The 236156-nt window shown below is 41.2% G+C and overlaps 2 protein-coding genes across 2 annotated transcripts; both read left to right on the forward strand.

The window, feature by feature from the left end:
- The first annotated feature begins 36095 nt into the window (after positions 1–36095).
- On the forward strand, positions 36096–223863 carry LOC134853910 (transmembrane protein 185-like). The gene is made up of 9 exons (XM_063869876.1): positions 36096–36105; positions 201251–201454; positions 201663–201891; positions 205455–205538; positions 206642–206833; positions 208193–208472; positions 208720–208922; positions 222809–223024; positions 223245–223863. The coding sequence occupies exons 2-9, from the start codon at positions 201261–201263 to the stop codon at positions 223659–223661; spliced, it is 1815 nt and encodes a 604-aa protein (XP_063725946.1). The 5' UTR covers positions 36096–36105; positions 201251–201260; the 3' UTR covers positions 223662–223863.
- A 6535-nt stretch (positions 223864–230398) lies between these two features.
- On the forward strand, positions 230399–235932 carry LOC134854563 (myosin-2 essential light chain-like). Its single transcript, XM_063870870.1, has 2 exons — positions 230399–230921; positions 235346–235932. The coding sequence occupies exons 1-2, from the start codon at positions 230712–230714 to the stop codon at positions 235571–235573; spliced, it is 438 nt and encodes a 145-aa protein (XP_063726940.1). The 5' UTR covers positions 230399–230711; the 3' UTR covers positions 235574–235932.
- Positions 235933–236156: the final 224 nt, after the last annotated feature.

Genomic DNA, 236156 nt, shown 5'->3' on the forward strand with positions numbered 1-236156 from the left:
TGGATGTAGTATACAACTGCCAGTAAAAACATGTGATTGTTATTTTCTAGCCGTGTTTTTAAAAAGACTGTTTGTCTGGCGATCCGAGGCCAAGCTATGTGCCAGTCGGTCATATTTGGAAGTTTGACCTTGAGAAAAACAAGAACGCTTAATTTTGGAGTGAAATTTGATTTTTCAAAAATTCGAATGGAGCCTGTCATGCACGATTCTCTCGCGATAACTGAAAACCGAAAAAGAGAAATCAGAACGATCGAGTAACAATCGCGGGAAAGTTGCCAGACAAAGCAGTAGGAAATTGCCATTCGCAATTTCCGTCACAATAAAACTAGAGTAGAGCTGTCCTATCTGAAACAGAAGGAAGCGTATTCCCGAGAATTGGACTATTATTACTCGACTGGATTATCATTCAAACTGGACTAGAGTGAACCTTTGATGGAAAGGTGGACAGCTTGAGTGTCCCAATGGTTCACGAGAAGCCATACTCTAGAGTTCAAACTTGGTCCTGTTGTTGAAACTGATAAACATTAAACTCATTTAGTTACATTATTTAATTCTCGAGTTGATTACCGACTTAATTACTCCCAGTTCTTGAGCGTGCTACGATGTGAGTACTCAATTTAAATTCCTAGAGTGTGTTTTATGATTGTTATGTTGAGGTAAGGCGAGTTTTAGGTTGATCCATCTGAAATGGATCAAAGTTCCACTGTCTGATAAAAAGTAACTTAACGGATTGTTCTGACCCGGTTTTTAACGGCGTTCATGTATTTTGGGTATCTAGAGACCTAAGTATGGGGACGTTCTTTTGTCTAGCGTGGGGGGATATTTTTGTAGTAGCTTTTAAGCTGTAACGGGTCGTAGTCTCATGTCACAAGCGAACCGAATTGGCTCCGACTGATTTGAGGTAGAAGAACACAAGAGATAGTGTCCCTGACTCTTGAGCCAATGGTTATAGGGCCTATTTTTCTTAAGCCTCATGTGTGACTACAGTAGACGAATGTTACATAGTGTTTTTATGGCGCTCCTGGGTGTTTACGACATCAAGACTACGGAGTCGAACCCACTTGAGACAGCTTCGGGCTGCATGCCCATTCTAGAGTACCGGTGGTACGGTTCGGCAGGAACGTGCGAACCTTCCGGTTGTACCGTGAGCGCATTTTAAGAAAACTCGAGAAAACTTCCTGGCACGCTCTCCGAAGGAGGCTTAGCTAACCGAGTAAAGGGTGGGCAACAAGGGGGACAAAAACACGAGCAAAAAGACAAAAAGCGAAACAAAAACCAAAAAAGAATAGAAAAAGGAACAAAAACCATAAAACGAAAAAAGACAGTGACTTTGACACCAGATTAGTTGGATCAAACCTTTATATTAATTAAATAGTATACCCATACTGTTTTACAAGTTCGATCGTTTCGATCAACCTAGCAATTTAACCCAGTAACCTCAATAAAGTGCCCGAGTGTGGGGCGTTGTCAAGGGTTTTCAGATAGCTTGGAACTTAGCTGGACAACAAGGAGACTTGACTGGAAGAGGTGACCAGCCGAGTGGGAAAGTGGTTCAGGAGCACTTGAGCTGAACCAATAGGAGACTTGACTGGAAGAGGTGACCAGCCGAGTGGGAAAGTGGTTCAGGAGCACTTGAGCTGAACCAATAGGAGACTGGACTGGAAGAGGTGACCAGTCGATTGGGAAAGTAGCCAAGAAGGATTTGGCAGTTCTCGAGTTCTCAAGTTGGGCAGAATGGGTATCGTTAAAATCCACATTACATTATAGGAGATAAGTGTAAAATTGGATAAGCGAAATCCCCCGGTTTTGAGGGGTACAGGACTTTATCCTCCACGGTAATTATCCTCCAGGCGATATCCTCCATGGCGGATAAAGTCCTCCGAGTATAAAAGCGCCTTTTTCATTTATTGAGAAGAATGAAACGGAAAAAAAAACAAAGCAGATAGGAGAAATTAACTGACAATTAAAACTGCGATGAAATTGAAGAACAAAAATTAATAATTTCAATTAAATCGTAATTGAAGTTTTCGATTTCGTTGGTTTTTGTTGAGCATGGCAAATTTCATGGTTTCTCAAGGGAAACGGACTTTATCCTCCAGATGTTCCGAAGTCAACTTGTTCCATATAATTGGGCTGCCCGTACGCGGAATGATCAGGAAGTTCCATTTATTGTCTGAAATGATCAAATATTGGATATAATCTAATAATTTGACTGAATTTACTAATTGGAGGAAAACATCCAAATTCATAAAATTGGGGGATAAAATGGAGGAAAAAGTCCCTGTTTGAGAAATGGAGGATAATGGTGGAGGATATCGCCTGGAGGATAATGACCGTGGAGGATAAAGTCCGTTTCCTGGTTTTGAGGAACGTTTTTACTTGAGCAGGCCTGGAGACAGGTTTACGGTTTTCTCTTGAGAGGTTTAGCACCCGGCGCTTAAGGTAATTTTAGGCTTAAGAAGGGGGGCTAAAAAGGGGGAGGTTAGAAGGGGGGCTGGTTAAGTTAGAGGTTGGCGGTTATAATTTGTAAAAAGGGGGGACACATTAGAGTAATTAATTGGTCGGCATCGTCGACTTAGTTACATTAGATATTTACACGCGTTGGTTATAGGAAGCGGATATCCAAAATTAGAATCAGGTAAAGGTAGGTACCCTGGTCGGATCGGTAGGGGGGAACGGACCAAGACAGTTTTTGTGATACCCCATAAGATCGCTAGCAGGGGGGAGGAAAACGCGTGGCAATTAAGTACCAGACATTTTTTCGATAGAAGGTAGACATTTGTCACCTTTGAATTTTAGGTGGGTTCATCTCTTTGTTTTTATTATTTTTTCTTGCTTAGATTTTTGTTGCATTTTGGTAAGGATTTGTGTTTGGTTTTTATACGAACAGGTGATCACAAGATACCTGCGCACAGGTTTTGGTTTCAAGTTGCTTGGAACATTGAAAAAGAGGTAACTAAAAAAGGGGGGTCAGCATTTGGCCACTAAGAGAGGGTTTTTGGGAAAATTTTTACTAGAGCTTGAGTGGTGGTGCAAGGTACAGTGAATCAAGAGGTCCCTAAAACGAAGAAGAAAGAGGTCCCACCGCTCAAACACTTGTTAATAGTCTTGGGACAGTGCCAAAGAAGTCTTGGGACAGTGCAGTCTGGGGACAGTCTTGGGACAGTGCAGTCCTGGGATAGTCTTGGACCAGAGCAGTCTTGGTACAGTCTTGGGACAGTACAGCCTTGAGACAATACAGTCTTGGGACGCTACGATCTTGGGACAGTGGTCTTGGGATAGTGGTCTTGGGACAGTGGTCTTGGGAGACTAGTCTTGGGACAGTGGTCTTGGGATAGTGGTCTTGGGACAGTGGTCTTGGGACACTAGTCTTGGGACAGTGGTCTTGGGACAGTGGTCTTGGGATAGTGGTCTTGGGACAGTGGTCTTGGGACAGTGGTCTTGGGACAGTGGTCTTGGGACAGTGGTCTTGGGACAGTGCTCTTGGGATAGTGGTCTTGGGACAGTGGTCTTGGGACACTAGCCTTGGGACACTAGTCTTGGGATAGCAGCCTTGGGACACTAGCCTTGGGACAGTAGTCTTGGGACATTAGGCTTGGGAAAGGGGTCTTGGGACACTGACAAAAAGTACTGGGTCAGTACCGAACAGTCTTGGGACAGTAGAAAGAAAGCCTGGGACGGTACAAAGAAGAGTAGGGACAGTAACTGGAAGTCTTGGGACGGTATAAAAATTGAAGTAAAATTACAATAAGTGTTTTGAGACAGAACAATACTAGTCGGAACCCGGTACGGTTGAAACCACAAATAAAGAAAGTTACTCGAAAGGTTGTGAAAGAGAACTGGGAACAAGGTTTTTATCACGTTGTATATTTCCTTTTAAGAATTTTTTCATAATAGATTTTATTCTTAGAATAGAATTGTGTATATAATAATATTGTAAATAAGAGCAATTGTAAATAGAAATAATGAGACGGAGTAGGGTACCGGTGCTCGAAAAAAGGTCAAGTGGATCAAACACGAAATATATTTCGTCGCTGCGCGGAACGACATCAATGGGCCCAAGGAAAACATAAGATAACTTTTCAGTTAGCATGGTCAGCACGAGGAGTAGTACCGAGAACAAGGCGAGAGAAGGTGCTAAAGACAAACAGGTGGAGCCCACAATTGAAATCGATCTAGAGACACCAGACCAGAGCGTAGATGAAGTGGAGAAGAAGACAACGGAATCCACACCGATGCCCCATATGGAAGATCAAAATCCAAAAACCGTGGAGTTTTCGCCGATAGACGCGTTGGAAGACACAACAGGCAATACCCGAGAAACGGTGAAAGACGACTCTCAAGTAAAGAAGACATCTTTTACAGAAAAGTTGGCGATGGTGGTCGGAATGAAATCGAGAGACAACACGGCCGAAGAATCAAAAACTGAAAGAGCACGAACATTTGGGACAGTGAGCACGAAGGCGACAGAAGCCGACCTAAAGGAAGAACAAGCCAGAACAGGAGCGACAGCCGAAAACAAGACAACTGCTGATCATGAAACAGCTACTCTTGAGCTTGGCGACCTGATGACAAAACTAAATCAGATCGACAAAAAACTAAAGTACAGTGAGGAAGATAGAGACTTAATAAGGAAAGAATTGAAATACAACAAACACGAGTATCTGGATAGTTATTTTAACCTGGCTAAGGCGACAGACGAGAGACTCCAGCAGATGTCGGACAAGGTAGATGCCACCAATGAAGAACGAGACAAGAACATCAAAAAAGATATGCAACAGTTGAAAAACCGATATGATGATGTCAACAGCCAATTAGGTAGCCTGGAAAAGAGAATAGACACAATGAACAGGAATCAGGCCGAAAGTTCGTGTGCAATACAGGCGAAATTGGATGCAATCTTGAGAAATTCTACCTCACAAGAAAGACCGGCAGCGGATCGCACGCAAGGCACCAGAGTTGACTTTGTAGAACCACAAAGGAACAAACGGCAATCGACACCGTTGCCTTTAACCCGGGATGCGGTAAGCACAGCACCAACGGCTGCAAAAACAATCATGAAAAATGGAACATCAAACACAATGAGTGGTCCGGGGGACTCAACAGCTAACAGCAACGCAGGTCCGGATGCCATGACGTGGGCAAGCACTTGGGAGATGATGAACAGGAATAGAGGCCTTCGCCACGAGGAACACTGACTCGAGCGATAGGAGAGACGGAAAGTCAAGAAAAACTTTCAAGAAGCCAAAAGAATTCAAAGACGACTCCGATGCATGCATTGACACCTGGGTGGAAGTGATGAAATTACACCTAGAGCAAGATAACTTAAATGATGAAAGGCAAGCATGCACAGCCATACTCAGCAACCTGGAAGGCACGGCATTAAAATGCGTGGTTGCAAAGAAAGAAGAAGAACGCGATACCGCGGACAAAATCTTCGAAATATTGCTGAATCGATTCGGGTCAGGCATGAAGAGTCACCAAGCGATGATGCGATTTGAAAAGAGAAGGCAGAGGGACGATGAGTCAATTGATCGGTTCCTAGATGACCTTGAGAGCTTGAGAAGAAGGAGTGACCCAGAGGAGTCGACAAACAGAAGAAACTTTAGCATTGCCTCGAAGTTCATTGATGGGGTAAAAAGTGATGACTTAAGAACAATGTTAGCAACATACTACACATTGTCGAAAGACAGCGCACCGACCCCACAAGAAATGAGACAGAAATCAAGGGAATACATGCTGATGAAGCCCAAGAAATACTCATATTCAGAAAACAGAAACACGCAAGGGGGAAGCCAATCTCAGAGGTCGTCATGGTACAAGCCTAGAGATGACATGGACAAGCGCAGATCATGCGCGAACTGAGGGTCGGCGGATCACCACGTGGCTGACTGCACAGCATACAAACAAGGCATGAAGAGTCTAGGATACGCACCGGATGAGGAGGACATGAGCCAGATGGAGGAACACGAGTACTATAATGGCTTAATCATCAAGATAGGAGCGAGATGCTTCTTCTGTAACCAAGAAGGGCACTTCAGAATGGATTGTCCCTTGTTCTGGGAAGCGGTCAAGGACCAGAGTCACCCCAAACATAAGTTGGCATGAGCGGCGGTACAGAATCAGCGGAATAGACAAAACGAGTTTGAATCTAGTAACTTAGGAGCACCAAGCACGGAATTGCCGACGAAAACAGTGAAAGCTGTAACACATGTTAATGGTGCGATAGAATCCGCAGCCGGGAACTCTCTAGAGATAAATTATGAGAAAGCGGCGACGGAAGCAATTACCAAAGTGAAACAGGATCTGGCTGCGAAAGAAATAGAGCAACGACTAAAGCTGGAGATCGAAAGACAGAATTTCAACGAAGCATTAGCTGGATCAAAACCAACACCAGAGGCTGTACCGGGCTCGACAAAGACCGGGAATTGTAACACTGTAAAAATGGTGACGGGAAAGCCATTCGGCATATCGAAAATCGGGGCTACAATAATGTCGATAATCACAGTGGGCGGCCACGAGGTAACCAGAAACTTGAGCGAACCGAGCGACCAGACAATAATGCACATTGACGTGTACGCAGATTAATTGAGTTGTATAAGCCCACAAACGACTTCTAGAGCGTTGAGAGCACTACTCACGAGAGGGGGCAGCAAGTCGGTACGTGTTGATAACAGGTATACTAAAGCTTATGGTCCACACGAGGTGATGCTAAATATAGATGGAATCAACATCTATACCAAGACAATGATAACATGTGACGAAGACCTAATTGGGCAAATCTACGTAGGGAAAAAAGAGTTGAAAGTGAGATCGATTGGACACTGCGCCATGCTTGAAGAAGATGCGATGCACATCGGGACGGAGGCAGATGTGACAGGGCACGTGCTGGACATAAGTGGCAAAAAGACTCAGTTACGTGGGTTACTTGATACGGGAGCAGTCTTGAGCGTCATACCAATCGAAACTGGGGAACGGATGGGCTTTGACAAAGGTGATTTGATAGACTCGAGAATACGGCTGTCAGCTGCAAACAAAGGGGCACTTCGGGTGCTGGGCAGGACGCCGATAATAGCCCTCAATTTGGGGGAACGTAACCTGTGGATGAGCTTTCTCGTGGTAGAAAACCTAGATGAATCTGACCAATTCATTTTGGGCAGAGACTTCATCAGGAATTTTGACGTAACGATTGATCTAAATAACGCAATGTTCAGGATACGGAACCCGGATAGGAGGTACGCAATCAAACCGGTAAATTTAATAATGGCAAATGAAACCAAAGCACCGGTATTCTTGAGTAGGAGAGTGAGGCTAAAGGCGAATGAAGCGGCAATCGTAGGCTTGAGGATGAAAAATTACAATGAACTAATCGACAACAAACAAGTGTGTATAGTTCCGAATCCTAATAGTCAAAGTGCTGCTGTTTTAGGAAGATCCTTCTCGATAACGAAGAGCGGCCTCTGCGTCAGTGTCTTGTTGAATACTCTTGATATACCGATCACGATACAGAGAGGGAGGAAACTGGGATATGCTTTACCGGTTAAAACCCGATATGAAACAACGGAGAACTCAAAACAAAATGAAGTTGTTGATTGTCCCAATCATAGGGACAAAATTTGTATCTTGAGACGATTGCAGAAAATAAAAGATTCTTCAGGTCTTGTTAAATCACTTAAGTCAGAGACAGACGATGGGCTGTCGAGCTGTTCGAACTTTCCAGAGCGGCCCACACTAGAGGAAATGCAAACTGATAAACCGGTTCTGCCGGAGATTGAACATTTGAGGGGCAAACTGAAAGATGAACAGCTCGAAGCCATCAGGGACGTACTAGAGCGGAACGAAGAAGTTTTTTCGAGGCATAAAGCGGATATCGGGTGTTGTAATTTTGTTGAGCATGAAATAGAACTTGCGGAGAACGCGGTACCGCATAGGGAGGGGGCGAGGCGCATGACCCCACATAAATAGAAATCGAGACGTTACTAGAGTATGACATGATAGAACCATCCAAGTCACCGTGGGCGTGTGGAGTAGTGACGGCCAAAAAGAAAGGCGACCAGTTGAGGTTTTGTTGTGACTTTCGATACCTGAACTCCGTCACGGTGAAGGATGCCTATCCCATACCTAGGATTGATGAGAGCCTCTCGAAGTAAGGTGATGCAAAATTTTTTACGACTCTTGATTTAGGCTCGGCCTTTTGGCAGGTACCACTAAGGAAGCAGGACAGGGACAAGACAGGGTTCGCCTGCGAGTTGGGTCTGTTTCAATGGAAACGGATGCCGTTTGGACTTTGCAACGCAACAGCCACGTTTCAGCGGTTGATGGCACACGCGCTGTTAGGCGTGACGAAGAAGTATGGCAATCTGGTAATGTGCTACGTGGATGACGTGGTAATAGCGACGCCCACATTGGAAGACGACATTGAGAGACTTGACGAAGTGTTCGCATGCATGAAAAGGTCGAGGCTAAAGTGTAAACCATCAAAGTGCGAGATACTCAAGGACTCAATAAAATACTTGGGCAGGATGGTAGACAAGCACGGCATCAGACCTGAACCGGACGCCGTGGAAGCAGTCCTAACCTGGAAATCACCGAAGACAGAACACCAGTTGATGAGCTTCCTGGGTTTCGCTAACTATTATAGAGAGTTCATCAAAGGCTATGCGGACAAGGTATACCCGATGCAACAATTAATGAGACACAAGGGCAAGAAGTTCACGTGGAACAACGCAGCAGAAGAGTCATTCCAGAGAATAAAGAAAGAGCTATGTGAGGCACCAGTACTGGGCATGCCGACTGAGAAAGGGATGTACGTGCTGGACACGGATGCGTCGGTAGTCGCGATTTCTGGAATTCTCCATCAAGAACAAGAATGGAATTGGAAGACAGTCTTGAGACCAATAGCGTACGGGAGCAAAGTCCTGAGTGACACGGAAATGAAGTACGGAGCACCGAAAGCAGAGATGTTCGCGGTGGTTACCTTTGTCGAGAAATACAGGGCATACCTGGGCAGTGAGCCATTCAAGTTGCGAGTCGACAATCGAGCACTGAGCTGGCTGAAAACGTACTCAATGGACCAAAGTTACATTGGGAGGTGGATAGTTCGCCTGGACGGATACAACATGATAATTGAGCATAGAACACGAGATAAACATCAGAATGCCGACAGCTTGAGTAAGAAGACGGAGTTCTATGAGAGACAAGAGCAAAGAGAGGCAGACAGACCTGAAATCAAAGATGGCTTCTCCTTCATGGACAAGGAAACGTACGGCAGTCTTCCACTCACGAGATGGCTGGACAAATCAGGCAAACCGATTGAAGATCATCCTGAATTACCTACAGAACCTCCAGAAAAGACCATCTTGAAGAAGAGCAGAAGGATTTCGATAGAAATAATACTAAAGTCGAAGATCGTGAGGGAGACGCTCAAGGCAAAAGGCTATGATCTTAAGCAGGTAGAAGCAGGAACTGCACAGATAGATGATGACTTAATGAGGTTGCTCGATAAACTATCAGATGAGAAGCCCGTGATCCAAGAGAAGGGTCGAGAGGAACCGGAAGTCACTATACTTCGGAGAAAAGAAACAGTGAACAATACTGACTCCTCAAGAGGAAGCGTCACTGACAGCAAAGATGTCGTGCGGTCACTAGTTGACAAAATCCCCGAAAACATTCTGGAGCAGACCAAGGTTAGGAAAAAGAAAGTGACGTTCAAAGAAGATACTGAACACCTGGGACTAGGTCAAGAGTCCGGGGAGTGTTCCATGTTCACGGAAGAAGAAATCGGAGAAGGAAAATTGTCCGGGGAGCATGAAGAATGGGATGAAGGCTCGGATGAGAGCAGCGATAACCAAGACAGTCTGTGCATGATATTGGCGGAAGAGAAGACAAGGCACCACGACAGGGAGTTACAGACGGATCCATCTTCAGGAACGTACAATCTGGACGTACAGGAGATACGAGGTGGTGAAGAACTTGAGAAAATTGCGGTTTCAAGGAAGCCATTCAGGGAATTATCATGCAACTCAAACGTCAGAACGAATCTGGTGCCAGAATATGATATGAAAATCGTGAAAAGGATGATATGCGTGAAGCTGAGTGATGACATCCACAACCCTGGTGAGATGAATGGACAGATCATGGCGCTAAAGGAGCATGTCAAGGCAAGATATAGGCTGTCAGACCTAATAAGAGCCCAAAAGAATGACAAAATGACAAGTAACCTCTCCAAATGGATCCAGTCGGGGGTCAAGGAGAAGGGGGAACTCGAGAAAGACAGCTACAAGATCTTGAGCCAGTTCTACAAAGAGAAGAAAGACTTACTCTACCACACAGCTGATGGGGTGGTAGCATGCAAGAGGAAAGATGAGGAGAAGATATTACACAAACACAACCTCATCATACTGCCACAATTGTATCAAACGGAGGTGCTTTTCAGATCGCACGACCAGATGGGGCACCAGGGGATAGATAAAGTACAACAAAGGATACTTCACAGGTTTGATTGGCCAGGAATGAGAAAAGCTTGCGAGAGATGGGTGAATGCCTGCTTGACATGCCTCCAGGTAAAAGACCCAAGGAGGATGAAGTTTCCCCTCAAGTCCGTCGAGAGCTCAGAGTTCAATGAAGTGGTGCAGATAGACCATCAAAAAAATCTGCATGACGGAGTCGGGATATAACCAGATACTGGTTATAATAGATCACTTCACAAAGTTGACGGAAGCGGTTCCGTGCCAGACAGCCTCGGCCGAGGAGACATGTGATCATCTGATAACGCATTGGATATCGCGGTATGGTTGTCCAATGACTTTCCAGTCGGACAACGGCAAAGCTTTTGTGGGGTACTTGACAAAAGAATTGATGAGGAGATCGCACATTGCTCAAGCACACTCGACAATCTACCATCCACAGACCAACGGGTTGGTAGAGAGACACAACAGGACACTGGTCAACATGTTAAGGGTGTACTGCTCAAGATACATGACGGACTGGGATAAATACCTGCCACAGGTAGTAGGGGCCTACAACAGTACACAGCACTCAACGGGGACCATTCATGATAACGGAAGTTCATCAACAAGGACGGTTCTACCGCTTGAGTACTGGGCGAGCAGCACATTATGAAAATCTGAAGCCTCACGTTCCGTCCCCGGAGGACTGGTGCATACCGAAGGACATGGAGGGTCTCGAGTACCTGGTGGTAGAGCCAGCGTGTGAAGTGAATGAAAAAGGCACCAGAGAGAAAAATGATGGTAATGAGAACTTGAGTTTGGACGACAATGAAAAGATAGAGGTGGAGTCTGAAGCAGGATCGTTTGTAGAAGAAGACTGGAACGACCCGGAGCAAGATGAGGTGCCGAAGTGGATGGAGCCAGATCGACCAATACCACCGGGGACCAGGACTGGCAATCGTAAACGGACCAGCATGAGGTACAACAGATACGGGGATGACTTCTTGATCAATAAGATACAGCCAGACAAATTGGGCGAGGAACTACTGAGTGCAGGCGAACTGGAAGCCGACGAGGAATGGCAGCTCATTGACGATGATGGACACTATCCGCAGGAAGACTACTCGACACCAGAATTGGAGACGGATCTCGAACAGAGTGAGATAGAGAGGAGGGAGAACACGAACTTGAGGATACTAGAGTGGATGCGCGATGTCAAAGACGAGAGCCACGAAGGACAAAGCATTCAACAAGTCGACGTGTCATCGGCAAATTATATGAAGCCAGAGGACCCTCTTTTCGGATGGACGGCAACAGACAGGCCACTGGACATTCCTCCGGACAATTCAGACCCGACAACATCGACGGGGACGTCGATAAATATTTTTGTCCGGGGAGTGGGGGTAGGACTTACCCACACCGAAAATTTGATGATAAAGAAGCTCAAGGAAGTGAGAGCAACAAGCAAATTGGAACTGGAAGAAGAAGAGCCAGAGCCTAACATAGGTCGGAATTTCAAAACGAAGTTTGAAATACCCAATGAGATTGAGTACTCGGAAAACATCATGATAACGGATAGCGACTTCACCCTGTCAAACAGGACTAGCGCGATCTGCGTCACGGCGGACATGAGTTTCAAATCAAAAGAGAGTACCAGAATGTGGAGTTTCTGTTCAGACAGAGACCAGGACTGGGAGGGATGGCAGCGCTTTCACCATCAGTAGCACAAGTCCCGGGCAAATATCTGTGCTTCCTAGTGACGAGGGTCAATGACAGGAACACAATTGATCCCGAACACGTGATGTTGGCAATTACAAGACTACGAGACTTCATGATTGAAAGAGGAATAACGGAGGTCTCAATGCCGGTGTATGACCCAAACAGGGGCAAACTGAGCTCAAGGGAATTGTGCGCTATCCTACACGTAGTCTTCGCGGAAACTGAGATAATGTTGTATCTTCACAAGAAATACTACTTGAGCATCGCCTGAGTTGGGCACACGGGGGTCTCGAGTTGGGCGTGAGGGAGGAGTCTTGAGTTAGGTACTGGGGTGCGGCACAGGTAAAGGGATCTTAAGACGCGATTGGCATGACAATTGATTTTAGAAGGATTAACGGTGCTAAAACATAAAATGAATCTGCATGCTTTTAAGGAAATTCCAATTGAATTGTTTTAAGTGGAATGAAAATGATAAGATTTTAACCATACTGGTAAAAGGGGGGTTTCTAGGTTAGGAACATGACATATTAAGTCTTAATATGGTTTCTGTTTTCAGATCAAGTTTGATAAACAAAGTTGAAAATCCAACTATACTCAAGCGAGAGACAGAAAGGGAAGTCTTGATTGAACTCGCGATAATCGACACCTGCAGCAAGTGTTTGCAAGGGAACATTTCTAGAGAATTCTTGATTTGGGTAATTCTTGAGTCGGTAAGGTAATTCTTGAGCTGGTTAATACTTGAATACATCCCGAAGTCACAGAGAATGGCAGACAGGTTCTGGAAATCCATGCCCGCGGCCCTGAAGAAGCCTACTCTCGATGAGCTGTACAGACGCCTGAGGGACCTGGATTATACCCAGATAGACGAGAACTGGAAGATACAGCCAGACAGAGTGAAGCCAGCGAGGTGGTGAAGAACTTGAGAAAATTGCGGTTTCAAGGAAGCCATTCAGGGAATTATCATGCAACTCAAACGTCAGAACGAATCTGGTGCCAGAATATGATATGAAAATCGTGAAAAGGATGATATGCGTGAAGCTGAGTGATGACATCCACAACCCTGGTGAGATGAATGGACAGATCATGGCGCTAAAGGAGCATGTCAAGGCAAGATATAGGCTGTCAGACCTAATAAGAGCCCAAAAGAATGACAAAATGACAAGTAACCTCTCCAAATGGATCCAGTCGGGGGTCAAGGAGAAGGGGGAACTCGAGAAAGACAGCTACAAGATCTTGAGCCAGTTCTACAAAGAGAAGAAAGACTTACTCTACCACACAGCTGATGGGGTGGTAGCATGCAAGAGGAAAGATGAGGAGAAGATATTACACAAACACAACCTCATCATACTGCCACAATTGTATCAAACGGAGGTGCTTTTCAGATCGCACGACCAGATGGGGCACCAGGGGATAGATAAAGTACAACAAAGGATACTTCACAGGTTTGATTGGCCAGGAATGAGAAAAGCTTGCGAGAGATGGGTGAATGCCTGCTTGACATGCCTCCAGGTAAAAGACCCAAGGAGGATGAAGTTTCCCCTCAAGTCCGTCGAGAGCTCAGAGTTCAATGAAGTGGTGCAGATAGACCATCAAAAAAATCTGCATGACGGAGTCGGGATATAACCAGATACTGGTTATAATAGATCACTTCACAAAGTTGACGGAAGCGGTTCCGTGCCAGACAGCCTCGGCCGAGGAGACATGTGATCATCTGATAACGCATTGGATATCGCGGTATGGTTGTCCAATGACTTTCCAGTCGGACAACGGCAAAGCTTTTGTGGGGTACTTGACAAAAGAATTGATGAGGAGATCGCACATTGCTCAAGCACACTCGACAATCTACCATCCACAGACCAACGGGTTGGTAGAGAGACAGAACAGGACACTGGTCAACATGTTAAGGGTGTACTGCTCAAGATACATGACGGACTGGGATAAATACCTGCCACAGGTAGTAGGGGCCTACAACAGTACACAGCACTCAACGGGGACCATTCATGATAACGGAAGTTCATCAACAAGGACGGTTCTACCGCTTGAGTACTGGGCGAGCAGCACATTATGAAAATCTGAAGCCTCACGTTCCGTCCCCGGAGGACTGGTGCATACCGAAGGACATGGAGGGTCTCGAGTACCTGGTGGTAGAGCCAGCGTGTGAAGTGAATGAAAAAGGCACCAGAGAGAAAAATGATGGTAATGAGAACTTGAGTTTGGACGACAATGAAAAGATAGAGGTGGAGTCTGAAGCAGGATCGTTTGTAGAAGAAGACTGGAACGACCCGGAGCAAGATGAGGTGCCGAAGTGGATGGAGCCAGATCGACCAATACCACCGGGGACCAGGACTGGCAATCGTAAACGGACCAGCATGAGGTACAACAGATACGGGGATGACTTCTTGATCAATAAGATACAGCCAGACAAATTGGGCGAGGAACTACTGAGTGCAGGCGAACTGGAAGCCGACGAGGAATGGCAGCTCATTGACGATGATGGACACTATCCGCAGGAAGACTACTCGACACCAGAATTGGAGACGGATCTCGAACAGAGTGAGATAGAGAGGAGGGAGAACACGAACTTGAGGATACTAGAGTGGATGCGCGATGTCAAAGACGAGAGCCACGAAGGACAAAGCATTCAACAAGTCGACGTGTCATCGGCAAATTATATGAAGCCAGAGGACCCTCTTTTCGGATGGACGGCAACAGACAGGCCACTGGACATTCCTCCGGACAATTCAGACCCGACAACATCGACGGGGACGTCGATAAATATTTTTGTCCGGGGAGTGGGGGTAGGACTTACCCACACCGAAAATTTGATGATAAAGAAGCTCAAGGAAGTGAGAGCAACAAGCAAATTGGAACTGGAAGAAGAAGAGCCAGAGCCTAACATAGGTCGGAATTTCAAAACGAAGTTTGAAATACCCAATGAGATTGAGTACTCGGAAAACATCATGATAACGGATAGCGACTTCACCCTGTCAAACAGGACTAGCGCGATCTGCGTCACGGCGGACATGAGTTTCAAATCAAAAGAGAGTACCAGAATGTGGAGTTTCTGTTCAGACAGAGACCAGGACTGGGAGGGATGGCAGCGCTTTCACCATCAGTAGCACAAGTCCCGGGCAAATATCTGTGCTTCCTAGTGACGAGGGTCAATGACAGGAACACAATTGATCCCGAACACGTGATGTTGGCAATTACAAGACTACGAGACTTCATGATTGAAAGAGGAATAACGGAGGTCTCAATGCCGGTGTATGACCCAAACAGGGGCAAACTGAGCTCAAGGGAATTGTGCGCTATCCTACACGTAGTCTTCGCGGAAACTGAGATAATGGTGTATCTTCACAAGAAATACTACTTGAGCATCGCCTGAGTTGGGCACACGGGGGTCTCGAGTTGGGCGTGAGGGAGGAGTCTTGAGTTAGGTACTGGGGTGCGGCACAGGTAAAGGGATCTTAAGACGCGATTGGCATGACAATTGATTTTAGAAGGATTAACGGTGCTAAAACATAAAATGAATCTGCATGCTTTTAAGGAAATTCCAATTGAATTGTTTTAAGTGGAATGAAAATGATAAGATTTTAACCATACTGGTAAAAGGGGGGTTTCTAGGTTAGGAACATGACATATTAAGTCTTAATATGGTTTCTGTTTTCAGATCAAGTTTGATAAACAAAGTTGAAAATCCAACTATACTCAAGCGAGAGACAGAAAGGGAAGTCTTGATTGAACTCGCGATAATCGACACCTGCAGCAAGTGTTTGCAAGGGAACATTTCTAGAGAATTCTTGATTTGGGTAATTCTTGAGTCGGTAAGGTAATTCTTGAGCTGGTTAATACTTGAATACATCCCGAAGTCACAGAGAATGGCAGACAGGTTCTGGAAATCCATGCCCGCGGCCCTGAAGAAGCCTACTCTCGATGAGCTGTACAGACGCCTGAGGGACCTGGATTATACCCAGATAGACGAGAGAATGGCGGTGATGCTGAATGCCATCCTCCAGTTGGAAGAACAGGGTGAGTGCAGGGAGTCTGCGACGGAGGCTGTCTTGATGGTCGGCTACACCACCGAGGGAATATCAAATCAGGAACAGACCAGATGGTTGTCTTGGAATGTGGATGGAGGAGTAAGGGGCTGTGACTTGGCAAGGAATCTTGGCCTGAGTAACAATACCGAATATGGCGCAGGAGAATTCCCACTACCAACTAGGCCATCAGCAAGATCGACAGGCCAGAGCTCGAGTAAGGTGCCATCGATGATGCGAGCGCAACAGACAACTGAGGCATATCCGGATCTTGGTGTTCTAAAGAAAGAGCTCGAGAAGACGCAGAGGGAAAGGAACAAGGCGAACCTCGATCGGGATCAGGCTAAGCTGGATCAGGAAAAGGCTCAGCTGGAAAGGGACCAGGCGGTCAACGAACGAGATCAGACTCTGAGGTTGCTTGAGATGCTGCGGGCTGAACATCAGCAGGAACTAAGGGTGCGGGAGAATGCCGCGAATTGTGAGCAACTGAAGTCGGAGATGGAGAGAATAGAACAACGACAACGTGAACTTGATGCACAGAAGGGAGCCAGGCTAGAGGAGCGAGTGGTTACCAGCTCGAGGCCAGAATCACGCATGGAAGTGGATGAAGCCCCCAGGGCAAGAGGACGGTTCAACCTTGACCGCGAGGCTCGAGAATACATGAGTGAAGGGTTGGAAGTCTGGATACGGAATGAAGCAACGTCCTCCTAGCGTAGCTTAGAAACGCAACCCATACGCCCGCTGATGGATGAGGTACTGCCGGGATATACCCCAACCTCGACCTCGAGCGGTAGTCAGGTGAGCGGCAGCTCATCGCGTCTGAAGGAGCTGAGCGAGAGATTGCGGCAGAGAAGTCGTGAAAGTTCGGCAAGAGCGGAGCTTCCTCCAACGTGGAGGGAACAGCCGGTCAGGAGCGTCATGATCTCGAGTTATAAGAAGAACACCGAAAAGAGGTACCACAGGCACAATCGGCTGGATTGGAATGCGGAACAGAAGGCCAGGAGGGATTGCTTTCATGATGCAGCCTGGGTGGAATATCTTGCGCCACCCCGTGTGCCAGAAGGCGCGGTCCACCTGATTATAGGGGACAGCCTAGTGCGGGTGTTGACCCGGATCCAATCGCACTGGCAGATAGGAATCTTGAGTTTCGCTGGAGCTGCCACGCCACAGATATTGGCAACGCTTGAGATGCTAGGAATGACAAAAGTATACACGGTGAACCTGATGATCGGAACGAATGATGTATCAAGGGGAGAAGCGAGGAAAGTAACGAGGCTGCACGACAAGATGAGCTGCCTTCTTGAGGAACTGAGGATCCAGATGGATCCCATCCTGTTGACAGTATGTACTGTCCTTTATAACATGAAGTTCGATCAGCACGCCCTGGAAATGAACGAGAAGGTGCGGAACCTAAACGGGGTGATCCGAGAAATCCACCGGAAGAGTGTGCTCCCCATCAGATTGTTGGACGTGGCGGAGCGCATGGAGCAAACGGGATTCCCTGAAGACACCTCCAGTGATGGAATCCACTTCGACAGACCGAGGGGAGCAGAGTGGCTGAATGACGTCTTTCAAGGACACATAAATGCGCTAGAGGCGGATCTGCTAGATACGGCCCAATTCACTTTGGGGCCACCTCCGAACCCCTTTTCTAGTCGTTTGGGACCGAGGGTCGACACTAGAGACAGCTCAAGGAGCAACCAGGCCAGATTGCCGAGTGCCACGCCAATGGAGTCTGAGGAGGTGACTTCATCAACGCCTCCAGGTTCGGCAATATCCTCAGTGGTAGTGGCAGAGAGCAAGCGGGTGGAGAGGCCTATGGAGACCGCTCGCTTGAGATATCTAGGGAAGGTGAAAGGGCTGGACCTAGAAGGTTTGGAATGCAGGCGAGAATTGGCGGAGACTCTGGGTATTGAACGAGTGTCGCACGAAGACTTGAGCAGACACCATTGCGTGGACTGGTTGAAGGCTCATGAGACGCACTTCTCGAGAGCAAAACTGATGGAGACCGCGGACCTGACCGGAATTCCCACGAAAGCGATCATGGGACCCATCAACTATAGACCTCTCAAGCTGCTGGGGAGTCCTGGACTCATAGAAGAACCCCCCAACACCGAACGAGCATTGCCAGGATCAGATTTGCGACCCCGGCACAATTGAGGGTGGTGGACAAGCTGCTGAATCCGGGGGAAATGGAACTGCCAGATGCCGCGTACGAATGATCGAAATTGGCGGAAGATCCCAGGTACGGGAAGCCCTGTGGGAGCACCCAGCTGGCCAAGACTTTGGCAGTTTACGATAGAGCAGATCCAGCTGCTGCAAGGGTAGTCATTGTGGCGGGATCAGACTTCGAAGGAACGTCTCCTAAGCTGTTTTGGCCGGAGACTCTGATATACTCTTTGCCAGGAGCCGAACTAAACCAGATGTTAACTCTAGTGGTGGCAATAAAGTCGGAGATGCCCTGTGAGCCTGAGCTGCTATTGTTTGCAGGAATGAATGATCATCTGCACGCGGCGGGACTTCTTGAGCAGCTAAAGTGCAATGAATCAACACCGAGGAAGATATGGGAAGCCATTCAGACGTTGTTTGCGGCGATGAATGAGGTGCAAGAGAATGTTGTCTCGAGATTCGGCTCCAAGACGAAGGTGGTGTTCTCTACATCCCCTGGATACGCGAACATGCCACCCGCCCTACAATTCGTGTACGCGGTCTTGATCCTGATAGCAGAGGGAAACGAATGGTGAGTTCTAATGGCAGCCCCCAATCGGGAATTGGAGCCATCGAACCTGAGGCTCCGCAAGTCAAAGTTGGCAGCGGCATGGGCGGACATATCTCATGCACTGAGGGGTTTTTATGGATTAGTCGACATCCTGATCGTATTGGCGAGGTGCTCTTGCTAAAGATATCGAACTTTGCCAGGCAACTCAAATTCAGCCCAGTCATCGGGGACGATCACCCGGTGATAAACCAATTGACGGCCAGCTTGTCGTTTCGGAGCATGGAGGTGAAGATCACAGGTTCCACCGGCAAGTCTAGAGGTCCGAGCAACGAGAGAAAAAATGTGGCCGACACGGAAAAACAATTAGAGTCGATGGCATATCGTCTGACGCAAGAGAATGGCTGGTGGCCATTTTTGACACCAAGGCTGGAGAACGCCACGAATAAGACGAGGGAGGAAGCACCACCCCTCGTGAAACAAGTCTGGAGTTTTCTGGAGAAACAACTGGAGCTGGCCGAAGGAAGAGAGATGACGGTGGCTAGATTTGTCTCGGCAGCCAATGAAGTGACGATTGGAGGGTTCTGGAGAGAGCACGCAGAGGGTGAGCTGAGGACTAGAAGGGATCATGAGATTCTTAAGTTCTTGAGTCCTTGCTGGGGGAAAGAATTCATGGCGGAAATGTTCGGCACCAAAGCGACTATCTTTGGAGCCTTCGTGCAGGAGATACTGGGCATGCCCATCAGCCTGCTCTTGGCTTTATATCTGGTCTACCCCAGATACTTGTTCAACATGGGCCCAGCGTACATGTTTAGTCGAGGAGTGGAGACACTTCGGGTTGATGGGTATCTGGCACTAGTGCTCTTAACCCATGGGGAACTGGTGTCATTTCATCGATTGATGAAATATGGGGAGCCCTTGTCAATGGGGAAGGTACACTCGAGTATCGACACCTATTCCTACAAGTGTGCCGCGGGGTTGAAAACGCTGTTAGTGCAATACCTCATGATGCAGAATCGGCACATGACGGGTGAGGAGAAGAACCCAAAATCGAGATAAGAGTGGAAGAAGATGAATGGAGGTATGCCTCTGTTGACGGACCTGTGCCTGGCAATGAGGTCGGACCCGATGGGGATAATCCGGGGTCTAGAGGAGGTGGTAACCTGCATTTACGGTCCAGCAGTGACGTACGCATTTCCAGATCCCCTGGTGACAACGTATCGTTACTCTGTAACGCACTTGAGTCTTATCAGCTGGATGGGACGCACTTGAGTCTTATCCCTGGATGGGACGGCGCTCAATTGGTGTCGGCAAGAGGTGCTCAGGGCACAAATGAGCAATACGGTACTCTTTGGAAAAGTGAAAGATGCCGAGTTGATAGTGTACAACTTCAGGGGACAGCTGCAATGTAGAATGGGAGGCAAATGCGAGGGCCCCATCGAGACATATCCCAAGTTCTGGAACTTGAACCCACTGGCAGCAGACGGACGGGAGATCTTGAGGATTCCTGCTTGGAAGGACAGCTTTGCACTGGTTAAGAGGGAGCTGGAGGCCATAATGGAGAAAGAAATCCTGCCAGCCACCATGCCTGAGTTCCCGATAGTCAGGAGGATGACCTTAGGGATGAACAGTCCCTTAGTAGTTCCATCCATAATTGCGAGGATGACAACGGAGGAAATGCAGAAAGACTTCACTGATGGCTGGGACCCCCTGTTCGTCGGCTATACGGCGGCGGTTTATTTCCACAAAAGCGAGGCGAAGATAAATTCGTGGACGACGCAAGCAAAAAAGATGAGAGGCTCGCAGCCCCCCGGATATGAGGTGCGAAAGGTCTTGAGAGCTCTTGAGCAGGAGGGACTTGAGAACATGCTACCAATATGGGATGATGGCAGGATGATCATGATGGAGGGGCATGTTGCATTGGTGGACGACATGAAATTCGCGACACGAAAGTATAGGGCACCCTATGGCTTAGAACAGGTGGAAATGAGACAGGAGGGAAAAGAACTGGATGCAGCAGGTCAACTGTATGTGGCCCTGATGGAGTACAAGAGATTGGACCCGGCGACACCATCACCACTGTCAGTAGATACACCTGGAGACAAGAGGAGTGGACCCGTGGAAGACCGGTTCAAAAGAATTCTCGAGAGAAGAAGAGCTGAGTCAGAAGAAGAGAGTATGGATGAAACTCTCAGCGAAGCCGGCGAGGACATGGAAGTGGGGAATACGCCTGAACCAAGACCATCAGGGGAGGAGCTCACCACTCAAGAGCTGTTGAAAGACTTGAGTGAGGAGAATTGGGCAGATACTGCCACTCCACCTCTGACCCCGTCTCCCCGGAAGAATCTGGAATTGCCATTGGCGAGCGAGACCTCCATTATGGGGATGATACTCTTGAGTTCGGAGGAAAGGGAAAAGAATACATTCGAAGGAAATAAGGACATGTTCCTGGGGACTCTGGAGGACGACGCTTGGCAAAAGTTCTTGAAGGAATTCAATCAAGAAGTGGGCAGCAAGACGACGCTGGACAAATTCAAGGATGAACTGTGGGACACAGTCGTGAAGTTTGGAGAACCGCTTGTGATGGGGACGGGCCTGGATGAGAAGGCGAGAAAGGAGCTGCTGAACAAGCTGATAGAGCTGAGGAATTCACGATCAAAGACTAGAGAAGAAAAATGTGAAGACAGCTCTACTCTGAAACAAAAAACTGTAGATAAAATAGTTGATGATATAAAAGGGGACAAGGTTGGGACTAGTAATATGATTAAAAGTACTAATATCCTTAAGGCTCGAGCAGGGAAGAGGCAAGAGTTGGAAGGGTTGGAGGTAGACAGAGAGGTCGAATCAGTGATGATGACCACAACACCCTCAAGCAGAGATGTGAAGGCTCGCAAGAGGAAGAGAGAAGTAGAGGGATTGAGTAGCCCTTCAGTGGATGCTGTCTCGGAAGGAAACTTGAGAGAGACGGCGCCCATGGTTTTGGCGCAATGCAAGACGGCGGCATACAAGAGCAACACGGAGCTCAGAAGACCACTCGAAGTAGAGAGGGAAATAGAGGCTTCCACCAGTTCGACATCGGAGGAAGACTTCAAGCCCCAGAAGATAAACGTGAAGAGAGGTTCAACGGACGGACAGACATGGGAAGTGGATGTCGGCAAGGAATGGGTCTCAAAGGGACACCAGGCTACGGGGAAGCAAGTGACGAGTGATCCACTGGAGAGGAGCAAGACGAGGAACACCTCCCGGCCATGGTGGGTGGCCCTCGAGACATTAAAGGAAATGGAAGACTGCTTGAAGAAGTTGGACAGTGGAGTAGCTCGCAAACGACGCAATTGGGCCACCCAGCAAAAGGCTGAGGTTAACAAGATAGAATGGAGACACTGACCTCGTATGACAGGTTGAAGTTGGGAAGCAAGAAGCTAGAGGTGTATCAAGCACTGATGCAGCACGTGGCCAGGGATAATTCAGGCTTGAGCCTGGCTAGGAGGAAGGATGCCACATGTTTCTTGAGATGGATAATGTCAATGATGTCTGATAGCACCATCTTGGCGTGCTACCAAAGAGCAAGCGGAAGTAGAACCGTGGAAAAGAGAGTCTCAACGATCATATTAAACGTATATCAGAGTACTGGAACAGAAAAGGAAGATGGTTCCAGACTATCCCTAGAGAACCACAGAAAGCTGGACGAGGTACGGAGGTTTTACAATAAGAAGTTCGAAGAAGAACATGATGTTCACCGTAACCTGGCCTCGCCAGAGCAGTACTCGAGACTCAGTGAGAAGGGGGAATACCAATACGTGTCGGGAGTGATGGGGATAGCCTACAACCCCTTCTTAGACTCAGAAACTGGAGGCGCTCACAGGAACCACGAGGAAGCGGAGCTGCTGAAGTTTTGGACAGAAAAAATAGTGGAAATAGACGCGGTGGAGAAAGAGAGGCCGAGCCTGGGCCTGATTCTTGAGAAAACACCGGAGGTGGTGAGCATACCGCGCTCGAACAAGAGAGTTGAACTGAACATGGGTGATGGCAATGGCTTGTTGATCACGAACTTGGGAGTGGTATGGAAGTTACTAAGACCCTCCTGGTGCCCACATCCCCACGCGAGTCTCATCGAGGAGACCACCGAGCGGGTGAGGTTAGCACCAACGGAAGATGAAGATTTGGCAAAGTTTAGTGTGGTGCACAAACTGATCTTACCTCAGATGAAGGAGTCAGGCGAAAAGACGAACAATCTCGAGTCAGCAAAGAAGATGGAGCCGGGTAGCTGTCTGGATTCTACGTGTGGGAGTGGAGAGCACACCTGCGATGTACGATCATGTGTCAGGATACTGTCCTTTCAAAAAGAAGATCTGGTTACTTGGTTTGAAGACATCACGGAAAGGGAGAAAAGTGAAGTACAAATAGTGGCGGAGTGTTACTCGAAAACTACGGTGAACATAGCGACAGCTCTCGGATTCTTCTCGAGAATGTGTAGTCTGCAGTCACTGGAGAGGCTAGAGTCTGAACACCATTTAGTGACGGCGTTGAGCGTAGAATCATGGCCTGGGGTGTTGCAGGTGACTCAAAAACATATCCGGAGCTGGAAGGTTGGTCTCGAGGCGGAAATGGGGTTTCCCATGAGCGAAGCTTATGGCCTGCAATTGAACGCAAAATCCCTGATAGGGTCAATGATGGCCAATTTGTGCGGAAGCCACTACCCACTGCACATGGCGATGGTGGAAGCATCCAGCCAGAGAATATTGGTGGACAAGGCCTTCTCAGTGCCCAAGTGTGTGAGGTTGGCTCGGGTATCGCATCACTCGCACAAGTTGTTAAGGAAAATCAGAGGGACAGTACCGAAAGAGTTGAGAGATGACTTGAGTGAAATCTGGAAAGTGAGAACACAAGCAATCACGAGAGACAAAACGTGATCGGAAAACCTGTGGGGGGTGCTCCAAACATGGGAGAGAACGAAACGATGCATGAGAAAATGATGGAGCTTGAGCCTCTCTTGGAAGCCTCGGGGGAGCGTAACCTCAGGAGCATTGAGATCACCCATGGAGAATGCCCATGCCACTGTTTGGCACAAACGGTGTGGTATCCAGATCACAAGAACCTCTGCCTGGTGTGGGATATGGAAGAAATTCGGTCGATCGGATTACCGGATCACAGGCAGAAGGTGACGCTCTTAGTAGTGAGTACAATGCTGGCTCTGAGATGGATAGAAGAGAATATAACGAAGTATCGGGAAGCAAAGACGCCAACGGCTGAGTCAATATATGCGATAGACTACAGCAGGAGACTCGAGTTGTTTGAGACTGCATGCAAAGTATTCGCCATACCAGGGGAAGTCAGACACGTATGGAGCCGCTTGAGGTACTTTCCATGGTTTCGAGCGACACTGACGTCTTGGTTATACATGACAACGAAAGATCACATGAGAAAGCATCAAAAGGAGTATCGACAGTTCCAGGCCGAGATTGGGCCGGAAGCTTTCAAGAGACCCCTGTTAACCCATCGAAATGCGATCACGACAGGATGGAAAAGAGTGGGTAAAATGTCTAGAGACAATACCAAAGCGAGGGAATCGATACTAGAGGAGGACTTGGCGAAGAACGTGAGCCTGAGCCTGCACAACTCCTTTTGTTTGAACCGGGAATCTAGGGTGAAGGCACTAACCAACCAGGCAAAGAGGTTGCAGGAGCAAAGGGAATGGATGCAATCCTATGAACAGCTGAAGGCTTGGGAGGAGATCGTGATTTGCTCCGATGATGAAGAAGAACTGTTGAAACAGTTTGCCGTATCTAGTACCTCAGGGTACGGCACCTCCAAGGCGAAGAGTGCGAAATGAGCGGATGGTTCAAAGAGATCTTGAGTCTTGAGAGGGAAGGGGGCTTGAGTGTGAATCTGGATGAAACCTGGGTTCACGAAAAAGAAATTTTAACGAATCAGATATTGTTATTAATATGTTATAATTACTATATAAATCAAAATGCTGCATGACAATTTCCTGATTGAATGGGACAAAAGAAATTTTAAATAATTGGCTTGAAAAGCGAGAATTCAAGGGTGCAGGTGTGTGCAAATTTTGATTGCTGTTTAGCGATAGTGTGAAAATTTTACATGGCCGTGAATTTTGGGGTGTAGATAAGCTTAAGTCTGCTGCAAACTTCTGTAAATGACCACTGGCACTGTACCTTGAGCAACACTCGGTTTTCTGGGACTCACTGGCAGACGACAGCATGCGATGAGGACATCGATCTTGAGTCCGGGGAGTATGTGCCAGTCGGTCATATTTGAAGGTTTGACCTTGAGAAAAACAAGAACGCTTAATTTTGGAGTGAAATTTGATTTTTCAAAAATTCGAATGGAGCCTGTCATGCACGATTTTCTTGCGATAACTGAAAACCGAAAAAGAGAAATCAGAACGATCGAGTAACAATCGCGGGAAAGTTGCCAGACAAAGCAGTAGGAAATTGCCGTCACAATAAAACTAGAGTAGAGCTGTCCTATCTGAAACAGAAGGAAGCGTATTCCCGAGAATTGGACTATTATCACTCGACTGGATTATCATTCAAACTGGACTAGAGTGAACCTTCGATGGAAAGGTGGACAGCTTGAGTGTCCCAATGGTTCACTAGAAACCATACTCTAGAGTTCAAACTTGGTCCTGTTGTTGAAACTGATAAACATTAAACTCATTTAGTTACATTATTTAATTCTCGAGTTGATTACCGACTTAATTACTCCCAGTTCTTGAGCGTGCTACGATGTGAGTACTCAATTTAAATTCCTAGAGTGTGTTTTATGATTGTTATGTTGAGGTAAGGCGAGTTTTAGGTTGATCCATCTGAAATGGATCAAAGTTCCACTGTCTGATAAAAAGTAACTTAACGGATTGTTCTGACCCGGTTTTTAACGGCGTTCATGTATTTTGGGTATCTAGAGACCTAAGTATGGGGACGTTCTTTTGTCTAGCGTGGGGGGATATTTTGGTAGTAGCTTTTAAGCTGTAACGGGTCGTAGTCTCATGTCACAAGCGAACCGAATTGGCTCCGACTGATTTGAGGTAGAAGAACACAAGAGATAGTGTCCCTGACTCTTGAGCCAATGGTTATAGCGCCTATTTTTCTTAAGCCTCATGTGTGACTACAGTAGACGAATGTTACACTATTTGGTTATTTACGCATGTAAACGAATGCTGATCCAAAGTCGTTTGTCTGAAGGCCTAAAATTGGTACCATAGTACTTAGACCTTAACAGACCAGAAATACAACTGGCTAGGTCAAGACAGTTAAAAACGAGTGGAATTAAGGTAACTAAGGTCAGCCAGTCGTCAAAGGGTGTGTGTTCTTCGCTTTGTGTGTTCTTCGAGTATTTGAGCACATTAATGATAATTTTGCTGCTCACCGGAGGGCAGAGTGGCAAGCTAGCTGACGTGTTCCAGCCGCAATAGGGGAAAACAGAGATAAAAATCACAAGGACTCGTGGGTATCGTTAGTACACTTTTAGTATGGTTCGGGAACTCTTTCAAAAATTTTTAGAATTGGCTCGGTCCGATTGTACCTTCCATCGACTTTGAACTTGCGAACTAAGTGTCTCAAATCTGGTATTTTTTAAAAAGGAGGGTTTAGTGATATCAATTACTACGAATAGGTTACAACCCGAACTATATGTTACCTATCTCGTATTTAGACAAAAAAAGTACCCTATTTTTGTCGAAATTTACCGATTTTCGACTAAACGGTTATCCCCATGTTTTGGACATTCGATCTTTTAAGAACGATAAAAAGCTTCTGCGCAGTGAGCTACTGTGCAGTTCAACCACCCTAACAAAAAAAAACCGCGCGGAAAAAGACCCAACAGAAGTTGACGAAATTAAATTTTTCATCATTTTTTTCCGTAATTTTCGGAGTTTTGTCGATACGTTTGAGGATTGAAATTTTGAATTTTTAGAGGTAAAGCGATAAAAACATTGTGCTAGGAACTTGCTATCATAAAGAGTTAAGTTACAAGAACATTTTTTGATTAACCGTCCGAGTAGCTCAGTTGATAGAGATGGACTCTTACAGATCGGAAAAGGAAAGAATCGGAAGGTCCAGTTTTTTTTTTGCAACAATCCAGTACTGTACAGGGCCACTGCGCTCGTTTCAAGTATCTTTAAGCATTTTTAGCAAGAATTGCGAAAAAACCTCTGAGAACCTATATAGGTAGCGAAAAAAGGCCATTGTAAACGCGTTTTTTTTATTTCTCAAAAACTAGCAAACCGATCGGAATAACTTTGGTACATGAGGTCGACGTTTTCGACCAATTGTCTGGTCCGCAAACGTTTTTGGGTTGATTATATTGGTATAGAAAATTTTATTACAATTTACAGTTCCGAGGGTCCAAATCTTACGCAACCCTCCGAGTGACAGAAATTTTTATGAAACTCCATTCTTATCTTATAAGGTGGGTTGACGGGTTCAACTAACCTCGTCTTAAGTAATTTAAACTGCAATTGGAGGTTTTTCAGCGGCGAAAACACTTGCGATTTTTGGGGAACTCTCCGAGGTAACCCTCCGGAGTCATTTAAGCCCCATAATAACCCTCGTTAATGAAAACGTTTTGCAGAACCCCTCCGAAAAAATTTGAGTGAATTCCAAGAGTAAATTTAGCCTATTTTGACTCGTTTTGACACTAGCCGGACACTCTTTTGAGGCAAAAAGCTGAACAATTCGTGAAGTTAAAATTTCAGGGAACCCTCCGAGGTAACCCTCCGGAGTGTACTAAGCCTTTAAAGACCATCCTTAGTGATTTTTGAAGGACCCTCCGAAGTAGCTTAGAAGCTTTAGGTACCCTGTGAAATAACCCTCCGAAGTAAGTTGAACGTTTTGAGTACCCTCCAAAATAACCCTACGAGGTGACTTAAGCTCCTTAACAACCCTCCTTTCTGAAGTTCAGAGGGACCCTCCGAGGCACTTGTGATACCTTAAGTACTAAAATTGAAATAGAAGGTCACTTATCTATGGGGTGTGTGTAGCAGTAAATAAACCAGTTGACCTGGATCAACTTTGGATTCTAGATCAAGTTTGTCAAAAGTACCCGGACCAATTTTTTTCTCAATGATTATATTGGTTGTGTGGTTACCTTGAGCCACTTAGTAGGAAGGCTCGGGCAATCCGGTACACATATGGAAGAAGATCTCGGTGAGTGTATTAGCTTTGACACATTCAGTTGAGAAGAGAAGAATTGTTCCCTACTCTCGTGCACTTCAAACTGCCCGAGTGTGGGAGAGCTTTTGCTTAGATCCTGAATACTTCGTTCAGAGGTTGCCTTTGAGCTACTTAAAAAGATAGCTTGGGCAATTGCAGGACACATAGAAGAGTGCCTCGTTGCGTGTATTTGATTAGACACATTCGCTTGAGAAGGCAGTATCCTCGAATCGTTCAGTTGGCGTACTCCAATTGAGGGACGTCTTTTACTTTAAGATTAGGTTTTATTTGATCATTATTGAAGCCTTCACTGGTATTTTACAAAAAATTGCTTAATTTTAACGAGGCAGTGACTGGATAAACCTACATCGATATATAGATACTGATGCGAGAGATCGCTGGCACTTATAGGGAATGTTGCTATTATATTGTTAGTAGTGTTTTCTCTGTTGATTTTTGTATCTTGCAGATTTTTGGTATACAATTTTAAACAAAGTATTTAAGCGGAATTAAAAATAACTCATCTCTGGGCAATACCAGCAATTGTTCTTATCTGAGTCGTTCCTAGAGTTTTTTAAGGGCCCAATTATTTGTTTACTTTGGAAAGTATTGATTATAGACACGCAAAAGTTTATATTTTTGTTTTTGGAATTTGTGCATTGTCGTAAAACTTTTATCCCGTAGCCTCACTTAACACAAAGTATGGAGCAATAAGACTCTTAGAAGTGATTAAAATTTCCAGGTTTGGCACGGGAAGCACTCGGAGTCTTAAGTCTCGGCGCAGCCAATCTTCGGTTGGCAGTCCATCCGACGCCTGTGTTAGCGAGGCAACGAGTGAAGGTCGCGGTGAACTTTTAGTGAGCTGAAGGAAATTAAGAAGCGAGAAGGTTCTAAACGGTGATGAGGGGCAAATGCTTAGGCCATAGCGGCGAACGTGACATCATAAAAACAAATCAATAATCATACCATAGCTGTATCAGACTGAATTATTGTTTCGCTCACTCGACCAGATGAATCATCGTGGCGTGGACAAAAAGGATAATTGGATACAAGCGGTTTGAATGGCCTGTCTTGAAGAAGGCTGGTGAAAAATGGTTATCTGTGTGTCTGTCTTGTCAACAAGCGAGGGACGCCTGGACGCTGAGATTTCTTCTGCGGTCGATAGAACCGTCGGGATTCAATGAAGTGGTGCAAATCGATCATCGGAAAATCTGCATGGCAGCCACGGGCTATAAGAAACTGCTGGTAATGATCGCTCATTTCACAAAATGATTACTAGTACCCTGTATGACAGTTAAGCTCCTTAACAGCCCTCTTTTCTGAAGTTCAGAGTGACCCTCCGAGGCAATTTTGATACCTTAAGTACTAAAATTGAAATAGAAGGTCACTTATCTATGGGGTGTGTGTAGCAGTAAATAAACCAGTTGACCTGGATCAACTTTGGATTCTAGATCAAGTTTGTCAAAAGTACCCGGACCAATTTTTTTCTCAATGATTATATTGGTTGTGTGGTTACCTTGAGCCATTTAGTAGGAAGGCTCGAGCAATCCGGTACACATATGGAAGAAGATCTCGGTGAGTGTATTAGCTTTGACACATTCAGTTGAGAAGAGAAGAATTGTTCCCTACTCTCGTGCACTTCAAACTGCCCGAGTGTGGGAGAGCTTTTGCTTAGATCCTGAATACTTCGTTCAGAGGTTGCCTTTGAGCTACTTAAAAAGATAGCATGGGCAATTGCAGGACACATAGAAGAGTGCCTCGTTGCGTGTATTTGATTAGACACATTCGCTTGAGAAGGCAGTATCCTCGAATCGTTCAGTTGGCGTACTCCAATTGAGGGACGTCTTTTACTTTAAGATTAGGTTTTATTTGATCATTATTGAAGCCTTCACTGGTATTTTACGAAAAATTGCTTAATTTTAACGAGGCAGTGACTGGATAAACCTACATCGATATATAGATACTGATGCGAGAGATCGCTGGCACTTATAGGGAATGTTGCTATTATATTATTAGTAGTGTTTTCTCTGTTGATTTTTGTATCTTGCAGATTTTTGGTATACAATTTTAAACAAAGTATTTAAGCGGGAGTAAAAATAACTCATCTCTGGGCAATACCAGCAATTGTTCTTAGCTGAGTCGTTCATAGAGTTTTTAAGTGCCCAATTTTTTGTTTACTTTGGAAAGTATTGATTGTCGTAAAACTTTTTTCCCGTAGCCTCACTTACCACAAAACAAGGAGCAATAAGACTCTTAGAAGTGCATTGTCGTAACGGAAAGTGCATTGTCGTAAAACTTTTTTCCCGTAGCCTCACTTACCACAAAATATGGAGTAATAAGACTCTTAGAAGTGATTAAAATTTCCAGGTTTGGCACGGGAAGCACTTGGAGTCTTAAGTCTCGGCGCAGCCAATCGACGCCTGTGTTAGCGAGGCCACGAGTGAAGGTCGCGGTGACCTTTTAGTGAGCTGAAGGAAATTAAGAAGCGAGAAGACTCTAAACGGTGATGAGGGGCAAATGCTTAGGCCATAGCGGCGAACGTGACATCATAAAAACAAATCAATAATCAAACCATTGCTGAATCAGACTGAACTATTGTTTCGCTCACGCGACCAGATGAGTCATCGTGGCGTGGACAAAAATTATAATTGGATACAAGCGGTTTGAATGGCCTGTCTTGAAGAAGGCCGGTGAAAAATGGTTATCTGTGTGTCTGTCTTGTCAACAAGCGAGGGACGCCTGGACGCTGAGATTTCTTCTGCGGTCGATAGAACCGTCGGGATTCAATGAAGTGGTGCAAATCGATCATCGGAAAATCTGCATGGCAGCCACGGGCTATAAGAAACTGCTGGTAACGATCGCTCATTTCACAAAATGATTACTAGACCCTTTATGACAGTTAAGCTCCTTAACAACCCTCTTTTCTGAAGTTCAGAGGGAACCTCCGAGGTAATTTTGATACCTTAAGTACTAAAATTGAAATAGAAGGTCACTTATCTCTGGGGTGTGTGTAGCAGTAAATAAACCAGTTGACCTGGATCAACTTTGGAATCTAGATCAAGTTTGTCAAAAGTACCCGGACCAATTTTTTTCTCGATGATTATATTGGTGGTGTGGTTACCTTGAGCCACTTAGTATGAAGGCTCGGGCAATCCGGTACACATATGGAAGAAGATCTCGGTGAGTGTATTAGGTTTGACACATTCAGTTGAGAAGAGAAGAATTGTTCCCTACTCTCGTGCACTTCAAACTGCCCGAGTGTGGGAGAGCTTTTGCTTAGATCCTGATTACTTCGATCAGAGGTTGCCTTTGAGCTACTTAAAAAGATAGATTGGGCAATTGCAGGACACATAGAAGAGTACCTCGTTGCGTGTATTCGATTAGACACATTCGCTTGGGACGGCAGTATCCTCGACTCGTTCAGTTGGCGTACTCCAATTGAGGGAAGTCTTTTACTTTACGATTAGGTTTTTTTGATCATCATTGAAGCCTTCACTGCTATTTTACGAAAAATTGCTTAATTTTAACGAGACAGTGACTGGATCAATCTACATTGATAAGTAGATACTGATGCGAGAGATGGCTGGCATCTATAGGGAATGTTGCTATCTTATGGTTAGTAGTGTTTTCTCGGTTGGTTTTTGTGTCCTGCAGATTTTTGGTATACAATTTTAAACTAAGTATTTAAGCGGAACTAATAATAACTCAACTCAGGGCAATACCAGCAATTGTTCTTATCTGAGTCGTTCCTAGAGTTTTTAAGGGCCCAATTATTTGTTTACTTTGGAAAGTATTGATTATAGACACGCAAAAGTTTATATTTTTGTTTTTGGAATTTGTGCATTGTCGTAAAACTTTTATCCCGTAGCCTCACTTAACACAAAGTATGGAGCAATAAGACTCTTAGAAGTGATTAAAATTTCCAGGTTTGGCACGGGAAGCACTCGGAGTCTTAAGTCTCGGCGCAGCCAATCTTCGGTTGGCAGTCCATCCGACGCCTGTGTTAGCGAGGCAACGAGTGAAGGTCGCGGTGAACTTTTAGTGAGCTGAAGGAAATTAAGAAGCGAGAAGGTTCTAAACGGTGATGAGGGGCAAATGCTTAGGCCATAGCGGCGAACGTGACATCATAAAAACAAATCAATAATCATACCATAGCTGTATCAGACTGAATTATTGTTTCGCTCACTCGACCAGATGAATCATCGTGGCGTGGACAAAAAGGATAATTGGATACAAGCGGTTTGAATGGCCTGTCTTGAAGAAGGCTGGTGAAAAATGGTTATCTGTGTGTCTGTCTTGTCAACAAGCGAGGGACGCCTGGACGCTGAGATTTCTTCTGCGGTTGATAGAACCGTCGGGATTCAATGAAGTGGTGCAAATCGATCATCGGAAAATCTGCATGGCAGCCACGGGCTATAAAAAACTGCTGGTAATGATCGCTCATTTCACAAAATGATTACTAGTACCCTGTATGACAGTTAAGCTCCTTAACAGCCCTCTTTTCTGAAGTTCAGAGTGACCCTCCGAGGCAATTTTGATACCTTAAGTACTAAAATTGAAATAGAAGGTCACTTATCTATGGGGTGTGTGTAGCAGTAAATAAACCAGTTGACCTGGATCAACTTTGGATTCTAGATCAAGTTTGTCAAAAGTACCCGGACCAATTTTTTTCTCAATGATTATATTGGTTGTGTGGTTACCTTGAGCCACTTAGTAGGAAGGCTCGGGCAATCCGGTACACATATGGAAGAAGATCTCGGTGAGTGTATTAGCTTTGACACATTCAGTTGAGAAGAGAAGAATTGTTCCCTACTCTCGTGCACTTCAAACTGCCCGAGTGTGGGAGAGCTTTTGCTTAGATCCTGAATACTTCGTTCAGAGGTTGCCTTTGAGCTACTTAAAAAGATAGCTTGGGCAATTGCAGGACACATAGAAGAGTGCCTCGTTGCGTGTATTTGATTAGACACATTCGCTTGAGAAGGCAGTATCCTCGAATCGTTCAGTTGGCGTACTCCAATTGAGGGACGTCTTTTACTTTAAGATTAGGTTTTATTTGATCATTATTGAAGCCTTCACTGGTATTTTACAAAAAATTGCTTAATTTTAACGAGGCAGTGACTGGATAAACCTACATCGATATATAGATACTGATGCGAGAGATCGCTGGCACTTATAGGGAATGTTGCTATTATATTGTTAGTAGTGTTTTCTCTGTTGATTTTTGTATCTTGCAGATTTTTGGTATACAACTTTAAACAAAGTATTTAAGCGGAATTAAAAATAACTCATCTCTGGGCAATACCAGCAATTGTTCTTAGCTGAGTCGTTCATAGAGTTTGTAAGGGCCTAATAATTTGTTTACTTTGGAAAGTATTGATTATAGACACGCAAAAGTTTATATTATTGTTTTCGGAATTTGTGCATTGTCGTCAAACTTTTTTCTTGTAGCCTCACTTATCACAAAATATGGAGCAATAAGACTCTTAGAAGTGATTAAAATTTCCAGGTTTGGCACGGCAAGCACTTGGAGTCTGAATTCTCGGCGCAGCCAATCTTCGGTTGGCAGTCCCTCCGACGCCTTTGTTAGCGAGACAACGAGTGAAGGTCGCGGTGACCTTTTAGTGAGCTGAAGGAAATTAAGAAGCGAGAAGACTCTAAACGGCGATGAAGGGCGTATGCTTAGGCCATGGCGGCAAACGTGACATCAGAAAAACAAATCAATTATCATACCACAGCTGTATCAGACTGAATTATTGTTTCGCTCACTCGACCAGATGAGTCATCGTGGCGTGGACAAAAAGTATAATTGGATACAAACGGTTTGAATGGCCTGGCTTGAAGAAGGCCGGTGAAAAACGGTTTTATGTGTGTCTGTCATGTCAACAAGCGAGGGACGCCTGGACGCTGAGATTTCTCCTGTGGTCGATAGAACCGTCGGGATTCAATGAAGTGGTGCAAATCAATCATCGGAAAATCTGCATGGCGGCCACGGGCTATAAGCAACTGCTGGTAATGATCGATCATTTCACAAAATGATTACTAGTACCCTGTATGACGGCACAAGCAGAGGAAACCTGTGCACATGTGATAAATTTCTGGATCGCTAGACACGGATGCCCGATCACGTTTCATTCCGACAATGGCAAAGCCTTTGTCGGCAAGCCTACGAAGGAGTTGATAAAAAGGTCGCAAGTGGCGCAGGCCCTTGCGACCATTTATCATCCGCAGACGATTGGTCTGGACGGGGCAAAACCGCACACTAGTCTCAATGTCAAGGGTTTATGGCTCAGGATACATGAACGACTGGTATAATCACTGGCCGCAGGTAATGGGCGCCTACATTAGTACTGAAAATTCAACTACGGGAATCAGCCCACACGTTATGCTGAAAGGCCATGAAAAATCTCTCCCGTTAGCGTTCTTTCGTCCTGAAGACGAGGGAAGGAAACGACACCGCTAACATACGTACGTGACGTGATCAAAGGGCAACATAAATTGAAAGATTTGTGCCGACAGATACGCAGCAGGCCCAAATGAGGCAGAAGAGAAAATTCGATTAAAAAGATCACTGACTTCAAAGCATAATCGGCGTTGAGACTATGTCTGGATTTTCCAGTAGTTGGTTCGCCCAAAGGAAACCAAAAATTGCTGAAGAAATGGCGTTGTGCATTTCAAATAACTGAAGTGCACCAAGGTGGTCGCTTTTATCAATTTAGCATTGGACGTGCTGTTCATTACGTGGCAATTAAACCGCACAATGCCTCATCGAAAGACTGGTTCATCCCGGCTGACATGTATGAGGATGACTACTTGATAGTGGATACCGCTTGTGAAGTGAATGAGAGGCGCACACGCGACAAGAATGACGGGAATGAGGTGGCGAATGATTGCGGCTTGCTATTGAAAATAGAGTTAACTGAGCGAATAGAGGTCGATGACAAAACCCTACCTTATGCCGAGGAGTACTGGATTGACCCAGGGCAGATTGAAGCTGACAAAAGAGGAGAACCTGACTTTCCCTTGACCATGAAGGGGCGACAGAGTAAGAGGGGTAAATACAAGAAGTTATACAAACCGTAGGGCGAGGATTTTGTCGTGCACTAGACGATATGAGGACGGGTCTGGATGAGATCATGGTCTCGCAGGGCGTCGACCTGGTCGACAATTTTGAAACATAAGTGAGGTGGAACAAATGCATGAGCGAGAATTGACGAATTTGCAAACGCTCGAATGGCTCCTTGATCTACCTGCAGATCCGAGAGCGACAGTCCTGAGGATTCAGGATATCGATCAGTCCAGAACCAAATACATCAGTCACGACAACACTGAGTCCAACTGGAGCGCACCAGACGGCCCTTTCCCGAATCCAACCTCGATCTGCTCGATCCTGGGCGATTGACGGGGATGTCGACGGATGTTTTTGTCCGGGGAGTAGTAGTAGGACTCACCCCCACCGAAAGTCTTAAAGTCAAAAAATTAAAATTGACAAGAGAGACAGGAGAAATGGAAACGGAGGGCAAAAGTCCTAAAAAACGGCCTTTCGGACGAGTTTTCAAGTCTTTTTTTGACCTACCAAATCACTACTTTAACAACATTGTTGCAAATAGTGATTTTATACTCACGGAACGCACATGTGCTATAGCGATAACTGCGGATTTAAATTTTAAAACAGCACTAGCGGCCGAAATTAAAAGAGAGTATAAGAACATCAAGTTTTTGTGGAAGCAGAGGCCTGGTGTAGGAGGGATGATAGCGCTGCCCCTGTTGCGTCTCAAAACCCGGGAAAAAAACTTGTGATTTTTTGGTAACCAAGGCCACCGATAGGCAACACGTGATTTTCGAAAGCTTAGTGCTGGCACTCATTCGACTCAAGGATTTACCGGTCGAGAGGGGAGTGACCTCGCTCTCTTTACCGGTTTATGATCCCAATAAGTGAAAACTACATCCCAGTGAGCAGTAAAAGGTTTATTTTATTAGGGTTAAGAGTTTCCTACTAGGTTTACTTATTAAATATTTGGACTTAGGCTTCAGGATAGGTATTGAATAATAGGTTTTTTATATAGCAGTGTTGCCGTGTGATACTTTTTCTTTGTTGTAGTGTATGGCTGTGGTTAGGTGATGGTTATTTTATTGTGACCTGGACTATTCCAGATGCGAAAGGTGACAATCCTTTTAAAGTGCACGAAATGGAGGTAAGCGATCCGTCTCGGGGGTAAAATTTAGATTAAAAAAAACATTCAATTGACTGCTTTGCAAAAATGTGAATGATGTTTTATCATGGAGATGAAATAGCTTGTATGGTGGTTCTAAGACGTGATTTGTTTTCTAGATCGTGGTTGATTAGATTTTTGTTCATTGATACTCGAAACTGAAGATACTGAACGACGAGGGATGGCGACGAGGGATGATGTCTGGTCAGCAGATTGGGTGAGCAGAGTGACCATAGGTTAAGGGAGATGCCCCTTCCTGTCCGCCCGAACTCCTTCTCGCAGCCTTTTCTTGGAGCAAAGAGATCACGTGCTGGGCTAGGCCCTTCAGACTCGGCAGATTCTCTAACAGCTGCTCCTCCATCTAAGAAGGTCAAGGTGAACGAGACTGAAATCCAGACTGCGGAAACAATCGAAACCCTGGACAAAAAAGAGAAACATAGGCAGGAGTTATACGCTAAATTAGAAGAGTATGAGGCAATAGCCCGGAAACGAGACGAGTGGAAGAAGAAGCACGATGATTTTGCAATAACTCTCAAAGAAGAAGAAATCAATCACCCGAGGGACCTATACTTGACAAAGTTGGGTCAGATGTCACCAGAAGTCCTGACGACGATGAACCACGCTGTCCAGGACAAGGGCAGAGGAGCTGTGGGTCCCTATGGAGCCTATGGCCCCTCCGCAGGCATCCCAGCCTGCGGCAAAATCCAGAAACACCATACCTGACCCTACAGACACGTAAATGGCTCCACAATTCCATGAAACGTTTGAGCGGGTAGCCAGAGTGACAATGAATGAGATCAACCAAACCAGCGGACAGACGTTGGATAGGGTCGTCCCTCCCAACGTATTGATCGCCCCTCAAGCAACTCGGAGCGATTGCCGCATACGATTGTGCCAGCGGGTCCAACACGCAGCGAGACCACCCCGAGGTCGGTCGCGTGTTGTGGAAGAACCTTGCAGTTCGAAGTTTCCCTGTGCAAGTGGCTGCAGACTACCCCCGAGCCTGCCTTAATGGCATTAGCTGGAACTCTGCCGCCACCCTCTAAGCGGTTCCTTCCAGGAGTCGTCATTTGATCATAAGGGACAGTTTGGTGAGGGATCTGATTGAGATCTTTTTCAGCGATCAGAGCACTGCTGTTTCCTATGGCGAATCTCCGTGGGCCAGGTGATCAAAATGATTGAAATCCAGAATGAAGATCAATTAGACACACTAACGACATCTCTAGGGCTCCGGTTACCCCAGAGAATATCTGGGAACCTCTGTTGGTCTGCCTTTTGAAAGAATTAAAGGAAAATACAAACCGAGGCTCGTGATATTGTGTACGGACCCACAGAACCCTGAGGTTGGCACGCCATTGGTCGTTTTTTGCACCGGCAACGTGGTCCGATGGAATGAAATGATCCGTAAACTGGTCAGAAAAAATCCAGGCAAGTTGCGACTCATGGATCTAGAGAACGCGTTGCGCATGACTGACCAACTCGCGCTCACCAGAGATGGAATACACTGTAACACTCTGCTGGGAAGGTGGTGGATCAACGACACGTTTCAACGAAGATTGAAGAGTTAGAAGAGCAACTGAGGACGACCGACTCTCTGGCTCGGCCAGTCGTCTTCGGCCATTGGCATCGGAAGCGAGTCATGTCACTCCTACTGCTCCCAGCTAAGACGTAAGGGAAAGGCTGGGGACCGCTCCCCCTCCTCGAATGTAGCCATTTGAGAGCCGGCTTAGATGACCCAATGACCAGGATCGAAAGAGCTCCCAGGCCTCCACTAGTAATTTTTTCTGTAAAATTATCCTTAATCGGATGTTTTTGGCCGTACGAGAAAAACTCTTCAACAAAACTGGCAAATTAAAATCATCTAACGTTTTTATTGCAGCGTCAGGTTTTCGTAGAAGATTTCCCTGGAATATTGACTTATTAGTGATTTAGCATTCATTTTGTTTTTGTTTCTTACAATGATTGTGCTGAGTTTTTGACGTAAAATGAAAAGTATCGATGGCAGCCAATTTTTATCAATTTTCTGAGTAAAAAGATATGTACTTTCATCAACAATTTTCTTTAAAATAGCTGCAAAGTTTGTCCAGGTTGCAAGCCCGGTAATTAGATCGATGTTTCAATATGCCGGTTTTGGAGAGTGCCATGTCAAATTATTAATCTTTTCTGTCGTTCAAAGTTCTGCTCGATTCTATCAACTATTTGACGTTATTCGGCTGGTTTTTTGCGTAGAAGTTTAATTGTAGTCCAGGTATCGCAATAGTGCTGGGTAAATTTTTTTTCTTAGTTTGATAAGTAAGCTTGTTTAATGCATAGATTTAATGCATTACATTTTGTTCTGAAAATCTTGAATGTCTAAGAATCATTCTTGTTCTGCCTTTAGGTCGGCATTGGTATTCGTTATTGACTTCAAGGTTTGTCTAAAATGGTTATAAGTCAATAAATATTTAATATAAATAGGTAATTTTTCACTACTAGTAGCATCATTAGGTATGTACAACTAAAAGTCAAAGTATTTACAGTTAAAAAAGATTTTTTACAAACAAAATGATTAATTTTGAAGCTTATGAATTTTACTTTAAAATTATTAAAAGCAAAATGATTTTTTGGATATTCAGTTTTTGCAGATAATTTGTTCTCCAACACAAGTCCGATGTTTTTTTCTCAATTTTCTCACTTTTTTGAAATTATTTTTAGGTTTATGTATTTTGTAGTACATAGCTGTCATGTTGGCAAAACTGAACATGAATAAGCTTGCGAGCCGTTCCGATGCCAGGAGAATCAAGAATGGAAATGGCCCCACGGTATCAGGATTGTATGGGATATCGGGCGTCGATCGGGCAGGAGCAACTCAACTCTGCTACCACACTTAGATTCGTGGACCTTTCCGAAAAGGCAAGTTCGTGGTAGAGCACAAACCCAACAACAAACGCCACAAAATGTACCGACAATTCTTTAAACCACCAGGCCAAGCGCCTAGTGAGTTTTTAAGATACTCCCCCAGGCGATCTCGACGGAAGGGGACGATAGGAGGTACAAAAGGCTGGATACACCAAAAGGTGATGGCATGCTTGCTGCCTATGACCCCCTGGACATCAAGAATGCGACTTATTTGATGGTGGCCAGTTCGGACTTTGTGTACATGCCCCGTTCATTGTTATGGCCAGACGTGATCTTCCTTACAGCGCCCAAGTTGGACTGGGGACAATCAGTAGGATTGACAATAAGCGTGCAGAGAGTTGTCAGTATGGCTTCGCAAGTGATAATGATAGCCGGCTCAAATGATCCTTTCCAGAGTCGGGGGCTATTGAGCCGACTCACGGACGGATCAATTCCCAGTAACGAAGTCATGGAAGAGGCGATAATGACGCTGCTATCAGCCATGACAGAAGCGGAGACGTCAATCCAGCGTTGCTTCACTAGGAATGTAGTGAAAGTCATCTATTTGTTTTTGTCACCGAGATATACCGCACTGCCGTAACCTCTACAATTTAGGTATACGATAGTAACCACGCTGGCAGAGGGACGCTTTGACGTGGTGATTCCCTTGTCTAACAGGTCTATGGATCCGAATACCTATTACCCTCTTCGCTCAGAGCTCCCTGCCGTCTGGTTGGTCATCTCAAACGCCATACAGGGATTCAAAGACTTCAAAGAGCACAGCACAACTGATGTCCTGGGGTTGGAACTGTACAACTTCGCCATGTTGCTAAAGTTGAGACCACGAGTGAATGATGACCATGTGCTGGTTCAGCAGATGGCGGATGACCTCTGGTTCAGGCAAAAGAACTATGAGAGGAACGCGTAAGAGAACATGGTCAGACGGAATTTGACATCGTCGGAGGAAAGCCCTCATGGCACTGGCTTTGAGGACAAAACCGCCCACTAATGCATTGCTGTCTGTGTCACCGAGAGTGTGCACGCTGGGAGACGACGCCTTTGAACATGCCCCAGCAGTGATAGAAGAGATCCACGCGTATCTGGAAAACTTAATGAACGAGAGGGAGCAGGCTGGAGGCATGATGTTTCAGTTGATGCAGGATGTGAACACCCTGTCGCCGGATAAGTTCCACGCGGATTTTTTGGCGACGAGAGTGAAGTATGAGAGTTCCGACGCAATTCTGGGAGGAATGGGAGTGGGATAGGCGCCATCCTTCCTGTTCGTGTGCTATCAGAGAGCCTCGAAGAACCTGCTTGGGAGCTTCGTAAAAGACCGCAGGAAACTGTCGATCGGCCTCATATTGGCGATTTATGTGACATTTAGCCACGAAAACTTTGTGAAGGGACCGGTCAACCTCTTCACTCAGACGTTCAGGCAGACCTCAGGCTGGACGGGCTTCTCACCTTAATCGCGATGACCTATGGTCGATTAGGTGACATGTTTGTACTCTTGCGCTACAACTGCCTTATATCGAAATATGAACGTCTGGAGAACACTTTTGATGCAATACCTCCCGCAACAGAACAGGAGCCTGACTGGAAAAGATGAGACATTAGCATGAGCGAGTGAGTGCAAGAAGTACTGCGGTATGCTCTTGCTAACGGATCTGGCGGTGATGATGCTGATCGATCCACTGGCTTTAGTTTTTAGATTGAGAGAGCTCGTCACGGTAGTATATGGACAGGTGATGTCGCATGGGTTCCCTGATGTACAAATAAAGGCAGATACGAATTCATTGCTAAATGTTAACCTGGTCTCAGTGGTGGACTGTTCAGTGCTGAATTGGGTGGAAGAACAGGAACTGAGAAGACTGGCAAACGATGATAAGCTATTTGGTAGGATAGCGGAGCCTGGCTGGATGTTGATGGATTTCAACAACAACTTCAACTGCCGAATGGGCAGTGAAGATCTTTCAAACGTCCAACTCAACACCAAGCTCTGGAATCTGCTACCAATAGTGAAAAATTCGGGAGAGGCGATGCGAGTTCCGGCCTGGCCGGAAGAATATGCCCACGTCAGGGAGAACCAGCAGGCGTGGCTTGCAGGATCCAGACCCTTGCCAGTCCAGTTCCCTCGATACCCGCCGATAAGGAGGATGTTGCTAGTAGCTACGTCTCCTGCTATTGCCCCTCGCATCAAAGCAGCTCGTGAGAACCCTGACGCAGAACGAATGCAGAAAAGGAGTGAAGTCATGGAGCCACGCTTTATCAGCTGGAATGTTGCGGCGATGCACGCCTTCGATTTCATTTTCCCCGACGCATGGAGTCAAAATAAGATCAATTCGCCACCATTCAGGAAGCCCGACATGTGGAGTAACGTGAATTTAGCAGCTGACGATTGATCAAGACCGAAATGGCCAGGACGGGAGAAAGTAATAGTGTTGGAGCTGGGGAGATAGTCCAGAGGGGTCATCAACATGACGGTAGATGAGTTGGCGCCACATGGTGATAAATCAGTGGAATTCCTTTTGAATGACAAAGTATTTCACCATTCGGGTGACCTGACTGTGCCGGACTCAGGCATCGATATGCGCAGGGCCCATATTTAGATTTGAGTGGATTTAGAAGCATTAGAGTGGAATTTGCTGGAACACCAGTCCAGTGAAGATGATGACACTGGAGAGGTCGATGGACCTCTGGTACTGATGAAGCCGTCCTCATTTATGTCTCCAACGAAGGAGGCACCGGCCAGTCTGTCTCCAGTGGCCACGGTTTACCTGCCACTGGACTATCAAAGGAGATACATGTAGAAACTACTCCATGAGTCTCCTCGAAAGTGGAAAAACGGTGAAACTTTGAGAATATCCTTTCTGGGCACGTAGCCGATGAGGAATGGGAGAGGTACGAAAGCGAACTGGATCGGCGAACGAGAAACACATGGAACCGAGTGGCTTTCATGGAAAGAACTTGGGATGTGATACGCAGGTACTCGACGCATTCCGTGATGAAGGTGGATTTGAATCAACCCATCATGCTCGAGGTTCTAGATAATTGATGGCCCCCACTGAATCTGAGAGTCTGACCGAGTCAGTCAAGGAAGGTAGTGCCAATGAATAACCAAAAACAAAGAGACAACCCGTTAAAGGAGCCAAGATCGGGCTGAAGAGGCTGAAAAGTAAAACTGGCAGTAAAAATGTGAACTCCAAAGTGATAAAGACGAAAGCGAAAGCAGTGGTGACGTCGCTGACGAAAGTGTTCCATCAACTGAAAATTGGTCATGGAGATTGTGCAGTGCGGAGCGGAGGAGAAAAAGAGAACTTGGTAGCACCTATGTGACTGGCTGGTTTGAATTCAACAGCCATGAATTCGAGAAAGTATGAAAGAACCCTAACAGATAAGAAACTTGAAACGGAAGTAATTAACCAATGCAGATCTGGTGAGCTAGATGATTACAAACCCTCGCGAACGAACATGGCTCGTATAAATCTGGAAGGAGAAATCGACGTGGTCGAGTTTAGCCGCATCACAGTGTCGGAGTCAGTCCACAAGGGTGGTCCCGCCGGTGGCTATCTGGAGATTCTCAAAGTGAGGCACCTAATGGCTTGGAGTGAAAAAAAAGCCAGGCAGGAACATTTGCAGGAGTTGATGGAAGGCTGTAATTTGAAACGAATAGAATAAGACGCTGTAATGTCATCTGAGGCAAACGAAAAAGGACTAGAACAACTGCTGAAGGACTCCTGGAGGGTCGCCCTCCAGAAATACTTTGATAAGTCGATGAGCGCATCTTTAACAGTGGTGGCATATCTGGCCTACCCTTGTGTGAGGACAGAGTTGTAAGTGCCATTAGCATTGTGTCTGATGGGAATCATGAGGTTGGAGTTCGAAGCCAGTGACGACTCGAAATAGAGGAAAAAGAGTTAGAACTGATGGAGGATTTACGAGTGTTGATTGCCAGAGACGACTTTGCGATAGAATGGGCTAAGCGTAAAGATGCACTTTGTTTCATGAGTTTCGTGGTGGATCGTATCCCCACCCCCGTGTTGGAAGAATGCATCGTGAACGGATCTTGATGAGAACCCTGTTGGAGCTTTATCAGGACATGCCGCTCCCGATACCCAACAAGGAATCGAACGACATCGAGAGCTATAGGAGACTAGAGGAGGTGAGGAGATACTCCAACAAAGAACTAAGGGTGAATCGGGAAATAATTGAGAGAGCCAGAGATCCAAGGGAGTACGCAACCATAGGCCAGCTGGAGTTATTTCGAAACGCGTCATGCGTGCCCGGAATAGCATATAATCCGTTCGTGGATGAGGGGCCAGCGATGCTTACTTCGACTTTGAACAAATTATAGTTCTTGACCTCTGGGTCGAGAGTGTGAAAGAAATCGGGATGCTGACATTTGAAGAGCCGAGACTAGGAGTCATCCTGGAGGAACGAGTAGTCGAATCCTCGGTTCCGGATCTAAAAGGACTGGTGCGATTTGAATGCGTTTCATGGGACGGTCCTTTGAAAACCAGCTTGGTAACGATGTGGGAGCTCATGAAGCCTTCATGGTGCCCCTATCCAATTTCCGGTTTGATATGGGACGTGACTGCACTGCAGACGTTGTGCTAAATTTGGTTGATGACGGGATTCTAAATGATTTAGCCGTATTATACCACCTGAGGTTAATAAAGCAGGATGAAAGGTCACGCACGGAATCGTCCGGAGGGAATTCTACAAGTGATTGGATGAAAAAGGGCACTTACCCAACTTCCAGATGTGGAATGGATGGGACTTGTGTGTGGGACTGGCGACAGCCTGAATACACTGAGAGAGCAACATTGGCAGTTAGCCAAATTGCACAGGAGACTAAGTATGTCGGACAAGAACGAGATGGAACTGATTGCGGATTGCAATGGAGTAACAGAAGTGAACCTGATGACCGCCTTGGGACTTAACAGCATGGTCAGCTCGATTGAGTCATCGGAGAGTGCCCATGAGCTGGTTATATCCTTAAATATGGAAGCGTTCCCTGAATTGGAGGCTGGTAAAAGCACTGGAAATTGAGATGAATCTGAAAAATAGTGAGGGATATCAATGACCTACTTGCTCTAAGTATCTCTTGGAATCAAGCTCCGCACCGTGCAGCATTAGAAAATATCCCACGCACATGGTGGTGTTAGGTGCGAGGACACGACAGGTGTTGAGCAATCAACTCTTCTCAGTGACTAAATGCGTTTAACTAACCAGAATGTCGGAGAGATCGTTCGATCTGTTAACAAAGATCATTCGGCCTGAAGGCGAATTGTAAGACATAGTTGGTGAAAGCTTCATGGAGTTGAGTAAAACTAATGCAAATGAGTTCCAGAAAAAGAAGGCAAGTGGAACTTTGCGGACCAAATTCCCCTCGATAGATGAAAATGACGGTACGCATCAGATAATGACAGAGTGTACCGGACCTGGAGAAACATTCTGATGACCCATGAGGATTATCCCTGCCACTGCCTGGCGCAGACGTTATAGCACCAAAACCAGGGAGCTTGATGTTAGTATGGGATGTGGAGGAACTGTTCTCCGCGTTATTTCCCGATCAAACCCAATCTGTAACAATTCTAGTAGTCAGTGCTATAATGGCGGTAAGATTGTTGGAGAAAAAGAAGACAAGTGGAACTTTGCCGACCGAATTACTGACGACAGACGAAAATGACGGAAATCACCAGATAATGACAGAGGTGGAACCGTCGCTAGAAGCTTCAGGGTACCGGACCTAGAGGAGCATCTTTGCCACTGCCTAGCGCAGACGTTATGGTACCCAAATCAGGGAAATTGATATTAGTTTGGGTTGTGGAGGAATTGTTCTCCACGGTATTGCTCGACCAAACCCATCCTGTATCGATTCTAAAAGTCAGTGCCATGATCGCGGTGAGATGGTTGGGAGCTAACACTGGAACGAGTGAACAGGAAGGAAATGACCATGCCCACACGTAAGCAGCTAAGCAATGTGAAGTTCAACAACAATTTGGACTTGTTTAAAACCACCTGCATTATTCTGAAAGTAGCGAAAGCAAATTAAAGGATCTGGGCTAGCCAGAGGTTGATGCCTTTGTTCCGCGAAACGTCATATATCCAGAAACACGAAAGCCTATCAATCTTTTCAGCTGAATATACGATCAGGTGCCTATAATAGAGCATTCATGACGCATAGAAATGATGTCACAACAGCTGTGAAGAGGATGACTTGAATATCTTGCACGACAGAAAACGAGAAAATGGAGGTCTTACGAGCTGACCTGGAGCGAAACGTGAGCCTGTGCTCACACAACCGTTTCTGCCGGAACCAAGAGCAGAAAATGAACCTGGATCTCCTGCCCTGCTGTAAACAGAGACTTTTGGAGCAAGAAGGTTGAGGCATGGCCCGCAACTCTGTCGAGATGCTGCAGAAGGGTCTGGAAAACAGTGATATGGGCTAACAAGAAGATGAAGCCATAGAATAAGAGTTAACGAAGACGAGACGAAACAGAAGTGGGGAGAAAGGAAAATTTTATAGTCATTGTGTGTGAAAGTTTGACCTTGTCAACGGAGCTTGATTTCTGAAAACTTTAAACTTTTTTGTTTTCATTAGAATCTGGTCAGACCAGATGTTGAAACTTGAAATTTGTTTTTTTTTGAAAGTGTTGAATTACAATAACAGTTTTTACCTTGTTACTCTTTATTTATGCAGCAGGCATTCAAGTGAGGGTATTATTTTATTTAAACCTGAATGAAAACTTTCAACCTGAATAGGACACATCTTCACTTTGTGGCCACCTGGTAGGGTGTGGGTATGCTCGCTCGAGAAAAGTGAGCACCTAATTACCTTTCCTAATCACAGAATTTTGTAGTTTTAATGATAGGGCAACATATTTACAGGAACTCTAAGGTAATTTTTACGGGTGCGCGGCCGTAACACGTCCCAAAATCTTTTTTAAGCAAGCAAGAGCAAAATAAACATTATGATGGAATGACGTAAATAGTCAGAACTTTTTTATCTAGGACACTCTTCTTGATGCATATTTTATGAAAACGTAAGAAGGCATAGAGATGTCGTATGATGCCATTTGTGACACGCGTTGAGTTGAAGCTACTTGGATAAATTTTAGTTTCTGAGGCGTTTGTGTAAATTTATTATAGAACACTGGATCAACACTTGAAGGGAACCCGGAGTTATGCCTTCAAAGGGGGCAATGAGGGGACTGTCCGGGGGTATGTGCCATTCCCACGGATTGGCACAGTCGAAACTTCCGACTCACGCAAAAATGAACGTTCAAGGCGTTCTGATCGAAACTATGGTGGAAAGGAGATTCCGAAATTTTGTAGAATTTCAAATTTTCAAAGTTTCGATTTGGACTAAACATTTCTGGGTAATACGAAAAACGGCCATTCCGACCGAAAATAGACTAAAAAAACGCAACCGAGCTGCAAGACGAATATCAGTCAAAATATAGATTGAAAAACAGAAGAAGAACTAAGCCACTTATTGTGACATCAGGACACGATAAGGAGCTAGTCGGAAGAAGATTCTGGAAGCGGAGGGTCCAGTGGGACAATCGAGACGAATCCGAACCCTCCCATGCCATGAAATTAGAGAAATAATGAGGTTATCTCCGGGAGGGTACGGAATCAGATGCGCGGTGCGCAGAGACTGTTAAAAAACATTAAAGCTGCTGTAATGCCCTGAACGCATTTAGCGTACTCCAATTTTAATTTAATCTTTCAGAACCTGAGCAGTTAGAATCAAGGAAAGAGTCAATCCATCTCCAATGGACTTAGTATACATCAGAGGACCAGCTTTGTGGTTATTTTTGCATGTGAGCAAAAACGAAAGCTGATCAAAAGTCGTTCGTTTGATGGCCTATAATTGGTAGCACGGTAATTGGCCCTCAACAGACCAGAAAAACAACTGTCAAGGTCAAGACGGTTAAAATTGAGTAGAACTAAGTTAACTGACGTCAGCCAGTCGTCAATAGGTGATTTTTTGACGCTCTGTCTTTTTGTAATGTCTAAGTGAACGTTACAAGAGTATATCGGAATTTAAAAAAACTCAAAAAAGTTAGCCCGATATGAATCTACGGGTTCATTCAAATACATATACTAATTTGCTCTGAAAATTATACCCATCATAAATTGAAATTCTATATTTGTCAGATTCGCTATTATAGTGGGTCGTGGGTATCACTGCGAGTGTCTCTGCAATTTATAATTTGGAAATATACAATTCCAATTTCAATTATTCAGTTATTTCAGTAGTAGAGGTTGAGGCTAAAGTGGGGGGGGGGGGGCGTGCATGGCGGACCCCAATGTAATAAGATACGTTATAGGTTTCCGGTCCGCCATTCTATGTATTAAGATAGAGAATAGAGTCTACAATGTATTAAGATAGGGAAAACCAATGGTAAGGTTTCATGGTTTGCGTGATGGTAAGATAATGGTTAAAAAAAACGAAATTGTTTTGGTTTTTGTATGGAAAGGTCTAGTTTTTTCGCAAAAATCTCGGCGCGCGTCATCTAATTGGAAAAAGTTAAATGTTATTGATGTGTAGGTTGTGAAATGAAGGTGTTTTAATTATTCTTTTGGTACATGGTAAGTCAAGGGTATGAGCTCATCGAAAAAATTGAAAAGCTTTTAAAAATTTTCAAAATACAATAAGATTAGCTATAATTTGACCTATTAACTAATTTATTGGATAATCTTAAATTCTATCTGTCTGAAACAATGCTGAAACCTACTGTAACTTCGAAAAAAGTCAAATGTTTTGAGAAAAAAAATTAAATTACAAAATTTTTTATAAATCATTGCATTGTTTAAGTTTGCCGGAAAAACTTACGTTTTAATATCATACAACCAACATAAATCGACATCATGGTCAACTTTACTTCTTCGGATCAGTTCTTCTAAGTTCAATCGTTTTGTATGAATTCCATCATCTTGAACTTGTCTTTTTGGATAAAAATAACTAAGTCCTTTCTTTGTCTGTTCATATGTAGCAACCATATGATTTATACTTATGAAGCCTCTGTTGCTAGAAGTAAGGTTAACAGCTTCATCGAGAACTCTCCTGTACTTTGACATGGGTCCATCTCCAGAGTCTTCTGGAACTCGTTTGTTCAATCTTTTGCTGCTGTATTTGAATTTGTCTGTTTTGTTGTCATAGCAGCAACAAGTTTTGCTACATAATATAGCATTTTGTGCACCTCAATTCCTCATTGAAAAGTCCCGGCTCCCGTTTATCATGCATTTTATGGATACTGCAACATGTTCGAAGAAAGAAAATAGATTTTGCATCTGCTTTGAAAGATTCTCTGCAGTCAATTTCCCTCATTTTTTCCCAAATGTCTCTTTTTTCTGGTTGGATACAGTCATATAAGTTTTCTTCAGCTATTGCCTAGTAAAGTGAGTCTGTATCCATCTCCAACTCTTCAAATTTGTGTACATCACAGAACTTGTCAAAGAAGTTAGAGCAGAGTTCCAACATTCTCAGCTTTGCATACTGAAGTATGAAAAAGCCAACAAGGATGGGTTCTCGGTACTCAATGATTGATTTAAACAACTCCAACTCATACAAGTTTTTTTTCAATTGTATTTAATCCTTTGAACAATGTCTCATTGATTGCTTTATGATTTTTTTCGTCGTTGAGATACTTCGTAATTGTATGCCTATATCTATCCATGATCTGATATCCATAGGAGGAATTGCCTAAAAGCTTCATAGTTTCTGCTACAACTCCTGACAAGGGTTTTCATATCCTTCTCTTCTGGCATCAACCACTGATTGAAAAAAGTTTTTGAAACATTTCAGAGAAGGAAATTGAGCAAAACGGTGAATTTTGGTGCATTGCAAGCCAAGTTCTAAAAAAAGTTGACCAGAGGAGTTATAGCTGTTCCATTTTTTAGCTTGAAACTAGATATCAGCATTCTCTGAGGATGTTTTAACATTTCATTCTCGATTGCATAGTTCTTCATGTAGTTTCCATTATCGTTTCATCTAACCTCAGTGTTTTTGAAAATTGGAGGAAAAATGGCAAATTTTGTTTTTAGCTCATCTGGAACAACTAAATCGCACTGAACATATTCAAAAAGAGACCCATCTAATATTTTCGCCAAGAAGGAAGTCTGTAACAAGTGGTCTATTTTAGGAAAAAAGGGTTCTGACGTGATTTTAGATATTGTCATCGTTTTGCAACTTTTCCACCACTCACACACCAACATTTCTTCAACTTTGTATCCTTTCTCTTTGATGTAACCTCGCCGCATATCTTCCATCTCTCACTTCTTATTACCTCGATCAATATCCTGATCTGATAACGAGGGACGAGCTTCTTGGCAAGAGCAGAAGTGGTAGTATTATCCCATTGCTTCAAACGCTGTCTTACAGTGATCACAATAACTGTCCACATTAAAACAGTCGTTTTTTTTGTTTTCCAGATGTAATAAAGCTCTCAGTTTTACATTCTTGTCTTTTTTCCCAGACAAGAATGTAAAACTGAGAGCTTTATTACATCTGGAAAACATCGTTTCTCAAAGACATCACCATATTCTCAAAGTTGCGAGATCGGTTATGTTTAGCTTTAAACTTCTGCATATCGGTGTCAAACTCCCATCTCGTGTACAGTCCCGTTGGCATATCTTGACACATTGAGAAAGCGTAAAGCTGGCTTGCACCAATTCCAACAATTTATTTACAAACATTTAATGAACTTCTCCAGTCATGTCTTCTCTAAATTTTTCACGCAAATCTGTATCACTTTCGCAAAATGGATAAAACTTGTGTAATTTGTAGATTTGTGTAGACATATATTTGCTAGATTTGGAAGAGTACATCCGAGTTTCAACATTTTTATCCCCTTTCCATCATAAAACTGAATCATTTTTTGCATTGGTTTCAGGGTTGGAACTACATCCTTGTTGTTGTACCACTTCAAAAAGTCTTTGAACACAGTCATTCCATTTTTATTCCAAGTCTATTGTAAGTAATTGTATTGATTTGAAGTTTTTTCAATGCTTTTTGTTCGTCAAGCCCACTTTTTCTCAGCTTCTCATAATAAATGAAGTCTTTGTCAAGAGGATTGTTGTTTCTAAGTTTACTGAAAAAGGCTTCATACGGCGGTAATACGGGAAAATCAAGTTTGTCTGGGTTATCAAACCACTCATAGGGAAAGAATCCTCTCGTTTCGCTAGCTTTATAGGCTCTCAATAAGGAGTCCAGAGTAGTTGCCTCTCCCAGAAACTTCATTATGTCGAAATTGTACATCTCCAAGTTTGAAAGATATAAAGTCATTTGCTTTTTTGATGACGGATGCTTCTTTTTCTTTATCGCAAACTAAATAAGAAATTAGGTAGGAGTTGATGAAATTCAAATCATATCTCAATGTTAAATCCGAAAACAGGTAAAGTATTTACATATCTCTCCAGATGTTCTTTCAAATCGATGAGCTGATTTTTTTGAATTCGTAAGAATTGTGTTGACATATCTGCTTCTTCCGAATCTTCAGTGCATCCAACTTCGTACTCAAATTTGTTACTTGAATAGTTCTTACCACGTTTGTTCAGCTGATCAATGATCTTTTTCCTTCTTTCATTGATACCTACTTCAATATCTTGAAAAGTTGTTCTCATCCTTAGCATACTTTTTTCAGCCAACAGTTCGAGGTTGCTTACAAAACTAATTATCAAGTTCTGTGGATCCTTGTTGTACAAAAAGATGGGTTCATCAATCAGATTCGATGATATATAGATTGAAGTTGGAACATGTTTTCCAATCCAGGTTGTAGTTTGTGTCTCTTTTAATTCCTCTGTAGGAACACAAATCGACTCAAAATTGAAAATTGCTAGATTATTTAAAAGTTTGTTAACTTCAGAAACTGGAACATTGGATCCAACAACGTTTTGCGGAGCTCATACACGTTCTTTGGGTAAATATTTCTCACTCGGTACTTGCATCTCAGGTGATGCTGATTGAAGTGGTCTGATTTGTGGAAAGAGGTGTCACAGCTAGGGCCTTGAGGAAACTATTTATATCATTTTTATGAATGATACGATTGTTAAATCTCAGTAGCTTAACAGTTTTATCAATTTTTCCGATATTTCGTCGAGCTAGTTCTCCTACATATTCTCCTTTTTGGATACCAAAATTACATATAACGATGTTTCTTTGCACAGTTGTCTCGACAACAGGCAAGTCTTCTACAGAAACTCCACGAAAATTTTTAGGATCATTACCAGATTTTGATATAAAATCTGTAAAGCATCTGGAAGTGTGAGAGTCAAGATCCTTGTGTCCGTTCATGTACATTGTCAATGCGCGGAAAAGACTCAAATGATCTTTGTAAGGTTTCTTGTCTTTGTTAGATAAAAGACAGTTCACCTTCGCATGTCGTTGTAAGGGTTCGGGTAAGACAGAGTCAGGACATCCCATTGGAATGTTTTTGAGCAAAGCAGTAAAAATTGAGACGTTAGTAATCAACTTGAATCGCCACTTTGTGTTATGACGTTTTTGGGTACCTTGCTCCACAATATCAAATTTTTCCATTTTTCCTTGGATTGTTACCAAGTCTGCTTTAGTACAGAGCAAATGGGATTTTTCAAATGAAGTATTGTTTTCATGGGCGTAGAAATATCGATATTCACCTTTCTCAATATTTCGAAGAATAAAACCTAGAGCAATGTTGATTTTAGCGCGAGAATCGAGCTTGCTGAAGACTACTTCAAGTTTCTCGTTGATTATTTCAGTATCTAAATTGAACATTTGGAAATTAAATACGACCACAGTCCTCACACTTCATTTTTTCGTTTTGGTTAAGGTCAGGCATTATCTAAAAAAATTTGGGACTTTGGAAATGATCCAAGATTAAAAACTTGAAGTACAAATGAATGAAAATACTTACTTTTCTCTTTTCGCAAAGTAACGATTTGTAAAATTTGAAGTAAAATTCAATTGACTGTTTCTGATTGGTATACAAACTGAATGATTCAACCCAACAAAATAAGCGTACTTATACTAACAAGGACGTCATCACCTACGCAATTATCTTTTTATGGTAATGACGTCATTCTTTAAATAGAAGTGATATCAAAGCCTACGCAATTTTTCCTTGTATGGTAATGACGTCATTCTAGAAATAGAAGTGACGTCAACACCCACGTAATTTTCCTTTTTTGGCAATGACATCATCGCCTTCGTCATTCCTTCAAAATTTCTAGAATTTTCCTTAAAAGTTTTCAACTAATCAGAACTAAGCAGTTTCTAGAATAAACTTTGGAATAAAAATAATGATTTTTGAAAATTACTCTACAAGAAAAAAGAAAATAATCCGTGTGATTTCCTTTTTGATAAAATAGATGTAGACTCTTACTTTATTCACAATTTATGGACGTTTATGTTGTCCAAAATAGAAATCACCGACTAAGTAAAAGTCTCTTTAGGGAAACTTACTCAATCAAAGAATTTACTTCTGATCCCCATATTTTGTATCAAAGCTTTAAACTTACTGATGAGTTACCCAAAAAAGTCGTAAGATAATCATTCAAAGACTCATTTATTCCCTATCCAACTCCTAAAATTGTCAAAACTCCTCGGCAAAGTTCTTTATTCGCGCATTTCTTTAAAGATTTTCAAAGTTTAAAACCCTGCTTGATTCGGTTTGGAATCAGATTTCCAGAGAGTTGTTTTGAAAAATTCATCACCTTTGAGTTATCCTCTCAAATTTACATCAAAATAAAAAAATTTGACCATCTACTTTAAAATCAGCACTTTCTCATCGATTATATACAAAAAAATTCATTTAACTTGATGAGAACACTTGCAGAGATGCTACTTTTATTAATTTTCTTTCTTTTGTTTCTTGTATTAGCATGATTTAATTTTTTTACAGCAAACATTTGGTCATTTTTTTTGCAATAGTTTTTGTGTTTATAGTTGAAATTCTTTTTATTTGGAAGGTTTAAGTCCTTAAAAGGTAAATTTTTGTCCGATTGGATACGACAACTCGAAAAAAGTGAATTTTCTATAAAAAATGAATTTTCTATAAAATGGAATTTTCTATAAAAATTCCATAAAAAGAAACTGAAATCTGATTGGACACGACTACAATCCAAATAAGGAAAATCCACTTTGATTGGTTAAACCCACACATTCAAATTGAAGGTACCCCTCTCTCTTAAGTAATTTCAACTTAATTACCGTCAACTACCTCCTCTCTCAGCTTTAAATACTTTAATTTCCACAGAACTTCCGTCAACTACCTCCCTCTCCCTCTTAACTGTATATCTTGTCTTTACTTCGTATCGCTGTGGAACAGTTTGTGTAGTTTTTCTGGCACGAATGACATCCCAATCCAAGTCTGGCACAATGGGGAGGCGATGCGCAGGGGTTTCAACGAACATCATATAACGCAAGTTCCCATGACTGAAAACCAACTTAGAGAAATGCAAATGATGGAGGAAAAGGCTGAGCATGTGGGAGTGAACTACCCCAAAACTCGTGACTCTAGGTATGTGGTTCAACCAGTCGAAGATTTTCTTTTTCCTTGGGAAGAGGGATCTGTGGACAACCCAATTATCATGAAAGAAGATGAGGGGTTCTCTGAGCTAAAAACTCCAGCCAGCGAACCACCAACACAACCACCCTTAATGGGGGCAAGACCAACATTGCGCTCCATTGAGAACTTGCAAAATTTTGACTCAGCTGCTCGACAGCTCTTTGATTTTTGAATAATTTTTTTGTTTTTTTTCTGTTATGTATTTTTTTTTTGCATCTAGTAGTTTTATTTTAAAGAGATAGCAGCAAAGAGATAGAATAAGAGGTCAAAAAAAAGTTTGTTATGAAATTGCAATGTGAAATTTTTTTGAAAACTTGTTTAAAAGTTTTGTTATAATTCAAACTTATTATGCAAATGGTAAATATTTTTACAAAGTTTTATTGTAAAGATGGCAAAAAAGTTACACCAATGTTAAATCTTGTTAAAAATTACACAACGTTTTTTTCACACATGAAAAAAAAGTTATCATATTTTTTGCAAGACTGTTAGAAATTTTTACATTAAATTTCGCACCATGCAACAATTTTTATAATACTTCTGAAACTCTTGTTAAAAAAATTTTCGCAATAAAAAAAATTGTAACAAGATTTTCTTGCACTGTTGAAAATGAAAAATTTATGAATTCTTTTGCTCTGATTTGTATCATTAAAAATCTCTCTTTTTTGCACGTATCATGATCAAAAAACAATGTATTAGGATAGGGAAAAGTACTCAAAGTCAACAATTATGAAAAATGTTTGACAAGTATTTACCAAATTTTTTACAATCAAATTTTGCGTTTTTCAAACATGCATAAGAAAAAAGAAGATATTGCATTTGTTTTTGAAAAACTACAAAAAAATTGCATCTCAAACAAAAGTTTTATGAAAATTTTTGCAGACTTGTTAAAAAAACCAAAACAATTTTGGCATCTTGTAAAAAAACTTAATTCAAATTTTGCAAACTTGTTAAAAAAATCAAATCAAAAATTGCATCTTGTAAAAAAAAATCTGAGTTAATTTTTGCACACGTGTTGAAAAATACAAATTTATTTGTTGAAAAACTTCTTTTTATTCGTTGAAAAGAAATTGTTGATTTTAAATATGATCAATTTTGACCAGATTTATATAAACCAATATTCAATTTGATTTAAAAAATTGATACGTTCACTATTTCCAGTACCATAACCATCAATGAAACAATCAACAATTTTCAACAAATCAGTCTCATACTTTGAGTTTTGAAATTTTTTGAATCAATTCCAAAAAACCTGACCCAAGAGTGTGAGTGGACGCAAGTTTCTGAGCAGAACTGAGATAATGTGTTTTGAGTTTTTTTCGCAGCAGGCGTTTCTTTGCAACATTGGGTAGTTTTCCGGTTCTCTGCATTTCAAGTTGTGTTCGACTGCACGATTCAATTGATTGAAAACTTCGCCTCTTGATTACATAATATTGGAATAAAATCTGTATTTGTATAAAGTGCATATACAGTCAACAATTTGGTAAGTGAAAAGATATTTATCTAATCTTTGCAAAATTTGATCGAGTGATGATCCAAATAATACAGAGTGAAATTTGCAATTTTCCACTGGGCAGAATGATGAATGGTTAGACACACAGTAGTCTTGGGTGAGAATGAAGTTTTCATAAAAGTTTTCTGAGACAGAGATAAAAAGAGATTTTGCATTGTAGTCCGAATAAAAAGTGGGATATGCTTGACACATAGCAGATGCTATCACCGATCACTTGTTGAAAATGAATTTTATCTACATTGACTTGCTTATATAGTAGTTCCATAATCTACGCAATGTCCTTATTTGGATCATCACCTACTCATTATTCCATGTAAGGTAATTATACTTAATTTGGAATGTATAGAGAGTCATCTACATTTCCTAATTTCTATATATTTAAAAATATAATTATTTTGAAATATTTACTACTGATCTGTTGGCTCTGAGTCTCAAATCAAAAATGTTTCCACGAAAAGATATCCGTCCCAATGATATTTAATTTGCTAACAAACAAGAAAGAATTGGGAGATTTTCTTGTTCCCAAAAACGCTACAAGGGAAAAATTCACTTTGAACCTAGCTTCCAATTGCTAAAGAAAAATGAATCGGGACAAATCAAAAAAAAACCAGCAAGTCTATCTTGGTGAAAAAGAAGGAGAAAGGATATCAGCAATACGGAATAGTGTTATTCACGATGCTGAAAACCTTGGACTTGTTCCTGTATTGAAACCCTATTCTAACAAAGACTCAACTATTTAACAATTTTTTTACAATCAAATTTTGCGTTTTTCAAACATGCGTAAGAAAAAAGAAGATAGTGCATTTGTTTTTAAAAATCTACAAAAAAATTACATCTCACTCAAAAGTTTTATGAAAGTTTTTGCAGACTTGTTAAAAAAGCAAATAATTTTTGCATCTTGTAAAAAAATTTAATTAAGTTTCTGCAAACTTGTTGAAAAATGAAATCAAAATTTGCATCTTGCAAAAAAAATCTGGGTTAAATTTTGCACAGATGTTGAAAATTTTAAATTCATTCGTTGGAAAACTTTTAATTTTAAATATAATCAATTATGACAAGATTTAAATAAACCAATATTCAATTTGATTAAAAAAATTGATACGTTCACTATTTACAGTACCATAACCATCAATGAAACAATCATCAATTTTCAACAAATCAGTCTCATACTTTGAGTTTTGAAATTTTTTGAATTCTTTCCAAAAAACTTGATCCGAGACTCTAAGTGGACGCAAGCTCCTGAGCAGAACTGAGATAATGTGTTTTGAGTTTTTTTCGCAGCAGGCGTTTTTTTGCAACATTGGGTAATTTTTCTGGTATTCTACATTTCAAGTTGTGTTCGACTGCACGATTCAATTGATTGAAAACTTCGCCTCTTGATGAAATAATATTGGAATCAAATCTGTATTTGTATAAAGTACATATACAGTCAACAATTTGGTAAGTGAAAAGATATTTATCTAATCTTTGCAAAATTTGTGCGAGTGATGATCCAAGTAATACTGAGTGAATTTTGCAATTTTCCACTGGGCAGAATGATGAATGGTTAGATAAACAGTAGCCTTGGTTGACAATGAATTTTCCATAAAAATTTTCTGAGATAGAGATGAAAAGAGAGTTTGCATTGTAGTCCGAATAAAAAAAGGGATATGCTTGACACATAGCAGATGCCATCACCGATTACTTGTTGAAAATGAATTTTATCTACAATGAATTGCTTATACAGTAGTTCCATCATCTACGCAATGTCCATATTTGGATCATCACCTACTCATAATTCCATATCAGGTAATTATACCTAATTTGGAATGTATAGAGAGTCATCTACAATTCCTAATTTCTATATATTTTAAAATATATAATTATTTTGAAATTTTTACTACTGATCAGTTGACTCTGAGTCTCAAAGCAAAAATGTTTTCACGAAACGATATCAGTCCCAATTATATTGAATTTGCTAACAACCAAGAAAGAATTGGGAGATTTTCTTGTTCCCAAAACGCTACAAGGGAAAAATTCACTTTGAACCTAGCTTCCAATTGCTAAAGAAAAATGAATCGGGACAAATCAAAAAAAACCCGGCAAGTCTATCTTGGTGAAAAAGAAGGAGAAAGGATATCAGCAATACGGAATAGTGTTATTCACGATGCTGAAAACCTTGGACTTGTTCGTGTATTGAAACCCTATTCTAACAAAGACTCAACTATTTAACAATTTTTTTACAATCAAATTTTGCGTTTTTCAAACATGCGTAAGAAAAAAGAAGATAGTGCATTTGTTTTTAAAAATCTACAAAAAAATTACATCTCACTCAAAAGTTTTATGAAAGTTTTTGCAGACTTGTTAAAAAAGCAAATAATTTTTGCATCTTGAAAAAAAATTTAATTAAGTTTCTGCAAACTTGTTGAAAAATGAAATCAAAATTTGCATCTTGCAAAAAAAATCTGGGTTAAATTTTGCGCAGATGTTGAAAATTTTAAATTCATTCGTTGGAAAACTTTTAATTTTAAATATAATCAATTATGACAAGATTTAAATAAACCAATATTCAATTTGATTAAAAAAATTGATACGTTCACTATTTACAGTACCATAACCATCAATGAAACAATCATCAATTTTCAACAAATCAGTCTCATACTTTGAGTTTTGAAATTTTTTGAATCCTTTCCAAAAAACTTGATCCGAGAGTCTAAGTGGACGCAAGCTCCTGAGCAGAACTGAGATAATGTGTTTTGAGTTTTTTTCGCAGCAGGCGTTTTTTTGAAACATTGGGTAATTTTTCCGGTATTCTACATTTCAAGTTGTGTTCGACTGCACGATTCAATTGATTGAAAATTTCGCCTCTTGATGAAATAATATTGGAATCAAATCTGTATTTGTATAAAGTACATATACAGTCAACAATTTGGTAAGTGAAAAGATATTTATCTAATCTTTGCAAAATTTGTGCGAGTGATGATCCAAGTAATACTGAGTGAATTTTGCAATTTTCCACTGGGCAGAATGATGAATGGTTAGATAAACAGTAGCCTTGGTTGACAATGAATTTTCCATAAAAATTTTCTGAGATAGAGATCAAAAGAGAGTTTGCATTGTAGTCCGAATAAAAAAAGGGATATGCTTGACACATAGCAGATGCCATCACCGATTACTTGTTGAAAATGAATTTTATCTACAATGAATTGCTTATACAGTAGTTCCATCATCTACGCAATGTCCATATTTGGATCATCACCTACTCATAATTCCATATCAGGTAATTATACCTAATTTGGAATGTATAGAGAGTCATCTACATTTCCTAATTTCTATATATTTTAAAATATATAATTATTTTGAAATTTTTACTACTGATCAGTTGACTCTGAGTCTCAAAGCAAAAATGTTTTCACGAAACAATATCAGTCCCAATTATATTGAATTTGCTAACAACCAAGAAAGAATTGGGAGATTTTCTTGTTCCCAAAAACGCTACAAGGGAAAAATTCACTTTGAACCTAGCTTCCAATTGCTAAAGAAAAATGAATCGGGACAAATCAAAAAAAACCCAGCAAGTCTATCTTGGTGAAAAAGAAGGAGAAAGGATATCAGCAATACGGAATAGTGTTATTCACGATGCTGAAAACCTTGGACTTGTTCCTGTATTGAAACCCTATTCTAACAAAGACTCAACTATTTAACAATTTTTTTACAATCAAATTTTGCGTTTTTCAAACATGCGTAAGAAAAAAGAAGATAGTGCATTTGTTTTTAAAAATCTACAAAAAATTTACATCTCACTCAAAAGTTTTATGAAAGTTTTTGCAGACTTGTTAAAAAAGCAAATAATTTTTGCATCTTGTAAAAAAATTTAATTAAGTTTCTGCAAAATTGTTGAAAAATGAAATCAAAATTTGCATCTTGCAAAAAAAATCTGGGTTAAATTTTGCACAGATGTTGAAAATTTTAAATTCATTCGTTGGAAAACTTTTAATTTTAAATATAATCAATTATGACAAGATTTAAATAAACCAATATTCAATTTGATTAAAAAAATTGATACGTTCACTATTTACAGTACCATAACCATCAATGAAACAATCATCAATTTTCAACAAATCAGTCTCATACTTTGAGTTTTGAAATTTTTTGAATTCTTTCCAAAAAACTTGATCCGAGACTCTAAGTGGACGCAAGCTCCTGAGCAGAACTGAGATAATGTGTTTTGAGTTTTTTTCGCAGCAGGCGTTTTTTTGCAACATTGGGTAATTTTTCTGGTATTCTACATTTCAAGTTGTGTTCGACTGCACGATTCAATTGATTGAAAACTTCGCCTCTTGATGAAATAATATTGGAATCAAATCTGTATTTGTATAAAGTACATATACAGTCAACAATTTGGTAAGTGAAAAGATATTTATCTAATCTTTGCAAAATTTGTGCGAGTGATGATCCAAGTAATACTGAGTGAATTTTGCAATTTTCCACTGGGCAGAATGATGAATGGTTAGATAAACAGTAGCCTTGGTTGACAATGAATTTTCCATAAAAATTTTCTGAGATAGAGATGAAAAGAGAGTTTGCCTTGTAGTCCGAATAAAAAAAGGGATATGCTTGACACATAGCAGATGCCATCACCGATTACTTGTTGAAAATGAATTTATCTACAATGAATTGCTTATACAGTAGTTCCATCATCTACGCAATGTCCATATTTGGATCATCACCTACTCATAATTCCATATAAGGTAATTATACCTAATTTGGAATGTATAGAGAGTCATCTACAATTCCTAATTTCTATATATTTTAAAATATATAATTATTTTGAAATTTTACTACTGATCAGTTGACTCTGAGTCTCAAAGCAAAAATGTTTTCACGAAACGATATCAGTCCCAATTATATTGAATTTGCTAACAACCAAGAAAGAATTGGGAGATTTTCTTGGTCCCAAAAACCCTACAAGGGAAAATTTACTTTGAACCTTGCTTGCAATTGCTAAAGAAAAATGAATCGGGACAAATCGAAAAAACCCAGCAAGTCTATTTTGGTGAAAATGAAGGAGAAAGGACATCAGCAATACGGAATAGTGTTATTCACGATGCTGAAAACCTTGCACTCGTTCCTGTATTGGAACCCTATTCTGGCAAAGACTCAACCATGGAGCAGGAAAACCAAAGTCCACCAACCATAGGAGGAATTGCCTAAAAGCTTCATAGTTTCTGCTACAACTCCTGACAAGGGTTTTCATATCCTTCTCTTCTGGCATCAACCACTGATTGAAAAAAGTTTTTGAAACATTTCAGAGAAGGAAATTGAGCAAAACGGTGAATTTTGGTGCATTGCAAGCCAAGTTCTAAAAAAAGTTGACCAGAGGAGTTATAGCTGTTCCATTTTTTAGCTTGAAACTAGATATCAGCATTCTCTGAGGATGTTTTAACATTTCATTCTCGATTGCATAGTTCTTCATGTAGTTTCCATTATCGTTTCATCTAACCTCAGTGTTTTTGAAAATTGGAGGAAAAATGGCAAATTTTGTTTTTAGCTCATCTGGAACAACTAAATCGCACTGAACATATTCAAAAAGAGACCCATCTAATATTTTCGCCAAGAAGGAAGTCTGTAACAAGTGGTCTATTTTAGGAAAAAAGGGTTCTGACGTGATTTTAGATATTGTCATCGTTTTGCAACTTTTCCACCACTCACACACCAACATTTCTTCAACTTTGTATCCTTTCTCTTTGATGTAACCTCGCCGCATATCTTCCATCTCTCACTTCTTATTACCTCGATCAATATCCTGATCTGATAACGAGGGACGAGCTTCTTGGCAAGAGCAGAAGTGGTAGTATTATCCCATTGCTTCAAACGCTGTCTTACAGTGATCACAATAACTGTCCACATTAAAACAGTCGTTTTTTTTGTTTTCCAGATGTAATAAAGCTCTCAGTTTTACATTCTTGTCTTTTTTCCCAGACAAGAATGTAAAACTGAGAGCTTTATTACATCTGGAAAACATCGTTTCTCAAAGACATCACCATATTCTCAAAGTTGCGAGATCGGTTATATTTAGCTTTAAACTTCTGCATATCGGTGTCAAACTCCCATCTCGTGTACAGTCCCGTTGGCATATCTTGACACATTGAGAAAGCGTAAAGCTGGCTTGCACCAATTCCAACAATTTATTTACAAACATTTAATGAACTTCTCCAGTCATGTCTTCTCTAAATTTTTCACGCAAATCTGTATCACTTTCGCAAAATGGATAAAACTTGTGTAATTTGTAGATTTGTGTAGACATATATTTGCTAGATTTGGAAGAGTACATCCGAGTTTCAACATTTTTATCCCCTTTCCATCATAAAACTGAATCATTTTTTGCATTGGTTTCAGGGTTGGAACTACATCCTTGTTGTTGTACCACTTCAAAAAGTCTTTGAACACAGTCATTCCATTTTTATTCCAAGTCTATTGTAAGTAATTGTATTGATTTGAAGTTTTTTCAATGCTTTTTGTTCGTCAAGCCCACTTTTTCTCAGCTTCTCATAATAAATGAAGTCTTTGTCAAGAGGATTGTTGTTTCTAAGTTTACTGAAAAAGGCTTCATACGGCGGTAATACGGGAAAATCAAGTTTGTCTGGGTTATCAAACCACTCATAGGGAAAGAATCCTCTCGTTTCGCTAGCTTTATAGGCTCTCAATAAGGAGTCCAGAGTAGTTGCCTCTCCCAGAAACTTCATTATGTCGAAATTGTACATCTCCAAGTTTGAAAGATATAAAGTCATTTGCTTTTTTGATGACGGATGCTTCTTTTTCTTTATCGCAAACTAAATAAGAAATTAGGTAGGAGTTGATGAAATTCAAATCATATCTCAATGTTAAATCCGAAAACAGGTAAAGTATTTACATATCTCTCCAGATGTTCTTTCAAATCGATGAGCTGATTTTTTTGAATTCGTAAGAATTGTGTTGACATATCTGCTTCTTCCGAATCTTCAGTGCATCCAACTTCGTACTCAAATTTGTTACTTGAATAGTTCTTACCACGTTTGTTCAGCTGATCAATGATCTTTTTCCTTCTTTCATTGATACCTACTTCAATATCTTGAAAAGTTGTTCTCATCCTTAGCATACTTTTTTCAGCCAACAGTTCGAGGTTGCTTACAAAACTAATTATCAAGTTCTGTGGATCCTTGTTGTACAAAAAGATGGGTTCATCAATCAGATTCGATGATATATAGATTGAAGTTGGAACATGTTTTCCAATCCAGGTTGTAGTTTGTGTCTCTTTTAATTCCTCTGTAGGAACACAAATCGACTCAAAATTGAAAATTGCTAGATTATTTAAAAGTTTGTTAACTTCAGAAACTGGAACATTGGATCCAACAACGTTTTGCGGAGCTCATACACGTTCTTTGGGTAAATATTTCTCACTCGGTACTTGCATCTCAGGTGATGCTGATTGAAGTGGTCTGATTTGTGGAAAGAGGTGTCACAGCTAGGGCCTTGAGGAAACTATTTATATCATTTTTATGAATGATACGATTGTTAAATCTCAGTAGCTTAACAGTTTTATCAATTTTTCCGATATTTCGTCGAGCTAGTTCTCCTACATATTCTCCTTTTTGGATACCAAAATTACATATAACGATGTTTCTTTGCACAGTTGTCTCGACAACAGGCAAGTCTTCTACAGAAACTCCACGAAAATTTTTAGGATCATTACCAGATTTTGATATAAAATCTGTAAAGCATCTGGAAGTGTGAGAGTCAAGATCCTTGTGTCCGTTCATGTACATTGTCAATGCGCGGAAAAGACTCAAATGATCTTTGTAAGGTTTCTTGTCTTTGTTAGATAAAAGACAGTTCACCTTCGCATGTCGTTGTAAGGGTTCGGGTAAGACAGAGTCAGGACATCCCATTGGAATGTTTTTGAGCAAAGCAGTAAAAATTGAGACGTTAGTAATCAACTTGAATCGCCACTTTGTGTTATGACGTTTTTGGGTACCTTGCTCCACAATATCAAATTTTTCCATTTTTCCTTGGATTGTTACCAAGTCTGCTTTAGTACAGAGCAAATGGGATTTTTCAAATGAAGTATTGTTTTCATGGGCGTAGAAATATCGATATTCACCTTTCTCAATATTTCGAAGAATAAAACCTAGAGCAATGTTGATTTTAGCGCGAGAATCGAGCTTGCTGAAGACTACTTCAAGTTTCTCGTTGATTATTTCAGTATCTAAATTGAACATTTGGAAATTAAATACGACCACAGTCCTCACACTTCATTTTTTCGTTTTGGTTAAGGTCAGGCATTATCTAAAAAAATTTGGGACTTTGGAAATGATCCAAGATTAAAAACTTGAAGTACAAATGAATGAAAATACTTACTTTTCTCTTTTCGCAAAGTAACGATTTGTAAAATTTGAAGTAAAATTCAATTGACTGTTTCTGATTGGTATACAAACTGAATGATTCAACCCAACAAAATAAGCGTACTTATACTAACAAGGACGTCATCACCTACGCAATTATCTTTTTATGGTAATGACGTCATTCTTTAAATAGAAGTGATATCAAAGCCTACGCAATTTTTCCTTGTATGGTAATGACGTCATTCTAGAAATAGAAGTGACGTCAACACCCACGTAATTTTCCTTTTTTGGCAATGACATCATCGCCTTCGTCATTCCTTCAAAATTTCTAGAATTTTCCTTAAAAGTTTTCAACTAATCAGAACTAAGCAGTTTCTAGAATAAACTTTGGAATAAAAATAATGATTTTTGAAAATTACTCTACAAGAAAAAAGAAAATAATCCGTGTGATTTCCTTTTTGATAAAATAGATGTAGACTCTTACTTTATTCACAATTTATGGACGTTTATGTTGTCCAAAATAGAAATCACCGACTAAGTAAAAGTCTCTTTAGGGAAACTTACTCAATCAAAGAATTTACTTCTGATCCCCATATTTTGTATCAAAGCTTTAAACTTACTGATGAGTTACCCAAAAAAGTCGTAAGATAATCATTCAAAGACTCATTTATTCCCTATCCAACTCCTAAAATTGTCAAAACTCCTCGGCAAAGTTCTTTATTCGCGCATTTCTTTAAAGATTTTCAAAGTTTAAAACCCTGCTTGATTCGGTTTGGAATCAGATTTCCAGAGAGTTGTTTTGAAAAATTCATCACCTTTGAGTTATCCTCTCAAATTTACATCAAAATAAAAAAATTTGACCATCTACTTTAAAATCAGCACTTTCTCATCGATTATATACAAAAAAATTCATTTAACTTGATGAGAACACTTGCAGAGATGCTACTTTTATTAATTTTCTTTCTTTTGTTTCTTGTATTAGCATGATTTAATTTTTTTACAGCAAACATTTGGTCATTTTTTTTGCAATAGTTTTTGTGTTTATAGTTGAAATTCTTTTTATTTGGAAGGTTTAAGTCCTTAAAAGGTAAATTTTTGTCCGATTGGATACGACAACTCGAAAAAAGTGAATTTTCTATAAAAAATGAATTTTCTATAAAATGGAATTTTCTATAAAAATTCCATAAAAAGAAACTGAAATCTGATTGGACACGACTACAATCCAAATAAGGAAAATCCACTTTGATTGGTTAAACCCACACATTCAAATTGAAGGTACCCCTCTCTCTTAAGTAATTTCAACTTAATTACCGTCAACTACCTCCTCTCTCAGCTTTAAATACTTTAATTTCCACAGAACTTCCGTCAACTACCTCCCTCTCCCTCTTAACTGTATATCTTGTCTTTACTTCGTATCGCTGTGGAACAGTTTGTGTAGTTTTTCTGGCACGAATGACATCCCAATCCAAGTCTGGCACAATGGGGAGGCGATGCGCAGGGGTTTCAACGAACATCATATAACGCAAGTTCCCATGACTGAAAACCAACTTAGAGAAATGCAAATGATGGAGGAAAAGGCTGAGCATGTGGGAGTGAACTACCCCAAAACTCGTGACTCTAGGTATGTGGTTCAACCAGTCGAAGATTTTCTTTTTCCTTGGGAAGAGGGATCTGTGGACAACCCAATTATCATGAAAGAAGATGAGGGGTTCTCTGAGCTAAAAACTCCAGCCAGCGAACCACCAACACAACCACCCTTAATGGGGGCAAGACCAACATTGCGCTCCATTGAGAACTTGCAAAATTTTGACTCAGCTGCTCGACAGCTCTTTGATTTTTGAATAATTTTTTTGTTTTTTTTCTGTTATGTAATTTTTTTTTGCATCTAGTAGTTTTATTTTAAAGAGATAGCAGCAAAGAGATAGAATAAGAGGTCAAAAAAAAGTTTGTTATGAAATTGCAATGTGAAATTTTTTTGAAAACTTGTTTAAAAGTTTTGTTATAATTCAAACTTATTATGCAAATGGTAAATATTTTTACAAAGTTTTATCGTAAAGATGGCAAAAAAGTTACACCAATGTTAAATCTTGTTAAAAATTACACAACGTTTTTTTCACACATGAAAAAAAAGTTATCATATTTTTTGCAAGACTGTTAGAAATTTTTACATTAAATTTCGCACCATGCAACAATTTTTATAATACTTCTGAAACTCTTGTTAAAAAAATTTTCGCAATAAAAAAAATTGTAACAAGATTTTCTTGCACTGTTGAAAATGAAAAATTTATGAATTCTTTTGCTCTGATTTGTATCATTAAAAATCTCTCTTTTTTGCACGTATCATGATCAAAAAACAATGTATTAGGATAGGGAAAAGTACTCAAAGTCAACAATTATGAAAAATGTTTGACAAGTATTTACCAAATTTTTTACAATCAAATTTTGCGTTTTTCAAACATGCATAAGAAAAAAGAAGATATTGCATTTGTTTTTGAAAAACTACAAAAAAATTGCATCTCAAACAAAAGTTTTATGAAAATTTTTGCAGACTTGTTAAAAAAACCAAAACAATTTTGGCATCTTGTAAAAAAACTTAATTCAAATTTTGCAAACTTGTTAAAAAAATCAAATCAAAAATTGCATCTTGTAAAAAAAAATCTGAGTTAATTTTTGCACACGTGTTGAAAAATACAAATTTATTTGTTGAAAAACTTCTTTTTATTCGTTGAAAAGAAATTGTTGATTTTAAATATGATCAATTTTGACCAGATTTATATAAACCAATATTCAATTTGATTTAAAAAATTGATACGTTCACTATTTCCAGTACCATAACCATCAATGAAACAATCAACAATTTTCAACAAATCAGTCTCATACTTTGAGTTTTGAAATTTTTTGAATCAATTCCAAAAAACCTGACCCAAGAGTGTGAGTGGACGCAAGTTTCTGAGCAGAACTGAGATAATGTGTTTTGAGTTTTTTTCGCAGCAGGCGTTTCTTTGCAACATTGGGTAGTTTTCCGGTTCTCTGCATTTCAAGTTGTGTTCGACTGCACGATTCAATTGATTGAAAACTTCGCCTCTTGATTACATAATATTGGAATAAAATCTGTATTTGTATAAAGTGCATATACAGTCAACAATTTGGTAAGTGAAAAGATATTTATCTAATCTTTGCAAAATTTGATCGAGTGATGATCCAAATAATACAGAGTGAAATTTGCAATTTTCCACTGGGCAGAATGATGAATGGTTAGACACACAGTAGTCTTGGGTGAGAATGAAGTTTTCATAAAAGTTTTCTGAGACAGAGATAAAAAGAGATTTTGCATTGTAGTCCGAATAAAAAGTGGGATATGCTTGACACATAGCAGATGCTATCACCGATCACTTGTTGAAAATGAATTTTATCTACATTGACTTGCTTATATAGTAGTTCCATAATCTACGCAATGTCCTTATTTGGATCATCACCTACTCATTATTCCATGTAAGGTAATTATACTTAATTTGGAATGTATAGAGAGTCATCTACATTTCCTAATTTCTATATATTTAAAAATATAATTATTTTGAAATATTTACTACTGATCTGTTGGCTCTGAGTCTCAAATCAAAAATGTTTCCACGAAAAGATATCCGTCCCAATGATATTTAATTTGCTAACAAACAAGAAAGAATTGGGAGATTTTCTTGTTCCCAAAAACGCTACAAGGGAAAAATTCACTTTGAACCTAGCTTCCAATTGCTAAAGAAAAATGAATCGGGACAAATCAAAAAAAAACCAGCAAGTCTATCTTGGTGAAAAAGAAGGAGAAAGGATATCAGCAATACGGAATAGTGTTATTCACGATGCTGAAAACCTTGGACTTGTTCCTGTATTGAAACCCTATTCTAACAAAGACTCAACTATTTAACAATTTTTTTACAATCAAATTTTGCGTTTTTCAAACATGCGTAAGAAAAAAGAAGATAGTGCATTTGTTTTTAAAAATCTACAAAAAAATTACATCTCACTCAAAAGTTTTATGAAAGTTTTTGCAGACTTGTTAAAAAAGCAAATAATTTTTGCATCTTGTAAAAAAATTTAATTAAGTTTCTGCAAACTTGTTGAAAAATGAAATCAAAATTTGCATCTTGCAAAAAAAATCTGGGTTAAATTTTGCACAGATGTTGAAAATTTTAAATTCATTCGTTGGAAAACTTTTAATTTTAAATATAATCAATTATGACAAGATTTAAATAAACCAATATTCAATTTGATTAAAAAAATTGATACGTTCACTATTTACAGTACCATAACCATCAATGAAACAATCATCAATTTTCAACAAATCAGTCTCATACTTTGAGTTTTGAAATTTTTTGAATTCTTTCCAAAAAACTTGATCCGAGACTCTAAGTGGACGCAAGCTCCTGAGCAGAACTGAGATAATGTGTTTTGAGTTTTTTTCGCAGCAGGCGTTTTTTTGCAACATTGGGTAATTTTTCTGGTATTCTACATTTCAAGTTGTGTTCGACTGCACGATTCAATTGATTGAAAACTTCGCCTCTTGATGAAATAATATTGGAATCAAATCTGTATTTGTATAAAGTACATATACAGTCAACAATTTGGTAAGTGAAAAGATATTTATCTAATCTTTGCAAAATTTGTGCGAGTGATGATCCAAGTAATACTGAGTGAATTTTGCAATTTTCCACTGGGCAGAATGATGAATGGTTAGATAAACAGTAGCCTTGGTTGACAATGAATTTTCCATAAAAATTTTCTGAGATAGAGATGAAAAGAGAGTTTGCATTGTAGTCCGAATAAAAAAAGGGATATGCTTGACACATAGCAGATGCCATCACCGATTACTTGTTGAAAATGAATTTTATCTACAATGAATTGCTTATACAGTAGTTCCATCATCTACGCAATGTCCATATTTGGATCATCACCTACTCATAATTCCATATCAGGTAATTATACCTAATTTGGAATGTATAGAGAGTCATCTACAATTCCTAATTTCTATATATTTTAAAATATATAATTATTTTGAAATTTTTACTACTGATCAGTTGACTCTGAGTCTCAAAGCAAAAATGTTTTCACGAAACGATATCAGTCCCAATTATATTGAATTTGCTAACAACCAAGAAAGAATTGGGAGATTTTCTTGTTCCCAAAACGCTACAAGGGAAAAATTCACTTTGAACCTAGCTTCCAATTGCTAAAGAAAAATGAATCGGGACAAATCAAAAAAAACCCAGCAAGTCTATCTTGGTGAAAAAGAAGGAGAAAGGATATCAGCAATACGGAATAGTGTTATTCACGATGCTGAAAACCTTGGACTTGTTCGTGTATTGAAACCCTATTCTAACAAAGACTCAACTATTTAACAATTTTTTTACAATCAAATTTTGCGTTTTTCAAACATGCGTAAGAAAAAAGAAGATAGTGCATTTGTTTTTAAAAATCTACAAAAAAATTACATCTCACTCAAAAGTTTTATGAAAGTTTTTGCAGACTTGTTAAAAAAGCAAATAATTTTTGCATCTTGAAAAAAAATTTAATTAAGTTTCTGCAAACTTGTTGAAAAATGAAATCAAAATTTGCATCTTGCAAAAAAAATCTGGGTTAAATTTTGCGCAGATGTTGAAAATTTTAAATTCATTCGTTGGAAAACTTTTAATTTTAAATATAATCAATTATGACAAGATTTAAATAAACCAATATTCAATTTGATTAAAAAAATTGATACGTTCACTATTTACAGTACCATAACCATCAATGAAACAATCATCAATTTTCAACAAATCAGTCTCATACTTTGAGTTTTGAAATTTTTTGAATCCTTTCCAAAAAACTTGATCCGAGAGTCTAAGTGGACGCAAGCTCCTGAGCAGAACTGAGATAATGTGTTTTGAGTTTTTTTCGCAGCAGGCGTTTTTTTGAAACATTGGGTAATTTTTCCGGTATTCTACATTTCAAGTTGTGTTCGACTGCACGATTCAATTGATTGAAAATTTCGCCTCTTGATGAAATAATATTGGAATCAAATCTGTATTTGTATAAAGTACATATACAGTCAACAATTTGGTAAGTGAAAAGATATTTATCTAATCTTTGCAAAATTTGTGCGAGTGATGATCCAAGTAATACTGAGTGAATTTTGCAATTTTCCACTGGGCAGAATGATGAATGGTTAGATAAACAGTAGCCTTGGTTGACAATGAATTTTCCATAAAAATTTTCTGAGATAGAGATCAAAAGAGAGTTTGCATTGTAGTCCGAATAAAAAAAGGGATATGCTTGACACATAGCAGATGCCATCACCGATTACTTGTTGAAAATGAATTTTATCTACAATGAATTGCTTATACAGTAGTTCCATCATCTACGCAATGTCCATATTTGGATCATCACCTACTCATAATTCCATATCAGGTAATTATACCTAATTTGGAATGTATAGAGAGTCATCTACATTTCCTAATTTCTATATATTTTAAAATATATAATTATTTTGAAATTTTTACTACTGATCAGTTGACTCTGAGTCTCAAAGCAAAAATGTTTTCACGAAACAATATCAGTCCCAATTATATTGAATTTGCTAACAACCAAGAAAGAATTGGGAGATTTTCTTGTTCCCAAAAACGCTACAAGGGAAAAATTCACTTTGAACCTAGCTTCCAATTGCTAAAGAAAAATGAATCGGGACAAATCAAAAAAAACCCAGCAAGTCTATCTTGGTGAAAAAGAAGGAGAAAGGATATCAGCAATACGGAATAGTGTTATTCACGATGCTGAAAACCTTGGACTTGTTCCTGTATTGAAACCCTATTCTAACAAAGACTCAACTATTTAACAATTTTTTTACAATCAAATTTTGCGTTTTTCAAACATGCGTAAGAAAAAAGAAGATAGTGCATTTGTTTTTAAAAATCTACAAAAAATTTACATCTCACTCAAAAGTTTTATGAAAGTTTTTGCAGACTTGTTAAAAAAGCAAATAATTTTTGCATCTTGTAAAAAAATTTAATTAAGTTTCTGCAAAATTGTTGAAAAATGAAATCAAAATTTGCATCTTGCAAAAAAAATCTGGGTTAAATTTTGCACAGATGTTGAAAATTTTAAATTCATTCGTTGGAAAACTTTTAATTTTAAATATAATCAATTATGACAAGATTTAAATAAACCAATATTCAATTTGATTAAAAAAATTGATACGTTCACTATTTACAGTACCATAACCATCAATGAAACAATCATCAATTTTCAACAAATCAGTCTCATACTTTGAGTTTTGAAATTTTTTGAATTCTTTCCAAAAAACTTGATCCGAGACTCTAAGTGGACGCAAGCTCCTGAGCAGAACTGAGATAATGTGTTTTGAGTTTTTTTCGCAGCAGGCGTTTTTTTGCAACATTGGGTAATTTTTCTGGTATTCTACATTTCAAGTTGTGTTCGACTGCACGATTCAATTGATTGAAAACTTCGCCTCTTGATGAAATAATATTGGAATCAAATCTGTATTTGTATAAAGTACATATACAGTCAACAATTTGGTAAGTGAAAAGATATTTATCTAATCTTTGCAAAATTTGTGCGAGTGATGATCCAAGTAATACTGAGTGAATTTTGCAATTTTCCACTGGGCAGAATGATGAATGGTTAGATAAACAGTAGCCTTGGTTGACAATGAATTTTCCATAAAAATTTTCTGAGATAGAGATGAAAAGAGAGTTTGCCTTGTAGTCCGAATAAAAAAAGGGATATGCTTGACACATAGCAGATGCCATCACCGATTACTTGTTGAAAATGAATTTATCTACAATGAATTGCTTATACAGTAGTTCCATCATCTACGCAATGTCCATATTTGGATCATCACCTACTCATAATTCCATATAAGGTAATTATACCTAATTTGGAATGTATAGAGAGTCATCTACAATTCCTAATTTCTATATATTTTAAAATATATAATTATTTTGAAATTTTACTACTGATCAGTTGACTCTGAGTCTCAAAGCAAAAATGTTTTCACGAAACGATATCAGTCCCAATTATATTGAATTTGCTAACAACCAAGAAAGAATTGGGAGATTTTCTTGGTCCCAAAAACCCTACAAGGGAAAATTTACTTTGAACCTTGCTTGCAATTGCTAAAGAAAAATGAATCGGGACAAATCGAAAAAACCCAGCAAGTCTATTTTGGTGAAAATGAAGGAGAAAGGACATCAGCAATACGGAATAGTGTTATTCACGATGCTGAAAACCTTGCACTCGTTCCTGTATTGGAACCCTATTCTGGCAAAGACTCAACCATGGAGCAGGAACTTGCGATCTGTCATGCGGTGTATGACGTAGCAACATACAAGAAGAGAAGGGTGTGTCACAATCACGAAATACAGTGTGAACCAGCCACCCTAATTTCAGATTCGACTGTTCACTGCAAAGGAGAACGAAGTCTTGAAGCAAGTTGCCTATGTCAACTATACTTTTAACGAATTCAAAGAACTCGCCCAAGTCTTGGGAAATTTTATGTTTGTTGAGAACTGTAATGTTCAAAAATTTTGTTGAGCGTTGTTGTTATAGTCATTTAATTCAAATATTCACCTTCTTGAATCATTTTTCAAAATTTCTTTGAGCTGAGCAGTATAAGTTGGAACATTGTTTTTTTCAGAAATCTTGTCTTAAAGCTTCGAAATTAATTGTGCAATTTTCATATCGTTCTACAAGAAAAGTCCCAAAAAATTTTCACTAACAGTTTTGCAATCTCAAAATTTATCAAATTTGCAAGAGTTGGATACAGAAAAACAAACTTTTCAATTTGAGTGGATTTGCATAATGGAAGTTGAAAAGGTTTTCTAAGTTATCGTTCAGATATTAAGAAAATTGATCTGATGGAGTATCATAACAAAGAAAACACTTGGAAACCCAATCAGAAATTTCAGTTGGAAAAAGAAGAGTATGATAAACTGGTTGATTTTATCCCCTCGATTTTGTCTTATGTAGAAACATTCAAAAAAACTTGTATCATTATTGACGAATGCACTGTAGAAAATGAACGTTCAGAAATTGAATGGAATCCTCAGAATTTTTGATTCAATTGAGCATGACTTTTCATCAAATACAAAAGGAAAAAATTACTTTCTTTGTACCTGTATTGTTTTGGACCAAAACATAAATTCGAAAGAAATGGAACAAAAGTTTTCTTTTGAGGGTCTAATTGGATACGGAAATTCCTGCATGGATCTTTTTTTGCTAATTCAAAATTTTTCAGATTTCATGCAATTTTACAAAAAGCAGCTAGATCTGTGACGTCTACTACTTGTTAGGGACCTGGTTATTGTTATGTTCTACCTGGATTTCCAAGTTAGTGAAAAACTCAGGAGTTTATAAAAATGGACAAATGGAGTTTATAAAAATATTCCTTTCTTCCTCCCAAAAAGTTCAAAGCTACATCTCAGTCTGCTTGGTGTACGAAGCATCTTCGTGGAATCGATTGGAGCAGTGGCCATGGAAAATATACTGAGCTTGAAAAAATATTGAAAAACTTAAAAGCTCCAGGAACGGAGTTTTTGCAGGAGGTTATGAAAAATGTAAAATTCTGTCAGAAATTTTGGAAAAAAAGGTTACAAACATGAATGACTACACATGCCCAAAAGTTCAGAATTTGATTCAAAAGATAAAGAATATGATTGGAGGTGAAGCAACTACCCATTTTGTCATGCAAGTACTCTTCACTGTGCAGAAAGAAAAGCATTTGCATACGGAACAATTGACTCGCTCGATGTTTTTTTATTAAATTGTAAAAAATCTAAATAATTTTGGATTATCGTGTTCTTGAAATCAAATTTTTTTTCCAAAGTTGACATCGGTGACAAGCAATTAAGTTTAGGAAATTTTGTTTTTGATGAGGAGAATCATGAGCGAAAATCATGGACGTTTTTCAAACGTACATGTAATAGATCTCTTTTAGTATTTATGTGCCAATTTTTTTTTCATAGTTTTAATACTAGCATGTGCATTAATTCGAATAAGGTTATTCACTACATGTGAAGAAACAACAATTTGAGATGCAGTTTTATCAAATACAGTCGGTTATATTTTACCTTCTCCGAAGCTATGAATAAAAAAGTTTCATCCAACGAACGAGTTTTTATTTCGCTAGTTGGAACGAGTGGACCTGGAAAATTGCATCTTACTTCTGATTGATTAAAAATTGGTACATTTCAACCAAAACTGGACAACGTTTTTTTAGTTTTATCAACATTACGAATCTCTTTATGGACAAATGCAAAGAAAAAACCTTAAATTTATCCAAGGAGTTGACTTTGAACTGATTGAAAACCTTCCCAATAATAAAAAAAATACCTGTTAATATTTGATGACTTTTGTTTAGAAATTTCTAAGCAGTTTGTAAAAGTTGCTACTGCTGGAAGAAACAGGGGACTGAATACAATATATATTAAGCATGACTTGTTTCATCAAAGCAAATTGGGAAGAGATGTTGAGTTACAAAATACACATACAGTCTTGTTCAATTCACCGAGAGATGTTTTACAAATCAATACATTAAGTCAACAACTAGGTCTAGGATCACAAATGAAAGAGTGGTATCAAGATGCAACATCTACTCCTTATGGTCAATTACTCATTGATATAACTCCACAAAAAGTTGATTCGCTAAGATATTGCACAAACAGCGGTTCCGTTCCATCCAAATTGTATCTACCAGCAGGAACAGAAACAAAAATTTTGGACGACGAGCATACAATACGTCTCTATATTCCCAAGTTTCAAGCAATTTCCAAAAAACTTCAAAATCAATTCATCCTCCATTTTCCAAAAAAAATCATTCAATTCCTAAGCGAATGTCTAGTAAACTTGCTACGAGGCGAGCTAAAGGATCTCCGAAAAGTAGACGTAGTAAAATATCGAAGAGAAATATCAGAACTCACACGAAGAAGAACTTCACTGCATAAAAGAAGAACTATTTTAAGCTCACCACAAGGCTTACAGTTAGTATCTGTTATCACTCCTTTTGTCATTAAACGATTGACATAGTAAGAATCAGTTTCTTTTAAATCCCTACTCAAATATCAATCACGGAAAACACTTCCAAAAAAAACGAAAATGGAACAAATGCAAGAAAAAGAGGGGATTGTACCAAAAGATTTTGATTCTTTTTACAGTGCTGTAAAAGCAAAGTTGAAGACGGGTAACAATAAGCACTTTATTGATTTAATTTTGAATTCTCCTAGAAGATGACTAAGTCAGTCAAAAAATATCATATTAGATAATCGAAACACAACAGAATCAATTGTAGACTTTATGTGTGCACTAAAGCGAAAAAATACCGACTTTCCCGATAAATACTTTACCATTTTGGAAGCAACCCAAATTCCATCTAATTTTGTTATTAAAAAGAACGCTAAAATGAAAGACAGAGGAACTTAAATCCCTTTCAAAATCTGAAAAGGTAAGTCTGAACAGATTGTATTCTAGGGTTAGAGCTGCGTACGGTTCTGTGCGAAACTTGAGTAAAGCAAGCGGGATGTCAAAAAAGAAAGTAAAACAATTTTTACAAAACAAGACATCAAATACAAAATTTTGTCCTCCAATCAGACGTTTCCGAAGGCTTCAAGCTTTTTCAAATGTATCAATGAAACTTGGTGTATGGACTTGGCTTTTGTGGACAAACTAGCGAGTGAAAACAATGGAGTCAAATATTTTTTGATTGCTGTTGATGTTTTTTCGCGATTTGTCACAGTTCAAACAATGAAAACTAAATATGCCAAAGACACTTTGCAAGCTTTCAAAAATATGATTTCCTGAAAAAACACTCCTGAAAAACTTTGGACTGATAAAGGAACAGAATATGGGGGAACTTTCAAAAATTTTGCAAGGAAAAAAACATTGAAGCTTACTCGACAATGAGTGAAACAAAAGCTGCATTTGCAGAGAGAGCCATTCAATTATTGAAACACATAATTTACCGCTACATAGAAGATCATGGTGAAAAATTCCATCACAAGTTGCCGCAATTTGTGTCTACATTGAATTTTTGCGTAAATAGATCTATTGGAAAATCAACTAGAGATGTCAAGAAACTAATTTTTTCTCAATTCTGTACAATAATTCTGTCAAATTCAAAGTTGAGGACAGAGTGAGAACTTAAAGGAACGATTTTCCGTTCTGAAAAGGATACAAAACACAATTTACAGATAAAATTTATGAAATTTTGGCAATATCTACTAAAAAGCCTCTTACATACATTATTAAAGAGCTCGACAAAGAAAAAATTCTGTTAAAAAGAGCTGATAAGTTGTTCAGATTGAAAGTAAATCATTTTTTAAACTAAAGTTCTATCGATCAGTTATCATGGATTTTTTTTAGTATTGAGTTAGTTTCCAACGCTTCTTTTAATTGTTGTCCGATTAACAGTTTTAGTTTTTTTACAAATTTACTACACCTGAACAAATACAATTGAAAGGAGAATGGGAGGTTGCTATTTCAGAAGTATCATAATATTTTTTGTTCCAAAAAATTACAGAGGGAAATTTTACATTCGTAGATGGTAGAGAAAGTTCTGAGGAGAAAAGAAAGATTGTACCGATGCTTATTGAACCAGGATTGTGTCCAAGTATTGTTTCTATATTTGTAGCCATGAACAACAAAATTCGAGAAAATCTAGGTGCTCAAGCATTTAAATATAACGGAATCTATGTATCAGTAGATAAAATTACACAAAAGGTTGCCGTTCATTTACCTGAGAATCAATCAGTGTTTATAATTTAAAGTCCTGCCTTGAGTCACATTTTTGGTTGTGATTCAGAGCAAAATCAAACAGGGGTTATAATGAAAGGAAAAGGTACAAATTATCCTCAGTATTCTTACGACATAATACGAATAAACTCATCGATGAAATATAGTAATATTCTAGAAAATAACATAGTCGGTGATACAAAAATCTCTTATTGCGTTGTATTCCATTTATCTACAAAGTGAAGAGTGGATATATAATTTCTACAGGACAGTACATGAATTATCACTCGTTTACAAATTTACAGTTTAAAAAAACTGTTTAAAAATTCTTTCCATAGTATCAAGATAGAACTAAGAGATAGCACAGGCAAAAAAAATTCCTTTGTGTCCGTAGGAATTGCCCGAGTTGTTCTCTTGTTTCGCAAGATTTCGTATAATCATTTTTGATTTGGACTTCATACGAAATGGTTGCTGAAAACTCAGCAGATTTCCCTATTTTTCGAGGACATACAAGACAACGTGGAAGAGGTTTTGGAACTCTCGCACAAACTCTTGGGAGAACTGCAATCCCCTTTATTAAAAAATGTATAGTCCCAGCTGCGAAAAGAATTGGAGCAGCTTTGTTTGAAATCGCTGCTCCAGAGATTGAGGAAGTTGTTAGTGGAAGTAAAAAAAATTCTAAAAATTTGCAAAAGATGTGGGAACAAAAACAGTTCGGAAACAATTGGGAGGTGGAAAAAAGAAATACAACCGTAGAACTGGTAAAACCAGATCTATTTCTCAAAAAAATAGATCGAAAAACAGTCGCTCTAATGCTGTTTCAAAAATGTCTGAGTTCAGTCGCTCAGACATTTTTGATAAAAAATAAAATGAGTGTAAACCAAAGTCATTTTTGGTACGGGGCTTTTACATATTCTTCTGTGGAGATTTTTGATGAAGCCCCAGTTTTGAAAAGAATCATTGCCCATTTTTGAAAGAATTATTGAGTTTTAACTTGAAACGGATTGTAATCTCTACTTGGATATGCGTGATACTCATCTTAGTTTGAAGCTTCAACTTTTCAAGGGAAGATTGTTTGATGCTTTCAGAAAAGAAAAAGCAGAACATAAACCAAAATATGAGGATGACTCAGATGTGGAACCACAAACTTTTGTAAACAATCTACTACATTCACTATTCTCCAATTGTGAAGTTTATTTTAACAATACAAAAGTTTACAACGCCAATGGATTATATCCTCATAAGGCACAAATATCGAACGAATTCAATTCGTCAGCAGTGAGTAATAAAGGAATACTTGCTGGTCATGGATACAGTTTTGAAGAATATCCTGATGCATTTGATATGCATCCATTCACTGATGGAACAAGTTCCTTAGGAACAGGGATAACTTTTTCACTCTATGAGAGGCTTGCCATTGATTTGTTTACTTGCGCAAAAGTGTTGCTACCAAATACTAAAGTTCAAATTAAACTTATTCGAGCTAGACCTAATTTTTAATTGCTATCTGATAATCAAAATGTCATTCTGAAAATTGTTGATTGTTCGCTGTTTACCAGAAGAGTTTTAGTTGCTGAATCTAATCATCAATACTTGCAATGGAATCTATAAAGAGAACCTGCTCAATACAATTACATGTAAACTATAGCAAGAACCTTTATCACTCCATCTCGTGAAAACCAATTCATACAAGAAAATATGTTCAATAATGCTCCAATAAGAAGAGTAGCTGTTGCAATGAATTCAAATTTAGCTGTTGCAGGATCTTTTCATGAAAAACCTTTCAGCTATCAACAATTTCATTAAAGAGTTTGGATTGATTCGTGGTGGAAGAGCAATTTATCATTAGATACAACTTCTCCTTGTCGTCCTTATGTTACAACAAGGAAATCAATGCACTTTAACGAAGATTTCCCAGCTCTTGCTACGGAAGATTTTTTAAAATCACTATATTCTAGTTTTTGATTTGACTTCACTACAGGATGCAGCTGAATAGTTGCATTATCCAGAACTTACTGAAGAAAGCTTGAGATTAGAAATGTTTTTCCAGTTTCCCTTGGAGCAGGTAACGGAAGTAATAGTCTTGGGAGAAAGACTATCAAATGTTCAAATTGATAAATTCGGAACAATCGCTAAAAACGTTTAGTTTTTTTGATTTTTCAGGTTTCTTTAAAAATGCTGTAACTTTTTTGGGACTTTTCATTGTTATTGTCTCTGTACTATCTATTTTGTTTTTCTTCAGACCTAAATCTCCAGAAAAAGCAGATAATGAATGATTTTTTATTGAAAACCTCGACTGTAAACCAGTGTTCAATAACCTTTGTCCAGTTCACAAGTTTTGTGTATGGGACTTTCTTGATTCAATACCTAAATGCACGTATGTCATTAACCTTAGCTTTTTTTACCCTAAATTACTCTATCACGCTATCTATTTCTTTGTTTGTAGATGCAAATCAGCTAACAGTTGCAAAAATGGATAATTTTTTACTTCTGCAAATTATTGAAAGAATTCCTGAACTCAGGTTCAAGTATATGGGATCTTACCTTTCTGATGAAGTACCTCAACTAACAAAATACTCTTTTGCAATTGTTAACTCAGCCCCAAGGAATGATAGAGGGGAACACTGGATCATGATAGCTCGATTGGACAAAACTTACTACTCTGCTAATTCTTTGGGTCGAAAAAGAGCATTTTTCTCCTTTGTATGTGTAGTTTTTATTTGTAGGTGTAAATTATGGCAGTAAATTTACAATACGATGCAGTGAAATACATAATTTCTTTGTAAAATAATTTTTATTCTCATTTAAAGTAAGATTCAGATAGAAAGTAAGATTATCCAATAAATTTGTTAATAGGTCAAATTATAGCTAATCTTATCTTGTTTTGAAGTTTTTTTGGAAGTTTTTAAATTTTTTGATAAAAATTCATAGTTTTTACTCAAAAACTCTTACCTTTGACCATGTACCAAAAAATTAATTAAAAAACCTTCATTCCACAATCTACACTTCAATAACAATTCAATCTTTCCAATTAGACAACGCGCGCCGAGATTTTTGCGAAAAAACTAGACATTTTATAAAAAAAAACCGAAAAAATTTGGTTTTTCTTAATATTATCTTACCATCACACAAACCATGAAATCTTATCCTTGTTATTCCCTATCTTAATACATTGTAGACTCTTTTGCCTATGTTAATACATAGCATGGAGGACCGGAAATCTATAACGTATTCTAATACATTTGGGTCCGCCATGCACCTCCCCCTCACTTTAGCCTCAACCTCTACCACTTATTTATCTGTGTGATACGCCCACAAAGAGCCACACTAGATAACAGAAACTAATTATGATTTATCAAATAAAGGTTAGATTTTGTTACGAAAGAAATATTGCCAACTGGTTTCGGAAGATTCAAAGTTTTTCAGATTGTTCAGGATTTCTTCATTTTCCTCTTCAATATCGCTAAAATTAGCTGAGCAAGATTTAGATCTCTGCTTCGTTTATATATTCTCGTGATATAATCTTATACAATTGTTAACAACGAATTTCTACCAAATGAAAAGTCGTTTGTTTTAGTGTCATTTTCATAAATTATTGGGTAGTAGTAATTGTGCTTATCAACGTTCTCCAACTGGGTGTGAAGATGACTACTGGCCTAAAAAACGCGTGCGATTAATATTTTGCGTGCGATTGTGCTTTTTTAAGGAAATTCTTCTTAAATTGTTTCTATAGTAAATTGTTCTTATGCAACGAGCCAACCCTATTAAGTAACGTGTTTGGGTCCCGTTTAATTGTAGAAATTATGTCGTCTACGAATGTTTCGAACAGTTTTCTTTCATTTTTACAAGTTAATATATCTGGTAAATTACGACAGAATTCACAGTACTATATTATATCACCTGTTTTATGGTATTCGTCGTTACTGATGTTTTGACACTAAGCATGAAACCAATTTTCACACTTTTCCCATTCAACACAATTACTGTACCAAACAAAACTTTCACTGAATTTGGGCAGTTTCTCAGATTTTGTTTTTGTTTTTTGCTTTATGAAAAAACTCCTTCGAACGGGTGCATCTAAATATTAGCCAAAAGTACTGCAGATGTGCACCTATTGCTAACACATCATTCTGACAATACCATTCTTCATTGCTTTTGATATAAATATTTGTCACGGCTAACTTAAGCAGCATTTTAGTAACGGAAGTGATAGTCTTGGGAGAAAGACTATCAAATGTTCAATTTGACAAATTCGGAGCAATCGCTAAAAAAGATTATTTTTTTTGAGTTTTCAGGTTCCTATAAAAATGCTGTAACTTTTTCGAGACTTTTCATTGTTATTGTCTCTGTACTATCTATTTTTTTTTTCAGAACTAAATCTCCAGAAAAAGCAGATAATGATTGCTTTTTCCTTGAAAACCCAAATATTTCTTCAACCTCGACTGTAAACCAGTGTTCAATAATCTTTGTCTAGTTCACAAGTTTTGTGTATGGGACTTTGTTGATTCAATACCTAAATGCGCGTAAGTCATTAACCTTGTTTTTTTACCCTAAATTATACTATCAAACTATCGATTTTTTTGTTTTTTGATGCAAATTAGCTAACAGTTGCAAAAAGGGATAATTTTTCACTTCTGCAAATTTTTGAAAGAATTCCTGAACTCAGGTTCAAGTATATGGGATCTTACTTTTCTGATGAAGTACCTCAACTAACAAAATACTCTTTTGCAATTGTTAACTCAGCCCCAAGCAAGGATAGAGGGTAACACCGGATCATGATAGCTCGATTGGACAAACTTACTACTCTGCTGATTCTTTGGGTCGAAAAAAAAACAACTTATTCCTTTATATGTGTAGCTTTTATTTGTAAGTGTAAATTATGGCAGTAAATTTACAATACGATGCAGTGAATTATAAAGTTTCTTTGTAAACTAATTTTTATTCTCAAAAATTTGACTTTTTCCGAAGTTTCAGATATAAAGAAAGTAAGATTATCCAATAAATTTGTTAATAGGTCAAACTATAGCTAATCTTATCGTGTTTTGAAATTTTTTTGAAATTTTTTCAATTTTTTTTCATAAAAATTCATTGTTTTTTTACCCAAAAAATCTTACCATTGTTTTACCATGTACCAAAAAACTAATTTAAAAACCTTCATTCCACAATCTACACTTCAATAACAATTAATTTGTTCCAATTAGATAAGGCGCGCCGAGATTTTTGCGAAAAACTAGACATTTCTATGCAAAAACTAAAAAAAATTTGGTTTTTCTTAATATTAACTTACCATCACACCAACCATGAAATCTTACTATTGGTATTCCCTCTCTTAATACATTGTAGACTCTATTGCCTATCATGGCGGAACGTAAATCTATAACGTATTCTAATACATTGGGGTCCGCCATGCACCTCCCCCTCACTTTAGCCCCAACCTTTACCACTTATTTATCTGTATGATACGCCTTCAAAGAGTCGCAGTAGTTAACAAAAACTAATTATGATTTATCAAATAGAGATTAGTTTTTGTTACGAAAGAAAAATTGCCAACTGGTTTTGGAACATTCAAAGTTTTGTAGATTGTCCAGGATTTCTTCATTTTCCTCTTCAATATCGCTAAAATTAGCTGAGCAAGATTTAGATCTCTGCTTCGTTTATATATTCTCGTGATATAATCTAATACAATTGTTAACAACGAATTTCTACCAAACGAAAATTCGTTTGTCTGAGTGTCATTTTCATAAATTAATAGGTAGTAGTAATTGTGCTTATCAACGTTCTCCAACTGGGTGTGAAGATGACTACTGGCCTAAAAAACGCGTGCGATTAATATTTTACGTGCGATTGTGCTTTTTTAAGGAAATTCTTCTTAAATTGTTTCTATAGTAAATTGTTCTTATGCAACGAGCCAACCCTATTAAGTAACGTGTTTGGGTCCCGTTTAATTGTAGAAATTATGTCGTCTACGAATGTTTCGAACAGTTTTCTTTCATTTTTACAAGTTAATATATCTGGTAAATTACGACAGAATTCACAGTACTATATTATATCACCTGTTTTATGGTATTCGTCGTTACTGATGTTTTGACACTAAGCATGAAACCAATTTTCACACTTTTCCCATTCAACACAATTACTGTACCAAACAAAACTTTCACTGAATTTGGGCAGTTTCTCAGATTTTGTTTTTGTTTTTTGCTTTATGAAAAAACTCCTTCGAACGGGTGCATCTAAATATTAGCCAAAAGTACTGCAGATGTGCACCTATTGCTAACACATCATTCTGACAATACCATTCTTCATTGCTTTTGATATAAATATTTGTCACGGCTAACTTAAGCAGCATTTTAGTAACGGAAGTGATAGTCTTGGGAGAAAGACTATCAAATGTTCAATTTGACAAATTCGGAGCAATCGCTAAAAAAGATTATTTTTTTTTGAGTTTTCAGGTTCCTATAAAAATGCTGTAACTTTTTCGAGACTTTTCATTGTTATTGTCTCTGTACTATCTATTTTTTTTTTCAGAACTAAATCTCCAGAAAAAGCAGATAATGATTGCTTTTTCCTTGAAAACCCAAATATTTCTTCAACCTCGACTGTAAACCAGTGTTCAATAATCTTTGTCTAGTTCACAAGTTTTGTGTATGGGACTTTGTTGATTCAATACCTAAATGCGCGTAAGTCATTAACCTTGTTTTTTTACCCTAAATTATACTATCAAACTATCGATTTTTTTGTTTTTTGATGCAAATTAGCTAACAGTTGCAAAAAGGGATAATTTTTCACTTCTGCAAATTTTTGAAAGAATTCCTGAACTCAGGTTCAAGTATATGGGATCTTACTTTTCTGATGAAGTACCTCAACTAACAAAATACTCTTTTGCAATTGTTAACTCAGCCCCAAGCAACGATAGAGGGTAACACCGGATCATGATAGCTCGATTGGACAAACTTACTACTCTGCTGATTCTTTGGGTCGAAAAAAAACAACTTATTCCTTTATATGTGTAGCTTTTATTTGTAAGTGTAAATTATGGCAGTAAATTTACAATACGATGCAGTGAATTATAAAGTTTCTTTGTAAACTAATTTTTATTCTCAAAAATTTGACTTTTTCCGAAGTTTCAGATATAAAGAAAGTAAGATTATCCAATAAATTTGTTAATAGGTCAAACTATAGCTAATCTTATCGTGTTTTGAAATTTTTTTGAAATTTTTTCAATTTTTTTTCATAAAAATTCATTGTTTTTTTACCCAAAAAATCTTACCATTGTTTTACCATGTACCAAAAAACTAATTTAAAAACCTTCATTCCACAATCTACACTTCAATAACAATTAATTTGTTCCAATTAGATAAGGCGCGCCGAGATTTTTGCGAAAAACTAGACATTTCTATGCAAAAACTAAAAAAAATTTGGTTTTTCTTAATATTAACTTACCATCACACCAACCATGAAATCTTACTATTGGTATTCCCTCTCTTAATACATTGTAGACTCTATTGCCTATCATGGCGGAACGTAAATCTATAACGTATTCTAATACATTGGGGTCCGCCATGCACCTCCCCCTCACTTTAGCCCCAACCTTTACCACTTATTTATCTGTATGATACGCCTTCAAAGAGTCGCAGTAGTTAACAAAAACTAATTATGATTTATCAAATAGAGATTAGTTTTTGTTACGAAAGAAAAATTGCCAACTGGTTTTGGAACATTCAAAGTTTTGTAGATTGTCCAGGATTTCTTCATTTTCCTCTTCAATATCGCTAAAATTAGCTGAGCAATATTTAGATCTCTGCTTCGTTTATATATTCTCGTGATATAATCTAATACAATTGTTAACAACGAATTTCTACCAAACGAAAATTCGTTTGTCTTAGTGTCATTTTCATAAATTAATAGGTAGTAGTAATTGTGCTTATCAACGTTCTCCAACTGGGTGTGAAGATGACTACTGATCTAAAGAAACGCGTGCGATTGATATTTTGCGTGCGATTGTGATTTTTCTTCAGTAAATTGTTCATAAATCGTTTCTATAGTAAATTGTTCTTTTGCAACGAGTTAACCCTATTAAGTAACGTGTTTGGGTCCCATTTAATTAAAGAAAATATGTCGTCTACGAATGTTTCGAATTGTTTTCTTTCATTTTTACAAGTTAATATGTCTGGTAAATTACGACAGAATTCACAGTACTATATTATATAACCCGTTTTATGGTATTTGTCGTTACTGATGTTTTGACACTTAGCATGAAACCAATTTTCTTAATTTTTTGCCATTCAACACATTTACTGTACCAAACAAAATTTTCACTGCATTTTGGAAGTTTCTCAGATGTTTTTTTTTTGTGATTTGCTGTATAAAAAAACTCCTTCGTACCAGTGCATCCAAATATTAGCCAAATTTACTGCAGATGTGCACCCATTGCTAACACATCATTCTGACAATACCATTCTTTATTGCTTTTGATATAAATATTTGTCACGGCTAACTTACGCAGCATTTTAAGAGTTGAACGCTCAATATCTGGAGTGTAATCAGTTGTATACAACTTACGTAAGACAATCTCAATTGCTTCCGATATGAGAGTGTTTGTGTATAAGTTCTTGGCGTCTAGTGAAACAATTTGTTCTTTTTGTCGAGTATAAGTTTCTTGAGTTTTTCTCAAGCGTCTAACGTAGATATTTTAATGTTTGCGCCAGGAAGCAATTCAAAAAGAGGTGTCAAAAATTTGTTCAGATCATGATAACTACTGCCAAGAAAAGATAGAACCGGACGGAGTGGTAGTTCACTCTTATTCCCTCTGGACAAATCGTATAACCTAGCGGGCTGAGCTCCGGTAATTTTGGGTTTTGAATAAATTTCATCACTTCTTGTTCTTGTTCTTTCATTTTGAATAATGTGTTATTGATATCTTTTTTCACTTTCAAGATCAAATTAGCAGTGCTATTTTTGAGTTCAGTAAATTGTGAGCAATTCAAAATTTCTTGTAAACTTTTATCATAAATTTTCATTTTCATAACACAAAATTCATTGCCTTTATCATAAGGCACAGCAAATGATCATTTTCTTTCAAATTTTTCACTGCTTTTGAAAGTGCACGATCAGTTGGTGTTCCTTTGATGTTCCTTGCGTACCAATTTGGCGAGAATTCTCTTTCACACCATTTTCCCACTCTATTCTATTCTCACGCAGTTTTCTATTTTTTTGTCAATTTCGGCTGGGAAGTGAATTTCGATAAATTTATCCTTAATCGGATCTTTTGGGCCGTACAAAAAAAACACTTATACAAAATGGGCAATTCAATATCCTCTAACGTTTTTATCGCAGGGTCAGTCTTTCGTAGAGGATTTCGCTGGAAATTTGTTTGATTAGTATTTCAACACTCAATTTATTTTTGTTTTTTACAATGATTATGCTGAGTTTTTGTTGTAAAATGAAGAGTAACGATCGCAGCCAATTTTGATAAATTTTCAGTTGCGGCTTGCGTTTACTTATATGGAGGGACTGCAATGTTAATAACTTCTCAACGTGTTGCTTTTGTCAAATAATTGCCCTTTAAATGTCTTAGATGGTCCACAGCATTCTGCGACATGCTGCCCTACTCCCGAATCACTCCTTTGATGCTCTGTTTTCCGTGTGGTTAGATGTCAGCACGCTTGCCCGAGATAGGGTAGTTGATTATTGAGTATTTTTCAATCGCCCGAAAGTACATACCGACGGAAAATAAAGCTAGGCTCTAAAACAGCTTGTTATCGTCCAGACTCAGCTTCACATGCTTTTACCAAGTCAGTTCAGTGTGTGGTTCACTAAAACTGGGTGTACAAAATCGTTACAACTTAAAAACTATCGGCCACACCGCGCCAAAAAACTTAGTTATTTTGAAAATAGTGAGCTCATGGCTGGTTCTCAGTATCCCCTGACCACGAGGTCAGTCCTAAATACAGGGCTATTATAATTTTTAATCATTTTACGATTGTTTTGGTTCAGTAGATAAGAACCATCATACCATCGGAGATGAATCGACATTTTACTTTAACTCCTGGCTTCTCATATTATGAAAACGAATCTGATGTTACTTTAAATTCAATTCCGGGAAGATAAAAGTTGTTAAAACGCAGTCTAAAATTGTTATCCGTTACCCTTCCGGACTCTTGAATCCCGATGAAGAGCTGTTTTCTTCGCGACCAAGAAGGGTAGTAATACCCTCTTGTTAGCTCTCCTGATTGTCGGGAATTGCTCCGTAATGATTGTAGCTGTACAAAAGTTATAATTCGGAGCGTTATTCTTCAAATTTTGATGAATATAGTTCTGATCGTCTTTCCTGTCAATGGAACGTCTACCCTTTACTAGTGTAAATTGTCTGTCTGATTTTAGCGAAAGCTCAGTTGTCGCGAAAAAAAGTGTTACGTGTCATGTCATGCACGCCCAACTCAAAAATTTAAAAGTAATTCCATCAATCCAAATTGACCCCTCCGAATACGTTCGTTTGAACGACTAAAACTGTTGATCGTCCAAAACAGTCAATATTCCCGCCAATCTGCTCCAATGAAAATTCGTTGACGTTCATTTTCAGATCACTTTGGGCAAATGTCACATACTCCCGGACATCCCGATCGATGCCCTCATTTAATTTCGAGTAACTCATCACAGTGCCATCGAACAGAATTTACAAAATGCATCAAAAGAAGTTCCATCCACATCATATCGACTCACCACGTGCTACAAATGGCATAAAACTACAATGCTATAGCCTTCCATTTTTTTCCTTAATCTGAATTCTGAGGATATGACCAAGAATAAAACATATTTTCTGACTTTCAATGCCATTGTCTCAAGATAAAACGTTTTCTACTAGGATTAAAAAATGTTGAGACGCAGGAAACTCCTGCCAGCCAACAAACTAAAAATGTCATTTTATAAATTTTCCCTTCGAATACTTAGTTGTTATAGGTCCTGAAAGTTAAACTTAAGAATTTCAGTGGTTAGAACAAAAATTCGGAAAGAGGAAGATCCAGTGGGACAATCGAGACGTATCCGAACCGACCCATTCCACGAAATCAGAGAAATAACGAGATTATCTCCGGGAGAGTACGAAATCAGATGCGCGGTGCCCATAGACTGTTAACAAACATTAGAGATTTTGTTTTCTGCTGTAATGCCCTGAACGCATTTAGCTTACTCCAGTTTTAATTTAATCTTTCAGAGCGTGAGCAGTTAGAGTCGAGGAAAGAGTCAATCCATCTCAAATGGATTTAGTCTACATCCGAGGCTCAGCTTTGTGGTTATTTTTGCTTGTGAGCAAAAATGAAAGCTGATCAAAAGTCGTTTGGCTGATGGCCTATAAATGGTAGCATGGTAATTAGCCCTCAACAGACCAGAAAAACAATTGGCTAGGTCAAGACCGTTAAAAACGAGTAGAATTAAGTTAACTGACATCAGCCAGTCGTCAATAGGTTCTTTTGGACGCTCCGTCCCTGTGTAATGTCTGAGCGAATGTTAAAAGAACATACCGGAATTTAAAAACTCAAAAAGGTTGGCCTGATATGAATCTACGGGTTCATTCAGACACATATTCTAATTTGCTCTGAAAATTATACCCATCATAAATTGAACCTCTATATTTGTCACATTTGCAATTATAGTAGGACGTGGGTATCAATGCGAGTGTCTGTGAAATTTGAAATTTGGAATTAAACAATTCCAACTTCAATAGTTCAATTACTTCTCCATATCATGCGCCTCCAAATAGTCAGAGTAGTTATCAAAAACTAGTTTTGATTTATCAAAAAAGTTAGTTTTTGTTACGATAGAAAAATTGCCAACTGGTTTCGGAAGATTCAAAGTTTTTCAGATTGTCCAAGAATTCTTCATTTCTTCTTCAAAATTGCTAAAATTAGTTGAGCAAGATTTAGATCTCAGCTTCGTTTATATATTTTCGTGATATAGTCTTATACAATTGTTAACAACGAACTTGTACCGATTGAAAAGTCGTTTGTCTCAGTGTCAGTTTCATAAATCAGTGGGTAGTAGTAATTGTGCTTGTCAACGCTCTCCAACTGGGTTTGAAGATGAGTAATCGCCTAAAGAAACGCGCGCGATTGTAATTTTGCGTGCAATTATGCATTGATTAACTGCAGGAACAACTTAGAATTTGAACGTGTACTTTGACCGGGCCTGTACCCCATGTGGAACAACAGCAGAAGTCATCAGACTACTACTACTAATGATGTCAGTTCTCTCACATCATAAATTTTTAACTAAATTCATGTTTTAACGTCGACTTTTCTCTGGAAAGAATTCCGACTACCTACATTGTTTTGTGTAAAAAAATTAAATGTCAGTAAAATTTTAAATCAAACACGACCGCTTTTGCTATAACTATTATCATCAAGTATTTATTCTTATAAGTCAAATTAGTTACAGCTTAGTTATATAATTATTAGGAGGATTTTTTGAAAACTTTGATTATGGAGATTTTTTTTCCAACACATGCCCGAAACTTTTTTTAACCAATTTTTTCTCTTTTTGGAAACTACTTCTAGGGTTAAATTAATATATTTAGTCATTCTGTATGTGTTCTGTGGGTTCAGGTGCGGTTTGCGTTTAATTATATTGAGGGCCTCCATTTTTAATAATTTCTCAAGGTCATTGCTTTTAACAATTAATCGCCATTAGAGTGCCTTAGATTGTCCTCAAAATTCTGCGACATGTTGTCCTACTGGCAAATGACTCTTTTTATGCTCTGTTATCCGTGTGGTTAGATGTCGGTACGTTTACGCGATATAGGTGGAACTACATATACTACATTTAATTAGTTTTGTCAGTTTTCTTGCAACTGCTTTCAGTTTTGCTTTCCGTGAATTTTTTGATGTTTCGCTCATGATTTTTCCATGGTACCATTTACAATTTTGATGTCCAGGGTTCTGGTCACTGCATTTTCTTCCAAACTTCCACGTTGATTTTTAACGACTCGACGAAATTGTTCCAGTTACTGGTACATCTAGGCAAACTATGTATTGTTCCTTCCAGAATGTTCTATTTGTGCCTGAGGGAAGCGCAGCTATGAAAACTCAACGCAAATATCAAAATGGAAATGTAGCTATCAAAATAGTTTCAGTATCAGTTGATTTTTGATACCATTTGCATGTGATCTGATTTTGTTGATTTACTACAATAATCATGTCCAGAAAAGCAAGATCCCCTTTCTCGTTGGCTTTTTCTTTAGTAAACTGTTCCTAAGTCGTTTCTATAGTAAACTGTTTTTATGCAACGAGTTAACCCTATTAAGTAACGTGTTTGGGTCCCCTTTAACTGTACAAATTATGTCGTCTACGAATATTTCAAACAGTTTGCTTTCATTTTTACAAGTTAATACGTCTGGTAAATTACGACAGAATTCACAGTACTATATTATATCATCCGTTTTGTTGTATTTGTCGTTACTGATGCTTTGACACTTAGCATGAAACCAATTTTCACAATTTCTTGCCATTCAACACATTTACTGTACCAAACAAAATTTTCACTGCATTTTGGAAGTTTCTCAGATTTTTTTTTGTTATTTGCTGTATATGCCAAATTTACTGCAGTTGTGCACCCATTGCTAACACATCATTCTGACAATGCCATTGTTTATTGCTTTTGATATAAATAATTGTCACGGCTAAGTTAAGCAGCTTTTTAAGAGTTGAACGCACAATATCTGGTGCGTAATCAGTTGTATACAAAATACGTAAGGCAATCTCAATTGCTTCCGATATGGGAGTGTTTTTGTACAAACTCTTAGCGTCTAGTGAAACAATTTGTTATTTTCGTCGAGCATAAGTTTCTTGAGTTTCTCTCAAGCGTCTAACGTAGATGTTTTAATGTTTGCACCAGGAACCTTCTCAAAAAGATGAGTCAAAAATTTGTTCAGATCATGATAACTACTGCCAAGAAATGATAGAACCGGATGGAGTGGTAATTCACTCTTACGCCCTTAATTCACTCTTATGCCTGATTTATCCTTAATCGGATGTTTTGGACCGTACAAAAAAAACTCTTCTACAGAATTGGCAATTTAATATCCTCTAACGTTTTTATCGCAGGGTCAGTCTTTCGTAGAGGATTTCGCTGGAAATTTGTTTGATTAGTATTTCAACACTCATATTATTTTTGTTTTTTACAATGAGTGTGCTGAGTTTTTGTTGTAAAATGAAGAGTAACAATCGCGGCCAATTTTGATAAATTTTCAGTTGCGGCTGGCGTTTACTTATATGGAGGGACTGCAATGTTAATAATTTCTCAACGTGTTGCTTTTGTCAAATAATTGCCCTTTAAATGCCTTAGATGGTCCACAGCATTCTGCGACATGCTGCCCTACTCGCTAATCACTCCTTTGATGCTCTGTTTTCCGTCTGGTTAGATGACAGCACGCTTGCCCGAGATAGGGTAGTTGAGTATTGAGTATTTTTCAATCACGACTTAGCTGAATTTTTGTATCACTAGCCCGAAAGTACATACCGACGGAAAATAAAGCTAGGCTCTAAAACAGCTTGTTATGCTTCACATGATTTTACCAAGTCAGTTCAGTGTGTCGTTTACTAAAACTGGGTTTACGAAGTCGTTACAACTTAAAAGCTATCGGCTAAACCGCGCCAAATAACTTAGTTATTTTGAAAATAGTGAGTTCATGGCTGGGTCTCAGTATCCCCTGACCACGAGGTCACTCCTAAATACAGGGCAATTATACTTTTTAAATCATTTTACGATTGTTTTGGTTCAGTAGATAAGAACCATCATACCATCGGAGATGGATCGACCTTCTACTTTAACTCCTAGCTTCTCATATTATGAAAACGAATCTGATGCTACTTCAAATTCAATTCCGGGAAGATAAAAATTGTTAAAACGCAGTCTAAAAATGTTCTCCTTTACCCTTCCGGATTCTTGAATCCCGATGAAGAGCTGTTTTCTTCGCGACCAAGAAGGGTAGTAAAATCCTCTCGTTAGCTCTCCTGATTGTCGGGAATTGCTCCGTAATGATTGTAGCTGTACAAAAGTTATAATTCGGAGCGTTATTCTTCAAATTTTGATAAATATAGTTTTGTTCGTCTTTCCTGTTAATGGAACGTCTACCCTTTACTAGTGAAAATCGTCTGTCTGATTTTCGCGAAAGCTCAGTTGTCGCGAAAAAAAGTGTACCATGTCATGTCATGCACGCCCAACTCAAAAACTTAAAAATAATCCCATCAATCTAAATTGACCCCTCCGAATACGTTCGTTTGAACGACTAAAACTGTTGATCGTCCTAAACAGTCAATATTCCCGCCAATCTGCTCCAATGAAAATTCGTTGACGTTCATTTTCAGATAACTTTGGGCAAATGTCACATACTCCCGGACATCCCGATCGATGCCCTCATTTAATTTCGAGTAACTCATCACAGTGCCATCGAACAGAATTTACAAAATGCATCAAAAGAAGTTCCATCCACATCATATCGACTCACCACGTGCTACAAATGGCATAAAACTACAATGCTATAGCCTTGCATTTTTTTCCTTAATCTGAATTCTGAGGATATGACCAAGAATAAAACATATTTTCTGACTTTCAATGCCATTGTCTCAAGTTGAAACGTTTTCTACTAGGATTAAAAAATGTTGAGACGCAGGAAACTCCTGCCAGCCAACAAACTAAAAACAAACTATTATAAATTTTCACTTCGAATACTTAGTTGTTATAGGTCCTGAAAGTTAAACTTAAGAATTTCAGTGGTTAGAAGGAACAATGAAATAATCTCCCGCCTCAGGATATTACGCAAGTCTTTTTTGTCACCACAAAGTGAACAGTCCTCTTTGTTTTCTAAAACAATCCTGTAGGCTGGAATACTTTAAAATGATTCTACACTCAAGTTTTTCTAAATAAAAATTAAGTGTCTCTTAAACACCAAATAAAGCCACAACGCAAATATATAAATGCAGAAAAACTAATCTCAAAATAACTAAAGTTTTTATTGCATTGAGTATCAATTTCAAGCTTAGTCAACTTGGTTGCTCATTTGAGTTTTTCTCTCTCAAAACAATTTTCAATTTTAATCTCCCCTCTTTGTTACTTTTCCGTTCATCTCTTTCTTTTAGTTTTCATCGTCTAGAAAATCTAAAAATTTTGAATTCTTCTAATCGCTGTTTGTGCATCTTGTCACTCGGCTGTTGCTAATGTTTCATCTCTTCAATCAATCGTCTTCAACGTTCTCTTCATTTTAGTGGTTACTGCATTCCGATTGGTTGCAAAAGCTCACTTGAAAGCTACTGGTCCTATGTCCAGCTGATTTGAACTGTACATTCTGATACGCTTTTTGCCTTCCCATACAACCAGGCAGTCATGCTGGCTCTGAATCATGGCATCAGTCGTCTTCTGGCCCAGATTTTCAATGCTTCCATCGCAATGTTCATTATGGAGGTCTTACGAGTTGACCTGGATTGAAACGTGAGCCTGTGCTCACACAACAGTTTCTGCCGGAACGAGGAGCAGAAAATGAACGTGGATCTCGTGCCCATCTGTACACAGAGACTTTTGGAGCAAGACTTTTGGATCATCTGTCGAGATGCTGCAGAAGGGTCTGGAAAACAGTGATATGAGCTAAGAAGAAGATGAAGCCATGGAATAAAAGTTACTGAGGACGAGACGAGACAGAAGTGGAGAGAAATGAAAAATTTAATTGTCATTGTGTGAGAAAATTTGACCTTGTCAACGGAGCTTGATTTTTGAAAACTTTACTTTTTGTTTTGATTGGAATCTGGTCAGACTATTTGTTGAAACCCAATATTTGTTTTTTGAAATTGTTGAATTACAATGAAAATTTTAATTTAATACTCTTTAATTATGCAGGCATTCAAGTGTTTATTTTACCTTATTTAAATGAAAGTTTTCAATCTGCGTAGGACACATCTTCACCTTGTGGCCACTTGGTAGGGTTTGGGTAAGCTCGCTCGAGAAGGGTGGGTACCTCACTACCTTCCTAATCACAGATATTCTTAGTTTCAATGATAGGGTAACAAATTTACAGCATTTTTAAAGTAATTTTAACGGGTGCGCGGCCGTCCCACGTCCCAAAACTTTTTTTTAAACAAGCAAGAGCAAAATAAACAATATGATGGAATGACGTAAAAAGTCAGAAATTGTTTTTTATCTAGGACACTCCTCTTGATGCATGTTTTATGAAAATGTTAGAAGGCAAAGAGATGTCGCATGATGCCATTTGTCACTTGCGGTGAGTTGAGGTTACCTGAATAAATTTTAGTTTCTGAGGCGTTTTGTAAAATTATTATAGAACACTGGATCACCACTTGAAGGGAACCCGGAATTATGCGTTCAAAGGGGGCAAGGAGGGGACTGTTAGGGGGGTATGTGCCATTCCCTCGGATTGGCAAAGTCGAAATTTCCGACACATGCAAAAAAGAACGTTGAAGGCGTTCTGATCGAAACTATGGTGGAAAGGAGTTTCAGAAATGTTGTAGAATTTTAAATTTGCAAAGTTTCGATTTGGACTAGAACATTTAAGGAAAATACGAAGAACGGCCATTCTGACCAAAAATAGACAAAACAAAACAATCGAGTTGCAAGACGAATATCAGTCAAAAAGTAGATTGAAGAAAAGAAGAAGAAGAAGAACTATGCCACTTATCGTGACATCAGGACACGATAAAGAGCTAGTCGAAAGAAAATTCGGAAAGATGAAAATCCAGTGGGACAATGGAGACGTATCCGAGCCGACTCATGCCACGAAATCAGAGAAAGAACGAGATTATCTCCGGGAGAGTACGGAATCAGATGCGCGGTGCCCATAGACTGTTAAAAAACATTAGAGATTTTTTTCTGCTGTAATGCCATGAACGCATTTAGCCTACTCCAATTTTAATTTATTCTTTCAGAACGTGAGCAGTTAGAGTCGAGGAAAGAGTCAATCCATCTCAAATGGATTTAGTCTACATCCGAGGCTCAGCTTTGTGTTTATTTTGCATGTGAGCAAAAACGAAAGCTGATCAAAAGTCGTTTGGCTGATGGCCTATAAATGGTAGCATGGTAATTAGCCCTCAACAGACCAGAAAAACATTTGGCTAGGTCAAGACTGTTAAAAACGAGTAGGATAAAGTTAACTGACGTCAGCCAGTCGTCAATAAGTACTTTTGGACGCTCCGTCCCTGTGTAATGTCTTGATATAATAATGTCTTGTAATTTGAAATTTGGAATTAAACAATTCCAACTTCAATAGTTCAATTAATTCTCTATATCATACGCCTTCAAATAGTCAGAGTAGTTAACAAAAACTAGTTTTGATTTATCAAAAAAGGTTAGTTTTTGTTACGATAGAAAAATTGCCAACTGATTTCGGAAGATTCAAAGTTTTTCACATTGTCCAAAATTTTTTCATTTCCTCTTCAAAATTGCTAATTTTAGCTGAGCAAGATTTAGATCTCAGCTTCGTTTATATATTTTCGTGATATAGTCTTATACAATTGTTAACGACGAACTTCTACCGAATGAAAAGTCGTTTGTCTCAGTGTCAGTTTCATAAATCAGTGGGTAGTAGTAATTGTGCTTGTCAACGCTCTCCAACTGGGTTTGAAGATGAGTAATCGCCTAAAGAAACGCGCGCGATTGTAATTTTGCGTGCAATTATGCATTGATTAACTGCAGGAGCAACTTAAAATTTGAACGTGTACTTTGACCGGGCCTGTACCCCATGTGGAACAACAGCAGAAGTCATCAGACTACAACTACTAATGGTGTCAGTTCTCTCACATCATAAATTTTTAACTAAATTCATGTTTTAACGTCGACTTTTCTCTGGAAAGAATTCCGACTACCTACATTGTTTTGTGTAAAAAAATTAAATGTCAGTAAAATTTTAAATCAAACACGACCGCTTTTGCTATAACTATTATCATCAAGTATTTATTCTTATAAGTCAAATTAGTTACAGCTTAGTTATATAATTATTAGGAGGATTTTTTGAAAACTTTGATTATGGAGATTTTTTTTCCAACACATGTCCGAAACTTTTTTTAACCAATTTTTTCTCTTTTTGGAAACTACTTCTAGGGTTAAATTAATATATTTAGTCATTCTGTATGTGTTCTGTGGGTTTTTAATAATTTCTCAAGGTCATTGCTTTTATCAATTAATCGCCATTAGAGTGCCTTAGATTGTCCTCAAAATTCTGCGATATGTCGTCCTACTGGCAAATCACTCTTTTTATGCTCTGTTATCCGTGTGGTTAGATGTCGGCACGTTTACCCGATATAGGTGGAACTACATCCACTACATTTTATTTCATAAACCACATGAGACTTCAGATTGTAATCAAAAGTTGACTTAAGCGACGGCAGGCAAGTTTTCCTTTTGTGAGTCGTGAAAACAACCAAAAGCCGGCTTCATCTTTGAATTTTTTCTTTCAATTTGAAACTGAGGTTTCCTCGGTTTTGCAGAAAAACATCGGTTTGTCAGTTTTCTTGCAACTGCTTTCAGTTTTGCTTTCCGTGAATTTTTTGATGTTTCGCTCATAATTTTTCTAAGGTACCATTTACAATTTTTGATGTCCAGGGTTCTGGTCACTGAATTTTCTTCCAAACTTCCACGTTGATTTTTAACGCCTCGACGAAATTGTTCCAGTTACTGGTACATCTAAGCAAACTAACTATGTATTGTTCCTTCCAAAATGTTCTATTTGTGCCTGAGGGAAGATCCCATTTCTTGTTGGCTTTTTCTTAAGTAAACTGTTCTTAAGTCGTTTCTATAGTAAACTGTTGTTATGCAACGAGTTAACCCTATTAAGTAACGTGTTTGGGTCCCCTTTAACAGTAGAAATTATGTCATCTGCGAACATTTCGAACAGCTTTCTTTCATTTTTACAAGTTAAAATGTCTGGTAAATTACGACAGAACTCACAGTACTATATTATATCACCCGTTTTATGGTATTTGTCGTTACTGATGTTTTAACACTTAGCATGAAACCAATTTTTACATTTTTTTGACAATTAACACGTTTACTATAGCAAACAAAATTTTCACTGCATTTTGGAAGTTCCTCAGATGTTTTTTTTTGTTATTTGCTGTATAAAAAATTCCTCCGAACGAGTGCATCCAAATCTTAGCCAAATTTACTGCAGTTGTGCACCCATTGTTAACACATCTTTCTGACAAAACCATTCTTCATTGCTTATGATATAAATATTTGTCACGGCTAACTTAAGCAGCGTTTTAAAAGTTGAACGGTCAATATCTGATGCGTAATCAGTTGTATACAACTCACGTAAAACAATCTCAATTGCTTCCGATATGGAAGTGTTTGTGTACAAATTCTTAGCGTCTAGTGAAACAATTTGTTATTTTCGTCGAGTATAAGTTTCTTGAGTTTTCTCAAGCGTCTAACATAGATGTTTTAATGTTTGCACCAGGAACCTTTTCAAAAAGAGGGGTCAAAAATTTGATAACTACTGCCAAGAAATGATAACTACTGCCAAGAAATGATAGAATCGGACGGAGTGGTAATTCACTCTATTGCCCTTTAGACAAATCGTATAACCTAGCGGGCTGAAGTCCGATAATTCTGAGTTTTGAATAAACTTTATAACTTCTTATTCTTGTTCTTTCATTTTGAATATTGTGTTATTGATATTTTTTTCTACTTTCGAGATCAAATTATCAGTGCCATTTTTGAAGTCAGTAAACTGCGGGCAAATCAAAGTTTCTTTTAGTTTTTTGTCATAAATTTTCGTTTTCATAACACAATATCCATTGCCTTTATCATCAGGCACAGCAAATGATAATTTTCTTTCAAATGTTTCACTGCTCTTGAAAGGGCACGATCAGTTGGTCTTTCTGTGGTGTTCCTTGCGTACCACTTTGATGAGACTTCTGTTTCATAGAATTTTTCCACTCTATTCCAATGTCACGCAGGTTTTAATTGTTTTTGTCAATTTCGGCTGGGAAGGGAATTTTATTAAAGTTATCCTTAATCGGATGTTCTGGACCGTACAAAAAAACTCTCCAACATAAATGGCAATTTATTATCATCTAACGCTTTTATTTCAGTGTCAGTCTTTCATAGAGGATTTCCCTGGATTTTTGACTAATTGGTAATTTAGCATTCATTTAGTTTTTTGTTTTTTAAAATGATTGTGCTGAGTTTTTGACGTGAATTGAAGAGTAACGATAGCAGCCAATTTTTATCATTTTTTTGAATAAAACGATATCTACTTCATCAATAATTTTCTTCAAAATAGCTGCAAAGACCGTCCAGGTTGCAAGCCCGGTTATTAGATCGATGTTTTGTTATGCTGTTTCTGGACAGTGCTATGACAAATTTTTAATCTCTTCTGTCGTTCAAAGATCTGCACGATAATATCAACTATTTGACGTTGATCGGCTGGTTTTTGGCATAGAGTTTTAAGTGTAGTCCAGGTATCGCAATAGTGCTGGGTAAATTTTCCTTCTTAGTTTCATAAGTAAGATTGTGTAACGCATGGAATAGGGAACTTGTGCTAGAATTACAATTTTGTTCTGAAAACCTTGAATGTCTAAGCACCATTTTCTTCTGCCATTAGATCGACTGTTGGCATTTGTTTTTGACTTCAGGGTTTGTTTAAAAAAGTTATAAATCAATAAAAATTTAATTTAAATAGGATTTTTTTTTGCTATTACTAGCAGCATTAGGTATGTACAAATAAAAGTCAAAATATTTACAGTTAAAAAGATTTTTTACGAGCAAAATGATTAATATTGAATTTTATGAGTTTCTAAGAATTTTACATTAAAACTATTAATTATGAAACGATTTCTCAGAAATTCAGTTTTTAGAGATATTTTGTTCTCCAACACAAGTCCGAGTTTCTTTCTCAATTTTCTCAATTTTTGAAATTATTTCCAGGGTTAAATTAGTAGGTTTAGTAATTCTATTTGTTTCAATTCGAAAAAATAAAATTCGAACCAAGCTGACATGCCTAATTTTAGGCTAATTTTTAGTGTGAGCTCCCGGGTCCCGTACTCGTCGCGCGTTTTCAAGTGCGGCTTGCGTTCACTTATATGGAGGGACTGCAATGTTAATAATTTCTCAACCTCATTGCTTTTGTCAATTATTTGCCCTTTAAATCCCTTAGATTGTCACAGCATTCTGCGACCCTCTGCCCTACTCGCAAATCACTCTTTTGATGCTCCGTTATCCATTTGGTTCGATGTCGGCACGCTTGTTCGAAATAGGGTAGTTGAATTTTGAGTATTTTCACTCACGACTGAGTTGAATTAGTGTATCACTAGCCCGAAAGTACATACCGACGGAAAATAAAGCTAGGCTCTAAAACAGCTGGTTATCGCCCCGAGTTAGCTTCACATGCTTTTAACAGTCTCTACCAAGCCAGTTCAATGTGTGGTTCACTGAAGTTGGGTGTACGAAGCCAGACGGTCTCAGTATCCCCTGACCACTAGGTCACTCTCAAAACCAGGGCTATCATTTTTTTTATCATATTACGATTTTTTTGTTTCAGTAGATAAGAACCAATGGATCGACCTTTTCGGTCAACTCCTAGCTTCTCATACTATGAAAATGAATCTGATGTTACTCTAAATTGAATTCCGGGAAGATAGAAGTTAATAAAACGCAGTCTAAAAATGTTCTACGTTACCCTTCCGGATTCTTGAATCCGGATGAAGAGATGTCTTCTTCGTGACCAGGAAGGGTACTAATATCCTCTCGCTAGCTCTCCTGATTCTCGGGAATTACTCCGTAACAATTGTAGCTGATCAATTGTTACAATCCGGAGCGTTCTTCTTCAAACTTTGATGAATACAGTTTTGATCGTCTTTCCTGTCATTTGAACGTCTACCCTTTGCGTGAAAATCGTCTGTTTGGTTTTCGCGAAATTTCAAATGCCGCGAAAAAAAGTGTTACGTGTCACGCACGCCCAACTCAAAAATTTAAAAATAATTCCATCAATTCAAATTGACCCATCCGAATATGTTCGTTTGAACGACTAACACTGTTGATCTCCCAAAACAGTCAATCTTCCCGCCAATCTGCTCCAATGAAAATTCGTTGATGACGTTCATTTTCAGGTCTTTTTGGTTGAATTTCACATATTAACGGACAGCCCGGTCGATGCCCTCATTTAGTTTCGAATAACTCATCAGAATGGTTCGGTGCCATCGAACAGAAGGAGTTTCATCCACATCATATCGACTCACCACGTGCTACAAATAGCAAAATACTACAATGCTATATTATCTAAATTTTTTCAATAATCTGAATTCTGAGAAAATGACCCAGAATAAAGCATATTTTCTGACTTTCATTGCCATTGTCTCAAGTTAAAACGTTTTCTACTAGGATTAAAAAATGTTGAGACGCAGGAATTTCCTGCCAGCCAACAAACTAAAAAAAATCTTTTTATAACTTTTCCTTCGAAAACTTAGTTGTTAGAGGTCCTGAATATTAAACTTAGGAAACTCAGTGGCTAGAAGGAACAATGAAATAATCTCCCTCTTCAAGATATTACGCAAGTCTTTTATGTCACCACAAAGTGAACAGTCCACTTTGTTTTCTAAAACAACCCTGTAGGCTGGAACTTTTTAAAATTATTCTCCACTCAAGCCTTTCTAAATAAATATTAAGTGTCTCTAAAACACTAAATAAAGCCACAATGCAAACTTTTAAATGCAGCAAAACTAAATTCAAAGTTAATTTCTTCCTCTTTTCTACTTCTCCGTCCATCTCTTTTTTTATTTTAAAATTTCTAAGTTCTTCTAATTGCTTTTTGTGCATCTTGTCACTCGGCTGTTGCTAATGTTCCATCTCTTCTTCAAGCAACATGGACTATACATTTTCGTTTTCAGTGTCCTGCAAAACATCAGTGACCATTCTGACTCTGTTGGAGGCAGTCTTCCAACACCTCTACTGTTCTACTCTTTGTTTGCAACAACGTAGACGGTCTACAGGCGTTTCCCTGTTTCTGCAGAAGTTCATATGGGCACGTCCTTTTTCTTTCTAGACCTTCCTTCTGTTTTCTTCTCCTTCTCTTCGGTCACAATCAATCGTCTTCAACGTGCTTTTTACTGTAGAGGTTACTGCATTCCGATGTGTTACAAAAGCTCGCTTGAAAGCTACTGGTCCTTATGTAGGTCTTACGAGCTGACCTGGAGCGAAACGTGAGCCTGTGCTCACACAACAGTTTCTGCCGGAACGAAGAGCAGAAAATGAACGTGGATCTCCAGCTCTGCTGTACACAGAGACGTTTGGAGCAAGAGTACTGAGGCACGACCCGCAACTCTGTCGAGATGCTGCAGAAGGGTCTGGAAAACAGTGATTTGAGCTATGAAGAAGATGAAGCCATGGAATAAGAGTTAACGAAGACGAGACGAGACAGAAGTGGAGAGAAATGAAAAGTTTAATTGCCATTGTGTGTGAATTTTTGACCTTTGTTTTGATTGGAATCTAGTCAGACCAGATGTTGAAACCCAATATTTGATTATTGAAAATGTTGAATTACAAAGTAAATTTTAGTTTAGTACTCTTTATTTAAGCAGGAATTCAAGTGAGTATATTACCTTATTTAAATCTGAATGAAAACTTTCAACCTGCATAGGACACATCTTCACCTTGTGGCCACCTGGTAGGGTTTGGGTATGCTCGCTCGAGAAGTGTGGGTACCTCACTACCTTTCCTAATCACAGAGATTCTTAGTTTTAATGATAGGGTAACAAATTTACAGCAACTTCAAGGTAATTTCAACGGTGCGCGGCCGTGCCACGTCCCAAAACTTTTTTTAAACAAGCAAGAGCAAAATAAACAATATGATGGAATGACGTGAGTAGTCAGAAATTGTTTTTTATCTAGGACACTCCTCTTGATGCATATTTGATGAAAATGTTAAACTAGGTCCTGAAAATTTTAAATGTCATAGGTCCTTAAGTGGCTAGAAAGAACAATGAAATAATCTCCCTCTTCAAGATATTACGCAAGTCTTTTATGTCACCACAAAGTGAGCAGTCCTCTTTGTTTTCTAAAAGAACCCTCTTGGCTGGAACTTTTTAAAATTATTCTCCACTCAAGCCTTTCTAAATAAAGATTAGGTGTCTCTAAAACAAATTTATAAATGCAGCAAAACTAAACTCAAAATAACTAAAGTTTTTTTTGTTTCCTTGAGTATTAATTTCAAGCTTAGTCAGCTTGGTGGCTCATTTGAGTTTTCCTCTCACAAAACAATTTTCAATTTTATTATCTTCCTTTTTGTTACTTTTCCGTTCATCCCTTTCTGATAATTTTCGTCGTTTAAAAAATCTAAAACTTCTGAATTCTTCTAATCGCATTTTGTGCATCTTGTCAGTCGGCTGCTGCTCATGTTCCATCTCTTCTTCGAGCAATATCGACTCTGCACTTTCGTTTTCAGTGTCCTGCAAAACGTCAGTGGCCATTCTGATTCTGTTGGAGGTAGTCGCCCAACACCTCTGCTCTTCTACTCTTTGTTTGCAACAACGTAGACAGTATACAGACATTTCCCTGTTTCTGCAGAAATTGACATGGGTGCACAACGTCCTACTTCTTTCTAGATCTTCCTTCTGTTTTTCTTCTCCTTCTCTCCCGTCACAATCAATCGTCTTCAACGTTCTCTTTACTGTAGTGGTTACTGCATTCCGATGTGTTTCAAAAGCTCGCTTGAAAGCTACTGGACCTGTGTCCAGCTGATTTGAACTGTACATTCTGATACGCTTTTTGGCATTCTCGTACAACCAGGCAGTCGTGCTGGCTCTGAACCATGGCATCAGTCGTTTTCTGGCCCATATTTTCAATGCTTCTATCGCAAGGTTCAAGATTTTGAACATTGCCACAAATTGCCATCATAACTCCAAGTATCACTGGCATGAAAATTCATCATGCATCAACATACTGCTTCCCAATTTCGTTTTAGTGGCGCTTCCAGCAGTGATTCTACTTCCATCATCACCTGGTGGGTTTCGTAACTGTCATCTACTCCATTTGATCTGTTGCTGTTCATCCTTTCAGCCTTTGTCTTTCAAAATTTCTAAAAAAAACATGGTTGTATTCCATAAATTTCTTTCCAGGTATCGGTTATAACTCTTCCTTGGTTCTTTCTGAAACTGCGGCAAACATCTTAGAAAAGTAACTCAAAATTTTTCTCCGACATCCTCGGAAGTTTAAGCATTTTGGCAATGAGAAAACTTGATCCACTATCGTCCTTGTGCTCTTCACGTCCACTGTCACGAAGTGTACTGAATATCTGCTTTTGCACATTGGAGCCATGATCGAGCCGTTTTGGTAACGATCTCCAGACGGTCTGCGATATGATTCTTTACCGAACGGTCATTTCCACTTCTAACGCTTCTCTCCATTTTCCGATCTGCTTCTGTTTGGTCTAAAAAACTCCTGGAAACACTTCTACACTGCTGGCCGTGACCATCTGATGTTTTGTTCTAGATTCAAATGTGACTCTAAACAACCAATTATGCTGTTGAACCCTAGTGCAGTCATTTTCAGTCACTAGATTCACTTCAGTTCCTCCATGACAATCTGCTATTAGTTCCATTTTCCTTACTATATTCCCAAACAATATCATCAGTTGCTTAAGCTGTTTCGCAAGTGTTTTTACGAAAATAAGAACTCCACACATATGAAATTCTAGTCAACAGATTTTGCAAGACAGTCACCAGGTTTGACCCAGTCTTCCGGTCCCCAGCCAGGCAACTCCACATTCTTCTCTTGGTTGCTCCTAGAGGCTGTAGTCATCAAACTGTAGATGGCCTTGACATCGCCCAAACTTCAATTCGCATTCAGTTCTCTTTTTATGTCCTGTGTCGCTCGCAATAATATCGAATCGGCATTTGGATTTGGGCACCATGATGGCTTAATTAATTTCCGCACTACCATCCGATTTTTCCTCAGTATTCCGACCCGAACTCCACTCTGTTATCATATCTCATCTTTTCTTCCAACACAAGCCCCAGTTTGACTTGTGTGGAAGTTGAATGGCTACTGCGAGTCAATTTTGTTCAATCGGAGTTGGTTTCCCTACGACACTTCCCTTTCCGTGGTTCATCCTTGAAGGCTTGAAAACCCTGGGGGCACTCTCACTACATGGGCTGAGTATCTCCATTTCTAGAGTCACTCCAGTAAGAGTGCGGTCACTCGTCTTGATTTTGTGACTGGCTGATCTCACTCCTGTCATGAGGATGGGTGGCACCACCGTTACATCTGTCATCAATTTCGATTTGCCAGGCATTCTATCATCGCCTTGTCCCATATCAACGGCATCTTCTACTTGTTACCGTTTAGCTGAGTCGTAAGTCTTCGCTGGAGATTCAGATTACACCTTTGCTTTTCCCGACGTCCTCAAAATGAATTTGCTGCCCAACTTCATCTTTCAGCTTCTTCTCAATCACCATCTTCGATCGCATTTTCCCTTTCCGAGTTCTGGACAGATACACCACTTCATCATTGTTTTCTTGATGCGTCATCTTGATAGGAGAGTTTGTCTAATTTGCATCAGAGGCTGAATCAATGAGCAATTCCCTCATTCTTGCTTCACACTCATCCAGTTTGTCAATAATTTCCTGCTTCAGTGGTCTGTTGAGACCTGTTTTGTTAACATGAACTGGGTCCCATAGCACTGTACTGCAGTCTAGAACTCCTCCATAAAAACAAGTCTGTCCATACCACAGCCTTTTCTGTTCTCATGATCGCGGCGGTCACATTTCCACTATTCTTCCGGTAGGGTTACCAGGAAAGGTACTCGTGCTGCGCCTAGTTTTCTCCTATGAGGAGGTTCCGTAAATAGTGGTTTTGCTTTTGACAGGAGAGCTGCTCTCCGGCAAGTTGTGAGCTGTATTCATAAAGGTCAAGGGCGGTTCCAGTGTGAAAGTTTCATCGTCCGCTGGTTCAGTTGACCCAGCCATTGCCTCCGTTTCGTCTTCATTGAGGAATTTGAAGTCCAGGCTCGACGCGCCACTTACTCAGGGTCTTGTCATCAACCTTGCCCGCTTGGTCACGATCCTGCTTCATTGGCTCTTCCGGCGGATGGTCTTCTTGTTCCTTGTCATCTCGTTCCTTACTTTTTCCCGACTCCAAAGTTTCTTGTTCATCATCATTCAAGGTTTCGACTGGTAGCTTCGGTACGACAGCTCACCTGATGACTGGTCTTCACGTTCGCTCCCCGTGACTCGTCACCACCTCTTCGCAGACGAAGAGTGCTAGAGCAGTTCTGGTCAGTTATTCCCAGTTGTCGCTAACTCTGGCTTCACACTCAGGACTATCAGTGCAGCCTCCTGCGAATCTGCGTTTCCTCTCATAGTGGTTGGCGCCAGGTCCAACTTGGCCCATTCCTCCTTCAGTAGTAGCTGCGTTGCTCATTCTTCTCCTGGTCGACCCTTCCACGCACTGCAAATACTGCAGCAGGCAGCGTTTCTGCCTCCAAAGCACGGGTCCATAGAATTTTGCCAGCCTTTTTTAGTTGGTTTCAAACGCTTTCAGCTTGGGCGTGTATACTACGAAGTCTACTCCGAGCATTATCCTAAGAATCACAGAAGCTTCTGGTATTCTTCTGACAGACTTATGTTAACGCCCCAGTCTTCTGCCTCTTTTCTCACTTTCTGGTCCGGGCTAATGTCGAGGAATTCATGTTATTTTGCCATTCGTCTTATCGTGTTGTCGTAGATTCCGGAGCTTTGGGAATATTTCAAGATGTCCTCGGTCCACTTTAAGTTTTTCGATCGTGGAAGTGGTTATTGAAATTCACCGCCGTCTAGTCAGGTTCTGCTATATTCCCACATAGCAAATCGCTTCACGCAGTAAATTCTGTTTGCATCAATTGAGTGTACTCCTATCCGCTTCTGAATTGAGGATCAGGTGCAACACCGACCTCCTGTAAAATTCAACTTCTGGTTCCGGGAACGCGAAAGTCACGATAGGACCATATATCACCATAACGAAAACGCTGACGCCCCTAATCAATGCTATGGGATCTCTCCTCACAGCCAGGCACAAGAAGTTGAGTAGGGCCTGTCTCCTACAAAACGTCGCACGTCCTCTGCAACAGTTGTTGAATTAGCGTGTGCCGCAAGTCCAGCATCTTAGTCCAAGAGACTGTGGCCTTTTTCATTTCAAACATTTTTGAATCCGTCCTCATTTGTTTGTGATAACGTGTTAAGGTCATCAACTCTCCTAGCCTTTTAGGCGTTGCAGCAATCAGTGTCAAAAATCCGTCCAGGCGGAGGTGTTGTGTATCTTCTGTCAGCAACAAGGCTGGTCCGTTTGCAAAGTTTTCTGATCCGAACGCCCGAAACAATCCCAAGATCACCACCATTGACAGTTCCGGCTTTGAGGAACTCCCGTATCGGTTACCGAGAAAATCCTGGGTAAATTTTCGCCAAGAAGGACGCGGTCCATCCTGCTCTCAGCTTTTCCAAAATGCTAACCTTTCTCTCACAACCTTCCTCTTCTCATAAATTTTCAGTCCAGAATGCCTCAAGTGTCATGTGGTTCATCCTGTCCAGGAATTCAGTTGACTGTTCTCCTTCGCTCTCCGCCAGATTTAATTCTTTCACGATGTAGGCGTGGATTTTTGTGATCATCGGTGGACCACGCTCAAAAACGTCCATGCTTGATGCCGCTACTCGAAGACTCAAGTGCAGTCACTTGTTCTCCTCCGGTTTCGTTCCCAAAAATATAGCTTGCAGATGAGCTTTTGTTTTTGGCGTTCTGTCTCTCATTTCTTCCGCCTTGACTTCCAATCCCCGGAACCACAAGTCATTCGACATATCCACTATCACTTTTGACATACACACATCGATTCCTGGCTTCATTTTGAGTTAGCTGCTGAAATTTGTCCAACACTAGCATGTGTATCCAGTCGTCTTTCAATCCTCTCATGGCGTATGAGATATCTGACCAAATGGTGAACATTCTGATCAAAGTGGTCTCAAGTTTCTCGCTTCCGCTTCCCAATTTGGGCCAGGCTTGATCACATGATACTTTCCCTCTGACAGGGGCGTAGTTATCGCGTAAAAAAAATTCTGCCCGTCCGGGAATTGCGCATATCCCGTTGACAAAACAAACACTGGCTTCGTGGGTATTTTCTGGAACCTTCAACACAACCATTATCTCGCGCATGGATTCCAGAACGTCTTTGATTTCTAGCCACACAGCAAGATCTGCCGTTGATTGCTCTCGGAGTCTGCTCAGGAGACCTCTGATATGCAAATGATCGTTAATGCCGGCAAAAACAATCGTAATTTGATCCACCTTCGTCTATCGCTGAACCCCAATTGCCATTGATATGGATTGCATCCAATCCAGGTCGGTTCCTGGTATTATGCCTGGCCATAACAAGGTATTCACAATGTCCCAGCTTGCAACCACTATTTTTTTGGTCTTTTCTCATCTCTGCTTTCTGATTGGCGGCGAAGATGGTCTCGTCAACCTTGAATTTCAAGTGACCACATCGTTCCATTTCACCCTTTTGCTCAACTTGTTAGATATAAGCTCTCTTCTTCACATGATTTGGAGGTGCTCGTACCTGTTTGAACATCTTCTTATGTTGTCCAGTGGGTGATCTCTTCTTCAAAAATCTTCCCGGCCTCTCTTCTCTAGTCTGTTCGCTGTGATTCTTTCGCACATCTTGCAATGCTCTGGCGTTCACAGGACCCACAGTATTATTCGAGGGCAGTCCATCGAGTTCAACCAACCTCAATGCTGTCAAAGAGCTGAGGTTGTCCTCCACCGCAATCAACCAGTCAGCAGCTATGATCGAGTACAGTCAGCTCACCGATAATCTTGCGCCGTTCAGCATTCTCATCGCACCAGCTGCAAAGCTTACTAATTGGAGATTCAATTTCATCAAATCATGTTTGTAAATGTGCCAAGGGGAAGGTATGGGTCTTGACCACATCAAAAAACTTCTATCCGGACGTCGCTCCTCCCTGCTTACGGTCGTCGTTTCTGATCTGGAGGTGCCTGAGGTCGTGTCCGTCTGATTGACTGGTCCCAGTCTTCTTCGAAGATGGATAGTCCTTCTCGCTGGTGTCTCTCCCAGTCGGTCCAGCACATCTGACCTCCTTTCCTGCTCACTCGAGCTCTGCACTACTTGTGGCACGGCTGGGACTCTCCAGATTAGGTCTCCAGATTAGGTGGCCCGGTTGATACTGCCGGCACATTCGTCTCTTCCTCGGCTCTCAAGGCTCTAGTGTTGAATACTTCAACCTCTATCTCGTCCAATTGCTCCTGAAAAACAGGGTTCATCCAGGCTTGTCCTTCAATGCTGTCGAAGTGTATTCCATCAATAGTGAATCTAGCCTGATTTAGAGATCTGAACTTGCGCTCTATGTCCATTAGGATCACTCGTCAAGCATTGCGACTTGGCAGATTACGCACTATGTTATTCCATCTCACAATTATTTCATTGTCTTCTCGCTGAAGCTGACTGTGTTTTCGCATTCATGGGTATTTGCAGACGGTCAGTACCGCGCACTGAAATTTCTGCTACACCGCACTGAACAAGCAAACTAGCATTGCCTCCCAATGACCTTCTTCTGATTCTCAGCTTCTAGACACGTTGTTAGTACCAATCAAAATCATCGCGTCTACAATTCTGCCCGGGTTCATCAACTCCACCTTTCAATATAGCTGGGCTACTGTTGCAGCTCCGAATGCCATCACCGTAGTGATCCAAGAGGTTCTCAAAATCTATAATACTCTCACAAAACTATCGCCAAATATCAAATGTGACGTGCTGAGGGGTGGCTGTTTCATATGTATCGCTGGACTCCAAGTTTATCCATTGAAACAAGCTCGCATACCAGGGACTTCCGTGAAGCTATTTTTGATCTAATTGTGCTTCTGTATGTCCAGCACTCGTGACGCTTTCTTCATCGGCATCTTTCTGATACTCCTAGTGGAGGTTTTTCCACTTAGGACTTCTTTAACGTAGCAGCTACAGTTCCTGTTTTCTTCATCACTTCCGAGGAGAGCTCTACTCTGCCGTTATCTTCAATCGTTCCATAGGGTGCAGTCAACCCGGAACCTTGCGCATTTCTGTTTACCAGCTGTCTCATTGTTCTCCCAACAATCGGATCGCCCAGAGTGTCGCTCGGGTCCGGTATCGTCACTCTTCCGGATCCTGTCGTACCTGCAATTCAGTCGTTTGACTCATATCGCGAGGCATCAGGAGCTACATTGATGATTGCCAACGGGGAACGTTTCCTGATCTCTCCTTATGTTCCTTCCTCAAGCGTTCTATTTCTTCTCCTTGCTTCTTGTTGCAGTCCTCGAACAGTCTCCTTCACATGTCTATATCTTCTCGAGATCTGTCCGGCCAAGGTTTTTCTCACTCGACCCAACTCGTCTCGCGTGTCGTTTAGATCTTCCCTTGTCTCGTTTGTTTGTACTTCTTCTTCCGCATTTTTCAATTATGAGCCAGACGAGGCAGCCTCGCTACTCATTTCTTGATGAAAATTTGATGTCTACTCCTCATGCCGGGCCTAGGACTGGTTGGAACTAGCACCTTTCCAGGCTGCTACGTTCTCGCTGTACCCACACCAGGTTCGTGCGCTAAGTCGCTTCCAGAGAGCGCTCCATTCCTCCATGTCATCACCCGCAGGCTTGGGCGGTACGAAGCTCCCTGATCGCCCAAGCTTCCATCAGCAAGTCTTACGCGAGGTGGTCTCCACGGTTATCATGCCCTAGGATGTTCGTCAGAGCAGCCGTCAACATGACTACCTCCTGGTCATCGTACGCGTAGTCTCTTTCCAGTGGCCGACGTTAGAGCTCGTCTATGACTGGCACTACGTAGATCTCGGCTAAATCCATCAATTTGTCAAAGTTGTCCATTCTGGTTCCGTTCGATTGTTTGATCTCGATTAATTTTATTTCAAAATGTTGAAATTTGGAAACTAACTTCGATCAATAAGGATCTAGAAACAAGGTCATGACTATCACATCTGTCATCATTGCTCCAAATTTTCATAAGAACTTATTTTAAAAATAATTACATAAAAAATTTAATCTTAAGATTTATTTACACTCAAAATTCTAAATTCTTGTAAACTGATCTAAGAATGGAAGTTCCTCGCTTTGGATCTTTTCCTGAAATTGTTGTTTGAGCATTTGTGGTCACTAACCCTTCCACGCTCATAATCCTAAAAACAGATCACATATACTAAACTCAACCTATATTTAAACTATACTTCTTATGTTGATACACTTCTATGTTGGTATCCGAATAGATAATGTGTATCAGCCCGTACAGCTCCCGAGCGAGGATGCAGTTGTCCTCTGTTTGGGTCGTACACGGTAAGCGAGCGTTCTTTCACTGCCCTCTCCGCTAACAAATCTCTTAGTCTTGTCAGGGACAAAACCAAATCTTCGAGGTCTACGTGTTGTTTCTTTGTCGCCCTCGTCACCAAGAAGCATAAGTATTTCCCTGGTATTTGCGAAGCTGGCGGTGGTATAGCTGGAACGCCTCCTGTTCCTTGTCTTTGCTTCCATAAAAACTCTATGTTATTGCACTCTCTCCTGAAGTCGGCTGCTAATGCTGTCCTAAAACTCATGTCCGCTGTGATGGAATGACCTCTGTTTAGAATCGCTATCTGTTAATATAATGCTTCTTGAGTATTCACTCGGCACGTTAAACTTTGACCCTACTACTCTCCTTGTGTCTGGTTTCTTAGGGTCTTTGTCTGTTTCTGCCTCTAAATCACCTTTTTCTCTTGCAATCTTTAATTTTTTTAAATAGTTTTTTAGTGCGGTTAAGTCCTACTCCAATCCCCGGACAAAAATTTCCATCGACGCCCTGTCAATCGCATACCGGATACCAAAATTAAGTTGGACGCAGGAATGAAAATTAGCTCTTCCTGGGCTGCTCAGGAACGATCATGTTTGTCATTTTTATGTGCTTCAAGCTCTCGCATTCTGTGTCCTGAATCTTGACACTGGTTTTCTTGAGTTCTGGCGTCATTTAGTTTAACCACTCCAAGTCGCACAGGTTTGTCAATTCTTGTTTGAATGGCTGATGTTGTTCGTTGTCGATTTCCACTTGAAGGTATTGACAGATTGTCGAGGCATTCATTGTCTTGATCATCGACAATAGCTACTTCCTTTGACGCGGCTATCTCCTCCAGACTCACTAAATTTTCCCACAATCATCTTCTAGTCTATCTTCTTCTCTCCGAAATTGTCCATTTAGGGATTAAATTTTATCACGGATATTTCCCTGCCACTTTGTCGTGTGTGCATCAAAAAGGATAGATCTGGCTCCATGTTATTTGGTACTTCTATCTGCTCGGGGTTTTCCAAGTTCTCTTCTGCATAAGGTAATGTTCCTTCATCTACCTCAATTTTAGGATTCGGGTCCAGCGGCGGGTTAGTTCCTTCTTCAGCGCCTCGTTCCTATCGTTCTTCTCATTAGTGCCTTGCTCATTGGCTTTGCAAGCAGGGTCCATCATCAGGTAATTACTCTCCTTCCTGTTTTCAGTTGTACACCAGTCTTATGTGGATGGGTTATGTCGTTTAATTTTTTCTAAGTGTACAACTCGACTAGTACTAAGTCTGTAAAAAGATCCCTCTTGATGTACCGCGAGTTTCTTTGTATCTTTCGGTGGGATCACTTTCTGAAAAACCAACTTGTAGTCTCCTACTGAGTAAGCTTTTCCACAAGCTGAAAGTTTTCTAATCAAAATTTTCCCTCTGCCTCGCCTGAGCTTCTTGTGTATTGCGTCTACATAAATCATTGAGCCATTGCAGACGTCTTATCACATCTCTTACCTACACTTGCGTTAATGTCTTCTTAACTCCATACTCAGGATACAAGAAAGTCAGAGGCAAAAAGTTTTCATGCCCAGTCAACATCAAGTGCGGACTATTTTCTGTACCGGAGTACTGCATACTGTTGTAAGTTCCCATTAGTTGTGGCAATTACATATCCCAATCAGTACTCCCTCGATATCGACACCAGAATCCGATTTTGTCTTTCTACTAAGCCATTCGTCTGCGGATGGTACTTCGTAGAATGAGCCTGGGCTACTTGAGAAAGTCTCATGAGCTCCTTAGTGAGCTCTCCTACAAAAGCCGTTCTATTATCTGACTGGAATATCATCGGGCATCCAAGTCTGGCAATCCAAGTATTGATCAGAGGATCGCAAGTCTCCTCAGCTGAGGCCGTTTCTGCATACTTGGACTTGATTATAACCTCTGACTTCCATACATATCTTCTGATGATCAATTTGCGCCACTTCATTAAACCCGGACGATTCGATAGACTGAACTAGGAATTGCAATTTCCTAGTTTCTTTCACCTGCTCGCATGAGAAACATGCCGTCACCCATTTTGCGCATGCTTCCCTCAACCCAGGTCATTTAAAGCCTTTCACGGTTCTATGGTACACTTCATCAATCCCCTGATATCCAATCTAGTCTTGTGACCTGAATAACAGATCGGTTTGATAGAGTTGCGGCAGCAATGTCGCGTTATATTTGTTCTGGATCTTGTCCTCCTCTCTCCTTTTGCAGGCAACGATCCCATCCTTATTCAGATATTACCGTCCCTCTTTCTGCATATAATACTGCCTCAAGATCCGGTGACTATCTTCCTCGAGATCTCTTTTGTCTGGTGTCCCATATTTGATCCCGCTTTTGATCCAGCTTATTCGATTCTGATGTGCGTCATCATTCAAGTTAACACAAGAATTATTAGCCGATGGCTTTATCTCTTGTTTGAATGGTTCTAGGTCAATCCTGACTGCTTTTTTCTCTGGTAATTTGTTGTGGAAAATATCGCGTGTTAAAATGGTACTTCTAGAGTTGCAAAACATATAAATTTTAAAAATGGCTCCAATTATCTCGTGACTTTCGTCACTCTTGTCCCTCTATTGTAATGTGTGGCTGCCAATACAATTTCAGTTCACAATCAAAAGTTGAAGCAACCGACGGCAAGCAAATCCTAATTTTTTAAGTGTTGTGAAAATGATTAAAACCAGAATCGACCTTTGAAGATTTTTTCACTTTTGAACAAAGGTTTCCTCGATACTGTAAAAAGCACATCGGTTTGACACTTTTATCGCGTATCTTTCTAGTTTTTGCTTTCTGCGAAGTTTTTGATGTTTCAATTAGGATCTGAACCACTTTTCATTTGCAATTTTCGATGTGCGGGATTCTCGGTATTGATTTTCTTCCAAGTTTTTTTTTTTAGTTTTTGATAATTAGAAACCCAATTGTAAGCTAATATGTGGTTGTGCCCTTACATATGTTAGTTTATCAATTGCCACAAACGTGTAAAGTTTCTGAGAGTTTATATTTAATTTTTTGAGGTTCCGGGTGCTGGAAAAGGGAGACTTCTCGGATCAAGCGCTGCAAAGTTTTCAGACAAGACTACTAAGAGCAGAGATTAACAAGCGAAGGACAGATGACAAAAACCCCGAGGATAAACTAGAAAAGGCGAAAGCGACAGTACAGAGCGGAAGAGATCAAAAGTTTTGGCCTTCGGTAATGAAATAGCTAAGTCTCAGGGACAAAATCATCAACAAAAATTAAATAGACCCATCATAAGAAACTAAAGAAATTATCTGAAAGGCAAGATCGACCTCTACGGAAACAAGGCGAGGGATCGGTAAAATCTCCGAATGATATTGCACTACCAGATTGGCTTCTGCAGGTATTGTCATTAAGACCGAAAAATCCGGTCACGGATAAAATTAGTGAGACTCACTTTCTAATCAAACACTAAAAATCAATCAAACACCATCGGACAGAGGGACGTTGAGAAAGCCCGAAAGTATCTGAAGACTGATGGATTGGTTACGGTACCATATGACAAAGGTGTTGATTTTTGTGTAATGAAGAAGAATACTTACGAGAAAACGCTATCGGATTATTAGAATCAAAGCAGTTCGGTCAAAAGAAAGGAACAAGTGGGGGGGGGGGCAGCTTGCCAGGCTTTATGGGTTGGTGAAATTGCATTAACATAATACTACCTTATTGAGAAAGGTCTTCTCACTGCTTAGTAGCTCCTATTACTGTTACAACCTGAATAAGATTCTCGCTGAATTAAAAAAAACTGAGAGCGCGAACATTGAAACCAACTTACTAGAAGCAAGGGAAAACTTAAAGAGCAGTATCGTTGAGCCCAATGAACTTTTGATATCTCTAGATGTAAAGAGTTTGTATACGAATGTACCCATGAAAGAAGCATTAGACATAGCTCTTAGATGAACCATCATCAATTGCTAGAAAAACAATGATGATACTGTTGACTATGGCAATGAGTCGGTAGAAATTAAGTGCAACGAAACATGGTAAGGTCAGAAAGATGGTTTAGCAACGGAGGCATTATTAGCCGTAGTTTTAACAAGGTGTTTCAATTAGTACCACGTAAAATGCGGTGATTTATCAGATGATGAGTTCCGAAAGATAGATGAAATTGTCTGGTAATTCAAAAAAGAAGAAAAATAGGTCAGTGCAGCAAGCTATACTTTTTTCTCCGTTACGGTGATGATATTGTGAGTACAGTGTAGGGTGATCCTGAAAAGGTGCTGCGGACAGCAAACTTACTAAATCGAACTTACAGTTGACAGTCAGTAGAGAGGCCGAACACCTCTATAAAGGTTGCATTTCTGGATTTATAATTAAATAATTACAAAAGCAAGAAAATTATATGTGTATGGTATCAGAAACCAACAGATACAATTGCCATAATAAACTCCAGAAGTTGCACTCGCTTAGTATCAGAAAAATTTGACCAAAGGAACTGTTCGCTGCGGTTTTTGCAGTACGTCTACGTGCCAAAACGTTGATAAAACGATGGAAATTAACCGTAAACTGATGTTAGGTAACCAATATCCAGAATGATGGTCGTCGCGTGTTGCATCGGGAGCTTTTGAAAATATCATTGTGGAGGACAAAAACAAAAAGAAGATGGCTGAGGAAGGAAGCCTCGCGAGTATAGTAGTAATTCCTCCACCATCTGAGGGTCCAATATAAAGGGAATTCAGACACTAGCGAGAAGAGTGCGCAATATCACCAATGCGCAGATAAAATCCACGACTAAGAAATTGAAAACGAGTGTGATCTCTTTAAAATCCTCGTTTTCAAGTAAACTTTAAGCAAAAACGATGTACAGACTAGAATCTTGTGCGTGCAAAGACATTTATTTTGCAAAGATTTTTGAAAAACATTTCCAACGTTTTCGTAACTATGTGCATCGCCTAGATTTCTACAATAAGTTAATCTAAATGACAATAAAACATCATTTAAAAACTTTAGTTGAAAACTTCTACATAAGCTATCATGTTAAAAAGTTTGCCAATTACAGTTGACCTCTAAAAATAAAAAACTTTGGATTAAAATTTTTTTTAGTCTCTGAAATTAGTTTAAAGATTATCAATTAGTTTGTCTGGAAAATTCTGAGTCAAATTTTTGATTTAGACATCTACGTTTTTACAAATCAAAAGCAGTTTGGGACTAAATTTTCAGTGTCACCTCCCTGCTTCTTAACTCATCGCGCGTGTTCAAGCCTCATCGCGCGTGTCCTATATTGCTCCATCAGCATTGGGGGCTTCACATCTTTTGGTGATTGAGATGAAGAATTCGTCTCACTATCCAGGCCTTGCACTTACCATCGATGATTTTGCACAGAGCGTCTGCGCCCATGTTCAGGGCTTACGAGTACTCTGAAGTGTTGCTACTCGAAACTCGAAACCAACCATTATTCCACTCGGAACACTCGTCGAGTCTTTTACTAAGTACTCGAACCCGCCCTAAAAATACTCGTATGTAAATAACTTTCATCCGTTATCTCTTCTCTTGAATCTCAGGGGTAATTTTTTTTGTGACAATTCAAAAACTACCATCTCCTAGATTAATTTTTTATGCTGAATTTTTTGGAGATCACGATGAAAACACTTTTAACATTAAAATTTTAAGATGGAGAAACGGGTAACACAAAGTATTTACCATAGATAGGGACTGTTCTCGTGTAGAAACACATTTCAACCGTGGGTTCTCGGCGACATAAGGGTCTGCAAGTGATTCCTACTCAGTCGCTCGAAGGAGAACAGTCGTTCTGGGTCAATACTCCCTGACTTCAGATTCTTAACAACATTCTTAACAATAACAGCATCAGTTGGCGTTGACTGTCTCATAAAATCCGGAAATGTCAAGGGAGGAGACATTGTGGCGACATTGTTGAATTCATCTGCTGATTTTTGCCTGTGTGATGATGATGCCTCTGATCGTTGCTCGTCCTCCCTAGATGCCATATTTTTTGTTCATAAAAAACGGTAAATGGGACCGTTGTTGTGAATCAGGCCTCTTATCTCAGTATTGCCGTCAAGGTGTTTTTCCAAAACGGTTGAAATCGGATTATGGAGTGCCGTTTCCTACTCTGATAGGTTCTTTAGTTGGTAGTCAATAACCATTACGAATGTCTCTCCGTTTGATGATTTCTTTTGGATCTCCAACGTGACTTCTCAAAGTAGTTTTAATTTTTTTTACCAGGCATTGTGTTCAGTATTCATTAAGGTGCTCACCTTGTCACGAATTACATTTTATCCAAGCAGGCGCCACGTCTTTTTGAATCTCGGATTGTTTACAACCTAATTTATTGGCAAGTTGGACAGATACACGAATTGGGCAGCATGAAGTATACCCTTCTTTTTTCCCGTGGGGTTTTCAGACACCAACGCTGTTCTTATAGAAAGCTGCATCAAACCCACAGGAGTTTAAAAATGATTTTGATGTAATGATGTATTGCCGTCTCTTGCTTTGATCACGATTTTACGAGGAAAAGTCGTTTACTGTATACTGCGGTTTTGAGTGTAGTCTCCTTCTTCCACTCTATTTTTGGTATCATTGGACGGCGAGCAATTTGGATTTCCCCGTCTGATTCGCAATCTGATAAATAAAAATAAATAATAAAAAATGTTTAAAAAAATTAATTTTATTTTTTTTTGCCGCTGTCGATTATACGCTAAAAGATGGTGTTCATACAATCTTCAACGTCTAATGACATGCTCACATCGGGTCGCTCGGGTCCGGTATCGTCACTCTTCTGGATCCTGTCGACACCTGCACTTCAGTCGTTTGGCTCATCTCGCGAGGCATCAGGAGCTACATTGATGATTGCCAACGGGGAACGTTTCCTGATCTATCCTTATATTCCTTCCTCAAGCGTTCTATTTCTTCTCCTTGCTTCTGGTTGCCGTCCTCGAACAGTCTCCTCCACATGTGTATATCTTCTCGAGATCTGTCCGGCCAAGGTTTTTTTCACTCGACCCAACTCGTCTCGCGTGTCGTTTAGATCTTCCCTTGTCTCGTTTGTTTGTACTTCTTCTTCGGCATTTTTCAACTATGAGCTAGACGAGGCAGCCTCGCTACTCATTTCTTGATGAAAATTTGATGTCTACTCCTCATGCCGCGCCTAGGACTGGTTGGAACAAGCACCTCTCCTACGTTCTCGCTGTACCCACACCTTGTTCGTGCGCTAGGTCGCTTCCAGAGAGCGCTCCATTCCTCCATGTCATCACCCGCAGGCTTGGGCGGTACGAAGCTCCCTGATCGCCCCAGCTGCCATCAGCAAGTCTTACGCGAGGTGGTCTCCACGGTTATCATGCCCTAGGATGTTCGTCAGAGCAGCCGTCAACATAACTACCTCCTGTTCATCCTACGCGTAGTCTCTTTCCAGTGGCCGACGTTAGAGCACTACGTAGATCCGGCTAAACCCATCATTTTGTCAAAATTGTCCATTCTGGTTCCTTTCGATTGTTTGATCTCGATTAATTTTTTTTCCAAATGTTGAAATTTGGAAACTAACTTCGATCAATAAGGATCTAGAAACAAGGTCATGACTATCACGTCTGTCATCATTGCTCCAAATTTTCATGAGAATTTATTTTAAAAACAATTACATTAAAAAAATTGATCTTAAGATATATTAAAATTCAAAATTCTAAATTCTTGGAAACTGATCTAAGAATGGAAATTCCACGCTTTGGATCTTTTTCTGAAATTGTTGTTTGAGCATTCGTGGTCACTAACCCTTCCACGCACATAATCCTAAAAACAGATCACACATACTAAACTCAACCTATATTTAACCTATACTTCTTAGGTTGATACACTTCTATGTTGGTATCCGAATAGATTATGTGTATCAGCCCGTACAGCTCCCGAGGATGCAGTTGTCCTCTGTTTGGGTCGTACACGGTAAGCGAGCGTTCTTTCACTGCCCTCTCCGCTAACAAATCTCTTAGTCTTGTCAGGGACAAAACCAAATCTTCGAGGTCTACGTGTTGTTTCTTTGTCGCCCTCGTCACCAAGAAGCATAAGTATTTCCCTGGTATTTGCGAAGCTGGCGATAGTATAGCTGGAACGCCTCCTGTTGCTTGTCTTTGCTTCCACAAAAACTCTATGTTATTGCACTCTCTCCTGAAGTCGGCTGCTAATGCTGTCCTAAAACTCATGTCCGCTGTGATGGAATGACCTCTGTTTGGAATCGTTATCTGTTAGTATAATGCTTCTTGAGTATTCACTCGGCACGTTAAACTTTGACCCTATTACTCTCCTTGTGTCTGGTTTCTTAGGGGCTTTGTCTGTTTCTGCCTCTAAATCACCTTTTTCTCTTGCAATCTTTAATTTTTTTAAATAGTTTTTTAGTGCGGATAAGTCCTACTCCAATCCCCGGACAAAAATTTCCATCGACGTCCCTGTCAATCGCATACCGGATACCAAAATTAAGTTGGACGCAGGAATGAAAATTAGCTCTTCCGGGGCTGCTCAGGAACGATCATGTTTGTCATTTTAATGTGCTTCATGCTCTCGCGTTCTGTGTCCTGAATCTTGACACTGGTTTTCTTGAGGTCTGGCGTCATTCAGTTTAACCACTCCAAGTCGCACAGATTTGAAGGTATTGACAGATTGTTGAGCCATTCATTGTCTTGATCATCGACAATAGCTACTTCCCTTGACGCGGCTTTCTCCTCCAGACTCACTAGATTTTCCCACAATCATCTTCTAGTCTATCTTCTCCTCTCCGAAATTGTCCATTTAGGGATTAAATTTTATCACGGATATTTCCCTGCCACTTTGTCGTGTGTGCATCAAAAAGGAAAGATCTGGCTCCATGTTCTTTGGAACTTCTCTCTGCTCGGGGTTTTCCAAGTTCTCTTCTGCATAAGGTAATGTTCCTTCATCCACCTCAATTTTAGTATTCGGGTCCCGCGGCGGGCTATTTTATTCTTCAGTGCCTCGTTCCCATCGTTCTTCTCATTAGTGCCTTGCTCATTGGCTTTGCAAGCAGGGTCCATCATCAGATAATTACTGTCCTTCATGTTTTCAGTTGTACACCAGTCTTATGTGGATGGGTTATGTCGTTTAATTTTTTCTAAGTGTGCAACTCGACAAGTACTATGCCTGTAAAAACATCCCTCTTGATGTACCGCGAGTTTCTTTGTATCTTTCGGTGGGATCATGTTCTGAGAAACCCACTTGTATTCTCCTACCGAGTAAGCTTTTCCACAAGCTGAAAATTTTCTAATCAAATTTTTCCTCTGCCTCGCCTGAGCTTCTTGTGTATTGCGTCTACATAGGTCATTGAGCTATTGCCGACGTCTTATCACATCTCTTACCTACACTTGTGGCAATGTCTTCTTAACTCCATACTCAGGATACAAGAAAGTCAGAGGCAAAAATTTTTCATGCCCAGTCAACATCAAGTGCGGACTATTTTCTGCACCGGAGTACTGCATACTGTTGTTAAGTTCCCATTAGTTGTGGCAATTGCATATCCCAATAAGTCATGAATCGGGAACAGTACTCCCTCAATCTCGACACCAGAATACGATTTTGTCTTTCTACTAAGCCATTCGTCTGCGGATGGTACTTCGTAGAATGAGCCTGGGCTACTTGAGAACGTCTCATGAGCTCATTAGTGAGCTCTCCTACAAAAGCAGTTATATTATCTGACTGGAATATCATCGGGCATCCAAGTCTGGCAATCCAAGTATTTGTCAGAGTATCGCAAGTCTCCTCAGCTGAGGCCGTTTCTGCATAATTGGAACTGATTATAACCTCTGACTGTCATACATATCTTCTGCTGATCAATTTGCGCCACTTCATTAAGCCCGGACGATTCGATTGACTGAACTAGGAATTGCAATTTCCTAGTTTCTTTCACCTGCTCGCATGAGAAACATGCCGTCACCCACTTTGCGCATGCTTCCCTCAACCCAGGTCATTTAAAGCCTTTCAAGGTTCTATGGTACACTTTATCAATCCCCTGATATCCAATCTAGTCTTGTGACCTGAATAACAGATCGGTTTGATAGAGTTGCGGCAGCAATGTCGCGTTAGATTCGTTCTGGACCTTGTCCTCCTCTCTCCTTTTGCAGGCAACGATCCCATCCTTTTTCAGATATTACCGTCCCTCTTTCTGCATATAATACTGCCTCAAGATCCGGTGACTATCTTCCTCGAGATCTCCTTTGTCTGGTGTCCCTTATTTGATCCCGCTTTTGATCCAGCTTATTCGATTCTGATGTGCGTCATCATTCAAGTTAACACACCAATTATTAGCTGATGGCTTTATCTCTTGTTTGAATGGTTCTAAGTCAATCCTGAATGCTTTCTTCTCTGGTAATTTGTTGTGGAAAATATCGTGTGTTAAAATGGTACTTCTAGAGTTACAAAACACGTAAATTTTAAAAATGGCTCCAATTATCTCGTGACTTTCGTCACTCAAGTCCCTCTATTGAACAAAGGTTTCTTCGATACTGTAAAAAGCACATCGGTTTGACACTTTTATCGCAACTCTTTCAAGTTTTTGTCTTCTGCGAAGTTTTTGATGTTTCAATTAGGATCTGAACCACTTTTCATTTGCAATTTTCGATGTGCGGGATTCTCGGTATTGATTTTCTTCCAAGTTTTTTTTTAGTTTTTGTTAATTAGAAACCCAATTGTAAGCTAATATGTGGTTGTGCCCTTATATATGTTAGTTTGTCAATTGCCACAAACGTGTAAAATTTCTGAGAGTTTATATTTAATTTTTTGAGGTTCCGGTTGCTGGAAAAGGGAGACTTCTCGGATCAAGCGCTGCAAAGTTTTCAGACAAGACTTGTAGGAGCAGAGATTAACAAGCCAGGGACATATGACAAAAACCCTGAGGATAAACTAGAAAAGGCGAAAGCGACAGTACAGAGCGGAAGAGATCAAAAATTTTGGCCTTCGGTAATGAAATAGCTAAGTTTCAGGGACAAAAACATCAACAAAAATTAAAGAGACCCATCATAAGAAACTAAAGAAATTATCTGAAAGGCAAGATCAACCTCTACGGAAACAAGGCGAGGGATCGGTAAAAGCTCCGAATGAGATTGCACTACCAGATTGGCTTCTGCAGGTTTTGTCATTAAGACCGAAACATCCGGTCACGGATAAATTTAGTGAGACTCACTTTCTAATCAAACACTAAAAATCAATCAAACACCATCGGACAGGGACGTTGAGAAAGCCCGAAAGTATCTGAAGACTGATGGATCGGTTACGGTACCATATGACAAAGGTGTTGATTTTTGTGTAATGAAGAAAAATACCTACGAGAAAACGCTATCGGATGATGAGAATCAAAGCAGTTCGGTCAAAAGAAAGGAACAAGTGGGGGGCAGCTTGCCAGGCTTTATGGGTTGGTGAAATTGCATTAACATAATACCTTATTGAGACCGGTCTTCTCACTGCTTAGTAGCTCCTATTACTGTTACAACCTGAATAACATTCTCGCTGAATTAAGAAAAACTGAGAGCGCGAACATTGAAACCAACTTACTAGAAGCAAGGGAAAACTTAAAGAGCAGTATCGTTGAGCCCAATGAACTTTTGATATCTCTAGATGTAAAGAGTTTGTATACGAATGTACCCATGAAAGAAGCATTAGACATAGCTCTTAGATGAACCATCATCAATTGCTAGAAAAACAATGATGATACTGTTGACTATGGCAATGAGTCGGTAAAAATTAAGTGCAACGAAACATGGTAAACCAGAAAGATGGTTTAGCAACGGGGGCGTTATTAGCCGTAGTTTTAACAAACTGTTTCAATTTGTACGACGTAAAGTGCGGTGATATATCAGATGATGAGTTCCGAAAGATAGATGAAACCGTCTGGTAATTCAAAAAATGCATCGCGATAAGGAAGAAAAATAGGTCAGTGCAGCGAGCTATACTTTTTCGCCGTTACGTTGATGATATTGTGAGTACAGTCTAGGGTGATCCTGAAAAGGTGCTGCGGACAGCAAATTTACTAAATCGAACTTACAGTTGACAGTCAGTAGAGACGCCGAACACCTCTGTAAAGGTTGCATTTCTGGATTAATAAATAAACAATTACAAAAGCAAGAAAGTTATATGTGTATGGTATCAGAAACCAACAGATACAATTACCATAATAAATTCCAGAAGTTGCGCTTGCTTAGTATCAGAAAAGTTTGACCAAAGGAACTGTTCGCTGCGGTTTTCGCAGTACGTCTACGTGCCAAAGCGTTGATAAAACGATGGAAATCAACCGTAAACTGATGTTAGGTAACCAATATCCAGAATGATGGTCGTCGCGTGTTGCATCGGGAGTTTTTGAAAATATCATTGTGGAGGACAAAAACAAAAAGAAGATGGCTGAGGAAGGAAGCCTCGCGAGTATAGTAGTAATTCTTCTACCATCTGAGGGTCCAATATAAAAGGAATTCAGGCACTAGCGAGAAGAGTGCGCAATATCACCAATGCGCAGATAAAATCCACGACTAAGAAATTGAAAACGAGTGTGATCTCTTTAAAATCCTCGTTTTCAAGTAAACTTTAAGCAAAAACGATATACAGACTAGAATCTTGTGCGTGCAAAGACATTCATTTTGCAAAGATTTTTGAAAAACATTTCAAACGTTTTCATAACTATGTGCATCGTCTAGATTTCTACAATAAGTTAATCTAATTGACAATAAAACTTAATTTTAAAAGTTTTATTTACAAAATTCAACATAAGTACTGGTTCTAATCTATCATTTTAAAAAGTTTGCCAACCACAGTTGAACTCTAAAAATAAAAATTTTGGATTAAAATTTTTTTAATCTCTGAAATTAGTTTAAAGATTATCAATTAGTTTGTCTGGAAGTTTCTGAGTCAAATTTTTGATTTAGACATCTGCGTTTTTACAAATCAAAAGCAGTTTGGGATTAAATTTTCAGTGTCACCTCCCTGCTTCTTAACTCATCGCGCATGTTCAAGCCTCATCGCGCGTGTCCTATATTGCTCCATCAGCATTGGGGGCTTCACATCTTTTGGTGATTGAGATGAAGAATTCCTCTCACTATCCAGGCCTGCCCTTACCATCGATGATTTTGCACAGAGCGTCTGCGCCCATGTTTAGGGTTTACGAGTACTCTGAAGTGTTGCTACTCGAAACTCGAAACCAACCATTACTCGACTCGGAACACTCATCGAGTCTTTTACTAAGTACTCGAACCCGCCCTAAAAATACTCGTATGTAAATAACATTCATCCGTTATCTCTTCTCTTGAATCTCAGGGGTATTTTTTTTGTGACAATTCAAAAACTACCATCTCCTAGATTAATTTTTTATGCTGAATTTTTCGGAGATCACAATGAAAACACTTTTAACATTAAAATTTTAAGAAGGAGAAACGGGTAACACACAGTTTTTACCACAGAGAGGGACTGTAGTCTCCTACCGAGTAAGCTTTTCACAAGCTGAAAGTTTTCTAATCAAAAGTTTGCCTCTGCCTCGCCTGAGCTTCTTGTGTATTGCGTCTACATAAGTCATTGAGCCATTGCCGATGTCTTATCACATCTCTTACCTACACTTGCGGTAATGTCTTCTTAGCTCCATACTCAGGATACAAGAAAGTCAGAGGCAAAAATTTTTCATGCCAGTCAACATCAAGTGCGGACTATTTTCTGTACCGGAGTACTGCATACTGTTGTTAAGTTCTCATTAGTTGTGGCAATTACCTATCCCAATCAGTCATGAATCGGGAACAGTACGCCCTCAATATTGACACCAGAATTCGATTTTGTCTTTCTACTAAGCCATTCGTCTACGGATGGTACTCCGTAGAATGAGCCTGGGCTACTTGATAACGTCCCATGAGCACCATAGTGAGCTCTCCTACAAAAGCAGTTCTATTATCTGACTGGAATATCATCGGGCATCCAAGTCTGGCAATCCAAGTATTTGTCAGAGGATCGCAAGTCTCCTCAGCTGAGGCCGTTTCTGCATACTTGGACCTGATTATAACTTCTGACTGTCATACATATCTTCTGATGATCAATTTGCGCCACTTCATTAAACCCGGACGATTCGATTGACTGAACTAGGAATTGCAATTTCCTAGTTTCTTTCACCTGCTCGCATGAGAAACATGCCGTCACCCACTTTGCGCATGCTTCCCTCAACCCAGGTCATTTAAAGCCTTTCAAGGTTCTATGGTACACTTTATCAATCCCCTGATATCCAATCTAGTCTTGTGACCTGAATAACAGATCGGTTTGATAGAGTTGCGGCAGCAATGTCGCGTTATATTCGTTCTGGACCTTGTCCTCCTCTCTCCTTTTGCAGGCAACGATCCCATCCTTATTCAGATATTACCGTCCCTCTTTCTGCATATAATACTGCCTCAAGATCCGGTGACAATCTTCCTCGAGATCTCCTTTGTCTGGTGTCCCATATTTGATCCCGCTTTTGATCCAGCTTATTCGATTCTGATGTGCGTCATCATTTAAGTTAACACACCAATTATTAGCCGATGGCTTTATCTCTTGTTTGAATGGTTCTAGGTCAATCCTGAATGCTTTCTTCTCTGGTAATTTGTTGTGGAAAATATCGTGTGTTAAAATGGTACTTCTAGAGTTACAAAACACGTAAATTTTAAAAATGGCTCCAATTATCTCGTGATTTTCGTCACTCAAGTCCCTCTTTTGAACAAAGGTTTCCTCGATACTGTAAAAAGCACATCGATTTGACACTTTTATTGCAACTCTTTCAAGTTTTTGTCTTCTGCGAAGTTTTTGATGTTTCAATTAGGATCTGAACCACTTTTCATTTGCAATTTTCGATGTGCGGGATTCTCGGTATTGATTTTCTTCCAAGTTTTTTTTTTAGTTTTTGTTAATTAGAAACCCAATTCTAAGCTAATATGTGGTTATGCCCTTATATATGTTAGTTTGTCAATTGCCACAAACGTGTAAAATTTCTGAGAGTTTATATTTAATTTTTTGAGGTTCCGGTTGCTGGAAAAGGGAGACTTCTCGGATCAAGCGCTGCAAAGTTTTCAGACAAGACTTGTAGGAGCAGAGATTAACAAGCCAAGGACAGATGACAAAAACCCCGAGGATAAACTAGAAAAGGCGAAAGCGACAGTACAGAGCGGAGGAGATCAAAAATTTTGGCCTTCGGTAATGAAATAGCTAAGTTTCAGGGACAAAAACATCAACAAAAATTAAAGGAACCCATCATAAGAAACTAAAGAAATTATCTGAAAGGCAAGATCGACCTCTACGGAAACAAGGCGAGGGATCGGTAAAAGCTCCGAATGAGATTGCACTACCAGATTGGCTTCTGCAGGTTTTGTCATTAAGACCGAAACATCCGGTCACGGATAAATTTAGTGAGACTCACTTTCTAATCAAACACTAAAAATCAATCAAACACCATCGGACAGGGACGTTGAGAAAGCCCAAAAGTATCTGAAGACTGATGGATCGGTTACGGTACCATATGACAAAGGTGTTGATTTTTGTGAAATGAAGAAGAATACTTACGAGAAAACGCTATCGGATTATTAGAATCAAAGCAGTTCGGTCAAAAGAAAGGAACAAGTGGGGGGGGGGGCAGCTTGCCCGGCTTTATGGATTGGTGAAATTGCATTAACATAATACCTTATTGAGAAAGGTCTTCTCACTGCTTAGTAGCTCCTATTACTGTTACAACCTGAATAAGATTCTCGCTGAATTAAAAAAAACTGAGAGCGCGAACATTGAAACCAACTTACTAGAAGCAAGGGAAAACTTAAAGAGCAGTATCGTTGAGCCCAATGAACTTTTGATATCTCTTGATGTAAAGAATTTGTATACGAATGTACCCATGAAAGAAGCATTAGACATAGCTCTTAGATGAACCATCATCAATTGCTAGAAAAACAATGATGATACTGTTGACTATGGCAATGAGTCGGTAGAAATTAAGTGCAACGAAACATGGTAAGGTCAGAAAGATGGTTTAGCAACGGGGGCATTATTAGCCGTAATTTTAACAAGCTGTTTCAATTAGTACCACGTAAAGTGCGGTGATTTATCAGATGATGAGTTCCGAAAGATAGATGAAATTGTCTGGTAATTCAAAAATTGCATCGCGATAAGGAAGAAAAATAGGTCAGTGCAGCAAGCTATACTTTTTCTCCGTTACGTTGATGATATTGTGAGAACAGTGTAGGGTGATCCTGAAAAGGTGCTGCGGACAGCAAACTTCCTAAATCGAACTTACAGTGACAGTCAGTAGAGAGGCCGAACACCTCTATAAAGGTTGCATTTCTGGATTTATAATTAAATAATTACAAAAGCAAGAAAATTATATGTGTATGGTATCAGAAACCAACAGATACAATTACCATAATAAATTCCAGAAGTTGCGCTTGCTTAGTATCAGAAAAATTTGACCAAAGGAACTGTTCGCTGCGGTTTTCGCAGTACGTCTACGTGCCAAAACGTTGATAAAACGATGGAAATTAACCGTAAACTGATGTTAGGTGACCATTATCCAGAATGATGATCGTCGCATGTTGCATCGGGAGCTTTTGAAAATATCATTGTGGATGACAAAAACAAAAAGAAGATGGCTGAGGAAGGAAGCCTCGCGAGTATAGTAGTAATTCTTCTACCATCTGAGGGTCCAATATAAAGGGAATTCAGACACTAGCGAAAAAAGGTTCCGGGTGCTGGAAAAGGGAGACTTCTCGGATCAAGCGCTGCAAAGTTTTCAGACAAGACTACTAAGAGCAGAGATTAACAAGCCAAGGACAGATGACAAAAACCCCGAGGATAAACTAGAAAAGGCGAAAGCGACAGTACAGAGTGGAAGAGATCAAAAGTTTTGGCCTTCGGTAATGAAATAGCTAAGTTTCAGGGACAAAAACATCAACAAAAATTAAAGGAACCCATCATAAGAAACTAAAGAAATTATCTGAAAGGCAAGATCGACCTCTACGGAAACAAGGCGAGGGATCGGTAAAAGCTCCGAATGAGATTGCACTACCAGATTGGCTTCTGCAGGTTTTGTCATTAAGACCAAAACATCCGGTCACGGATAAACTTAGTGAGACTCACTTTCTAATCAAACACTAAAAATCAATCAAACACCATCGGACAGGGACGTTGAGAAAGCCCGAAAGCATCTGAAGAAGAAACATCCGGTCACGGATAAACTTAGTGAGACTCACTTTCTAATCAAACATTAAAAATCAATCAAACACCATCGGACAGGGACGTTGAGAAATCCCGAAAGTATCTGAAAAACAATGGATCGCTTACGGTACCATATGACAAAGGTGTTGATTTTTGTGTAATGAAGAAAAATACTTACGAGAAAACGCTATCGGATTATGAGAATCAAAGCAGTTCGGTCAAAAGAAAGGAACAAGTGGGGGGGGGGGGGCAGCTTGCCAGGCCTTATGGGTTGGTGAAATTGCATTAACATAATACCTTATTGAGACCGGTCTTCTCACTGCTTAGTAGCTCCTATTACTGTTACAACCTGATTAAGATTCTCGCTGAATTAAAAAAAACTGAGAGCGCGAACATTGAAACCAACTTACTAGAAGCAAGGGAAAACTTAAAGAGCAGTATCATTGAGCCCAATGAAATTTTGATATCTCCAGATGTAAAGAGTTTGTATACGAATGTACCCATGAAAGAAGCATTAGACATAGCTCTTAGATGAACCATCATCAATTGCTAGGAAAACAATGATGATACTGTTGACTATGGCAATGAGTCGGTAGAAATTAAGTGCAACAAAACATGGTAATGTTAGAAAGATGGTTTAGCAACGGTGCCGTTATTAGCCGTCAATTAGTACCACGTAAAATTTGGTGATTTATCAGATGATGAGTTCCGAAAGATAGATGAAATCGTCTGGTAATTCAAAAATTGCATCGCGATAAGGAAGAAAAATAGGTCAGTACAGCAAGCTATACTTTTTCTCCGTTACGTTGATGATATTGTGAGAACAGTGTAGGGTGATCCTGAAAAGGTGCTGCGGACAGCAAACTTCCTAAATCGAACTTACAGTTGACAGTCAGTAGAGAGGCCGAACACCTCTGTAAAGGTTGCATTTCTGGATTAATAAATAAACAATTACAAAAGCAAGAAAATTATATGTGTATGGTATCAGAAACCAACAGATACAATTACCATAATAAATTCCAGAAGTTGCGCTTGCTTAGTATCAGAAAAGTTTGACCAAAGGAACTGTTCGCTGCGGTTTTCGCAGTACGTCTACGTGCCAAAACGTTGATAAAACGATGGAAATCAACCGTAAACTGATGTTAGGTAACCAATATCCAGAATGATGGTCGTCGCGTGTTGCATCGGGAGTTTTTGAAAATATCATTGTGGAGGACAAAAACAAAAAGAAGATGGCTGAGGAAGGAAGCCTCGCGAGTATAGTAGTAATTCTTCTTCCATCTGAGAGTCCAATATAAAAGGAATTCAGGCACTAGCGAGAAGAGTGCGCAATATCACCAATGCGCAGATAAAATCCACGACTAAGAAATTGAAAACGAGTGTGGTCTCTTTAAAATCCTCGTTTTCAAGTAAACTTTAAGCAAAAACGATGTACAGACTAGAATCTTGTGCGTGCAAAGACATTCATTTTGCAAAGATTTTTGAAAAACATTTCGAACGTTTTCATAACTATGTGCATCGTCTAGATTTCTACAATAAGTTAATCTAATTGACAATAAAACTTCATTTTAAAAGTTTTATTTACAAAATTCAACATAAGTACTGGTTCTAATCTATCATGTTAAAAAGTTTGCCAACCACAGTTGAACTCTAAAAATAAAAATTTTGGATTAAAATTTTTTTAATCTCTGAAATTAGTTTAAAGATTATCAATTAGTTTGTCTGGAAGTTTCTGAGTCAAATTTTTGATTTAGACATCTACGTTTTTACAAATCAAAAGCAGTTTGGGATTAAATTTTCAGTGTCACCTCCCTGCTTCTTAACTCATCGCGCGTGTTCAAGCCTCATCGCGCGAGTCCTATATTGCTCCATCAGCATTGGGGGCTTCACATCTTTTGGTGATTGAGATGAAGAATTCCTCTCACTATCCAGGCCTTGCCCTTACCATCGATGATTTTGCACAGAGGACCTGCGCCCATGTTCAGGGTTTACGAGTACTCTGAAGTGTTGCTACTCGAAACTCGAAACCAACCATTACTCGACTTGGAACAATCGTCGAGTCTTTTACTAAGTACTCGAACCCGCCCTGAAAATACTCGTATGTAAATAACATTCATCCGTTATCTCTTCTCTTGAATCTCAGGTGTAATTTTTTTGCGACAATTCGAAAACTACCATCCCCTAGAATATTTTTTTATGCTGAATTTTTTGGAGATCACGATGAAAACACTTTTAACATTAAAATTTTTAGATGGAGAAACGGGTAACACAAAGTATACCACAGAGAGGGACTGTTCTCGTGTAGAAACATATTTCAACCTTGGGTTCTTGGCGATATAAGGGTCTGCAAGTGATTCCTACTCAGTCGCCCGAAGGAGAACAGTCGTTCTGGGTCAATACTCCCTGACTTCAGATTCTTAACAACATTCTTAGCAATAACAGCATCAGTTGGCGTTGACTGTCTCTTAAAATCCGCAAATGACAAGGGAGGAGAAATTGTGGCGTCATAGTTGAATTCATCTGCTGGTTTTTGCCTGTGTGATGATGCTGCCTCTCATCGTTGCTCGTCCTCCCTAGATGCCATATTTTTTGTTCATAAAAAACGGCAAATGGGACCGTTGTTGTGAATCAGGCCTCTTATCTCAGTATTGCCGTTAACGTGTTTTTCCAAAACGGTTGAAATCGGATTATGGAGTGCCGTTTCCTACTCTGATAGGTTCTTTAGTTGGTATTCAATAACCATTACGAATGTCTATGCGTTTGATGATTTCGTTTGGATCTCCAACGTGACTTCTCAAAGTAGTTTTAACATTTTTACCAGGCCTTGTGTTCAGTATTCATTAAGGTGCTAATCTTGTCACGAGTTACATTTTATCCAAGCAGGCGCCATGTCTTTTTGAAAATCGGATTGTTTGCAACCCAATTTATTGGCAAGTTGGACACATACACGAATTGGGCAGCATGAAGTATACCCTTCTTTTTTTTCCGTGGGGTTTCCAGACACCAACGCTGTTGTTATAGAAGGCTGCATCGAACCCACAGGAGTTTAAAAATGATTTTGATGTAATGATGTATTGTCGTCTGTAGCTTTGATCACGACTTTACGAGGAAAAGTCGTTTACTCTATACTGCGGTTTTGAGTGTAGTCTCCTTCTTCCACTCTATTTTTGGTATCACTGGACGGCGAGGAACTTGGATTTCCCCGTCTGCTTCGGAATCTGATAAATAAAAATAAATAAAAAAAAAATTTTTTAAAAAAGTTTTTTTTATTTTTTGCCGCTGTCGATTATATGCTAAAAGATGGTGTTCGTACAATCTTCAACGTCTAATGAAATGCTCACATCGGGTCGCTCGGGTCCGGTATCGTCACTCATCTGGATTCTGTCGACACCTGCACTTCGGTCGTTTGGCTCATCTCGCGAGGCATCAGGAGCTACATTGATGATTGCCAACGGGGAACGTTTCCTGATCTCTCCTTATATTCCTTCCTCAAGCGTTCTATTTCTTCCCCTTGCTTCTTTTTGCAGTCCTCGAACAGTCTCCTCGAAATAAAAAAAGATTAACCGATTGTGAAACTCTCAACCCTAATGGTGGGGTCTGTAAGGGTATACTCAGGGGGTACTGCCGGGATACAAAAAAAGCCGCTTAAAACCGCCGCTAATGTGATATGTCTCATTATTTTGCAAATACTTCTTGAAAAATTTTATTTCAAAAACAACTGAAAGAACTTGAAATTCCCAACCCTTTGATGGGTTGGTCGGATGCTGTCAGAGTATAATATCGGGCAAAAAATTCGACCTTTGTGTGCCGTTCCGCATAATTGGTACAGTCGAACCCGCCGATGCAAACAAAAAAAGAGGGAAGAGACCTTAAAAGGGAATTCAGTATGAAAAAGAAGTTCGGAATATTCTGAATTTGAAATTTTTCAAAACTTCGATTGGAGCCCGGATATTTCTCAGAAATGTAGAAACGACCATTTTGTCCGAAAAAGACAAGAAAAAGAGACAACCGAATCAACAAGACGAAAGTCAGTTGAAGAAAAACACGAGAAATACGAAGCCTCTTATCGTGGTAAGAAGACACGATAAGACGCTTATCTGAGAGAGATCATACGGAAGGAAGTTCCAGTGGGACATACGAAGTGGATCCGTTTCCTCCCGTCTCACGAAATCTGGAAGATAGCGACTTTATCCCCGAGGGAAAACGGAATTGGAGAACCGGTGCCCAGAGACCATTAGATACTGTTACAGACTTTTTGGAGACATATTTTAGCAGCTGTAATCCCTGAACGATTTAATTAAATCCAATAAAATTTACTTTTTTAGAGCATGAGTAGTTAGAAAAGAGGAAAGAGTCAATCCATCTCCAATGGATTTGTTTTATAACTGTCACTAAAAACATAGTAAAATATAATTTTTAGCCGCGTTTTTAAAAGTATTCATGTTGTCTGGGGATCCGAGACCCAGCTATGTTGTTTTTTTTGCATGTAAACGAAAGCTGATCAAAAGTCGTTTGACTGATGGCCTAAATATGGTAAATTTTTACTTAGCTCTAAACAGACCAGAAAAACAACTGGCTAGGTCTAGACGGTTGAAAACGAGTAGAATTAAGGTAACTGACGTCATCCAGTCGTTAAAAAGCACTTTTTCTAAGCTCCGTCACTGTGTAATGTATGGGCAAATGTTACATAGATGTTTTTATGGCGCTCGTTGGTGTACCTGTTAAAGGCAATAGACCATCACGATCAGCAAACGCTTCAGCGACAAACCCTCCGCTCCGGCCGTATGCCCTAGTTAGAGGCCTTAGAGTCTCGCATTGTATTAGGCGGAAGGTGCGGACCCTCCAAATGGTACGATTTTGCTTTTTAACCTAGTTAAGATCGGAAATTCTGGGTGTTGAATGGTTAGGTGGAAAGTCATGAGCCCGCTCATCCCGAGGCCCTGGGACCAAAAAAAATTAAACAGAAAGCGTTACACGAAACACAAATAAAGTATAACCAAGAAACAGCCAAAAAAGTACTTGAAGCGAAAAAGAACAAGAAAGAGTAAAAAATCCAAAAAGGACCAAAAACAGTAAAAAACATAAAATGACAGTTTATATGTTATTTCCGGGTGATCTGATTTTCCTATTTTTTGCCGGTGACCGGAGGGTAGAGTGGCAAGCTGACAGACGTGTACCAGTCGCAACAGGGGACAACAGGGACAACATCCCCAACGACTGTTGGGTATCATTAGCACAAATTTAGTATCGCCTGGGTGCTTTTTCAGTAAACGTAGGTGATGGGGGGCACAATTGACGCGGTCCGATTGTACCCTCCATCGATTGGAAATTTCCGAGTAAGGGGTCCTAATTCGGGTATTTTGGTGTAAAGGAGGGTATATTAAAAATTGATTAACGACTACAAATAGGCTATTACCCTTATTATATTTTATCTATCTCCGGTTTAGACCCGAAAAACACCCTATTTTTGTTAAAAAAAAACCGATTTTTGACCAAAATGTTAACCCCAAATTTTTGGATATCCAAATTTTTCGAACAAAATAAAGCTTCTCCACAGTGAGCTTCTACGTTGTTCAACTAAAGAAACCGCGCAAAAAAAGATTCATTAGAATTTGGCGAAAATAAATTTTTCGATCAAATTTTTCCGTAAATTTCCGAACTTCGTCAATATGATTTGTGGATTATATTTTTAAGTTTTTAAAAGTAAAGCGATAAAAATGTTTACGCTAGAAGCTTGCTAGCTTAACGAGCTCAGTTATTAGAACACTTTTTAAATAAACCTCCGAGTAGCTCCGTGGATAAGGATAGAGACTTAAAGATCGGAAATGGAATAATCGGAGGGTCTAAATCCGATAGTTTTTGGCCAAGCTATTGATTTTAAACCACTTTTGGTCCGGTTTTTGGATTTTTTCCAGTGTATTACATGTCTGCTGCGCTCGTTGCAAAAACTTCTACCCCCTTTCAGCAAGAATTGCGAAAAAGGTATCTGGAAATCTATATAGATAGTGAAAAAGGCCAATTTAGCAAACGCATTTTCCCACAAGGTAGATTGACCTGTTCAACTAACCTTGTTTTAAGTGAGTTCGACCGCAATCGGAGGCTTTAGCGCGGTGAAAACACTTGATTTCAAGATTTTTTAGGAACCCTCCAAAGTAACCCTCAAGAGACTGTTAAGCCCCTTAACAACCCTCCTCCGTAGTGAAAAACTTTTGAAGGACCATTCGAAGTGGTGCAGATAAACCCCCAGAGCAGATTTAGTCCATTGGGCTTCTTTTTGGCACTAGCCGGAGGCCTTTTTCACACAAGAGTAGAAAATTTGGAAATCTGAGGGTACCCTCCGAGGTAACCCTCCGGAGTGTACTAAAGCTCATAGTAACCCTCCATAGTAAAGCTAGAGGAACCCTTCGAAGCAATTTAGGTGTTTAAGGTACCCTCCGGAATAATCCTCCGTAGACAGTTAAGCCCCTTAACTTCCCTCCTTAGTGAACATTCAGAGGGACCCTGCCATGTAATTTAGATACATTAAAAATCCCTTTAAAAAATTGCCCTATGTAGGACAGCTCGGGCGATCGCAGGACACATAGAAAACGACCTCGGTGAGTGTATTAGGCAAGACTCGCTCACATGAGACTGCATTGTCCTGGGCTTTGATCATTTGGAGTGTTCCAATTGAGGGAAAACTTTTTTTTAACGATTACGTTTTATTTACCCTTTATTGGAACCATCGCTGCTGTTTTAAAAAGAATTGCTTAAATTTAAACGAGGCAGTGATTTGATGCATCTGCAGCGGTAAAGTAATAATGATACGAGAAATCGCTGTCACCCATAAGGTGTGTTGTTATTTTTTTGTTAATTGTGTTCTGTGTGCCAGTTACTATATCTTGCGTAGGACAGCTCGGACAATCACAGGACACAAAGGAGAAGACCTCGGTGAGTGTATTAGGCAAGACTCGCTCACTTGAGACGGCAGTGCCCTGGGTTTTGATCAGTTGGAGTGTTCCAATTGAGGGAAGTCTTTTTCTTAACGATTAGGTTGTTTTTATCCTTTATTGAAACCATCGCTGCTGTTTTAAAAAGAATTGTTTAATTTTAAACGAGGCAGTGATTTGATACATCTGCAGCGGTAAAGTAATACTGATACGAGAAATCGCTGTCACCCATAAGGTGTGTTGTTTTTTTTGTTAATTCTGTTCTGTGTGCCAGTTATTATATCTTGCGGACTTTTGCGATACTATTATACATTAAGTGGATGGCGAAGAAGGGCGAAAAGCTGAGGCCGGGGCAGCGAACGTGAAACCAACTGATACCTTTGAGGAAGGGGAAGAAACGCTCATCCGACCAAACCGCCACCATCACGAAGACCTAGAAGGTCCCGAGACGACTTTGAGCGAGAAAGAATCGAAGAATCTCAGAAGACCTCGGAGCTTCCCGAGGCCGATATAGGAGAGGAACTTGTATTCAAAGGGACTTCTAGATCGGAGACCGAGAACAGTGGTCGGATAAAGGTGCAATCCTCTCTGGCCAAACAGAGTAAGAACGCGATGATATCGAGCATAAGTTCCAGGGAAGAACAATGGAGTTCAGGAGCAAAAAAGAAATTTAAAACGTTCAATGATGAACGCATGGCGTCGCTCCGAACCGATGGACTGTCTTCCGGCCTTGACCATACGGGACTAATGCACTCGCAAATGGATATTACTCCCAGCCCGAGACGGCAGAAGAACAATAAAGCGATTTCCAATTCGCCATCATGACCGATGTCAGATGGGATAACGATGGGAGCGTCCTCGACATTCTACAGGCTGATGATGTCGATGGGAGCGCACGCAGAGTGGTGGTGCGTCATCGAGCACGAGGCTGCAACCTCAATTGACGTCATCGTCTCTAGGTCTGACCCCTGTTTTGGGAACGGCCGGTGATGTAACATGCATGTTTACCAGTGTAATGCCAGGCCTTGAAGAACTACGGCATCAAGGACAAAAGGATCAATCGAGTGGAAGAGAGGGCTCAAGAGGGCCATGAGAGATTAAGAGACGAGCTGGCGGACGCGAAATCACAAGCGAAAAGCGATCAGGCTCAATTGATTCAAAATAACGATTAGTGCCTTGCGGAGAGCTTGGCTCTGGCTGGCAAACAGTTTAAAGAGAAAGATAGCAGAATGACACGATAGAGCGAGCGACTGTTGAACGATCATGACACCACGAATCATCAAACAATGACAAACGGATGCTAATGCTGATCTTATGATGCGGAAGTTCGACGAACTCTTGAGCAGCAGCAACCAAAAAAATCATTCCGAACCAAGGTGAAACTCGCGTCAGCCAACTGACGGATTCAGAGTACCAAGACATGCAGAGGGTACCATGAGATCGAGATTAAGTTTTGAGCCTAATCATATGGCAGACGGATCCATCATATCAGGGGCTCGATTGCCCACGGTGCCGCAGGTCAGATCGGTTCCAGATTTGACCACCGTTTCGCATGATATTACGATGTACGCTTCAATGTTTAAACCATTGAACAGGTCTTTTGAGACGTTTATAACTAAACTCTCGAATCCTACTGAGAGAGGAGAAAGCTCGCAAAGGACTCTCAAGAAACCGAAGTCGTACAAAGATGGGTCAGATGGCTGCATCGATACCTGGATAGAAGTAATAAGGTTACACTTTGAAGAAGAAAAGCTCTCGAAGAAACAGGAATGTAGCCCACTGACCAGCAACTTAGGACCTAAGCTGTGTCAGAGCAAAAACGACAAATAAACGTGGCAGTGCTCGCAAACTCCTTGACATCCTACTGAACGTTTTGGCTCGGGTGTGCAGGAGCATCAAGCGATGGTGAAACTTAAGAAGAGGCGCCAAAGAGAAGATGAGTCCATTGATAAGTTTTTGGATGACCTCGAAATGCTCAGAGAGAGAAGTAATCCTGGTGAGAGAATCTCAGAAATGAACGTATGGAGTAATAAAAGAAGAAATGAAGACCATGATGGTCACCCACTTTACCTTGTCAGCGGACTCCGTGCCCACGGTCGATGATTTGTGCATGAAGTCGCGTAAAAATCTGCTCATAAAACTGAAGGTTCAGAATCGCTATTACAACTACGGCAACTACAGCAGAATGAACACCGACAGAAGTTCTGGTTGGTATAACTCTCGTGATGACATGGACAAAAGGATGTCATGCGCTATTTGTGGTTCGCTGGACTATCACGTCTCAGACTGTTCCACTTATAAACAAACATGAAAGCGATTGGTTACTATATTGACGACGTTGACGCAACAGATGAGGACCACGAAGAATACGTGAGAGGGCTCTTAATGAAAAAAAGAGACTGGAAGGATATTTAAAATTGGTTTGCACTCAGTTTTGGATGTAGTAGAAGACGCGAAGCATCCACACCACAAGGAGGCACTTTCACGAGTAAAAGCTAGTCGAACACGCCTGATCAACGAAGGTGAGTCGTCGAAGGAAGGAGTGACGCAGGGCACATTCACAACTAAGAAGGTGAAGACCTTGCCGGATGACGCGATTGCCTCAACACTTGATACTTTACTCACTAGTGCGCTCAAGGAAGATTATGGTCTGGCGGCTCGGACCGCATTGCAGAAGGTTCAACAAGAGTTAGCTACGAAAGAAGTTGAACAATGAGTGAGGTCTGAACTGGAAAATACAGAGATGCGCGAGAAACTTGACACGCTAGAGAAGACAGTGAAAGAAGAAGACAACCAGGAACCCAAGAAACGGGGTTTGAAATTGAATGTAACCTCAGGGAAGACCTTCGGTTTGACAAGAGATGGAAATAAGATAATGTCGATCATATCTGTTGCGGGTCACCATGTGGTGAAGAACTTGAGTGAGCCGTCGGAAATCACCCTGGTACACTTGGATATCTATGCAGATAACCTGAAGGAAAAAGATCACAAGTTGGATTCTAGGGCAGTGAGAGCGTTACTCACAACAGGATGGCCGAGACTGATGAGAGTAGATGGAAATTATATAGAGGTGTATGGCCCATACCCAATTCTGATGAATGTGGATGGCATAAAACTTTACACAAAAGCTCACGTGACCAATGCAATTGACCAAGTAGGCCGGATCTACATCGGTCAGGAGGAGCTTATGGTACGACAAATTGGACACAATACCTTGCTTGAACAGGATGAGGTCCACATAGGCTGTGAAGCCGATCTGGCAGCACACGTACTGGACGTACAGAGCAGACAATTTTCCGTGAAAGCACTGCTTGACGCTGGAGCTGGTTCAGTGTCATGCCCATAAGCACCTGGTCCGACATGGGCTTCAAAAGGTCGGATTTAGTATCGAATAATATCAGACTAGCTGCGTCCAATCAGGGCGCAATCTATGAGGCCAGAAGAAGTCCTATCATATCGCTGCAATTGGGAGGAAGGCATCTCTCGATGAGCTTTCTGGATGTCGAAAACTTGGACGAAGCCATTCATTCATCCTAGAACGCGAGTTTGTGCGCAACTTTGACGTTACGATCGACCTCAACGACGGGATGATGCCAATCAAGGACCCAGAGAGGAAGTATGAAAAGAAACCTGTAATTTGATCTTGATTAATCCAGCGAAGGTGCTAATTTTCTCAGATCGGAAAGTTAGATTAAAAGCAAATCAAGCTGTAGTGGTGACGTTTAGGATGAGGAGTTCAAATGAATTAGTAACAACAGAAAAGTGAGTGTATTCCCCGACCCAAACAGTAAGAGCTCAGCTATTTTAGGAAGAAGCTTCTCACTCACTCAGAGCGGACTGTGTATGAGTGTTATGTTGAACACAGAGGCAACATCGGTGACGATACAACGTGAAAAGAAGCTTGGCTATGCGTTGCCTCTAAACACAGAGTAGCAGAGTTTGGAGAACTTGAAGAAGTTTAAAGAAACTGAGTGTCCATTACATGTCAACCAAGACTGTATACTGAAAAGAATAAATGAAATGACGATTTTTAAAAAAGTGTTTCCATGAAATCAGAGACAGACGATGGGCTGTCTAGCTGCTCGAATTTCCCTGAGAGATCAACAGACACCGAATTAGCAAACAAACCAGTACTACCTGAGACAGAACTTTTGAGAGACAAGATATCGGATAGGGAGCTGGACTCTCTTAGAGCAGTGTTGAATCGGAACGCAGAGGTTTTTTTGAAGCATAAAGCCAACATAGCTCGTTGCAATTTTCTAGAACATGAGATAGAGATAGAAGAGGGTTTGGTACCTCACAGGGAAAGGGGCTAGGAGAATGACCCCGCAAAGTAATTGAGATGTTAATGGAATATTACATGATTGAGCCATCGAAGTCCCCGTGGGCCTGTGACGTGGTCACGGCTAAGAAGAAAGGAAAGGGGGGCAACTTAGGTTTTGTTGTGATTTTCGCTACTTGAACGCAGTAACGATAAAAGATGCATACCCGATTCCCCGCATCAATGAAAGTCTCTCGAAGTTGGGACACGCCAATTTCTTAACGACGTTGGGTTTGGGATGTGAGTTCTGGCAAAAGCCCCTCAGAAAACAGGAGCGAGAGAAAACGGGCTTTGTGTGTGAACTGGGACTGTTCCAGTAGAAAAGAATAGCTTTTGGACTATGCAACGCGACGGCTATATTTCAGCGATTGATGACCCAGGCACTCACAAATGTAACCAAGAAGTAAGGGAAGCTCATAATGTGTTGCAATGATGACGTTGTGATTGCGACACCAACCCTTTAAGGACCACATAGAGAGACTGGGCGAAGTCGTTACTTGCATGAAACAGGCCGGCCTGAAATGTAAGACCCACCAAGTGTGAGATCCTGAGGGACTCAACAAAGTACCTGGGTCGCCTTGTAGACAAGCAGGCAGTCAAACCACAACCTGAAGCGGTTGAACAGTGCTGACATGAACGGCACTAAAAACCCTCGCACAATTGATGAGTTTTCTCGGTTTAGCGAATTATTAAAGAGAATTTATCAAAGGGTATTCGACAAGATATACCCCATGCAGCAATTGATGCGAAGTGAGGGGAAGAAATTCAGCTGGACTGACGAGGCTCAAGTCTCTTTTGAGAACATCAAACGCGAACTTTGCGAGCCTCCGGTTCTCGGCATGCCGACCGAGAAAGGAATTTTTGTGCTAGACACAGACGCATCAGTAGTTGCTACCTCGGGCATACTCCATCAAGAACAAGAATGGTTTGGAAAGACTGTTCTCCAACACATAGCTTATGGGAGCAAAGCCTTAAGCGACACCGAAATGAAAAATGATGCACCGAAAGCGGAGCTGTTTGCAGTAATTACTTTTGTGAAAAAGTACAGGGCCTACTAATTTGCGCGTTGACAATAAAGCTGTCGCCTGGCTAAGGACTTAATCGATGGATCAGAGCTATATCGGTCTCTGGATTGTACGCCGAGATGGCTATCACATGATAATAGAGCACCAAACACGTGACAAAAACAAAAATGCCGACAGCCTCAGCAAGAATATGGGGTTTTATAAGCGACTGGAAGAGGAGCAAGCTAACCAGGGAAAAATAAAGGATGGGTTTTCCTTTCTGGACAAAGACACCTATGATAAGCTGCCATTCACCAGATGGCTTGACAAGTTAGGGCATCCCATACCAGGACAACCCGAACTTCCTGCGGAAAGAGCTGCCGAGATGAAAGTGTTGGCGAAGAGTGATCCGGTAACCTCAGACTTGCTGGTCTGCTCCAACCTGGTAGAGCAAGAACTTACCAGTCGTGGTATGAATAGTATAGCGCTACTGAACAAAACGGTGAGCTTAGCACCGGATGTCATGCGAAAGCTCCGCGATCTGTTGAATAGAGAAGTTGAAACGCAGGATCATGAATAAATGGAAGCCATGCAGAGGCTAATCATCACCGAATGAACGGAGAAGAGACCGGTAGCGACCCGGAGTCGGGACGTTGAACGGGATTGCCGATCAATAGTGAACCAGATAGTGAACTCGATACCAAAACATGTCGTTTTGAGAACATCGTATGTGGTACGACAACAACTGACCAGCACTCAGTCCGCTCAAGGGGTCAGTGTTGAACTAAAATCCAGAATGGCAAGGAGGGTTCAGTTCACTGATGCGAAGAAGGAGTATGAGCCGTGCTCGGACTGTTCAAATGGAGATGAGACATCGTCCGGGGAGTCGTGTTCCATCGGGCCCGGCCAGGATGATTTGTCCGGGGAGTCCATGTAAGGACAACCGAGGGACATTATTTTGTCCCGGGAGTAGAGAAAAATGAAGCGCAAGTTAGAAGGCGACTGGATAGACTCAACCATCTCGAGTGACGACTCGAAGTCTCAGTCCTGGGAGAACGTGTCTGAGACCAGTTGCAATTCCGACGTGTCGGAATGTGCGATTCATTCCTGGCTAGTAGATTGGGAGGGGGCCGGGTTGGATAGAGAGATGCATCAAGATCCAGACAGGGACACATATACTTCCGATGAGAAAGGCACGGTAGTCGACAATGCCGCAGACGAACTTGAGCTGTTAGCAGTGTTGAAGCGTCCAACTAAAATGATACTTCATGCTACGGTCGTCCGTACTAATCTGGAGCCTTTGGAACAAGAGGCGACAACCTTAAAAAAATGGTGTGTTAAAATGATGGACGATGCCCATTCCCTGGAAATATATAGCGGATAGCTAAACTGTGATGAAGACATTTTTGAAAACTAGGTACCGACCGTCGGATCTTTTGAGGGCTCAGCGAAATGATACAATGACGAGCCACTTAAAGATATGGATAGAAAACGGAGCAACCGACAAAGGTGATTGGAAAAAGGCAGCTATAAATTTTTGAAGCAATTTTACATGAAGAGAAAGGATTTGCTAGACTTAAACAAAGACGGGATTGTGGCCGGCAAGCGCTAAGAGGAAAACAAATTCCTTTAAAAATACAATTCGATAGTACTACCACAGCTGTATCAAACTGAGTTTTTGTTTTGCTCACACGACCAGATGGGTCATCAGGGCGTGGACAAATTGTATAACCGGATACAGAAGAATCGTCAGGAATCAAAGAGGAGGTACAATTCGAACATCCAAAAATCTGCATGACGGCCACAGGCAAAAACCAATTGCTGGTGATGCTTGATCCTTTCACCAAATACGCAGAGGCAGCTCTCTGCATGGCAGCATCATTGCAGGAAACATACGACCATTTAAAAAATGTCTGGATTGCTAGAGACGGCTGCCCGATCACATTCCAGTCAGACAATGGTGAAGCATTCGTGGGTGATCTCACAAAGCAAGAGGTCGCAAATGGCGCAAGCCCAATCGACCACTTATCACCCGCAGACCATTGGCCGGGTCCAAAGGCAAAATCGCACAATAGTAACCATGCTAGGTGTGTTTTGCTCATGATACATAGACGTCTGGGATAACGACTTGCTGCAGGTAATTGGCGCGTATAATAGTACCGAACATTCCACGGGAAAAAGCCCACACATGATGTTAACGGGCCAAGAGAAACCCCTCCCCTTAACGTTCTCAATCCGGACTACGAGGTAAGGAAAACAGCACCGCAAACATACGTGCGTGATGTGATCATTAGGGAGCAAGAACTGAAAGATCTGTGCAGATGGAACACGCAACAGGCTCAAATCAGGCAGAAGAGGAGGTTTGATAAGAGGACCGCTGACGCCAAGGCATACTCAGTAGGGGACTATGTTTGGTTGTTCCAGGAGAACCAAAGAGAACCAAAAAGTTGCTTAAAAAAATGGCATGATCCATTTCAAATAACTGAGGTGCACCAGGGTGGTCGTTTTTATCTGATGAGCACCGGTCGCGCAGCTCATCACGAGAATATCAAACCACACAATGCCTCATCGGAAGACTGGTGCATCCCAGCTGCCATACATGATGATAACTACTTGATAGTGGATCCCGCCTGTGAAATGAATGAGAGAGGCACACTTGACAAGAACGACGGAAATGAGGTGATGGATGACTGTGATCTGCCACTGGACCTGGAACTAACTGAGCGAATAGAGGTCGATGATGAAACCCTACCATACGTTGAGGAGGACTGCGACTACCCAGAGCAGACCGAAATTGACAAAGGAGTAAAACTCGACTTTCCATTACCCATGGAGATGCGACAGAGCAAGAGGGGAAGGGACAAGACGAAATACAAACCATATGGTGAAGACTTTGCCGTAGACAGAATTGTAATGGACGACGTAATGGACGACGTAATGGACGACGTAATGAACGACGTAATGGACACAATAGTGGGTTTGGATGAAAAAATGGTATCACAGGACATCGACCTGATAAATGATACAGAAACAGACTTGCCGACGATAGATCGGAACCAAAACGGAGTTCGAACATGAGGCGGAACAAAAGCATGAGCATGAGTTGACAAACTTACGGGTGCGCGGATGGCTCCATGATCTATTTGCAGACCCCATAGAGACAATCCTGACGAATCAGGATGTCGTTCAGACTAGCATCAAATACATCAATCATGACAACACCGATTTCAACTGGATCGCTTCAGATGGCCCTTGATGTGTTCCCGAATCCTTTTAATCCTTAGGATTCAGGTTTTAGTATAAACGTTAAGTACTAGGTTTTAGTTCAGCAGTGCTGATGTGTGAGATTGATACTTTGTGTTATTGCGTGGTTGTGATTATGTCATGATTATTTTATTGTGACATGGACTACTTCAAGTGCGAAAGGTGACAGCGTCTGATCATTTTTTACTGACAAGGTTGGAGGTGGACAATCAATCCATCTTGGTGCTATCTTTCAAATTACAAACAAAAAAAGATTTTCAATTGACTGCTTTTAAAAGATGGGAATGTTGTTTTCTCTTAGAGATACAAAAGTTCAAAAAAAGCTTCTAAGTTGTGACGTGGTTTTAGATCGTGATTGATCAGACATTTGCTTATTGAAATTCAAAAAGAAAATGAAGATACAATATCCAAACGAAATAAAATGAGCGATACATATGACCTTACGGATTTCATCTCAGCGAGCCTAGGAACTACTCTAGACGAGATATATCAGCGGTTGATAGATTGCAATTTTGGAAAGGAAGAGTCGGAGCTGGTGATGTTCACCGTCGTACTTCTTAATGCGATGGGACGAGAAGACCGTGGGGACCGACCCAAAGAAGTGGCGTTGAAGCTAGATTTCGGCAAATCCGGTACCGCTGAGATGAGCAGAATTAGACTCATGCGATGGCGACGCTGAGAGATGTCTTGGCAAGACTTGGCGCGTGAGCCAGGATTGGACGATCAAAGGGGTTAAAGGCTAGAAGAGATGCCTATGCCAGTGCGCCCTTACTCCTCCGCACAGCCTCTCTTCGGATCGAGAAGATCACGCAATGGGCCGGCCCCGTCGTACTCTGTAGATTCACCAAGTGCAGTTCCACCCTCAAAGAAGGTGAAAATGAGAGAAATTGAGATACAGACGGCAGAAACCAGCAAAACTCTTGAGAAGAGAGACAAGGACTGTCAGGAGTTGTGCTCAAAGCTCGACGAATACAAGAAGACGGTAAAAGAACGTGATGAGTGAAAGAGGAGGTATGTCGAGCTACTGATCACTCTCAAGGAAGAGGAGGTAAGGCACCTGAAGGAGGTCTTTAATGCGAGTGTAAGCAAGGTGTCGCCAGATGTCCTAGCCATGTTAAACCCTGACACGTCTGCTAAGGAACTTTACAAACCAACTGAAATGGTAGTTCCAAAGCGATTGAGCTCGCCTGCCAGTGCGAGGAACACGATACCTGACCCCTCGGATACTTACCTGGCGCCTCAGTTCCGGGAGACTTTCGAGCAGGTGGCTTTGAGGATAATAGATCCCACAGAACCGGTCAGTCCGGTACCGAGCAAAACTAAGGTGAGATCGAGAGTGGTTGACATCCGAAAGGATCTCAGCACCCGGAGGACCTTCTTTCAGGTTGCTGCAGAACATCCAAGGGCCTGTTTGAATGGCATGAGCTGGAATCCGGCAACGATCCACCAACCGGTACCGACGGTTAGCCCACATTTGATTATCGCAAACAGTCTAGTGAGGGATTTGACAGAGATCCTCGTAGTGGCCAAACCACAGCAATCTCCTTTGGCAGAGCCTCGGTGGCTCAAGTGATCAAGAAGGAGCTACAGAACGATGATTGGGTCGTTACACTAATCCTGATAATAAGACGAAATGACGAGTCCAGAAAGCCAGTCACCCCCACTGCTGGTTTGTCTCCTCAATAAATTGAAGGAGAAGTATAGACCAAGGCACGTGGCCTTTTGCTCTAAGCCCGGACGCCGGCTCACCGATAGCCGACTTCATGAACGGGAACCTGACCCGATGGAACGCGATGGTCAGGAGTTTTGTTCCCGAAAATTCCAACGAGCTCAGGCTGATGGACACCGAGAATGCACCGCGAATGGCGGACCATAGACGCAAAATAGCCAAACTCACCCTGTTAGATAACCCCACTTTCTCCCCCCCCCTAAAAACTAAACAAGCCATAGCGACAGCAAACCCTCGCGAGCACTTGGTCCGGATGACCTTTGCAACTTTCACTTAAAACACCTGGGACCCCTAGCTCTTGAATATTTAACCCTTCTTTTTAATATGTCGCTGTCTGAAAATTTTATCCCTCAAATGTGGAAAAATTCTAAGATAATCCCCCTACCCAAACCCGAAAAGGACCATAAACTATCCACTTCTTATAGGCCTATCTCTTTACTCTGCCCCGCTGTTAAAATTTTAGAAAGGCTTATTCATCATTTCTTAACAAGGTATCTCCCTACCGCCACACATCAACATGGTTTTCGTCCTTTCCACTCTACCACTACTGCGCTTTCCACATTAGAATTTTTTGTCATAGACGGTTTTAATCAAAATCGCCCCCCTCCCGCACCGTTCTCGCAACGCTTGACCTTTCGAAGGCTTCTGACATGGTGTGTCATCGTACTCTCGTGGAACTAATTCATGACTCACCGTTCCCGAGAGGTATTCTTCGTTGGCTGAGTGACTACTTGAACGGCCGACAAACCACCACACTTTTTAACAACCAAGAATCCCCTCACAAAATAGTTCACTGTGGAGTCCCCCAGGGCTCTATTTTTCGGCCACTCTTTTTAAGTCTTACGTCCATGACGCTCCCACACGCCACAATAATGTTCATCTCACATCTTACGCTGACGATTTCCATCCCTTTTCCCAAAGTTCTGATGTAGAGGCAGCATCTCGATCGTTGAACGATTAACTTCATCATCTTTTAAATTTTTCACTTCCAGGAAATTATTTTTCGCGTCCTCTAAAGGATCAGTTATCCTTTTTTCTTCATACAATAAAGATTTTAACAAAACACCAAGTGTACTTTTAAACAACGAGCCACTCCCTCTTAACAAAAACCCAAAAATTTAAGGGTTATTTTTGACCCAACCTTATGCTTTGCTGCACAATGTAAAAGATCCGACGACAAGGGCCGCCGCAGGATAGGTGTCCTGAAAGCGTTGGCAGGATCCTCTTGGGGACAGACAAAAGAAACCCTCCTCTTAACTATCAAAGCCTTAACATGCCGCATTTTAGAATATGCCACCCCTGCCTGGTCACATGCCGCCAGCAAAACGTCCATTAACCACCTGCAGGCTACCCAAAATTAAGCCCTCAGAATTATTACTCGCTCAAAGCTCATGAGGTCCACTGCCCACATGCACAATGAGGTCGAGATCCTCAATATTGCAAATCATCACACTCTTTTAACCTTTCAATTTTTCATCTCGTCATACCGCTCCCATCACCCAAATATTTTCTACCACTCACACCCCACACCTCCAAGTCGATCTCGACAATCAATTTTAAACGGTTATAAAGAAGATATTGACTCCGTTTTAACCAATCTTAACCCTTCACTCATTCTTAAGAACCCAGAAGAAGTTTCCACTTCGTTTTTAACCACCACAAGTCCATTTTAAAACACAACCACAAAAATCTAGAAACCAAATTCCTCGCAGAAATCCCTCCCTCTAAATTTATTTGTATACCGCCCCCTAAGGTCGGCCCCACAGAAAAATCTCTACCCAGAACTACCCGCTGCAAACTCTCCCAACTCCGGTCTGGTTACAGCCGGCTCTTAAACACATACCTCTCCCGACTAGACAACAAAATTTCCCCACTATGCCCGGGCTGTCACCTAGCACATCACACTAGTTGAATTGAAAGAACACATTTGACACTAGTCTAAGAAAGAACCACAGTGCCTTAACGAGGGATGGGGCACATTTCAAAACCCAGCAGGGCACACAATGGATCCATGACGACTTCCAGACGAAGATAGAGGAGTTGGAGGCGGAATTGCAGACAATGGTTAGCCCTATTGCACGAGGCAGCCCTGCTGGCAGGGTGAGGTCTCGTGTGCCTCAACCACAAGCGAGTCGGCTGTGACCTCTGGCGACGGAAGCAAATGTTACGCAATCCGCTCCAAGCTCGTGAGAGAAAGCAGACGTGGGAGAAAGGTTGAGAACCGTCCCCGCTCACAGAAGCCAATCTTATGAGAAGTGGTGCGCAGCAGGTAGCTCCCCAAGCAACCATAAGCGCCACAAGTCAGCCTGAAAAAATACCAGTGGCTTAAGGGGACTCGCAAGCAGACCTGCAGTGATCATTCATACCGACAAAGTCAGTGAGTTATTGTGGGATGCGAGTGATATGATGCAAATCGGACATGGCAAAAAAAATGAACATGAATACGCTGGCATGTCGTGCAGACGCAAAGAAAAAGCTCAAGATGCAGAACCTACAGTATCTGGATTATAACGAATATCGGGCGTGGACTAGCTCTTGATAGATGAGTAGCAATTTAATTCTGCTACCACCTTCAGATTGGTGATCCTAGAGGGTTTGACTAGGGAAAGCACAATAGGACCCTTGAACATGAGGTCGTTGACGGACATCCGTCATCAGGCGAGGGAAAAACCCCACCGTGCCGGAAAGGGAAGTTTTTAGTGGAGAACAAACCCAATAACAAACATCACAAGATGTACAGGCAATTTGTAAAGCTCCTGGGAGCAATCGAAGTCCCCGTGGGCCTGTAACGTGGTCACAGCTAAAAAGAAAGGGAGGCAATATAGGTTTTGTTGTAATTTCCGCTACTTGAACGCAGTAACGATAAAAGATGCATACCCGATTCCCCGCATCAATGAAAGTCTCTCGAAGTTGGGAGACGCCAAATTCTTCACGACGTTAGATTTGGGCTCTGAGTTCTGGCAAAAGCCCTCAGAAAACAGGAGCGAGAGAAAACGGGCTTTGTGTGTGAACTGGGGTTGTTCCAGTAGAAAAGAAAACCGTTTGGACTATCCAACGCGACGGCTACATTTCAGCGATTTATGGCCCAGGTACTCACAAATGTAACCAAGAAATTAGGGAAGCTCATAATGTGTTGCAATGATGACGTTGTGATCGCGACACCAACCCTGAAGGACCACATAGAGAGATTGGGCGAAGTCGTTACTTGCATGAAACAGGCCGGCTTGAATTGTAAGACCTACCAACTGTGACATCCTGATTATCCCCGATTGAGCTCAGTGGAAGGCGATGAGAAGAGATATGCAATATTGGAGTCACCTGTTAGCGCTGGAATGAAGTTGGTGGAAAATCTTGATAGTGGCTAGCTCCGACTACCTGTATACGCCCCGCTCTTTCTTTTGGCCTTACTTAATCTTAATCACAGCCGGCAATTTGGACTAGGGACAGGCGTTGGGAATGGCAATAAGTGCACAAAGAGTGGAGAACATGGACCCACATGTTGTCATAAAAGCAAGATCGAATGATCACTTGCAAAGTGGAGGTTTGTTTTCATACTGTGCCCTGGCTACGCCTTACTACCCGAGCATCTGCAATTTGTATATGCGATGGTCACCTTATATGGTCACCTAGCGGAAGGCGATTTGACGTAGTGATATCGGCACCGAACCGACAAGTTGATCCCAACCCTCACTTCCCCTTGATGCAGGAGGGATGTGCTGGCAACAAGAGCCAAATGCATGAAACAGGCCGGCTTCAATTGTAAGACCCACCAACTGTGACATCCTGATTATCCCCGAGTGAGCTCAGTGGAAAGTGATGAGAAGATATATGCGCTATTGGAGTCACCTGTTAGCGCTGGAATGAAGTTGGTAGAAAATCTTGATAGTGGCTAGCTCCGACTACCTGTATACGCCCCGCTCACTCTTTTGGCCTTACTTAATCTTAATCACAGCCGCCAATTTGGACTAGGGATAGGCGGTGGGAATGGCAATAAGTGCACAGAGAGTGGAGAACATGGACTCACATGTTGTCATAAAAGCAAGATCGAATGATCACTTGCAAAGTAGAGGTTTGTTTTCATACTGTGCCCTGGCTACGCCTTACTACCCGAGCCTCTGCAATATGTGTATGCGATGGTCAACTTACTAGCGGAAGGACGATTTGACGTAGTGATATCGGCACCGAACCAACAAGTTGATCCCAACCCTTACTTCCACTTGATGCAGGAGGTAAGCACGATGCCCTTGGACCGGTTCCAGGGGGATGTGCTGGCAACAAGAGCCAAATACTAGATGTTTGATGCGATCCTCGCGGGAATGGGCGTGTGGTCATCACCCGCGTTCCTCAGCAGTTGTTATCCCAGAGCTTCGAGACACCTAATAGTCAATTTCGTGAAAGATTGGCCTTGTGCCGGCACTATACGTAGCATTCGGACCTGAAAGCTTTGTGAAGGGACCCGTGTTGCTCTTCACTCAGGAACTACCTGAACTCCGGTTGGATGGCCTTCACACGTTGATAGTTCTGACTTATGGTCGTTTGGGTGAACTGTTCGTGTTGCTGAGATATCCGGAACAGTTGCAAGGATCGAGCAGAGAATTTGACGCGCAGATGGAAACGGCCTCCTACAGAAAGCTGAAGGATTGGAGGACTCTGCTCCTTCAATTTTTACTGCAACAAGTTAGGAGCCTAACTGGAGAGGATAAACTTGACGCACGTGTTTCCAGACCTGCAGGTGAAGGCGTACAGACACTCGGTCCTGTACGTGAACCTTGTATCAGTAGTGGGTTGTTCCGTGCTGAATTGGGTAGAACAACGGGAACTGCGAAGACTGCTGAGCGAGGATAGGCTGTTCGGAAGGATAGCGGAGCCTGCCTGGACCATGATGGGTTTCAACATCAGCTTTAAACGTCAAATAGGCGGCAAAGATCTTTCGAACGTCCAGTTCAATCCTAAGCTCTGGAACTTACGACTGGTCGTCAAGGCACAAAGAACGCGGTGAAAATCCCGGCATGGCCGAAGGCATATGCTCAAGTAAAGGAACATCAGGAGACTTGGTTGGCGGATTCAAGTCCGCTGCCAGACAAGTGCCCTCTATATCCGCAGAGATGCTGGGGGCGATCACTCCTGCTTTTGCAGCAACGAGGATTGGAGCCGCGCATGACGTGGAGGAGAGAATGATGAAGTGGGGTGAGAGAATGGAGCCGCGCTTCATCAGTTGGAACGCTGCAGCCCTGCACACTTTCGACATCACTTTCCCTGATATATGGAGTTGGAAAAAGATTAATGCAATACCGTCAAGGAAGCCCGAGCTGTCTGCAGGTAATTGTAACGATGTGTTTTCACCAGCTGACGATAAGTCCAGATCGAGAGACGTTGGTGATGCTGGAAATGGCAAGGGAGTCAAGGGGAGCATTCTATCTGACAATACAGGAAGTGGCGTCTCATGGTGAGCAACCTGTGGAAATTGTCATAAATGATGAGATGTTCAAGCAGGCGGGTGACCGGCTCGGTCGAATTCCGGAGTTGACAAGCGCCAAGGCCCCTCTGGACTGGGACCTCAGCCAGATGTTGAGAGAAAAGATAAAGACGCGAATGAAGATAACCAACAGCAGGATGATCCCATGGAGGGTAAAGGGGACAAAAAGAGCAAAATTGACCCGGAAGCCCTCGAAAGAGACCTCTTGGAGTATGTTTTTAACGAAGCGGAAGATGGTTCGGCGGATGAAGCACTGATTCTGATGACGCCATCGTCATTTATGTCGCCCATCAGAGAACCTCCAGCTAGCTTGACTCCCGTGTAGTAGTACGTCAGAGAAGAGACGCGTACAAGCTGCTCTGCGAATCTCCTGGGAGGCGGAGGATTGATGAATCAATGTGAGTGGAATTCCTGAGCACGTTGCCAGAAGAAGAATGGGAACGGTATCAGAGTCCGGTGAATTGAGTCCGGTTGTGCGGGATCAGTCTGTCAAAAGAACCAAAATAGGGCTTAAGAAGTACAAGTACATGGTGAGAAAACTCAAGAGGAGAGTAAATAATGAAACGATCAACCCGAAGGTTGTAAAATTGAAAGCCGCCGCGGTAGTGATGTTGTTAGCGAAGGTATCCGTCAGAAAGAAGACGGACAAGGGGATGGTGCCACGCACGGCGGCAGGAAAAATGAGAATCAGGTGCCGCCGATGTTGTTGGCTTACTAATATCCACAGCCTCTAAGGCGAGGAGGAACGAGAGAACCCTGGCTGACACCAGACTGGAAATGGAGGTCATCAGCCAGTGTGGATCCGGAGCCATCTCGGACTAACATAGCAAAGATGAAACTGGAGGGACAGCTCGACGTGCTCGAGTACAGCCACATTAAGGTGCCCGAATCAGTCCACATCCTGCTGGTGGCTATGTGGAAATGTTGAAGGCGAGAAATTCCGAGAGATCATTTGATGGCATGGCATAATAAGCAAGCCATGCAGGAAAACCTAAGGTAGCTAATGATGGAATCAAACCAGAAGAGGAAAGAATACGGTACTGTGATGTCGTCAGCGAATGAAGACGGCCGGGAGCTGCTTGTGAAAATTTCCTAGAGGCCAGCAATCTGGAAGTATTTCTACGAGACGATTCGCACAACTTCGTCATTAACGGCGCTTTTAGCTGACCCATGTATCAGGACGGATTTACAAGTGAGGCTGGTGTGGTGTCTTGTCGGGATAAAGAGGCAGGAATATGAAGCCACCATCGAAACCAAGGCGAGGGAGCAACAGTTGTAACCGGAGTCTCTGAAAGTGATGATTTCCAGGGACGACTCCGCGATAGCATGGGCGAAACGGAAAGATGCGCTTTGCTTTGTGAAGTTCAAGGTGGATTGTATCCCCACTCCGGTATTAGAGGAGTGCGTGAAAGCTATCAGACAAAGAGGGGCGAAGCGTGAAGAGATCTTGTTGAGGGCTTTGTTGGAACTCTATCAATATATGCCACTACGGATCCCGGCGAAGGAGCTGAACGACCTTGATAGCTACCGGAGTTTCGAGGAAATCAGGAGGCGCTCCGACAAAGAATTAACAGTCACTAGAGAATTGCTGGAAAGGGCCAGGAGCCTGAAAGAATATGCGACGTTAGGGAAGCAGAGATCCTTCCAGTATGTGCCAGGTGTACCTGGAATGGCCTACAATCTATTCGTCAACGAGGAAGCCAAGGACTCATACTTTGACTTTGACCAAACAAAAATCCTTGATTTCTGGGTGGAGAGAGTGCGAGAAATGGGGATGATAACGTCGAAACAGCTGCATTTGTGAATAGTTCTGGAGTAACGAGTGGTCGAACCCTCGGTTCCCGAATTGTAAGGGCAAGTAAGATTTCAGTGTATTTTGTGGGACTGTTCCATGAATACCAGTCTATTGACGATGTGGGAACTCATGAAATATTCATGGTCCCAAAATCCGAACCCAGACCTGATGTGGGACCTCACCGCTGATTCTGAGATCACGAGAGCGACGAAGAGAGTCTGCATGATTTAGCAATGAATCACCACTTGAAAGTTAAGTCTTGAAAGTGAAGAAGCAGAGCGAGAAGAAACCCACGGAACCATCGGAGGGAAACTTTCCGAGTAATTGGATGAAGACAGGTGAGTGTCTGGCCTCCAGTTGTGGACTGGAAGGGCACGTGTGAGGAACGAATCACTGCTTGAAAACCCTGGTCGAACAACATTGCCAGTTAGCGAGGCTCTTTGGGAGGCTGAGCATGTCGGGCAGGAGCGAGATGGAATTGGTTGCCGGCTGTCACGGCGTTACTGAGGTGAATTTGATAACTGCCTTGGGGTTCTTCACTATGAAAAGCTCCCTAGAATCACTGGAACGTCTCGAAAGGGCACATGAGTTACTGGCCGCCCTGAGCGTGGAGGTGTTTCCAGGGTCGTTGCAGACTGAGCAAAAAAATGTAAGCTGGCGAGAAAGTCTTGAGAATGAAAAGAACTTGAAGCACAGTGAGTGATATCACAAGACAGCTGGCTCGAAGTACCTGTTGGGATACATTTCGGCACCATACTGCAACAGCAAATATCCGACGCACCTGGTGATAGTGGTTGCCAGAACGCAGCATCGGTTGATTGATCAAGTCTTTTCGGTGCCCAAGTGCGTGCGATTGTCGAATATGTCTAACAAATCCCATTAACCAGTGACGAAGATTCTTCGGGCAGTCCCTGAGAGGTCTAGAGACGAATTAGAAGAGCTAGTAGTAGAGAACTTCATGAAAATCAGTGACTTTCAGACTAAGAAAGCGAGTGAATGATGGCAAACACTTTCCCTACAATTGACGAGAAGGATGAAACGCATCAGATGATGATGGAGATAGAACCACTGCTGATATCATCAGATGTCGAATCTGGAGAAGCATCCTGCTGACTCATGGGGATTGCCCGTGTCACTGGCTGGCGCAGACGTTTCGGTACCCAAAGAGAGCAAAATTAGTGTTATTATGGGATGCTGGAGAGGTAGGTTCCATGGGACTGCCTGATCAAGTCCAGAATGTGTCCATATTGGTGGTGAGTGCAGGAGATGGAAGTGAGAAACTGGATCTGCTTAAAACCACCTGCAAAGTTCTGAGGATACCCAAAGCCAGCGAAAGTATTTGCGCAAGACAGAATTTGATGGCTTGGTTCCGTTCAGTGATGACGGCATGGGTGTATATGTGTATGAACCTGCGAAGCGTCATATGTCCTGAAACACGGAGGGCTATCAGTCATTCCAGCTAATTAAAGGGACCGGGAGCCTATGAAAGAGCATTCCTGACGCACAGGATTGCTCTAACCACAGCTGTGAAGCGGGTAACTGGCAAGCCTTGCACCACGGAAAACGAGAAGAAAGAGGTCTTACAAGCTGACCTGGAACGGAATGGGAGCCTGTGCTTGCACAAAAGCTTATGTGGGAATCGGGAGCAGAAGGTGAACGTTGATCTACTACCCTGTTGCAAGATAAGATTGCTGGAGGAAGAAAATTGTGGCATGGCCCGCAACTCTGTTGACATGCTACAGAAAGTGCTGGAGGACAGCGATTTGGGCGAGCAAGATCAAAAACAAGAACAAGAAGCAACGACGTGAGAATTGAAGGCAAGGCGCGAAGCAGAAGTGGAAAGAAGTGAAAAACACAATTGTTTTACGGCGTGAAAACATGAACAAATCAACAAAGATTGATTACTGAACTTTTAATTTTTTTTTGTTTTGTTAAAATCTGGTTAGACCAGATATTGAAATTGTTAGGAGTTGTTTCAATTATTGAATTGCAATGAAAAATTTCAGTTTGTTGTTATTTATTAAAGCAGAACTTAGGTGAGTAAATCAACCTGTTTAAACCTAACTGAAGTTTTTGACCTATGTAGGTCTTATTTTCATTTAGTGGCGAGCTGGTGGGGTTTGGGTACGCTCGCTTGATGAGGGTGGGTACTTCATTGCCTTTCCTTGGCACAGGGTTTCTTAGTTTTAATACTGAGGGCGACAGCATAAATGAACGATTATACTTTTTGAAAAACGCTGAATTAAGTTGAACGGTTGCCTGACCGCCGTGCCACGTCCCAAACCTTTTTTAACCAGCAAGAGCGAGAAGAAGTTTTATGATGGCAAGACGTAAGTAGTCAGAAAAGATATGTTGTTATTTTTGCATGTAAACGAAAGCTGATCAAAAGTCGTTTGACTGATGGCCTTTAAATGCTAGCTTATCACTTAGGTTAAATATAACAAGAAAACAACTGGCTAGGTCTAGACGGTTAAAAACGACTAAAATTAAGGTAACTGACGTCAGCCAGTCGTCAATAGGTACTTTTTCTACGCTCCTTCGCTATAATTTATGGGCGAATGTTACATTGTTTTTATTTGCTGAAGTGATTTTGGATTTCGAAATGGCGTTTTTTATGAAAAAAAACCCCTGATAGTTGAGCCCAGTGCATCTTTACGATTGCAATAAATATAATTGTTTTCGGAAGCTCTTTTTTTCAACGATCTGTTAAGCACCGTAGGTGTGAGTCGTGCTCTAGTCTTTGTACAATGGGACGAGTTTTTTCAATTCTAAACGAGCTTTTGAACGGTTTAGTTCCCGAATTAGAAGAGCTAGTAGTAGAGAACTTCATGAAATTCAGTGACTTTCAGAGTAAGAAAGCGAGTGGAATGATGGCGAACACGTTTCCTACAAATGACGAGAAGGGTGAAACGCATCAGATGATGATGGAGATAAAATCACTGCTGATAGCATCGGTTTGTCGAATCTGGAGGAGAGCATCCTGCTGACTCATGGGGATTACCCGTGTCACTGCCTGGCGCAGACGTTTTGATACCCAAAGAGAGCAAACTTACTGTTATAATGGGATGCTGGAGAGGTATGTTCCATGTGACTGCCTGATCAAGTCCAGAATGTGTCGATATTGGTGGTGAGTGCCATGTTAGCAATGAAATGGCTTGAGGCTAATGCCGGTACAAGCAAACAGGAGATGGCAGTGAGTGTTAGCAAGAAACTTGAACTGCTTGAAACCACCTGCAAAGTTCTGAGGATACCCAAAGCCATCGAAATTTTTGGGCAAGACAGAAGTTGATGACTTGGTTCCGTTCAGTGATGACGGCATGGTTGTATATGTGTATGAACCTGCGAAGCGTCATATGTTCTGAAACACGGAGGGCCATCAGTCAATCCAGCTATCCAGCTAAATATAGGAGCGGGAGCCTAAGAAAGAGAATTCCTGACGCACAGGATTGCTCTAACCACAGCTGTGAAGCGGGTAACTGGCAACGCTTGCACCACGGAAAACGAGAAGAAAGAGGTCTTACAAGCTGACCTGGAACAGAATGTGAGCCTGTGCTTGCACAATGGCTTAATCGGGAGCAGAAGGTGAACGTTGATCTACTACCCTGTTGCAAGAAGAGATTGCTGGAGCAAGAAAATTGTGGCATGGCCCGCAACTCTGTTGACATGCTACAGAAAGTGCTGGAGGACAGCGAAATGGGCGCGCAAGAACAAAAACAAGAACAAGAAGCAATGAAGTGAGAATTGAAGGCAAGACGCGAAGCAGAAGTGGAAAGAAATGAAAACCTCAATTGTTTTACGGCGTGAAAACATGAACAAATCAACAAAGATTGATTATTGGAACTTTTAAATTTTTTGTTTTGTTGAAATCTGGTCAGACCAGATATTGAAATTGTTAGGAGTTGTTTCAATTATTGAATAGCAATGGAAAATTTCAGTTTGTTGTTATTTATTTGAGCTGAACGTAGGTGAGTAAATCAACCTGTTTAAACCTAACTGAAGTTTTTGATCTATGTAGGTCTTATTTTCATTTAGTGGCAACCTGGTGGGGTTTGGGTACGCTCGCTTGATGAGGGTGGGTACTTCATTGCCTTTCCTTGGCACAGGGTTTCTTAGTTTTAATACTGAGGGCGACAGAATAAATGAACGATTATACTTTATGAGTAACGCTGAATTAACTTTAACGGTTGCGTGATCTGTACCAGTCGCCTACTTCAGTCACATATGAGACTTAAGAAAAATAGGCCCTATAACCATTGGCTCAAGAGTCAGGGACACTATCTCTTGTGTTTTTCTACCTCAAAAACGGTCGGAGCCAATTCGGTTCGCTTGCGACATGAGACTAGAACCCGTTACAGCTTAAAGGCTACTACCAAAATATCCCCCGCTCTAGAAAATAAGAACGTCCCCATACTTAGGTCTCGAGATACATACACGAACGCCGTTAAAAAAAGGGTCGGAACAATCCGTTAAGTTACTTTTTATTGGACAGTGGAACTTTGATCCATTTCAGATGGATCAACCTAAAACTCGACTTATCTCAACATCAAAATCATAAAACACACTCAAGAAAACTAAATTTAGAACTCACATGTCGACGCACTCGAGTATAAGGAGTAATTAAATTGATGAGCAACTCGAGAATTAAATAAGATAACTTGATAAGTTCAATACTAATCAGTTTTAATAAAGGAAATAAGTTTAGACTCTAGAATTGAAGTTTTCGTCTGAACCATTGGGACACTCCAGCTGTCCACCTTTCCGTTGAAGGTTCACTCTGGTTCAGTTTGAATAATTGCACTCTTCTCTCGTGATTATCTCGCCTCCTATTTCAGGATAAGACGGCTCTACTCGTGTCTTATTTTGAATCTGGAAATTGCGAATAGCAATTTCCTGCTGTTTTCTTACGTATTTTCCCGCAATTGTAAATTCGGTCGTTCTGATTTTTCACTTTGTGTTTTCAGTTGTTGCGAGAAAACTGAACATGACAGGCTCCATTCAAAATTTTAAAAAATAAAACTTCACTCCAAAATCACGTATTTTCGTGTCCCTCAAGGTCAAACTTTCAGATATGACCGACTGGCACATACTCCCCGGACTCAAGAACGATGTCGTCATCGCGTGCTGCCTCTGTGAGTGAATCCCCAGAAACCCGAGTGTCACTCAAGATACAGTGCCAGTGGTCATTTACAGAAGTTTGCAGCAGACTTAAATTTATCTACCTTCCAAAATTCACAACCATATACAATTTTCACACTATCGCTAAACAGCAATCAAAATCTGCACACACCTGCACCAATGAATTCTCGCTTTTTAAGCTGGTAATTTAAAATTTTATTTGTCCTATTCAATCAGGAAATTGTCATGCAGCATTTTGATTTATATAATAGATATAGCATATTAATAACAATATCTCATTTGTTAAAACTTCTTTTTGGTGAACCCAGATTTCATCCGAGTTCACCCTCGAGCCCCCTCCCTCTCAAGACTCAAGACTCTAGAATTTCCTTTTGAGCCACCGGCTCACCTCGTGTTCTTCGCCCTCGAGGTACCAGACCCAGATATATTTGACACTGTGATCTGTTTCAATAGTGCCTCTTCATCATCGGAGCTGATCACAATCTCCTCCCAAGCCTTCAGCTGTTCATAGGATCGCATCCACTCCCTTTGCTCCTGCAGTCTCTTCGCTTGATTCGGTAAGCTCTTCACCTTTGACTCCCGGTTCAAACAGAAGAAATTGTGAAGACTCAGGCTTACATTCTTCGCCAGGTCCTCCTCTAGTATCGACTCCTTCGCTCTTGTGTTGTTTCTGGATAATCTACCCACTCTTTTCCACCCCGTCGTGATCGCATTTCGATGGGTCAGCAGAAGTCTCTTGAAGGCATCTGGTCCTATCTCGGCCTGGAACTGTCGATATTCCTTTTGATGTTTCCTCATGTGATCCTTCGTCACCACGTATAACCAGGACGTTAACGTCGCGCGAAACCAAGGAAAGAACCTTAAGCGGCTCCACACGTGTCTGACCTCCATTGGTATGGCGAATACCTTGCATGCGGTCTCGAACAACTCAAGTCTCCTGCTGTAATCTATCGCGTGAATCGATTCTGCCGTTGGCGTCTTCGATTCCCGATACTTTGCTACATTTTCTTCAATCCATCGTAGAGCCAGCATCGTGCTCTCCACCAGGATGGTCACCTTTTGCTGATAGTCGGGCAGTCCCAACGACCTGATTTCCTCCACATCCCAGATCAGGCAGAGATTGGCGTGGTCTGGGTACCACACTGTTTGCGCCAAACAGTGGCATGGACAATCCCCATGTGTGAGGTCGATGCTCCTAAGATTGCGTTCTCCCGAGGCTTCTAGAAGAGGCTCAAGTTCCATCATTTTCTCGTGTATCACGTCGATCTCCTCGAGGTTTGGAGCACCAACCATGGGTTTCCCGATCACGTTTTGTCTCTCGTGGTCACTTGTGTTTTCACCCACCAAACCTAAAAGTTCTTCAACCCAGATTTCACTCAAGTCGTCCCTCTGTTCTTTCGGCACTGTTCCTCGGATCTTCCTGAACAGCTTGTGTGAATGATGCGACATCCGAGCCAGTCTTACGCATTTGGGCACTGAGAAGGCTTTGTCTATCAATACCCTTTGGCTGGATACTTCCACCATCGCCATGTGTAATGGGTAGTGGCTGCCACATAGGTTGGCCATCACTGACCCCACTAAGGACTTCGCATTTAGAGGCAGACCATAGGCTTCGCTCATGGGAAATCTCATCTCCGCTTCAAGTCCAACCTTCCAACTCTTGATGTGCTTCTGGGTCACTTGCAACACCCCGGGCCATGACCCCACGCTCAACGCGGTCACCAAGTGGTGTTCTGACTCTAGCCTCTCCAGTGACTGGAGACTGCACATTCTTGAGAAGAATCCCAGAGCTGTTGCTAGGTTCACCGTGGTATTCGCGTAACACTCAGCCACTATCTGTATCTCACTCTTCTCCCTTTCGGTTATGTCTTCAAACCAGGTGACTAGGTCTTCCTTCTGGAAAGACTGTATCCTGACGCATGATCGTCCATCGCAGGTGTGCTCGCAATTCCCACACGTCGAATCAAGACAACTGCCCGGCTCCATCTTCTTTATTGACCCTGTCCCACTCGTCACCTCACTCGACTCCTTCACCTGAGGCAGGATCAGTCTATGTACTATACTCAATGTCGCCAAATCTTCATCCTCTGTCGGCGCTAGTCGCACTCGCTCCGTGACTTCCTCGCTCAGGCTCGCATGGGTATGTGGACACCAGGAGGGCCTCAGCAATTTCCACACCACTCCCAGATTCGTGGTCAACATGCCGTTCATACCCATATTTAGTTCGACTCTCTTACTTGAGCGCGGCACACTTATTACTTCCGGTGTCTTCTCGAGAATGAAACCTAGGCTAGGTCTCTCTCTCTCCACAGTGTCTATCTCCACTATCTTCTCTGTCCTGAACTTCAGCAGCTCCGCCACCTCGTAGTTTCTGTGGGCACCTCCGGCTTCCAAGTCCAAGAAAGGGTTGTACGCCATCCCCATCACTCCAGACACATACTGGTACTCTCCCTTTTTGTTGGGTTTCAAGTACTCTCCTGACGAAGCCAAGTTACGGTGTACGTCGTGTTTCTCCTCGAACTTCTTGTTGTAGAATCTCCGTATCTCATCTAACTTCCTGTGGCTCTCTAGAGACTGCCTAGAACCATCCTCCTTTTCTATCCCAGTATTCTGGTACACGTTCAAGATGACTGCGGAGACTCTCCTTTCCAGCGTCTTGCTTCCAATTGCTCTCTGGTGACATGCTAGGATGGTACTATCAGTCATCATCGACATTATCCACCTCAAGAAACAGGTAGCATCTTTCCTCCTTGCCAGACTCAAGCCTGAGTTATCCCTAGCAACGTGTTGCATCAGTACTCGATACACCTCTAGATTCTTGCCTCCCAATTTCAACTTATCGTACGAAGTCAGTGTCTCTAACTCTATTCCCAACAGGCTCCACGCGAACATCAGTTGTCCTGCGGTTCTAATGAAGGGATTCGCCATCAACGGCGATGCCGATGAGGATGTTCTCATCGCTTCTTCAAAATGATTCCTCAACAAGTTCTGCCAAGTTCTCTTCAGTTGGCTCCCCAATTCCAATTTGTTGATGTCAGCCTTCTGCTGGGTAGCCCAGTTGCGTCGTTTGCCTGACGCTCCACTGTCGAGCTTCTTTAGGCAGTCTTCCAATTCCTGCAATGTTTCCAGGGCCACCCACCACGGTCGGGAGGTCTTCCTTGTTTTATTCTTCTCAAGAGCATCGCCTGGTGTTCATTTGAGACCCATTCTTTGCCGACGTCCACTTCCCAGGTCTTCCCGCTCGTCGAACCTCGCTTCAATTTTTTTCCTCTGAGGCTTGAAGTTTTCTTCCGTTATTGAGCTGGTGGGGATTTCCATCTCTCTTTCTACGTCGAGCAGTTTCCTTGGCTCGTAGCTACTCTTGTAGGCTGCTGTCTTCCATCGTGCCAGAACCATGGGGGCCGTCTCTCTCAAGTTTTTCTCCGAGACCGCATCCGCTGAAGGACTGCCCAATCCCTCCACGTCTCTCTTCCTCTTGCGAGACCTCACGTCTTCACTCGGGGGCGTTGTCGTTATCATCACTGACTCGACTTCTTTGTCTCCAACCAACCCTTCCAATTCTTGCCTCCCCCCTGCTCGAGCCTTAAGGATATTATTACTTTTAATTATATTACTAGTTCCGACCTTATCCCCCCTTACACTTTCAATTATTTTATTGTCAGTTTTTTGTTTCAGAGTAGAGCTGTCTTTACATTTGTCTTCTTTGGTCTTTCGTGATGCCTTCCTCAACTCGACCATCTTGCTCAGCAGTTCTCCTCTAGCTTTCTCCTCCAGACTTGTCCCCATCAGGACAGGCTCTCCGAATTTCACCACCGTGTCACACAGCTCCTCCTTGAAATCATCCAATGTGGTCTCATCGTCCACTTCTCGATTAAAATCGCTCAAGAATCCTCGCCAAGCGTCCTCATCCAGAGTGCCTAGGAAAGCATCCCTGTTTCCCTCGAAGGTGTTCTTCTCCCTTTTTTCTGCGCTCAGGAAAATCATCCCCATGTTAGGATTCTCGCTCGTCAGTGGTAACTTTAGATTCTTGCGGGGAGATGAGGTCAGAGGTGGCGTGGCAGTGTCTGCCCAATTTTCTCCACTCGGATCCTTCAACAGTTCTTGCGTTTTGAACTCCTCCTCTGATGGTTTTTGCTCCGGTGTGTTTCCCACTTCCATATCCTCTCCTGCCTTGCTGAGAGTCTCGTCCATGCTCTCCTCTCCCGATTCTGATTCTCTTCTCTCAAGAATCCTCCTGAATCGATCTTCTACAGGACCGCTCCTTTTATCCCCAGGGGTGCCCACCGATAGGGGTGATGGTGTCGCTGGACCCGTTTTCTTATACTCGGTCAGAGCCACATACAATAGGCCTGCAGCATCCAGCTCCTTCCCCTCCTGTCTCATCTCCACCTGCTCCAGTCCGTAAGGTGCCCGGTATCTTCTCGTGGCAAACACCATCTCATCTCCTTTTAGTGCGATGTGTCCTTCCTCCACGATCATCCTGCCATCGTCCCACACCGGCAAATTGTTCTCCAGACCTGCCCGCTCAAGTGTTCTCAAGGCTTCTCGCACCTCGAATTTCGGGGGCATCAAGCCTCTCATTTTCTTGGCTTGAGTTGTCCATGAATTTATTTTCGCATCGCTGGTATGAAAATAAATTGCTGCAGTGTAGACGATGAACAGGGGAGCCATCGATGAACTCCCTCTGTTGTTCTTCGGCTGCTGCTCTCGCGAACAGGGATGGGACCACCAGGGAGCTGTTCATCCCCAGGGTCATTCTCCTCACTGTTGGAAACTCTGGAATGCTTGCTGGTAGCACTTCCTTCTCCAATATCGCCTCTAGCTCCCTTTTCACCAACTCGAAGCTTTTCTTCCATGCGGGAATTCTCAAGATCTCTTGTCCACTCGCTGTCAGGGGATTTAGGTTCCAGAATTTGGGGTAGGTTTCGATGGGGCCTTCGCGCTTACCTCCCATCCTACACTGCAGTTGTCCTCGGAAACTGTATATCACCAACTCCGGATCCTTCACCTTTCCGAAGAGCACCGTGTTGCTCATTTGTGCCCTTAGCACCTCCTGCTGACACCAATTGAGTGTCGTCCCATCTAGTATGCTTATGAGGCTCAAGTGGGTCACTGAGTAGCGATAAGCTGTCACCAGAGGATCTGGAAACGCGTACGTCACGGCTGGTCCATAAATGCAGGTTACAACCTCCTCTAGCCCCCGGATCATCCCCATGGGGTCCGATCTTATGGCCAGGCACATGTCCGTCAACAGAGGCATGCCCCCATTCACTTTCCTCCATTCATCTTGCGTCTTCGGGCTCTTTTCTTCACCAGTCAGGTGCCGGTTTTGCATCAGGAGGTACTGCACTAGGAGCGTCTTTAGTCCGGCAGCACACTTATACGAATAGGTGTCAATACTCGAGTGTGTTTTTCCCATCGACAGGGGCTCTCCGTATTTCCTTAGCCGGTGAAATGACATCAGTTCCCCATGGGTTAGAAGTACCAATGCCAAGTACCCGTCAATCCGGAGTGTGTCCACGCCCCGACTGAACATGTACGCTGGGCCCATATTGAACAGGTACCTTGGGTAAACCAGGTACAGCGCCAACAACAGACTGATGGGCATGTTCAAGATTTCCTGTATAAAGGCTCCAAAGATAGTCTCTTTCGCGCTGTACACTCCAGCCATGAACTCCTTTCCCCAACAAGGACTCAAGAACTCAAGAATCTCGTGATCCCTCCTCGTCCTCAGCTCACCCCTTGCGTGCTCCCTCCAGAATACTCCAATCATGACCTCGTTGGCCGCTGTGACGAACCTGGCCACCGTCATTTCCCTCTTCTCGGCCACTTCCAGCTGCTCCTCAAGAAAATCCCAGATTTGCTTCACAAGAGGTGGGGCATCCTGTCTTGTCTTCTCCGTGGCGTTTTCCAATCTTGGTGTCAGGAAGGGCCATCTGCCTCTCTCTTGTGTCAGCCGATACACCATCGACTCCAGCTGCTTCTCCGCTGCGGCCACGTTCTTCCTTTCGTTGCTCGGCCCTCTAGACTTACTGGTGGAGCTTGTGATAGTCAACTCCATACTTTGAAACCACAGGATGGCCGTCAGGTGAGTCACTACTGGATGATCATCCCCTATAACCGGACTGAGCTTGAGTTGCCTGGCGATGTTTGATATCTCCAGCAAGAGGACCTCGTCTAATACAATGAGGATGTCTGCCAACTCGTAGAAGCCCCTCAACGCGTGGGACACATCCGCCCACGCCGCCGCCAGTTCTGACTTGCGAAGTCTCAAGTTCGTTGGTTCCAACTCCCGATTGGGAGCTGCCATCAGAATACGCCACCCATTCCCTTCCGCTATCAAGATCAAGATCGCATATACAAACTGCAGAGCGGGAGGCATGCTCGCGTACCCAGGGGACGTCGTGAACACTACTTTTGTCTTGGAGCCAAATCGTGAGGCAACGTTCTCTTGTACCTCGTTCATTGCTGCAAATAACGTCTGGATAGCTTCCCAGATCCTCTTCGGTGCTGGTTCACCACCCTTGAGCTGCTCAAGAAACCCTGTCGCATGCAAGTGATCATTCATTCCTGCAAACATTAGTAGCTCGTGTTCTCCGATTTTATTGCTGCCACCAAGGTTAACATGTGGTTTAGTCCTGCTCCCGGTAGTGAGTATATTAAAGTTTCCGGCCAAAATAACTTGAGAGACGTTCCCTCAAAATCCGATCTCGTTACGATGACCACCCTCGCAGCGACTGGGTCCGCTCTGTCATAAACTGCCAAGGTTTTGGCCAGCTGGGTGTTCCCGCAGGGTTTACCGTATCTGGGGTCGTCGGCTAATCTCGTACCCTCATACGCGGCGTCCGGTAGTTCCATCTCCCTCGGGTCCAACAGTTTGTCCACCACCCTCAACTGTGCTGGAGTTGCCAACCTAATCCTGGCAATGCTGGTTCGATGCTTGGGAGGCTCCACCACGAGTCCCGGACTCCCCAGCGACTTGAGAGGCCTATAGTTGATGGGTCCCATGACGGATTTCGTGGGAATCCCAGTCAGATCCGCTGTCTCCATTATTTTCGCTCTTGAGAAATGCGTCTCGTGAGCCTTCAGCCAGTCCACGCACTGGTGTCTACCCAAGTCTTCGTGTGACACCCGCTCAAGACCCAAAGCTTCCGCCAACTCTAGCCTGCACTCCAGATCTTCCAAGTCCAGCTCCTTCACCTTCTCCACATATCTCGACCTACTGGTCTCCGCTGGCCTCTCCGGTTTCTTTTTCTCTGCCACCACCACCGAGGATATTACCGAACCCTGAGGAGTTGATGACGTTGCCTACTCGGCCTCCATGGGTGCGGCGCCCGGCAACCTGGTCCGGCTGTTCCTCGAACTGTCTCTAGAATCGGCCATCGCTCCCAGACGACTGGACAAAGCTCTCGGGTTGAAGAAGGGTGGATTTGGGGGTGGTCCGAACGTGACTTGGGCCGTAACTAGCAACTCTGCCTCCAAAGTCCTTATGTGCCTTTGGAAGACGTCATTTAACAACTCCACCCCTCTGGACCTGTCAAAATGAATTCCGTCCGAGGATGCATCGTCGGGGAAAGCAGATCGCTCCATCTGCTCGGCTACGTCCAGTAGTCCAACGGGGAGGACGCTCCTTTGGTGAATCTGCCTAATTATTTCATTCCGGTTTCGCACTTTCGTGTTCATCTCCATTGCATGTTGATCCGCTTTCATGTTATAAGGAATGGTGCACACCGTGAGAATGGCAGGATCCATTTGAATCCGCAATTCCTAAAGAATGCAGCTCATCTTGTCATGCAGCCTCGTCACCTTCCTTGCCTCCCCCTTAGACACGTCATTCGTCCCGACCATCAGAGTTACCGTGTATACTCTTGCCATCCCTAGCATCTCAAGTGTTGCCAACATCTGCGGCGTCGCAGCTCCAGCGAAACTCAAGATCCCCGTTTGCCAATGGGATTGAATCCGGGTCAGCACCCGCAACAAGCTGTCCCCTATGATCAGGTGGACCGCCCCCTCAGGCACACATGGCTGCGTGAGGTATTCCACCCAAGCCGCGTCATGGAAGCAATCCCTCCTGTCTCTCTGCGCCGTGCTCCAATCCATCCGATTGTGCCTGTGGTATCTGCCTTCCGTATTCTTCTTGTAACTTGAGATCACCACACTCCTGACAGGTTGCTCCCTCCACGTGGAGGGTAGCTCCACTCTTGCTGGACTCTCACGACTCCTTAGCTGTAGCCGCTCGTTCAACTCATTCAGTCGTGACGAGCTACCGCTCCCCTGACTACTACTCGGGGTTGAACTTGGGGTATATCCAGGCAGCGCGACGTCCATCAATGGGCGTATTATTTGTGTCTCTAGGCCACGCAGGGAGGACGTTGATTCAGTTGGTATCCACACCTCCAACCCCTCATTCATATGCTCTTGAGCCGCGCGATCAAGGTTAAATCGTCCTTTCGATCTAGGAGCTTCGTCCACCTCCATACGCGACTCTGGCTTTGAGCCGGTAACCATCCGCTCTTTGGGCCAAGCCCCTTTCTGCATGTCAAGCTCGCGTTGTCGTTACTGGATCCTCTCAAGCTCCGACTTCAGCTGCTCACAATTCGCGGCATTCTCTCGTACTCTTTGTTCCTGTAGATGCTCAGCTCTCAACGTATCCAGTTCCCTCCGCGCTTGGTCCTTTTCGACGACCGCTTGATCCCTCTCAAGTTTCGCCTGATCTCTCTCAAGCTTCGCTTGATCCCGGTCGAGGTTCGCCTTGTTCCTCTCCCGCTGAGTCCTCTCAAGCTCTCTCTTCATGATACTGAGGTCTGGGTACGCTTCCCCCGTTTGTTGCGATCGCGACATCGATGGTATCTTACTCGTGCTCTGGCCTGTAGATCTGACTGATGGTCTGATCGGTAGTGGGAACTCCCCTGCACCATACTCGGTATTGTTACTCAAGCCAGGGTTCCTTGCCAAGTCGAACCCCCTTATCGCTCCATCCACATTCCAAGACAGCCATCTGGTTGCTCTTGGTTGGATATTCCATCGGTGGTGTAGCCGACCATCAAAACCGCTTCTGTCGCAGACTCCCGGCACTCGCCCTCTTCCTCCAACTGGAGGATGGCATTCAGCATCACTGCCATTCTCTCATCCATTTGAGTGTAATCCAGGTCCCTCAGGCGTCTGTACAACTCATCAAGTGTGGGCTTTTTCAAAGCCGATGGCATGGACTTCCAGAATTGATCTGCCATTTCTGTGACTTCCAGGTGATCTTGAGTATTAGCAACTTGAGTTTTACCTGAGCAACTTGAGTTTTAGCTGAACAACTTGAGTTTTACTTCTTGAAGCGTCGTTTAATTTGCGTTTGCGTTTAAGGACTTCCTTTCTTCAATTGAATGCAGTTGGGTAGTCAATTTGACTTTACCAAATCAATCTGAAAATAACACCCGATTTTTAGACTAACAGGCTATGTTCCTAACCTAAAAACCCCATTTGCCACTATAGTTAAAATCCTTTCCTTCTCGTCCTACTAAAATAGTTCAATTGGAAATTTTCCAAAAGCATCCAGTTTCATTTTATGTTTTAGCACCATCAATCGTTTAAAATTTAATTGTCATGCCAATCACCTTTAAGATTCTTTACCTGTTTTGTACCCCCTTACCTAACTCGAGATTCTCCCCTCATGCCCCACTCGAGACCCCCGTGTACCCGACTCAGGCGATGCTCAAGTAGTATTTCTTATGAAGATGTACCATTATCTCAGTTTCTGCGAAGACCACGTGTAGGATAGCGTACAATTCCCTTGGGCACAATTTGCCCCTGTTTGGGTCATACACCGGCATTGAGACCTCCGTTATCCCTCTTTCAATCATGAAGTCTCGTAGTCTTGTTAGTGCCAACATCACGTGTTCGGGATCGATCGTGTTCCTGTCATTGACCCTCGTCACTAGGAAGCACAGGTATTTGCCCGGGACTTGTGCTACTGATGGTGGAAGCGCGGCCATTCCTCCCAGTCCCGGTCTCTGTCTAAACATAAACTCCACATTCTGGTACTCTCTCTTGAAGTCAGCCTCCAGTCTTGATTTGAAACTCATGTCCGCCGTGATACAGATTGCGCTAGTCCTGTCTGACAGAATGAAGTCAATATCCGTTATCAGGATATTTTCCGAGTATTCGTTTGGTATTTCAAACTTCGTTTTGAAATTCCGTCCTAGGGTAGGCTCGGCCTCCTCCCCATTCAGTTCCAGTCCGCACGTCTCTCTCACTTCCCTGAGTTTCTTTATCATTAAATTTTCGGTGTGTGTAAGTCCTACCCCCACTCCCCGGAAAAAAATATTTATCGACGTCCCCGTCGGTGATGCTGGGTCTGAATTATCTGGCGGAATGTCGAGCGGGCTGTCTGTTGCTGTCCAGCCGAACAGAGGATTCTCCGTTTTCATGTACTTTCCCGCTAATGTGTCAACTTGCTGTATGCTTTGTACTTCTTCGTTTCCGTTCTTGACATCGCGCATCCATTCTAATATCCGCAGGTTCGTATTCTCCCTCCTCTCTATCTCGTTCTGTTCTAAATACGTCTCCCGTTCCGGTGTCGAGTAGTCTTCCTGTGGCTAGTGTTCTTTATCATTGATGATTTGCCATTCACCATCTGCCGCCAGCTCGCCCGCACTTAGTAGTTCTTTGCCTAGGTCATCGGACTGTATCTTATCAATCAAGAAATCATCTCCGTACCTGTTGTACCTCATGCCTGTCCGTTTGTGATTGCCCCTCCTAGTCCCCGCTGGTATTGTTAAGTCTGGTTCTGTCCACTTCGGCACCTCTCCCTGCTCCGGATCGTTCCAGTCTTCTTCCACAAAGGATTCCGCCTCAGAATCCGCTTCTATCTTTTCATTGTCATCCAAACTCAAGTTTTCGTTGCCATCATTTTTCTCTCTGGTGCCTTTTTCGTTCACTTCACATGCTGGCTCCACCAGTAGGTACTCTAGTCCCTCCATGTACTTTGCTATACACCAGTCTTCTGGGGATGGGACATGAGGCTTCAGGTTCTCATAATAGGCTGCTCGCCCAGTACTCAAGCGGTACAACCGTCCTTGTTGATGTACTTCCGTTATCATGAATGGTCCTCTCCATTTCTTGAGCAGTTTCCTCGTCCCTTTGGGCGGTATGACATTCTGGAAAACCCACATGTACTGGCCCACTTCATATGGCTTCCCCTGTAATATCTTTTCATCATATTTCTTGCGCTGTCTCATTTGCGCTTGCGCAGTGTTCCTCCTGCATAGTTCGTTTATTTCCTGCTGTCTCCTGATCGCTTCTTTCACGTAAGTTTGTGGCGACGTCCTCTTCCCTTCATATTCCGGGTAGAAGAATGTCAGGGGCATCGCTCTCTCTCTCTCTGCCTGTCAACATCATGAAAGGACTGATGCCCGTTGTTGAGTGTTGAGTACTGTTGTATGCCCCTACGACTTGCGGCAGATATTTATCCCAGTCTGTCATGTATCTTGAGCAGTATACCCTCAGCATATTCACCAACGTTCTATTCTGTCTCTCTGCCAGCCCGCTGGTCTGAGGATGGTAAATCGTCGAGTGTGCTTGAGCAATGTGTGACCTCTTCATTAATTCTTTAGTCAAGTCCCCCACAAAGCCTTGCCGTTGTCTGACTGAAAAGTCATTGGACAACCATACCTCGATATCCAATGGGTTATCAAGTGGTCACAAGTCTCCTCTGCCGAAGCTGTCTGACACGGCACCGATTCTGCCAGCTTTGTGAAGTGGTCAATTATAACCAGTATCTGGTTATACCCCGACTCCATCATGCAGATCTTTTGATGGTCTATCTGCACCACTTCATTAAATTCCGAGCTTTCCACCGACTTGAGTGGGAATTTCATCTTCCTTGGGTCCTTCACTTGCAGGCGTGCCAAGCATGCATTCACCCACCTCTCGCAAGCTTACCTCAATCCTGGCCAATCGAACCTGTGAAGTATTCATTGTTGCACCTTGTCTATCCCCTGGTGCCCCATTTGATCGTGCGATCTGAACAGCACCTCTGTCTGGTACAATTGTGGTAATATGATGAGGTTGTGCTTGTGTAGTATCTTCTCCTAGTCTTTTCTCTTGCATGCTACCACCCCGTCAGTCGTGTGATAGCGTAACTCTTTCCTTTCTTTGTAGAACTGGCTCAGGATCTTGTAGCTGTCTTCTTCAAGTTCCCCTTTCTCCTTGGACCCCATTCGGATCCATTTGGAGAGGTTACTTGTCATCTTGTCATTCTTCTGGGCTCTTATCAGGTCCGACAGCCTATATCTCGCCTTGACATGTTCCTTCAGTGCCAGGATCTGTCCACTCATTTCCCGAGGGTTGTGGATGTCGTCATTCAGCTTCACGCATACTATTCTCTTTACTATCTTCATGTCATCTTCTGGCACCAGATTTGTTCTGACATTTGAGTTGCATGATAGTTCCCTGAATGGTTTCCTCGAAACTGCAATTGTTTCAAGTTCTTCACTTCCTCGTACTTCCTGTACGTCCAAGTTGAAGGTTCCTGAGGACGGATCAGTTTGTAATTCCCTGTCGCGGTGTCTAATCTTCTCTTCTGCCAATATCATGCAGAGACTATCTTGCTCTCTTCCGAGTCCTCATCCCACATTTCACACTCCCCGGACAAATTTCCTCCCTCAGTGTTTCCTTCCTCCGTGGACGCGGACCGCTCCCCGGACTCTTGACCTAGTCCCAGGTATTCAGCCTCTTCCTTGAACTCCACTCTCTTTTTCCTAACCCGAGTCTGTTCAAGTATGTCGGCTGGGATTTTTTCAACCAGTGACTGCACCACTTCCTTCCCATCAGGGTTAGTCACCTTCGAGGTATTTCCATCACTAACAATCCCGCTCTTTCGCAGTATTGTGACCTCAGGTTCCTCCTTACTATTTTCTTGGATCACGGGCTTATCATCTGCTAGTTTCTCGAGTAACCTCTTTAAGTCATCGTCTATTTGTACCTCTCACGTCTCCACCTGGTTAAGATCATAGCCTTTTGCTTTGAGCGTCTCCCTCACGATCTTTGACTTGAGCATTATTCCTATCGGCATCCCTCGTTTCTTTTACAAGATTGTTTTCTCTGGAGTTTCTTTTGGTAATTCGGGGTGATCTTCTATTGGTTTGCCTGATTTGTCCAACCATCTCGTGAGTGGAAGACTGTCGTACGTTTCCTTGTCCATGAAGGAGAAGCCATCCTTGATCTCAGGTCTATCTGCCTACCTCTGTTCTTGTCTCTCGTAGAACTCCGTCTTCTTGCTCAAGCTGTCAGCATTTTGATGTTTGGCTCGTGTTCTATGCTCAATTATCATGTCGTATCCGTCCAGGCGAACTATCCACCTCCCAATGTAACTTTGGTCCATTGAGTACGTCTTCAGCCAGCTTAGTGCCCTGTTGTCGACTCGCAGCTTGAATGGCTCGCTGCCTAGGTATGCTCTATATTTCTCGACAAAGGTAACCACCGCGAACATCTCCGCTTTCGGTGCCCCTTACTTCATTTCCGTATCACTTAGGTTTTTGCGTCCGTACGCTATTGGCATCAAGACTGTCTTCCCGTTCCACTCTTGTTCCTGATGGAGAATTCCAGAAATCGCTACTACCGACGCATCCGTATCCAGCACGTACATCCCTTTCTCTGTTGGCATTCCTAGTACCGGTGCCTCGCACAACTCTTTCCTTATTCTCTGAAATGACTCTTCTGCTGCGTTGTTCCACGTGAACTTCTTGCCCTTGTGTCTCATTAACTGTTGCATCGGATAAACCTTGTCTGCATAGCCTTTGATGAATTCTCTGTAGTAATTTGCAAAAGCCAGGAAGCTCATCAATTGGTGTTCCGTTATTGGCGATTTCCAAGTTAGAACTGCTTCTACTGCGTCTGGATCTGGTCTGATGCCGTGTCTGTCCACCATCCTGCCCAAGTATTTTATCGAATCCTTGAGTATCTCGCACTTTGATGGTTTGCACTTTAGCCCCGACCTCTTCATACACGCAAACACCTCGTCAAGTCTCTCAATGTGGTCTTCCAGTGTGGTCTTCCAGTCCACATAGCACATTACCAGAATGCCGTACTTCTTCGTCACACCTATCAGCGCGTGTGCCATCAATCGCTGGAATGTGGCTGTGGCATTGCAATGACCAAACGGCATCCGTTTCCATTGAAACAGACCCCACTCGCAGGCAAACCCTGTCTTGTCCCTGTCCTGCTTCCTGAGTGGTACCTGCCAAAAGGCCGAACCTAAATCAAGAGTCGTAAAAAATTTTGCATCACCTAACTTCGAGAGGCTCTCATCAATCCTAGGTATGGGATAGGCATCCTTCACCGTGACGGAGTTCAGGTATCGAAAGTCACAACAAAACCTCAACTGGTCGCCTTTCTTTTTGGCCATCACTACTCCACACGCCCACGGTGATTTGGATGGTTCTATCATGTCATACTCTAGTAGCGTTTCAATCTCCTTTCTACACGCATCCGATTTGTGTGGGGTCATGCGCCTCGCCCCCTCCCTGTGCGGTATCGCGTTTTCCTCAAGTTCTATTTCATGCTCAACAAAATTACAACACCCGATGTCTGCCTTATGTCTTGAAAACACCTCCTCGTTCCGTTTTAGTACGTCCTTGATGGCTTCGAGCTGTTCGTCCGTTAACTTGCCTCTTAAATGTTCAATTTCCGGTAGAACCGGTTCATTACTCTGCATTTCATCTAGTGTGGGCCGTTCCGGGAAATTCGAACAGCTCGATAGCCTATCGTCTGTCTCTGACTTAAGTGACTTCACAGGACCTGATGAACCTTTTATTTTCATCAATCGTCTCAAGATACAAATTTTGTCCCTGTGATTGGGACAATCAACAACTTCATTTTGCTTATGGTTTTCAGTCATTTTATATCGAGTTTTTACGGGTAAAGCATATCCCAGTTTCCTCCCTCTCTGATCGTGATCGGTATATCAAGAGTATTCAACAAGACACTGACGCAGAGGCCGCTCTTCGTTATCGAGAAGGATCTTCCTAAAACAGCAGCACTTTGACTATTTGGATTTGGGACTATGCATACCTGCTTGTTGTCACTTAGTTCATTGTAACTTTTCATTCGTAAGCTTACGATCGCCACTTCGTTCGCCTTTAGCCTCACTCTCCTACTCAAGAATACCGGTGCTTTGGTCTCATTTGCCATTATTAAATTTACCGGTTTGATTGCGTACCTCCTATCCGGGTTCCGTATCCTGAACATTGCGTTGTTTAGATCAATCGCTACATTAAAGTTCCTGATGAAGTCTGAGCCTAAAATAAAATGGTCAGACTCATCTAGGTTTTCTATTACAAGAAAGCTCATCCACAGATTGCGTTCCCCCAGATTCAGGGCTATTATCGGCGTTCTGCCCAACACCCGCAGCGCCCCTTTGTTTGCAGCTGACAACCGTATTATTGAATCTATCAGATCATTTTTGTTGAAGCCCATTCGTTCCCAAGTTTTGATTGGTATGACACTCAAGACCGCTCCCGTATCAAGTAACCCACATAACTGAGTCTTCTTGCCACTTATGTCGAGCACATGTGCTGTCACATCTGCCTCTGTCCCGATGTGCATTGCATCTTCCTCAAGCATGGCGCAGTGTCCAATCGATCTCACTTTCAACTCTTCTTTTCCCACGTAGACTTGCCCTATTAGATCTTCATCACATGTTATTATTGTTTTCGTATAGATGTTGATCCCATCTATATTTAACATCACCTCATGTGGACCATAAGCTTCTGTGTACCTGTTATCAACTCGTACTGACTTGCTACCCCCTCTCGTGAGTAGTGCCCTCAATGCTCTAGAAGTCGTTTGTGGGCTTATACAACTCAAGTAATCTGCGTACACATCAATGTGCATTATTGTCTGGTCACTTGGTTCGCTCAAGTTTCTCGTTACCTCATGGCCGCCCACAGTGATTATTGACATTATTCTTGCCCCGATCTTTGTTATACCGAATGGCTTCCCCGTAACCATCTTTATAGTGTTGCAGTTTCCATCTTTTGCCGACCCCGCTACAGCCTCTGGTATTGATTGCGAGCAACTTAACGCTTCGTTCATTTTCTGTCTTTCGATCTCTTGCTTCAGCCGTTGTTCTATTTCTTTCGCTGCCAGGTCCTGTTTCACTTTGTTGATAGCTTCCGCCGCCGCCTTCTCTTAATTTATTTCTAGGGCGTTCCTTGCCGTGGCCTCTGTTGCACTATTAACTTGCGTTACAGCTTTCACTGTTTTAGTCGGCAGTTCGCACTTGGTGTTTCTAGATTTTTCGACTCAAATTGACCTTGTCTATTTCTCTGGTTCTGTACCGCTGCTAACGCCAACTTGTGTTTTGGATGACTCTGATTCTTGACCGCCTCCCAAAACAACGGACAGTCTATCCTGAAGTGCCCCTCTTGGTTGCAGAAGAAGCATCTTGCACCTATTTTGATGATCAAGCCACTATAGAACTCGTGTTCCTCCATCTGGCTCGTTTCTTCCTCATCGGGTGCATATCCCAAACTCTTCATGCCCTGCTTGTATGTCGTGCAATCTGCCACATGATGGTCAGCTGACCGGCAGTTCGCGCATGATCTGCGTTTGTCCATGTCATATCTGGGCTCGTACCATGACGACCTTTGTGGCTGACTCCCCCCTTGCGTATTCCTGTTGTCTGAGTACGAGTATTTCTTGGGTTTCATTAGCATGTATTCTCTTGACTTCTGCCTCATCTCTTCTGAAGTTGGTGCACTGTGTTTCGACTATGTATAGTATGTTGCTAACATCGTTCTCAAGTCATCACTTTTTACCCCATCAATGAACTTTGAGGCGATGCTGAAGTTCCTTCGATTGGTAGATTCTTCCGGGTCACTCCTTCTTCTCAAGCTCTCAAGATCATCTAGGAACCTGTCTATCGTTTCATCGTCCCTTTGCCTTCTCTTCTCAAATCGCATCATCGCTTGATGACCCTTCATGTCTGAGCCGAATCGATTTAACAATATTTCGAAGATTTTGTCCGCTGTACCGCGTTCCTCTTCTTTCTTCGCAACCACGCATTTCAATGCCGTGCCTTCCAGGTTGCTCAGTATCGCTGTGCATGCTTGCCTCTCATCGTTCAAGTTGTCTTGTTCCAAGTGCAACCTCATGACTTCTACCCAAGTGTCAATGCATCCGTCTGAATCATCTTTGAATTCTTTTGGTTTCTTGAAAGTTTTCCTGGATTTGTTGCTTCCTCTGTCACTCGAGTCGGTGTTCCTGGTGGCGAAGGCTTCTAGTGTCCTGTTCATCATTTCCCAGGTGCTTGCCCATGTCATGGCATCCGGTCCCACGTTGTTGTGAGTCGTGGAGTCCCCCTGGACCACTGGTTGTGTTCGCTGTTCCACTTTTTATAATCGCCTTGGCCCCCACCGGTGCCGTACTCGCAGCCTCCCGGGGTACTGGTAACGGTGTTGACTGTCGTTTGTTCCTTTGCGGTTCCACGAAGTCAACTCTATTACCTTGTGTCCGCTCCGCTGCTGGCCTGTCTTGTGGTGTTGAATTCCTCAAGATAGCGTCTAACTTTGTCTGTATTGCACTTGAGCTCTCAGCCTGGTCCCTACTCATTGTATCCATTCTCGTTTCCAAACTCCCCAACTGGCTATTCACTGCGTCATATCGCTGCTTCATTTCGCGCATGTCTTTTCTGATGTTCTTGACTCGCTCTCCATCAGTGGTGTCTACTTTGTCCGACATCTGCTGAAGCTTTTCCTCTGTTGCTCTCGCTAGATGGAAATAGCTGTCTAGGTACTCATGTTGGTTGTTTCTCATTTCCTTCCTTATCACGTTTCTATCCTCTTCGCTGTGCTTCAGTTTCTCGTCTATCTGATCTAGCTTCGCCATCAAGTCACTTAGCTCAGGAGTAGTTGTTCCATGGTCCGTTGTTGTCCTGTAGTCGGTCGCTGTTCCCGGTTTTTCTGGTCCTCGTTTTGGTCGGTGTCTGTCGTTCTCGTGGATACTGTTACGAACATTTTGCTTTTCTCGACTTTCGTCTCCTCCACTGCTGCGTATCTCGATTTCATTCCGACCATTATCGCCAACCTTTCAGTAAAAGACGTTCTTTTTGCTTGAGACTCGTCCTTCACTGTTTCTGGCGTGTTGCCTGTTGTGTCTTCCGCGTTGTCTATCGGTGAGAACTCCATGGGCTTCGGATTAGGTTCTTCCGCATTGGGCATCGGAGTTGACTCTATCGTTTTCTTTCCCACTTCATCCACACTTTGATTCGGTGTCTCTAGTTCAATCTCGATGGTGGGTTCTGCTTGTTTCCCTTCCGTGCCCTCTTTTGCTCTGTTCTCCGTATTACTCCTCGTGTTGACCATACTAGCTGAAAAATTCTTCTTTGTTACCCTTGGACCCATTGATGTCGTTTTACGTCGCGACGAGTTATACTTTGTCTTCGCTTCGGTAGATCTTTTTTCAGCTACCGGTACCCTGCTCCGCCTCATTATTTTTATTTACAATTGTTCCTATTTACAGTATGTATTACTATCTACTAAATTCTACTCTAAGGTTAAAACCTCTTGTGACAAAATTTTATAAAAAGAAGTTTACATTTTACTAAAAACAACGTTTCCTGAGCTTTTGAAAATTCTATATATTAGGATTTGATAGAAAATTTGATTTTGCAATTGGTTACTTCAACCTGTCTTAGTACTCTTTTAGTACCCCCTTCTTTATACTGTTCCAAGACTTCCTCTCTACTGTCCCAAGACTTTTCAGTGTTGTCCCAGTGCTTCTTGTTAGTGTCCCAAGACCACTGTCCCAAGACCCTTGCCCTAAGACTACTGTACCAAGACTACTGTCCCAAGACTAGTGTCCCAAGACCACTGTCCCAAGACTACTGTCCCAAGACGAGTGTCCCAAGACCACTGTCCCAAGACCACTGTCCCAAGACTAGTGTCCCAAAACTAGTGTCCCAAGACTACTGTCCCAAGACTACTGTCCCAAGACTACTGTCCCAAGACTATTGTCCCAAGACTAGTGTCCCAAGACTGTTCTGTACCAAGACTGCTCTGGTCCAAGACTGTCCTAAGACTGCACCGTCCCAAGATTGTCCCAAGACTGCTCTGTCCCGAGACTGTCCCAAGACCGTGTTGCTCCAAGACTGTCCCCAGACTGCAATGTCCCAAGACTTCTTCGGTACTATCCCAAGACTTGTCATTGAGTGTTTGGATAAAGGATCTCTTCTTCTTCGTTGTAGGGACTCTTGAACCACTGTACCGTTTACCACCACTTGAGCTCTAGTAAAAATTTTCCCAAAATCCCTATCTTAATGGCCAAAACCCAAATACTGACCCCCCCTATATTTATCTCCCTCTCGATGTTTCAGGCTATTTGAAACCCTAAATTCCTCGCAGGTATCTTGTGATCACTTGTTCGTTAAATTACCAACAACAATTTTTCACCAAAACGTAAAAATTTAAACACACAAAAATTTCAAAAACACAGAGATGAATTCACCTAAAATTCAAGGTTGACAGATGTCAATCTTTGTCGGAAAAAATGTCTGGTACCCGATTGCCACGCGTTTTCCTCCCCCCTGCTAGCGATCTTATGGGGTATCACAAAAACTGTCTATGTCCGTTCCCCCCTACCGATCCGACCAGGGTACCAACCTTAACCTGATGTTAAATTTGGATATCCGCTTCTTCTAACCAACGCGTGTAAGTATCTAATGTAACTAAATCGACGATGCCGAACAATTAGTTACTCTAATATGTCCCCCCTTTTTACAGTTTATAACCGCTAACCTCTAACCTAACCCACCCAGGAGCGCCATAAAAACGTCTATGTAACATTCGCCCAAATACTACACAGCGACGGAGCGTAGAAAAAGTACCTATTAACGACTGGCAGGCGTCAGTTACCTTAATTCTACTCGTTTTTCACCGTCTCGACCTTGCCAGTTGATTTTCTGGTCTGTCTAGTGCTAAGTAAAAAGTTACCATTTTTAGGCCATCAGTCAAACGACTTTTGATCAGCTTTCGTTTACATGCAAACACAACCACATAGCTGAGTCTCGGATCCTCAGACTACGTGATTGTCATTAAAAACACGGCTCGAACAACCTATTTTAATATGTTTTTGTGTGACAGTTCTATATTAAATCCATTGGAGATGGATTGACCCTTTCCTCTTTCTAGCTACTCATATTCTAAAATATCAAGTTACACCGGTGTTAAATTAAAGTTTCACGACATCCAGGTAGCTATATAGTTAGTTTTATACAGTCCCTTCACATAAACAGTCTCTGGGGGACCAAGCCTCCGCTCCCGTGATATTCCAGCGATAACGCTCTTATCTCTCTTAATTTGCGTCCCGGGAGGGTTCCGTGGAATACTCCTTCCCCACTGAGGCTTCCTTCTCCACTAGTATCCGCTGACAAGTGTCTTATCGTGCGTTGTTGCCACGATAAGAGGCTTCGTATTTTCCGTCTCTTGTACGACTGTTTTTCACAATATTTGTCGTTGCTCTGATTTTCGTCACTTTTTGGCTCAAAATGGCCGTTTTTCGTATTTCTGAGAAATACCAACTTGAAAATCGAAATTTTAAAAATAAATATTCCAGAATATTCCGACCCTCCTTTCAAGCACTTTTTTGCTGTTAAGGCCTTTTCTCTCTGATTCGTGCTTCGTCGGAAAGTTGCGCTGTGCCATCTGGCAGAATGGCACACTTCAATAAGGTGCCCGAGTGGGGGGCGTTGTTAAGGGTTTTCAGATAGATTGCAACCTAGCCAGACCACTAGGAGACTTGACTGGAAAGGGTGACCAGCCGAGGGGAAAAGTGGTTCACAAGGATCGAACCGGACCACTAGGAGACTTGACTGGAAGAGGTGAGCAGCCGAGTGGGAAAGTGGTTCAGAGGGACTGAGCTGAACCGCTAGGAAACTTGACTGGAAGAGGTGACCAGCCAAGTGGGAAGGTGGTGCTGCTGTCAAGTGCAGTGCACGTCAACGGAGACAACCAGCACGGGATCACAACAAGAGGACGCACAGGGGTGTTCTCAAGTTGGGCAAACGGGTATCGTTAAAATCCACATTACATTATAGGAGATAAGTGTAAAATTGGATAAGCGGAGCCCCATTGTTTTGAGGAAGTTTTTACACAAGCAGGCCTGGAAACAGGTCTACGGTTTTCTCTCGAGAGGTTTAGCACCCGGCGCTTAAGGGATTTTTCGGCTTAAGAGGGGGCTAAAGAGGGGGGAGGTTAGAAGGGGGGCACCCTCCGAAGTAACCCTCCGGAGCATATTAAGCATCTTATTGACCCTCCTTAGTGAATTTAGGGGGACCCTCCGAAGTGACTTGGGTGATTAAGGTACCCTCCGAAACAGGCTAAGTGTCTTAACAACCCTCCGAAGTAACCCTCCGGAGTGTCTTAAACCTTCTAAACAACCTTCCTTGTTAGAAACTTGAGGAAATCTTCCGTGGCGATTTGGGAAACGGAAAATATCCATTTAATTAAAATCATATTAGGATATTAGGCGCTTATTAGGATCATAAGATCCCATTTTGACCCGGAAATTCGTGATCAACTTTGGATTCAAGATCGGGTGTATCAGAAGTACCCGAACAAAAAAAAATTTTTTTTTTTTTGATTTGATTGTGATTTTGGTTGTGCGGTTGCCTTGAGCTAATTAATAGGAAAGTTCGGGCAATCCGGTAACAAATAAAAGAAGACCTCGGTGAGTGTATTAGGTAAATACACACTCACTTGAGAAGAAAAGTTGTTCCCTGCTCTCGTGCACTTGGAGCGTTCCGGGTGTGGGGGAGCTTTTTCATAGACTTTAGAAGTTTTCGATCAGAGGTTGCCTTGAGCCACTTGGTAGGACAGCTCGGGCAATCGCGGGGCACCTAAAAGAAGACCTCGGTGGGTGTATTAGGCAAATACACACCCACTTGAGAAGACTGTGTCCTGGGCTTTGTTCTTTCGGATCGTTCCGATTGGGTGAAGTCTTTTTCTTTAAGACTAAGTTTTATTGATCTGTTTCTGAATCATCACTGCTTTTTATGAAAGATTGTTTAATTTGAACAAAGCAGTGACTTGATAAATTGTGTGGCGACAAATTGATACTGACAAAAGGTCGCTGTCACCTGTAGGATATTCTTATCTGATTATCTATTGTGTTTTGTGTGTTGATTATATCTTGTGAAAATCATGTGATACTGTTATACTATACGACAGGGTTGAGTTAGCATTATATCAATACTGAGCAGGCCCTGTGTGTGTGTAATTCTAGCTGAGTCACTAAGATTGTCATTGAGAAACCTAAGAGATTGATACTGACTTTTTGACATACGAATATTGTTTTTTTTTTTGTGTCACAAAGTATGCAGCGCAGGAACTCGTTAGGATCGACTACTAAGATTCCCAGGCTGAGCAAGGGCAGCACGCGAAAATTTAAAACTAGGCGTAACCAGTCCTCGTTTAGCAGCGCCTCCGACGTGTTTGCTGAAAACGAATCGACTAAAGGTCAACCTGATCTTTCAGTGAGCGGAATGAGATTGAGGAGCGAGAAAAACCTCGATGGCGATCAAAGGCGGAGCGCCGAAGCTGGAACCGCGAGCGAAACGCTTGTGGACCCCTTTGATGAGGGAGAACAGACGCTCATTCGACCCGACTTTGAGCCGAGCGAGGACCTCGAGCGGGAGGAAATCGAGAGGACAGAGGAGACCTCGGAGCGTTCCGAGGTCGAGCCGCGAGAGGAAGTATTATTCAAGGGGATGTCCAAATCGGAGACCAAAAGTCACAGATGGAGGGGAGAATACTCACATTCGGCTAGTACCCACTCATCTCTGGCCAAGCAGAGCAACAACGCGATGATGTCGAGTATAAGCCCGAGTGAAGAACAAACGGGTTCGAAGGCCAAGAAGAGTTGGAAGTCTTTATACGACGAACGCATGGCGTCACTACCAACTGTAGGTTTGACTTCCAGTGATGACTACCCGGAGATAACCCATCCGGATGTGAACTTCACACCGTGCCCAAGGAACGATATGAGCAGGAAGGCGTCGTCAACCTCGCCGACCAGGCCCATGTCAGATGGGATAACGATGGGAGCGTCATCGACCTTCGACAGATTAATGACGTCGATGAGCAAGCAAAAAGGCGGTGCGTCATCAAGCACCAGGCTGCAGCCGCAGTTGACCTCGTCTTCTCTGGGACTAACCCCGTCATTTGGGGCCACTGGCGACATAAGTGACATGTTCGCTGGCGTAATGAATGGTCTAGATGAACTGAGGCGGGACATGACTAAAAGAATAGATCAGGTTGATGAGAGAGCTCACAGAGGTCAAGAGAATCTGAGAGACGAACTAACGCATGTGAAGTTGCAGGCGAGGGTTGATCAGGCTCAGTTGATTCGCAACACCGATCAATGCCTGGCGGAGAGCCTGGCACAGGCAAACAAGGAGTCATACGAAAGAGAGGCTAGGATGACCAGGGAGATCGAACGATTGTTGAACGATCATGATAGTACCTACGCCCACACGATGACTAGCCTGGAGAAAAGGTTAGATGCAAAGTCTGACTTAATGATGCGGAAGCTTGACGCGATCCTGAATGGGAGCAATTGGCAGGAGCGTTCCAACCCAAGGGAGCGCTCACGCCATGCAAATGATGGAGATGGTACGGGCATGAATACCAGAGCCCAGCAAGGCTCGAGAACGAACTACGAACCCACAAACAAGGAGCGGCCAAGGGCAGCCCCGTCGAGGCCTGGCTGGACGAATCCAGTTCCGCCGGAGGCAGATGCCACCCCGGAGACAAGGTTGCCAACTGTGCCACAAGTCAGTTCAGTACCAGATCTGACTACAGTCTCACAGGACACAACGATGTATGCCTCGATGTTTGAGCCTCTGAACAGATCTCTCGAAACATTCATCACCAAGCTCTCGAAGTCAACCGAGAGAGGAGAGAGGTCAAGAAGGACACTGAAAAAGCCGAAGTCATATAAAGACGAGTCAGACGGCTGCATTGATACTTGGATAGAGGTGATGAAGTTACACTTTGAGGAAGAGAATCTCTCCAAGAAACAAGAGTGCAGCGCGCTGACGAGCAATCTGGAGGGTACTGCATTAAGTTGTGTTATTGCGAAAAGAGCCAACGAGAGAGACAGCGCTCGCAAGATATTCGACATCCTGCTGAATCGTTTCGGCTCTGGAGTACAAGGGCACCAGGCTATGGTGAAGTTCGAGAAGAGGCGTCAAAGAGAGGACGAATCCATAGATAAATTTTTGGACGACCTTGAATTGCTTAGGAGGAGAAGCAACCCAGATGAGAAAATATCCGAGCGAAACTTGGCGATTGCTTCGAAGTTCATGGACGGAGTAAGGAGTGAGGAGTTGAAGACGATGTTGGCCACTCACTTCACCCTGTCGCTTGACCAGGTACCCACGCCCGACGACTTGCGTATGAAGTCGCGCGAGTATTTACTCATAAAACCGAGGGCGCAAAACCGTAACAGCAATTATGGCAACTATAGCGGGACAAACACTGGTGCGAATTCCAGTTGGTACAAACCTCGCGATGACATGGATAAGAGGAGGTCGTGTGCGAATTGTGGTTCGATGGACCATCACGTTTCCGCGTGTTCTGCATACAAACAGAACATGAAGGCCATAGGCTACTTTCTCGAGGACGCCGACGCGACCGACGAGGATCATGAAGAGTACGTCAGAGGGCTCATCATGAAATATGGTCCGAGGTGTTTCTTCTGTAATTTGGAGGGACACTTCAAGTCGGATTGTACTCAATTTTGGGATGCAGTAGCGGACGCGAAACATCCCCGCCATGAAGAGGCGCTTTCGGGTGTCAAGGCCAGTCGAGCACGTCTGATGAACGAGGCTGAATCTCGGAGAAAGGAGACGACACCGAGCACCTTCACGACCAAAAAGGTTAACGAGGTGGTAGCCTCGAACCTCGAAGCAGAGTCGTCTAGCCCACTCAAGGTGGATTACGGCCTAGCGGCAAGGACAGCGCTGCAGAATGTCAAACAGGACCTAGCCACGAAAGAAGTGGAGCAATGGGTAAGGTCGGAGCTGGAAGGCACAGATCTTCGGGAAAATTTTAATGTTCTGGGTAAAACGACAAAAGTAGAAGACAAAGAGGAACCCAGGAAACAGGGACTAAAACTGAACGTTATATCTGGTAAGACTTTCGGCATGACAAAGGAGGGGACCAAAATAATGTCCATCATCTCAGTCGCAGGGCACCAGGTGGTCAAGAACTTGAGTGAACCATCCGAGATTACACTAATCCACCTGGACATCTATGCCGACTACCTGAAGGAGAAAGATCCCAAACTGGACTCCAGAGCAGTGCGAGCGCTGCTCACAACGGGAGGTCTGAGGCTGATGAAAATGGACGGACATTATATCGATGTCCATGGCCCTTACCCGATCCTAATGAATGTGGATGGCATCAATATCTACACGAAAGCTCACATAACTGATGCGAACGGTCAGATTGGCCGGATATACATTGGTCAAGAGGAGCTGAAGGTTAGACGGATCGGACACAACGCGATGCTCGAACAAGATGCGGTGCACATAGGTTGCGAGGCCGATCTGGCCGCACACGTTCTGGACGTGCAAGGCAGACAACTTTCAGTAAAGGGACTGCTAGACACGGGAGCAGTGGTTAGTGTCATGCCAGTCAAAACTTGGACCGACATGGGTTTCGAGAGGTCGGATCTCATACCGACAAACATCAGGTTGGCAGCGGCCAATCAGGGAGCGATCTATGTGAGTGGACGAACCCCGATCATTTCACTGCAGCTCGGAGGAAGACATCTTTGGATGAGCTTCCTAGTAGTGGAGAATTTGGACGAATCCGATCAGTTCATCTTAGGAAGGGATTTCGTTCGCAACTTTGACGTCACGATCGATCTCAATGACGGGTTGATTAGGATCAAGGATCCTGAGAGAAAGTATGAAAAGAGACCCCTTAATAAGATCTTAATTAACCAGGCCAAGGTGCCGATTTTTCTGGATCGAAAAGTTAGATTAAAACCAAACCAAGCCGTAGTAGCGACGTTTAGGATGAGGAACTTGAATGAACTCAGCAATGACAGACATGTGTGTCTGGTACCAAATCCAAACAGTAAAAGCTCGGCTATTTTAGGAAGAAGCTTCTCACTCACTCAGAGCGGACTGTGTGTGAGTGTGTTATTGAACACAGAAGCAACAACAGTGACAATACAGAGGGGAAAGAAACTTGGCTACGCTTTGCCTCTGAACACAGACTTTCAGAGTGTGGAGAACTTGAAAAAGTTTGATGTAACTAAATGTCCATTGCATGCGAACCAAGAATGTATAATGAGGAGAGTGAATGAATTGAAATCTTATAGGAAATCGTTTTCAATGAAGTCGGAAACAGATGATGGGCTGTCTAGTTGTTCCAACTTTCCTGAGAGGCCGACGGAAGCAGAGATAGCAGCGAATAAACCTGTCTTACCTGAGATAAAACATCTGAAGGGTAAAATATCAGACAAAGAACTGGATTCGCTCAGAGCGGTGCTAAATCGGAACGCAGACGTTTTTTCGAAGCATAAGGCCGACATAGGTTGTTGTAATTTTGTAGAACACGAGATTGAGATAGAAGAGGGCTCGGTACCTCATAGGGAAGGGGCGAGAAGAATGACCCCAAACAAGTCAGAAGCGTGTAGGAAGGAGATCGAGATGTTAATGGAGTACGACATGATCGAGCCGTCGAAGTCCCCATGGGCTTGTGGCGTGGTCATGGCGAAAAAGAAAGGGGGACAACTCACATTTTGTTGTGATTTCCGTTATCTGAACGCAGTGACTATAAAGGACGCATACCCGATTCCCCGCATCGATGAGAGCCTATCCAAGCTGGGAGACGCGAAGTTCTTCACGACGTTGGATTTGGGCTCTGCGTTCTGGCAAGTGCCACTCAGAAAGCAAGATCGAGAGAAAACAGGCTTCACGTGTGAGCTGGGATTGTTCCAGTGGAAGAGGATGCCATTTGGATTGTGCAACGCGACGGCCACATTCCAGCAACTGATGGCCCAGGCACTCACGAGCGTCACTAAGAAATACGGGAATCTCATCATGTGTTATGTCGATGATGTCGTGATTGCAACACCAACCTTAGAAGACCACATAGAGAGGTTGGAGGAGGTGTTTTCTTGCATGAAGCAGGCGGGTCTGAAATGTAAACCCTCTAAGTGTGAAATCCTCAGGGATTCCATAAAGTATCTGGGCCGCCTGGTTGACAAACATGGAGTGAGACCAGATCCCGAAGCGGTTGAAGCGGTGCTGACCTGGAAGGCACCTAAGACAGATACACAGCTGATGAGTTTTTTGGGATTCGCTAATTATTATCGAGAGTTCATCAAGGGGTATGCTGACAAAATATACCCCATGCGGAGGTTGATGAGAAACAAGGGCAAAAAGTTCACCTGGACTGATGAGGCGCAAGTTTCATTTGAAAACATCAAACGTGAACTTTGCGAGGCACCGGTCCTCGGCATGCCGACAGAGAAGGGGATGTTCGTGCTGGACACGGATGCATCAGTGGTTGCGATATCGGGCATACTTCACCAGGAGCAGGAGTGGAACGGCAGAACGGTTCTTCGTCCGATAGCATACGGGAGTAAAGTCCTGAGTGATACTGAAATGAAGTACGGCGCACCAAAAGCGGAGATGTTTGCGGTGATCACTTTCGTGGAAAAATACAGGGCCTACTTGGGGAGTGCTCCCTTCACGTTACGTGTGGATAATCGTGCCCTTGCCTGGCTGAAAACCTATTCGATGGACCAAAGTTATATTGGTCGTTGGATCGTGCGCCTGGATGGATACCACATGATCATAGAGCACCGTACCCGTGACAAGCATCAGAACGCAGATAGCCTCAGTAAAAAGACAGAATTTTATGAGCGCCTCGAGGATAAACAGGCTAGCCAATATCAGAGATCAAAGACGGGTTTTCCTTTCTGGATAAAGAAACCTACGACAAACTGCCACTTACTAGGTGGTTAGACAAGTCAGGGCATCCTATACCCGGACACCCTGACCTTCCAGTGGAGACGGCCGCGGAGATAAAGCTTTTAGCCAGAGGCGAGCCCGTTCCGTTGGATCTGCTAGTTCGATCCAACTTGGTGCAGCAAGAACTTACCAGATTAGGTATAAACAGCATGGCTCTATTGAACAGGACGGTGAACGTGGCGCCGGACGTCATGGGAAAGCTCCGTGACTTGTTGGACAGGGAAGTGGATAGGCATGATCGTGAATGGATGGAGACCATGCAGTGGTTGACTGTCACCGAGAGAACAGAGAAGAGGCCAGTGTCCATTCGAAGCCGAGGCGTTGAACGGGATTGCAGGTCGATTGTCAACCAGCTGGTGAGCTCGATGCCGAAGGAGGTCTTGTTGAGAACTTCGTTCACTGAATATGGAACACTGAATCAGAACCAAACTACTGAGGAAGTCAGGATCAGGTCGAAATCTAGCTTCACGAGAAGAGTGCATTTCACGGATGCAAAAGAAGAATACGAGCCGAGCCCAGATTAATCGTCCGTGGACGAGACAATTTCCGGGGAGTCTGATACCTTCGAGCCAGTCAAGGACGACTCGTCTGAGGAGTCAGACACCTTTGAGCCCGTGCAGGACGACTTGTCCGGGGAGAGGTTGACGAGACCACCTAGGGACAGAATTTTGTCCGGGGAGTCGAGAAACATCTCAGACAACTTGGAATATGATGTAGAGGAATCAGTCGACTCAAGTGTTGACTCGAGGCCCCAGTCCTGGGACAACACGTCTGAAACAACTTCCAATTCCGATATGTCAGAGATCGCAATCCACTCCTTATTGGTAGACTGGAAGCAGCGTGGGCTGGACCGAGAAACACATCAGGATCCAGACAGGGACAGATACACCTCAGATGAAGAGGGCACTGTGGTAGATAATGCCGCAGACGAGCTCGAGCTGATAGCAGTTTCGAAACGCCCAACCAGATTGCTGCCACATGGTACGGTCGTCCGTGCCAATCTGGAACCATCTGTGCAGGAAGCTACGCCTTTGAAAAAGATATGGTGTGTCAAGTTGATGGACGATGCTCATGCTCCGGAGATAATGAGTGGGCAAATGAACGTGGTAAAGAGGTATTTGAAAGCCAGGTACAGGCTGTCGGATCTCCTAAGGGCTCAACGAAATGATAGAATGACGAGCAGTCTGAAGAGATGGATCGAGAATGGAGCACCTGACAAGGGAGACTTGGAAGAAGACAGCTACAAGATCTTCAAGCAATTCTACCTGAAGCGGAACGGCTTGTTGTACCTGAATAAGGACGGAATCGTTGCCTGCAAGCGAAAAGAGGAGGAAAAGGTCCTCTATAAATACAATTCAATAGTGTTACCACAGTTGTACCAGACCGAATTGCTCTTTCGCTCACATGATCAGATGGGCCATCAAGGCGTGGACAAAGTGTATAACAGGATACAGAAACGATTCGAATGGCCGGGATTGAAAAAGGCTTGTGAGAAGTGGATCGCCGCATGCCTGTCATGTCAGCAGGCGAAGGATCCCAGGAAACTAAGGTTCCCCCTACAGTCAATAGAGTCGTCAGGTTTCAACGAAGTGGTGCAAATTGATCATCAGAAAATCTGCATGACAGCAACGGGCTATAATCAGGTGCTGGTAATGATCGACCATTTTACGAAGTATGCGGAAGCAGCACCCTGCATGACAGCATCGGCGGAAGAAACATGTGATCATTTGATAAATGTGTGGATAGCGAGGCATGGCTGCCCCATCACGTTCCAATCGGACAATGGCAAAGCATTCGTGGGTGATCTCACGAAGGAGTTGATTAAAAGTTCGCAGGTAGCGCAGGCCCACTCGACCACTTATCACCCGCAAACGAATGGCCTAGTCGAGAGGCAAAACCGCACACTGGTATCCATGCTGAGAGTCTACTGCTCGCGTTACATGGATGACTGGGACAAGCACTTGCCGCAAGTGATGGGTGCTTACAACAGCACGGAGAATTCCACCACGGGAATAAGTCCGCACATGATGTTAACGGGTCATGAAAAAGCGCTCCCGTTGACGTTTTTCTACCCTGAATATGAGGGGAAGAGGACAGCACCGCAAACGTACGTGCGGGATGTTATTAGAAGACAGCAGGACCTCAATGACGTATGCAGGAGGAATACGCAACAGGCACAAATTAGACAAAAAAGGAGGTTTGATAAAAGGACAGCTGATGCGAAGGCCTACTCAGATGGCGACTACGTCTGGGTGTTCCAGGAAGTGGTTCCACCAAAGGGAACCAAGAAATTATTAAAGAAATGGCGTGGTCCATTTCAGATAACAGAAGTGCACCAAGGAGGTCGTTTTTATCGATTGAGCACTGGAAGAGCAGCTCATTATGAAAACATCAAACCACACAATGCCTCGTCAGAGGATTGGTGCATCCCAGCGGACATGCAAGAGGGAGACTATTTGATAGTGGATCCTGCTTGTGAAGTGAATGAAAGGGGTACTCGCGACAAAAACGACGAGAATGAGGTGGTGGATGACTGCGACCTACCACTGGATCTCGAGTTGACCGAGCGAGTAGAGGTGGACGATGAAACTCTACCCTATGCCGAGGAAGACTGGGACTGCCCGGAACAAATTGAAATTGACAAAGGAATACAGCCTGACTTTCCTCTCACTATGGAAACACGCCAAAGCAAGAGAGGAAAAAACCAGAAGAAATACAATCCGTACGGCGAGGATTTCGTTGTAGACAGGATAGTTGTAAGTGATGTCATGGACTCGCTAGTGGGACTGGACGAAGTGGCGATGCTAGAAGAAATTGACTTGGTGAACGATATGGATCAAGATTGGATCGACGATCGATCAGAACCGGAAGTGGAGTTCGAACCAGAAGCGGAACAGACTCATGAGCAAGAACTAACGAACTTGCGCGTTTTCGAATGGCTCCATGATCTGCCGACAGATCCAAAAGAGACGATCCTGACGATTCAGGACGTCGATAAGAACGGCATCAAATACATCAGTCATGACAATACCGAGTCCAACTGGTTCGCCCCCAGATGGTCCTCTACGCGTTCCACAGTCCAACCTCGACCTCCTAGACTTTGGGCGATCGACGGGGACGTCGATGGATATTTTTGTCCGAGGAGTGGGGGTAGGACTCACCCACACCGAAAATCTGATAATAAAAAAATTGAAATCGGCAAGAGAAACCGGAGAACTAGAGACAGAGGGCGAGAATGCTAAAAAACCACCTTTTGGACGAATCTGTGAATCGTATTTTGATCTACCGAACCATTATTCGAGCAATATCGTCATAACGGACAGCGATTTCATACTCACGGAACGCACGTGCGCCATAGCGATAACCGCGGACGTAAGCTTCAAAACAGCACTAGCGGCTGACTTCAAAAGAGAATATAAGAATATCGAGTTTTTATGGAAACAGAGGCCTGGTGTGGAGGGATGATAGCGCTGCCCCCTGTTGCATCACAGATACCAGGGAAATATTTGTGTTTCCTGGTTACCAAGGCCACTGATAGGCAACACGTAGATCCAAAGAGCTTGGTATTGGCCTTGACTCGACTTAGGGATTTTTTGGTTGAGAGAGGAGTGACCTCTCTCTCGTTGCCAGTATACGATTCTAATAGGGGAAAGCTACATCCGAGAGAGTTGTACGCACTTGTACACGTGATATTTTCAGAGACTGACATAGAAGTTTACTTACATAAAAAATACTATCTGAGCATATGCTAAGAATTGCGCACGGCGATAAGTGGTTTTTATTAAGTTACTCGATAAGAATGAGAGTCAAGTTTTAGATTAGGTTAGGTTTTAGGTACAGTATTAGGGATTATGTTTTTATGTGATAGTGTAGGCGTGTGATGTTCTTGTGTTTATGTGTTATGTTATGATAAGTTTTATGTTTTGTGTCATAAAAGACCTGGGGTACTCCAGGTCATCAAGGTGACAGCGCACATTCGTGCTACCCTGACAAAGATAAAGGTGGACGATCCACCTTGGTGCTAAATTTTTAAATCAGAATTGAGAAGAGAATTTCAATGGAGAGTTTTAAGGAGTTGAATGATGTTGTATCCAAAAATGATGGTTTTAAGTCGCGACTTGTTTTTTTAGATCTTGATTGATCAGAAATTGTTTATTGAATTCATTGAATCAAACGAGACAGGAAGACACTACACGACAGCAAGAATCAACACGATAAGAAATGGGTGACACGAACGAACTCATGGAATTCCTCTCAGCGAGTCTAGGAGCGACTCTAGACGAGATCTATCAGCGGCTGATCGATTGTGATTTCACACAAGAAGACCCGGGGCTGGCGATGTTTGTGGTCGCGCTCCTCAATGCATTAGGACGAGAGGGTCGAGGGAATCGCCCTACGGAAGTCGTGTTAATGTTGGCCTTCGGTGAGTCCGGGACCGCCGAGAGAGGTCGAAATCGACTGATGAGATGGAGGCGTGGAGAAATGTCTGGCCACGACCTGGCTCGTGAGCCAGGACTAGGCGAACAGAGGGACCACCGGCTAGGTGAGATGCCCTTACCAGTCCAACCGGCGCAGCCACTCATCGGAGCAAAGAGACAACGTGATGGGCCAGGCCCGTCACATTCGGTCGACTCCCCTACAGCTGCTCCTCCTTCGAAGAAAGTGAGGGTGAGTGAAATAGAGATCCAGACGTCGGAGACGATCGAGACGCTGGAAAAGAAGGAGAAAGATCAGAGCGAGCTGTGTGCCAAACTCCAGGAGTATAGGGCAATAGCTCGAGAAAGAGACGAATGGAAGAAGAAATACGGAGATCTACAGGTGGCTTATAAGGAGGATGAAATAAAGCACCTGAAGGAGCTGTATATGGCGAAGGTGAGCCAAGTGTCACCGGAAGTTCTGGCGAGCATGAGACCCTCGGAGGGACCCAACGACACACGCCCCGGGACAACAGCCCAGGAGCTGTGTGTATCGAGAGGGCCCGAGGTTCTGGATTTACGTGCATCGAGAGAGCCCGAGGCTCCTCAGCAGACACGACTGTCTGCTTCTAGTCAAAGGTTCACGATACCAGACCCTTCTGACACTTACCTCGCTCCTCAGTTCCAAGAATCGTTCAACCAAGTGGCCAGAGCAACGATGGATGAGATCAGCCGAACCACTGGACGGACATTGGGTAGGATCGTTCCTTCCCAGCGTCGTGATCAGTCATCTAATAGCTCGGAGCGAGCACCCCACACGATAGTGCCCTCGGGGACTGCGCATGGCAGAACCTATCAAAAGTCCCGCGTGGTAGATATTAGGAAGAATCTGATGACACGGCACCAGTTCACGCAAGTAGCTGCGGATCATCCTCGAGCCTGCCTGAATGACATGAGCTGGAACCCCGCTACGAGCGACCAGGTAATTCCCCCAGGGAGTCGCCAACTGATCATAGGAGACAGTTTGGTGAGGGATCTGAATGAGATCTTCGTCTATGGTCAGACAACCACTTTGTCCTTTGGAGGAGCTTCAGTGGCTCAGGTCATCAAGATGATGGAATTCCAAAGCGAGGATCACCTGGATACGCTGGTGATAATGCTAGGAACTAACGACGTCTCGAGAGCCCCAGTGACTCCCGAGTGCAAGTGGGAGCCTCTGCTGGTATGCCTCCTGAATGAACTGAAGGAGAAGTACAGGCCCAGGTTTGTGGTGCTGTGCACGATACCACAAAACCCGCTGATGGGCACCACAGTGGCAGATTTCATGAATGGCAACGTGACACGGTGGAACGAAATGATCCGTAATCTGGTGAGAAGCAACCCTGGCGAGTTGCGACTTCTGGATCTCGAAAACACGCTGCGCATGATTGATCACATTGCGCTTACCAGAGATGGGATACATTTCAACACCCAACGAGGGAGACACTGGATGAATGATGTATTTCAGACGCAATTGAGGGAAATGGAGCAGGAATCGAGGGCGACCAGTTCTCTGGCTCGGACCAGCTCAACGACCGGAGGAAGTAGAATAAGGGCAAGCGTGCCCGAATCCCTCGTCAACCGCCTTGGAGCCTTGGCGATGGAGACGGCTGTAGCCGCACCCACCGCTCCGAGCTCAAACGTGAGAGAGAGGCTAGGAACTGCTCCTCCTCCCAGAACACAACCGCTTGGAAGCCGACTCGGCAGATCAGTGGTTCAGAACAGAAATAACTCCCAGACCGTGTCTAGGAGGAACGATCCGCCCGCCACGGCAAGCCCTGCTTCAGCAGCAGGACCGTCTACGAGCGCCGTGCCTGCGGAGGGAGTTGAACCAGGCAGCCTGCTGCTTTGGAACCGATCAGACCCGAGTCAATGGGGACAGTACAAGACAGACATGTCCACGAAATTGAACATGAATACCCTGGCGTGTCGGGAGGACGCGATGAGAATGATTGGCGGAGAAAGTCCCACGGTGTCGCGACTATATCAGGTGTGGATTGGCTGCTGGCAGAGCAGGAGCAGTTCAGCTCCACGACTATGCTCCGACATGCAGACTTGAACGGGTTGCCTCAGGACAATACCTTTGGACCCTTGAACACGCGGTCCCTTACGGACGTCCGACAGAGAGCCCGGGAATTGACGCCACCTGCTCGAAGGGGCAAGTTTCAGGTAGAGAACAAGTCCAACAACAAGCATCATAAGATGTACAGGCAGTTCGCTAAACCACCTGGTCAGACGCCTGGTGAGTATTCAAGGGACTACCCCCGAACGACCACGGTAGATGGAGATGACCAGAGATATGGGAAACTGAAGGCCCCAATAGGCGACGGCCTGTTCGCAGCTTACGATCCCTTAGAGATGAAAGCTGCAAAGTATCTGATCGTAGCCAGTTCCGATTATCTCTACACGCCCCGTTCTCTCTTTTGGCCCGACGTGATCTTCTTCACGGCACCTAAATTGGATTGGGGACAGGCAATCAGCATGATGATAAGTGTACGAAGGGTGGTCAGTATGGAGCCGCAGGTGATAGTGGTTGCAGGCTCAAATGATCATCTGCAAAGCAGGGGTTTATTGTCACGTCTGACGGATGGATCGATCCCGAGCAACGAGGTCATAGGGGAGGCGATTATGACATTGCTCTCGGCGATGGCTGAGGTAGAAGCAGCAGCAAAACAACGTTTCACCCATAATGTGGTGAAGGTGGTCTTTGTGTTGTCACCAGGGTACGCTGCCTTGCCAGAACCAATTCAGTTTGGGTACACAATGGTCACAACGATAGCAGAGGGGAGGTTCAACGTGATAATTCCTGCCCCGAACAGAGTAGTAGACCCAGACAATTACTACCCGTCCCGATCTGAGCTTCCCGCCGTTTGGGCTGACATTTCGAATGCCATACAAGGGCTCAGAGATTGTAGCACAACTCGGTTGGTGCTAGATGAAGTTCTGGGGTTGGAGCTGTCCAACTTTGCCAGATTGCTGAAACTAAGACCAGGGGTGGACGACGATCATCTGTTAGTACAACAGGTGGCTGATGATCTCTGGTTCAGACAGATGGATCATGCCGAGAATGAGCAGGGCAGGATAGTCAGGAAGAACATGACATCAGCGGAAGAAGATCTCATGGCAATGGCTTTGCGCACGAAGCCGCACAATAACGTATGGTTGTACTTGTCACCAAGGCTGTGCACCTTGGGTGAGGACGCGTTCGAGCATGCGCCGGCAGTGATAAAAGAGATACACGTGTATCTGAAAAATTTGTTTGATGCCCGGGAGTTAGCTGGGGGCATGATGTTGAAGCTGATGCAGGACGTAAACACGATGTCACTGGACAAGTTCCAAGCTGACGTGCTAGCCACGAGGGCACAGTACGAACGATCGGATGCTATCTTGGGTGGAATGGGAGTGGGATGGACGCCATCCTTCCTGTCGACGTGCTATCCTAGGGCATCCCGGAACTTGATCGCGAGTTTTGTCAGAGACATCAGGAAGTTATCGATTGGCCTGGTGTTAGCCTTATACGTGACATTTGGTCACGAAAATTTCGTGAAGGGGCCGGCGAATCTCTTCACCCAAGCGATGGCAGATTTGAGATTGGATGGACTCCTGACCCTGATTGCCATGACCTACGGTCGACTGGGTGATTTGCTTGTGCTGTTACGTTACCCTGAACAACTACAGGGACCCAGTCGTGAGTTCAATGCACAGTTGGAAACCGCCTCGCTCAAGAAGATGAAAGACTGGAGGACTCTCCTGCTCCAATATCTCTTACAGCAGAACAGAAGCGTCACGGGAGAAGATAAGGTGGCGACGGATGCGAGTGAGTGCAAGCAATATTGTGGCATGCCCTTGCTGACAGATTTGGCAATCACGATGCGGATCGATCCGTTGGCTCTGATTCATGGACTGCGGGAATTCGTCACGGTGGTGTATGGACCGGTGATGTCTTTTGTGTTCCCGGACGTGCAAGTCGAGGCATACAGGAATTCGGTGTTATACGTCAACCTGGTCTCAGTCGTGGACTGTTCCGTGCTGAACTGGGTAGAGAAGAGGGAGTTGAGTGGGCTGGCCAGTGACGATAGGCTGTTCGGAAGAATAGCGGAGCCAGGTTGGATGTTGATGGATTTCAACAATCACTTCAAGTGCCGAATGGGCCGTGAGGAACTTTCTCACATCCAGTTCAACCCGAAGCTTTGGAACTTAAGACCAGTAGTGAAGGATACAGGAGCGGCTATGGGAGTGCCACTCTTACCAGAGGCCTATGCACACGCTAAAGAGAACCAGCAAGCGTGGCTTTCCGGGTCCAGGCCGCTGCCGGACCAATGCCCTCGATATCCACCGATAAGGAGGATGTTGTTGGGAGTCACATCTCCCATCATTGCCCCTCGCATCGGAGCAGCTCGTGACGCAGAGAAGAGAATGTTGAAGTGGAGTGAAGGGATGGAGCCGCGCTTCATCGGCTGGAATGTTGCAGCCGCGCACACGTTTGACTTCTCATTTCCTGATGCTTGGAGCAGGAAAAAGATCAAGGCATTACCTTCTAGGAGACCAGAGGTCTCGCCCGAAATGTGGAACGAAGTGTATTCTCCCACAGATGACTTATCAAGACTGAAGTGGTCAGGAGAAGTGAAAGTAGTGATGATGGAAGTGGCAAAGGAGAGCAGAGGAGGCTCATATATAACAATAGAGGACCTGGCACCACATGGCGAGGAGTCTGTAGAATTCCTGGTGAATGATGAGTTGTTTTATCACGCAGGTGACATGACCGTACCGGCTCGGCCGGACTCGGGCATAGACTCACAACAAGGACCTTCAGGACCCAGGCCGAAACCTGATGCAGGTGATGATGAATTAATGGATCAGGACGATGACGACGACATCGAGGGAAAGACGGGAAAACCGGGTGAGACGGATCTGTGAGCGTTAGAGAGAGACTTGCAAGAATACCGGTTTAGTGAAGACGACGATGGGGAAGTCGATGGGAGTCTATTGCTAATGACGCCATCGTCTTTCATGTCCCCTACAAAGGAGGCGTCGGCCGACTTATCCCCGATAGACCCAATAAGCCAGGCGAGAGAATGCCGAAGCAGGGATCCGCAGAAATTGCTCCATGAGTCACCAAGGAGGAGAAAAATCGAAGAATCAATGAGGGTATCCTTCCTGAGCACGCTGCCGGAAGAGGAATGGGAGAGATATCAAAGTGAGTTAGAAGGCAAGACAGGGACAACCTGGAGCCGAGTGAATTTCATGGAAAGATCATGCGACGTGATACGACGATATGGGACTCAGTCCATAATGAAGGTGGGATTGAACCAACCCATCATGCGTGAGGTCCTGGAGAAAATAGTGAACTCCATGGAGTCGGATGTTCTGACAGAGTCAGTAACAGAAGACAGTGCCGATGATCAGCAAGTCGCAAAGAAATTACCTGTCAGACGAGCCAGGAAGGGGCTGAAGCGACTAAAAGGGAAAACAGGAAGTCGAGCCATGAACCCGAGAGTGGTGAAGTCGAGAGCCAGCGCAGTGGTGACCTCTTTAACGAGCGCAGGTCGTTCAGGCGAGAGCGGGCAAGGAGATGGTGCAACACTGACAGGGGGAGAAAAAGAGAATCTGATACCCCCTATGCTCTTGGCAGGTCTGACCACGACTGCCGTAAGATCAAAGAAAACAGCACGAACCCTGGCAGACACTAAATTAGAGATGGAGATCATCAGTCAATGTGGATCTGGAGGACTTGAAGATTACAGGCCCTCGCGGACCAACATAGTCAAGCTGAAGCTGGAAGGACAACTCGACGTGGTCGAGTACAGTCGAGTCACTGTGCCGGAATCAGTCCACATGGGGGATCCAGCAGGAGCTTATGTGGAGATGTTGAAAGCGAGAAACTCAGCGAGAGGGCACCTGATGGCTTGGAGCGAGAAGCGAGCCATGCAGGAATATCTGAAAGAGCTCACGGAGAATTCAAACTTAAATCGACAAGAATACGGCACGGTAATGTCCTCTGAAGCGAACGAAATTGGATTGGAAAGGCTACTAGAAATCTCGTGGAGGGCGGCCCTCCAGAGATACTTCGACGAATCGATGCATGCACCTGCTACGGTGGCAGCATACCTGGCTCATCCTTGTATGAGAACTGATCTGCAAGTACGGTTGGCTTGGTGCCTGATGGGCATCAAGAAGGCGGAGTATGAAGCCAGTAATGATTAGAAATCACGGGAACAGGAGCTGGAGTTGATGGAACTCTGCGAGCGTTGATTTCAAAAGACGATTCTGCGATAGCATGGGCTAAGCGTAAGGATGCCCTTTGCTTTGTCAGGTTCGTGGTGGATCGTATCCCCACTCCTGTTTTGGGAGAATGTATAAAGATCATTCGGCAAAAGGGAGTTGATTGCGAAAGGAACTTCCTTAGGGCACTCCTGGAACTGTATCAGGATATGCCGTTGACTGTACCAAACAAGGAGTCGAATGACATGGAGAGCTATCGTAAGTTGGAAGAGGTGAGAAGATACTCCAACAAAGAATTGAAAGTGAGCCGGGAGTTGATTGAAGCAGTCAAAGGACAAAAAGAGTTTGCAACACTAGGGAAACTGAAGTCGTTCCAATATGTGTCTGGCATACCGGGGATGGCGTATAATCCCTTCGTGAATGAAGAAGCCAGGGAAGCGTACTTCGACTATGAGCAAGTCATAGTACTCAATTTTTGGGTTGAACGTATTAAAGAGACTGGGATGCTGATGGTGGAACAACCCAAGCTGGGAATTATCTTGGAAGAACGAGTGGTCGAACCCTCGGTTCCCGAGCTAAAGGGGCAAGTGAGTTTTGATTGTGGTTCTTGGGACGGTCCCTTGAAAACCAGTCTAGTGACGATGTGGGAACTCATGAAGCCTTCTTGGTGCCCACATTCTAACGCCGGTTTAATCTGGGACATGACGGCGGATATCACGTTAGACCTAGATGATAACGCGAGTTTGCATGATCTGGCCATGATACATCATCTGCTGGCCACGAGATTGACGAAGCGGAAGAGCAACCCATCCACGGAGCTGTCCGAGGAAGGTCCATCGAGTAATTGGTTGAAGCAAGGCACATGCTTGGCTCAACATAGTGGGATGGAAGGACATGTTTGTAACCTGGGACACTGCCTGGTTACGCTGAGCGAGAAGCATCGGCAACTGGCACGATTGTACGGAAGATTGAGCATGTCGGATAAGAGTGGCATGGAGTTGGTCGCGGACTGTCATGGGGTGACGGATGTAAACTTGATCACAGCCTTGGGATTTTGTAGCATGACAAGTTCGATTGAATCGCTTGAGCGCCTGGAGCGTGCCCATGAGCTAGTGACGTCCCTCAGTGTGGAAGTATTCCCTGGAGCATTGCAAACGGAGCAGAAGATCGGAGGCTGGAGAGAAGCTCTGGAGAACGAGATGAATCTGAAAGATAGTGAGGCCTATCATAAACCGACTGGTTCAAAATATCTGGTGGGTTCAAGCTCCGCACCATATTGCAGTAGTAGATATCCTACACACATGGTGGTGATGGTTGCAAGGACACAGCAGGTGTTGATTGACCAACTTTTCTCTGTGCCAAAGTGCGTAAGGTTGGCCAGAATGTCGGAGAGGTCACATGATTTATTGGCGAAGATCTTTCGGGCAGTCCCGAAGAGATCTGAAGGCGAGTTGCAAGACGTAGTGGGTGAAGAGTTTCTGAGATTAAACGAAGGCAATGTGAGTGAGTTCCAGAAACAGAAAGCGAGTGGAGCCTTACCCACTGAATTCCCCACCATAGAAGAGAAAGACGACTTACATAGAATTCTGATGGAGGTGGAACCGTTGCTGGGAGCCTCAGGATATCGGACCCGAAGGAACATAGTGAGAACCCATGGGGAGTATCCTTGCCACTGCTTGGCGCAGACGTTGTGGTACCCCAAACGCGGGAATCTGATGCTAGTAGGGGACGTGGAGGAGTTATACTCTACGGGGTTGCCCGATCAGAATCAACAGGTGTCAATCGTGGTGGTTAGTGCCATGCTGGCAGTGAGATGGCTGGAGGCTAACGCGGACACAAGTGAACAGGAGACGGCCGTGCCGACTCCTGAACAGCTGAGCAACGTGAAGATGAGTCATGAATTGGATCTTTTCAGAACCACCTGCAAGGTTCTGAGATTACCTAAAGCCATTGAAAGAATATGGTCAAGGCAAAGATTGATGCCTTGGTTCCGTGCAGTGATGACATCATGGATGTATGAACGCGCGAAGCGTCACATGTCGAGGAACACGGAAGCCTATCAATCTTTCCAGCTAGATATAGGACCAGGAGCCTATAAGAGAGCATTCCTGACGCACAGGAACGCGGTCACCACGGCGGTGAAGCGGGTAGCTCGGGCGCCTTGTGTAACTGAAGGTGAGAAGAAAGAGGTCTTAAGAGCTGACCTAGAACGAAATGTGAGCCTATGTCTTCACAACAGCTTTTGCAGGAACCGGGAGCAAAAGGTTAATGTTGACTTGCTACCTTGTTGCAAACCGAGGCTGTTGGAACAGGAGAGTTGGGGCACGGCCCGCAACTCCATGGACATGCTGGAGAAAGTATTGGAAGACAGCGAAGGTGAAGATCAAGATGGAGAAGTGATGGAATGAAGATGAACAAAGAAGAGAAGAGAAGGAGAGAAAACTTGATTGTCTTTGTGTGCTAAAACTTGAACCAATCAACCAAGTTTTGATTATTGAACTTGTTAAACTTTTTGTTTTGGTTTAGATTGTTCAAACCAAACTTTGAAAATTGTTACAATTGTTAAATTGTTGAAAAAGAAATTTTAGTTATGACTATTTATGTATGTATATATAGAACATAGGTGAGTATATTTACCTATTTAAAGACGATTGAAGTTTTTAACCTGTGTAAGACACAATTTCACTGTGTGGCGACATGGTAAGTTTGAGTAAACTCGCTCGAGAAGGGTGGGTAACTCAATAATTTTCCTAGCTACAGAGTTTCTTAGTTTTAATATTGAAAGGACCGCATAAATAATTGATTATACTTGGTGAGTGACGTTAAGTTAATTTTAACGGGTGCGTGGCCGTGCCACGTCCCACTTTTTAATCACAAAGAGCGAAAAGAAATTTTATGGCAAGACGACGTAAGTAGTCAGAAGAGAAATTTTATCTAGGACACTCCTCATGGTGCTAATTTTGTGAAAATGTTGAAAGGTAGTGAGATGTAGTACGATGCCATTTGTGAACACGTAGTGAGTTGAAGTGGGGTAGATAAATTTCATTTTCTTATGCGATTTGTAAGATTGATTACAGAAAACTGGATAACTACTTGACGATAACCCGGTGTTATGCGATCAATAGGGACATTGATGGGGACTGTCCGGGGAGTATGTGCCATTCTGCCAGATGGCACAGCGCAACCTTCCGACGAAGCACGAATCAGAGAGAAAAGGCCTTAACAGCAAAAAAGTGCTTGAAAGGAGGGTCGATTTCGATTTTCAAGTTGGTATTTCTCAGAAATACGAAAAACGGCCATTTTGAGCCAAAAAGTGACGAAAATCAGAGCAACGACAAATATTGTGAAAAACAGTCGTACAAGAGACGGAAAATACGAAGCCTCTTATCGTGGCAACAACGCACGATAAGACACTTGTCAGCGGATACTAGTGGAGAAGGAAGCCTCAGTGGGGAAGGAGTATTCCACGGAACCCTCCCGGGACGCAAATTAAGAGAGATAAGAGCGTTATCGCTGGAATATCACGGGAGCGGAGGCTTGGTCCCCCAGAGACTGTTTATGTGAAGGGACTGTATAAAACTAACTATATAGCTACCTGGATGTCGTGAAACTTTAATTTAACACCGGTGTAACTTGATATTTTAGAATATGAGTAGCTAGAAAGAAGAAAGGGTCAATCCATCTCCAATGGATTTAATATAGAACTGTCACACAAAAACATATTAAAATAGGTTGTTCGAGCCGTGTTTTTAATGACAATCACGTAGTCTGAGGATCCGAGACTCAGCTATGTGGTTGTGTTCGCATGTAAACGAAAGCTGATCAAAAGTCGTTTGACTGATGGCCTAAAAATGGTAACTTTTTACTTAGCACTAGACAGACCAGAAAATCAACTGGCAAGGTCGAGACGGTGAAAAACGAGTAGAATTAAGGTAACTGACGCCTGCCAGTCGTTAATAGGTACTTTTTCTACGCTCCGTCGCTGTGTAGTATTTGGGCGAATGTTACAAAGTCACTGGTTTAAATTGCTAGATTGATCGAAACGATCGGTCTTATAAAACAGTATGGGTATACTATTTAATTATTAAAAAGGTTTGATCCAAATGATCTGGTATCAAAGTCACTGTCTTTTTGTTTTATGGTTTTTGTTCCTTTTTCTTTACTTTTTTCTTGTTTTTGTTTCGCTTTTTGTCTTTTTGCTCGTGTTTTTGTCCCCCTAGTTACCCACCCCCCCCCCCTTACTCGGTTAGCTAGGCCTCGTTCGAGAGCGTACCAGGAAGTTTTCTCAAGTTTTCTTAAAAAGCTATCACGGAACAACCGGAAGGCTTACACGTTCCCGCTGAACCGTACCGCCGGTACTCTAGAATGGGCATGCAGCCCGGAGCTGTGTCAAGTGGGTTCGACTCCGTAGTCATGATGTCGTATAAACACCCAGGAGCGCCATAAAAACACTATGTAACAGTCGCCTACTTCAGTCACATATGAGGCTTAATAAAATAGGCCCTATAACCATTGACTCAAGATCTCTTGTGTTTTTCTACCTCAAAAACGGTCGGAGCCAATTCGGTTCGCTTGCGACATGAGACTAGAACCCGTTACAGCTTAAAGGCTACTACCAAAATATCCCTCCACTCTAGAAAATAAGAACGTCCCCATACTTAGGTCTCGAGATACACGAACGCCGTTAAAAAAAGGGTCGGAACAATCCGTTAAGTTACTTTTTATTGGACAGTGGAACTTTGATCCATTTCAGATGGATCAACCTAAAACTCGACTTATCTCAACATCAAAATCATAAAACACACTCAAGAAAACTAAATTTAGAACTCACATGTCGACGCACTCGAGTATAAGGAGTAATTAAATTGATGAGCAACTCGAGAATTAAATAAGATAACTTGATAAGTTCAATACTAATCAGTTTTAATAAAGAAAATAAGTTTAGACTCTAGAATTGAAGTTTTCGTCTGAACCATTGGGACACTCCAGCTGTCCACCTTTCCGTTGAAGGTTCACTCTGGTTCAGTTTGAATAATTGCACTCTTCTCTTGTGATTATCTCGCCTCCTATTTCAGGATAAGACGGCTTTACTCGTGTCTTATTTTGTATCTGGAAATTGCGAATAGCAATCTCGTGCTGTTTTCTTAAGTTTTTTCCCGCAATTGTAATTTCGGTCGTTCTGATTTTTCACTTTGTGTTTTCAGTTGTTGCGAGAAAACTGAGCATGACAGGCTCCATTCGAAATTTTAAAAAATAAAACTTCACTCCAAAATCACGTATTTTCGTGTCCCTCAAGGTCAAACTTCCAGATATGACCGACTGCCACAATCGCCGTGCCACGTCCCAGACCTTTTTTAACCAGCAAGAGCGAGAAGAAGTTTTACGATGGCAAGACGTAAGTAGTCAGAAAAGCTATGTGGTTAGTTTCGCATGTAAACGAAAGCTGATCAAAAGTCGTTCGACTGATGGCCTTTAAATGCTATCTTCTTACTTAGTACTAAATAGACCAAGAAAACAACTGGCTAGGTCTAGACGGTTGAAAACGACTAGAATTAAGGTAACTGACGTCAGCCAGTCGTCAATAGGTACTTTTTTCTACGCTCCTTTGCTTTAATGTATGGGCGAATGTTACATTGTTTTTATTTGCTGAAATGATTTTGGATTTCGAAATGGCGTTTTTTATGAAATAGAAACCCCTGATAGATGAGCCCAGTGCATCTTCACGGTTGCAATAAATATAGTTGTTTTCGGAAGCTCTTTTTAACGATCTTTTAAGCACCGTAGGTGTGAGTCGTGCTCTAGTTTTTGTTACAATGGGACGAGTTTTCTTAATTCTACACGAGCTTTTGAACGGTTTAGTTCTCGAACTCTTTCCAGAAGTTTGTTATAGGCACAGTTTCAAGCCAGTCCCTTCTGACAAGTACGGCCTTTTTTCAAACTGCCTGATGGCTTATTTTAAAAAAATCTGATTGATGTTTCGAATTTGTGGATGCCACTTAGTTTCGTTTCAGGTATATAAATGAGCTGCATGCTTAGCAAATTTGCGGTGTATACCTCCGTTCTTTTCTTCATGCTGCTACTTGCATTGAAGTTAGATGGATTAATAACACTGACATTTTGGTCAGTTTTTTCGCCCCTGTTTATCTGGAAAGTACTTGTATTATTTGGGGCAGTTGTAGGAACTGTCGTTTGGTGCATGAGTCCTCAACTACGGTAAGAATTTTTTGTCGAAGTGAAAGATATTTGTTCATTTTCCAAATGGACTTTTTGACTCTTTTCCAGTTTCCCCCTGTTGATTTTTATGAAATGCTTTTTTAAATGACTTCATATTATAAACTGCGCAGATTTAATTTTGCACAGCTTCAATTTTTTCAAGGGGGTAGAAAGTGAAAAAGAGCCGACTTTTTGTCGTTGTTTTTAGCGGAGGCGACAGTAGACTGGAATTTCAATCTATGTGGCTCAGTTTGGTGCTCTGCTTACAACTCACGTTGTTTGAGATTCTCTGTTGTGTGAAGCTGGATACAATTGACTCACACAGTGAAGACTCATTCCACCTTAGCTGGTTCACTGTTTTTGCACCTCTCATTTTCTCAACTCCATACTCCTGTTTTTACTTCTGGTGGCTCTACAAGCGCGATAGATCTTTCATAGTGTGTAATGTTCCCTCTTCTCAAAACTAATTCTAAAAATAGCAAACTAGCCTCGTTGAAGTAAACGAAGTGCGTTTTAAATGATCAGATACATTGTTAAAAACGCATGTTAATTTTCCCATAATTTATTCATTTCATTTACCCACTATTTGTAGTATCATACAATTCATCTACTAAATCATCTTAAATTCAATCTTTATATGATACAGTCACTTTCCAGCTATCGCGAAAAATTTATTTTGGTCCTTACCATAACCTAAGGAAACCAGCACACTGGCTGGGTCTACTACAGAAAGTCGAACTCCATCAGCTATGGCGAGGCTTAAACGAGCTCAAAGAAATTGGCTGCGAGTTCTGAACCGGAAAGTTTCTAAAGTCAGCCAGCTTTGTGCTTGCCTCAATCGCAGTAAAGACGATCGAAATATAAAATGATGATGATGATGATTTAAACGATGAAACAACCGAGCTTGAGCATTGCTTGGCTCAATCCTCATTTGACGACCACGAGCTGCTTTACGCTATTACCGATGATGCTAAATACGATCAAGTATTTGATCAGTGTCAGGAAACACAGAAGGCTACTCTACGAGCCGCAAAAATAATGATAGCCACTTCAAGTCAGCCTGTCAAATCTTATGCATCTACGCAGATCGGACCTTCAAGGGTTGCACCAAGATTGCCGCAGTTCAATCTGCCTAGCTTTCGTGGCAATTTCACTGCCTTGCTAAGCTTTATTGATCAATTTGGACCAACTATCAATGACAATGAGAAGCTCTCGCCGGTTCAAAAATTGTTATCTCAAGTGTTGTTTGACGAGCCATGCTTCTAAACTAAACATGAACTTTGAGACGGCAGAAAGCAACTACGAGGTAGCGCTTCACATGCTAGAGCAGAGGTTCAAAAATGATTGAGTTATCCATCTGAAGCTCTCATCATAGATTTTTGGATTTTGTGCAGTTCGCACAGAAAATGTATCTCAGCTTCGTCAGCTACACTCAGTCTTCAATGATACTTCGCAATCGACCAATGCGCTCAGTAGATCAGAAGAAAACAATTTAGGGCATTTTATTTCTGAATTGCAGAAGGCACTGGAAACTGCAAACGCGGGGATTGATACTCCTGACTTTGATCGACTCCTGGTATTCTTGGACATTAAAATCAGGTTTACTAAAAAAATCCAAGTGATAAATTCAAAAAGAAACCTCTCAATCAGGGCCAGAAAGTGCTTCGATTATGCCAGAACATTTTTCTGGACGAAAAAGATCGAGAGTTCCCACAAAGTACTCGGAAACGCGCTAAAAAGAGAAGAAAAACAAATAGAATTCCATCCAAATTGATTGCGAGTAGCTCATTAGCCTTGCACCTATGATCACTCGCCGGATGAGAGCAAACAACTTGACTTGAATTTTTAGATGCCTGTGGTCTAGTGACTCTTGTAGATAAAACCAAAGATTCTATTGCAAAAATTATGGAATGAAGATTTGGAATGGTTTGACGATATTAGGGCACATATAGCGAATCAATTCCAGCGTTGGATGGATAGCGTAGGTGTTTTTATCTCACCTGGCTGTACCTCTTGAGATGTCTCTTGAACTGAACCAAAACTTTGCAATTGGTGGTAGATGTCAGCGCTTGAGTGATTCAACAAAAGCTTTTGCTTGGATCAGATCAACTCCGAACAGGTATTCTACTTCTGTGGCCAACCAAATTGCCAATTTTCAACAGATGCTACCAGCCGACAATTGGTAATAGGTTTTGACTCAGCAAAACCCAGACGTTCATACAAATTGACCAGTAGCAGCAGAAGAACTGAAGAACCTGCAACTTTGGTGGTCAGAACTCTCTTGGTTGCAGAGAAAACAAGTTTTAGGTGTTTTATCTCACCTGGCTGTACCTCTTGAGATGTCTTTTGAACTGAACCAAAACTTTGCAATTGGTGGTAGATGTCAGCGCTTGTGTGATTCAACAATAGCTTTTGCTTGGATCAGATCAACTCCGAACAGGTATTCTACTTCTGTGGCCAACCAAATTTCCAATTTTCAACAGATGCTACCAGCCGACAATTGGTAATAGGTTTTGACCCATCAAAACCCAGACGTTCATACAAATTGACCAGTAGCAGCAGAAGAACTGAAGAACCTGCAACTTTGGTGGTCAGAACTCTCTTGGTTGCAGAGAAAACAAGTTTGTAATCCTGTGCAAACTAGAATTCTCGTAGCAGTTGAAGAGAAGAACGAACTCAAACGATCATTCGACGGCACCATCCTAGTCACACAGGAAGCTCATGAGGAAAAACTATGCTAGCAGCAAAAGTAACCAGGACTAAACATCGGATAGACAAAAAAGGACACGGAAAACTGTTCGAGTTCGAGCGATCGCTACAGAAGAACACCGACGATCGCAGTCAGCTTCGAAATTTAGGACTGAACCTTCTTGTACGAGGCGTTCAAGAGCATCACTTAGACAAGAATTGAAAGCAATCAAAAACGAACAATACAATAGCCAGACATCAAGCCGCCTTCAACTATATCCATTCTTAAGTGATGACGGATTGCCAAAAGTTGGTGGACGACTCGCAAAAGCTAATTGTCTGAACGAAAAAGCAAAAGAGTGCTTTGTCAGCTAGAAGCTATACTGACTCACGACCGATCACAGCGATTTCAAATGATGCTGGAGAAACTGTGCGGCTTACTCCATCAATGCTGCTAAATGGTTTCAAGTCAAGTTTGCTGCCCATTCTAGCTGATCCTACCATAGATGAGGTTAATGAAAATGAAAACTGCCCCCAGGAAACGATTGAACTACTTGCACAAATTGATTGCAGAATTGTTGAAATAATGGACATTTGAGTATCGAGCCGCTATGCAGCAATGCAATTAGAACCTTGTAGAAAAGCAGAATTTGAAAAAAAAAGAAATCTAGTATACATAGCCGATGATGATAACCCCCTTTTATCCTGGTCTCTTGGAATCGTGGAAATTGTATACGCTGGAAACGATAGTCTAGTGTGATTAGTGAAAATTAAAACTCGAAATGGGAAGCTTAGTACACGGTGGATTTTAAGATGGCGGAAATTGGGGATGGAAGATAAAACAATGAACTTGAAAAACATACAGATCAAAAGCAAACTTGAAAAACAATGGTCAGATAACTATATCTTTTTGATTTTGCTTCTTTCTGACCGCAGTATCAGTGGCTGCATCCATCAAATCCAGAAGCGTGAGGATCACACGACATTTCCAGTTCGTCTTCCGAACCGTCACCTTTCCCTAATCAACCCTAACAATTTCACCACACCCGTCTTTTTTTGCATCCAAATTTCATTTCCATCTGAAATGTGAAAAAATTAAGCACAGATTAACGGGGCGGCAAGGCACGTTTCAAATAATAAGATTTTTTTTCGCGTGTAGGTTCATTTAAAAACGCATCTAACGTTTCCTATAAATTATTCATTTCATTTACGCGCAATTTGTAATGACTAAATCATCATTAGTTTCAATTGAGTATAATACAGTCGCTGTCCAGCTATTGCGAACTATTCAAACCAGCTTTTACTGTTTTAGCTGGAGCTTCTTCACGCCAGCAACCTCCTGTTCTTTCTATTTGTCACGATTAAGTTGGATGGTATGGTCAACTGGTCATGGGCAGTAAGTAACAAGGATAGCCTGTTGTTGTGCTGGTAGCACAGTTTGTTCCGGCCATATTCATAAAAAGTGAAAAGAAAGTGATAGATGGAAAAAATTTAAAAAAAACTTTTGAATTTTTTGCACAATAATTTTTAGACTCTATTATGGGTCGCCATGTTTTTTTTCTTTTTTAGGAAAAGTCTTAAAATTTGTTCATGCTCAAGTTTACTTTTTGGCTGTTAGGTTTTTTTATGATCAGTTCATTTGTTAAAAGAAAGCTAATGCACGAAAAGCGTTATTGACTTCTAATTTCGAAGCCGGAATTAAGGTATCATATTTCCCAGCAAAATCAAAGTTTTACCTATAGATCTACTTCTCTCAAATTGGGTTAATTTTATCAAAAAAGTGTCGGTCATAAATTGTTCCAGAAATTCAAAGAGCTTGAAGGGCATCTATTTTTTTTTACAAATTTCTGCTGGCTATTTTTTTGCCAAGAAATCGCTAAATGTAACATCCAAAACTAGTTTTTTTTTCTCTAGTGAAATTAATTTTTACAGTGAAATCAAAAAAAGTAAATTTCCTGATAACGATCGTTACTTGGTCGAAATTAGACTGTCTCAAAATTTTCAAACCAGTTGTTCTCGATACTAGGACAGGTTTTTGAAAATTTCCTAATGTAGTTCAAATTACGACTAAAATGGCTTTAATTGATATATCACTCGACCCATTCCGATGATTATTTGTGGCACCTGATTTTGCGTGGAAAAACTAAAACACACCCGAATACACAGTTTCTCCCCATTTTCAATGGTCGGAAAAATATGTTGTCTGATTCATTAAGAAACGTGCGCGTGTTTTTTTTTCGTAATTACATGATACTTAGTTGAAGGTGACGAGGCCTATCTCTTAGTGTTTTTGTTAGAATGCAATGATGCTGCATAAGTATTTATGTTAAAATTTGGCGGGAATTTCAAAGGAGTTGTTACAAAAAAATTGGGTTCGCTCGACAGTTTTCACATGATCACAAAAATATCCACGGACAAGAAGAATTTTCTGTGAAGTTATCTCTAATATTTCTCCACATCAACTGAAACAGTGATTTTAAAAAAACGATTTCTGTTTAGCTGGTGTTTGTTCCCGTATGGCTGCTGGCCTGTGTATTCTGCTTCGTGGTAATTTACTGCACCTTTTGGAGTATTTTGATGCTACGCCAGATGTCTAATAACAGACATGTGATGTCATCGGTACAGAGGAGCTACTACATCCGCATTATTACCACCGGACTTGTCCTTTTATGCCCACTTATCACTTTCCTTGTGAGTCATTTGGTTTCTTACTGGTGTTTTATTTTTTACCGAAAAATTTAGTAGTAAGTTAGTTATCGTTGGTTCGACGCTTTAAGTGTTATCCCCGCGCAAAGCTACCAAAAATAAAGGTCAGACGGGGTTGTTGTTGCAGCCTCGTTGACTCTTTATTTCGGTTTATAGTGTTTCCGTCTCGTACCTTGTTAAGTGGTGTTGGCGCCCTTTCGCAGGATAGGTAGGGCCTGCTACTATCGTGGTATACTTGAATAGTGGTCAGACGGAGTATGTGCGTGCGTGCTTGCGTGTGTGTGAGCGGTCACAGATTGGGGGCTTGGTAGCCGTAGCACGTATTAAGTCGGCAACTAGATCGTGTTCTGTTTGAATTATCGTCTCCGGTGGTTGGCAACCAAATACCTCATTTCTTTCTTTATCCCAATTGGGGCATTCGGTGAGCCCATGTTTTGTGTCTTGTTTCGTTCTAACAGTGTGGACATGAGCCTTCCTCACTTTTCTCTTGTTTATGTAGTGTGTCCCGCAGAAAAGGAATTCTGTTTAGCCTCATGCGATCGATGTTTATCTGGAACCTTGCTTAACTAGCTCAGATATCTCCTTTCTCCCTTCTGTCGGCTACCATTTTCCTTATGTTCCCTTATACACTCTATCTTGGAGTCTCTTCAATGCTGTTGATCTCCAATATGACCTCCATTTCAGCCTGTCCGTTGATTCTTTTCCCATAGTGTTTAGTGGATGTGTGTCTTTGAAGATGTAACATTTTGCTAGGAGTTTTGCCGCCTTATCTACCCTCTTCGAATAGTGTATTTAGTTCAGCTTCGTTACTGGTTTGTATTGACGGGGAGCCTGCTGGGTCCCCGACGATGCATCTGGCTGCTGCGTTATTGCACATCTCAACTTTCTCTCGGTTTGTGAACGATAAAAAAACATTCCCCGTGTTTCGAAGGCGTAAGCACCATCGGGCCTGGTGTAGCTTTTGTACAGTTGTCGTAAATCTTTGGCTTTCAGTCCTTAGTTTTTCCCGCTGAGAGAGCGCACTGTTTGATGTAGTACTGGCTGATGTGTTAAATCCAAGTTGGCTGTCGACTCCATGTATCAATGTCGATTTTTTGTATGTAATCTCTTCCCCACCTAGTTTTACCTAGTACATTTACAGTCGGTTTCTTTTGGGTCAACGGTTACAAGTAGTTCGCCTTAACCCAAACTTCTATTGAGCTTAATGCAGGCCGGATCAGGTTTGGCGCTTTTTAACAAAATTGAAATTTATTAGCACAGTAAAAACTCAAAAACCAAAGTCAAAAATCAGAACTGCAATATAACAATTTTAATTATTCGTCAAATTGATTTTTTGAATATTAGGTTCTGCTAGTTCATAAACTGGAAAGTGTTTGGAATCTCATGGAGTATCAGGAGCGCCAGGTTATCATAGACAGCCAGCTGACTCCTGATTCTGAGATGGGATCACAGTTTGAGCAGAGCATGGGTCCTTTGAATCCAGACAAGCCAGTTGTGCCTGTCATTTGGACCAGAGAAGTCGGGGACATGGATTCTCTGCCATGGGTTGTTACTATGTCGCCGCTTTACATCACGCTTTTGGGTCTGATCGCATCAACAATTGGGACAAAAGGCGGCAATAGATGTAAGTTTTATGTTGTCGGATTGCATATTTCAGTTTTTTTTTGCTGTGATGTGTTCTTAAACAAGTTACTCTATGTGCATTTTTAGTTATCTATCGACATCTAAGTAAATCTCTTCTGGATATCAGTTTCAATTTCTTTGATTAAACGCCAAAATGCCCTCTTAGGACCCTTTTTCTAACCGGATGGCGTATTGACAGATATGTTTTCTACAATAAAGTTCTTTTGAATCTAGTTTTGCGTTTACAGGGTTCTTTGGACTGCATACAGACTTCTTTTCCCTCCTGGTGAATTTATGCCCCTGTCTGAAAGAGTATGCAAACATATCTTTCAAGCAAACGAACGAACAACCGGATAACGACTCACGTGGACCAATCAGCGATGATAACCAAAACGCGACAGCAGGCAGACAGGCGGAAAGTAGCTCCAGAAGCACTTCAAGTAGATCGCATGTCAGTGCTCCTACTTAGCTTCTGCAATATGTAGCTCATACTTACGTTGTCTAAACAACCTTATTCTCACCCTTGCGGTTAAGCAAGGGTGTTGCATGCAGGTACTAGACTTTCCCCTTTAATAACTTGATTTGTAGAAAGGTCAATTTCTTGACAAATTTTGTTTAACTACTATCATTGTCCATTTAGGTAGAGATATGTGGAGTTCGTTTCATGCAGTAATTATTTTTCAAAATAAATTTCCTGAAAAATGGATTAAATTTTTTCCATATTTGGTGTTTTACTAGTTTCTGTCTGATCATTTTCCGTTTTAAAAAGGCCATTTATTTTGTCTCGTACGGTTTTTATTAGCTCAAGTTCAAACAATTTGTGCTATAAATTAAAGTTCTGTTATTTGCGAATATGCGTAGTCTGATTTTGAATTTTTATTTTTTTTTCGAATGAACGGTTTCTGCTCATGGTTTGTCTCAAGTTTGGCTGCCTTAGTTGCGCTCGGTAAATAGTTCTCAATGCTTTTTAAAGCTTTTTTTCAGCTAAATTTTTCAGAAAAATTTCGACTTCGTCTCTTTTTTGTTCAATTGATTTTTTAATTGATTCAGGAGCAGAATCAAACATAATAAACATTCCCACATGGAATGAGATAAAAACATTACACCCAAAACTAACGCCTCTTGAAACCTCCAGTAAACTAGCAACAGCACAAGGATCAACATTGGTAAACTATGGAAAAATTCAATTTTTTCTTCTCCCCACAAGAACAATAGAGCAGAATAAAATTTTAAATAAACCATTTAAACAAATATTTCATATCACTGATATTAAACACAATATCATTGGAATACCATTTATCTCTAAATATATACCAACAATCAACATCTTGAATAGTAAAATACTAATAAAAGATAAATACACAAAAACAAAAGACACATCCCTAACTTTTTTTCAAAGATTAAATAAACAACCACCATTCTTTTCAAAATTTTATCAAATATATAATCAACAAAGAAAACACCTGAAACCACTATCAGGAAACATATATAATTTTTCAATAAAACAAGTTCACCAATATGATAAAAAACAAAATAAACAACAACTCTATATGTCAGATTTTGAATTCAAACCTATCCCTAAGTTTTTCAAAATCACAATCTCATCCATAAAATATTTGAAAAACTCGAATTCAGATATTATTTCCCTACATGTATACAACAATACACCCTATCAAGTAACATTACCTTTAGGACTTTTAGGCTATTGCGAAACCAACGCTACGATATCACCAGTACACGAAAAAGCATACCGCGTAAATAATATACTCCAATTATTAGATATTTGTCAATCCACAATTCTTAATGAAGAATTATCCATAAATAATATAAGAAGTAATGAAAAAAGAAATACAGATTATTTCACAAAAGCCCCATATTTCAAACCTACATTCAACATAAACAACTATACAGAGAATCAACAGAAATTTTTAACAATGTTTAACTTCCAACATTCACAAATAACACAAGACGAATTTGATAAATTAGCCAAACAGCTAATAAAATATTCATCAGTCTATGCAACATCCAAATTTGATGTTGGCAAAATCAGCTCATCACTACATCTCCCATTAAAACCTGACGCAGTTTTCAAAAAACAAAGAGCAAGTAAAGTACCAATTCACTTACACGATAAAGTAAACAGATTACTCGATATTTTAGAACAATACAAAATTATCTCACCGGTAAACAAAGAAGAACAACCAAAAGGTAACACATTTATCAACCCTGTTATCATCCTAGCAAAAGGAGAATCATTAAAAATAGTTCTAGACGCTAGATACCTTAATTCACTAATAGACGAATCAAAATGCAATTGGCCTATTGAACCAATACAAGTTATTTACAACAAATACAACAAAAATAAACGGAAAATACTTTACAACCGCAGATATGAATAGTGCATATAATCAAATGCCACTAGATGAACAATCGCGACGCTTAACACAATTTGTTATTGGAAATCAGCAATATGAATTCAACCGCCTATTCTATGGAATATCCATTGGACCAGCAGCATTTTCAGCTTTTATGAGCAAAATTTTTAGACCACTAATACTCAAGAAAAACGCAATCACCTATTTAGACGATGTTTTTATGCAATCACAGACAAAAGAAGAAATGTTCAATGTTTTAGAACACTATCACAAAATTTCCGAACGAAAATCTGAAGGCCGCCCCCGATAAATCACACTTCTTTTTAACAAGAGTTAAATTCTTAGGACATAATATAGAAAGAAAAACAATCACTCCTTTAAAATCACGCATTGATGCTATTCAGAAGCTCCAACCACCAACAAACAAAAAGAAAATCCAAGAATTCCTTGGAATGTTAAACTTTTTAAGCAAATATGTCTATAAAATGCAATTATACCTAAGACCATTCTATAATATACTTAGACAACAAAATAATTTTGAATGGAACACAGAACATCAAGCACGATTTGAAGAAATTAAAAAACTCTTAACTGAACAAATTTCGAATACAATTCCAGATCCAAATCAACCATTCTATGCAATGTGCGATGCTTCGAATTTTGGCATCGGCGCAGCATTATTACAATCACACAATGGTACAAACAAAATGAACCTTATATCAGCAAATTCTCGACTATTCACTCAAGCAGAACTACGACTCTCAACTCTAATGAGAGAATGTACAGCCATAATATATACACTAACAGAATATGAATTTCTGATACTTGGATCAAAACATCCAACAGTTCTATTTACAGATCACAAACCAATCATCTTTCTCTTTACACAAAAATCCAATCCAAATCACCGAGTTTATAGATTTCAATTAATTCTAATGAAATTCCCAAACTTACATATAGTTTGGACAGCAGGAAAGAATCTTGCATTACCAGACACTTTAAGTCGAAATACACCACCTGAATTACTTACACGTAAAACTACAGTTGAAATACCCAAAAATATAAAATTCTACCTTGCAGAAAACGAAACATCACCCCGACTAGAATGCAAATATGCAGTAAAAACTGACGTTGAACAATCACAGATAAACAATCTACAACACTTCCCACTTTATTTAGATTGCCAAAATAACCACTACGAAGTTGATCTACTTGGAACATCAACTTTTAAACCAATTCCATATTCACAATGGATAAAAAATAATACCCAACAAAAAAGAGTAAAACAACACCCGCATAAAAAAGACCTTTTTCCATTAATTGAAAAAGAAAATCTAACTGATAAAATAAATTTATCAGGACCACAAACAAACGATTCAAAATACACGATAAATCAAGTTTTTGACCTCCATGACCCACTTGATACAATTCCTTTATCTAAATTAGAAATTGAAAACATTTTTCTCCCCCCAACAGATAAAATTACAATTAATATTTTGAAACAATATCAAAATCTTGACCCAGTAATTAGACAACTAAAATCATGGCACAAATATAAAACTAAACCCGTCAAGGCAGATACAACTATTTTAGGAAATAAAACACTCCTCCGATATTTTCGAAAATTTAATAATACAACAATTAACGAAAACACAGACCTTCTAGAATGCCAATTAAATGAATCTACAGTTCCCTGTCTCCCTCTAAGTATGATTCTTATAGCTTTTAATATTTCACATACACAAAACATTAAAGGACATTCTGGATCAGAGAAAACATATTCAAATTTCATACAAAACTTTTATTTTCCAAATGCACCAATTTGGATAAAAGTACTATGCAATGATTGTATAGTATGTCAGCTAAATAAACCTTATCCAAATCAAAAACAAATAGCACAAAAACAAGATTTTAAAGGACAAAGTTTGTACTTTAACCACCGTATTTCATTTGATACAAAAGGACCAATTTCACCCTCATCCGAAGGAAACTCCTACATTATGGTAATTGTTGACGCGTTTACACATTATGTAGCACTTAACCCAGTACCACATTTTAACGCTTATTACGCTTACACAACACTTTATGAACACTGGATAGCCAAATTCGGACTACCAGAAATTTTAGTTACAGACAACGGTACAGAATTCATAAATAATGAAATCATCTTACTATGTCATTTATATAACATCAAACACAAACCACGTACATCTCACGCACCTTGGACAAACGGCTTAGTCGAAGGTATGAACCGTTCACTACAAGAATATCTTAGATGTATCATCAATGGAAATGATACAAGATACACCGAATGGTCAGCAGATGTAAAACTATTTCCCTTAGCATATAATTCACAAATCACGACAACTCTAGGAATGTCACCATATGAAATGGTTTTTAATCAAAAGCCACGCAAACCAATTATGTTTACAGCAAACTCTCATAAAAATGCACAAAGTTATTGCCAACCGAATAAAGACTCAATTTGTTATAACCTACCTTTACACACACACGATGAAAATCATTTTCATCACCCACAAATTCTTAAATTAGCCTCCGGTACACATACCGAATGGATTTTGAACAGAGATAAAAAACACAATGAAATTTACCAAAAAGTAACAAAAAAGTTGTTACAAAGGCAAAACATTAATGAACAAATAAATTCACGCTTTACACCAGCCTCCGATTTAAAAATTGGAACATTTGTTTTAATACCCAATTTTAACACTCAAAAAGGAATCTCTAAAAAATTACAACCCCTTCGTAAAAGACCATACCAAATAATTGCCAAACCCACTGATGTCACATATAAAATCACCGACTCAGACCAAAAAGAAAGTGTTCAACATCGAAACAACCTATTACCTTATTACCCAAAAGAATACGCACTACGCGAACTAACTCAATTATATTCTTTCACAGGTTTAAAAACTATTCAAAATAACCCACATACGGAGAATAAAACAAAGGAACAACATGACATTCATCTCGAAAACCAAAATAAAAAATCAACTATAACGAAAAACAATACAAAAAAGCTAGATCAAAATATACCTCAAAAAGAAAGAAAAAATAGAAAATTGACAGAAAAAATAATACCCCAAGAACAAATCGACAAATCAGAACATAGAGAGTCATCACGACTTAGAAATCAACCACGTAAAAACTATAAAACATTCATTCCACAATCTAAAATAATAAAGAAAGTCGAATTTCAAAAACAACTTTAATTTTATATTTAATCATTTTTGCACCTCTGAAATATTTTGAACTTTCATTTTTCAAAATAACATGCTGACAAACACGCAGCGATTCCAGTTCATAATTAGCCAATAGGATTCATCCAATCCGTCACTTTCTCTAACTCTAACACAGATCAACTAGACGAACGATATAAACCTCCAGGCATATCTATAACTGTAACTTTGCGACCTCCAGGTCAAAAATAAGCAAACCACCCCAACTTGACAACTAAAATAAATATCACCATAATATCATAACCCTCCCTTATCTAATAACCCAAAGATCAACAATATTTCTCCAACTTAGACCTCAAATACCCCCCAAAACAAATCTGTTAACTTAGCCTAAAGTAAAAGAACGACCATTTTAATTAGCCTAAAGTATAAAAATCTCAAAAATACCCCAGATCATTTGACAAATAAAAATAAAGAAAAAGAAGACCTCCCGATCACCATAAAATTTGCCCCCAACAATTTTTCACAAAACTCAACCCACTTGTCAAAAAACCAATAAATAATTCGACCACACTTGAAAATTGCCTCAAACAACAAAAAATATTCGATCGAGAAGCCATTTCTTAAATGCTCTTCTCTCGACCAGTCAACATAATTCTTAACATTCTCATAAACTTTTTAACGATATTTAAACTTTTAATCATATTTCTTTTTGATACCTTTGAATCTTTTGTAATAATCTTAATCATTTTTTGCAATATTTTTTTAATTTTCTATTCCATATTTGAACTATACCTCCAGCTTTCAAAAGCTATTGACTATATCCACAGGTACGATTCACAAAACTTATCTAAATGATACGAACCATTTTTAGTAGAACAGATATTTTCTTACTATTTGTAATTTTTATAACATTTCTATCATCCCTCATCTTGACAATATGCAAATGTATAAAGAAAGCAATCATCACATTCGCCCTAGCAACAATCCTCCTAATTCTTTTTCTAGAAGAATACTATAATAAACATAAATTTTTTCACTAAAAGAATATTTCAAAACCTATCAAAAATTGCTAACCAACAGTCACACAGTCAGTCTTCACCGACATCATCCCAAGATAACCCAACAACACCTTCAACTATCCAAAACCCCCAAACATCTACACGAATTTCCTTTCAAGATAACCCATATACCTTTGAAGAACGACACGCTCGCTTATCAGAACCACTAGAACCAGTTCAACGACAAGCACCTCTAAGCGAACCAATATATAATTTATACCCAACATTACCACAAGAATTAAGTAGAATACGAAATCCTAGTCAAAACCAAAATACAGTCGAAATAAATAGACAAATTATACATCCTCGACGAAACAGGAATTTTCAAACTCCCCGAGTTCATTTTGATATACCCCAGTCACCATCACAAAGTACTCCAGAAAACCCCATCGGTATATTAGCAGAAACCCCTACGCTTCTTTCACAACGTAGCACCTCAAGCCTACCCTCAGATTACTTAGGTTCAACACCAACATCTGAACAAATACGTGAAAATCCCTTTAACCCTGCAAACCAAACATCACGACTACCATATTGGACAACACATTCATTCACACAAGGTGAACCCAATTTAATCAATGATCCAATAGATATTTCTACGGATACAACAACATCCTCATCACTACCAGAAACATTATCACTACCATCAACACCATCAATCAGTCAGATTTCACCAACGTCTTTTAACTTCAATTTCCCAATTAACCTCGACGCTAGATACCGAGAACAATCATCAACAAATATTCCTTTAAGACTAGACTGGAATACATTCACAGCACCTCCACCATTATTTGGACAACACCCAGAAAGTAACCGACTCCACAACTGGGCACTAAATAGACTACAATATAGACAAGACATCCACGAAGACATTCGTGATCATAACATCCAAATACTCCAACAAAATAGTCTACAATTAAAATTTGAAATCACGGTTAAATTAAACAACATTACTCAACATCCCTATCCATTAAACCCACCAAATATAACAGCTCAATCCCTACCACCACCATTTATAACAACTGAAGTAATATACAAATACGACAGATATACCAAAAAGACAATTGGTTACATCACATTTTATAACCCATACTCAGGATTGTCATACACATGTATATTCTAAAAATTTTAATTTTTCTCCAACTCTTTTTTCTAGTAACCTCCAATCAAAACATAAATCCTTCCCCCCGCACAGGACCCCAAGATTTATTAGTAACACATTACGATTGTGAAGAAAACGAACAAAAAACACTACACAAATATGCAATAAATCAAGTATCACAATGCGAAACAGAACCACAAGCCATAGAAACAACAAATGTAATAGCGACACTTTATTCAAAAGCCCGAGCAACAACAGTTATAGGATATAAATTCACAGCAACATTTTCTGAGAAGAAAGTACATTGTTCACAAGTCTCTAATGGAAATAAAAACCGACTTGACCACGAATCATTCTACCGGAGTAATATCGAACGACTTTTGCATCTCAATCCCGAAGATTGTAAAAACGAGTTACTCAGACTAAATATCACAAGAAATAAAAACACAGATAAAAAATTAGTATATTTCCAAGTTTTTTCAGATTCTGTACATCAAGCAGAACTTGAAAGATATCAAGGACATATAAAATTAGATGAAAAATACCCATACAACGGCGCACACGGAAGATTAACTTATGACATACACGATAAACACTGGATACCACATATTGGTATAAATAACCCATCAAACTGCAAAGCAGACACAAAAAATAAAGGATACCAAGAAATAATGTTTTTCGATTGGAAAATACAACTCGAAAAAATACAACTCACACGCGATTTATCTGACAACACCATGATCTATCAAGGAATTAGATTACCTTGTAAAAACGATCAAGGCTATTGTGACCCTACAACACGAACACAAGCAACAATTGTTTGGTTCCCCGAAGACACATGTACAACATTTCAAGTAGCAAAAATACACGCTCGTATGATAAAATTTCACGAAAAATATTTTATACAGTCAATTCCATATGAACAAGTAAATCCATCACGAAAACAAAGTTCTAATTTTAGGAACATACACAATATAGAAAATAAATTGACACGTTTTCAAATATATCAAGAAACAGAACTTGCATGTTAATACAGAAACCCACTTCACAAAACACAATACTCCGAAATATTAGTTGAATACGAAAAAGGATTCGACATGACCACTGGAAAAATAAAAATCGACCCATACGCCACAAGTCATCCTATAAACGAAGGAACATCATATATACCAGTTAATTTTCAAAAAAGTAAAGGTCAACCTGGTGGACATCTAAAACCCCATGACACTAGAAGCACACGTTTACAAGAACTATCACTAATGAATAGTACATATTTCGGTAATATCCGCTATGATATTCACCTAGATATGAAATTAGACTACACAATTAGCCGCATTTTTCAAGAAATGTCACTCGCTGAATTAGAAACACTTCACCAACTATGCGAATTAGAAAGGACACAAATCCTACAATCACTTGCACTAGCAGTATTAAAAATACCCTACGCAGGATATTTACTATCAGGAAATAGATCAAATTTTTTAGACTACGAAGGAAACATTTTATGGTTTTATACCTGTACCAAAAAAAGTATCACCACTATATGTTTTTGAAGATAAACGATGCTATAAAAGAATCCCTATCTTTTATAAGAATAAAGTACCTTTCGCTGACACACTTTCAAGACGAACCTATTTCTGGGATACCGCAGTCCCATGTGGATCAGAAAATAGCCACAATGTAGTTCAACTGAACCCTGATGAAGATAAATATTACCTTCTTACCCCATATCCCACACTAATGCAATCACTCAAAAAATTTTCACCTGAAAGCATTAGAGCTATTGCTCGAAACCCAAATATTGACCTACAATCAATTGGAATATATTCAAAATCCGATATCCAACATCACATTAGAACACAACAATTCCAAGAATTATTAACACAAATGGACACTATACAAAGACAATCAATTGACCAAAACTTACGCAAACTTGCCGAAACCGCAGGATTTGCAGATATTTATACACAAGATTATAGCGGATATTTTAAAGACATCAAAGACTATATATATCTAAACGGTGAAAAATACCGACCACAAGATATCTCACCTATAAATATTTTTAGCTTTGTTACACTCAAAAATGAAATTCTTGATTTTCTAGGATGGCCCTACTACATCTTAGAAAAATTAACTATTTTATACGCAATGTTTAACGTTATAGGATTTCCTTTTTCACTCTTAAAAGGAATCTACAATACATGCGCTATACACACACAAGTAAACAGACAAGCAAGTGTAGCACGCATACTATTTGCAGGATTTTTTGGAATTTTTTCATCATCAATAAACAAAATTCTTTTAGACGCACAAATAAAAGAATACAACACAAAAATAGCAACAAGACAGAACACATATGACGAAGAACATAACAATGTAGACATAACGCCTACAGCACCACAGTTACCACCCCTACCACATAACCATCCATTATCACTAGTCCCACGAAATTTTCGAAATTTAGCAATAACAAAGTCCCATTCAACATATAATGACGCACCATTCACTAGATGAAAATACATATGAACAAATTATAGAACAACCCCATACCACCGCTTTTCAGTCTCAAAATAATAATCTTTTTAGCCCACGATGAGCCGACAACTTGGATCCCTACACCGCTCAAATTCCCACCCAACCAACCTCAACACTCCAATTACAATAATTCCACTTTTTGCTTTCCCGCCACCCGATTTCCCAACCAATAATATAACATCAGGCATGAATTCAGACACTAATTCACATATCTCAGTTTTATACTCCATTTCACAACTCAATAACCCAAATATTGAAACCCCTGATGAATTTGCAGACTCTGAACCATCTCCATCCAATAATTTTCAAACCAACCCCTCAGTTTTTTCAAAACCCCCTTTTCAACCAATCCCAACAAATAACCCACTCCCATCCATTTCTAACCCTCTTATGCTTCACAAATCACCCCAACCTACTCTTCACTTCATTCAGACCGATCATCCAATTCTCCAGACACCCCCCAAATCTCCCAAGAACTAGATAATTTTATCACCCTACAACAACAACCCTTCCACCTTGACATCCCCACTATAAACCAGATTTCATCCACAATAGAATCATCAAACCCACCTACTCCTACACCCTCTTCAGCTTATACCGCATCATTAGCACCATCATCCACATCCACCGAATCATCAATTAGCACTAATAGAGCCTACCGCACTTTCAAAAGAAAATTCCCAAACCATCCATTTCCAACAAAACCAGGAACAGCCCGTGAATATATTAATAATCCAAATCACACTAACACGAAAGATTTTTTAGCCATCACCTTACCCTCATTTCCACAGTATACTTTGAATACCCCTAACGACACTAACGACACACGTAGTTTTGTAGATGAACAAGTTTTAATGCCTACACTTCATTGGACATCATATTATCATTTTACTAACCCCCTTTGCCTACCTTTATCTAATACTCACATCGATATCGAAAGAAATCAAAATATGCTATATCGACTCACCACACCCCTAACACATAGACAATTTACTTATATAGGATATAAAAAGTCACTAAAAACATACACTGCACCCCGAGCTAACGAATATACGCTAGAATATTACGATCATAACATCATCCGAGCTAACCAAGACCAATTTTTAGATGATGACCGTTTCGCTAACCCACAAATCACAGAAAAATTCTTCATCAAAACACCATATGTATTTACACTCAATATATTTGATCGCAAATTCGATCACATCATTTCTGAAGCACTAACCGACACACAAGCTTACGAAAGTTTTAAAGAAAAATTTCAATTATTTTCACTAACTTTTCATTTCCTTGCACCACATGAACGAGATTTGCACTGCTCACACGATATTATGTTACGCACTAAACAAACCCACACATATACATATTATCGCTTCATACAAAATCATTTTGATCTACACACTCCATCAAGACAACCACACCACCGTTATCAATTTATTAATTCTAAGTACACCTCACCATTTTTTCTTAACTTCACATATTGCATCAAAGATACTAACCTTCACGGTATTCTTCGCAATTATGATCCCATAACCCAAATGTATATTTTTTGTCCCATCACGAAGACCTTCAACGCAGAAGAATCCAGACCCTTCCTTATCCCACACGAATTTATTCAACCTATAGAAATCCCGATATTAGAATTCATCCACAACACTAAATACAATCACAAATTATATAATCTCATCCAAAACACACCTTATGATTTTGCAGTTGGCACTGAAGAACTAAAAACCATTAAAGCACTTCAATTGCTTTGGCCACTGCTTCAAACTAAAAACATCATTCGCATACTAGCAAAATTACTAACTAATTCCGACATAATACACGACATCTTCCCCCACGGTTTTTTCCCCGACGACTAACAGGTAAGTATAATTTATACATATTCTTAACTAATAAATTCAAATTAAAAAACTAACCATTCTTTATCCATGTCTCATTTAGATTTTTAGTCTTCATCTCACGATCATCTGCAAAATACACAAAAGAAAAATAAAAAATAGAAAACTTCTTCAAATTGTTCAAAACTCTATTAATCTTTTGCACCAGCTAAATTAAATAAAATTCATACCAATGTAGTAAATTAATTTATAAATTGTTTCCCCACAAGCAGTAAATCTCATAATAATGAAAATTTGTAACTTAGTTTTTCCCAAAACTAGCAGTAAAATTGAAATTCTATGTAGTAAATTGATAAGACGAAAATGCAGTACTAACCTTTTGATATTTTCATTGACTCGCACAAGAATTCTATCCAAACTCGTACAGCTCGCCCACGAAGAATTGTTTAAATAATGAATTTCAGTTTCAAGTTTTCACACTCAACAACTCTAACACACGATAACAAGTTTCAAACGTTCCTTTAACCCGGTTGGAAAGGAATTATATACTAATCAAAACTAACCAACGCAGCTTACTAAACACCACAACACATAGAATAACAGCATGACTAAGAAAAGGAAACCAACGGTACCCAAACCGGATTAACCCAGTTTAAAACTGGATAATTTATTCTTTTGAAGACTATTATAAAGTCTAAGAAAGAAATAATAAAACACAAAAAAGTCGAAAGACAAACCCATACCAAAAACAATTTGATTTTTGAAAAAAGGACACAACCAACGAAACATAAGAAAAACCACAATAAACCCAACATAAAACGTTGTCACATAACAGGACCTCTCACAGAAACCGCACGAAATCATACTCCCACTCCTGGCCTAACCCACCAGAGAGGAAGTCCTGAGCATGCTCTATAGCCGGCCTAACCCACCGCGCTACATCCACGCTTTGTGACCACACTCCTATTTTTAATAAGAGGTACTCAAGGGTGAGTAACTCTTCAAAATAACCGAACTAAAACAAAAAGCTTTTGTGAAAACAACTAACCAAAATCATAATTAAAACACCAAACTAATAAAAATTTTATAAAATGTAAATTACACCTTGCAGTATATAGATCAGCATACAACACCAAAGACGAACATCCAAAGACAAAATGACCCCACTACACTCGAAAAAGAATGGCCAACCACAATCAATATGCCGCCCACAATCACAACTCAAAGGATTTAGAGTACGACTTGACTTCGCAGAAAAGGACTTCATTGAACTAGAACAATGACCACCTCGATGTTCAAGTATACGTACAGATCCGAGTAACCAGGCATCCCCTCCACGCACAATCTCCACGCCATTCCCAGACAAGGTCAACCCAAAAGAAGTTCTCTACATGAAACAGAAAAACCTGTCATAGCCAACCATTCTGAAATCAGATTTGAGTTTGTTGCGAAAACCCAGTCGTTGTCATGAGAAGACACAGCGATTGAACCTGGAACTTCTCTAACAAGAGAACCCAGAAGAAATATGATGTTCGCCAAATACCAACGTCCATCATCCATCCTTTGAATTGCAGAAAGACTATTCTAAAAAACTCTGTAAAACCCGGATGGGTGGAACCTGATCTAAACTACATTTTATGATTGGATAAATTAGATATTTTACCACTGTAAAGTATTTAATATTAACCAATCATGATCCATCTAACTAACAATCCACTTATTTGTAAGTGCTGAAATTACTTGTAATTTCAGCACCAGAGAGATTTGAATTTAACTTAGAAATTAGTTGCCTCTCCAAAGGAACTTCAGCAGCCGCATTAAACCAGTATACCCTAGATCTATTGAGCCTAGCAGAGACTAGTTAAACAACCTGAGACTAGATAGTATAAGAGTAAGATTAGGATCGGTATTAGACTAAGAAGTTGCACGAATCTATCCGGCCGAAAATAAGATAGCGTGACGAGCAGACGGTGTACCCTATCCGAAATTACTCTATGAGTTAACCACATCGGTCCTAACTCAGTATCTTGTAATGCAATGTTTTAACTGTATCGCAAGTGTTGCGAAGGTCCGCTTTGCCTCTGTGTTATAATCTTGCTTACAAAATGATCGAAGGCCTATTATGTTATAGTTTTTCTCGGGGTTGATTTGGTACTGTATCAGCTTTCCCATGGATTTTCCCTAAGTTTTGTTATATCATGATTATTACATCTGCCTCAGGTGCAACTGGGTGGTCTACCATTGAGAACTGATACACCACTGGCTGTTGCATCTACAAGTAGCAGAGGCAGTCCCATGAGCAATGATGGCCAGCTAGTTAGACACACATCTGCATCAAGTGTCCGATCCAATCTGTTGTATGGATCGCAGAGCAGAGATCTCGAATCGAATGAAGAATATGTAGAGCGATGTGAAACGAATCAGATACCAATGCAGGTGAACAATCCAGTGTTTTTTCTCTGGTCACAATTTGATCAAATCTTCTCTGCACCATGTTGTTCATCATGTAAAGTTTAAAAAACCAAACTAATTTTCAACTGAGTTTTTTTTCCATGTCGCAATGGTTTTGAGTGTGGCAAAATGTCTTAGAGAGTCTATTTGACAAATTCAATGAGTGCCTGATGCCTTTATAATCAACACAGACATTGTTCTATAGGATAAACGTGAGATGACAGGGCATGCTTTATACTGCACACTTGCTGTAAGTGGATGCTCAGAGGTGAATGAACAATACAGTCCCACTACCCCTTCCTCCTCCTCATCAACCAACGGGGCACTCAACCCATTATACCATCCTGGAATAGAAGACCATTCGAATCCAGGGGTGAACCCCAACGCAGTATCATCACATCCAGATCAAACCCAGCCGAACTTGTCACTCCATCTAAAAATTCTCGCCTTGCCAGGACATTTGAGTAAAATTAGTCGCGCTCCTTTTAGAAAAGTGAACAGAAATGCATTCACGCAGAGTGCATGCAAAGATGAACAGAATTCCTTGCATTTGAACATTCAGACTACGGAGTTGTCTTGGAAAGGGAGAGGAAAGCAGGTGTTAATTGCTGTACCGGACTGAACAAAACGCAAAGTTAATTTTACACTGCATCAACTTTAACTGTTTTTCATTTTTCCTTGGCATTATGCAAGAAACCTGCTTATTTTTATGCAAGTTTTTTTTTTTGGTTAACTTGTATGAAATTCAAAATCGAAAACTTTTAAATTGGATTAAAATTGAAATTGGTTTCAATAATAATAGTTGATAGCGTAATGCCGTTGATCCTGGTATTTTGTAAAATTTGATTTTGTTCTTCTAAAACTTGTTATTTCATTAATGATAATACTGATTTTCTATTATTAATTCAATATAATTCGTAGCATTGTATTTTGTCATCAAAATGTATTTTGTATTTTCAGGTTTTTATTATATTTGAAATTGAAAATGAGAAATACAGACTTAGTAGGTGTCGTGTATTGAGTGAAAAGTTTTTTGACGATTTTTGTTGCACGCAGTTTTAAATTTTTGTCGGTAGCGAAGATCCATGTTTTGTTTTTGAAGCAAAAGTGGAGATATGCTAATAAATAGCTCGTTGTATTTACTTTCGAACCGGAAGAATTGATTGATTGTGTGATAGTATGAAGTCTTTTTTTCCAACCTATGTCGCAACTATTCGTGTTCATTTTGATCAATAACCAGCTATTAAGTACAACCAATGCTTAGGATATTAACACAGACTATTATATTACAAATAGCACTTTAGCTTCAAGGTATCATGGATCTGTAGCGTAGAGGTAGTGAAGGAGACTCGCAACAAAATAAGAGGGTTCGAACGTGGGCAAGGTCGGATGTTTTAAATGAACTTTTTAGTTTACTATTTAAAATGCGTCCGCTCTATAAATTGAGGTTTGTTATTTGGTAAATTTCTTTTTTTTTCAATTTGACTGGTACTGCCAATGTGACATAATTGGCTTACGTAACTTAGCAATTATGTAGACTCATAATTGGCGTCCGTCTCTTCAGAAGTTATGTAGATTCAAAGTTTTACTCATGCAGTTTTTCCCAGTAGCGTTATCGGTGATATTTTTGGTTGTGTATGCGAAGTGCACATTCGCCTCGGTGTCTAGGTTGCTGATAGGCTTAAATAAGCTTGAAAGTTTTTCCCATTTTGAACTAAAATTTTCTATTGTCAAAAATGCGGCTAGTATCAGGTCTGTTCTAGAGAGGGTTCGAATCCTTTCGTCAACTAATTCTTGTTTTTCAAAAACTTTTTAAAATTTTCTGACGTGTTTTGAAGCTCAATTTTGCGATTTTTGTTTCGGTTTTAGCGGCTTCGAGTCAATGTGACAATATTTGTTTTCTTTGAATTATTTGAAGAGTCGATGAAGATAGTAAAGACTATTATTTAGGCCTTGGTGATTTTGTTTTTAAATTTGATTATTCGCGGCTTGACTTTCGATTTAAATTTCATTTCTTGTATGAGTCTTAGAGGATGGTTGAAGTGGGCCTGATTTTGATATACCACAAAAATTTTGAAAAGTATGAACAAGTCGCCGTTTGTTCATCGTATTGATTGTTGTAGCTGCTAGTTTTGCTTCTCCACATGTATTGGCTTTTTAGTGAGAGTTACAATAGCAAATAAAAAAATCAAAATATCCTTTTTTTTCGTCATAATGTGTTTCGTCCGAATTTGCATGGAATTTGTTACTAGCCAGTGTTAAGTGTTTTTGATCGAAGTTATTTTCACATATTCAAGTCGTGTTCTTTGTTTTTTTTTCAAGAAAGAGTCGAAGATTTTCACGCTCAATTTTTTCTGTTTTGTCTGACTTCTGTTTTGTATTAAATCCAATGTAAATTCTTTTCTTAATGATAAAGAACGTTAATGAGTATATTGACACATTTCAACCTTTCGGTTGGGCACGGTTAGTTCAATAAATGTTTTCAATAGTTTCATTACAAATAATTTCGAGGAGAGGATGCATAATTTGTAGACAAGTTTGACAATTTTCTATGCAAACAAAAAAATTAAGCTTGCATTAAAAAGCAATTAAATTATGTGGTGATTATAAGATATATACGAAATTAACATAAGTTGGAGAGTTTTGACTCTTTGTGTTTCAACCTATAGTCAGTATTGCCTTGCCGTCTACATTTGATAGGTTCAGGCAAATGTTTCGTCATATAATTTAGTTAGGGAACAGCGGATTGTGTTGAATCTTGATAAAAATTTTTCATCGAATTGAGCTTAATCTTTAAAACTTGATTTTGAATTTATTCATATGACATTTCAGTACCGGGTGCTATTTACCTCTGAAGCAAAGAATGTTAGTGCGACCTTCTTTTTTCAAACTATGTCAAACAAAAGACCTTGTTTCGGTGGCAATTTTGAATCGGTAGGCTGCGGTAGCAGTATAATATCATTTGTGCTTTATGTTTTTTGGGCAATTTTTATCTGCTTACTTAATTAGAATGGGTTTTAGTTTGATTTCTCTGGTTTTTATGAAAATTGAAAGTGCTGTAAGATCTGTCCGCTTTTGAATAGTTAGGTTGCTTTTTGGCGTTTTTAATTAAAAGTTTTTTCGGCTTTTGTTAAATTGGCTCAATCAACTTATATTGCGTAGTTTTGAGGGCTAAATATACTCTTGCGCTTTAATATGTTACCTCGGATGGGTCGTAAAAATTCGTTTAAACTTTATAGCTCATTTTTTTTTCTAAGAAGAGTTTTCTTCGCCTCGACAGGGATGGGTCCAAATGTTGTCGTATTCTTGTTGCTGCTCGGTTATCAACTTTTTTCAATTTTTTTTCAATGTAAAGTCTTCTGTATGTACGAATGTTTTCTGTTGTGATAACTTTTGTCATCCATATTTAGTGCACTTACACTTTTTTCCAGAGCCGATGAAAGCCCAAACAAAAAGTTAGTCAAGATCAGTCGAAGCCTAAGAATATCATTGGTGCATAGCAGGGGCGAATCTAGGATTTTCTCGAGGGGGGTGGGGGTTTTCGGCGCTGATTTTCAAGAAAAATTTTAACGAACTTTTTTTAGGTCGACCAAATTGATTTATCGAGCTCTGCCAAAGCTTTAGAAAGACCCCATTTTGCAAATTTTCTGCGCCGCAGGCAGGGGCGGATCTAAAACTTTCTCGAGGGGTCGGTTTTTTAAAAATATTTGAAAAGTTTTTGGCCTTTTTTTTCCGCCCCGCACCTTCCCCTTTCCCCCCCCCCCCCGTCCCCTAAATCCCCATCTTACCGCAAGCAAATTGAAAAAAAACAAGCCAAAAAGGCGTTTTTGGTTCTTTTTGGAAAAATTTGACGTTTTTTGACGTGTTCACCCTCAAAATTAGTGTATTTTGGCGCCGAAGGCGCCTTTAGAAACTTTATAGGATCCTTCACCCAAAATGGATATCTGAAATAGTACAATGGGGGACCCTTTTGGTCGGCATGGGGTCGAATCCCTGAGGGGGGGGGGGGGGGGGGGGGTAACAGCTTACCAACACCGTGTTTCTCAATTATCACAAAAATCACAATTTATGTCCTCTCAATCAAGGAGTTTAGGTTTATGCAAATTACAATCAAATCAACCAATATAAATCAACAAAATAGAGCGCGTTAAGTTCAATTACACCACAATTTAACGTTAATTGATTTTCTGAGCTCTCTTAAATCACTTATAAAGACCCCATTTTGACCAAATTTTCTGCCCTTTGGGTTGGCAGGGGGTCGAATTCCTGAGGGGGAGGAAGGCGTCCCCCTAAATCCGCTAGTGTTAGACAGTCATAGTAATATAGGCAATATTTGGAAAAAAAATTGTAAAAAAACTTAAATATTTAGAAAATGAAGCTAAAAAACTCCAAAACCTAGGTTTATTTGCTTAAAATTAAGTTATAAGGTCTTAAATTAGGCATAATTCAGCTGTTGTAAGCGTGCTCGATTGCTTTATTCGCTCGAATTATGACGAAAAATCAAAAATTTCGAACCGGTTTTTCTCGACACTGGGAAATTTTTTTTGGAAATAGTTTAATGTGGTTCGAATCACAACTGAAAGGGCTTTAAGAGGATATTTCACTCAACCCAGTCCGATGATTATTTGTGGTACCTGATTTTGCGTGGAAAAAAAATAAAAGACCCGAATACAAAGTTCCTCCCCAACTTTCGAATGGTCGGAACGAAAATGTCCTGAACGTGATTGTTCCATTTGACACCCCTATCTTTGCGCTTTTATACTTTTTTTGAGGAACAAGTGCGCCAAGGAACGCCATTCCATGGTCAAACTCTTCAAAAAGCCTAAAGTGTAGTAGTTTTTAGGAGAGCTCTGAAAATTAGCCTGCCAGAAATCTGCCCTCACATATGCAAAGTTCATAGGTACGCCTCGCCTTGAAATGTTTAAAAGTGATCCTAATTCAAATAGGGTTTCGCTTCAAAAAACATGGTGGGGCTAACTTGAACCAAGAGAATCCTCTCCAGAATGAAAATAACGCTCAAGTGCCTCCCATGTTACCTGCAGCTATATTTTCTTTCTAGAGTTTGTTTTGCTTCGAATTATAACTGGCTATTAACCTACTTTCTCGGACACGCCGGGCTTGGCTTATTTGCTTTTTGAGGTCTGTAACACTTAAGTCATTATAATCGGTTCGGATAGCATCTCTGACCATCGTATCGAGTTGCAAGGTCGCATGAATCAGATTCTTAGAGCCAAAGGTTATTCTTTTTGTGATCGAAAACTTGTCGTTTAAAAATTTTACAGTGCTTTTGAACCAATAGAGTATTATAGAGAGTTGCAAAAAGTTCGGACAGACAGAAATAATTAAAAAGAACAATCTACCAATTTTGAGCAATTTTTGCATGCAAATTTGAATTTTTAGTTGACATTGAGACATACTTTCGGTCTGAAAAACTAGCTTTTGCATGCAAAAACTGTCTGAAAAAGGTAATTTGCTCTTTTTGATTATTTTTTTCCGTCCGAACTTTTTGCTACTAATTATAGTTTAGAAGAGCAAATCATCTATTTCAGAAAACTTTTGCATGCATTAGATATTTTTTCAGACAAAAATTTATAAAGGTCACCACGCGAAAACTGCTCAAAATTGGTAGATTGCTCTTCTTAATTATTTCTGTCTGTTCCAAATTTATACTATAGAGAGTTGCATAAAGTTTGGACAGACAGAATTAATTAAAAAGAGCAACTGTCTCTAGAAATCATCGGAATTTAAAACTGAAATAAACATAACGTCGAAAATTCATAAAGCAGAGTTCCGCTCAAAACCTATAACTACGGCGGGCAACTGCATCCGAAGCGTCGAATAGTAGACCTTGAAACTGGAATATTATTGCTCAGGGTGGCTAATGTTTTTCTGCGATTAGTTTCCAATTTTTGAATGATTTGATTATCTTCACTTCCGTTTGTTTTTTTTGTGACTACTTTTTTTGTTAATGAAAATAACTCTAGATTTCGGTTTTCAACTAATTTTCTAACTGTCTTATAGTAAAATCTGGATTCTCAATGCAGTATTTAAAAACTAGGCTAGCATAATCATCGGATAATCGGCGTTTTTGCGGTTTGATTTTAGTCAGACAAAAAGTTCAAGGTTATTTGGCTTCAGATTTTGCATGCAAAAAAGCGTCGAAAAGCACAGATTGCTCATTTTAATTAATTCTGTCTGTTTGAATTTTTTTGCTACTAAATATATCAATTTAGATGATTTAGAGATACAATTAGTTGGATCTGGAAAAATTAATTAAAAGAGTAAATAATCTTTTTCAGAATGTTTTTTCCATGAAATATCCACTTTTTCAGAGAGAAAGTATGCGTCAAGGTCGCCTAAAAATTATAACTTAGATGCAAAAATTGTGCAAAATTGGCCGATGGCTCTTTTAAATTAATTCTGTCTGTTCGAAGTTTTGAATTTTTGCAACTGTAATATAGAGAGTTGCAAAAAGTTTGGGCAGACAGAAGTAAATTAAAATGCAATCTGCCAATTTTGAGCAAACTTTGCTTTCAAGTTTCAGTTTTGATCTGACATTGAGACATACTTTCTGTCTGAAAAATTAGCTTTTGCATGCAAAAATTGTCTGAAAGAAAATCATTCCCCCTTTTAATTATTTTTGTCGGTCCGAACTTTTTGGTACTATAATTAGTAGCAAAAAGTTCGAACAGACAAAAATAATTACGAACAGACAAAATAGTTGTTACGAACAGACAAAAAGTTCGAACAGACAAAAAGTTCGAACAGACAAAAATAATTTCGAACAGACAAAATAGTTCGAACAGCAAAAAATTCGAACAGACAAAAATAATTTTGACATTTTTTTGCATGCAAAATCTGAAGCCGAACAACCTTGAATTTTTTGTCAGGCCAAATTCAAGATGCGAGATCTTCGAATATCCGAAGATTATGCTAGCCTAATTTTTAAAATACTGCAATGAACATCCGGATTTTACAATAGAACAGTTGCAAAGTTAGTTAAATAACGAAACAAAGAAAAAAAACAGATTAGGCCGCACCAAAAAAAAACAAACGGCAATGAAGATGATCAAATCATTTAAAATTTGGAAACTAATCGCAGAAAAACGATAGCCACCCAGAGCAATAATTTTCCTGTTTCAAGGTTTACTACTCGACGCTTCGGATGCAATTGCCCGCCGTGGTTATAATTTTCGCGCAAAACTGTGCTTTAACTTTCGACGTTATGTTTATTTCAGTTTTAATTTTCGTTGATGTCTAGACAGTTGCTCTTTTTAATTAAGTCTGTATGTCCGAACTTTTTGCAACTCTCTATAATTATGTACGCTTTTAACTTTTTTCTTGCTCGAATTGCATCATATTTTCATATTTTGTGCACACAGTCAGTCAGTGAATCATCACACTGTTCTGACCAGAATAGCTGAAAACTCTACGCTAACTCCTAAAAATAGAGTAAATCACGATTGAATCGATTTTTCACATAGTCAAACGTTCATTAATTTATATCTAATACAAGCAGTTATTTCATCTCTCCTAACAGAAATCATTCATTTTCCGGTGAACAGGGAAAACCTTATAACCTTGTCCCCAACTGTACAGCGACAGACATCCCATCAGAACGCCTTGTGACATCGCATCAGAACAGTATCGGTTTGCATATAGAGGCTTCATAATGAATCACTCGATGGACTATGTGCAGGATTGTTTCCTGGTGTTCGACAAAGTGGGAGACAGTAGAATAGACAAGAGACAGGTGGGGGACTTGGTGCGGGCACTGGGTCTTAACCCGACCAACAAGGACATCGACCGGGTGACGAGGAGTGCGGCCGCAGAACGAATGACATTTGATGAGTTTGTACCAGTCTATCAGTCTCTAGAAAAGGTACTAGTTTATATTATGAATAGGTTTTTCTTACCTTTACACTGGGACATAAAGACGAAATTGAGCGAATTGGACGCGAAGAATTCCCGTAGCACTAGTGGATTTATCTATCAACGGTGAATAGCAACATTTTTTTACCCCTTTTAGTATCGCCGGCCCCCTCAGGTTGTTTTGTTGACTTTTTGTAGCGAGTATCGATGCTTTCAACGGGATTTTGAATCGCGTGACGAAGTAGCTCCCTTTCCTCGATGGGGCGTATTTTGGGGGAACCCGAACCCTAACTTTTTAAAGGCATTTTTGACGTTAACATTGCACAAATTTTAACGGGGATGCGCACGCCGAAAAAAAAACAAAATTGTGATCCAAATTTTCCTTAAAGTACTTGAAAGTTTTTGTGTCTTCATTTACTAAAAGCGGGAAAAACTTTAGCTTCGGGTGTGTTTTAGTTTAATTCTTTTTCCTCCACATAATCAAAGAGCAAAAATTATCATCGAAATGGGTTTGTTGATTCATCTTACTAAACTTTTGTCGTGATGCGAACGGCAATAAAAGATTAGTAAACAATTGGAATTTTCTGATAATTAGTATAAAAAAGTTGGTATAAAAAAAATTATTTTTTGAAGGTTTTCTAGCGTCCTTTTTAGTGATAATTGTTTTTTTTAATTATTGTTTTCTGTCATTTTCAAAGAAATTTTTGTCGAATATACTGCATTTACTATGACTAACGATAATGTCCAACTTTTAAGCTTTCGATGGCACAAATCAAAATTGGAAAAGAACAAACCGTTTTTAGTTTAGTCAGATTTTTCTGTGCTACCTGCACAGCAATCAACTATCCTAGTAAATTACCAAGCCAACTCCTAGTAAACAACCAGACGCCGATCCCTAAACTTTTTTCAGAAATAACGTGTGTCCCATTAAACCCAGATTTGCACTCATCGTCTGAAAACATCAACAGCCTAAATGAGAGCCGATTATAACATGAAACAGAGAAAGTACCAGAAAACTATAACCTCCAAAACTTTAAGAAGTTGGAAACATCCTTATCAGTTATTTTCAGATCTTTAATCAATCAAGAGCTACAGGATATTCAAGTCTCTATTAGAAAGGCCGTGGAAACAGATGGAAGCGAGGAAATGTAATTTGAAAAGTGTGTCAGAAGCAGATTTACTGGCAGGATATAATAGGCGTCGGGCAAAGTGCGGAAAAAAAGAATACCGGAAGAATGCGGTACAGGCGATTCCCCAGGAAAGCCGAGGAACTTGCAGTGTACAACCAAATAACTTTTTAATGTATTTTCGGTGTTGAGAATATCAAAACCAAGAAACAAAACGTTGACTGCCCATGGTTGTTCTATCATTTCAAAGATCTAATTTCAAGAGTAACACTTCATAAATCTTGGTTGAAACAAAAGTAAAGTTGGAGAACGGTTTCGTTTTGAATCTGCTCTGCTAGGAGTAAAATTGTAATTCAATTTGAAAAAAAAAACAAATTTCTATGATTTTTTCAAGAATTGTATTGGTTACTCAAGTAAAGTATACAAAAACTAATTGATTTGAAGGTTATGGCAAATACCTGTTTTAATACAAAATTTTTGACAAATGGAAGTAGAGCAAAGTTGTTAGTGACAAATTAGCTGCCCGGAAAAAGCTCAATGGCCATTTTCCCGCCATTGGCACTCACTCAGCTAATAAATTACCTGATTTAGAATCCCATCGTTTTTTTTTGAGCCATGCATGCGTTTCTATTCAAATGCTAAGTTGGAAATAAAGTAAATCTTTCTGCCCCGCAAAACAAAATATCTACTGGAATAGGTGGATCAAGCTACCTAATACAGCTAGTTCAATCGCAACTCTTTCATAAAAACTTCTTGAACTTTACTTGGAATCAAGTCGTGTTTATACTACCTGGCTCAAGCGCTGGAATATTTTATACTGAAAACAGCATTTAAACTGGATGTCAATAAATATTTTTGACAAAAATCTCTCTGGTAATCTGGAGTGAAGTATTTGGGCAACCATGTGCAACCGATTGTACAGCTACCTTGAAAGAAAACCTTTTTATACGAAACACAGTACTCTTGATACTATTGTCAAAGTAGCGGAGAAATGTCGCCTAGGTTAAACTAAATCACCCAAGAGAACAATTTCTCTTGTCTTAGAAAAAACTTTCTACATCTTGAATCACAAAGATTTGTTTTATAAGTTAAGTCATAAGTTTTGTAGTGTCAGTCGAAAAACATTTTTAAAAATTACTTGAAGCGCAGCAACCAATTTGCTAAAATTGGTTAAACGCGATCAACGTAACAAAATTTGGACGTGGTGTCCAGCAGAGATATATTTTGGGGCCTGTGCTGTTTCTTATTTATAAATATTGGCATTCCGAAAGTCTGCGAACTTAGAGAGTTTCAATCAAGAATTAAAAGCTATGGTGCAGTGGTTAATTCTAAATAAACTATCTCTGAATGGGCAAAACGGTACAAGTTACTGTATCTCTGAAAAGTGCTTCTTATCAGCTATTGTATAAAAAAGCATAGCTTCAAAAACTGAAGGAACATGCAATTATCTTAGTGTTAACATAGATTTTAAATTGTCATTTAAATCTCACAATAATTTTATACGATCTAAGCTTGAAAAACAATGAAGCAATTTTTCAGAAAAGCGTCATTATTTAGAGTAAACTGACATCAAGCCCATAGTGCAATATAGAATTTTAGTTTATTTTTAATTTCACTGCACAAAGCTTCTGATCCTTTGTATGAACCAAAAGAAAACTATTCAACAAAAAATATAAAGTTTTCGAGAAGTTTTTTATGAAAAATTTTAACAATTTACGAGCTGCATGTGTTTGAACGCCACAAGTTTGTCTTGCAATCAGTATTAGAACTGCATTCTGAAAATTGTTTGAAGTCTTTTTTAGATATTTCATGTATCTTGATATTAACCTTGACTTGATGAAAAGTCGCAATTTCAAAAACCAGATTCGAAGCTTTTCACTTAGTTACAGGAGCTAAGCAAGTTTTCTGAGACAATTTTCCTACTTCTAAAAGTTGTTGAGGAATTTCGTATTTTCCTTACATTAAGCAAAGAAAAGCTGATCAAATTTGTTTTTTTTAGTGACAGATTTCCCAAATTCAAGAACAGTTCCGGAAAATAACAGATGTCAATTCGTTCAAATAACTGTTTATGGTTGTCAATTCGTCTTGGGCTTGTTCGCTGATTACTGGCGCATAGGCTCAGTTAGGTGTCTCCTGGCCATTTAGCCCTCAATCAGTTCCTCTGATCACAGAAAGGCTTGAAGGGATGAGACACAATTCAAGTTTTGTTTTTGAGAACGATTAGGGGTGCCTACGACTAACAAGGTTCAGAATTATTGGGTTGAGTTTGCTTTTTTTTCTGATTCAGTTTGGCTTTATACCAACTACAATTGAAGAATTCTTTTAAATATTGACGCACAGTTTGGACCTAATGTCATCAACCTGTCTAGACGAGGCCCGAAATCTACTGCTTCATGTTTTTCCTTTTTGATTAATTTTTCCCATGTTTTATGTATACACATATATATTTTCACTTTTTAGAAGATTTCAAATTTCATTAGCTGATTCCTTATGTCTTCGTTAGTAACCCAAATGGGTTCTTTATTTGATCCCTCATTCTTTCGGGCATTCGATGTTAGATTTTTGCATTTTTGTATTTGTGATTAATATTTGTCTTCTTCCATGGTCCGTTTTCATAGCATCAACTTTTCGGTATGAGCTATTGACAGCATGAAAGAAGCTAATTCACTGAAAGCTTAGTGTTTGTGAAATCATATATCAAACATATCGGAATTTGAATTTACATCAACTCAAACGTCGGCATCGTGTAGGGCTAATTTGTTGCTTGTTGTTCCGACTTTCGATACGAAAGTAACTGAATATTTGTGCTCGGGGTGGGTTTTTTTTTCTAGCCATTTTTGACGGAACTTTTTTATATCATTCAAAAGGTATTGTTGTCTTCTTGAACTTAAATTTGAAAAGATATTTCACCTGTGATCGTTTTTCGTAAAGTTATGGGGCTATAAAGATTGCCATTTTGGCCAATTTGGGACAATTAACGCGCGATATATTTCGCGCTTAACGCGTAAGCGGATATTTAATCCGTCTTAGAAATCGTTCCAAATTGGTTGAAAGAAGCTTATTTGCCATAACTAATTTGTTACAAAGAGCGAAATCTATTCTTTTGTACTTTATATGGCGTGTGGGGTGGTGATTTCATTAAAAAAATTTCAATTTTTTTTTCATTTTGTTTTATTACATTTAATTTTTTTATGTTACTACTGCTCCATAAGTCTTAAAAGGCAGTCGGAACATTCAGGGCTTCTCCCTGATATGAGCAATCCTGTTCCATTTAATTGCCGAATATTTTAAAAGAACAATATTTTAGGCGGAGGGCGAGAGGGAGTTCGATGTGGCCTCCTTCTACGAGGGTTTCAAAGTGTTCGACACAGACAACAAAGGCAGTCTCAAAGAGGCCGAGCTTAAGGACATCCTCACTCGACTGGGGGAGAGACTGAGTGAGGGGGAGGCACAGGCGATTCTGTCTGCTGTAGTTGACTCAGACGGACGGGTGGCTGTGGACAAACTGGTCAAATATGTCACCAACACCAACTAGAATAATCTGCACATCATGTCCGCTTAGAAAATGTCTGCCTCGCTTTACTCATGCCAACTCTAATTGCCATGGTAGTCCGCCTAGTCTGTATGCCAAAGCCACTCAATGCTGACAAAACGCTTACCTTGAAAAAGTCAAAGCCTTGATGGCGCTTTTACCGCTTCCCTCCACCAGCGTCAAAATTTATTTTCCAAGGGGATGTTTGAAGACTAAATGTGTTTGAAAATTTCACAACCAGAGTTTAGTGCGGTAAAAATTGAGGGTGGATTGGTTGGTAAAAGAGCCAACTTGATTATTTCGTTTGAAAAGTTGATGATCCAACTATGCTAAATGTGATTATGGTATTGATACAAGTTCTCCGAAGGGAAATACACATTGTTATGTTATATTGTTTATAATAGTTTTCATTAAAAACATAAATTATTGAACATCCATAATTTAGTTAAAACACACGAGATCAGACTTGAGCTTTCAGATTTTTATGCACGAGATCAGATTTAAACTTTCGTTCTCCGGGTCGATGTCCGCGACTTACGAAAAGACTTTGTAAGTCGCGCTGCATACTGTTTTCAGACAGGATCTT

The sequence above is a fragment of the Symsagittifera roscoffensis genome, chromosome 9 (genome assembly GCF_963678635.1).
Source record: "Symsagittifera roscoffensis chromosome 9, txSymRosc1.1, whole genome shotgun sequence".
NCBI lineage: Eukaryota > Metazoa > Xenacoelomorpha > Acoela > Convolutidae > Symsagittifera > Symsagittifera roscoffensis.

What these genes read in the sequence shown, in the direction of transcription:
- LOC134854563 (XM_063870870.1), top strand. Translation starts at nt 230,712, where the DNA reads ATGAATCACTCGATGGACTATGTGCAGGATTGTTTCCTGGTGTTCGAC. An exon ending in TCTATCAGTCTCTAGAAAAG is followed by an intron (nt 230,922 to 235,345) that starts GTACTAGTTTAT and finishes ACAATATTTTAG; the next exon opens with GCGGAGGGCGAGAGGGAGTT.
- LOC134853910 (XM_063869876.1), top strand. Translation starts at nt 201,261, where the DNA reads ATGAGCTGCATGCTTAGCAAATTTGCGGTGTATACCTCCGTTCTTTTC. An exon ending in TGCATGAGTCCTCAACTACG is followed by an intron (nt 201,455 to 201,662) that starts GTAAGAATTTTT and finishes CGTTGTTTTTAG; the next exon opens with CGGAGGCGACAGTAGACTGG. An exon ending in GCACTTCAAGTAGATCGCAT is followed by an intron (nt 208,923 to 222,808) that starts GTCAGTGCTCCT and finishes CATCTGCCTCAG; the next exon opens with GTGCAACTGGGTGGTCTACC.